We start from the raw sequence: 288358 nt of genomic DNA on the forward strand, positions 1-288358 counted from the left end.
GCCGACAGAAACTTTCAACCGGTTCTCCCCATTAAGCGAGTCAGAGTCGGAGGCCGAAACTTCTCTGGTCTCTGCTCCTCCCGTTGTGGGGTCTGAGACGCCGAAGACTCCCACCATTAGCTCTGACAAATTGAAAACCCTCGTCATTGGCGACTCCATTACCCGCAGTATTAGACTTAAAACGAATCATCCAGCGATCATACACTTTACCAGGGGGCAGGGCTACCGACGTTAAGGCTAATTTAAAGATGGTGCTGGCTAAAGCTAAAACTGGCGAGTGTAGAGAGTATAGAGATATTGTTATCCACGTCGGCACCAACGATGTTAGGATGAAACAGTCAGAGGTCACCAAGCGCAACATAACTTCAGCATGTAAATCAGCTAGAAAGATGTGTCGGCATCGATTAATTGTCTCTGGCCCCCTCCCAGTTAGGGGGAGTGATGAGCTCTACAGCAGAGTCTCACAACTCAATCGCTGGATGAAAACTGTTTTCTGCCGCTCCCAAAAGATAGAATTTGTAGATAATTGGCCCTCTTTCTGGGACTCACCCACAAACAGGACCAAGCCTGGCCTGCTGAGGAGTGACGGACTCCATCCTAGCTGGAGGGGTGCTCTCATCTTATCTACGAACATAGACAGGGTTCTAACTCCTCTAGCTCCATAATGAAATAGGGTGCAGGCCAGGCAGCAGGCTGTTAGCCAGCCTGCTAGTTTAGTGGAGTCTGCCACTAACTAGCACAGTCAGTGTAGTCAGCTCAGCTTTCCCCATTGAGACCGTGTCTGTGCCTCGATCTAGGTTGGGCAAAATTAAAGATGGCGGTGTTCGCTTTAGCAATCTCACTAGTATAAAGACCTGCTCCATTCCTGCCATTATTGAAAGAGATTGTGATACCTCACATCTCAAAATTGGGTTACTTAATGTTAGATCCCTCACTTCCAAGGCAGTTATAGTCAATGAACTAATCACTGATCATAATCTTGATGTGATTGGCCTGACTGAAACATGGCTTAAGCCTGATGAATTTACTGTGTTAAATGAGGCCTCACCCCCTGGTTACACTAGTGACCATACCCCCCGTGCATCCGGCAAAGGCGGAGGTGTTGCTAACATTTATGATAACAAATTTCAATTTACAAAAAAACAAAACAATGACGTTTTCGTCTTTTGAGCTTCTAGTCATTAAATCTATGCAGCCTACTCAATCACTTTTTATAGCTACTGTTTACAGGCCTCCTGGGCCATATGCAGTGTTCCTCACTGAGTTCCCTGAATTCCTATCGGATCTTGTAGTCATAGCAGATAATATTCTAATTTTTGGTGACTTTAACATTCACATGGAAAAGTCCACAGACCCACTCCAAAAGGCTTTCGGAGCCATCATCGACTCAGTGGGTTTTGTCCAACATGTCTCTGGACCTACTCACTGCCACAGTCATACTCTGGACCTAGTTTTGTCCCATGGAATAAATGTTGTGGATCTTAATGTTTTCTCTCATAATCCTGGATTATCGGACCACCATTTTATTGCGTTTGCAATTGCAACAAATAATCTGCTCAGACCCCAACCAAGGAGCATTAAAAGTCGTGCTATAAATTCTCAGACAACCCAAAGATTCCTTGATGCCCTTCCAGACTCCCTCTGCCTACCCAAGGACGTCAGAGGACAAAAATCAGTTAACCACCTAACCGAGGAACTCAATTTAACCTTGCACAATACCCTAGATGCAGTTGCACCCCTAAAAACTAAAAACATCTGTCATAAGAAACTAGCTCCCTGGTATACAGAAAATACACGAGCTCTGAAGCAAGCTTCCAGAAAAATTGGAACGGAAATGGCGCCACACCAAACTGGAAGTCTTCCGACTAGCTTGGAAAGACAGTACCGTGCAGTATCGAAGAGCCCTCACTGCTGCTCGATCATCCTATTTTTCCAACTTAATTGAGGAAAATAAGAACAAACCGAAATGTCTTTTTGATACTGTCGCAAAGCTAACTAAAAAGCAGCATTCGCAAATGGAGGATGGCTTTCACTTCAGCAGTAATAAATGTATGAACTTCTTTGAGGAAAAGATCATGATCATTAGAAAGCAAATTACGGGCTCTTCTTTAAATCTGCGTATTCCTCCAAAGCTCCATTGTCCTGAGTCTGCACAACTCTGCCAGGACCTAGGATCATGGGAGATACTAAGGTGTTTTAGCACTATATCTCTTGACACAATGATGAAAATAATCATGGCCTCTAAACCCTCAAGCTGCATACTGGACCCTATTCCAACTAAACTACTGAAAGAGCTGCTTCATGTGCTTGGCCCTCCTATGTTGAACATAATAAATGGCTCTCTATCCACCGGATGTGTACCAAGCTCACTAAAATTGGTAGTAATAAAGCCTCTCTTGAAAAAGCCGAATCTTGACCCAGAAATTATAAAAACTATCGGCCTATATCAAATCTTCCATTCCTCTCAAAAATGTTTGAAAAAGCTATTGCGCAGCAACTCACTGCCTTCCTGAAGACAAACAATGTATACGAAACGCTTCAGTCTGGTTTTAGACCCCATCATAGCACTGAGAATGCACTTGGGAAGGTGGTAAAAGACCTTTTAATGACGTCAGACCGAGGCTCTGCATCTGTCCTCGTGCTCCTAGATCTTAGTGCTGCTTTTGATACCATCGATCACCACATTCTTTTGGAGAGATTGGAAACCCAAATTGGTCTACATGGACAAGTTCTGGCCTGGTTTAGATCTTATCTGTCGGAAAGATATCAGTTTGTCTCTGTGAATGGTTTGTCCTCTGACAAGTCAACTGTAAATTTCGGTGTTCCTCAATGTTCCGTTTTAGGACCACTATTGTTTTCACTATATATTTTACCTCTTGGGGATGTCATTCGAAAACATAATGTTAAATTTCACTGCTATGCGGACGACACACAGCTGTACATTTCAATGAAACATGGTGAAGCCCCAAAATTGCCCTCGCTAGAAGCCTGTGTTTCAGACATAAAGAAGTGGATGGCTGCAAACGTTCTACTTTTAAACTCGGACAAAACAGAGATGCTTGTTCTAGGTCCCAAGAAACAAACAGATCTTCAGTTGAATCTGACAATTAATCTGGATGGTTGTACAGTCGTCTCAAATAAAACTGTGAAGGACCTCTGCGTTACTCTGGACCCTGATCTCTCTTTTGAAGAAAATATCAAGACTGTTTCAAGGACAGCTTTTTTCCATCTACGTAACATTGCAAAAATCAGAAACTTTCTGTCCAAAAATGATGCAGAAAAATTAATCCATGCTTTTGTTACTTCTAGGCTGGACTACTGCAATGCTCTACTTTCCGGCTACCCGGATAAAGCACTAAACAAACTTCAGTTAGTGCTAAATACGGCTGCTAGAATCCTGACTAGAACCCAAAAATTTGATCATATTACTCCAGTGCTAGCCTCCCTACACTGGCTTCCTGTTAAGGCAAGGGCTGATTTCAAGGTTTTACTGCTAACCTACAAAGCATTACATGGGCTTGCTCCTACCTATCTTTCCGATTTGGTCCTGCCGTACATACCTACACGTACGCTACGGTCACAAGACGCAGGCCTCCTAATTGTCCCTAGAATTTCTAAGCAAACGGCTGGAGGTAGGGCTTTCTCCTATAGAGCTCCATTTTTATGGAATGGTCTGCCTACCAATGTGAGAGACGCAGACTCAGTCTCAACCTCTAAGTCTTTACTGAAGACTTATCTCTTCAGTAGGTCCTATGATTAAGTATAGTCTGGCCCAGGAGTGTGAAGGTGAACGGAAAGGCTGGAGCAACGAACCGCCCTTGCTGTCTCTGCCTTGCCGGTTCCCCTCTTTCCACTGCGATTCTCTGCCTCTAACCCTTTTACAGGGGCTGAGTCACTGGCTTACTGGTGTTCTTCCATGCCGTCCATGGGAGGGGTGCGTCACTTGAGTGGGTTGAGTCACTGACGTGGTCTTCCTGTCTGGGTTGGCGCCCCCCCTTGGGTTGTGCCATGGCGGAGATCGTTGTGGGCTATACTCGGCCTTGTCTTAGGACGGTAAGTTGGTGGTTGGAGACATCCCTCTAGTGGTGTGGGGGCTGTGCTTTGGCAAAGTGGGTGGGGTTATATCCTGCCTGTTTGGCCCTGTCCGGGGTATCATCGGATGGGGCCACAGTGTCTTCTGATCCCTCCTGTCTCAGCCTCCAGTATTTATGCTGCAGTAGTTTGTGTCGGGGGGCTAGGGTCAGTCTGTTACATCTGGAGTATTTCTCTTGTCCTATCCGGTGTCCTGTGTGAATTTAAATATGCTCTCTCTAATTCTCTCTTTCTCTCTTTCTGTCTTTCTCTCGGAGGACCTGAGCCCTAGGACCATGCCTCAGGACTACCTGGTATGATGACTCCTTGCTGTCCCCAGTCCACCTGGCCGTGCTGCTGCTCCAGTTTCAACTGTTCTGCCTGCGGCTATGGAACCCTGACCTGTTCACCGGACGTGCTTGTTGCACCCTCGACAACTACTATGATTATTATTATTTGACCATGCTGGTCATTTATGAACATTTTAACATTTTAACATCTTGACCATGTTCTGTTATAATATCCACCCTGCACAGCCAGAAGAGGACTGGCCACCCCTCATAGCCTGGTTCCTCTCTAGGTTTCTTCCTAGGTTTTTGGCCTTTCTAGGGAGTTTTTCCTAGGGAGTTTTTCCTAGCCACCGTGCTTCTTTCACATGCTTTGCTTGCTGTTTGGGGTTTTAGGCTGGGTTTCTGTACAGCACTTTGAGATATCAGCTGATGTACGAAGGGCTATATAAAAATAAATTTGATTTGATTGATTTGATTTGATTTGGCAGGCAAAAATCTGAGAAGGTTTCATTCAGGAAGTGGCCTGTCTGACAAGGTGTTGTTGTTCTTGCTTCTGTTTATTGAAGAGTCAGGATCTTAGCTGTAACGTGACATTTCCCACGGCTCTAATAGGCTCTCAGAGCCCGGGAAAAACCTGAACGATGACGAGGCAGCCTCAGGCTGAAACACATTATCGCCTTTTCCAAGTGGCCCATCAGAGGACAATGGAATTAGGCGCGTGCCCGATTCGACCCAGTGATATATTTTCCTTCGGCTGTTTATCTAATTGCAGATTCCCGGTCGGAATATTATCGCTTTTTTACGAGAAAAATGGCATAAAAATTGATTTTAAACAGCGGTTGACATGCTTCGAAGTACGGTAATGAAATATGGGGTGCGGCGACCGTTATTTACCATTGGGATAGTGTCTGGGACGCACGAACAAAACATCGCTGTTGGAACATAACTATGGATTATTTTGGACCAAACCTACATTTGTTATTGAAGTAGAAGTCCTGGGAGTGCATTCTGACGAAGAACAGGAAAGGTAAGACCATTTTTCTTATAGTAAATCTGATATTGGTGAGTGCTAAACCTGCTGGGTGTCTAAATAGCTAGCCCTGTGATGCCGGGCTATGTACTTAGAATATTGCAAAATGTGCTTTCACCGAAAAGCTATTTTAAAATCGGACATATCGAGTGCATAGAGGACTAATGTATCTATAATTCTTAAAATAATTGTTATGCTTTTTGTGAACGTTTATCGTGAGTAATTTAGTAAATTCGCCGGAAGTTTGCGGGGGGTATGCTGGTTCTGAACGTCACATGCTAATGTAAAAAGCTGTTTTTTGATATAAATATGAACTTGATTGAACAAAACATGCATGTATTGTATAACATAATGTCCTAGGTGTGTCATCTGATGAAGATCATCAAAGGTTAGTGCTGCATTTAGCTGTCTTCTGGGTTTTTGTGACATTATATGCTAGCTTGAAAAATGGGTGTCTGATTATTTCTGGCTTGGTACTCTGCTGACATAATCTAATGTTTTGCTTTCGTTGTAAAGCCTTTTTGAAATCGGACAGTGTGGTTAGATTAACGAGAGTCTTGTCTTTAAATAGCTGTAAAATAGTCATATGTTTGAGAAATTGAAGTAATAGGATTTTTAAGGTATTTGAAAATCGCGCCACAGGCTTCAACTGGCTGTTACGTAGGTGGGACTAATTCGTCCCGCCTAGCCCATAGAGGTTAACGAGAGAATCACTGACATGATGTCAGCTGGTCCTTTTGTGGCAGGGCTGAAATGCAGTGGAAATATTTTTCGGGGATTCAGTTCATTTGCATGGCAAAGAGGGACTTTGCAATTAATTGCAATTCTTCTGATCACTCTTCATAACATTATGGGTATATGCAAATTGCCATCATACAAACTGAGGCAGCAGACTTTGTGAAAATTAATATTTGTGTCATTCTCAAAACTTTTGGCCATGACTGTAGAACCTAAAAGGGTTATTCGGTTGTCCCCATAGAAGAACCCTTTGAAGAACCCTTTTTGGTTCCAGGTAGAACCTTTTTGGGTTACATGTAGATCCTTTTCCACAGAGAACTCTACATGGAACCCAAAATGGTACTTTTATGGGGACACCCGAAGAACCCTTTAGGAACTATTTTTTTCTAAGTGTACTGTATACTGTAACCATAGCTATTGAACTTCACTATAAACCATTTAGCTCACCATTTAGGTCTATCTTAGATAAGAAAAGTATATGAAAGTGAGTACATTTTAATATACAGGCTCATTTAGAGTGAGCCTTCTATAGAGTTTGAGGGGGAAGTTTGTCAGGGCTCGTTGCTGTAAACCAACTGGACCCCACTGCTCTAGCTAAGTATCAGCTGCTCAGCTACCTAATCTTACACCACCCTCTCCTTGAACAGCAAAGTAGCATCATAAATTACTGTACTACCTTCCTCTGGCTTTATTTCCTTTCCTTGTGTTCGTTGAATTGTGGTCCCATGAATTTATTAAGCCTGTAAAAGGCCACATTCAGTTAGTCTACAAATTGCAGACAGTCTCCTTCTCGCCATACATTTAGTGGTTCTCTGCCCCTGACTGTCTCTTATCAGGTCACATCACAATGACCTCCCCTGTTGAAATAAAGCAGTTAATTTACAGTATGTTCGGTAAAAACACAAGGACCTTCGCTCTCCAAACCCATGATTTACTCCTTATTGTTTCTGAGTTCCGACATGCCGAGTAGAGGTGCTAGAAACGCCTTGATCTCTGAAACTCTACGCTCTTACAGAAATGGATACTTTTCAGCTAACTGGCTAAGCACATTCTTCTCTGTCAGTTCACAAATATAAAACACAGTAACAACACAGGACAACTGCACAAGTCTTTGCCAGGGCGATACCACAAAAACACAACACTACACAGCACAGCACAGACCAGCTGGTACAGAGAGGGGATATGAAGCAGAATAAGTGTGCATCGATCGCCATCCATCATAGAGTGGCTCAATTTAGTATGCAAACAAAGACAAGGTTGAAACCAGTGGACTGCTTTAGAACAGCTGGCAAGCCAAATGACTCATTCACTAAAGAAAACAACCTAACTAACAAATGGCAAAACTAGCGTCTCTACACTGCGTGGGCCTAATGTTCGCTTAATTATTCCATAACGCTGAACTCCTTAAAATTGTTGTGCTGGAATATGTTACAGCAGCACCTGACAAGTTGTACCTTTGTTGATTTTCTTTACATGAATTCCCGTTTCAGATGTGAAAAGACCTTAGATCCGAAACATTTGAATTCATCACACAAAGGACTTAAACCGAATCATAACATATTTAGGCTTCTGATAGCACACTAAATGAGGAAGGTTCTGATAGACGTTTCCTCAGTGCAAAACTTCCTGATTTGCAATTTTGCACTCTGAGCAAGATTATGAGTATTTTTATGGTTATTCGCAAATCTACCAGCATAATCAAGCAGCCGGGATTACTTCTAAATTTGTAAAGATTTGCAAGTACTGTACGCTGTATTTGGTTTGAGTTTGAAGGCATTTTGTCCAAATGGCTTAGCTGAAGAGCTTCTTTAAAGATTAACAATGTTCTATTGAATAAGATTGAGGCACAAAACTACCAACAAATCCTGAGTAAATGTTTTCTGAATGAGTATGTTCCCAAGTTTACATTTATTAAACTTGTGTGAAATGTAAATGAGTAGAGATGAATGTAGGCATACCAAATGTAGATCAAAGACAACATTTGGATGTATACATATGCATTAGCTACTGTATGTTTTCTCAGAGATATCTCCAATGGTATTTTAGAGATATTTTCTGTCTTTGTTGTCCAACTTATTTTACAGAACAAAGCCATTTCTCATAGCAACCAGTTTTCCTTCCTTTCCACTGAGTTTGGTTAAACAAAACTACTCCATACTCCTTGTTACGAAACCATTTAGCCTCAATTACTAACACTCCTAAAACTAAAGGTGTGTGTATATTGTCCACTATAACACTCCATCTTGCCCACTCTTATACAGAGAGCCCTAATTCACATTCTACTCACATCTCTCTTTTTTAGGACCCTTTTCAACATCTCTGTTCTATGGGATGGAGAGTTACCATAGGAAATGTACATCTGAAAGTGAAAAAACAACAACCTTGATGCCGAAACAAAGATAGGCAGCCCAGCAGGTATGTATTGTTACAGGACTCACTTATTTTAATTCCACCAGTAACTCTGACTGTTTGAGTAGGAAACTCCTCCATTAACATTTGTATGAGTGTGCATTGCAATTATACACTGTGATACATTCACAGTGTGGCTTAAGGCATGCAAATAGCTATCAATAAAGAGATTTGATACTGCTGTTTGTACAAATGTGCCTTGTTGTTCTCTGAATCACCTTAGCATTTGTTGTAGTGATTAATTTATTACTAAATCAACTGCAGGAAAACGATTATAAACTCAATGTAAATATCAATATCAATGCAACAATACAATACCCAACAGGCTGAGACACAATATCTTAGAAATGTCCTGGATATTGTCGACACAGGAGGCTGGTATAGGTTTGGATTTAATCTTGTTGAGAAATAGAAAATGAAATGTGTATTGAGCTGTATATAAATATGTTATACATTCTACACATGAGTAGAGAGGTTTTCCCAAGCCAGCTACAATATGTCGCTGGAAAAATCGAACCCTTTGGGCTTCCCAGCCTTAGATTAGAAATAGTGGGTGCATCCAAAATGGCACCCTCTACCCTAAGTAGTGCACTACTTTTGACCAGGGCCAATAGGGATGCATCCAGTGACTTGTACTCACACCCACAAACATATAGGCTACACAGATTCCTCATACTAACCAATATTGCACATACATCCAATGAGGTGCTGCTAGTCACACACAAGATAATATGAAACTAGAAAAGGGAATGTTCTCTACCTCCAAAGCTGATTTTATATCTCCCCAACATTCTTTCCCAGGTCAAAGAAAGGAAATCCTACATGGGGAAACAAGATTTACATGGGGTTCAGCCAAGAGAGTGGAATTTTCTAAATTCCCGAGGCGTATTTATCCAAACATGGAAGTACTAGTACCAAATAGATAGACGGATCTGCATCATGAAAGAAGAGACACAAACATTAATCGTCAAGTGATTTCCCACAACATGGTAATAAAAGGAAAGTTCTGTCTTTGAATTTACAAAGCTGGTCAGTATAAAGGCTTTTTGGTATTGTGGAGCCACGTCACTCAACACAGTGATGCGTTTCCATTGATAGAATTCAGTATTTAGTAAGTACAGCAAATGGCTGGAAGCTCAGGTTCTCCCTGTCCGTCAGTCAGAATCCCATGTATTGTACAAAAGCCTTTTACCTGCCAGGACATCCGATACGGCAATTAAATAGCCCAGTGATTCCTGTATGTAAGTGTAGTCTGTCAGCGGTGCACTGGGGTGTGATGATTAGGGCTAGTGTGTGCGTGTGTGTGTGTGTTTGAAATCCATCCCTCCTAGGCAGCGCCCTCAATACAAAAGGTATATTATTCCGTGTCGTCTTTGTCTCAGTGAGCTCTCAACATAACGGTTTATTGGCCTGTATTATAATTAGTTAGTCTATAAATACGTTATGAGTCTGTGTAACTCCTTTGTCTGTGATGAATTCAAATGTTTTGGATGCAAGCCCTTTAAGCCTTTTACCCTTTTAACATATGAACTGTGAAATCATGTGAAGGAAATCTGGAGGAAAAAATGGTTCAATAGGGGAAGCAACAGGCTTGACCTAAAGTACAATACTACAAATTGCCTTCATCCCAACAATACAGTGTGATCTCTTTTATGTCTGTGGGTGTAAGGCATATACAGTTTGTAGGCTACTGTCTGTCTATGTGTCCATGGGGTTTGGCTCTAAGGCATATTCGCACAGCTATATTCCATACATCGTCTTTCAGTATATCATCTCCAAAAGAATGTGCTGGAGGTCTTTCTCAGGTGATGGATGAACTATGTGGCAGCAAAGCAGTGTCTTTACCATTATTACCATATAAACGCTACATGATAACATCTCTCCACCAGTGGAATTGTTGGAATTGTAGTTTTTATGTTAATGTCATATGACGGGTGGAGTTGTTGCTTTACAAAGAGATGGAATATATATTATGTGTGTGTGTGTGTGTGTGTGTGTGTGTGTGTGTGTGTGTGTGTGTGTGTGTGTGTGTGTGTGTGTGTGTGTGTGTGTGTGTGTATGTGTGTGTGTGTGTGTCAAGTTTTGGTGCACGTGGCCAAAAAACGCATTAAAAGCTATTATGGAAACATTATGGAGGACTCAGCTAGGACATTGTTTTTTTGAGCTGGCTGCAGACAATGCATTATGTCACTGAACTATTCTCCATGTCCTACAAATTAACGGTAAAATTAAACAAAAGAAATGTAAGTACTTACTTTGTTTGTCCTTACAGTTTTAGAGGTGTTCATGTTTCCTGGTTTAGTTGGAGAGTGAGGGGATTTGATTAAGCTATCCGATTAAGCCGCTCAGTTATTTGTGTACAATGCAGCATGGTGCATTGTTCAGAAACATACAACACATTCTTTCCATAAAACACGCTGAACGAAATATACACTCCACATGAGAAGTGTTAGTGTCAGGTTCATTGTAAAAAGTGGACCAAAACGCAGCGTGTATATGAATACTCATCTTCTTTTATTAGAAGGAAACCAAAACAAAACAACGACGAAAAACAGTCCTGTAAGGTACTATAGACTATACAATGAATAACTACCCACAAAACCCATGGAAAAACACCCCTACTAAATAGGACCTTCAATTAGCTAAACATAGAAATATAAGAACTCGAACGAACATAGAAATATATTAACATAGAACATAACGCAAAAAAAAACGAAACACACAAAACAAACACACCCCTGCCACATCCTGACCAACTACAATAACAAAATGACCCCTTTGCTGGTCAGGACGTGACAGTTAGTCTCATGTTTCATGAGCTGAAATAAAAGATCCCAGAAATGTTCAATGCACCCAAAAAGCTCATTTCTCTAAAATGTTTGACAAAAATGTGTTTACATCCCTGTTAGTGAGCATTTTAGAGAATTTGGCAGTATGTCCAACTGGCCTCACAACCGCAGACCACATGTACCCACACCAGCCAAGGATGTCAATGTTGTGAATGGACTGACCCATGGTGGAGGTGGGGTTATGGTATGGGCAGGCAAAAGCTAAGGACAACAAACACAATTGCATTTTATCGATGGAAATTTAAATGCACAGAGATACCGTAACAAGATCTTGAGGCCCATTGTCATGCCATTCATCTGCCGCCATCACATGTTTCAGCATGATCAGTGGTGTAAAGAACTTAAGTATAAATACTTTGAAGTACTACCTATGTCCTATTTTGGGGTATCTGTACAACTTTAATGTACTTTTTACTCCATACATTTTCCCTGACACCCAAAAGTACTCGTTACATTTTGAATGGCTAGCAGGACAGGAAAATGGTCCAATTCATGCACTTATCAAGAGAACATCCCTGGTCATCCCTATTGCCTCTGATCTGGCGGACTCACTGAACACAAATGCTTCTTTTAGAAATGATGTCTGAGTGTTGGAGTGTGGCCCTGGTTATCCGTAAATAAAAATTAAAAAAATATATAAAATGGTGCCCTCTATAGGGAATTTGAAGTGATTTATACTTTTACGTTCAATACTTAAATATAGTTTAGCAATCACATTTACTTTGATACTTAATTATATTTAAATCCAAATACTTTTAGATTTTTACTGAAGTAGTATTTTACTGGGTGACTTTCAATTATACTTGAGTAATTTTCTATTACGTTATCTTTACTTTTACTCAAGTATGACAATTGGATACTTTTTCCACTACTGAGCATGATAATGCATGGCCCCATGTCACAAAGATCTCTACACAATTACTGGAAGCTGAACATATCCAGTTCTTCCATGGCAATGTATACAAAAACCATCATCCATGCATCCTCACAGCCACCGCATACCTTTCATTAAAATATAAACTCATACAGTAGTTCAGACTAAATGTTGGGCTAAATGATGTCACCATACCTATAACTGAGACGCAGCCTAGGAATTTTTGGTCTTGAAGGCATTGCTTAGTGGACACTTTAAAAGCTGCTGACTTAACGCCAACGGAGGCTGGGGCTGTAGAGGTGTGTCTTAGCCTGCTCTCACACTCTCTCTGAGCACTCCACAAAGAATGCATTCAACTGTTCCTCCTCGAGTCGGACTCGGCAGCAGTTGGATGGCTTGAGCAGCAGAGCACTGCACAGGACAGAGCAGACGCACAGGCGCGCGATTAATTGACGGATCTAGAGGACAGGACAGGGCTCTGTCCTCCAGTAGCATCCTTTCGTTTCGAACATGGATTTGGAGTCCAGAAGACACACTGGAATGCTTTTACAGCTAGCAGTCCTTTTCTGCTGTTCATATGGGGCAATTGGAAAAGGTGAGCACCGTGTGTTTTCTCCACACACGCACACACCGTTGCGGACCTGCTGCTTGAGTGAATGGAGAGGGATGGCTTGGAATTTGCAAGTATTGATATTTTAAAGACAACAAGTTTTTTCTCAGCTTTGTGTAGCCTACTTTGCTTGTATGTAGTCTGGGTGATTTAATATAGTGGCTTATGTTTTACTTTAATTATGTCTACCTTGACGAGGGATATTCGCCTAGACTACTTTTTTTGACAGATTGCTACTGTCAGCAGTGACATTATTGCTATTTATTCGTTTGGACACCCACAATCCTCTGTAGATAATGTGTTAAACCTCTTTTGCTGAGTGCTTAAATATGTTTTCCAGAATCCTTTATTGCCCACCCTGTCATTGATTAAACTGAGCTTTCCCCTTAGCCATGTGTGTAGGATACCGGCCGTTGATGATGATGCTTTCACTTGACAGAAATGCGCAGCAAGCACATCCAGTGTGTCAAAGCGAAACATGGATTGAGCTATCAGAGTTTGCAGTGCAGGGCAGAGCAGTGTACTACAATGTAGCAGCTGTTGTTATTATTATATCCCTGTGGTTAAGTGGAATGGTCTTGGTATCAGTGCTTAGTCCCGCAAATTGTACTTGCTACAACAAATACGCCAGTGTAAACAATGGGTATGCTACAATTAGACAGTTCAAGATATACCATTCAATAAAGACTAATTTCACAAACATGGCAAATGCACATAATAGCCTATAGGTTGAGTTAACCAACATCCAGATGGGAAAATGTATGTATTATTTTCGACCACTTTATAGGCTGGATTTTCCACATACTGCGTAAAATGCACTGAAGAAGCTCTTTTGAACGGGGTTCCACGGAATGGTGTGTGTGTGAATAAGAACAAACTGGTCTAGTAAGCTGGTGCGGAAACTAACCCTCTCTGGACATCAGTGCAGCGCACAGTACAATGTGATTCCTGCTGATTCCCATCAAAGGTGGATGACTTCACTGAAACCAGTGTTTTGGTTTTAAGGGCATGATCCACGAAATGTGTGTGTGTGTGTGTGTGTGTGTGTGTGTGTGTGTGTGTGTGTTGATATATACACGAGATTAAGTGAGGGAGACATGTTCATTGCATCAATCAAAATGCATTACAGGATGTAGGCAACTACAGATGTCAAGAAAACAGAATTTCAGAGACAATGGAAGATACGAAAACATTTGTGTGTGTGTGTGTGTGTGTGTGTGTGTGTGTGTGTGTGTGTGTGTGTGTGTGTGTGAGAGAGCCTGTGTGTGTGTGTGTGTTTGTGTCTGTGTGTGTGTGTTTCCGTGCACACATGTGTGTGTATGAGAGAGAGAGAGAGAGGTTTGGTGGTTGGAACTGTAATGAGATGCATCTGTATTGTAATTGGAGCAGATGGTTGTAAGCTTTGCAAGCCCCTGGCCCTCCACTTCACTGCCTGCACTGCTCTGCTACTCAGTGCCCTCTATGTCCCAAAATGGCACCCTATTCCCTATATAGTGCGCTACTTCTGGTCAAAAGTAGTGCAGTATGTAGGAAATAGGGTGCCGTTGGGGACACAGAGTCTGCTGCTGTTTCACAGACACTGCCTGATTCTCCATATCCAGCCAAGCACATTACACAGACACACACACACATATAATATATATTCCATATCTTTGTAAAGCAACAACTCCACCCATCATATCACATCTAACATAAAAACTACAATTCCAACAATTCCACTGGTGGGAGAGATGTTATCATGTAGGGGTCAAACATAAATTACATAACTGCGTTTTTTTATGCTTACATGTCAGTATGTATTATATACAAATCGGCACATTTACAAAACGTCAATATTAGTGACATTCTAATTTAACGGAAATACACTTTATAGTGATATGCAACTTTGTTCTGCCTGACAAGTGCATATGTTGATGCTAATTACTCAACTATCTGTCCTCATTTCACCTCATGCTTGGCTTACAGTTGTCGGAAGTTTACCTACACTTAGATTGGAGTCATTAAAACTTGTTTTTCAACCACTCCACAAATTTCTTGTTAACAAACTATAGTTTTGGCAAGTCGGTTAGGACATCTACTTTGTGCTTGACACAAGTAATTTTTCCAACAATTGTTTACAGACAAATTATTTCACTTATAATTCACTGTATCACAAATCCAGTGGGTCAGAACTTTACATACGCTAAGTTGACTGTGCCTTTAAACAGCTTGTAAAATTCCAGAAAATGATGTCATGGCTTTAGAAGCTTCTGATAGGCTAATTGACATCATTTGAGTCAATTGGAGGTGTACCTGTGGATGTATTTCAAGGCCTACCTTCCAACTCAGTGCCTCTTTGCTTGACATCATGGGAAAATCAAAAGAAATCAGCCAAGACCTCAGAAAGAAAATTGTAGACCTCCACAAATTTGGTTCATCCTTGGGAGCAATTTCCAAATGCCTGAAGGTACCACGTTCATCTGTACAAGCAATAGTACGCAAGTATAAACACCATGGGACCGCGCAGCTGTCATACAGCTCAGGAAGGAGACGTTCTGTCTCCTAGAGATGAATGTACTTTGGTGCGAAAACTGCAAATCAATCCCAGAACAACAGCAAAGGACCTTGTGAAGATGCTGGTGGAAACAGGCACAAAAGTATCTATATCCACAGTAAAACAAGTCCTATATCGACATAACCTGAATGGCCGCTCAGCAAGGAAGAAGCCACTGCTCCAAAACTGCCATAAAAAAGCCAGACTACGGTTAGCAAATGCACATGGGGACAAAGACCATACTTTTTGGAGAAATGTCCTCTGGTCTGATGAAACAAAAATACAGTGACCGCCACAGTGACCGTCGTTATGTTTGGAAGAAAAAGGGGGAGGCCTGCAAGCCGAAGAACACCATCCCAACCTTGAAGCATGGCGGTGGCAGCATCATGTTGTGGGGGTGCTTTGCTGCAGGAGGGACTGGTGCACTTCACAAAATAGATGGCGTCATGAGGAAGGAAAATGATGTGGCTATATTGAAGCAACATCTCAAGACATCAGTCAGGAAGTTAAAGCTTGGTCGCAAATGGGTCTTCCAAATGAACAATGACCCCAAGCATACTTCCAAAGTTTTGGCAAAATGGCTTAAGGACAACAAAATCAAGGTATTGGAGTGGCCATCACAAAGCCATGACCTCAATCCCGTAGAAAATTTGTGGGCAGAACTGAAAAAGCGTGTGCGAGCAAGGAGGCCTACAAACCTGACTCAGTTACACCAGCTCTGTCAGGAGGAATGGGCCAAAATTCACCCAACTTATTGTGGGAAGCTTGTGGAAGGCTACCCGAAACGTTTGACCCAAGTTAAACAATTTAAAGGCAATGCTACCAAATACTAATTGAGTGTATGTAAACTTCTGAACCACTGAGAATATGATGAAAGAAATAAAAGCTGAAATATATCATTCTCTGTACTATTATTCTGACATTTCACATTCTTAAAATAAAGTGGTGATCCTAACTGACCTAAGACAGGGAATTTTTACTCGTATTAAATGTCAGGAATTGTGAAACTGAGTTGAAATGTATTTGGCAAAGGTGTACAGTGAGGGAAAAAGTATTTGATCCCCTGCTGATTTTGTACGTTTGCCCATTGACAAAGAAATGATCAGTCTATAATTTTAATTGTAGGTTTATTTGAACAGTGAGAGACAGAATAACAACAAAAATGTCCAGAAAAACACATGTCAAAAATGTTATACATTGATTTGCATTTTAATGAGGGAAATAAGTATTTGACCTCTCAATCAGAAAGATTTCTGGCTCCCAGGTGTCTTTTATACAGGTAACGAGCTGAGATTAGGAGCACATTTTTAAAGGGAGTGCTCCTAATCTCAGCTTGTTACCTGTATAAAAGACACCTGTCCACAGAAGCAATCAATCAATCAGATTCCAAACTCTCCACCATGGCCTAGACCAAAGAGCTCTCCGAGGATGTTAGGAACAAGATTGTAGACCTACACAAGGCTGGAATGGGCTACAAGACCATCGCCAAGCAGCTTGGTGAGAAGGTGACAACAGTTGGTGCGATTATTTGCAAATGGAGGAAACACAAAATAACTGTCAATCTCCCTCGGCCTGGGGCTCCATGCAAGATCTCATCTCGTGGAGTTGCAATGATCATGAGAACAGTGAGGAATCAGCCCAGAACTACACGGGAGGATCTTGTCAATGATCTCAAGACATCTGGAACCATAATCGCCAAGAAAACAATTGGTAACACACTACTCCGTGAAGGACTGAAATCCTGCAACGCCTGCAAGGTCCCCCTGCTCAAGGAAGCACATATACATGCCCATCTGAAGTTTCCCAATGAACATCTGAATGGTTGAGAGGGCAACTGGGTGAGAGGGTTGTGGTCAGATGAGACCAAAATGGAGCTCTTTGGCATCAACTCAACTCGTCGTGTTTGGAGGAGGAGGAATGCTGCCTATGACCCCAAGAACACCATCCCCACCGTCAAACATGAAGGTGGAAACATTATGCTTTGGGGGTGTTCTTCTGCTAAGGGGACAGGACAACTTCACCGCATCAAAGGGACGATGGACGGGGCCATGTACCATCAAATCTTGGGTGAGAACCTCCTTCCCTCAGCCAGGGCATTGAAAATGGGTCGTGGATGGGTATTCCAGCATGAAAATGACCCAAAACACATGGCCAAGGCAACAAAGGAGTGGCTCAAGATGAAGCACATTAAGGTCCTGGAGTGGCCTAGCCAGTCTCCAGGCCTTAATCCCATAGAAAATCTGTGGAGGGAGCTGAATGTTTGAGTTGTCAAACGTGAGCCCCGAAACCTTAATGACTTGGAGAAGATCTGCAAAGAGGAGTGGGACAAAATCCCTCCTGAGATGTGTGTAAACCTGGTGGCCAACTACAAGAAATGTCTGACCTCTTCGATTGCCAACAAGGGTTTTGCCACCAAGTACTAAGTCATGTTTTGCAGAGGGGTCAAATACTTATTTCCCTTATTAAAATGCAAATCAATTTATAAGATTTTTGACATGCGTTTTTCTGGATTTTTTTGTTGTTATTCTGTCTCTCACTGTTCAAATAAACCTATAATTAAAATTATAGACTGATCATTTCTTTGTCAGTGGGCAAACGTACAAAATCAGCAGGGGATCAAATACTTTTTTCCCTCACTGTATGTAAACTTCCGACTTCAACTGTATCTTGTCAGCTGTATTCTAAAGGTATCACCTGGCTGCTTCAGTCCATGGCCATCTGCAGATGGAGAAGACATTTGTGTCACAAGGGCACCTTGTAGTGCACTGCTTTTGACCAGGGCCCATTGGGCTCCGGTCAAAAGTAGTGCACTATGTAGGGAATAGAGTGCCATTTGGGACGTAGCCCAGGACTTTGATGCATATTGACAGGATGTATCATCAAACAACTTGCTGACTCATCATACACTGCCTGCATATGGCTGAGTAGTCCGTTCAGTAGTCTGTAGTTTTCATGAGAGGGCCGGCCCTCCACTGTGAATTTAAGACCCTGTGTGGCTCAGTTGGTAAGAGTGGGTTGCTAGCAATGCAAATGTTTTGGGTTAAATTCTCGTAGCGATCACATACACATATTGCATGAGTAGCTGTTCGTTTCATCAGAGGGTCTGTATAGTGTACTGCCTGTTGTGTAAGGATGCATATCCCTAATATATTCTGAGGTTATTTCATGAGAGCGTCTGCCCTCGCCCTCCACTGTCAGATTAAGGTCTACCATATGCGGTTTGTGAGGTTGTCCATATTATACCGTATGTTGTAGAAAATGCGTATCTCAAAATATTCGGAGGCTATTTCATGAGAGCATCTGCACTCGACCTTCACTATCAGGTGAAGGTCTCCCTGGCTGGTTATGCTGTTTATAGGGAAGATGGGGGGTACTGCACAGTGTACTGTGTATTGTATAAGGACTAGAGTATCCCTGAATTATTCCGAGGCTACCCTCGTATCTGTGGAGGGTCTATGAGAGCATCAGGCTTAATCAGAGCTCTGCAGTGTTTTGATAGAAACCCCAAGACGAGAGAGAACACTACAGAAGCAGGGCTGTAGCCGCTGTAGCCAGGGGGTAGAACCTCAGTAGTTCTCAGCTGGAGACCCACTGTTTATAGTTCACTCGTTCGAGTGACCCATTTTCACTGGTCATTTTTTTCATGCATGTACCCAGCGTCCTTTACAATTAAGAGCCTAAAACACAGCTATGTGAATCACTTCTATTCCATATGGGATGAATAATTAATGAAGTTGATGCACAACTCAAGTTTTTTTGATATGACCCAATATATAATACAGTAAACATGAGACAAGTTTATATCATCAAAATAATGAGTTGAGAAGTAGGCTACTCTGCATAAACCATGTAAAGAGCCTCTTGTAGAAGCATTTCTCTATTAGCAGTGGTGGTACAGTACAGTAGTTTACCATCTGTGTGTGTATGTGTGAGAGACAGAGAGACAGAGATAAAGAAAGAGAGAGATGGGGAGAGAGAGACGGAGAGAAAGAAAGAGACAGGGTGGGAGGGACAGAGAAGGAGGTAGGGAGAGAGAGAGAGGACAATATCTCCTAATCTCTTTAACAGCTCACAGTAAACAGACAGAAAGTGATTGAGAGTTGATAATCCTGCATCTCTCAACTCTCGTTAACACAAAACTCATATGAGCACCATAATTTGTTCATGGACAGATGTAAAGGAGAGTTGAAGGAGAATGTGCTAGTCACTCTGCTGTGCTAAAAGGACAGCACCATTATCCAGCCAGCTATGGAGTTGTCATGTTTGCTGGCAGTGGAACAGTTTGTCACATAGGTTGTGGGAAAGTAGTAGTGATGGGGGAAAAAATTTATACAGAGTCCCCCCCCCCCCCCTCGGATCTGGAGTCAGTGGAGCACTCCTTCTAATCACGGCCTAATGGCAGATTACACCAACTCACTTGCCAGACTCATGTCGCTCCAGGGTCTTTATTAAGCTTCATATTTGTGATGTCGGTAGGCTTTTTAGTCAGACTATACAGGCAACATAATGAATTACAGTGGACCATCGAGGGCAGGAGCAAACCATCGACAGAGATGCCCACTTTGGCTGTGAGTCAGCTGAATGTGTCCCCAAGGTGTTTAGGAACAAGCAGAGAGTTTGGCTTGTGATTGAGGCTGCAGGGAAACTTTTTATTCCTCTAATTTAGACTGTTAGCATCCCAAATGCTACCCTATTCCCTATATTGCATTACTTTTTACCAGGGTCCATAGGGCTCTAGTCAAAAGTAGTGCACTATGTAGGGAATAGGGTGCCATTTGCGACACAGCCTTAGACTTCAGGCAATGACACCCTCCTCATCCACTCTACCTCGACTATTTCCCACAGACAGGGGTTATTAATCAGGTAAATAAATATGCCTGGACTGGAAATTATGTATATTTGGCCAGTAAACCGACCAACCGGGTGCTTCATTGCTTCAAATGCAGCACACAGTTCCCTGCCTCATCGGAATTGTTTAACTTTTCAATGAGCTGGTTGTTTGTATTGTGAAGAACATAAAGCAGTGAATAAAAACAATTTGGTGCAAATGTCTGTGTGACGTACGTATTTCCCTGCAAAGCCCATTGTCCATTATGATTCATGAGAGAGGTGGCGTCTTATAGAGACTGAATGACGGAAGGGGAAAGTGGATAGCGAGGAGAGAATAAATCGGGCTCATTTTTCTTCTTTACTGTAATTTATGAAAATGTGTGTTGGAGAAGTCGAGGCATGAATTGGGTCTTATGAAGTCAAGGTTGCACAATGGTAGCGGCGGGTAGCGCTGGTCTTTTTTACTGTGTGAACTTGAGGCTGGCTCTAGCAGTCATGAATCCAGATTATTAACGGAGAGAGCAGTGTTTAAGCAAGGAAATTGACATAAAACGGCAGTCCATCTTTGATTCTGACCCATGCAATTCTGTATTAGCTCAAGGCAAAATTCTTCAAAAAACTGGAACCCTCAAAATGGACACATTCATCACACAGCCCTCATCATCGTAGATGAGTTGGTACTGGACCAAATATCTGTCATGGTGGCACTGTTCATAGTGTGTCCGACTGTGCTCTCAGCTTATGTTAGCTTCAGTTCTACTTTGCTGTCATAACTAGAATATTCAACCTTGCTTCTACAGATTAGGCTGGATTTGTTTCACATTCATACAGTCATCATTCAACACCTGATTTGCTTGGTCTTATTTTCCATTTTCACTTATGTATGTTACAGCTGTGACATTTGACAGGGTATGCTTTCTAAATGGCACCCTATTCCCTATTTAGTGCACTATTTTTTAACTGGGCCCACAGGAATAGGGTGCTATTTGGGATTGGGACTCTGAGACAGGGAAAAGGCACGGGTGTGCTACCTACCATTCAGCCATTTGCTATCATTCACCTACCGTTCACCCAGCAGCTATCAGTACTACACTCCTGTATATGCAGTTGAGCTAGGTGATGTCATTTGTGAAAGCGTCCCACTGTAACTATAATGAACCTGTGACCAGAAAAATCTTTCAATCATCTTGTGTTCAACAACAACAGGGTTGTTGTTCCATAGCTGATATTGTTCTTGTTGCCTGCTGTTGTTTGCAATGATTAAAGCATTGACCTTAAATGTCATGTCCAAGTCGCCTGGCAGAAAGACATGGAATCATCAAAGTAATGATCAGATTGACAGATAAGTTCCCAATACAGTATCTGTTCTGTCATTTCTATTCATTATTGTAGATAATTCCCACTGCCAATGGTGCTGTTCCACTGTTATCACATCTCACACCTCACTCCACACATTCCCTGACATTGGCAGAGAGACTGAGGGATCAGAAATTGTGTTCCCAAACTCCCAGTGACCTCTGTGACCTGGCCACTGATAGGTTGCTAGGGGTCACTGTGACCTGGCCACTGATAGGTTGCTAGGGTCAGATGGTTGTTGGGAACCGGACAACTGACAGTACTCTTACCTGCTCAGGTCAAACAGCCTCCTCAGTTTCTCTCCAAGTGGACATGTGTGATGGAGTGCGTGGACAGAAGTGAGTTGGTGTAACTATTGTAACTTGTGTGTCTATTGTTTACTGTTGTAAGTATTATTAGTTGGTCATAGTAGTTGTGCTTTGTGTTATACAGTCCTTGCTTATGCTATAGTTTTATACAGTCCTTCATTTGTCAATACCATTATTGCTCTCATTGTGCTATCATATTGTGTACAGCCTATTCATTGCATTCATGTCTGTTTATACATAACCACATCCATTCTCATATGTCCTCTGGAAATAAAGTTTCTTAATGTGTGTAACTCTCTGCGAAGTTGCCTTATTCCTCTGACCGGGAAACGTGTCAGTAAGTCACAGACCAGCCCAACTGGAGAGCCGTTCTCTTTCAATTATTTACTTTAGTCATTCGTATTAAAGGCTACAGTCAGGAGCCTTATGTAGAGAACAGAGTTTGACGTCTGAGGAGGTGTAGTGGAAAGACAATTTTGCAACTCTAGGAGGACAATGGAAGATGATAGAAATGCTTCTTTATTGTTAAAAGAATTGTTTTTAACATAAAATAAGCATTTTATGAAGTTCCACTTTTGGAAGAGTTGTTGAATTTCATAATATAATATATGTCATTTAGCAGGTGCTTTGATCCAAAGCAAAGCGACTTAAAGGCGCTGCATAGTCAATCCAACATCTGCATTGACCATGCAGCATTTACGGTTATACGGCCTCTGCAGAAGTCAGGGCATTCATACTTCTTGCTCTTCGCTGAGCAGTGCAGTTCTGTTGAGCAGAGCTGTTGAGCAGAGCTGTTGAGCAGAGCTGTTGTGAAGGAATTTGTCAAGGAAGTGTGTTTGTGTTTATACAGGACCTCCCATGTCAATGCGGAGCTATACGGAGCCCTCCGCATTGTTACAAAATTTGTGAGGCGCACGGCGATGCGGTACAGAGCTCAATTTGTCTTCTGCGCACACAACCCTTATGGCGCCTCTGACTACATTTTCAGATCAAGCTGTCATGCGTGCAAACATTTTACGCACAGGTGGTCTCAGGAATCAAACCTACTATCCTGGCGTTGCAAATGCAATGCCATTTGAAGTTGATAAAAATGTGTTTTTGTTAAAACCAACACGTTTCGGGTCCAAAGTAGCGGCACTGTTCCTTTCCCATTGAGCAGTTGTAGTGGAAAGGGCAGAGAAGAAGGAGAATCGGCAGAGTGTGAATTACAGGGAGGCCAGGGGGGGCTAAACCCCCCTGAATGAGAGATGAGCTCCCCTAAATGCAACAAAAATCGAAGTTAGGTTGGGGGATCTCTAAATAATGTTATTATTTACCCTGTTTGTTTAAAATGCAATTCGTACTGCTACAGTGGTACATTTGAAAATAAAAGCTTATTCCAAATGAAATGAAAACTACCCACCTCTGTGTCATGTGTCTGCACTTGTCATCCCCGGACAGTCCCATATTTCAGCTCCTTTTCAGGTGTCTGGACTTTTCTTTCTACAAAAAAGGTCCTTTTGTCAGCAAGACGCATCAATTAATTCAGGCTACAAGAGTGCAGACCCAATGATAACTGCCAAATGTCATTACACTTTTTGGTGTTTTGTAACAGATTTCTCTTTCCATTCATCAAATGGTGTGAGTGCAAAGTGCACTGTCTGGATGATGGATTTATTTTGGAGTGTACGAACATGCTAATTCAATTTTTTTTAAGTGATTTGTTTGACAATAAGATGAAAACGTCATGACTGACAGTGTTCATACCAAATTAAAAGGTAATGCATTTTTTTACCGGTTAATTGCATGTCTTTACTATAAGGCCCATCATTTTTTGGTTGTTGGTTCCATTAAATAAATATAGTTAATTTGCACTCTGAGAATCGGTCAGCGCATCTTGCCTTGCCTGGTGGTCACCCTCCAGCTCCCAGCCCTTCACTGACACATTCTGAGCTTGTACCCCTATTTCACTCCCCAGTGGTTCCCTTGGGAATGCCAGGCAGAAAGGCTGACCCAGTGCCAAATCTGGGTCAAAACTTTAAAAAAGGAACCCTCTTCTTCCAGCTCTGTTCTCTTCTCTTCTCTTCTCTTCTCTTCTCTTCTCTTCTCTTCTCTTCTCTTCTCTTCTCTTCTCTTCTCTTCTCTTCTCTTCAGTGCTCTACAAGCTAGTGATCTATAAAGTGATCTATAAAGGGAATGGGGTGCTATTTGGGACACATCTAACTGTTTAATGGAGTACAGGCTGCCACTGACTATCAGAGTCATATTTCACTTAATTTATGTTATGACAAAATCCTAATTAGTATGGTTAAAATAAGAGATTTATTTACAACATGTGTGTGAATTTATATGCTGCTGCTGAGTTCTGCACTAACTAATTCTAGTGTACAGAGTAAACCATTATGTGTACGATGGGTCTTCTGGAAGTGTAGCAGTCTCTGTGTCTGTTTCAGGCTTGGGCAATATGTTGCTTATACCGTATACCAGGGTATTTAGAAAAATAGTATGATTTTACGGTATGATTTTCAATACCGTTTTATATTATAGTTAGTTCTAAGCAGTGGCTTAGTGCAAGGCGGGGGTGCCTCCAACCATTAAAACATATATATATATATATATATATATATATATATATATATATATATATATATATATATATAGGCTGCCACTGACTAAAACATATATATATAGAACACCTACTCATTCAAGGGTTTTTCTTTATTTTTACTATTTTCTACATTGTAGAATAATAGTGAAGACATCAAAACTATGAAATAACACATATGGAATAATGTAGTAACCAAGAAAGTGTTAAACAAATCAAAATATATTTTATATTTGAGATTCTTCAAAGTAGCCACCCTTTGCCTTGATGACAGCTTTGCACACTCTTGGCATTCTCTCAACCAGCTTCATGAGGTAGTAACCTGGAATGCATTTCAATTTACAGATGTGCCTTGTTAAAAGTACATTTGTGGAATTTCTTTCCTTCTTAATGTGTTTGACTCAATCCGTTGTGTTGTGACAAGGTAGGGATGTTATACATAAGATAGACCGATTTGGCTTTACTTTATTTAAGACATGAAGGTCAGTAAATTTGGAAATTTTCTAAAAGTTTGAACATTTCTTCAAGTGCAGTCGCAAAAACCATCAAGCGCTATGATGAAACTGGCTCTCATGAGGACCACCACAGGAAAGGAGGATAAGAGGGTAAGAGGATAAGTTCATTAGAGTTAACTGCCCCTCAGATTGCAACCCAAATAAAATTATTCAGAGAGTAACAGACATATCTCAACATCAACTGGTCAGAAGAGATCGTGTGAATCAGGCCTTCATGGTCCAATTGCTGCAAAGAAACAACTACTAAAGGACACCAATAATAAGAAGAGACTTGCTTGGGCCTAGAAACACAAGCAATTGACAATAGACTGGTGGAAATCTGCCCACTGGTTTGATGAGTCCAAATTTTAGATTTTTGGTTCCAACCTCCATGTCTTTGTGAGACGCAGAGTAGGTGAACGGATGATCTCCACATGTGTTTTTCCCACGTTAAGCATGGAGGAAGAGATGTGATGGTGTGTGGGTGCTTTGCTGGTGACACTGACAGTGATTTATTTAGAATTCAAGGCACACTTAACCAGCATGGCTACCACAGCATTCTGCAGTGATACGCCATCCCATCTGGTTTGCGCTTAGTGGGCCTATCATTTGTTTTTCTGAGAGTGATGGAGTGCTGCATCAGATGGCCTGGCCTCCACAATCACCCGACCTCAACCCAATTGAGTGAAGGAAAAGCAGTCAATAAATGCTCAGGATATGTGGGAACTCCTTCAAAGACTGTTGGAAAAGCATTCCTCATGAAGCTGGTTGAGAGAATGCCAAGAGTGTGCAAAGCTGTCATCAAGGCAAAGGGTGGCTACTTTGAAGAATCTTGTTTAACACTTTTTTGGTTACTACATGATTCCGAATGTGTTATTTAATAGTTTTTTCTTTACTATTATTCTACAATGTAGAACATAGTAAAAATATATATGAGAATTGAGGACTACCATCTGAGACAATGTCAAATAGGGAGTCCATGGATTCGGAAGACGTGCTGCACCATGAGCTGGGCCGTCTTCTTGGCTGAGGGTGACTTGGGGAGAGGGATGAAATGGGCGGATTTAGAGAGCCTATCCACAACCGTCAGGATAGTGGTGTAGCCATTAGACGGAGGAAGCCCAGTTTTTCAAAATCCAGGGAAATATAGGACCAGGGGCGATGAGGAACAGGGGTTGGCTGAAGGAGGCCAGACGGAGCTTGCTGCGGAGTATTATTCTGGGCACACACGTGCATGCGGATATGTAATGCATTGACTGTTTTGTGTGATGGTATATGGTCGTCATTTATCCCTCGAGGCTTCACTGCTGAAAGACCCCATCAGTGCCAGACCCGGGTTCAAATACTATTTGAAATCTTTCAAATACTACTGAGCATTTGCTTTAGCCTGCCTGGAGTGTCAAGTGGTCGGGGTTTGCAGTTTTCAATCTTTTCTATTGATTTTGTGGTCCCGTGTGGCTCAGTTGGTAGAGCATGGTGTTTGCAACGCCAGGGTTGTGGGTTCGGTTGCCACGGGAGACCAGTACGGGAAAAAAAATGTATGAAATGTATGCATTCACAACTGTAAGTCGCTCTGGATAAGAGCATCTGCTAAATGACTAAAATGTAAATGTAAATTCCATTGTAGCAGGAAGTGAGCTCAAAAATTGCACAGTTAAAGTATTTGAAGTATTTTAAATAGTATTTGAATCCATGCAGGTCTGCTCATTGTGTTTTGTTTAGTTGCTATCCCAGTGCTCCAGCCCTGTAGAAGGATTGTGGTGTCACAGTCGCGGGGGAGAAATTATATTTTTTAAAGCAGTAGTGCTAATAGTTTAGTGAGTCAAAATGCAAGCCGAGATCTACCACTCAGATCTTTTTTTAACATGACTTAAAAAAACGTAAGCCTATGCAACATTTACCAATTAGAAACAGTTCTGTAGCAATGAGGTTTGTGCAGTAGGCTATAGGCCCAATACATTATCACTACACTACAGTTGAAGTCTGAAGTTTACATACACCTTAGCCAAATACATTTCAACTCAGTTTTTCACAATTCCTGACATTTAATCCTAGTAAAAATTCCCTGTCTTAGGTCAGTTAAGATCACCACTTTATTTTAAGAATGTGAAATGTCAGGATAATAGTAGAGAGAGTGATTTATTTCAGCTTTTATTTCTTTCATCACATTCCCAGTGCGTCGGAAGTTTACCTACTCAATTAGTATTTGGCAGCATTGCCTTTAAATTGTTTAACTTGGGTCAAACGTTTTGGGTAGCCTTCCACAAGCTTCACACAATAAGTTGGGTGAATTGTGGCCCATTCCTCCTGACAGAGCTGGTGTAACTGAGTCAGGTCTTTAAGGCCTCCATGCTCGCACACGCTTTTCAGTTCGGCCCACACATTTTCTATAGGATTGAGGTCAGGGCTTTGTGATGGCCACTCCAATACCTTGACTTTGTTGTCCTTAAGCCATTTTGCCACAACTTTGAAAGTATGCTTGGGGTCATTGTTCATTTGGAAGACCCATTTGCAACCAATCTTTAACTTCCTGACTGATGTCTTGAGATGTTGCTTCAATATATCCACATCTTTTTCCTGCCTCATGATGCCATCTATTTTGTGAAGTGCACCAGTCCCTCCTGCAGCAAAGCACCCCCACAACATGATTCTGCCACCCCCGTGCTTCACGGTTGGGATGGTGTTCTTTGGCTTGCAAGCCTCCCCCTTTTTCCTCCAAACATAACGATGGTCATTATGGCCAAACAGTTATATTTTTGTTTCATCAGACCAGAAGACATTTCTCCAAAAATGACGATCTTCGTCCCCACGTGCAGTTGCAAACCGTAGTCTGGCTGTTTTATGGTGGTTTTGGAGCAGTGTCTTCTTTCAGGTTATGTCGATATAGGACTTGTTTTTACTGTGGATTTAGACACTTTTGTACCTGTTTCCTCCAGCATCTTCACAAGGTCCTTTGCTGTTGTTCTGGGATTGATTTGCAGTTTTCGCACCAAAGTACGTTTATCTCTAGGAGACAGAACGCGTCTCCATCCTGAGCGGTATGATGGCTGCGTGGTCCCATGGTGTTCTTACTTGCGTACTACTGTTTGTACAGATGAACGTGGTACCTTCAGACGTTTGGAAATTGCTCCCAAGGATGAACCAGACTTGTGGACATCTACAATTTTTTTTCTGAGGTCTTGGCTGATTTCATTTGATTTCCCCGTGATGTCAAGCAAAGAGGCACTAAGTTTAAAGGTAGGACTTGAAATACATCCACAGGTACACCTCCAATTGACTCGAATGATGTCAATTAGCCTATCAGAAGCATCTAAAGCCATGACATCATTTTCTGGAATTTTCCAAGCTGTTTAAAGGCACAGTCAACTTAGTGTATGTAAACTTCCGACTTCAACTGTATGGTTGAATTGCACTGCCAGTGTTGTTCTTCTCAGGCCATTTTGAAATTATATATATATAAAAATGGTATATGATCACACTGGTAATAGATCATTTGTTGTATTACTTGTGAGGCACATCTAAGTGAGCATAATATTATGCCCAGGACGTGAGCAGAGCAACAGGCCCAACCCCCACCGTTACACCCGCCCAATCCCCAACCTGTGACCTAAGAGGTATGTATCAGATGCTCAATATGCTCTGTTCACACCTACTGTGACGGTCTGGGCCCAAACCACACAAAAACAACACTCAATATTAAAAAAGACACAAGCCACTAATAATAACAACGCAGGCTTATCGGAACACTGCTTTACTCAGTCATTGAAGTGTGAGTGGAAGTATGGAGAAGGTGCATTTTATGGCGTATAAAAGTGTTGAAAAGTGTTGACAGTGCTGAATAACAACAAAAACATGAACGTACTCATAAAAACAGCATCTCTTTGCTGTATTCGCTGAGTCTCTCGCTTGTCATGATTTAAAAAGTTTTGAAATCTCACAATATCAACTTTGCTGTGCATTCAAGGTTTCTTTCTACAGTCAACGGCTTGAGGAAACTGTGCACACACGGTGATCTGAGCTATCGGATTGACTAGCACTCGGCCTATAGGTGCACTTGATTTGCTCTCTGGGGCCTGCCGGGTAGGCAGAGTTCTACCTTCAGAGCATGAAATGCACTTTCCTTCCCGGCACAAGGGCCGCTGAACAGCACAAAACAAATAGAAATAAATAGGAATGCAAGGCTTTATCGTTGTTTTTTTCACAGAAATGTTTAGTGATCGACTAGGAATGCCTTGCATCGACCGGTTGGTGACCACTGGTATAGTGTGTCCTGAGGAATAGACCTATACCTATCGCCGGGACCAGGGCTAGGTGGCTATAAAGCTGTCACTCTTTTATGTTCACTCTGGAGAAAGTACACTGTCCACCCACACACCAGACCACAGCGCTGAGGATGGACATTGGAGGCTTATGTAAAATATAAGCCTCAGCGCTGTAGTGGGAGAATGATTACATATCACAAGACAGGTGTATCTTCATGTCTTCTTCATGTCCAAGCCAGGTCCGTCACAGAGGAGTAGAGGTGAAGGGAGGGCAGGACCCAGCTGGAATGGCACCCTATTTTCTTAATAGTGCACTACTTTTGACCCGGACCTAGGGCACTAAAAGGAAAAGGGTGTCATCTGGGCCAAATCCTTAGTCCTTACACAAAGGTGTAGTTGAATTTATTCTTGTTGTCTCGGCTGCAAGGCATATGAATTAACAGGTTATGTATTAACGGGGGGAGGGCTTAGCTTCCCCAGTGATTTTACCCACACACCGCTACTGACTATTAGTATAAGTGAAGTTACCTGAAGGATTTTTGCTGTAATCTTCATGAGCATGATAGCAAGGCAAAGTATTGCAGTCAGTGAATGTTCCTTAGTATGGCTGTTCTCTAATAATAAACGTGTTTGAACCCAATCACGTGAGTGACAGCCTTGCAGCTGCTGTCTGCTTGTCTCAACTCTGTGTCTGCGTGGTATTGTAAAGAGAGTTAAGACTGGCAGACTGACAGATTCAGGATAAAGAGTTTTTTAATCATCCTCCCTTTGATCGTAGCCTTCTCTGATTACATTTATCTTGGCTGTGGTCAACCTTAGTGCTACAGTATGCTGTTATTGTAAAGTACAAATTATTGTTTTCATATAATTTCAAAGATGAAGATTGTTTGTTTGGTGAGCTGAGCATGATTTATCCATGGATGTGGATAGCTATTGTCAGCTATTGTTAACTATTGTCTTGCTGCATTGTTTAACTGGATAATTTTGGTGGAAGCTGAAGTTAGGAGGTGTCACAAGGATGCCAGGTGTGTTTTCTGAAGGCTACAGCGATGAGGATCAAACACCTCTCTCTTTGTGTTTGTTAGCGCGTCAGTATACACACACACACACACATACAGTTTGTTAGCGCAGTAGCAGAGCTTCAGCTTGCCATTTGATGGCTTCCAGAGAGGAAAGGGAGAGAGGGGGGAGAGAGAGAGAGAGGGAGACAGAGAGACTGCTGGGAGAGGTATCTGACTGAGCAGCAGTAAATGAGAAGTTAGAGGAGAGCTAGCGAACATTCCTGTCTATTAGTGCCAGTAACAACAACATCAGAGAGAGAGAGAGAGCTCTGTTTGCTTGCTCACAGTTAGACACTCTGATTATGCTTCTGTAGTCTAGTGCAGCTATCCTCCTGTGTGCGTGTGCGTGTGCTTGTGCGCGTAACTGCTGCAAAGCAAATGACCTCTGAAACAAAGCAGGGTTCCACTACAGATTGGAGAATTGGGGCTTGATAATGCCCCATTACAGGCTGCAACTATCATAACCTCTCAATGATTGGATAGTTTTGCTCTGGAGAGCCAGATCTTGCTTTTGTGTAATAGCAGTCAATGACAGTTCACAGATCACACTACAAGGCAGTTTGCAGGCCCATTAGTACATTATTTAATGCTCACTCACCACTATTTCTGCAGAGCCATCCTGTGCTCATGTAACAGTATTACTTCTGTCCCTCTCCTCGCCCCAACCTGGGCTTGAAACAGGGACCCTCTGCACACATTGACAACAGTCACCCTATAAGCATCATTACTTATCACTCCACAAAAGCCACAGTCTTTGCAAAGCAAGGGAAACAACTACAGTACTTCAAGGTCTCAGAGTGAGTAATGTCACCGATTTAAACGCTACTAGCGCACACCGCTAACTAGCTAGCTAGCGTTTCACACTGGTCACACTCACATGCTGCAAAGAAAGGTACTGGTCACTCAGTTTTTTTTTCTTCAAAAGACTGGCACACAAATCGTCTTCAAAAGCCATAGACGGGACTAAAGTTGATTATCCATGTTTTTGATTGACTTGACTTTTGTGAACTTTTTCCCTTTGGAGAGCATAGGTCATTCACAAACTTCCTCCATCGGTTCCATATTCAGGCGTATTTTGTTAGAAATTAACTTTCGGCATTTTGTAGATGCACCAGTAGATGTGCAGAGTATCTTTTGGGGCCAATATGAAATATGAAAAACAAGGTCTAGTAAGTACATTTTATTATTTGGGACATTTCTTTCCCCGTGGAGGTTGGTTATGCATGTATTTCACTCTACAGAAGCTTCTAGCTGCTCTGCTTCCTGTGGCAGTCAGTGCACATGTTATAGGATGTGTCCGGAATGGCACTCTCTTCCCTATATAGTGCACTACTTTTGACTAGAGCCTATAGGGAATAGGGTGCCATTTGAGATGCAAATACAGCTAACCACATTGTGCTAGCTGGCCACAAGCATAATCTGGCTCTCCCTCTCTCTGTCTGGCCAATTAATTCCCTGCCAGATGAACAAGCTAATTTACTGAAGCACCCCTGAGAAGTCACTACATTCAGTTAACAAAGGGGTCTTCAAACATTTTTTGCCCAGGGACCCCCATCCAGGTAAATCAGCGACCCTGTATTTTTTTTTTTTTTAAGTACAAGACATCTTATCACCAGGTGAATGATAATGGCAAGGAGAATTAATCAACATTTGGTAGATAGTTTTTCATAATTTTTACCTCCCTATTTAATAACTGGAAGAGGAAGTGTTAACTCTAACATAGCCTATTAGCTAGAAATGTAACTCCTAACACATTTTTGTTAATAACTTTAGCTGGATAAACAAAGGTTAGCTGTCACACCCTGATCTGTTTCACCTGTCCTTGTTATTGTCTCCACCCCCTCCAGGTATCGCTTGTTTTCCCCAGTGTATTTATCCCTGTATTTCCTGTCTATCTGTGACAGTTCGTCTTGTATGTCCAAGTCAACCAGCGTTCTTTTCCGTTCTCCTGCTTTTGCTATTTCTCCTTTTTCTAGTCCTCCTGGTTTTGACCCTTGCCTGTTTCTGGACTCTGTATCCGCCTGCCTGACCATTCTGCCTGCCTTGACCTCGAGCCTGCCTGCCACTCTGTACCTCCTGGAATCTGATCTGGTTTTGACCTTTTGCCTGTCCACGACCATTCTCTTGCCTACCCCTTTGGATTAATAAACATCTAAGACTCCAACCATCTGCCTCCTGTGTCTGCATCTGGGTCTCGCCTTGAGTTATGATAGTTAGCCATGTGTTGGGAAATGTATGTCCAAGTCAAGAAAGCTTAACAGCAGCCAGCGGCACTTGCAGCGATTGGCACTCACGGGTGCTTTTTCAAAGCCTATGTCAAGTACTCCAGTGAGTGTATTTAGCTCCAATTAGGGTAATTTGCTCAATATTAGGAGTTGAGAAATAAAATCATTAGAAGATATTCTCCTCCTTTCTACTGTTGGTGTGTATACTGAACAAAAATATAAACTTACAGTTCATATAAGAAAATCAATCAATTGAAATACATTTATTAGGCCCTAATCTATGGATTTCACAAGACTGGGAATACAGATGTGCATATGTTGGTCACAGATACCTTTAAAAAAAAGGTAGAGGTGTGGATCAGAAAACCACTAAGTATCTGGTGTGACCACCATTTGCCTCATGCAACGCGACACATGTCCTTCGCATAGAGTTGATGAAGCTGTTAATTGTGGCCTGTGGAATGTTGTCCCACTCCTCTTCAATGGCTATGTGAAGTTGCTGGATATTCACGGGACCTGGAACACACTGTCGTACACGTCGATCCAGAGTATCCCAAACATTCTCAATGGGTGACACGTCTGGCGAGTATGCAGGCCATGGAAGAACTTCCATGGCTTTCAGCTTCCAGGAATTTGTCTACAGAGCCTTGCGAGATGGGGCCATAAAGGCGACGGATGAATGGCACAACAACGGGCCTCAGGATCTCGTCATGGTATCTCTGTGCAGTCAAATTGACATCGATAAAAGGCAATTGTTTGTTGTCCGTAGCTTATGCCTGCCCATACCATAACCTCACCGCCACCATAAGGCACTCTGTTTGACAACTTTGACATAAGCGAACTGCTTGCACACACAACGCCATACACGTGGTCTGCTGTTTTGAGGCCTGTTGAACATATTCTCTAAAACGACGTTGGAGGCGGCTTAAGGTAGAGGAATGAACAGAAAATTATCTGGCAACAGCTCTGGTGGACATTCTTGCAGTCAGCATACCAATTTCACCCTCCCTCAAAACTTGAAACATCTGTGGCATTGTGTTGTGTGACAGAACTGTACATTTTAGAGTGGCCTATTATTGTTCCCAGCACAAGGTGCACCTGTGTAATGATCATGCTGTTAATTGACTTCTTCGTATGCCACACCTCTCAGGTGGATGGATTATCTTGGCAAAGGATAAATGCTCACTAACAGGGATGTTAAAAAAAGTTGAAAAAAATAAGCTTTTTGTGTATTTGGAAAATGTATGGGATTTTTTATTTCAGCTCATGAAGCATGGGACAAGCACTTTACATGTTGCGTTTATATTTTTGGTCAGTGTAATTCAAATTCATTTTCTGTTGTTGCTAGCGATATTTATAAAAACATTTGTGGAAAAATGTACTTTAAGAGAAATAAAAATAATAATCGCGGACCCCCTGCAGTAGGGGTCAGCGGACTCCAGGTTGAATATCCCTGAGATAGCACATTAGGTTGGGTGTGTAGTTACCGTTCTGCTCTTCAATCTGTCTGGAGACTGAGACTATAGGCCCCATGGGTCAAAATAGAGTGGAACCAAGTTGTACAGAATAGAACGGAAAAACAGAGTACTGCGGTTTAGTTTGATTTGTTAGTGTTCCATGACATAGTTCCATTCCACAAACAAGCATTTTATTGGCCCTAATTAGGGTATATGTCTGCTGAATGCATCATGGTCTGAATTGTTTTACATATCCAAAATACATACAGTGAATATGACTGAACTCTTGGAGTCGTGGGGTTCAGTCCCGTGCCTTGCCCAGGGTATGGTTTCTTATCCATACTGTATTTATATTTGTTGCTTGTGAAGGTGATGCATCATCTTCATCAGTAGTCACTCTCCACTTCCATCATCTGGACTGTGGGCAGATTGTTATTTCAGCAAAATGTGAAATGGGACACAGTAGATGGACAGTAGCCTGTCTCACTCTGTCGGCTGGAGCTCCTGTCAAGGATCAGTCATTTATCAATACTGATTAAACACTTCTGGTGGGTTCTGAGGCCACTGACACTCCCTGAGAAGTACTCCTTTGAACGAGGTAATAACTGCATCCCAACTGGCACTCTGTTCCCTATACGACTTTTGACCAGCGCCCATAGCGCACTATATAGGGAATAGGCTGCCATATTGGGACGCACCCAATATCTAAGCTATAGTAGTATTATGTAGCGAAGCGTTATAGAGAATCCAGCTAATTATTACATATATTGTGTTTCTAAGACGAAACAAAACATTACCTTGGTATTGAAGTGTTGTTTTGGGATAGAGCTATCTGAAGGAATGAGGTGCAGTAGCTACAGTAAAGGCCTATTTTTGCGAAGGTGGCTCTAGCACAAGGAAAGGTGAGTTTTCCATCAAGGTTCAGTGGATGCGAACAACCAGATATTCAGCATTTACCTCCAATTTCTGCCTCCGCACAACGGACGTCTGTGAACGACTGATCACAGAGTCAGTCAGAGACGTGGGTACCGGCACTGAAATGCCAAACTCAGAACGCCGATAAATGGCTCTTGTGTTTTCAAACGCTCTGCTCTTTCTGTCAAGTAGTTTTCAACGAGAACTCTCATTAGTGATTATCAACTTAGCTTTTGCTCCTCTGCTCTGTTTTTGGAGTGCACTTTCCCATTTCCCACTCTAAAACACTATAATTGAAAAGCTTTTCACACTGAACACTCAACAAACAACCCTAATCCTGTCATTGAGAGACAGAGGATGTAGTTTGGTCATGAGGAGAGTATGTGTGCACTACTGATAAGAGGTTCGGCAAGCTGGTTTTTATAGCATTATCTAGTTGAAATGTCATCATCTAAAATGCTATTTGGAGAACAGCAAAAACAAGCAAAACTTACCTCAGCCATTATCACATTGGTTGCTGTAGCTTCACACCTCAATCAATCTACAAAAACGTAGACTATTAGCTGTACAATTAGCCGCTACACATTAACTCACATTAACTCAGCATCAGGTTTGAAAACTATCATTTAATAAGTACGTACATTAAGGTAAACAAATATGTTTGCTGTACAAAACTTTTTTTGTTGCCGTTTTATAGCTAATTTCCTGCGATTCTACATATTTGTGACCGACCGGCTCGAATCTGACTTATGTAACAACATTTGAAATGGTGTTTTTTACATTGGATAAAAGTAGAGACCCAGAGCTAGAAAATTGTATATCATACACTACAGTTGATAAACTTGTAACCCAACTTTTCAGAAAATGGCCCTTGAATATTTTGGTAGACCTACTGGAGAGCTCTTCTTTGTCTACACATTGTTCACACCCTCTTAAGCCTTAGCCCCACCCATCTCTTTAAGGATTCACATGTGAGGCCATGTGCTAAACAGAGTGAGTACAGTAGTGTACTAAACAACCAGTTTTCAAGACTAAAGATTGATGTATACTACGTCTATCGACATGTCTGTATAGAGTTGTTGCAGTGACATCATTGTCGTTATGAAGAAGTATAAACACATAAACAACAGATTACATAATATCAGCAGCCTGACGGTCCAAAATAGCATAACTGGTGTATTTGAACACCAATAAACTGTTTAAAAATGAATTTAGTATATGTCAATCTAGAAAACCACGCAACTAAAAGCAACTTTCTAAACAATGTTTTGGTTTGTTTCTAGCTTGTTAGCTAGCTAGCTAACGTTAAGTCCAAACACACCAAGACAGTTGTGACGAGGGCACGACAAAACCTATTCCCCCTCAGGAGACTGAAAAGATTTGGCATGGGTCCTCAGATCCTCAAAGGTTCTACAGCTGTATCGTCGAGAGCATCCTGGCGGGTTGCATCACTGCCTGGTATGGCAACTGCTCGGCCTCCGACCGCAAGGCACTACAGAGGGTAGTGCGTACGGCCCAGTACATCACTGGGGCCAAGCTTCCTGCCATCCAGGACCTTGTTATTTTACTGGTGCTCTTTAATTATTTGTTACTTTTATATCTTATTTTTTTAGGTATTTTTCTGAAAACTGCATTGTTGGTTAATAAGGGCTTGTAAGTAATCATTTCACTGTAAGGTTTTTACCTTACAGTACCTTTATTTTACCTTACAATACCTTTTGTATTCAGCGCATGTGACAAATACAATTTGATTTGATTTGACTCAGTTCCATTGATTCCATTCCACAATCAGCCCTTCCTCCTCTGGTGTATTTGCATGTGTATGTGCGTTTGCATGTGCCAGCCAGTTCACCCATGATTCAAGTCAGTATTCGATGTCCATCCATGTCTGAGGATGACGTGAGATGACATGGATACCGGCCACTAGGGGAAACAGTGAGCGCTGTTACTTTCAAGTAGGTTTCGGTTTTGCTACGCCACGCCGTTGTGGACGGGGATGGTGGATGTGCGTAAGCCTCTGCCTCTGATTCCAAAGTTTGCACGTGAATAATTAATATGTTGGATTCACGTCTCCTTCTCAACCAAATATCTGAGTTAAAGAAAAGGACTAAATCAAATCATACTTTAAATGCACTTTAAATAAAGTTTGATTAGATTTTGTCCTATTCTTTAACTTAGACATGAATCCAACATATATATCCTTAATTTGTAGGAAAAAATGGAATTTAAACCAGACTAAGTCAGTGGCACAAAAGACACATCTCCTTCAAATGTTGATATGTTGTAGCTTCGACAATCAAACACAATTCAATATCACTTTTGCAATATAGCAAATAATCTTTTAACTTGTCGACAAGTTAACAAATTATATGTTGGATTCAGGTCTCCAATTAAACCAAAAATAAAAATGAAATAATCGGGTTTATTTGTTTATTTGGATCCCCATTAGCTTTAGCAGAAGCAGTGGCTGCTCTTCCTGGGGTACACCAAAAACACAAAACATGACAAGTAACAAAACATTGATAGACGGATAGACAAGGACAGTCACACAAATATAAAATACAAATAATACAACTAAAAAATTATGTGTGTGTTTGTGTCTCTGTGTGTTTGTGTCCCTTCACAGTCCCCGCCGTTCCATGAGATGTAGTTTAATTCGTTTTTAAAGGTAAAGAGAAGCAGTTAATCGCCCGTCAATCCTCAACCAGGAAAGACTGGCATTCATGTTGTTGATGTTGTTCTGTATGTGCTGTAAAGGTCAGGGCGTGCTGCTTTGTTTTGATGCAGCTGCTTCTTTGCTAGGTCTTCCTTTGCTGCACTTGACCATATTACCGGACAGTAATCAAGATGGGACAAGACCAGAGACAGAGCCTGAACAACTAGTGCAGTTGTCAAAAACGCAGAACATCTTTTTATAACAGACATACCTCTCCCCATCTTCACAACAACTTTGTCAATATGACTTGACCATGATAATTGACCATCCAATGTTATACCTAGGAGTTTAACTCAAAGGTCACACCCTTTATGCACAACTCCAGGTTAAGCCAGTGGCTCAGATTAAACTATCCAAGCATTAGATACATATCCTTTAAATGCTGATATCTGGTTGTCAACCAAACACTATTTAATATTACTTATCTAATACAGTAAATAGCCTAAAGTTAAGGCTATCTTTCAAGCAAATGTAAAAGTTTTTATTCAACCTTAACATGAGAAACACATCCATGGCCACATGTTGAAGTTACTTTAAGTATACTGTATATGTCTTCTTATTCAGTATGTAAAAATGTAATAAATATGTAATAAATAAATGTATGCACTCTACTGTAAGTCGCTCTGGATAAGAGCGTCTGCTAAATTACTAAAATGTAAAATGTAAATGTTATGTAATCATAGAAAGTGTGCATGTTCGAGATAGCATGCAAAGTTCTCAGGTCTGTGGAGATCTTCACAATTGCTATAATAATCTGTACAGAATCTCGAACAACGTTGATCACTTGCACTATGTACTTTTAATGTAATCTCAACTGCAATACAGTTTTTTTTGTGCTATTAGATGAAGCACAATGATAACACATTTAGTTGTTGTATAAATCCAACATATCTGGCATTGTATTCCCATTTGAACTTGTGCTTTTAAATGGTTGAAAGTGCAGTGATAGCACATTTATATGAAAACTAAGGGCTCGATTCAATCCGTATCACCAAAGTTCAGCCTTATAGCGCGATTGAAATTTAAAAGCAACGTTCCCACATTCGTGGAGACCGCATTCATTGCAAACACTACATATGTCAGCTCAATCGGAAATTACCTTTACATTTCAAGCGCGCTATAGCGCAGAATTTTGGCAAATCGAGCCCTAAATCCAAATCAGACATTGTTTTCCCATTGGAATTTGCTTGTGCTTTTAGATCGTTGAAAGCATAGTGATAACACATTGAGAATTCAACAAACATCTGGCTGTCTTTTTGAGTGGGTGAATAAAGGTTGAAATCTCATTGACCAACATCTCAAACAAATAATACCCACATTTCCACATTGAAATGACGTGGTGTGACCAGTGAGACGGTATTCACGCACACATTTGTGAAGGTGTCGGAACATAACAATGTGATCTGCACGCTAGCGATTTGAGTTATTATTAGCATATTTGCATCCTGTGACATCACTTCAATGGTGTCATTGGTGCATAGTATTGCTGCTGACAGAGAGCAGTAACAGCGTGTTAAGTGGTGGTTGACATGGTGATCAAATTGTGATGTTTTAGACTACATCTCTGAATAATTTGGAAATACTGTACTAATAATAATGTTACTAATAGTTCAGAGATCACCTGTGATTGTAAAGCCTAACCCTGTCCTTTGTGTTTTCCTGTTTGCTTGACAGACAGCTGTGATGGCCCACTGGTGTCCAGCCTGCCCCAGTCCTCCTTCAGAACCTCATCACAGTTATCCAACAGCCATGGACCCGGCTTTGCCAAAGTCAACAGGAGAGATGGTGAGTACTGGACTTTTGACACATTTGCCTGATATGGACACTGTATTGATTGTAGGATTCCTTAGTATCTCCACTGTTATTTCGAGCCTGTATTCCGGCCGTACACAGTGGGCTGCTGTGTTGTGGTGCTCAGATGCTCATTGTGGAGAGGGAGAGAGAGGGTTGGATTCCCCACAGGACTGTGCATAGAGAACATCAAAGGCAGGTTTCGTTTCAGCAGCAGCAGTAGCGCAGGAACCAGATCCCTTTTTTTTCTTCGTTTTTTACTGAATTCCCTTGCTGGTGACTTCAGTTTGAGAAAGGAAGGAGAGAGAGAGACAGAGAGCTGCTGTTACCTCATCCCCAGCGGGTCGCCTACAGTAGGTAGATATTGGAATACTACATTACAAGCCCCAGTGCAAGGTCGCCCTTCTTTACCTTCGCAATGCATCTGAATTCATCCAGAAACAAATTCAAAAGGGGATTGGTTGGTTTGTTGGTTGGTTTGGATGCTGAATGCTGATAGAACGGTATCCTTGCATTGCTTAGAGGGGGAAATGCTATCACGGTGGTTCTTTGTATGAATGATTTAAAACTGGTAGGGTTAATCTATTTTGTGTTTTATCCAACCTTGAAAGCAGAAACTCACATGGGAATAGGAGGGATTTTTAGCAGCCATATTACAGGATCTGTGCACATGATTTTCTTCGACTGTGAGACCAAAGCAATCTCAGCTTGTTGGATGCTTCTTCCAAGCTGTCTTTGATGGCTGTAGCAGTAAGCACACTGTTGGTTTTTCACTATTCCCATCTGAGTTGATCTGAGTGAAGTGGATCAATAGGTGTCTAAAACTGTCTATGGTATTATCAGTTTGGTATACTGTATTTCTCTGTGTTTAACCATGATGAAGTTGTATCAGTCACGTTAACCGTTTTCTTTTTATATCAGATAATATATGCCCCAGAGCAAAGCTGGATGAAATTACTATATGTTGCTACACAATAAAACAGGTGGTTCTGTGCCAAATAAGGTTCTATAAGAGCTATGCTCATACAGTTTTAAATGGAACCTTTATGGTTCTTTAAAGAATTATAGATTTACATCTCTTGAACGCAATCAACTTGCCAGATTTAAAAATAACCTTACTGGGAAATCACACTTTGCAATAATCTGAGCACTGCGCCCAGAAAAATATGCTTTGCTATACAGACAAACGGCCATGTTGGAGAGATCTAAAATCGAAAATACTATGTAAATAATCCATTACCTTTGATTCTCTTCATCAGATGTCACTTCCAGGAATCCCAGGTCCATAACGAATGTAGTTTTGTTCAAAAAAGCTCATCATTTATATCCAAAAAGCTCCGTGTTGTTAGCACATGATCTAAGCCAGCCGGACTTCTCGTCATGAACGAGGGGAAAAAATATATTTACGTTCGTTCAAACATGTCAAACGTTGTATAGCATAAATCATTAGTGCCTTTTTTAACCAGAACATGAATAATATTCAAGGTGGACGAATGCATTCTCTTTTATAACGTATTGGAACGAGGGTACCCAACATGAACTCGCGCGCCAGAGTCTAATCGGCCATCACCGTTCCATGGCTCTTGTTCGGTCAGATCTCACAGTAAAAGACTCAAAACACTTTGTAAAGGCTGGTGACATCTAGTGGAAGCAATAGGAAGTGCCAAAACATTAATCAACCCCTGTGTTTTTTAATGGCATAGGCTTAAAGGTCATTCAACACATCAGGTATCCACTTCCTGTCAGAAAATGTCTCTGGGTTTTGCCTGCCAAATGAGTTCTGTTATACTCACAGACACCATTCAAACAGTTTTAGAAACTTTAGGGTGTTTTCTATCCATATATAATAAGTATATGCATATTCTAGTTACTGGGTAGGATTAGTAACCAGATTAAATTTTTATCCAGCCGTGAAAATACTGCCCCCTAGCCCCAACAAATTCTTATTTACAATGACGGCCTACCAAAAGGTCTACTGCGGTGACAGGGGCTGGGATTAACAAAAGAGACAACACAACACTACATAAAGAGAGACCTAAGATAACAACATAGCAAGGCAGCAACACATGACAACACAGCATGTTAGCAACACAACATGACAACAGCATGGTAGCAACACAACATGATAGCAGCACAAAACATGGTACAAACATTATTAGGCACAGACAACAGCACAAAGGGCAAGAAGGTAGAGACAACAATACATCACGCAAAGCAGCCACAACTGTCAGTAAGAGTGTCCATGATTGAGTCTTTGAATGAAGAGATTGATATAAAACTGTCCAGTTTGAGTGTTTGTTGCAGCTCGTTCCAGTTGCTAGCTGCAGCAAACTGAAAAGACGAGCAACCCAGGGATGTGTGTGCTTTGGGGATCTTTAACAGAATGTTAGTGGCAGAACGGATGTTGTATGTGGACGATGAGGGCTGCAGTAGATATCTCAGATGGGGGAGTGAGGCCTAAGAGGGTTTTATAAATAAGCATTAACCAGTGGGTCTTGCGACAGGTATACAGAGATGACCAGTTTACAGAGGAGTATAGAGTGCAGCGATGTGTCCTATAAGGAGCATTGGTGGCAAATCTGATGGCCGAATGGTAAAGGACATCTAGCCTCTCGAGAGCACCCTTACCTGCGATCTATAAATGATGTCTCTGTAATCTAGCATGGGTAGGATGGTCATCTGAATCAGGGTTAGTTTGGCAGCTAGGGTGAAAGAAGAGCGATTACGATAGAGAAAACCAAGTCTAGATTTAACTTTAGCCTGCAGCTTTGATATGTGCTGAGAGAAGGACAGTGTACCGTCTAGCCATACATAAGTCCTTTATGAGGTGACTACCTCAAGCTCTAAACTCTAAGAGGTAGTAATCACACCTGTGGGGAGAGGGGCATTCTTCTTACCAAACCACATGACCTTTGTTTTGGAGGTGTTCAGAATAAGGTTAAGGGTAGAGAAAGCTTGTTGGACACTAAGAAAGCTTTGTTGTAGACATTTAACACAAAATCCGAGGATTGACTATTTGGTTTATTAATACATTTAAGTTCATAATTTTGCACTCTCCTCAAACAATAGCATGGTATTCTTTCACTGTAATAGCTACTGTAAATTGGACAGTGCAGTTAGATTAACAAGAATTTAAGCTTTCTGCCCATATCAGATGTGTCTATGTCCTGGGAAATGTTCATTTTACTTACAACCTCAGGCTAATCACATTAGCTTAATCATCCCATGGGGGGGGGGATGCTGGACAGCGATCCTGTAGAGGTTTTAAGAACTATTAAAAAAAGGCTCTTCTGTGGTTACAACCCGTTTTGGTGCTGTTTAGAACCCTTAATGGTTCTTTATAGAACCTTAATGGATAATGGTTCTATAAAGAACCTTTCACAGTCTCAAAGGTTCTAGAAATAACTCGCTGGGTGTATTATGTTTCAGGTAAGTTCCAAGTGCAGATTGTGTAGAAGTAACAATGTTCATTGTAACAACTGGGGCAGGCAAACGACAGGTCAAGGCAGGCAGGGGTCGATAATCCAGAGTAGTGGGCCAAGGTACAGGACGGCAGACAGGCCCAGGGGTCAGGTCAGGCAGAGGTCGGCAATCCAGAGTAGGGTCAAAGGTACAGGACGGCAGTCAGAGTGGTCAGGCAGGCGGGTTCGGAGTCAGGACAGGCGAGGGTCCAAACCAGGAGGGTGAGAAAAGAGAGACTGGAAAAAGCAGGCGCTGGGACACAAACTGCTGGTAGGCTTGAACAAACAAGACGAACTGGCACAGACAGACAGAAAACAGGTATAAATAACCAGAGTATCAGTGGGGAAGATGGGCGACACCTGGAGGGGGGTGGAGACAAGCACAAGGACAGGTGAAACAGATCAGGGCGTGACAGGGTGAGCATTTCTCCCTTTCATGTAACCACATGGCAGTGGTTACATGGTTGTTTACTTGGTTGCCCCTCAACAACCACTCTTCTATTTGACCTTTGACCACTTTTTAGAGTCACACTCTGTTCTTTATGTGACTGGAGGAGGATCTAACATGGCATCACAAAGGATTGAAACAGTGATGTTAGTTACAAAATGCACTAGATGACAATAACCCAGTTGTTCTAAGAAGAAATCAATGAATCAATGAATGGATTCATCTAATTTACATCTCTGCCTGGAAAATGTAACACTCAGCATCCTCTAGCGTTTCTCAGAGGATATTCACATTACTGATTCAATTTGCTGACTAAATGAACAGTGGTAACTGTCAAAAGCTTCATAATTTTGCCCTCTGTTCAGTTCTACTGGTATACCATCTTCTCACCAGGCTTGTTTATTATTAAGAATGGTCTTTTGTGATCTGACAACTAAGTTGATTGAAATAGTGAATGAAATACTTCCATTCACCAGTTATAATCAGAGAATAGCAACATGAGAACAGTGGTGATAGGATTGCATACAGTATATAGTTTGTAAGGTCATTGTGTAAGAACATATCAAAATGGCCTATTGTCTGATCCATGCAAATTATATTGTTTGTCCTCAGACTGTCCTCAGAGTCGATTGGTTGGTTACCCTCTCTAGTCAATAATATAATATAAAAATACATTTCATTTAGCAGACGCTTGTATTCAAAGCGACTTCCTGTCATGCGTGCCTACATTTTACATAAGGGTGGTCCAGGAATCGAACACATGAGGTAGAGCCTCATGCTCTACCATCTGAGCTTCAAATTAGAATTAGAATGCTATTCAGGCCCTCCATTTTGCACTTTCACTTACACACACCAACCCACCAACTATTCTACACATGCTGTGATCAGATATGTGCCATGTCCATGCAATCCAAGGTTGTGTAGAAACATGAAAAACCCATTGAGATCCAGTCAGGATCAGATCTGGTTAAACACCCTCCCTAGGGGAACAAGAACACATTATGGCAGGCCAGGTTTTGATCTCCCTCTGACTTTTATTTTCTCTCTGTCACGCTCTCGTTCTCTCCTCCAATAAAACATAATTAGTTTACTTAGTTCAACCCAGTTTCTCTCTCGTTTTCCTCCCCCTCTCCCTATCTCTCTCCCTCTTTCCTTTTCTCTCTATCTATCCCTCCCGCCCTCTCCCCTTTCTCTCATTACCTTTCCATTCCCTCCCTCCTCTTCTCTCTTTCATACCTATTCTGCTCTCTCTCCCTTTCCCCCTTCTGTCTTTCTAATAACTTCTCTCTCTCCTTTTCCCTTTCTCATTCCCTCCCTCTCATCATCACTGCCCTGTCCCCTTGAATACAGAAACTGTGTTTAATTCTAATTATGAGTTACTCTGTCTCCAGTTTAAAGGGAAACTTCATCACTAGACACTATTTGGGGTGTTATTCCAGTCTCCCTACATAGTTATGACTGACGAGTGGTGTTTCAGACATAATTATGTACCATAGAGGTATTTTTTTATTTTTGTGGTGGGAGACTGCAAAATGAATGGATTCATGTTTTGTAGCAATTATTGTGGCCTTTGTGTTTCACCGATTGCACGATCACGCTAGAAGTGAGCAGATATGGTTGTCCTTGTTAAATAGAACCATTGGACAATAGAGCCATGGTTGTCCTTGTTCAATAGAATCATTGCTATCTGCCACGACATTGCAACGTATCTAGGTTGACTCATTTTCCCAGGCCTTGTAAAGACTACAGTCTGACGGGAGTGCAACTTCCTTTTCCAATTGTGTTCCCACCCTCGAAGGCAGGCATATCAAAACGGTGTCGGTATTAGTTTCACAGGTTCACGGGAGCTATGCTATCGTGCACTGTCTCTCCGAGATTGCTAAATAATTACAATGGCTGCTAATGATTCCTCTTTCCAAGAAGAGCTGGACGACGAAACCGTATGTCCCATACAGCCCTATTCATTTCAGCCCGGAATACACTGAAGAGGACTTGAGACAGTGAGAACAAGACTAGCGAGACCAGCAAGCAGCGATGGTGAGCCATGGTCAGACTCCGAATAGTGCTGCCTATGCGGATGCTGTGCAGCCATGCCGACAGATGAGAAATGTCTGTGCTGCAACAAATTCAATCACGAACAGTTCTTACTGGAGAGGGTCAGTGCAGACCCCATGGATCGTGTGTGTGTGTGACAGAACATCAAAGTTTTGACGCACATATGGATAGAGGGGTGCTGGAGACATTATTCAGAACCTCCAAGAACAACTGTCAGAGGCAGCCTAGACCAGCTGGACCAGGAAGGCAAATGACAAATGAGTAAGTTATTTTGCTGGCGGTAGCTAGCTAGCATTATAAGCTCTCTTTTTACACAAGGCAGTGTTGTTCAATACAGTATCATTTTGTGATCGATTCGGACTTAACGGGGCTTGCTAGTACCACTAAAGGCCAAGCTAGTTAGCTTTGTTTGCTATACCCAAAATGTACTGTAGCCTAAAGTTATGTACTGTAGCCTGAATTTATAGCTAGCCTCAGTGCATCTCATTACGAGCAAAACTGAAGAACTGTTTTGATGATGGTAACGAAGACTAAAGGAATAACTTTGGGTTTATGACTCATTCCACTGGGCACAAACTGGTTGAATCAAAGTTGTTTCCACGTAATCTATTAAATTACGTGGAATAGATGTTGAATTGAAGTCTGTGCCCAGTGGGATATTAGTCTTTGAGTATCAATACCTGTGTGGTGTTGGGGCCATTCAAGCAATTTGTCTCAAGAGGAGATGTGAAAGGTTCCATACCAAACAACTGCCTTTGTATCAAAGTGAATGCACCTCACTGCACCCACCAAACACACCATATGCAAGTATTCCTTTTGTAGAACTGTAGTATTTATTATAGGCATTAGCAGTATATTTTTTATCAATGTCAAACATTGCCATAACTGTTCCTACATACTGCTGTGTAAGCTTACCTCTGTGAGTAAGATAGCTAGTTACTTCCAAATCCATTTCATGGATACCACGATGAATTGATCCAGAAGTTGAAGTCAACACTTTATTGGTTTCTGATGCAGCTGGAATCATTTAGTCACTTGTCACGAGACGAGAAGCAAGTACAAGGAGTGAATATTTAATAAATACCCAACATGAAACAAAACAAAAACAGCGTCTGGACAGGGGGAACAAAAACAACATTAATGCTGACACAGAGATGAAACTGAGGAATAGACAGATATAGGGGAGGCAATCAATAAGTGATGGAGTCGAGGTGAGTCCAATGAAGCGCTGATGCGCGTAAAGATGGTGACAGGTGACAAGTATCTGTCTATTCCTCAGTTTCATCTCTGTGTCAGCATTAATGTAGTTTTTGTTCCCCCTGTCCAGACGCTCTCCTTGTTTTGTTTCATGTCGGTTATTTATTAAATATTCACTCCCTGTACTTGCTTCTCATCTCCCAGCATCTGTCCTTACAGTAGCATAGTATAAAATGCCCAGTATGATGGGCTGCCTGGTGCGCTTGAGCGCCAGAGAGGGGGAGCGGGAGCAGGCGTGACAGAATCCCCCCCCTTCCCCCCCTTAGGTGCACCACCCGGCATCCCACCTGGGCGACCCTGACGGGGCGTGGGAGTTCGACGAGCCGGTCGAGGTGTGGGAGCCTGACGAGCTGGCTGATGCAAGAAAACCTCTCAAGCCAGCTAAAGCATGGAAGCCTAGCGAGCCAGCTGAGACACCCCCGGTTCCTTCGGCAGTGGCACCCGGACCCATCGTCACCAACAAAAAACAAAAAAACTCCCTGATGCTTCAAAATGGGGTATCAGCATTCTGTAAGGACAGACACTGGAAGGCGAGAAGCAAGTACAGGGAGTGAACATTTAATAAATAACAAAACAAGAACAGCAGACAGGGGGAACAAAATTACAATGCTGACATGGGGAGGAAACTGAGGAATAGACAGATATAGGGGAGGCAATCAATAAGTGATGGAGTCCAGATGAGTCCAATGATACGCTGATACGCGTAACAATGGTGACAGGTGTACGGATTGATGGGCCGACCGGCGCTATTGAGTGCCAGAGAGGGGGAGTGGGAGCAGGCATGACACCTACAACATCAGTCTAACTGAATGTGGATATTATGTTGGCTGAATGTTTTAGGCAGGGTCCTGAATGTTCTTCAGCTGGTCTGGCAGAACTTCATGAGCTCCATGACCTTGGACTCATAGACTATACACTTTGGCTCTTGCCAGCATTGTGCAGTCAAAGGTGATTTAGACTAGTTCCTGGTGCTGCAGATGTTGATGGGATTGGACTCTGTAAATAGAACACATAGGCCAGTCACTTGCAGTAGTTCGCTAGCTAACAGTTAGATAGGGTCCGGCAGGCTGTAGCTAACGAAACCTAACGTAGCTATCGTTAGCTTGCAAAGTAACCAATGAAATGTTACCTCAGCAGCCTGCGCTTGCTTGAAGTTTTTACATCCAGGTACTGAACGCCATACTATGAATAAACTTTACAGTTGTTAAATAGTTATTCGCAAGCTGATGTTCTATGAACGAGTGGCTGGTCCAGTAAGTAACATTAGCTACCTGTTGACTCTCATTCTCAACTGGAACTATCTCGACTGTGGTGGTACAACATCCTGAAATCACTATGAATTCTGGATATTGTGGTTTGCTTTCAAGCAGGAAATGTAGATGGTCCATTTCTACTGGAAATGTAGATGTTATATTAATGGAGATATACAGTGTGGAAGAAATTCGGACAACTTCAGTTCATGCCCTCGCCAAATATCCCCTCGCCAGGTAATCACTTTCTAAAAAGATCAAATTAGATTTTAAAGTGAAATTAAAATTCATTCATTGAAATTAACTCTATGAAGTACTATTGGCTAATCACATATTGATCTATTTCCCACTCCTGTTTCTTGGTCTGATTGGTCTCTCCATGTATTTGGTCTGGTGAACATTTACCTTAACTGACAGCTCAGCCAGATGCCAGCTTGGAAAGTCCTATCAGCGTTGCATTGGCCTAATTATGTTGCAATTAAACCTCCCTAATTCCGCCCTGTGTTTCCCTCTGACGATCTGCCATGCTATTCATATGGCCATTATTGGAGGGTTTATGTCACCCAAGACCCCGCACCCTAAACGGCTCTCTATTTCTCATTAATTTGCTAGCAGGTGGAAAAACAGTACATTATTGATGAGAGAGTCGCCCGTTCATTAGACACGCATCTGTTCTTCGCTAAAAAGCTGGTACAACTTGCCAAAGTCATGTCGGCCATGATTTCCCTATCTCTTCTCTTAAAGAGAGAGAGCGCAGCACAGACCAGGCCTGAAATAGGTTCTTAACAGAGCTATGTGCATACCAAATGGTATCCTACTCCTTATACAGTGCACTACTCCATATACAGTTCACCATAGGGCTCTGGTCAAAAGTAGTGCGCTATGTAGGGAATAGGGTGCTGCCCGTGTTGCTGAGTATCAGAAGTGTCCGGTGCGAGACAGGCAGGTTGAGGTTACCATGGTCAGAGATGTACAGAAGGTGTTGTATGCTTAGGCAGTGAAGAAAGTAGAGGATGGGTCAAGGGTGAGGGATCCTAAGAGGTTCCCGGTGAGTAGTATAAGTATTTTGCCAGTACAAAGTGATAGGCCTACGAATGAAATGTGCTTCAGTAAGATTGGCTTTTTAGCATTCAATGCCATGGTTACCAACTGTACTGCAGAAATGGAACATAATTCACAGAAAAGGTGGTGTGATGCCAGCTGCAGAGAAGTACTTTGGTTTATGAGATTATACTGCAGACGAGTTACAGGTCTGTGTGTTGAATGGTAGTGTCCTGTCCTCCCAGGCCGTTGACCTGGTGTAGGATCAGGGAGATTCCAAGCTCTGGAAAGTGTGCAGGAGGGCATGGGATAGAGGATTATGTCGTTTTGGGGGATACACTTGTGGCTGGTGCGAGAGAGGCAGGTTGATGTGTCTACAGTCAGAGTAGTGCAGAAGGTGTCGTATGCTGAGACCGTGAAGAAAGTAGAGGAGGATGGGTCAAGGGTGAGGGATTTTGAGAGGATCCCTGTGAATAGTAGATCTGTGCCAGCAAAGAAGGATAGGCCAATGAGTGATATATGCTTAAGGTTGGCTTCTTAGCGTTCATGGCAATGGTTATCAAATGTACCACAGAAATGGAATGTAAATCTCAGAAAATATATGTTGTGGTGGCAGCTGTAGAGTACTTGGGGGTACGAGATTTCACTTCAGAAGAGTTACAGCGTGTGTTGTGTGGTAGTGTCTCGTCCGCTCAGGACATTGGCCTGGGACAGGATCAGATAGGGTTAAAGTAGTGGAATAAGGTGATGGGTTTTAATGAGTATAGGGTTAGTTGGTAGTGTAATAAAAATATTTATCTTTTTTATAGATTTCAACAAAAAAATCCCAGTTCCCCTTTCTCATTTTCTATCACAAAGTGTAATGGTCTATACTATAGTTCAGTTGGGGGCGGTAATACAACATATTGGATGCCAACCGCCATTGAAGAGGAGAAAGAGATGTAAAGTGGATGGGTCATTATTGTCTAGACATGTACACATACTCATGAGATACAATAGATGATTGTAATCACGCTCAAACACACCTGGCTAACTTGATGGGTCATGTAATTTTGTTTAGACTTGTTTAGACATAGCTAGCTAGCTAAACAGTGAACCTAATGATGCTTTCAAAACAACTGGGAACTTGGAAAAATACGAGGTCAAATCATGACGCCACTGATCTTCAGGTCGGAAAGTTGGTTCCCGAGTTGGATGACAGTTTATTTTTCCCAGTTAGAGCAATTTTTCCCAGAGTTCCCAGCTAACAGTCAGTTTTAACTTGCAATGAAAAATAGTTTCGGCCAAAATGTTATACGTATAATATCTGAAAATGTTGCTAGCTAGACTATTAGCCGTATACATGGATGAATGCTTCTCCCTATCTGCCATGAATGCCATGGTTGCCCTTAGTTTGAAGATGTAATCCGGAGACAGGTGTTTTATACAACAGCCTTTTGTGTGTCCTCTTTTCGACTGCCTCTGCATTTTTGCAATCAAACGCCTGCATTTACTCCCTCTCCTTAGCTACCCCATACTCTGCTTCCACCGGGCATTACACTGATTTCGAAACTCAGTCGACTTCTTCTGTGACAACAACACTGTTGATCGCCGTTTCTTCACCATCACTGTCATCAGAAGGGTCATCAGAAGCAACACTTTTGCAGTTCTTCATGATATATATTTTTTAAATGCGGTAGAAAGGATTATCTACACATGCTGATCAGCTCATTTTATAGCATGAAGCAAGCTAATTGGCAGACCAATCTGAACTCATCTCTCGGTATGTCCAACCCATCCATTATCTCAGCCGATCATGGCTAGTGGGAAGGTTCCTGACTTTTTCTGTGGCTAAACCAATTAGGCTCGTAATTTAACAATTTTATTTGTATTTACAGATGGCACACAAACATACAAAATAGTGTAGATAATCCTGGTAGCCTCAGATAATAATATCGACATAAACGCTGATTCGGTGAGTGAGTTTATAAGGAAGTGCATAGGAAATGTTGTACCCACCGTGACTATTAAAACCTACCCTAGCCAGAAACTGTGGATAGATGGCGGCATTCACACAAAACTGAAAGTGCGAACCACTGCATTTGACAATGGAAAGGTGATAGGGATTATGGTCGAATACAAAAGGTGTAGTTATTCCCTCCACAAGGCAATCAAACAAGTGAAATGTCAGTAAAGAGACAAAGTGGAGTCGCAATTCAACGGCTCAGACACGAGATGTATGTGGCACTTCGCTGATGTTCACCACTGGGGCCCCACAAGGGTGCGTGCTCAGCCCCCTTCTGTACGCCCTGTTCACCCATGACTGTGTGGCCGTGCACGGACTGTGTGGAAAGTTCCTCGGTGTACACATCACGGACAAACTGAAATGGTCCACCCACACAGTGTGGTGAAGAAGGCGCAACAGCGCCTCTTCAACCACAGGAGGCTGAAGAAATTTGGCTTGTCACCTAAAACCCTCACAAACTTTTACAGATGCACAATTGAGAGCATCCTGTCAGGCTGCATCACCGCCTGGTACGGCAACTGCACCGCCCACAACCGTAAGGCTCTCCAGAGGGTGGTGCGGTCTGCACAACGCATCACCGGGTGCAAACTACCTGCAATCCAGGACACCTACAGCACCCGATGTCACAGGAAGGCCAAAAAGATCATCAAGGACAACAACCACCCGAGCCACTGCCTGTTCAGCTCGTAATCATCCAGAAGGCGAGGTCAGTACAGGTGCATCAAAGCTGGGACCGAGAGACTGAAAAACAGCTTCTATCTCAAGGCCATGTATATATATGTATATATTTTTATTCCATTCCTTTACTTAGATTTGTGTGTATTAGGTACTTGTTGTGGAGCTGTTAGATTACATGTTAGATATTGCAGCACTGTCGGAACTAGAAGCACAAGCATTTCGTTACACTCGCAATAACATATGCTAACCATGTGTATGTGACCAATAAAATTTGATTTGATTTGAAAGTTCACATGTTCCAGAAGGCTTTTTTTTCTCTCCTGTGAAGTAGTTACGTGCAACATACTGTATACCGCACGGCAAGCGGTACCGGAGCGCCAAGTCTAGGTCCAAGAGGCTTCTAAACAGCTTCTACCCCCAAGCCATAAGACTCCTGAACATCTAATCAAATGGCTGCCCAGACTATTTGCATTCCCCCCCCCACTTTACACCGTGCTACTCTCTGTTGTTGTCATCTATGCATAGTCACTTCAATAACTCTACCTACGTGTACGTACTACCACAAACTGACCGGTGCCCCCTCACATTGACTCTGTACCGGTACCCCCTGTATATAGTCTCGCTATTTTTGTTTTACTGCTGCTCTTTAATTACTTGTTGCTTTTGTCTCTTATTCTTGTCAGTGTTTTTTTAAACTGCATTGTTGGTTGGGGGCTCGTAAGAAAGCATTTCATTGTAATGTCTACACCTGTTGTATTAGGTGCATGTGACTAATAACATTTGATTCGATTTTTGATTTGAGATTGGCATTAGAGAAATGTTACACTGTTTGGCTACAGCAAGTGCTGATTTCATACAAGGGTAAAATATTACACTTGTCACTGATTATTTTTTCAGACCTTTGCTCACGAAAAACTGTTATGGTTCATTTAAGTGTTGATTTTAGAGAAAATATGATTTCCTACTGATATTGTTACTAATAACAGGAATATCATGTGTTGATGTAAATGGGCAGCAGCTCAGCGGTGGTTTAATGCCCACGTCCATGACACTTCATTAACCCTAATAACCATGCACAGCAGTGGTGGCCAGTGCCGTTTAAGATAAGGGAGGACAATAACAATTTTGATGAGCATGGCCTTATTTCTATTACAGCATATTGGATGACTGCCATTCATATTCCATTCACCCAGCTCAATGTAACATCGATAGGTTTAGGCTACTACATGATACTCAAATTTCCCTTATACCCATCATAAGATTGCTACAACCTAGCCTATGAATGAAAGTTTATAACTTAGGTACAAATTTGAGTAATCAAGGTGACTGACATTGACATAACCTTGCCTGCATCTAGCTGATCTATGATGTAATCATTAGTCCAACAGTTGCAAACAAGAGTTCTATTGGACAAATTCAGGTGTGTTCATCCCCGTTTCATTCTGTTTGCTTCCATTTAAGAAGCGTTTTTCAACAGAATCAGCGGAATGAATACACCCTTGTTCACATGCAAACACAGTTCACTTTCATAACTGCCATATACATACAGCATGATCCCTTTAATCGCTGGATAATTCCATATCGCATCTATGCGCTCTCCTCCTCTCACCTTTTCCCTTTGCTTGTAGATTTCAGTGCAGAACACATCAGCTGTCTGTGACCAGTCGAAAAAACCTTTCCAAGCCAAACCTTCATATCATAACCGCTAACCCTTACACACAGCCTACATAGTTGTCACCATATTAGCTAACGTCAAGTCAACATAGCTACTAGAACTAATGCGTTAGTAAACCCGCTATAATCATGCAATACACTGTACATTTAGCAAGCAGTTTAGCAGTTACACCGGTAGGCCCTGATGGCAATAAATTAATAAAATCAAAAGCTTACCTTGACCTGGAAGAGTTCCAGTGTTGGATAGCCATAGCCAGCTAGGTAACATAGCATCACTCTCTGTTTTGAGCCGGGTGTTTCAGTAGGCTAAACTAGCTAGCTGCATTCGCTAGCTAAGTACACTACCGTTCAAAAGTTTGGGGTCACTTAGAAATGTTCTTGTTTTTGAAAGAAAATCACATAATTTTGATCAGAAATACAGTGTAGACATTGTTTGTGTGGTAAATTACGATTGTACCTGGAAGTGGCTGATTTTTTTTATGGAATATCTACATAGGCGTACTGAGGCCCATTATCAGCAACCATCACTCCTGTGTTCCAATGGCACACTGTGTTAGCTAATCCACGTTCATCATTTTAAAAGGCTAATTGATCATTAGCAAACCATTTTGCAATTACGTTAACGCAGCTGAAAACTGTTGTTCTGATTGAAGAAGCAATAAAACTGTCCTTCTTTAGACTAGTTGAGTATCTGGAGCATCAGCATTTGTGGGTTCGATTACAGGCTCAAAATGGTCAGAAACAAATCACTTTCTTCTGAAACTCATCAGTCTATTCTTGTTCTGAGAAATGAAGGCTATTCCATGCGAGAAATTGCCAAGAAACTGAAGATCTCGTACAACGCTGTGTACTACTCCCTTCAGAGAACACTGCAAACTGGCTCTAACCAGAATAGAAAGAGGAGTGGGAGGCCCCGGTGCACATCTGAGCAAGAGGACAAGTACATTAGTGTCTAGTTTGAGAAACAGACGCCTCACAAGTCCTCAACTGGCAGCTTCATTAAATAGTACCCGCAAAACACCAGTCTCAACATCAGCAGTGAAGAGGCGACTCTGGGATGCTGGCCTTCTAGGCAGAGTTCCTCTGTCCAGTGTCTGTTCTTTTGCCCATGTTAATCTTTGCTTGTTATTGGCCAGTCTGAGATATGGCTTTTTCTTTGGAACTCTGCCTAGAAGGCCCGCACCCCGGAGTAGCCTCTTCACTGTTGATGTTGAGACTGGTGTTTTGCGGGTACTATTTAATGAAGCTGCCAATTGAGGACTTGTGAGGCGTCTGTTTCTCAAACTAGACACTAGACACATAGTTACACTTGACATCAAGTTCCTATACATGTGTAGTAATGTTGATTATGACAATAGCAACATTGTTGTTACATAGGACTTTGGAAATTGCTTTATAATTGCATAATAATGGAGTAATTACATAAGTGGAATAAGGAACCGTCACTATCAGCTCATTGCTTTGCAAATAAAATGCAATTACCAAAGTATTATGTAACAACATGCTAATAAACTTTTTCTCAAAGTAATTCCAGTTTTATTTCACAAGCACAACCACAGTTTAATGTTAAGTGTTACTGAGAATACTAACAGTTACAAAATATGGCTATTAAGTGTCAACAAGAAACTAAATATCCCAAAACTGCCTTCTTGAATCAACTACAGCCAATGTAGGTGGAAAATCATGTTAGTTTTGTATTCTGAGTAAACAATCCCTTTGAAGACGGTATAGTGTGTATTTGAAACAAGAGCACTTACTCTCAGATGGACAAGATGTTCAAAGTTGTTTCTAAGCATCCAACTTGCTGTTTGTAATGTTTGCAAATGGCTTTGAATTACTCTGCAGTATGTTCAGGTATTATAAAATGTATTGCAGCTTTTGACCTTTTCAATGGCATGTTGAAAGAGTTATACAGTAGTTGAGCATCAAAACGGATTGATATACTCAACTAAAATATCAATGCAACATGTAAAGTGTTGGTCCCATTTTTCATGAGGTGAAATAAAAGATCTCAGAAATGTTCCATATGCACAAAAATATAATGTATCAAAAATGATGTGCACACATTTGTTAACATCCTTATTGACATCCCTATTAGTGAGCATTTCTCATTTGCCAAGATAATCCATTCACCTGACATGTGTGGCAAATCAAGAAGCTGATTAAACAGCATGATTATTACACAGTTGCTGCTTATGCTGGGGACAATGAAAGGCCACTTAAAATGTGCAGTTTTGTTACACAACACAATGCCACAGATGTCTCAGGTTTTGAGGGAGCATGCAATTGGCATGCTGACTTCAGTAATGTCCAACAGAGCTGTTGCCAGATAATTTTATGTTAATTCCTCTACCATAAGCCGCCTGCAACGTTGTTTTAGAGTGTTTGGCAGTACATCCAAATGTCCATACAGCCACAGACCACGTGTAACCAGGACCTCCATATACGGCTTTTTCACCTGCGGGATCGTCTGAAGAGGGGGAGGGGGTGTGCTGAGGATTATTTCTGTCTGTAATAAAGCACTTTTGTGGGAAAAAAACATATTCTGATTGGCTGGGCCTGGCTCCCCAGTGGGTGGGACTATGCCCTCCCAGACCCACCCATGGCTGCGCCCTGCCCAGTCATGTGAAATCCATAGGTTAGGCGCTAATGAATTTATTGACTGATTTCCTTCTATGAACTGTAACTCAGTAAAATCTTTGAAATTGTTGCATGTTGAGTTTATATTTTTGTTCAGTATACTTATCTTTACAAAATATCATTGGCTAATTAGTTTGACTTAATTTTGTACACCTGGGGCAATGGACATTAAAACCTCTTAAGGATCCATCCCATTTTTCAATTTTCACCTAAAATGACATACCCAAATCTAACTGTCTGTAGCTCAGGACCTGAAGCAAGGATATGCATATTCTTGATACCATTTGAAAGGAAACACTTTGAAGTTTGTGGAAATGTGAAATGAATGTTGGAGAATATAACACATTAGATCTGGTAAAAGATAATACAAAGAAAAACCATGCGTTTTTTTTTTTTTTTGCACCATCTATGAAATGCAAGAATTTAAGCTTTCTGTACATATCAGACATGTCTATGTCCTAGGAAATGTTCATGTTACTTACAACCTCCTGCTAGTCACATTAGCCTACGTTAGCTTAAAAACCGTCCCTTGGGGGGGGGTGGGGAGAAGAGAGACACTAATTGAAGGAAGCCAATCCAATAGTTTCAGAGAAGTAGTCACTTCCTGAGATATGTATTTAAATACTTTTTTTAGTTGTTACTTTCTGAGATCTGTATTCCAATAGTTTTAAAAAGTAGTAATTTTTGGGGATCTGTATTTAAATATTTGTTGTCACCTCCAAAATAACTATTTGTTCCCCTGCAAATTTGTTTTACTTTTCACAAAGTACAATTAAAACTATAGTTATCCCAGTTCTGTGTCACGGTCGTCGTAGTAAGTGGACCAAGGTGCAGCGGGTTGAGTGCTCATTTTCACTTTTATTTTTGAACACTTAAATAAACAAAACAATAAACGACGTAACTAACAGTCTTGCAGGCTAACCACAGCAGTGCAAAGAACAACCTCCCACAAATCCCATAACAAACATACTCCTAATTATAGGACCTTCAATCGGAGGCAACGATAAACAGCTGCCTCCAATTGAAGGCCCCAATCCCAATACCTAAACATAGATCTAAACACCCTAGAACAGACATAGAAATATACAAACATCTAACATAGACCAAAACCCCGGAATACATAAATCAAACACCCCTCTACATAAACAACACACCCCGAACCACATAAAACAAATACCCCCTGCCATGTCCTGACCAAACTATAATAACAAATAACCCCTTTACTGGCCAGGACGTGACATTCTGCTTCCCAGCAGCAATGAATAGACATACGAGCCCTCCTGTTAAAAAATGGCCAATTTTTAAGACAGAATAAAACACATTCATGTGTTAATTGCTTGTGAGAATGAAAGATAAAAGCTCATAAACATGCTTCATACAACCCATTTTCAGTATTTGGATGCATCCCAAATTGCGCTCTGTCCCCTATAGAGTGCTCTACTGTTGGTACCCTATACACTACTTTTGTGTCACGGTTGTCGTCGGTGAATGAGGACCAAAACGCAGCAGGTATGTGTATACTCATCGTGTGTATTTATTTACAGACTAAATGAACATCAAAACAACAAAACGAAACGAACTCACGAGAATAAACGAACAACCAACAGTCTGGCAAAGCATAGGCTCAACACAGAACAATCACCCACAAAATACAAGACAAACACACCCAACTAATATAGGACTTCCAATCAAAGGCAACACCAAACAGCTGCCTTCAATTGGAAGTCCAACCCCAATTAACTCAACATAGAACCAGACACACTAGACTAAACATAGAAATACCTAAACATAAACCAAAACCCGGAAATACTAAATCAAACACCCTTTTAACAAACACACCACCCCGAACCACAAAACGAATACCCTCTGCCACGTCCTGACCAAACTACAATACTAATTAACCCTTATACTGGCCAGGACGTGACATTTTGACCTGGGCCAGGGCCTATTTGGGATGAATACTCTGTCTTTGTCTTCTGTCTTTGTAGGTGGATTCCTTCCTGGTATTGTGTACTCTTCTATTCTTTGTTCCCCCTGCATGTTGTCTATTCCATCGGCAGTATTGAGCAAAGGTCAATGTGTTTGCTCTCTGCCTCTCATCGCTGTGTCAATGGCAGCATCTGTCTGCTACTAAAGTTAAGTGCTTATTCAACCTGGCCTTTCGCTGCCTCTTGTCCTAAATGCCAACACATATGGGCACCGTGTTGTCTTGCCCCTGAACTGACCAGACAGTATGAGTGGAACCAATAGGCGGTTAAATAAACAATAAAGTAGGATAATGAATATAAATAACTACCAACTCATTCACTTCGCATTCAGATAAGGAATGAAACATAGCTTAGTGTACAACATCTAAACATTTACATGTGTATGTAGTATGTCCTAGATTATCTTTATCTTTCTTATTTAGTTTGGTGCAGGTGTGAGGTGCTGAAGGATGTAATTCAATAGAACCTTACATGTAGTGTACATAGTATGGGTATTGTGCTAGTGCACACTTTGGGAGAAGTGTGGAGAATCTGGTCCCTAAGTCTCTGTGGGATTCCTACCAGTTCCTGGAGAGTTTTTGCGTCAGCTTAGTTAGATGACATCATCTTTGCAAATGTTAAGTGGCCTTTAACCTCTGTGTTTTTGTGTTGGTTACTTAAAAGGCTCTGTGTGTCTCTCTGTATAGAGTAAGGCCCACTGCAGCTTATTGGGACATTTCTATTCCCAGCTGCGGTGTGACTAGTTTCGGTCCTCTAGCTGTCTTGTGTTGTGTCTTTGGGCCGGCCCTGCTGGAAGCCTGGGTACCTCCTCTAGACTCCTCTCTGCTCCCACTTCGTCCATCTGGTGTCCGGGGCCCTGAGGTGGTGCTTTTGCCCGACTCAGCACTTTCTACTTCCCCTCTGTCACAGACATTAGCACACCTCTCATCCTGTGGTCCCTTCTTTCGCACGATGGTGTCTCCATTCTACAGTGCTATTTCATCACTTCTTCTCCTCCTCCTCCTCCTCCTCCTCCTCATGTCTCTCTTTGGCTACCCCCTCTCTCCCTCCTCCTGGCTCCTGCAGAAGCCAAAGACCTGTTCCTGTTCCACAGCCTGTTGTGTGGTTTCATGGAACAGGACACTTTGCTGATTCGATTGCTCTATTTTTTTCTATCTACATTTACATTTGGTCATTCAGCAGATGCTCTTATCCAGAACGTGCATTCAACTAAGGTAGGTAAGGTAAGACAACCATATATCACAGTCATTACAAGTAGGGGATTGTCATTACATCTAGGGGATTGACTCTAAACCTTACTGCAGTCATATCCAGAGCTCCAGTTTGAGTGGTTACTTTATTTTGAATCTGATGAGTGATTTGAAATGTCACAGAAGACTTTTCTGCACATTTAAACCAGTCTGCTGCATTATTGGAGCTGCTCTGCTCTGCTTTGTCAAATGAATATAATTGTATCATGTGTTTGCTACTGGCAAATGGAGAGTGACTGCTTGCTTATATACGAGCCTTGAATACCAATGATACCTGAGAAGAATGTATCCCATGTGTTTGTATGTATTGAAAGAAACATGAGGTTGTGTGTGCACATCACCTGATGTGGGATCATTCTTCCTCGTTTTGCTACCAGCTCTGTAATGGATGTTGATGTGTTTAGGTTCAATTTCGTTGTGCAAGGCTGCTATATTCCCAGAGATGATATACAGTGCACTGTACCGAATCTGTTAATTGATTATGTACAGTGAGTACACAAAACATTCATTGACATAGACAGACCAGGTGAATCCAGGTGAAAGCTATGATCCCTTATTGATGTCACTTGTTAAATCCACTTCAATCAGTGTAGATGAAGGGGAGGACCCTTTCCTGCAGTCAAGTTACCAAATTGCTCTCTAGTGGCCTCGTGGATGGAATTTTAATTGGAAAATCCGGTGTTTCTATGTCAAAGGGTTTTGTTATATTTCAGTCTTCTGTGATGTGTATATAAAGTGTAATATTGGGAAGCGAACTCAAAATGGAATACATTTCAACTCTATATCTGACATGGTACAGGTGTCTTCTTTTTTTTAAGCACATAACCATGTTTGTTAGGTATATACTTTTGTTTTAAAGAACATTTGTTAAAGTATCACCAAGAAACACCCTATGACTGTCACGTCCTGACCAGTAAAAGGGGTTATTTGTCATTGGAGTTTGGTCAGGGCGTGGCAGGGGGTGTTTGTTTTGTGTGGCTCGGTGTTTTTGGTTTATGTTCTATATTTTCTATTTCTATGTGTTTATCTAGTTTTCTATTTCTATGTTGGGTTTTTTGGCAATGACCTCCAATTAGAGGCAGCTGGTTGTCGTTGTCTCTAATTGGAGGCCATATTTAGTTGGGTTTGTTTTTGTCTTGTGTTTTGTGGGTGCTTGTCTCTAGTATAGTCTGTGCACCTTACTGGACTGTTTTTGTCGTTTGTTTATTTTGATTAAGTGTTTTCTTTAATAAAATAAGAAGATGAGCACTTTACCTGCTGCGTTTTGGTCCCCCTTCAATGACGCCTATGACAGAACCACCCACCAAAGAAGGACCAAGCAGCGGAGGAAGAAGCAGCAGGAGAGCTATTTGGAGTCATGGACATAGGAGGAGATCCTCGATGGCAAGGGCCCATGGAGCCAGGCTGGGGAGTACCAGCGCCCGAAAGAGAAGCTGGAGGAAGCGAAGAGGGAACGACGGAGGTATGAGGCATTATATCCTCCATTTCAGGAGGTGAGGAGGCAGCACTCCCCCAAAGAATTGGGGGGGCATACGGGGAGTTTAGTTAAGTCAGGGGGGAGCCCTGACCTAACTTCCCGGGCGTACAGGAGAGAGCCATGGAGCAAAAAGGAGCCAGTCAAGGAATCAAGCGAGGAGCTTGACGCGAGATTCCAGAGAGAGGTACTGGCGAAAAGGGCACGAAGGAGCACCTGTGCTTACTATGGGGAGCGACGGATCAAGCAAGCACCATGTTATGCGGAGATACGCACGGTTTCACCAGTGCGCAGCTACAGCCCGGTGCGCTTGGTGAAAGCTCCTCACAGGTGTCATGCTAGAGCCAGCATCGAGCCAGGACCGGTGATGCAAGTTGCAAGCATCAGACCACCAGTGAGGGTCCAGGGCCCAGTGTACCCTGTTCCTGTTTCTTGTACTCTTCCTCCAGTGCGCCTGTCCAGCCCAGTACGTCCTGTTCCTGCTCCTCGCAATAGCCCTGTGGTGCGTTACTAGTCTGGCGCCTCCAAAGCCAGCCCCACGCATCAGGCCTCCAGTGCGCCTGCCCGGCTCAGTACGTCCTGTTCCTGCTCCCCGCACTAGCCCTGTGGTGCGTGTTACTAGTCTTGCGCCTCCAAAGCCAGCCCCATGCATCAAGCCTCCAGTGCACCAGCCCAGTCCTGTACGTCCTGTTCCTGCTCCCCGCACTAGCCTTCAGGTGCGTGTTACTAGTCTGGCGCCTCCTAAGCCAGCCCCACGCATCAGGCCATCAGTGCGCATTCCCAGTCCAGAGCTTCCGGTGACAGTTCCCCGTCCAGAGCTTCCGGCGACAGTTCCCCGTCCAGAGCTTCCGGCGACAGTTCCCGTCCAGAGCTTCCGGCGACAGTTCCCCATCCAGAGCTTCCGGCAACAGTTCCCCGTCCAGAGCTTCCGGCGACAGTTCCCCGTCCAGAGCTTCCGGTGACAGTTCCCCGTCCAGTGCTTCCGGCGACGTCCTACAGTCCGGAACCTGCGGAGATGGCCTACAGTCCGGAGCCTGCGGAGACGGCCTACAGTCCGGAGCCTGCGGAGACGGCCTACAGTCCGGAGCCTGCGGAGACGGCCTACAGTCCGGAGCCTGCGGAGACGGCCTAGAGTCCGGAGACGGCCTACAGTCCAGAGACGGCCTACAGTCCAGAGACGGCCTACAGTCCAGAGACGGCCTACAGTCCGGAGCCTGCAGAGACGGCCTACAGTCCGGAGCCTGCAGAGACGGCCTACAGTCCAGAGCCTGCAGAGACGCCCATCAGCCCTGAGCCTCCAGCGACGCCCCTCAGCCCTGAGCCTCCAGCGACGCCCCTCAGCCCTGAGTCTCCAGCGACGCCCCTCAGCCCTGAGTCTCCAGCAACGCCCCTCAGCCCTGAGTCTCCAGCGATGCCCAGAGCCACCTCCGTAGTGGGAGGATTGGGAAGGGGGGTGTAGCACAGGGCCCGTCGTTGACGGTAGCCACCCTCCCTTCCCTCCCTTTAAGTTTGGGGTTGTTTTTGTGGGGTTTTGTTTTTGAGGTGCATTCGGGGTCTGCACCTTTGGGGGGGGGGGGGGTACTGTCACGTCTTGACCAGTAAAAGGGGTTATTTGTCATTGTAGTTTGGTCAGGGCGTGGCAGGGGGTGTTTGTTTTGTGTGGTTTGGTGTTGTTGGTTTATGTTCTATATTTTCTATTTCTATGTGTTTATCTAGTTTTCTATTTCTATGTTGAATTTTTTGGCAATGACCTCCAATTAGAGGGAGCTGGTTGTCTCTAATTGGAGGCCATATTTAGTTGGGTTTGTTTTCTCTTGTGATTTGTGGGTGGTTGTTTCTAGTATAGTCTGGCACCTTACTGGACTGTTTTTGTCATTTGTTTATTTTGATTAAGTGTTTTCTTTAATAAAATAAGAAGATGAGCACTTTACCTGCTGCGTTTTGGTCCCCCTTCAACGACGCCTATGACAATGACTCTAATATAGCCCACTGCAGTAAAAGGTTATTAAAGAAGGCTTTTTAAGCATTGAGACAATTGAGACATGGATTGTGTATGTGTGCCATTCAGAGGGTGAATGGGAATGACAAAAGGTTTAAGTACCGTTGAACGGGGTATGGTAGTAGGTGCCAGGCTCACAGGTGCATTTTAATATTAGGAAGATGTTCCTAATGTTTGGTTTATTCAGTGTATGTCATATGTGCGACAATACTGTAGGATACTAGACTGCTACCAAACGAGAGTACGCACAAGCTTATCGTATGCTGTTTGTGTTGACAGGTTTGTTTATCTAAAGCCCATTTGTTTCTTTTTAAAAATGAAATTCCATCCCCTGAACTATAAGGTCACCCATATGTTAAAAACACACTTTCCCAAACGCTCCCCTCAAAAGTGTATTTTTCCTCTCATAGAGTTTACAATATAATGATGGGTACCGTCAGCGGGGTACCTGGCCTATTCACAGGGGGTCCTTGGGAAGACTCATAAGAATATAGGCCTAATGATCAGTTGCACATGAGGGGGTACTTCATGCAGAGCAAAATGTGGTTGGGGTAAAATAACCAAAAAGGGTTGAGAACCATTGAGTCATGCAATACGTTATACAGGGTCACTCATAAACAAATACACATTATCACACTATCTTCCTTAAGGTTTATGCCTGTTCTTATAGGGTTTGTGATAACACTTTATTTTGAGATGCCCCCGATGCTCAACAAACTATCAATAGACTATCATTAACAATAAGTTACAAGATGTTGGATATTGTGTGTCTGTGCGTGTTCCTTCTGTCATAAGGCCGGTTTCCCAGACAAAGATTAAGCCTAGTCTTGGACTGAAAACCATTCTCAATGGAGAATCACCATTGGAAATGCTTTTAATGTCCAAGATTAGACTTAAACTTTGTCTGGGAAACTGCCCCTTTGTGTCTGTGTGTGTCTGTTCCTCTTCTCATAGAGTTAGTTTATAATGTAAAGAGTTACAATATGTGGGATCCCTGTGTGTTTCTCCTTCAGGTGCCGGAGGCTGGGCTCCTGTAGAGTCTAATAAGTACCAGTGGTTGGAGGTGGACCTGGGGGAGCGGACAGAGATCACAGCCGTGGCCACGCAGGGTCGCTATGGCAGTTCAGACTGGGTCTCCTCCTTCCTCCTCATGTTCAGCGACACGGGACGCAACTGGAAACAGTACCGCCAGGAGGACAGCATCGGGGTAAGTCTCAGTGGGCAACCTTGACTAGTGTACATTGTAGGTAATCATACCTGGAAGACAGTGTCAGGGTCAGTGGGCAACCTTGACTGGTTGTAGTCATTTAAACCTGCAAGGCAGCATTGGAGTCACAGAGCAAAGACCATATGGCTGCATCTGAAATTGCACCCTGTGGCACCCTTGTGCTACGTTTGACCAGGGCTAGCCTCTGCTCCTAGGCTTCGCTCACGTTGTGGTGAGGTGAAAGCCTGTAGCAGAGGCTAGACCAGGGCCCATGGACTATGGTCAAAAGTAGTGCACTATATAGGAATAGGGTGCCATTTCAGACGCTACCAAGTACACAATGTAGCCAAACTCTCAAATAGCCTCATAAGCGTCCTTTCACTATCAATGAATAATAGATGAATCACTGGAAGGCAGGAAAAGCCCAGCTTAGCTCTATACTGTTGGCTGAGAGAATTATTGGATATAGCTGCATTTTAGTGTGTTGCCATCCTTGTTACTTGCTTTCGGTACTAAATAGCAATCTGTTAATTTTAGCTGACACGAGGAAGAGATAATTAGAAAGATTGTCAATAAAACAATTCTGATTTCACAACATATGTGCATACAGACCTCTTCTATACTCACAGTATGACTATGCATATTTTTAAGTACTTGGCATCAAATTTCTGCACATAATCTCATCAATCCTAAGAACCTCTTAGAGGGTGTTTAAACTCCAGTTGACAGCAGGAGTCTACTATCAGTACCAGTCACAAGTCCTGGTACGTGTTTTTTGTTTCCTCAGACTGGGCTTAATAAGTTTGAGTTTAAGGGATGAGTGCTCTTCTCTCTCTCTTTCTCTTCTATGAGCGAAGGCTTGTCAGACTGGGGGCAGGCGTTGGAGGGATTTGTACCTTCACTCTGGCATATTTCAAAGGGACACCTCCCTCCCGGAGCAAATGAAAGGCAGCTTCCTGAGCTTAATCATACGCACGCACGTATGGGAACACACACACACACAAATGAGATGCAGCTTACTGAGCTTCCTTAGCAGAAAACAGGGGAATTTGTTGGGCTTAACACTTTGCTTCACCAGACACACGGCTCATCCTCTCTCTTCAAAGACAATGAGGATGCTTCTCAGCCCTCCAAATTATGCAGATTTTCGAACACAAAACCAAGATGGAACTCTTTGGCCTGAATGCCAAGTGTCACGTCTGGAGGAAACCTGGCACCATCCATACGGTGAAGCACGGTGGTGGCAGCATCATATTGTAGAGATGTTTTTCTGCGTCAGAGACTGGGAGACCAGTTAGGATCGAGGGAAAGATGAACGGAGCAAAGTATCGAGAGATGAAAACCTTCTCCAGAGTGCTCAGGACCTCAGACTGCGGCAAAGGTTAACCTTCTAACAGGACAACCACACAAAGCACACAGCCAAGACACCACAGGAGTGGCTTTGGGACAGGTCTCCAAATGTCCTGGAGTGGCCCAGCCAGAGCCCGGACTTGAACCCGATCGAACATCTCTGGAAAGTCCTGAAAATAGCTGTGCAGTGACGCTCCCCATACAACCTGACAGAGCATGAGAAGATCTGCAAAGAAGAATGGGAGAAACTTGTCACACCAAATACAGGTGTGACAAGCTTGTAGCGTCATACCCAACAACACTTGAGGCTGTAATCGCTGCCAAAAGGTGCTTCAAGAAAGTACTGAATAAAGGGTCTGAATACTTATGTAAATGTGATATTTCAATTTTCTAAAAACCTGTTTTTGCTTTGTCATTATGGGGTGTTCTGTGAAGATTGATGAGGAAAAAAAAGATTTAATACATTTTAGAATAAGGCTGTTAACGTAACAAAATGTGGAAAAAGTCAAGGGGTCTGAATACTTTCCGAATGCACTTTATGGTCTCCCCTAGCCAACATGAAAGGGAGCTACTGGCCTGGCTCTTGTCTATCTCACAATAATAGTTAGGACGTTAACAGTGTTAATTGGGTATTTCACCCTTATTTTAGCGTGTGAACCACCAATTAACTGGAGTGTCAACTTCAAAGGTAGGATGGAATTCTTCAAAGGTAGGATGGAAAACTCCTAGGGGATGAACCCATTATTTATCCATATTAATGAGAGACAGGGGCTGTGTCCCAAATGGTACCATGTTCCGTATTTAGTGCACTACTTTTGACCAGGGCCCATACACAGCACTAGTCAAAAGTAAATAGGTAATAGCATTCCATTTGGGACATAGCCAGGGAACAGGAGGAGAGGACAAATAATAGAACACAATACTGCTATGTAATATGTGCATGTCTTATTAGAAACATAAGTTAGGATCAGAGAGGTTAACGACGCTCATTACTCAAATAGTAGACCTAAGTATTTGCCAGCAAACACGAGACCGAAAGAGCATCAGTATTACATTTCTTATTAATCTCATCAGTAACAAACCCCTTTCAGAAGCCACTTTATCAATGTGGCCATATGCTCTTCTCAATAGGTGGAGGCAAAGCTATTGGGAGCATTCATCAGTGTGGGAGTATCTATTTTTATTTCATGAAAAAAAAGTGGGTTTGCCAAAGTAGTGGAGGCGGGTGGAAGGAGCTGTAGGAGGACAGGATTATTGTAATGGCTGAAATGGAATGGTATCAAACACGTCAAACATATGGAAACCACATGTTTGACTCAGTTCCATGAATTCCATTCCAGCCGTTACAAGTTGCCCGTCCTCCTATATCTCTTCCTACCAGCCTCCTCTGATCCAAAGAAGAAAAACAATTATATCATACAGTGGTAAATCAGGTAGTGCATATGGTAACTGTTTATTTGGATAGTCCCAAATAGACTGTTTGTAGATGTTCAACTAACTGTCAACAACATTTCAATGAACTATCCATTAACCCTAACCCTCTCTGTATGTTTGTGCCCTCTGTGTGTTTCTCCAGGCGTTCACTGGGAACAGCAATGCAGACAGTGTGGTGCAGTTCAAACTGCAGCAGCCAGTCTTTGCCAGGTTCCTACGGTTACTTCCTCTAGACTGGAACCCTAACGGGAGGATAGGCCTGAGGCTGGAGGCCTACGGATGCCCTTACAGTAAGTACAGCCAGGGGGGTTGGACAGGACATCATTTCCTTATTGCAATGAGATTACTCTAATCTGGTTGTATTGATGTCATTGCAACCAGTTTTGCCCCCTGGATATTTTTTCCATTATTAAACTAGGAAAGAAACTACTGTAGGTGTACATGTACTAACTGCTTTTTTCTTAAGATGAGCCAACAAACAATATGCGAAAGCTGAAGCTATTTTATTTTCACTGTTGTCATTTCTGTCTCACACAGACATATACTGTATATTCTTTCTCATACTCTGGATGCTAGGTCTCTGTTTCTCCCTCAGTCCAACAACCTATCCCAGGATTGTTTTTTAATCAGTCCAACATGTAGAGCGATGATTTATGAGTTGTATTACATTAATATATGAATTGTTTTTTTGTTCTTTTTGTAGGTGGCACTAGTGGGAGGAAATGTATTGTGAGACAAATGGGAGAGGACAGAGTGGATGTGTTTTGATATGTTATATTGTGTTTTGAATGATTATACGTGAGAACAGACGGTTTCACTCTCAAAACAATTAGTGTCCAGGGTTTGTTTATACTTATTTATAGCGAATTTATCTGACTTTTGGGTATGGAATTACAATCTGGAAGTTTTTGTTTTAAACACTCAGTGAGTGCTACCAGTGCTATAATTGTTCAACAGCCCAATTCAAATAAATAGTTGTATTTGGTCATTTTTCTGTAATGACCATGTAATCGGTAATCATGTAAATTAAATGCCAGGGAAGTAGCTGGGTATAACAGTGTTACCCAAATTACAATATATTATACAGTGAGTTTACCAAGCATTAGGAACACCTTCCTATTGAGTTGCGACCCCCACTTTTGCCCTCAGAACATCCCCAATTTGTCGGGGCATACAAGGTGTCGATAGCGTTCCACAGGGATGCTGGCCTATGTTGACTCCAATGCTTCCCACAGTTGTCAAGTTGGTTGGATGTCCTTTTGGTGGTGGACAATTCTTGATACACACGGGAAACTGTTGAGCGGGAAAAACCCAGCAGCGTTGCAGTTGTTGACACAAACCAGTGCGCTTGGCACCTACTACCATACCCTGTTCAAATGCACTTAAATGTTTTGTTTTGCCCATTCACCCTCTAAACAGCACACATACACAATCCATGTCTCAATTATCTCAAGGCTTAAAAATCCTTCTTTAAACTGCCTCATCCCCTTCATCAACACCGACTGAAGTGGATTTAACAAGTGACATCAGTAAGGGATTATAGATTTAATCTGGATTCATCTGGTCAGTCAATGACATGGAAAGATCAAGTGTTCTTAATGTTTACAGTAGTATACTCAGTGTATATTAAAGTATGTATGGCAGTGATTTGAAGGCCCCAGCCAGAGGCCATTCTGAGCCCCCCACTTCAAAATAATAGGGATTTATTCATAGTAAAGACATGTCATTGAACTGTAAAGCGCCATGAACATAACCAGTCATGATGTTCTCATCTGATTGTCAAGCAAATCACTTCAGAAAGTAGGTTACCTTCGCACGTTCATCCAAAATAATTCCAGCATCCGAACAGGACACCCGCCAACTTTCATTCAATTCGCAAGTGGCTGAAAATATCTCACCGTAGAAAGCATCCGAGCAAGCGAAACAGCACCCCTCTGTCTTATTATATGTAGGCCATGTATCTGATGCTGGCTGGACAAAAAAAGTATGACATGCCAGACAGCATCATTTTTGGCCAGACAGCATCCGATACATGGGCTACGCCACGGTTCCCCAAACTCGGTCCCCGGGACCCCAAGTGCTTGAAGAATTTTAAAAACAATAATATACAAATATTGTACAATCCAGGTATGGAAAACTCTTAGAGATTTACCATGAAAGACTCACATCTATAATCACTGCCAAAGGTGATTATAACTTGTATTGACTCATGGGGTACTTATCATACTTATCTAATCAAAATATATTATAGTTTTATTTTTCATTTATTTTTTACAAATGTTATAATTTTTTTCCACTTTGACATTACAGCATATTTTGTGTAGATCGTTGACAAAAAAATGACAACTAAGTCAATTTTAATCCCACGTTGTAACACAACAAAATGTGGAAAAAGTCAAGGGGTGTGAATACTTTCTGAAGTCACTTTGTCCTTTGCCTGTGCCTTGACAACGATGTCAGTATTATCAGCAGCACCTGTCTTTTTACTGAAGAAATGCGTATTGTATCCCCCTAAAGTCTAAGGGCCCAGGGCTGGGTTTCTAGTAAGCTAACATAAGGAATTGTTTTAATATACCAAGGATCATTTAGCTATTGAATTTAGAATGGACCCTGTAGGTATACAAACTCCCTCTAATTCAATTCAATTTAATGGGCTTTATTGGCATGGGAAACATATGTTTACATTGCCAAAGCAAGTGAAATTGTCACGTCCTGACCAGTAAAGGGGTTATTTGTTATTGTAAGTTTAGTCAGGACGTGGCAGGGGGTGTTTGTTTTATGTGTTTTTTTTTTTTTTTGGTTAATGTTCGATGTTAGTCTATTTCTATGTCTATGTTTAGTTATTGGGTTGACCTTCAATTGGAGGCAGCTGTTCCTCGTTGCCTCCAATTGAAGGTCCTATTTAGTAGGGGTGTTTTTTCATGGGTTTTTGTGGGTAGTTGTTCAGTGTGTAGCTGTGTACCTTACAGGACTGTTTCTCCTCGTTGTTTTTGATTAAGTGTAAATAAAGAAGATGAGTATTCACATTCCCGCTGCGCCTTGATCCCATCTTTACGACGAACGTGACAGAAATAGATAATAAACACAAGTGAAAAAAAGAACAGTAAATGTTACACTCACAAAAGTTCCAAAAGAATAAAGACATTTCAAATGTCATATTATGTCTATATACAGTTTTGTAAGAATGTTCAAATAGTTCAAGTACAAAAGGGAAAATAAATATACATAAATATAGGTTGTATTTACAATGGTGTTTGTTCTTCACTGGTTGCCCTTTTCTTGTGGCAACAGGTCACAAATCTTGCTGCTGTGATTGCACAGTGTGGTATTTCACCCAATAGATATGGCAGTTTATCAAAATTGGATTTGTTTTCGAATTCTTTTGTAGGTCTGTGTAATCTGAGGGAAATATGTGACTGACCGTCTTGATTCGGTCTTATGTAGTAACATTTGAAGTGGTGTTTTTAATAAAAGCAGAGACACAGAGCTACAAAATGGTATGTCATACACTGCATTTGAGGAACAGTGGGAAAGTAATTCGACTTTGAAAGTTGATAAACTTGTAACCTCACTTTTTGAGAAATTTGCCTTATAATGTTTTGGTACATATTGAAGAGCTCTTCTTTGTCTACACCCATTCAGCATCATTCACACCCTCTTAAGCTTTAGCCCCACCCAAACTTTAACCATTTTACTCGCCCTAGCAGAGCTGGTTAGGCTGTTTTCATATTATCCAAAGCGTTGGTGACTGTAACTGTGCTGCTGGCAACAATTTAATTACACTTTTTTTGCCGACATTTACCGGCCATTTACCGGCATTCATAAATGTATCAGTTAATCTGCGCTCTGGCACGCACATGAGAGTGCTCTGAAATCGGAGTAGGTGAATTTACGAATGCACCCGGAATGGTTACTTGCATAGTGGAGTCTTTTGTTAAGACATGTAGCTAGCTAGCTAGCTAAACAATGAACCATAATCCCAACTCATGACGTTACTACCCTGCATGAATCTGCAAGTAGCTAACCAACCAGTTTTAATGTTAGCTAGTCAAGCAAATGGCTCTGAGATACAAATAATAAGATCATACACGTAACGTTAGCTAGTGAGCCAGCCAGCTAACGTTAGCTAGCTAGCTAACAGTCCACTTTAATGCAATCCGGAGATTAGTGTTTTCTCCATATCCTTAACTATCACACTTGAATTCCACTTATTTCAAACTCTGTCCTCCAGAAAGTGGAGCAACACAGTTTTACTACGCAATTCATTAAAAAAAGCTGCGTTTTCACAGGATTACCAACACATACTGACCAGCTCAAATAGACAGAAGTGTGCTATATGGCCAACCAATCCAAACTCATCTCTCGGCATGTCCAGCCCACTCATTACCTCAGCCAATCATGGCTAGTGGGAAGGTTTCTGACTTTTTCTGTGGCTAAACCAACTAGGCTCGTAATTTAACAATTTTATTTTTATTTACAGATGGCAAACAAGTTTATTATTAAGGCACATGAAAGTTCACATGTTCGAGAAGGCATTTCTGCCCCCAAAAAAACATTTGGATTTAAAAAAATCTCCAGGTTAATTTCTCTGTAGGTGAGGGCTTTTGGAAATCGCTTCCTTTTAGGTGCTTGTAGAATTATAAAGTCCATTTTCTGGATTTTTATAATTAGCGGGCATCGGCCTAATTCTACTCTGCATGCATTATTTGGTGTTTTACGTTGTACACAAAGGTTATTTTTGCAGTCTCAATTTGGTGTTTGTCTCATTTTGTGAAATCTTGGTTGGTGAGCGGACCCCAGACCTCACAACCATAAAGGGCAATGGGTTCTATAACTGATTCAAGTATTTTTTGCCAGAATCCTAATTGGTATGTCAAAATCTATGTTCCTTTTAATGGTATAGAAGGCCCTTCTGGCCTTGTCTCTCAGATCATTCACAGATTTGTGGAAGTTACCTGTGGCGCTGATGTTTAGGCCGAGGTATGTATAGTTTTTTTGTGTGTTCTAGGGCAACGGTGTCTAGATGGAATTTGTATTCGTGGTCCTGGCAACTGGACCTTTTTTGGAACACCATTATTTTTGTCTTAACCTCTGGACGGGCTCGGACGGACATCCAGCGAAAAATCCTATCACCATTTGCATAACAAAATGTAATATATATATTTTTCTAATATAGGACTATTTTATATCGTTTTATAGATACACCTCTCCTGAATCGAACCACGTTGTCCGATTTCAAAAAGGCTTTACAGCAAAAGCAAAACATTAGATTATGTTAGAGGAGTATATCGTAAAAGTAGCCACATAGCCATTTTCCGACCAACCACATGCATCACAAATAACCAAAAAACAGCTAAATGCAGCACTAACCTTTGACAATCTTCATCAGATGACACTCCTAGGACATCATGTTACACAATACATGCATTCTTTTGTTCGATAAAGTTCATATTTATATATAAAAACAGCATTTTACATCGGCGCGTGACGTTGACTAACTATTTTCCCTCAAATGCGTCCGGTGAAACAGCGCTACAATTTACTAAATTACTATTCGAAAACATTTTTAAAATGTAATATTGTCATTCTAAGATTTATAGATTAACATCTCTTGAAAGCACCTGCAATGCCAGATTTAAAAATAACTTTACTGGGTAATCACACTTTGTGATAAAAGGGGATGCGATACTCAGAAAAATAGGCTACCGTTACAGGTCAGCGCCATCTTGGAACAATCGCATATCAAATCTAGTCTTGTATACTATTGTCAATAATCCCTTACCTTTGATTATCTTCATCAGAAGGCACTTCCAGAACAAGATATCAGAGCTGAGGATGATGTTAAAGAGTTGAATTTGTGGTATGTTTATTTTATAATTTCATTTAGGATACCATCAACCCCACAGGCCTTTTTGTGTTGAAGGGTTTATATTTTGTCCTGCAGTTCATTCAATGAAATTGGAGAATCCAGTGGGTTCTGGTAGTTTTTAATAGTTGAGTCTAAGACTTGTATTTGATCATGATATGTTTTTGCTGTTTGTGCTTTGTTATAGAGCCAAAAAGACTGGAGAATTGGTTTATCCATACATCTGGATAAATAACTTTTCGTTTTGTTTGTTTAGAGTTTTCAAATTTTCCCAGAAGTGGTTAGATTCTATGGATTCTTCAATTACATTGACCTGATTTCTGACGTGCTGTTCCTTCTTTTTCCATGGTGTATTTCTGTATTGTTTTAGTAGTTCACAATAGTGAAGGTGTAGGCTCAGGTTTTCTGGGTCTCTATGTCAAATCATATCAAATTGTATTGGTCACATGCAGATATTATTGCGAGTGTAGCGAAATGCTTGTGCTTCTAGTTCCGACAGTGCAGCAATATCTAACATGTATTCTAACAATTCCACAACAACTACCTAGTACACGCAAATCTAAGTAAAATAATGGAATAAGAATATATATATGGATAAGCAATGACAGAGCGGCATTGTCAGGCGTGTGCGTACATGTGCTGAAGTCGGGTGCAGGTGAGCAGAGAATTGTGAACAGGCGCACACTTTATTTCGGCAGGAGAGAATATACAGACGGACGCAGCTGCGTCCAAAAACCTCCAACCAACAAGGCAAAGTGTAAAATGCGCAAAAACAGTCACAACCATCAAATGTATACAAACAGGCTTCGTGAAATAACACGAGAGAAAAGGCACGCAAGCCTAGTGCGTACAAAAACATGATTCATACAAACAATCTCACACAAAGACATGAGGGGGAACAGAAGAATAAATGCATGTAGATTGATTGGGGAATGAAAACCAGGTGTGCAGGGAACAAGACAAAACAAATGGATACATGAAAAATGGAGCAGCGATGGCTAGAAAGCCGGTGACGTCGACCGCCAAACGCCGCCTGAACAAGGAGAGGAGCCGACTTCGGCAGAAGTCGTGACAGGCATAGGCAAGATGCAATAGATGGTATATAAAATACATGGTATATAAAATACAGTAAATACACTTCCGTTCAAATGTTTTGGGTCACTTACAAATATCCTTGTTTTTGAAAGAAAAACACATTTTTTGTCCAATAATGACATCAAATTGATCAGAAATACAGTGTAGACATTGTTAATGTTGTAAATGACTATTATAGCTGGAAATGGCAGATCTTTTATGGAATGTCTACATAGGCGTACAGAGGCCCATTATCATCAACCATCACTCCTGTGTTCCAATGGCACGTTGTGTTAGCTAATCTAAGTTTATCATTTTAAAAGGCTAATTGATCATTAGAAAACCCTTTTTGTAATTATGTTAGCACAGCTGAAAACTGTTGTCCTGATTAAAGAAGCAATAAAACTGGCCTTTAGACTAGTCGTGTATCTGGAGCATCAGCATTTGTGGGTTCGATTACAGGCTCAAAATGTCTAGAAACAAAGAACTTTCTTCTGAAACTCGTCAGTCTATTCTTGTTCTGAGAAATGAAGGCTATTCCATGTGAGAAATTTCCAAGAAACTGAAGATCTCGTACAACGCTGTGTACTATTCCCTTCACAGAACAGCGCCAACTGGCTCAAACCAGAATAGAAAGAGGAGTGGAATGCCCCGGTGCACAACTGAGCAAGAGGACAAGTACATTAGAGTATCTAGTTTGGGAAACAGATGCCTCGCAAGTCCTCAACTGACAGCTTCATTAAATAGTACCCGCAAAACACTAGTCTCAATGTCAACAGAGAAGAGGCGACTCCGGGATAATGGCCTTCTAGACGGAGTTCCTCTGTCCAGTTTTTGTGTTCTTTTTCCCATCTTAAACTTTTCTTTTTATTGGCCAGTCTGAGATATGGCTTTTTCTTTGCATCTCTGCCTAGAAAGTTGTCCTTGATGATCTTTTTGGTCTTCCTGTGACATTGGTGCTGTAGGTGTCCTGGAGGCCAGGTAGTTTACCCCCGATGATGCATTGTGCAGACCGCACCACCCTCTGGAGAGCCTTGCGGTTGTGGGCAGTGCAGTTGCCGTACCAGGCGGTGATACAGCCCGACAGGATGCTCTCAATTGTGAATCTGTAAATGTTTTTTAGGGTTTTAGGTGACATGCCAAATGTATTCAGCCTCCTGAGGTTCACCACACTGTCTGTGTGGGTGGACCATTTAAGTTTTTCCGTGATGTGTACACCGAGAAACTTAAAACTTTCCACCTTCTCCATTGCTGTCCTGTCGATGTGGATAGGGGGGTGATCCCTCTGCTGTTTCCTGAAGTCCACGATCATCTCCTTTGTGTTGTTGATATTGAGTGAGAGGTTGTTTTCCTGACACCACACTCCGAGTGCCCTCACCTCCTCTCTGTAGGCTGTCTCGTCGTTGTTTGTAATCAAGCCTACAACTATTCTGTCATCTGCAAACTTGATGATTGAGTTGGAGGCGTGCATGTCACCCTTGTGAGGCCCCAGTGTTGAAGATAAGTGAAGTGGAGATGTTGTTTCCTACCTTCACCACCTTGGGGCGGCCCGTCAGGAAGTCCAGGACCCAATTGCACAGGGTGGGGTCAAGACCCAGGGCCTCAAGCTTAATGATGAGTTTGTAGGGTACTATGGTGTTGAATGCTGAGCTAAAGTCAAGGAACAGCATTTTTACATAGATACTCCCCTTGTCCAGATGGGATAGGGCAGTGTGCAGTGTGATGACGATTGCATCGTCTTTGGGGGGGTAAGCAAATTGAAGTGGGTCTAGGGTGAAATGTAAGGTGCAGGTGATATGACCCTTGGCTAGTCTCTCAAAGCACTTCATGATGACAGAAGTGAGTGCTACAGGGCGATAGTCATTTAGTTCAGTTACCTTTTCCTTCTTGGGTACAGGAACAATGGTGGCCATCTTGAAGCATGTGGGAACAGCAGACTGGTATAGGTAGAGATTGAATATGTCCGTAAACATACCAGCTAGCTGGTCTGCGCATGCTTTGAGACACGGCCCGGGATGCCGTCTGGGCCGGCAGCCTTGTGAGGGTTAACACATTTAAATGTCTGCCACGGAGAAGGAGAGCCTACAGACCTTGGTAGCCAGCCGCATCTGTGGCACTGTATTATCCTCAAAGTGGGCAAAGAAGGTGTTTAGTTTGTCTGAAACCAAGACATCGGTGTCTGTGATGTGGCTGGTTTTCCTTTTGTAGTCTGTGACTGTCTGTAGAACATGCCAGATACGTCTCATGTCTGAGCCATTGAATTGCGACTCTATACTGACATTTCACTTGTTTGATTGCCTTGCAGAGGGAATAACTACACTGTTTGTATTCAGCCATATTCTCAGTCACCTTTTCCAAGTTTAAATGCGATGGTTTGCTCTTTCAGTTTTGCGTGAATGCCGCCATCTATCCACGGTTTCTGGTTAGGGTATGTTTTAATAGTCACAGTAGGTACAACATTTCCAATACACTTCCTTATAAACTCACTCACCGAATCAGTGTATACTTCGATATTATTCTCTGAGGCTACCTGTCCCAATCCGTTTGATCAAAACAATCTTGAAGCATGGATTCTGATTGGTCAGACCAGTGTTGAATAGTCCTTAGCATCCAGTTTGAGTTTCTGCCTATAGGAAGGGAGGAGCAACGTTGAGTCGTGGTTAGATTTTCCAAAAGGAGGGCGGGAGAGGGCCTTGTATGCATCACGGAAGTTAGAGTAGCAGTGATCTGGTGTTTTACCAGCGCGAGTGCTAAAGTCAATATGCTGACAGAATTTAGGTAGCCTTGTTTTCCTATTTGCTTTGTTAACCTCTTGGGGCTAGGTGGGACGCTAGCGTGCCACCCGTGGTGCACTCCATCAACAGCAGGTGCATTTCAAGAGCGGCAAATTTGAATCCAAATAAATGTCAAAATTCAAATTTTTCAAAAATACAACTATTTTACACCATTTGAAAGATAAACATCTCCTTAATCTAACCACGTTTTACGATTTCAAAAAGGTTTTACGGCGAAAGCATAAATTTAGTGTTTGTCTCTAGAGTATGTTAGGACAGTACATTTACAAGAGTTGTGTGTAATGTTTTGTCAACTCAAAGACAGGGTCACCAAAACCATAAAACCAGCTAAAATGATGCACTAACCTTTTACAATCTCCATCAGATGACACTCCTAGGACATTATGTTAGACAATGCATGCATTTTTAGTTCTATCAAGTTCATATTTATATCCAAAAACAGCGTTTTACTATGGCATTGATGTTGAGGAAATCGTTTCCCTCCAATAACCGGCAGTCAAGTCAGCGTAACAAATTAAATAATTAAAATTAGAAAACATTGGTAAAATATTATATTGTCATTTAAAGAATTATAGATTTACATCTCTTGAACGCAATCAACTTGCCAGATTTAAAAATAACCTTACTGGGAAATCACACTTTGCAATAATCTGAGCACTGCGCCCAGAAAAATACGCGTTGCGATACAGACTAGACGTCATGTTGGGGAGATCTAAAATCGAAAATACTATGTAAATAATCCATTACCTTTGATTCTCTTCATCAGATGTCACTTCCAGGTATCACAGGTCCATAACGAATGTAGTTTTGTTCAAAAAAGCTCATCATTTATGTCCAAAAATCTCCGTCTCGTTAGCACATGATGTAAGCCAGCCGGACTTCTCGTCATGAACGAGGGGAAAAAATATATTTCCGTTCGTTCAAACATGTCAAACGTTGTATAGCATAAATCATTAGGGCCTTTTTTAACCAGAACATGAATAATATTCAAGGTGGACGAATGCATACTCTTTTATAACGTAATGGAACGAGGGTACCCAACATGAACTCGCGCGCCAGGTGTCTAATGGGACATCATCGTTCCATGGCTCTTGTTCGGTCAGATCTCCCTCCAGAAGACTCAAAACACTTTGTAAAGGCTGGTGACATCTAGTGGAAGCAATAGGAAGTGCCAAAATATTCCTAAACCCCTGTGTTTTTCAATGGGATAGGTTTAAAGTCAATACAACACATCAGGTATCCACTTCCTGTCAGAAAATGTCTCAGGGTTTTGCCTGCCAAATGAGTTCTGTTATACTCATAGACACCATTCAAACAGTTTTGGAAACTTTAGAGTGTTTTCTATCCATATATAATAAGTATATGCATATTCTAGTTACTGGGTAGGATTAGTAACCAGATTAAATCGGGTACATTTTTTTTATCCAGACGTGCAAATGCTGCCCCCTAGACCCAACAGGTTAAAATCCCCAACTACAATAAATGCAGCCTCAGGATATATGGTTTCCAGTTTGCATAAGTCCAGTGAAGTTCCTTGAGGGCCGTCATGGTCACGGCTGTGACAATAACCGAGGAGAATTCCCTTGGGAGATAACATGGTCGCCATTTGATTGTGAGGAATTCTATGTCAGGTGAACAAAAGGACTTGAGCTCCTGTATGTTGTTACAATTACACCATGAGACGTTAATCATGAAACATACACCCAATCCATCTTCCGTAGAGATGATTATTCCTGTCGGCGTGCCGCACAAAGAATCCAGGTGGCTGTACCAACTCCGACAGAATATCCCGAGAGCCATGTTTCCGTGAAACAGAGTACGTTACAATCCATGATGTCTCTCTGGAAAGCAACCTTTGTCCTATTTTCGTCTACCTTGTTATGTAGAGACTGGACCGTAGCGAGTAATATACTAGGAAGAGGTGGGTGGTGTTCGGCGCATCCGAAGTCTGACCAGAAGACTGCTGCATCTACTTCTTCTCTGGCGGCGTTGTTTTGGGTCAGCCTCTGGAATCAGTTCAAATGCCCTAGGTGGTTCGGACAAAGGATCCTCTTCGGGAAAGTCGAATTCCTGGTTGTAGTGCTGGTAAGTTGACGTCACTGATATCCAATAGTTCTTCCCGGCTGAATGTAATAAAACTTAAGATTTTCTCGGCTAACAATGTAAGAAATAATACATAAAAAAAAACGAAATACTGCAAAGTTTTCTAAAGGCTAGAAGCGAGGCATCGCTCTCTGTTGGTGCCATCTTTTTGGTTGGATAGGTTTCTCAATTTCTTTGTTAGGTTTTTGCATTCTTCATCAAACCATTTGTCATTGTTGTTGATTTTCTTAGGTTGTCTGCTTGAAATGTTGGGATTTGATAGGGAATCTGAGAGGTCAGATATGTATGCTGTTTAGGTTTTCTACTGCCAAGTTTACAACTTCACTATTACAGTTAAAACTTTTGTCCAGGAAATGATCTAGAAATTGTCTGTTGTTGTCTATTTGTTTTTTGGTAGATTTCCACACTATTTTCCTACCATATATAGCATTTCTTAATATTATTCAGGTCCTTTGGCTTTGATACCTCATGATTGAGGATAGCTCTGTTCAAGTAGAGTGTGATTTGCTGTGATCTGATAGGGGTGTCAGTGGACTGAGTGTGAACGCTTTAAGAGACACTGAGTTGAGGTCAGGGTTAAAGAGATGAGCTATATGTGTACCTACCATAGGAGTCCCCTCGAAGCCTACCATTGACTATGCACATACCCAGCGTCCGACAGAGCTGCAGGAGTTGTGAACCGTTTTTGTTGGTTGTGTTGTTGTAGTTGTGTCTAGGGGGGCATGTTGGGGGGAATCAAAATCAAATCAAATTGTATTTGTTACATGCGCCGAATACAACAGCTTACCTGCAAGCCCTTAACCAACAATACAGTTTTAAGAAAATACAAAAAAAAAGTAAGAGAATAGAATAACAAATGATTAAAGAGCAGCAGTAAATAACAATAGCGGGGCTATATACAGGTAGTACCGGTATAGAGTCAATGTGCGAGGGCACCGGTGTTGAGGTAATTGAGGTAATATGTACTTGTAGGTAGAGTTTTTAAAGTGACTATGCATAGCTAATATTAGAGAGTAGCAGCAGTGTTCCAGAAGGTGGGGGAGAGGGGAATACAAATAGTCTGGGTAACCATTTCATTAGCTGTTCAGGAGTCTTATGGCTTGGGGGTAGAAGCTATTTAGGAGCCTCTTGGACCAAGACTTTGTCTTGATCACGTTGAGGGAGAAGTTGTTGTCCTTGCACCACTCGGTCAGGTCTCTGACCTCCTCCCTATAGACTGTCTCATCATTGTCGGTGATCAGGCCTACCACTGTTGTGTCATCAGCAAACTAAATGATGGTGTTGGAGTCGTGCCTGGCCGTGCAGTCATGAGTGAACAGGGAGTGCAGGAGGGGATTGAGCACGCACCACAGCGGGGCCCCTGTGTTGAGGTTCAGCGTGGTGGTTGTGTTGTTACCTACCCTTACCACCTGCAGGCGGCCCATCAGGATGTTCAGGATCCATTTGCAGAGGGAGGTGTTAACCTCTATGGGCTAGGTGGGACGCTAGCGTGCCACCCGTGGTGCACTCCATCAACAGCAGGTGCATTTCAAGAGCGGCAAATTTGAATCCAAATAAATGTCAAAATTCAAATTTTTCAAACATACAACTATTTTACACCCTTTGAAAGATAAACATCTCCTTAATCTAACCACGTTTTACGATTTCAAAAAGGTTTTACGGCGAAAGCATAAATTTAGAGTATGTTAGGACAGTACATTTACAAGAGTTGTGTGTAATGTTTTGTCAACTCAAAGACAGGGTCACCAAAACCATAAAACCAGCTAAAATGATGCACTAACCTTTTACAATCTCCATCAGATGACACTCCTAGGACATTATGTTAGACAATGCATGCATTTTTAGTTCTATCAAGTTCATATTTATATCCAAAAACAGCGTTTTACTATGGCATTGATGTTGAGGAAATCGTTTCCCTCCAATAACCGGCAGTCAAGTCAGCGTCACAAATTAAATAATTAAAATTAGAAAACATTGGTAAAATATTATATTGTCATTTAAAGAATTATAGATTTACATCTCTTGAACGCAATCAACTTGCCAGATTTAAAAATAACCTTACTGGGAAATCACACTTTGCAATAATCTGAGCACTGCGCCCAGAAAAATACGCGTTGCGATACAGACTAGACGTCATGTTGGGGAGATCTAAAATCGAAAATACTATGTAAATAATCCATTACCTTTGATTCTCTTCATCAGATGTCACTTCCAGGTATCACAGGTCCATAACGAATGTAGTTTTGTTCAAAAAAGCTCATCATTTATGTCCAAAAATCTCCGTCTTGTTAGCACATGATCTAAGCCAGCCGGACTTCTCGTCATGAACAAGGGGAAAAAATATATTTACGTTCGTTCAAACATGACAAACGTTGTATAGCATAAATCATTAGGGCCTTTTTTAACCAGAACATGAATAATATTCAAGGTGGACGAATGCATACTCTTTTATAACGTATTGGAACGAGGGTACCCAACATGAACTCGCGTGCCAGGTGTCTAATGGGACATCATCGTTCCATGGCTCTTGTTCGGTCAGATCTCCCTCCAGAAGACTCAAAACACTTTGTAAAGGCTGGTGACATCTAGTGGAAGCAATAGGAAGTGCCAAAATATTCCTCAGCCCCTGTGTTTTTCAATGGGATAGGTTTAAAGGTAATACAACACATCAGGTATCCACTTCCTGTCAGAAAATGTCTCAGGGTTTTGCCTGCCAAATGAGTTCTGTTATACTCACAGACACCATTCAAACAGTTTTAGAAACTTTAGAGTGTTTTCTATCCATATATAATAAGTATATGCATATTCTAGTTACTGGGTAGGATTAGTAACCAGATTAAATCGGGTACATTTTTTTTATCCAGACGTGCAAATGCTGCCCCCTAGCCCTAACAGGTTAAGTCCCAAAGTCCTTAGCTTAGTGATGAGATTTGAGGGCACTATGGTGTTGAATGCTGACCTGTAGTCAATGAATAGCATTCTCACATAGATGTTCCTTGTGTCCAGGTGTGAAATGCCAGTGTGGAGTGCATCATCTGTGGATCTGTTGGTGCGGTATGCAAATTGGAGTGGGTCTAGAGTTTCTGGGGTAATGGTGTTGATGTGAGTCTTAACCAGCCTTTCAAAGCATTTCATGGCTACAGACGTGACCTTAGTGTTCTTGGGAACAGGGACTAAGGTGGTCTGCTTGAAACATGTTGGTATTACAGACTCAGACAGGGAGAGGTTGAAAACGTCAGTGAAGACACTTGCCAGTTGGTCCGCGAATGCTCGGCGTACACATCCTGGTAATCCATCTGGTCCTGCAGCCTTGTGAATGTTGACCTGTTTAAAGGTCTTACTCACATCGGCTGTGGAGAGCGTGATCACACAGTCGTCCGGAACAACTGATGCTCTCATGTATGTTTCAGTGTTACTTGCCTCGAAGCCAGCATAGAAGTAATTTAGCTCGTCTGGTAAGCTTGTGTCACTGGGCAGCTCTCGGCTGTGCTTCCCTTTGTAGTCTGTAATAGTTTGCAGGCCCTGACACATCCGATGAGCTTCGGAGCTGGTGTAGTACGTTTCAATCTTAGTCCTGTATTGATGCTTTGCCTGTTTGATGGGTCGTCGGAGGGCATAGCGGTATTTCTTATAAGCTTCCTGGTTAGAGTCCCGCTCCTTGAAAGCTGTATCTCTACCCTTTAGCTCAGTGCTAATGTTGCCTGTAATCTATGGCTTCTGGTTGGGGTATGTACGTACAGTGACTGTGGGGACGGCGTCCTCGATGCACTTATTGATAAAACAAGTGACTGATGTGGTGTACTCCTCAATGCCATCGGAAGAATCCCGGGAACATGTTCCAGTCTGTGCTAGCAAAACAGTCCTGTAGTTTAGCATTTGCTTCATCTGACCACTTTTTTTATAGACCGAGTCACTGGTACTTCCTGCTTTAATTTTTGCTTGTAAGCAGGAATCAGAAGGATAGAATTATGGTCAGATTTGCCAAATGGAGGGAGAGCTTTGTCGCATCTCTGTGTGTGGAGGAATGGTGGTCAAGAATTGTTTTCCCTCTGGATGCACATTTAACATGCTGTTTCCCTGCATTAAAGTCCCCGGCCACTAGGAGCGATGCCTCTGGATGAGTGTTTTCCTATTTGCTTATGGCGGTATACATCTCATTGAGTGCGGTTTTAGTGCCAGCATCAGTCTGTGGTAGTATGTAGAACAGCTACGAAAAATACAGATGAAAACTCTCTAGGTAGATAGTGTGGTCTACAACTTATCATGAGATACTCTACCTCAGGCGAACAAAACCTCGAGACTTCCTTAGATATCGTGCACCAGCTGTTGTTTACATAAATGCATAGGCCCCTGCCCCGTGTCTTACCAGAGGCTGCTGTTCTGTCCTGCCGATAGAGTGTATAACCCGCCAGCTGTATGTTCTTAATGTCGTCGATCAGCCACAACACGGTGAAACATAAGATATTACAGTTTTTTATGTCCCATTGGTAGGATAAACGTGCTTTCAGTTCGTCCCATTTATTTCCAGCGATTGAATGTTAGCTAGCAGGACGGAAGGCAAGGGCAGATTAGCCACTCGTCGCCTGATCCTCACAAGGCACACCGATCTCTTTCAGTGAAATCTAGGTTTCCTTCTCCAGCGAATAACGGGGATCTGGGCCTGGTCGGGTGTCTGTATTAGATCCCTCCTGTCCGACTCATTGAAGAACTCTTCGTCCAGTTTGAGGTGAGCAATCGCAGTTCTAATGTCCAGAAGCTCTTTTCAGGTCAAACAAACAAAATAGCATGGTTGGTTAAGAGCCGATAAGACGGCAGCCTTCCCCTCAGGAATGCTATCACCTACAGGCAGATGTTTGTCCCCCTGTGTTCTGAGGGTGTCAGTTCTTGTCCAGTTATATTGCTGATCCTCAACACTGGGAACCCATAAGGGTGTGTGCTCAGCCCCCTCCTGTACTCCCAGTTCACTCACGACTGCGTAGCCATGCACGCCTCCAACTCAATCATCAAGTTTGCAGACAACACAACAGTAGTAGGCTTGATTACCAATAACAATGAGACAGCCTACAGGGAGGAGGTGAGGGCTCTCAGAGTGTGGTGTCAGGAAAATAACCTCTCACTCAACATCAATAAAACAAAGGAGATGATTGTGGACTTCAGGAAACAGCAGAGGGAGCACCCCCCTATCCACATCGACGGGACAGCAGTGGAGAAGGTTGGAAGTTTTAAGTTCCTCAGCGGACATATCACTGACGAACTTAAATGGTCCACCCACACAGACAGTGTGGTGAATAAGGCGCAACAGCGTCTCTTCAACCTCAGGAGGCTGAAGAAATTTGGCGTGTATTATCAAGGACAAAAACCACCCGAGCCACTGCCTGTTCAGCTCGCAATCATCCAGAAGGCGTGGTCAGTACAGGTGCATCAAAGCTGGGACCAAGAGACTGAAAAACAGCTTCAATCTCAAGGCCATCAGACTGTTAAACAGCCATCACTAGCACAGAGAGGCTGCTGCCTATATACAGACTTGAAATCATTGGCCACTTTAATAAATTGAACACTAGTCACTTTATTAACGACACTTTAACAATGTTTACATATCTTGCATTACTCATCTCATATGTACAGTGGGGGAAAAAATTATTTGATCCCCTGCTGATTTTGTACGTTTGCCCACTGACAAAGAAAGGATCAGTCTATAATTTTAATGGTAGGTTTATTTGAACAGTGAGAGACAGAATAACAACAACAAAAATCCAGAAAAACGCATGTCAAAAATGTTATAAATTGATTTGCATTTTAATGAGGGAAATAAGTATTTGACCCCTCTGCAACACATGACTTAGTACTTGGTGGCAAAACCCTTGTTGGCAATCACTGAGGTCAGATGTTTCTTGTAGTTGGCCACCAGGTTTGCACACATGTCAGGAGGGATTTTGTCCCACTCCTCTTTGCAGATCTTCTGAACCACTGAGAATATGATGAAAGAAATACAAGCTGGCATATATCATTCTCTGTACTATTATTCTGACATTTCACATTCTTAAAATAAAGTGGTGATCCTAACTGACCTAAGACAGGGAATTGTTACTCGGATTAAATGTCAGGAATTGTGAAACTGAGTTGAAATGTATTTGGCAAAAGTGTACAGTATAAAAGACACCTGGGAGCCAGAAATCTTTCTGATTGAGAGGAGGTCAAATACTTATTTCCCTCATTAAAATGCAAATCTTTTTATAACATTTTCGACATGCATTTTTCTGGATTTTTTTGTTGTTATTCTGTCTCTCACTGTTCAAATAAACCTACTATTAAAATTATAGACTGATCATTTCTTTGTAAGTGGGCAAACGTACAAAATCAGCAGGGGATCGAATACTTTTTCCCCCCACTGTATATACTGTATTCTATACTATCTATTGTATCTTAGCCTATGCCACTCTGACATTGCTCATCTATATATTTATACATTCTTTTTCCATTCCTTTACTTAGATGTGTGTGTATTAGGTTTTTGTTGTGGAATTGTTAAATATGACTTGTTAGATATTGCTGCACTGTCAGAACTAGAAGCACAAACATTTTGCTACACTCGCAATAACATCTGCTAACCATCTGTATGTGACCAATAACATTTGATTTGATTTGATATAGGTAGCATACATGAGGGCATTTTTCTCTGTTGAGATCATTTTCTTATTAATTTCTAGCCTGATGTAAAATGTTCCTGTTATAATTAATTTAATTGAGTGGGTTATGTCTGCTCTGTACCAAATTAGCATACCCCCTGAGTCTCCCCTGTTTCACACCTGGTAGTTTGGTGGATGGGACTACCAGCTCTCTGTAACCTAGAGGGCAACCAGTGGGTCTGTCTCCTTTATACCATGTTTCTTGTAGTCTGGTACAGTAATGGTGCAATGTGCAATGTATTTCAATGTCTGTATTTCAAATTTCTTTGATGAAGTCTGGGTTCCTGCTCTTTAGGCCAAAGGCAGATGACCTCAGACCTTGTATATTCCAGGACGAGATTGAAACACAAAGCTTTTACTTAGTGTCTGGTATTGTTTTTGTGTGGTTTAGGCCTGGACCATCACAGTAGGTGTGAGCAGATTGTGTTGAGCATCTTAGGTCACCGGATGGGGCTTGGGCGGGAGTAATAGTATGGGTTGGGCCTGTTGCTCTGCTTACGGCCTGGGCATGAGTTCTGCTGTCATATTGAGGTCCTTGCCGCAGGGTCATGGGGTGGGCAGAAGGGGCATTGGTCTGATATGGGGGACTTATATAGGGTGTTGCTAGGGTTTGCTTGGGGTGGTCGTAGCTGGTTTTGGATGTGGCTGGTGATGCTGTGGTCTGGGTGTAGGTCCTCTTGGCGTGGGTTCTCTCGGTGCAGGTCCTTCAAGAGGGGGTCTTGCAGGTCTGGGAGGGTGTCTCGCTGGTCTGGGCGGGGTGTCCGTTGCTCTGTTGCTCCTGTGTGACGTGCTGGGGCTAGGGTTGAGGGTGTCTTCCTTCAGGGTCCTGGCAAAAGTTGGGATTGCTGCTTTGTAGAGGTGGACTTGGTCCTAAAGGCTGTTCAAGTCAAGGGTGGAGTGTTGGGCCAGGTAACATTAGGTTTTGAGGCAGTCTTGCAAAATGCTTGCGTTCACTCGCTGTATGGTGGCAGGGTGAAAGTCTTTTCGTGGTAGCAGGGTGGAGATAACCACTTGTGCATTGGGGAAAGTGGAAGAAACTTTTTCAATCACTCCCTTGAGTGCTTTTGCCTCAATTTCCTGCTGGTCCCTCAAGTCATTTTTGCCCGTGTGAAGTATGATGTGGCTGGGGGACCCTATTCTGTCCTCTGACAACAGCTCCAAGCCATGTCTAGTGTTTGGGCACCAGAGTTTAGCCACTTTGTGTTTGGGAAAAAGTGTATCCTCTTGAATGTATTTGCCTTTTGAATCAATGAAGAGCACAATCTCTGGCTTTTGTGTGTCCTCAGTGGATTTATTTTTGTTCATATATTTTTTTTATTGAACCTTTATTTAGCTAGACAAGTCAGTTACGAACAAACTCTAACCCAGATGACGCTGTGCCAATTGTGCGCCGCCCTATGGGACTCCCAATCCGCACATCACATCCGGTTGTGATACAGCCTGGAATCGATCCAGGGTCTGTAGTGACATCTCTAGCACTGAGAGGCAGTGCCTTAGACTGCTGCACCATTCGGGAGCCCAATCAGGATGTGGGGGCGTTGTCAGGTGGGCTATCGGGGGAGCTGACAGGAGGGCTGTTAGGAGGGGGTTGGGTCTGTTGGGTTGGTGGGCCCTGTGTTGTCTGTCCCATTGTGGTGTTGAGGTTATGGTCCAGGTCTGAGGTGGGCTGTTCTGCTGGCTTGTCTGGGGTAGTGTCCTGCTCTCTGTCACACCTCAGCTTTCTGACCTCGTCCTTCAGTGCCATGGGTGCCTCTTCAAGTTCTCTCACCTCAGTCCGTAGAGCAGGCATCTCTCTCAGACAGCCGTCCATCTCCACCTTCTGCCCTCCGGGTCTTGTTGGGGGGTGTTGTTGTGCTGGTCTGTTTTGTGGGCTTGTTCTGTTTTGGATTGTGTGGACTAGCTCTCTACAGCTCTGTGAATGTATCCCTCTCAATGATGGAGGAGCAGTGCAGTTGCGGGACCTGGGTGTGTTCAGTGCTGGGGGGATGACTATCCTCGTCTGCAAGACAGTTTTAAGAGGTGTGATCAGACTCACTCAGGATGGGGGAGTCGTCACAGAGAGAGAGCTTTTCCTGCTGTGCTCTCTCTTTGATCCCATACAAGTTCTGCTGGAACTGCATGAGGATGCCCTGCACCATTACTGTACCAGACTTGTACACATTGACAGAGATTGTTTCAATTTCCTCAATACCCTCTTTCTTGACATATGGGTAGTGTGCTCTTATAGCACTGTGCAATGCAAGGGGATGGTCTGTGTGGAAAATTAAGTTGCTTACGTTCCCTTCTTTGTAGCAGTCAGCAAATAGTGTCTGGATTGTCCTTGAGGAGCTTTTTTTGCAGGGATATTTTTAATTTCCATGGGGTACTGTATTGTAATGACCTCTGGACAAGGATAAGCCATTGGCGTTTCAAATGCCTCTACATTTGGGCAGGGGAGGGGCTAAGAAACTTTCCTGCCATTGTGGGGCTCAAGAGCTTACACAACGGACTTCACACTTCAGTGCTAATTGAAGGTGCCGCTAGGTCTGTTCTGTTCTAGCAGCTTGGTAGCTTAGTATACTTATTTACTTAGCTTTATATAACAACATTACCTACAGACTATTGTCTTTTACTTTTTGGCTTCAGAAGTAGCTTCAGACTGAATATTACTCACTCAGTTTTGTGTTGGATGGTATTTCCAGGTACCACTGTGTTTCTTCTGCAGGTTTGGTTTGTTAGAAGTTTTTTCTTGATAGTCCTTGGTAGTAATAGTCCATTTAGCACATTTGAAAAAAATCAAGGTTTTACTAATGGAATTTTAATATAAAGGTTTTAATGTTGAGGTTGTATCCTGTATAAGTCCTTCTAAAAAATGCAAGTTTATCTATATTTATCCAACTCTAATTCTATCTTCTTTGCAGAAGAACTCAGGAGCTCTCTCTCTCCCTCAATGCAATTTGCTTTATTAGCATGATGTAACAATGTACATTTTGCCAAATCTTACATAGGATATTTACAATATTAAATAACAATAATCAATATTGTCAACGGGACAACAGTAACAACAAATACCAAAGTTCAAAATAACCATTGAACAATAACAATATGTGCAGGTTGGGTGGTCTGTCAGACACTGTCCCTCATCTTATGGCGGGCAGCAATGTAGTGCGCTGCCAACCCACAGCTCTCTGCGTCCTCCCCCAACAGGACGGGTAGCCTATCCTCATCAGAGAGGTCTTTGAAACCTTGAATAAGGGTTTCACATTTGGGGAAATGACACATTCTAATTGTTTTATATTTCTGACATTTTGTCAGGAACTGCAGCTCCGTCTCAGGTTCTACTGTGGTGCAGTGGTTACACAGCCTTTCCTCTACAGGGAGCCAGGTTTTCCTGTGTCTACCCTTCTCAATGGCAAGGCTGTGCTCACTGAGCCTGTACTTTGTCAAGGTTTTTCTAAGGTTTTGATCAGTAACCATGGTCAAATATTTAGCCACGGTGTACTGTCGATTTAGGGCCAGATAGCACTGCATTTAGCTTTGTGCTTGTGTTTCCCAAAAGCAATGTAGTTTTGTTTTGACTATGTTGTAATTTGGTGTATTCTGATTTATTGGATGTTTTGGTCCTGAGGCTTCAGTGTGTTAGTTGAACAGGTTTGTGAACTCAGCCCCAGGACCAGCTGGAAGAGGGGACTCTTTTCTTTGCTCAGCTCTTGGCATTGCTAATGATATGAGATGGGGTCACTGTATTTTAGATGTTTCCAAAACTTAATTGCTCTTTTATGAGTTTTTATTATTAGTGGATATTGGCCTATTTCTGCCCTGCATGCATTGTTTGTAGTTTTCCTCTGGACATGTAGGACCATCTTACTGAACTCTACATGCAGGGTTTCAATGGTGTGTTTGTCCCATTTGGTGAAATATTGTTTTGCAAGTGGACCCTATGCCTCTCTGCCATGAAATCCAATTGGTTCAATGACACATTCAGTTCATTTTAGCCAAATTTGAATAGGCATTTCAATTTTAATGTGTTTTTTTAAATGGCGTAGAATGCCCTGCGTGCTTTCTCTCTCAGTTCATTTATTGCATCATTAAGGTGTCCAGTTGAGCTTATTTTTAAACCTACAGTAAATAATTGTAGTGTGTGCAGTACTCTATATGCTTTGTACCAATTGAGAACTTTGGTCTAATTGCCTTAGATCTGGATCTTCTCTAGAAAATAATTATTTGAGCCGTTTTGGGATTTACTGCCAGGCTCTGCTGTCGGCCATGTGCTGTGAGTGACAACAGTCATAGGTCATCTGCAAAGAGTACGCATTTAACCTCTGAATTGTGGAGACTAACACAAGGGGCTGAGGATTTTTCTAGAATAGTGGCCAATTCGTTTATGTACATTTTTAAGAGTGTAGGGCTCAGATTGCAACCCTGGTGAAGGCCCCGCCTCTGGTTAAAGAAGAATTCTGTTCTTTCTTGCCAATTTTGATGCTGCGCGTATTGCCAGTATACATTGATATAATTATGTTATATGTTTTACCCCCTACATCACTTTCAATAACTTTGTAGAACAGTTTGTATGCCAAATAGAATCAAATGCTTTTTGGAAGTCGATAAAGAAAGCGTGTGACATTATATGCTAGCTTGAAAAATGGGTGTCTGATTATTTCTGGCTGGGTACTCTGCTGACATAATCTAATGTTTTGCTTTCGTTGTAAAGCCTTTTTGAAATCGGACAGTGTGGTTAGATTAACGAGAGTCTTGTCTTTAAAATGGTGTAAAATAGTCATATGTTTGAGAAATTGAAGTAATAGCATTTCTAAGGTATTTCAATAACGCGCGACAGGATTCCACTGGCTGTTACGTAGGTGGGACGATTTCGTCCCACCGACCCTAGAGAGTTTAAAAAGGGACGTTTCTTTTATTGCTGAGTTTATGATCGGTCATGCGATGTTTTAGTATAAATCCAATTTGGCTTTTACTCAAGAAATTGTGCCTATTAAGAAAGTTTAGAACTCTTACATTTATAATACTACAGAAAACCTTGCCCAGGTTACTGTTCACACAGTGGCTCTGTATTTGTTAGGGTCAAATTTGTCTCCATTCTTAAAGATTGGGTTTATGAGTCCTTGATTCCAGATGTCAGGGAAATAACCACACTCAGGATCAAATTAAACAGTTTTAATATAGCCAATTGACATTGTGCGCTAGTGAATTTGAGCATCTCATGTAGGATGCCATCAGGTCCGCATGCTTTTTTAAATTTGAGGGCCTGAAGTTTCTTATAGAGCTCCTGGTCAGTAATTGGGGAGTCCAACGGATTTTGATTGCCCTTTATAGCTTTTTCTAATCCATTCAATTTCTCATGAATTTAGCATTTTTCTGCTTTTGTGTCACTTTGAACTGTGTTGTAGAGTGTTTTAAATGGGTTGTCCATATGTCACCATTTTGTATCGCTAATTCCTCTTGTTTAGATTTTTTGATTTTTTTCTAGTTTTGCCAGACGTTGTTTGTTTATGGACTCCTCAGTTGTTTGTTGTTGTACTGTGCTTTTTTGGTTCTGAGTGTACATTTCTAGAGTTTTAATGTCTCACAGTAATGAAGGCGTACTTCACCATTATTTGGGTCTCTGTGCTGTTGGTTTGATAGTGTGCTAAATTCTTTCCTTATAATTTTACAATCTGCTTCAAACCAGTTGTAATCTGTGGTCTTTTTTGTTATCAATATCAGTTGTGCTTCTTTTGCCGTTTGCCTGAATATATAGTTGATGTTTTTTACTACTAGATTGATGCCTTCTTTACTGTGAGTGGATGTGGTATCCAGAAAGTTATCTAAGAGTGTTTGGATATTTTGGTTACTGGTTGCTTTCTGGTATTCTTCTGTGCTGGTTTGGGCCCATCTGTATGAATTTCTGATGTTCACAGCTTACTGGGCTGTGAATGTGTGGTTGTTTCCATGTCTGTTCTTTTGAGGAACAACATAATTTGGCTGTGATCAGACAGAGGTGTTAGTGGCTTGACGGTGAATTAGCTGAGAGAGAAAGGGTCAATGTCTGTAATCATATAGTCTACTGTGCTGTGGCCAAGAGGTGAGCAATAGGTGAATCTCCCCAAAAAGTCCCCCTGCAACCTACCATTGACAAAGTACAGACCCAGGCTTTGACAGAGCTGCAACAGATCCCTTCCGTTTTTGTTGATGGTGCTGTCACTGTTGTTTCTATCGGGGAGATTAAGACAGTTAGAAAGAGTATGGCCTGTAATAAAGCTGTCCTCTCGTGTGGTCGTTAGATCAAGTAGTGTTCCTGAGCGCGCATTTGTGTCCCTATAGATGAGCACATTTGTCTGGGCCTGGAAATAGCACTTCTCTTCCTCAAGGATGGGGAAGACCTCCTCTGAGTAATATGGGGATTCTGAGTGGGGATATATATTGTGCAAAGGAACACATTTTTTTCTGTCAGTACAAATTATTTTTTCAGTTTGAACCAAATGTGATATTTACCAATTTTGAGGGGATCAATTAGATTTTGTAGTTCGGATTTGTACCAAATGATCAATCCTCCAGAGTCTCTGCCTCTATTGACAGAGCTGTGTTTCTGTGACGGCTCAATTACCTCTCTGTATCCTGTGGGACAGTGAGTGACAATGTCTGCTTTACACCATGACTCCTGCAGAACGATGACGTCAACATCTTGAAGAATTTTCTGGAACTCCAATGCTAAACTCTTCAGTCCAAAGGTTGATGAGTTTAGGCCCTGAATGTTCCACATGCTAACTGATAGCGATTTCATGTTGCAAAAAGAAAGAATAGCACAGTCAGAAATACTGTTGATAGAGCATGGTGTTTGAGCATGGTGTTTGCAACGCCAGGGTTGTGGGTTCGATTCCCACGGGGGACCAGTACGGAGCAAAAATTTATGAAATGTATGCATTCACTACTGTAAGTCGCTCTGGATAAGTGTCTGCTAAATGACAAAAATTTAAAATGTAAATGTAAGTTGTTAAGAGTGTGATCAACAGGATAACAGCAAACAGTTGTTCTGTTATATATACATATATATTAATTGAACAAGTAAACTTTTAGTACAACAGGTGTATGTGTGTGTGTGTGTGTGTGTGTGTGTGTGTGTGTGTGTGTGTGTGTGTGTGTGTGTGTACGTTTAGTGCAGATGTACTGTTTAATCTCACTCAATCCTACAGGGTTCTCTTGTCCTCTGAGGACCTCCGCATAGCTGCATCAAAACTATGACATATTTGAGATTCTTCAAAGTAGCCACCTTTTGCCTTGATGATAGCTTTGCACACTCTTGGCATTCTCTCAACCAGCTTCATGCGGTAATGACCTGGAATGCATTGTTAAAAGTTAATTTCTTCTTAATGCGTTTGAGCCAATCAATTGTGTTTTGACATGGTAGAAGTGGTTACAGAAGAAAGCCCTATCTGGTAAAAGACAAAGTCCATGTTATGACAAGAACAGCTCAAATAAGCAAAGAGAAACGACAGTCCATCATTACTTTAAGACATGAAGGTCAGTCAATCCAGAACATTTTAAGAACTTTGAAAGTTTCTTCAAGTGCAGTTGCGCTATGATGAAACTTGCTCTCATGAGGAAAGCCACAAGAAAGGCAGACCCAGAGTTACCTCTGCTACAGAGGATAAGATCCTTAGAGTTACCAGCCTCAGAAATTGCAGCCCAAATCAATGCTTCACAGAGTTCAAGTAGCAGACACATCTCAACATCAACTGTTCAGAGGAGACTGCATGAATCAGGCCTTCGTGGCTGAATTGCTGCAAAGGAACCACAACTAAAGGACACCAATAATAAGAAGAGCCTTGCATGGACCAAGAAACACAACCAATGGACATTAGACTGGTGAAAATCTGTCCTTCGTCTGATGAGTCCAAATTTGAGATTTTTGGTTCCAACCGCTGTGTCTTTGTGAGACACAGAGTAGGTGAACGGATGATCTCCACATGTGTGGTTCCCACCATGAAGCATGGAGGAGGAGGTGTGATGGTGTGGGGGTGCTTTGCTGTGTAAGAGCTATTTGACCAAGGAGAGTGATGGATGCTGTATCAGTTGACCTGGCCTCCACAATCACCCGATCTCAACCCAATTTAGATGGTTTGGAATGAGTTGGACCGCGGAGTGAAGGAAATGTAGCCAACAAGTGCTCAGCAAGACTTAAAGACTGTTGAAAGAGTATTCCTCATGAAGCTGGTTGAGAGAATGCCATATATATATATATATATATATATATATATATATATATATATATATATATATATATACACTACCATTCAAAAGTTTGGGGTCACTAGGAAATGTCCTTGTTTTTGAAAGAAAAGCACAGTGAAGAGGCGACTCTGGGATGCTAGCCTTCTAGGCAGAGTTGCAAAGAAAAAGCAATATCTCAGACTGGCCAATAAAAATAAAAGATTAAGATGGGCAAAATAACACGACACTGGACAGAGGAACTCTGCCTAGAAGGCCAGCATCCCGGAGTCGCCTCTTCACTGCTGACATTGAGACTGGTGTTTTGCGGGTACTATTTAATGAAGCTGCCAGTTGAGGACTTGTGAGGCATCTGTTTCTCAAACTAGACACTCTAATGTACTTGTCCTCTTGCTCAGATGTTGACCGAGGCATTCCACTCCTCTTTCTATTCTGGTTAGAGCCAGTTTGCAGAGTTCTGTGAAGGGAGTAGTACACAGCTTTGTATGAGATCTTCAGTTTCTTGGAAATTTCTCACATGGAATAGCCTTCATTTCTCAGAACAAGAATAGACTGACGGGTTTCAGGCGAAAGTTATTTGTTTCTGGCCATTTTGAGCCTGTAATCGAACCCACAAATGCTGATGCTCCAGATACTCAACTAGTCTAAAGAAAGCAATTTTATTGCTTCTTTAATCAGGACACAGTTTTCAGCTGTGCTAACATAATTGCAAAAGGGTTTTCTAATGATCAATTAGCCTTTTAAAATGATACACTTGGATTAGCTAACACAACGTGCCATTGGAACACAGGAGTGATGGTTGCTGATAATGGGCCTCTGTACGCCTATGTAAATATTCCATAGGAAATCTGCCGTTTCTAGCTACAATTGGCATTTACAACATTCACAATGTATACACTGTATTTCTGATCAATTTGATTCTATTTGAATGGACAAAAAAATGTGCTTTTCTTTAAAAAACAAGGACATTTCTTAGTGATCTCAAACTTTTGAACGGTAGTGTACATTTGATTAAACATTGAATTTGTCCTTAATCGTATTAGCCCATAGAAACACACTGAATAACAGATTCAAACATGAAAAAAATTGTTAAAGATGAAATCGAAAGGAAGTATGTTTTGATAATACAACATGTGAAAAGTAATTTATCGAGGAGTTACCCGTATACCTCTTGACGTGGAAATGCCCTACTCATCATACATTCGGTACCGAGTTACCTTCCGCTGAGTCCCGTGACACTTATGGGGGTTGTAGATCAAAATAGAGAACACCGTTGTGTTCACAAAAGCCTCGCCTTTCCACGGAGGGTCATATTAGTGTGTAGCCCAAACCGCTCTTATGCTACAGATGTTTTTGTGAGAAGACCAATTTTCTGTATGTGTTCTTTGCTGACAAACACCACTGTAGCTCAGCCATCTTCTGTCGCAGATATGGAAGACCCACATTGGCGTATGCGTTGGATTTAGACGCAGCCTATACAAAAACAGATATCTCTAGCTTAAACAGACGGATTTCGATTGAGATTTTATTTTATGTTATTATGCCTCGAGCGAAGCATGGGGGGCCTCAAGCGGATAAATAATTTTTATACAACAATATGTATAATAATAAATATGCCCAGTTCATGAGGCCCATTGATGATGTGAGGCCTCTTTTGCCTAATGGTATATCCGTCACTGTACATTCCAACAATATAAATAAGATCAAATATAAGATAAATGATCAAATGTGTCAGTACCCTCATATTAAAGTGTTCTTAATCACAGGTCTTCAATCATTGAAGTGGTTTGATGTGTGAGGGACAAAGGCTACCCCGCTTCATTAGAAGCAGTTAAGTATGGAGAAATTAGCTTCTTATCTGAATCTCACTCAACCAGCACACGCTGGAGTCTATAATGTATAGCTAATAGCTAATGAAAATACTGAACACTCTGAATGACCACCACTTTGAGACTGAATCACCTCCTCATGCCTCTACTATTCTCTTAAGTGGTTTAAATTCTGTTATTCCAGCTGGTTTACAACTAGAACTGAAAAGAATGTATGCATTTGTCTTTGTCTGCTGAATATGAGGGTTGTGACATGCATTTCTACTCTCCTAGTGCAGAATCTTACTGTAATGTAATCTCTTGTTTGCAGAGTCTGATTGTTCTACTACATCCTACTGTAGAATCTTTACTTATGAATATGTTTTTTTGCAGAGTCTGATGTGGCAAGTTTTGACGGCAGCGGCTGCTTGCTCTACAGGTTCAGCCCCAACACAACACCAATTCTAACAGCCAAAGACAGTATCTCTCTGAAGTTCAAAACCCTGCAGAACTCTGGGACACTGATACACACAGAGGGACAACACGATCGCAGCCTCACGCTGGAGTTACACAAAGGAAAACTTTTACTCCACCTCAGAAAAGGTACAGTACTAATTACAGTAACATCCCATAATATCCTACAGCGTTTACTCTACTTTTCTGTGATGTATGGTTTTCACAGTTAGGCATGTGTTTAGTGCCGACTCAGCGATTCAGGAGATTAGCGTACTGTAGTAAAAATGATACATTGACTACTTACTACGTACAGCACAGCAGAGCCGGAAAGAAAGTTTGAATTGAGGCTGAACTTCAAGTGGGTACTGTGTTGTCTGGGAGCCAGCTTGTTGAAAGCATCGACATATGCTACACCTCTTAGCAGGACCATCTGTCTATTACGTACTACACCTCCCAGCTAGCCCTCCTCCTGGCCCTCCTCCCAGCCTTGCTCAGCTTAGCGCTCCACTAGGATAGAAGGAGGGCAGGAGAGACACCTCTCTCTCTGTCTCCACAGGGAGGTTAGTGCTTAGTGCAGATCTACTTTACTATAATTTTACGGAGCATACAAGACACACACACACACACATGCACACGTAGAGCACATGGAGCACACAGAGCACACGCATGCAAGCACGCACACTCTAGTGCAGATGTACTGTCAGCACACTAAGCATGTCTTATACTCTGTTGGCCTACACAGGATTATTGAGACAGTTAAGATAATTTAGGGGCATAACAATATACCTACTGAACTATTTAGGTCAGGATACCTTGTTGCTGGATATTGTAGTTTGCTGTATACTGTAGTTGGTTAGGATATCTAATCCCAAAACCCAATAAAGGGTCTTTACAATGATGCTCTGTTATTCATTAGTAGTGGTAGACCTAAAATTAAACTGGACAATCTGTTTCTGGAATAACATGATTTTCAAAATAGAAGGATGGGGAAAAGAGAAAGCAAGTGACAGTGGATCTGTGCCAAAAACAGAATAAAAGGTAAAAACCAATCATCGTATATCAAACTAGTTGAGAGGATCAAATTGTCTGCTGGACTAAATCAATCAAAATGGCCATAGGCTACAGTACCTATCATCGTGATATATTTTTTTCAAATTCCATTTTACAGTGCATGATGACTGAGGCCTTACTGAGGACGGTTGTGAGACCAAAATCTATTTGAGTGACAAAGATGTTTGAGCATTTCATTTTTGGTGGAAGTAGATACTTATACACTTGGATAGGCAGGCACCCTTGTCTGAGCATAGTGTGTACATTTCAAAAGTCTTTTTGTAGGAGTTTATACCAATTTGTGATTTAACATTTATTTGACCAGGTTTTCCCATTGAGGACAAAATATCTCCTCCATATATCTCTTCCAACAATAGCTTATAGGCACTCCCTCTAGGCAGTTCTAGGTTAGGTTCACTCTCTAGAGCAGGCCTGGGCAAAGGCCGGCCCAGGGGCCGTATGCGGCGACCTGATTCAATATGGCCCGCGGAATCATGCTCAGATTACAAAAAGAATTTGCGATAGTAAAGTTTGGAAAAATGTATTTGTTATTCAAATTAAAAGCTCAATGAATACTCGCCTTTGTGTAATGTTTTAACTCCCATCGCTTGTGGGACATTTATTTTGAAGGCCCAAATAAATTACAACTGCACGAGGACAGACAGTGACTGACAGGCTGACGCACGCGTCAAAGTTACAAATAGTAGCTAGCTAGAATTTGTGCAAAAGTTTCAAAGAAAAGGAAAGTAGACAATGAATGTAGGGTGTTCCAGAAAGAGTGGACATCGAAATATTTATTTTTTGAGGTGTCAGGGAAAGCTGTGTGCTTAGTGTGCAAAGAGAGTATCGCTGTCTTGAAAGACTACAACTTGTCAAGACACTTCCAGACGAAGCATGCAGAGAAATATAGGAATATGTCTTCTGAGCAGAGGGCAAGTGCATCGAAAGAGTTGCTTTCTCAGTTGCAAAAGCAGCAAGGACTTTTCACAAAACTGCATTCAGCAAACAACGGAATTGCGAGAGCTAGCTATGTACCACAAAATTGCTAAACATAGCAAGCCATTCGCTGAGGGCGGATTTATTAAAGAATGTTTAATTGACTCTGGAGCAATACTTTGCCCTGACAAGAAAGAGCTGTTTGAAAATGTTCCCCTGTCAAGACTAACATTGACACGGCGTGTTGAGGACGTCGCAGAGAACATGGAACAACAGTTGAAAGACAAGATAATGGATTTCACCTATTTCTCCTGGGCCCTGGATGAGAGCAGTGATGCACGTGACACGGCGCAGTTGTTGATATTATTACGAGGCATAACCCCAGACTTTGAAATTACAGATGAGCTTGCTTCAGTGCAGTCAATGAAGAGCACAACCACAGGGAAAGATTTGTTGGAGGAGGTTAATAAGTGTATGGCAAAGCTGGAACCGAGTTTTGAAAAGTTATCCAGTGTGACCACTGATAGGTGCCTAACCTTGACAGGAAATAACATTGGCTTTTTGAAAAGGATACAAGATCAAGTAGCTGAGCTGAACCCAGATCAGGAAATAATTTTCCTGCAATGCATTATTCATCAGAAGGTGCTCTGTAAATGTGTTCTGAAAATAAGCCATGTCGTGGATACAGTCACTAAAGTGATACGCTTCATAAGAGCAAAATCTTTAAACCACAGGCAGTTTGTCTCACTGTTTGAAGAGACAGAGTCGGGTGATGCAGATCTCCCCTACCACACAAACATGAGATGGCTGAGTTTGAGGAAGGTGCTTAAAAAGGGTGTGGGACCTGAAGTCGGAAATTGCTGAGTTTTTGCAAATGAAAGGAAAATATGTGGATTTCCCTCAACTGCAAGATAAAGAATGGTTGGCTGATTTAGCATTCTCCGTGGACATCATGGCCCTCATGAATGAACAGAATTCCAAACTACAAGTGAAGGGCCTTTTTGCACATCAGATGTACAGCCTTGTCAAAGCCTTCGAGGGAAAATGACCTGCAACTTGAGCGTATCGATCTTCAGTCTCATACAGTGATTGGAGAACTATTCAAAACAATGTCACTGACGAGGTTCTATGCATCTCTCGATGAACAAAACTTTCCAAAGATTAGGAGTCATGCTCAGAAGATGTTTGTACTACGTATGTGAACAGACATGTTGAGTGATGAAATATAAGAAGTCAAGGCACAGATCATCTCTTACTGACTCTCACCTCTCAGCAATCCTGCGCATAGCGAAGTCAGAAACTATACCTGACTTCACTGCTCTAGTCAATGCCCATCAGAGACTTCACTCCTCACACTGATTGAGAAGTTTAAATGTAATATTGAGCTCTCTCTCTTGTGTTTTTGTGCATACCCGTTAACAAGAGTTCTGTCCCTGGTGCTGAATGCACAGTGTACTTTTCCCTCTGTGTAGTTCATTGCATGTTTAATAATGAAAATACCTACCAAAAGGAGAACACTGATGTGGTTTATTTCTGTGCTTGTTAAAATAGTAAAATAAGTAGCCTATCTGGACGTGATTTCCAGTAGATATATCTGTCAACACAGTCATACACATGATGTATAATCCTGTAATATGATTCTGGCCCGCGATGGCAAAAATATATTCTAATGTGGCCCTCCATGGAAAATAATTGCCCAGGCCTGCTCTAGAGCCTAGAGTCTACGTACTGCCTTTTTCTGTTCTATCTTAGAGCGCTGCCACCTGCTCACCCCCTACACCTCTCCAACAAACTGAATTCAAACTGAATTCCCTCAACAGCAGTTTCATTTCCCCTGCAATAGCTGTTTTCCGCTCCACAATGTGATTGAATCGAGCTGATTGTCAATGTGCTGACAGTAAACCGCAGTTCAGCTCTGTCATTTGAAAGGAAAGCTCAGAGGGAGAAAATTAAAACCATCCGTCGTTATGACGGACGAGAGATTACATGTTATTCTGCTTATCCTGATATGGACCGGCGCTGACAAAAGAAATGCGTCCCCAACTCAATCAAAGTGCTGTCTGAACGCTCTCCCTCTCCGTATTTGACATCACTTCACTGTTTTCCTCTTTCCCTCTTGTTATTTATCAGGTTTTTTTCACATTTCTATCCCAATCCTCACCCCTCTCTCCCTCCCCCTCTCTTTCCAATTTGCTTCTCATGCAGTAATTTGCAATTTGCAGTTGTATCCTCTCTGTCTGTCTCTTCCACTCTTTCTCTCCATGCCACCCCATCCCTGACATGAATGTAATGTTGTGTCTATTTCATCAGTGTGCTTCTTCAAATCAAATCAAATTTATTTTTATATAGCCCTTCGTACATCAGCTGATATTCTCAAAGTGCTGTACAGAAACCCAGCCTAAAACCCCAAACAGCAAGCAAAGCATGTGAAAGAAGCACGGTGGCTAGGAAAAACTCCCTAGGAAAAACTCCCTAGAAAGGCCAAAAACCTAGGAAGAAACCTAGAGAGGAACCAGGCTATGAGGGGTGGCCAGTCCTCTTCTGGCTGTGCAGGGTGGATATTATAACAGAACATGGTCAAGATGTTAAAATGTTAAAATGTTCATAAATGACCAGCATGGTCAAATAATAATAATCATAGTAGTTGTCGAGGGTGCAACAAGCACGTCCGGTGAACAGGTCAGGGTTCCATAGCCGCAGGCAGAACAGTTGAAACTGGAGCAGCAGCACGGCCAGGTGGACTGGGGACAGCAAGTAGTCATCATACCAGGTAGTCCTGAGGCATGGTCCTAGGGCTCAGGTCCTCCGAGAGAAAGACAGAAAGAGAGAAAGAGAGAATTAGAGAGAGCATATTTAAATACACACAGGACACCGGATAAGACAAGAGAAATACTCCAGATGTAACAGACTGACCCTAGCCCCCGACACATAAACTACTGCAGCATAAATACTGGAGGCTGAGACAGGAGGGATCAGAAGACACTGTGGCCCCATCCGATGATACCCCGGACAGGGCCAAACAGGCAGGATATAACCCCACCCACTTTGCCAAAGCACAGCCCCCACACCACTAGAGGGATGTCTCCAACCACCAACTTACCGTCCTAAGACAAGGCCGAGTATAGCCCACAACGATCTCCGCCATGGCACAACCCAAGGGGGGCGCCAACCCAGACAGGAAGACCACGTCAGTGACTCAACCCACTCAAGTGACGCACCCCTCCCATGGACGGCATGGAAGAACACCAGTAGGCCAGTGACTCAGCCCCTGTAAAAGGGTTAGAGGCAGAGAATCCCAGTGGAAAGAGGGGAACCAGCAAGGCAGAGACAGCAAGGGCGGTTCGTTGCTCCAGCCTTTCCGTTCACCTTCACACTCCTGGGCCAGACTATACTTAATCATAGGACCTACTGAAGAGATAAGTCTTCAGTAAAGACTTAAAGGTTGAGACTTAGTCTGCGTCTCTCACATTGGTAGGCAGACCATTCCATAAAAATGGAGCTCTATAGGAGAAAGCCCTACCTCCAGCCGTTTGCTTAGAAATTCTAGGGACAATTAGGAGGCCTGCGTCTTGTGACCGTAGCGTACGTGTAGGTATGTACGGCAGGACCAAATCGGAAAGATAGGTAGGAGCAAGCCCATGTAATGCTTTGTAGGTTAGCAGTAAAACCTTGAAATCAGCCCTTGCCCAGGAAGCCAGTGTAGGGAGGCTAGCACTGGAGTAATATGATCAAATTTTTTGGTTCTAGTCAGGATTCTAGCAGCCGTATTTAGCACTAACTGAAGTTTATTTAGTGCTTTATCCGGGTAGCCGGAAAGTAGAGCATTGCAGTAGTCCAGCCTAGAAGTAACAAAAGCATGGATTAATTTTTCTGCGTCATTTTTGGACAGAAAATTTCTGATTTTTGCAATGTTACGTAGATGGAAAAGAGCTGTCCTTGAAACAGTCTTGATATGTTCTTCAAAAGAGAGATCAGGGTCCAGAGTAACGCCAAGGTCCTTCACAGTTTTATTTGAGACGACTGTACAACCATCCAGATTAATTGTCAGATTCAACAGAAGATCTCTTTGTTTCTTGGGACCTAGAACAAGCATCTCTGTTTTGTCCGAGTTTAAAAGTAGAAAGTTTGCAGCCCTCCACTTCTTTATGTCTGAAACACAGGCTTCTAGCGAGGGCAATTTTGGGGCTTCACCATGTTTCATTGAAATGTACAGCTGTGTGTCGTCCGCATAGCAGTGAAATTTAACATTATGTTTTCGAATGACATCCCCAAGAGGTAAAATATATAGTGAAAACAATAGTGGTCCTAAAACGGAACCTTGAGGAACACCGAAATTTACAATTGATTTGTCAGAGGACAAACCATTCACAGAGACAAACTGATATCTTTCCGACAGATAAGATCTAAACCAGGCCAGAACTTGTCCATGTAGACCAATTTGGGTTTCCAATCTCTCCAAAAGAATATGGTGATCGATGGTATCAAAAGCGGCACTAAGATCTAGGAGCACGAGGACAGATGCAGAGCCTCGGTCTGACGTCATTAAAAGGTCATTTACCACCTTCACAAGTGCAGTCTCAGTGCTATGATGGGGTCTAAAACCAGACTGAAGCGTTTCGTATACATTGTTTGTCTTCAGGAAGGCAGTGAGTTGCTGTGCAACAGCTTTTTCAAAAAATTTTTAGAGGAATGGAAGATTCGATATATGCCGATAGTTGTTTTTATAATTTCTGGATCAAGATTCGGCTTTTTCAAGAGAGGCTTTATTACTGCCACTTTTAGTGAGCTTGGTACACATCCGGTGGATAGAGAGCCGTTTATTATGTTCAACATAGGAGGGCCAAGCACAGGAAGCAGCTCTTTCAGTAGTTTAGTTGGAATAGGGTCCAGTATGCAGCTTGAGGGTTTGGAGGCCATGATTATTTTCATCATTGCGTCAAGAGATATAGTACTAAAACACTTTAGTATCTCCCTTGATCCTAGGTCTTGTGTAGACTCAGGACAATGGAGCTTTGGAGGAATACACAGATTTAAAGAGGAGTCTGTAATTTGCTTTCTAATGATCATGATCTTTTCCTCAAAGAAGTTCATAAATGTATTACTGCTGAAGTGAAAGCCATCCTCCATTTGCGAAGGCTGCTTTTTAGTTAGCTTTGCGACAGTATCAAAAAGAAATTTCGGATTGTTCTTATTTTCCTCAATTAAGTTGGAAAAATAGGATGATCGAGCAGCAGTGAGGGCTCTTCGATACTGCACGGTACTGTCTTTCCAAGCTAGTCGGAAGACTTCCAGTTTGGTGTGGCGCCATTTCCGTTCCAATTTTCTGGAAGCTTGCTTCAGAGCTCGTGTATTTTCTGTATACCAGGGAGCTAGTTTCTTATGACAGATGTTTTTAGTTTTTAGGGGTGCAACTGCATCTAGGGTATTGCGCAAGGTTAAATTCCTCGGTTAGGTGGTTAACTGATTTTTGTCCTCTGACGTCCTTGGGTAGGCAGAGGCAGTCTGGAAGGGCATCAAGGAATCTTTGGGTTGTCTGAGAATTTATAGCACGACTTTTAATGCTCCTTGGTTGGGGTCTGAGCAGATTATTTGTTGCAATTGCAAACGTAATAAAATGGTGGTCCGATAGTCCAGGATTATGAGGAAAAACATTTAGATCCACAACATTTATTCCATGGGACAAAACAAGGTCCAGAGTATGACTGTGGCAGTGAGTAGGTCCAGAGACATGTTGGACAAAACCCAGTCGATGATGGCTCCGAAAGCCTTTTGGAGTGGGTCTGTGGACTTTTCCATGTGAATGTTAAAGTCACCAAAAATTAGAATATTATCTGCTATGACTACAAGATCCGATAGGAATTCAGGGAACTCGGTGAGGAACACTGCATATGGCCCAGGAGGCCTGTAAACAGTAGCTATAAAAAGTGAGTGAGTAGGCTGCATAGATTTCATGACTAGAAGCTCAAAAGACGAAAACGTCATTGTTTTTTTTTTGTAAATTGAAATTTGCTATCGTAAATGTTAGCAACACCTCCGCCTTTGCCGGATGCACGGGGGGTATGGTCACTAGTGTAACCAGGGGGTGAGGCCTCATTTAACACAGTAAATTCATCAAGCTTAAGCCATGTTTCAGTCAGGCCAATCACATCAAGATTATTATCAGTGATTAGTTCATTGACTATAACTGCCTTGGAAGTGAGGGATCTAACATTAAGTAACACAATTTTGAGATGTGAGGTATCACAATCTCTTTCAATAATGGCAGGAATGGAGGAGGTCTTTATACTAGTGAGATTGCTAAAGCGAACACCGCCATTTTTAATTTTGCCCAACCTAGATCGAGGCACAGACACGGTCTCAATGGGGAAAGCTGAGCTGACTACGCTGACTGTGCTAGTGGCAGACTCCACTAAGCTGGCAGGCTGGCTAACAGCCTGCTGCCTGGCCTGCACCCTATTTCATTGTGGAGCTAGAGGAGTTAGAGCCCTGTCTATGTTCGTAGATAAGATGAGAGCACCCCTCCAGCTAGGATGGAGTCCGTCACTCCTCAGCAGGCCAGGCTTGGTCCTGTTTGTGGGTGAGTCCCAGAAAGAGGGCCAATTATCTACAAATTCTATCTTTTGGGAGGGGCAGAAAACAGTTTTCAACCAGCGATTGAGTTGTGAGACTCTGCTGTAGAGCTCATCACTCCCCCTAACTGGGAGGGGGCCAGAGACAATTAATCGATGCCGACACATCTTTCTAGCTGATTTACACGCTGAAGCTGTGTTGCGCTTGGTGACCTCTGACTGTTTCATCCTAACATCGTTGGTGACGACGTGGATAACAATATCTCTATACTCTCTACACTCGCCAGTTTTAGCTTTAGCCAGCACCGTCTTTAGATTAGCCTTAACGTCGGTAGCCCTGCCCCCTGGTAAACAGTGTATGATCGCTGGATGATTAGTTTTAAGTCTAATACTGCGGGTAATGGAGTCGCCAATGACTAGGGTTTTCAATTTGTCAGAGCTAATGGTGGGAGCCGTCGGCGTCTCAGACCCCACAACGGGAGGAGTAGAGACCAGAGAAGTCTCGGCCTCCGACTCCGACTCACTTAATGGGGAGAACCGGTTGAAAGTTTCTGTCGGCTGAATAAGCGACACCGGTTGAGCATTCCTACAGCGTTCCCTCCAGAAGCCATGAGAAAGATGTCCGGCTGCGGGGACCGTGCGAGGGGTTTTATACTAACGTTACTATCTGTACTTACTGGTGGCACAGACGCTGTTTCATCCTTTCCTACACTGAAATTACCCTTGCCTAACGATCGCGTCTGAAGCTGGGCTTGCAGCACAGCTATCCTTGCCGTAAGGCGATCGTTCTCCTGTATATTATAAGTACAACGACTGCAATTAGAAGGCATCATGTTAATGTTACTTAGCTTCGGCTGTTTGAAGTCCTGACGAACCATGTCCAGATAAAACCTCCGGGGTGAAAAAGTTGAATGAAAAAAGTTGAGTGAGGGAAAAAGTAAAAATATACGGTAATGAAAAAGTAAAAAACCGTCAAGTAGCAAAGTAAGATCGGCAACAAAACGCACAGCAGCGTAAACAAGTCTGCAAGTTGTGACCGGAAACAGGAAACAGGAAACAGTTACCCGCGATCCTCCCAAATCTCTTTGATACTAGTGGTTGGGGTAAGGAATTAACGTGGGATTGGAGGGGAGGTGGGCGAGGCGGGGATTGGTCCTCTGTTTGATATCAATGCTGGATCAAATTGGCATGATCTCTTGAAATACAGCATGATTTCATTTGACACAGGTGCTCTCTTCTTTTCTCTGTCTGTATCTGTGTCTGTCTATCTGCCTGCCCCCCCCCAACCATCTCTCTCTGGGCCTTGCAGTTCGTAGACTGTGTAATTTAGGTCAGTACCTCTGACTGTGTATTAGCCCTGAAGCTATGGTTCAAACAGCCATTTCACTCGAGTTAAATCCTGAAAAGAAACAGTCCCAATACAGGAAAGCATTGCGATTGAGTCCTCTATACAGGATGGTAAAAGTGCCTTGAAAGCATCAGACATCCAATATGCCATTAGTAACTGGAGCATACTGTACCTCTCGTACCCACAACGTTGATGTATGTCACAATATTACAATAACAATGTAGAGGAGACGGAGATGGTTATCTGGGGGATTGTCCTCCCCTCTCTCTACTGTTATAACTGGTGTCATTCCCCTGTCAAGAAGCTTTCTCTGCACAGTTTCTGTTATCGTGATGGCTAGCTTGAAGTGAAACGCTAGTCTCCTCGTGGTGTCCCCAAAATGGCACTCTATTCCCTATAGTGCACACTGCCCAATGGGCTCTGGTCAAAAGTAGTGCACTATATACGGGATAGGGTGCCATTTGGGATGCAGACCCTGCTCTTTCTCTTTGAGGTAATCAGCGAGTGCCGTTTGTCAGAGTAGTTTTCACCACAAAGGGCCTTGTCATGGCTGTGTGAGGTAGTGTGAGGAGGGATGGCAGGCCATTCTTCCTCCATCCACTCCTCAGTGGATTGGGAAAGGAGAGATTTACAGTGCTGTAGGGGCACACTGCACTTTAAAGCTGTTACTAAACTGGCTCTGGCAGAAACCCGCATAGAGAACTTGTAGAAAACATGTACTACTACTATAGCACCAACTTCATCTGCTCTGTGAGTTACGTTCAAATGCACACTCAAACAAACACATACGTACGTGTTCATACTGTACAGCTTCATTGTGAAATTCCATAAACCCCTACATACCTATTGTCGAGGAAAACAACAAAACCACTCTAGCACTCAAATACATCACTCAAATGCATCATGCCCATACAGACATCATAACACTCAAATACAGTACCCATGTACGAGCGCACACATACACACAGTGTCAACAAAGCTCTGGTCCAAGGCTTTTCTTGAGTCAACACTGTGCAACCAATATGAACCAAGGCTGCAGTGCTCACATTGAAAAACATAGGCAGTTCCACTACCAAGGAACAGACAGACAGTCACAAGCTGTTTGCAGAAACTTCGGAGCTCGTGCGTGAAAATGAATGAAATGAATGGGCTTGCCAAGATTTATGTCCAGTATCCAAAACCATTCCATTTCCTTTGTAGTTTACATTCATCAAAATGTCGGTTTATATTGTGCCCTACTGGCTCATATTTCATCCCAAATCTTAACTGTCAACTGTAATATTTATTGGATGCAAATATACGAGGGTCATTGTGACCTGCTCCAGTGCATTCTGGATGTGGGGTGGTAATTGTATCCAACAGAGTTAAGAATATGTCAGCCGTAAATATTGTAAGGGTACATACTGTAAATGCGTAGAGGTATATTAAGGGTTGTTTTGTAAACTAAAATCTAAAGTGTTTTGCTCTGGCCAATTAAAGGAGTCTTAAAGGAGTCTGGTACATTATTGGTCTAGCCTATACTCCAAAATTAAACACATTTGAGTATGGACTGTCTTATTATGCATACTGGATGGATTGGTTACCTTATGTTAGCTAAAAAATGTCTATCCACCAGTCTGGGACAGAACGTACAGCTCTAGGTCACGTGTCAAACTCATTCCACTGAGGGCCGAGTGTCGGCAGGTTTTTGCTCCACACTTGTCCTTGATTGATTAATTAAGGTCACTAATTAGTAAGGAACTCCCCTCGCCTAGTTGTCTAGGTCTTAATTGAAAGGAAAAAGCAAAAACCCGCAGACACTCAGCCCTCCGTGGAATGAGTTTGAGAATTCAGGTATCCCAAATTAAGCACTGGGTAGCAGGAGGAACAGGGTTGGAGAGCCCATGGCATATAGAGTTTGAGTGGAATATCACCTGTCGCTTAGCGAGATTATGCTCCTCAAACAGTGTTTGATGCATGGGGTGAAATAAGTGTTATATTTATTTCTCAGCTGCTCATATCAAGCACATGCTCCGCTATAAAACCGAAGTAGCCTACCCGGCATCATTGAAAAACGGATCGGGAAAGTGTGCGGCATCCATTCCCTATTCGAGTGCATACAGATTTTTTCCCCTGCCTCTGTTCCTGCCCATTTGATAATGAGACTTTCTACATTTCAACTATTTTAAACAAATTTGACATATTACTAAATACAATATTAAATTGAGAATTATCTGAAGGATGAAAATATGTTCACTTGATGAGAGAACAGCTGTGCAGCCTGAGGCAAGGAACATAGTGCAAGCTTTTTTGTTGTTGTTGATTTTCTCAAATTATCAATAGCCTATAGTCGGATGATGCAGCCCATATATGTTTTGAATTCTAAGACATTCTAAGGTTTGTATCAACTAAAGCTGCTAAATATCTCTAAATCTAGTATATAGGACCTGTTTCAAATTTTCACTTTTATGCTCAACATAGCCACTATATATGCAAACTCGCTCCGGAATGGGGAAAAATATCCTTTTTATTTTATTCAGCTAAGTTAAATTCTATTCTTCTTACTATAAATTCATATAATAGGAAATAATGGCATGAGACTTATAAGCATATCTCTCTGTGTCTTGTATGTTTTCAAGTCAACCAGCGTTTTTCCCATTCTCCTGCTTTTTGCATTCTCCTTTTTCTAGTCCTCACGGTTTTGACCCTTGCCTGTTTCTGGACTTTGTACCCGCCTGCCTGACCATTCTGCCTGCCTTGACCACGAGCCTGTCTGCCACTCTGTACCTCCTGGACTCTGATCTGGTTTTGACCTTTTTGTCTGTCCCCGACCATTCTCTTGCCTACCCCTTTGGATTAATAAACATTGTAAGACTCCAACCATCTGCCTCCTGTGTCTGCATTTGGGTCTCGCCTTGTACCTTGATGATATATTTGCTTTTGTAAATCTAGATATTATTTAAAATCTATTTTCCTTAATTATTTTCCCCTAATCCTAGCTCAGTATCTGCTGTATCGCCCATATAATGTTTTGTAAATATATTTTCCTTTATTATTTTCCCCTAACCCTACCACCCCTCCCTAATTGGAGTAAATGAATGGATAAACAATTCTTAGGCTTCTACATCCAGCTTATACATACCCTATACATTTTACAGACAGGATACTTTACATTAGTTATCTTTTGTTTGTTTTTAGTCCCAGCCTTCAGATACCCTCAACCCCTCCCATCTATCTCTGAAGACCATCCAGTTTTCTATCTGCCATATATTTTTCCACTGTGTTGTGACGTTTCACAAAAGTTCTGAACCTTTCTATTCTCATAGTTTCTACTGATTGTAAATTAAAGACACAACATTTTGCTAAGAGTATTATTATATTATTGATCAATTGACTATGACTTTCAAATCACCCAGCAGTGCCATTTGCAAAGTTAGCGCCAAGTAAATGTTGCAGTTTTTCAGACATTCCTGAACCTGCGACCAAAAACAAGTTACATATGGAAAGTACCAAAACAAGTGATCTAATGATTCTGCAGAGCTGCGATGGTTGTACCCTTCATATATTATATTGGTTGCAAGAATTTTGTATAATTTAAATTGAAGAATTCTAAGTTTTGAATCCGGCGTGGTTTTGTGGTACATCGAAAATCTATTCCCAAACTATTTTGAAACCTGTATGGTGCAGCTGTCAATTTTTTGGTCCTTAAATAAAACTGGTATACTTTTTATTTTTCACAATTTTCTATAGCCAATTTTGGTATTCAATGCAGGGCCGACAGACAAGTTCCTTACCTTTCTCCCCTTTCCACTTGCCTCCTCCATTTTTGCGGTAATGCTGCCATCAGTTGGTTATAATTTTGAGACCGGCAGTCTATAAACCTAAGTCAGAGCAATTATATGGCAACAAGCCTTGCCCTCATCATTCTTAAGGACTTTAACCTTTCTGTCAATGATACATGTAGACCAGAGGAGGCTGGTGGGAGGAGCCCATCCTCCTATAGCTCCTTCCACCAGCCTCTGATGTAGACCTGCAGGATTATGTTCCTGCTGTAGCAAACTGTCTCAAATTAAGATCCTACATCTGAATTTGAGCCAGTTTGCTACAGCAGGAAAAGAATCATGCAGCAACAGGAAATTTGAATTATTATGTGGATTACAATTAATGGACATTTGTGTAGGTGTTGATACATTTTTCGTTAGGGAAAATCAAGTCTGACATTTCTAAGTGGAAATTACAAACTTTAGAAGCCTTTTTGAAACACAAATACACTACAAGTTTGCATTTCCTGCTTTGCAGGAACATTCTCAGCAACAAAAGATCAAATTAAGATCCTACATCTGTAGATATGATTATTTATTGCCCTAATTGGTAATCTGATTTAAAGTTGCAGCAAACAACGGTAACATAATTGCATAAATACAATTAAATTATGCTCTTTTCAGAGAGTATTCCAGTTTATTCTCCAGAAAATATAATGACATTATATGAACCAGATCTTTCAGACACAAAGCATTCGCAACCCCATCAGTGGAGAGCTATGGCTTTTATGGTTGCCTCTTTATATAAGACCTCTGCATTTCCTTGGTCAACAGCAGACATATACAGGTAACTGATAAAATATTGTAAACACTTGAGTAAATGAGGGATACAAAGTATATTTAATGCAGGTGCTTCCACACAGGTGTGGATCCTGAGTTAATTAAGCAATTAACATCCCATTATGCTTAGGGTTATTCTTTTGGCCATTATTTTGGCTACCATGGCTATGCCCCCATAGGATGACAATGCCTCCACCCACAGGATACGAGTGGTACCCGAATGATTTGATGAGCAGAAAAATTATGTTAACCAATAAAACAATTTAACCCTTATGGGACATTCTGGAGCAGTGCCTGAGACAGCGTTTTCCCATCAACAAAATTTATTCTGGAATTTATCTTTGAAAAATGGTTTCTCATCCCCCCAATAGAGTTCCCGACACTTGTAGAATCTATGCCAAGGTGCTTTTCAGGCTTGTGGGTGCCCAACACCATATTAAGACACTTTATGTTGATGTTTCCTTTATTTTAGCTCTTACCTGAATATAAAAAGGATGTTTTCAGATGGGCATCTCGACAAATGACTTTGTGTAGAATATATAATATGTATAGAGATGCTGTACCTTGCTGTGTGCTCGTTGTCATCTATTTTTCTATTTCTATTCCCAAAATGTCTTCTTTAACATCACTGTACCCGAGCAGAACTTCACCAGCATGGTTTATTTAAATGTTGTGTCTCAAATGGGTCTTGGTCAAAAGTAGTGCACTATATAGGTATAGGGTACCATTTGGGATGTATCCTGGGTTTTGGAAGTCCTGTTTATAACAACACTGCTCTTAATTACAAAGTTATCCGTCCTTAGATCTTGGCACTGTGAGATAGCGACAACCTCGTCCAATCTTACCCTCTGAAACATTGATCACGAGGAGAGTTGTTAAAGTTTGACACCAGAGCAAAATAATGTATTTTTAAGACTCTAACTCTGCCAGGAGACTCCTCCCTCACATCTGCTCATGCGGATTAGTTATGGGCCTTAGAGCACCCTACTCCCTATGTACAGTAGTGCACTACTTTTGACCAGAGCTCTATTGGCCCTGGTCTAAAGTAATGCATTAAATAGTGAATAGGGCTATTTGGGAGGCACCCTAGGTATAGGCTAAACTGTCTTGGTGACGAAATAAGTTCGCAGCTCAGTTAATCAATACCAATAAACTGATATTTATTTGTTTGTCAGGCTTGCCCTCAAAACATCTTAATCGTGCCCCATCCCCATCTCTTCTCAACTAATCTGACATCATACAAATGACATCTACATAATTAATGTATTAAAGTGACACACATTCGTAATTTCCAGAGGTCCGTGCAGCATGCAATCTCTGTTAATGATGTTGTTGCCTCTGTTTGATTCTCAAATGGCACCCTATTCCCTATGTAGTGCACTTGTTTTGACCAGGGCCCATAGGGCTATGGTCAAAATTAGTGCACTATGTAGGGACTAGGGTGCCATTTGGGATGCAAACAAATCTCCTGTCTGAGGTTCAATTAACTATCTATTGTAGTTTAAAACATTGAAACACTGAGCCCTCAAGACATTTGCACTATTCAACTGTTTTTCACTGAGTCACTTCGGTTGATTGCTTGGAAGTCATGTTGCTTGATAGGTTGAGTAGTTGACTGGCGCCTCTCTTACTGCTATTAGTATCTCTTGAATATTTCAGTATGTGGTGACCTAAACACTGAAAACCAGTTGTTGCTTGTGGCACTTTACCTGGGAGGACGAGCTCATATTAATAGCTGGAATGGAATGGTATCACACACATCAAAAACATGGGTTCCATGTGTACGATACCATTCTGTTTGTTCCATTCCAGTCATAATTATGAACCATCCTCCCCTCACCAGCCTCCACTGCTGGAAACATTGCTTGTCCTAGAAAGGAAAACACTTTCACTTCTACAAGACTCTCTGTTGTATTCTAGGTAAAAGTGCCTCTCCTGGTCCTGAGAGCCACATGGTCGTGTCACTGGGTAGTCTTCTAGATGACCTGCACTGGCACCATGTAGCCATCGAGCGTGTTAGCGGCCGTGTCAACTTCACTGTGGATAAAAGCACTCAGCAGATCCAGGTCCCTGCAGAGCTCAGTCCTTTTGAGATAAACGAGGTGTGTTGTATGTGACCTGTTCCCCAAGTCATTCCACAGTTACATAGACACACACACACACACACACACACACACACATTCCTGCATTCTCTCATGCTCTCCGAAATAGCATGCTCCATTTGTCTCTAACAGATGTGTTCACAGATACTGTACAACGTACACACACAGGAGACACATACACACAGGATATACACACACACACACACACACAAACAATAAAACATATATGTTTTAGTAATAGAGTTATAGCTTTCTATAACGGATGTCTAATAGCCACTGAATTCCCTACAAGAGTGATTCATCCAAGGCCGTACAAAATAATATTCTAATCAATAACAGTAGCCCCTTCCTGCGGTCAAATTACCAAATTGCCCTCAAGTGGCCTCATGGGAGGAATGTTAACATTTTTCATAATTTCATTAATACATTTTTATTTTATCTTTACGCCCAAAATCCACTATTTCTATGTCAAACAGTTTGGTTATATTTGTCTTCTGTGATGTGTATATAAAGTGTAATATTTGGATTCAAACTCAAAGTTGGATACATTTCAACTCTATCTGACATGGTACAGGTATCTTCTTTCTTTAAGCCCATAACCATGTGTGTGAGGTGTATATTTTTGTTTCAAAGTAGATTCGTTTAAGACTACCAAGAAACACTCTGCGTGCCCCTGATTTAGCCCATTTCAGTAAAAGGTTAACCCGACCTCCATACAATATTTCTAGACTGTTTTTAATAAATGGGTGTTGGAAATAATTTACTATTGAAATTGAAACACAATTCACTTCTGGTCATAGTCTATGTAAGACCTACTGAGACAGTTATGTGTACAGTGTCATTGTTGACCCTACCTGAATACACAAAATGTGATAATTACTTCACTTTACTTTAATGTGATAATTACTTAGTTTACTTTAATGTGATAGTGACTTACTTTACTTGGCCTTTTATTACTTCCTAACTATAGGTCATTGATGAACCACTTCCAATCCTATTCTATCACCACTAGTTCAACATGTTACTATATCATAGTCGCTTGTCATGATAATGTAGGTAAGAACATTTTAGAATGTTAACATTGGCTGGATGTTCTTTCACAAGATAAGCTTTGGTGGCGTCCAGTGCCATGGAACACAGATGGTTCTGTCCAGGAGGAACTTCCATGGGTGTCTTGAGAACCTTCTCTGGAATGAGGTGAACGTGAATGATCTGGCCAAGCAGCACCAGAAGGTCTCCATCACGGTATGTTACCTCAGCCTTGGTCGTATAGTGCAGTGTTTCCCAACTCCAGTCCTCCAGGACCCCCAACAGCACACATTTTTGTTATAGCCCCGGACAAGCACACCTGATTCAATTTGTCAACTAATCATCAAGCTCTCATTGAGTTGTATCAGGTGAGTTTGTCTGGGGCTACAACAAAAATGTGTGCTGTTGGAGGTTCTGGTATAGTGCAAATAGGAAAATGTTTTCAGGTGTGCACTAGTTCAGGTAGTCCCTTTCTGTTGAAAATCAGTTTTCATCTGTTTGGTGTTTAAAGAATACCACCCTGGGGAACCTTGGATGGTTTGTACTGTGCGTATCTTCTGACCTGGTTTCAAGTAGTATTTGTTTTCTTTCAAATACAGTAGTTGACCTTGATTGAGCTTGACTGGCTGTGACATCGGAACAGGTGGAATAGTCCAAAACTGTAAATGTATTTAAAAAAGAGCAGATATTTGAGCCCATGTCAGTTTCTGTGTAGTGATGTGTATATTGAGCAGTATTTTTTTGGAGTTGCATTGGAAAATAACAATATCCTCAACTTTTTATGAGGTTCGGATGGTGCTTCCACCCTGCTTTAACCTGATAAACAATTGTGTATATACTGGACCACTGTTGTAGTCAATACTAGGGCTGGCACCCCCCCAAAAAACTAACAGCTGACTGAAGACGGGACGCTCAGGCATTTTTGCGGTTAAGTCTATTTCTGCCATAACATGGACTCTTAACAACGTGAAGAAACTTTGTTACTCCTTTCTGAAACAAGCAAACAAGTCTTTGGTTTCCCCCACAATGCAGTAGGGCACAGAAATATAATTATTGAAACTGGCTTGGAACCTGTAACCCTGACAATTTGACTGGTAAACTCATGGGTATACTCGCAATGGCTGCCTGGTATTGTGATGCAATCATTTCCATGGTCATGTAGAATGTTTTTTCAAATGATGTTAACTAATGCATTGAATTAGGAGTTAGAATACTTACATTTTATTTAACCTTTATTTTATCTCATACTGAGACCAATGTTTCTTTTACAGATGAGCCCTGAATTACATAAATGACTGAAATTAAACACATCAAAAACAAACACATTCATCAATAATAAGGTCCTTAATCAGCGTTCTGAATTGCCCTAGAGTCACCGGAACATACATTTTTTAAGAACAGTTTGAAGATTGTCCCACAAATAAGGTGCAAAAAAACAAAAAGCTTTTTTACCTAACTCAGTAGAGGCCAAAGTCATTTCCAGAGTTAGCCATCCATTAGACTGGTGTGGTAACGTGTATGTCTGAAGTTTAGTAATGATATTATGGGACTATTTGCAAAAGGGCATTATTAAAAATTATAGTGTTTCAACCTACGTGACATCAAAGAGGGCCTTTCTGATATAGAATGCAATGATGAGTACTAAAATTGTTGTTGGTAATAAAGCGCAGTGCGCTATGATAAACTGCATCTAACGGCTTTAATGATGGGGCAGCTGCGTTCATATAGATGATGTCGCCATAGTCTAGGACCATCAACTGAATAATCTGCTTTCTACTATTTAACAAGATTTCTATAGAAGCCCATTTTTATTCTCAGCTTCTTAACTAACTCATCAATTTGCTTTTTAAAGACAGCTTTTCATCTGTCCAGACGCTCAGATATTTGTAAGCAGGGACACGATCAATATGTACACCATCCAAACTACATATGCTTAAATCATCAGACTTATTTTTATGCGCTCTAGAGAATAAGATATACTTTGTTTTATCGGCATTCAGTACTAATTTAAGGTCAATAAAGTTTTTCTGTAATACAGTGAAGGCAGACTGTAGTTCAGATAGAGCCTGGTCTACCGTGGGGGCAATAGCATACAAAACAGTATCATCGGCATACAATGCAGGTTACAATCTTTTACAGACAAGTCGATATTGTTAATGTAAACATTTAAAAACTACAGGACCCAGAATCGATCCCTGCGGGACACCTTTCATAATATCCAGGCAACCTGATTTAACCTTCTGTCAAGTCATTTTTAAACCAGTTATGTGCAGGCTGATCTAGGCCAATTGAGGGAAGCCTCTGAATTAGCAGTGAGTGATCAACAGTATCGAAAGCCTTTGACAGGTCAATGAATAGGGCAAAATGTTGCCTTTTATCCATACAGTTAACCACATCATTTGTAACTAGGGATGCAGCAAAGATAGTGCTATGACCTAGTCTAAAACCTGACTGATGTTCATTTAGAATAGATTTCAAAGAGTAGAAAGTTCTTAGCTGAGAATTAATCAAGAATTCTAATAATTTAGCTAGGCAATAATGTTTAGAAATAGGCCAATAATTATTTAGTACCGGATATAATCGTCAGGTAAAAAATATGGGTTAATGATTCACCATTCAGTGTGGCAGAGAGCTGCAGCAAAAATGGATCAAGCATATCAGCCCCAGGCATCTAACACATCACAGATACTGTAGTAAATTGTTTAAATTAAAACAAAGATTTACTAGAAGTTGATGGGTTAACCGTTGAGTCAGCTTTAGGCTGATTGACTGACCAGGGTCAATTAAACCACCGTTCAGCAGACTCAAAGATGGAGCTGAAAAAGTAGAGAATGCCAAGAGTGTGCAAAGGGTGGCTACTTTGAAGAATGTCAAATATAAAATATATTTTGATTTGTTTAACACTTTTTTGGTTACTACATGATTCCATATGTAATTTAATAGTTCTGATGTCTTCACTATTATTCTACAATTCTAAAAAATAGTAAAAATACTCTGGAATGAGTAGGTGTGTCCAAACTTTTTCTTAAACAAGATAGTACATCTGTTTCTCAATTGTCTAAAAGATTGCCAGCACATGCAGCCAGGAGCGGAGTAAAAATTAAATAAAGTAAATTTTAAAAAAGTGAATGCTATTCAAACCGTTATTACGTGTGACTGTGTTTATTTGCTGGCCAAATAACGTAATCTAAAATTCTATGACCGTCACAGCCCTACTCAATACAAAAATTGATTATTTTCATATTGATCGGTCCATTAATTAACAAATCCATGATGAGAAGGATATAAGGGAGCAGAGAGTCTTCTTTTGTGGAGCTAAATCCCTCTAGATGGTATTTAGCTTTCTCCTGAACACATTTACCATCTTGTAAATGATTACCTTAACCACTCCAACATGAAGTAGGGAGAAATGAGAAATAATCCATGTGGAAAAGATTTTAGGTTTTGCACTGAAATGAATAAACACCCACAATCTCAGTAGCCAGAGATGAGACATTACCACTTGTTTAAATGTAATAAGGATGTTAATGAGGGTAATGATTTCATAAAAAAAAAAAAAGAAAGACAGCCATCCAAAGGATTATACTTTAAGGACATAACATTTTCTTTGTCATTTTTCTGGGCCTGAAGTTTCTGTTCACTACAGTAGCACACTGTTGCACTTTACACTACATGTGTTGCTGTATATCACTTTGACTGCTACTGTTTCCCTCTTGCAGTTATTGAACAGCAAAGCCAAACTGCTAAAAGATTCCTCCCTGATATCCCTTTGGGCTAGACAGTACTGTAATACATCACTTTTGCTGCCTCAGCAAGAGACCATGAAACCTTCATTTCTACCAGTATCCAACAACAATGGCCAACATACTAGATGTCCAAACCGTACTCTCAGACACACAGACAGCCTGCAGTCATTACTTCAGAAATCTGCATTTAACTTACCTGTTTAAATCATAACTGAACACTTTGCTCACCGTTGTTTTAACTGAAGCAAAACAATGGTTGAGCGCAGCGCTCAGTATGGTTTAGCCAGTTTAGCTTTTAACACCAGTCCTGTTTGTTTGCTCTGCTAATGTCCTGAGACCATGTCACTATAAGTTTGAGGACTCTCATTATGATAATATGTATTATGAATGTCCTCCTTCAGGAAATGTAGCGGATTAGCTAGATCTCTTCTATTGCTATTCCCGATATACTCAGGTCAGATGTCCCTTAGCTTTATTTCACCTTCTCGCTGAGGTCTAATTCATATTTATGTTTTTCATATTTCGATATTATTATCGATTTTTTTTTTTACATTTCTTCAGGGCAATGTGACCTTTACTTGTGCTGAGCCGGTCTCCGTCCCAGTGACGTTCGCTGGCGCCCAGAGTTTCCTCCAGTTTCCGGGTGCAGCTCTACAGCAGAGAGACGCCGGTGGTGGCGGGGTTGCCTTGGTGGCGGTTGGTGTGGCGATCAGCCTGCAGTTCCGGACCTGGAACAGAGCGGGCCTTCTGTTAACCTTTGACCTCCAGCAGCAGGTGGGGAGCCTGTGGCTCTACCTGAGCGAGACCAGAGTCAGGCTGCAGATACACAAGACTGGCAGGATCCTACTGGACGCTGTCACAGGTCAGATCAATAGTAACATCTGGTTGTTGTTTTATTTTTGTTTTCCATGTGCTGTTTCTATTTCAGAGAATAACACAGTCTTATTACCCTAGATAGCTAATGACTGGAAAAGTAAAACAACCTTGTTGCGCCCTAAGACTTTGTTATGCGGAATATCGAGTTATCTGAGAGCAGCTTACTGTTGTGAAACGCTGACTCTGACACATTGTTGTTGTGTCTGTTCTGTCTATAGGGTTTGGTCTGAACGACGGCCAGTGGCATTCAGTAGACCTGACTGCAAGAAGAGGTCGTCTGACCATCACTGTGGATAAAGAGGAAAGCTCCACGGCTCATGCCAGCCCATCTTTCCCTGTGGTATCAGGCAACAACCTCTTCTTTGGAGGTAAGAGAGAGCATCACACTTACATCAGACCCCAAGTTTTTCCTGACGGTCACATGACCTGGAAAAACTCTGGGCCCTAAGTGTAAATACTGCTTGGATTTCCAGGGACTAATCCTAATTGTAGTTAGATAGGCAAGTGTAAATTTGACTACTGTTGGTGCATAAATGTATCAAGATTTGAATTGGACCAGTAGCGTTTGATCTCAGGGCTTAGTGCAAAGAAGCATATAACTTCTTAACCAGACTGCAGGATCTGTCCTCCTCCAATTTAGCTTCCCTTAGAGCAGTGTTTCTCTGTTTGGCTTCTGGGCTGCTCTCTCTGTCCCCCTCTCCTCTCTCCTCTCCTCCTCCTAATCCTCCTCTTCCATCTCTTTAGGTCTTCTCAGTTCTCTCTGTTCTGCTTCTGAGCTGGTCTCTCTGTCCTCCTCTCTTCTCGCCTCTCCTCCTCTTTCTCCTCCTCATCCTCCTTCTCATCTTTAGCGCCCTTCATTTCTCCATCAGTTCTGCTTCTGAGCTGGTCTTTCTTTCCCTCTCCTCGCCTCCTCTCAGCAAAGGCTCTTCAGCAGGCTTGTCATGCCATTTAATTACCTTTAGCCAGCAGTGTAACCAGAGAGCCAGGCAGGCAGGCAGCACCAGCTCGGTGTCCACGGTCTAAACACACTCGAAACCAGGCAGAATAACACTTATGCTTAGAAAATCTCCTGTGTTCAACACTTGGCCTTGAGCTTGAGTTGCACTATATGGTATTTTTTCTAGACAATCATGAATATGCTCTGCTTCGCTACAGTATGAACAATGTACATTCATATAAGATACCACATATCTACGCAATTCTTTATCATGGGGTCTTAATTGCCACCTGTCTTCTGTAAGTCCTACTAGGGAATGGCTATTGATTGATGGCTATCATTTGGTTTAACACAGGTTGCCCGGATAGCAAGAATAACCAGGAGTGCAGAAACCCTTTCAACGTGTTCCAAGGCTGTATGAGACACATCCATGTGGATAATAATGCTGTGGACCTGATCAAGGTGCAACAGATGCTGATAGGAAACTACAGCGACCTGCAGATTGACATGTGTGGAATCATCGACAGGTCAGTACAATAAACCACTCCCTGATTGGATTGTTACTAGGGTTTCAAAACTTTCCCAAAAGGTCCAGGTTTTCCTGAAATTCTGGTTGAAGGATTCACGGATTTCCTGTTTATTCGCTCCTTATTGCAGAAATCTTCTGGAAAACCTAGGCATTTTGGGAAAAGTATCGGCATTTTGCAACCTTAAAAATATTTGTACCTATGCTTTATCTTCCTGGGTTCACACACATACACCCAAACTTAGCCTGATACAACTCGTACAAGGTACACTGACAAACTGAGTGTGTGGACTATTGGATGAAAGCTCCTGATTCAACTTCGTGAGTGTGTATGTTTTGGAAATACTGTATTTGCTAGATGTAGTTCTGTGTTGATTTTAAGAAACTTTTTTCTTCAATAAAGTGATTAGGTTACAGGTTTGGTTTTGCTAGACAGGGAACTCTGTGTGCAGTGTTTGCTTGTCACTCGAACGCTTACTTATTAAATCCTAAGATCTTCTCCTCTGCTTCTTTTGATTGTTTTCTCACCTAACTTTATATGAAGTGGAACCTTTTTTGAGATGAGATGTGCTATTTTGACATTACAATTTATTTACAGTACAACAGTGGAAAGTGAAAGGGAAAGATTACACCACCATGTTGTGTCACACAGATGAGGAATCAGCAGAAGTTACAAGATGGGTCCCATATAAAATATGGAAATATTGACTTATTGTTCAGTGGAGGCCATAGTTTGGAAATAAGCACTGTTACGTTCCCTGCAGAATACGATTTGTTACAATTATGTCATTGCTTCAGCTGCCCTGTCAACTTTATGCTGTAGTTTAGTTTAGAGCGATTGGTTTGTTTCTTATTCCCGTCTCTTCTCTTGTCTTTCCTTGGCTTTACATTGCTATCCGTTTGGTCAGTATCTCCCATCGCCTTCCTCTTATATTGTCATTGCCGTTACGGCCATTATCATCAAAGTCATCATCATCAAAGTCATCATCATTTTTATCCCCCATTATCATTCTTATCATCACCACCATCATACTAGTCATCACCATCACTGCAATCACCCCTCCACTATCACCATCTATCAGTATTGTTATTGTGTGCATCCCAAATGGCACTCTTTTCCCTATATAGTGCACTACTTTTGACCATAGGCCCTGGCCTGGCCACTATATAGGGAATAGGGTGGATGCCATTTGGGATGCAGGCATTGTTATCTTCATCTTAGCCGTAGTTCTTCCCGTTATCCACCATCTATTCCAGATCGCATTTGATATGAAAGAGACGGCGAGTCAAAGCCACCAAAGAGCAGAGCTAATGGATCACTGTCGGCTTCCTCCACACACAAATAGGAAAACAATTAATGGGACAATTATCTACTCTCCTTGTGGCCATACATACACTCACACACAAACACACCGCACACAGTTTTAGCTAAGTCTGTCTGTACTGCTTGTACATAGTCATCAGAGAGAGAGAGAGAGAAATATCTACTGCTTCACTGATTTTAATTGAATATCTGCACGTTTGTAAATGTATCCTATTATTTCATTGTCCCCCACAATGAAATCAGGGAGGGGACTGTGGACCTGTCTCCACGAAAACTTGGGTGAATGATGTATCTTGCCATAGAGATCTGGCATTTACAAAATTACTTTGATTGGCCCCAGGTGTGTGTGTGTGTGTGTGTGTGTGGGGGGGGCACTTTTTAAGGAATTTACGGTGCATACAGAAAGTATTCACACCCCTTGAATTTTTCCACATTTTGTTGTGTTACAGCCTGAATTTAAAATGGAGTAAATTAAGATTATTTCAGTTGCCTAGACACAATACTCGCTTATAAAACGATATTCAGTATATTATAGGGATGTGGTAGCCTAGCCTACTGGTGATGTTAAACAGTTAAACAGTTGAGATCTGATATTCTGCGCAACGCAACTTGAGATGTAGGCCAATGTCATAGGCCAGGGATGGGCAACTTTGATAGGGGTAGGGGCCACAAAAAAATCAGAACTCATCATGAGGGCAGCAGTTGCTCACGTACTGCATACCCAACCAAATATTCCAAGATTTTCATAAAACAGCCTCACATATGTGATCTCTCATTTCTGCACCACAAAATTTTGCGCAAGGCAAAAGAGTAGGCTAAGTGTGCTTCAATTGCTCATTCAGGGCAGAAGACTGCAGGCGTGTAGAGCTACCTGAGTGCACCGGAGCATCGCTCTGCCACTTTTCACAATGGTGCTTGTTTACTAAAGTTAGATCAAAGCTGAATCAATGTCTTGGAAGATCACATAACCAAATATACAGTGTTTTCGGAAAGTATTCAGACCCATTGACTTTTTCCACATTTTGTTATGTTACAACCTTATTCTAAAATGGATTCAACTGTTTTTTCCCCTCATCAATCTACACACAATACTCCATAATGACAAAGCAAAAACAGGTTTTTAGAAATGTCAGAAAATGATTAAAAAATATCGCATTTACATAGGTAATCAGACCCTTTACTCAGTACTTTGTTGAAGCACCTTTGTCAGTGATTACAGCCTCGAGTCTTCTTGGGTACAGCTTGGCACACCCGTATTTGGGGAGTTTCTCCCATTCGTCTCTGCAGATCCTCTCAAGCTCTCTCAGGTTGGATGGGGAGCATCACTGCACAGCTATTTTCAGGTCTCTCCAGAGATGTTTGATTGGGTTCAAGACCGGGCTCTGTCTGGGCCACTCAAGGACATTCAGAGACTTGTCCCGAATCCACTCCTGCGTTGTCTTGGCTGGTGCCAGGTTTCCTCCAGACCTCACGCTTGGCATTCAGGCCAAAGAGCTCAATCTTGGTTTCATCCGACCAGATAATCTTATTTCTCATGTCTGAGAATCCTTTAGATTCCTTTTGGTAAACTCCAAGAGGCTTCCGTCTGGACACTCTACCATAAAGGCCTGATTGATGGAGTGCTGCAGAGATGGTTGTCCTTCTGGAAGGTTCTCCCATCTCCACAGGCGAACTTTGGAGCTCTGTCAGAGTGACCGTCGGGTTCTTGGTCATGTCCCTGACTAAGGCCCTTCTCCCCCGATTGCTCAGTGTGGCCGGGCGGCCAGCTCTAGGAAGAGTCTTGGTCTTTCCCAACTTCTTCCATTTAAGAATGATGGAGGCCATTGTGTTCTTGGAGACCTTCAATGCTGCAGAAATCTTTTGGTATCCTTCCCCAGATCTTTGCCTCAACACAATCCTGTCTCGGAGCTCTACAGACAATTCCTTCGACCTCATGGCTTGGTTTTTCCTCTGCCATGCACTGTAAACTGTGGGACCTTATAAAGACAGGTGTGTGCCTTTCCAAATCATATCCAATCAGTTGAAATTACAACAGGTGGACTCCAATCAGGTTGTAGAAACATCTCAAGGATGATCAATGAAAACAGGATGAACCTGAGCTCAATTTCGAGTCTCATAGCAAAGGGTCTGAATACTTATGTCAATGTAATATATCAGTGTTTTTTTATACATTTGTAAAATTTTCTAAAAACCAATTTTTGCTTTGTCATTATGATGTATTGTGTGGAAATTGATGTGGAAAAACATTTAACGCTGTAACGTAACGAGTTTGAATACTTTCTGAATTCACTGTACCTCTCAGTGAAGTACACTCAAAGTATGTGGACAGCCCTTCAAATGATTGGATTCGGCTATTTCAGCCACACCCGTTGCTAACAGGTGTATAGAATCGAGCACACAGCCTTTCAATCTCCACAGACAGTCAATGGCAGTAGAATGGCCAGTACTGAAGAGCTCAGTGACTTTCAATGTGGCACCGTCATAAGATGCCACCTTTCCAACAAGTCAGTTTGTTACATTTCTGCCCTGCAAGAGTTGCCCCTGTCAACTGTAAGTGCTGTTATTGTGAAGTGGAAATGTCTAGGAGCAAAAACAGCTCAGCTGCGAAGTGGTAGGGCACACAAGCTCACAGAACGCTTCCACCGAGTGGTGTAAAGCTCACCACCATTGGAATCTGGAGCAGTGGAAAAGCCTTCTCTGGAGTGATGAATCACGCTTCACCATCTGGCAATCCGACAGACAAATCTGGGTTTGCGGATATCAGGAGAGCGCTACCTGCCCCAATGCATAGTGCCAACTGTACAGTTTGGTGGAGGAAGAATACTGGTCTGGGGCTGTTTTTCATGGTTCGGGCTAGGCCCCTTAATCTTAACGCTACAGCATACAATGACATTTTAGATGATTCTGTGCTTCCAACTTTGTGGCAACAGTTTGAGAAAGGCCCTTTCCTGTTTCAGCATGACAATGCCCCCGTTTACAAAGCAAGGTCCATACAGAAATGGTTTGTCGAGATTGGTGTACTTGACTGGCCTGCACAGAGCCCTAACCTCAACCCCATCGATCACCTTTGGGATGAATTGGAAGACCGACTGTAAGCTAGGCCTAATCGCCCAACATCAGTGCCCGGCCTCACTAATGCTCTTGTGGCTGAATGCAAGCAAGTCCCCGCAGCAACGTTCTTACATTTAGTGGAAAGCCTTCCCAGAAGAGTGGAGGCTGTTATAGCAGCAAATGGGGGACCAACTCCATATTAATGCCCATGATTTTGGAATGAGATGTTTGACGACAGGTGTTCACATACAATGGCAACCATGCACAACATACTTGTATGACTGTGTATTTTTATATACCACTCAGTGAAATACCTGTACGATATTTATAGTAAGGTGTACTTGGAGAAAATCGGAACTCACTAAAAGGAAAATGGATGGCCCTCCTTTCAGTAATATATATTTTATCCGACCGTCCCTAAACACTTGAAAAAAAACAAGTGACCATCCCCTATACCCAAAATAATAATTAAAACATAAAGTGGATAGCAGAGAACATGCCTACCATTAACCCTCACTTATAGGACAGACCAGAGCAAACGTGTAAACATTACATGGCAAAGTGGCAATTCGTATAGTGCTTAGAGCTGCTGGCCAGAAGTTTGTGGGTTGGCAGACCACCATGGACAAGGGTAGGGGTAAAAATATCTTCTTTAAAAAAACATTGCATGAATCTATCATTGCATTTGTGGGTCCGAGAAAAAGTAGCCTTTTATAAACGCATTATATATCTCCTTGACTATAAAAGGTTGTAGCTCAACCTCTGAATGTCATAGAGATGGCCCAAATATATCCCCATATGCATCAGAGTCACGTCTTTCTCGGGTACTTTGTTTATAGCAAAAAGCATTGCGGACTAAAGCGGTGTTATAGATTGCTTTGTATAATCTGCTCCTTTTTTATTATCTTAAATGTTATACTTACAAGGGTTAGGCCTATGCTTTTTGCCATTTTATTTAACAAAAGGTATGGCGTACCCTCACATACCCCTTTCAAATTGAGCCCTGGTTTTAACTTAACACACCAAGCTCTTCACTGACACAGAGGTATTTAAAGAGTCCATGGTGGGTGGAGGAATTGGCTGACAAATCTATGGATAGCAGCCTATAATTTTGTAGGTCAAACGGGTAGGCCTACCTCTTGTTTCTTAAATAGGAAGAAATCGGCTCCAACACAAAGTCCTCTTGTTGTTAGTAAAGCCTAATTAAAATGAACACTCTTCAAATTAATTACACCTTCTCTAATTAGCGTCCACGTTCTGTAAATTTCAAACCGTCCCTTATGTGTTAGTAAACAGGCAGTCAGAGAGGGTTTGGGATTTTCTTTTTTCACTGGACAGAATCACATAGCAAAAACGTTTACAGCCAGCAGAAATAAAGTTGGCATCTTCTAACTCCATTTAACAGACATGACTGTGGTGTAATGTTAGGGGGGGTGAAATTATTTACTGATATCCACAGCTTTCTTCTCATTTCAGTGGAACTTATTACATCTGCAGGCGTGTGTGTGTGTTGGCACGTGCGAATGTGCGCATGTTTGTGTGTCAGCTGTAGAGAAACCGACAGAGTCTAACAGATAGGTAGAAAAAAAATTACAAAATGCAAAGGTACTGTGCATATCAATCAAATTATGTTCAACCATATCTAATGAGTGCCACACATTTCAGTACTACATATTAAACATTAGTAAAATTGTTAGATTCAAACACGAAGGACCTCTTTCCCAGACACAGACTACAACTTATTGTGTTGCCTTAAAAGCATTTTCAATGGACCTTCTCAGCTGAGCATGTGTCACGTCCTGACCAGTAAAAGGGGTTATTGTAGTTTGATCAGGGCGTGGCAGGGGGTGTTTGTTTTGTGTGTTTCGGGGTTTTTGATTTATGTTCTATATTTTCTATTTCTATGTTTATTCTAGTTTTCTATTTCTATGTTGTGTTTTTCAATGACCTCCCATTAGAGGCAGCTGGTTGTCGATGTCTCTAATTGGAGGCCATATTTAAGTGTGTTCATTTTTCACTTGTGTTGGTGGGTGGTTGTTTCCAATATAGTCTGTGCACCTTATTGGACTGTTTTTGTCGTTTGTTTTGTTTAAGTGTTTTTCCTTTAATAAATAAGAAGATGAGCACTTTACCCGCTGCATTTTGGTCCACTCCTTACGACGTCCGTTACAGCATGCCTATCAGTCCAGGAGAAAGCTTAGACCTGGATTTAATCAGATCGAGCATTAACCGGTGTTGGCCGACATTCGCATAGCAGATGTTTGGCGGTGTTGGATGTGCAACTGCTGTTTAAACTAACATATCGGTGAGCGGTTGCTCTTGTGTGTCACAAACCACTCTCTTTACTTATTATCCCTACTGAGTTAAAAGTTCAAAACGACACTATCGATGTTCAAAATAGCCCAATGACTCTCAAATGTCGAAACATAATTCATGTTAATTTAGATCGGGGGATTTATGCATATTAGTCTAATTCGAGTGTTTTAACGTCTAACATGGCTGCATGGGATTTGTCAGATTATACTCGGGTGTGGTTTCGCTGCATCCAATGGCAGTGTCTGTGGTTAGGCAACACAAGGAGCAGATTGTGGATTTTGCAGCACTGACACAGTTACACCTCTGATACTGCCAAAACAACGCTATGCAGATGTCAATCTGATTGAATCCAGCACTTAATCTGGGTTCAGAAACCTGGCCTGAAAACCTGAAAATGGTGTGCTAAAATAAAAATATAATGTTTGACAAGCCTGCTGACTAGGTAATATTCTAGAAGTGAATTTCAGGGAGGTGGATGGGGCAAATTCTGCATAGTCCACACTTTTTTATTTAAATCTTGATACATGTGTTCTTGGATCGTTCTACCCCAGTGGTGTCAAAAATATGTCCTGCGAAGGGGTTCCAATTTGGCCCGCAGGTGGTTTGAGTAAAAAAATAGTTGGCGGGGACAAACTCAATATGCTTTAAAATTACTAAAACCAAATTGAAAATGTATAGAAATGATAATGGACCAGTGGAGGCTCCTCAGAGGAGGAAGGGGAGGACCATCCTCCTCAGTGAATTTCATAAAAATAAAATAGTGAAACAATAAAAAAGTTAGCCTTTTTACGTACAACTATACTAAATATATTCACGTCACCAAATAATTGATTGATAATCCCCATCAAAATCCATAATTTTAAGCTATATATTGGATGTGTCTCCATCCACCGCATCCGCCGATGTCGCACTTCCACATCTGCGGTGAAAGATGACAGAGCTAGAGCGGTGTTTGTCAGAACATGAGACATTCCGAAAATCGATCTTCTAATCTTAAAATGTCTGTACTGTCCAAGCGGTTTGACCTACAAATTTATGAGCACTCTATGGAAATGCGAGACTCTCACGAACTCGATGGTGGTCTCCATTTTGCTCTACGACCCCCCCACAAGTGTCAGAGGACTCGCCTGAAGTCTGTACTGTTGATGTGCCAACTTCTGTTTCATAGCGCACAAACCATTTGGGCTACAAGCTAATGTGACCACACTGTGAAAAGGGGAGATTCTCACAAAAAAACGATGTTCTCAGTTTTGCTCTATGACCCCCACAGATGGGACTGATCTGAAGGTAACAAGTACCGGTTTCAAAAAAATTATCAAAGTATGAAAGTAGCTTTGTGCCTACCCAAAAAAGGGGTTAAATATGTTGAAAGAAAAAACTTATGCAGTACCAGTCAAAAGTTTGGACACACCTACTCATTCAAGGGTTTTTATTTAGATTATTTTCTACATTGTAGAATAATAGTGAAGACATCAAAACTATGAACTAACACATATGGAATCATGTAGTAACCAAAAAAGTGTTAAACAAATCAAAATATATTTTATATTTGAGATTCTTCAAAGTTGCCACCCTTTGCCTTGATGACAGCTTTGCACACTCTTGGCATCTCTCAACCAGCTTCATGAGGAATGCTTTTCCAACAGTCTTAAAGGAGTTCCCACATATGCTGAGCACTTGTTGGCTGCTTTTCCTTCACTCTGCAGTCCAACTCATCCCAAACCATCTCAATTGGGTTGAGTTTGGGTGATTGTGGAGGACATCACTCTCCTTGGTCAAATAGCCATTACACAGCCTGGCAGTGTGTGTTTGGGGTCGTTTAACTGTTTAAAAACAAATGATAGTCCCACTAATCGCAAACCAGATGGGATGGCGTATCACTGCAGAACACTGTGGTAGCCATGCTGGTTAAGTGTGCCTTGAATTCTAAATAAATAACTTACAGTGTCACCAATAAAGCACCCCCACACCATCACACCTCCTCAATGCTTCACAGTGGGAACCACACATGTGGAGATCATCCGTTCACCTACTCTGCGTCTCCCAAAGACACAGCGGTTGCAACCAAAAATCTCAAATTTGGACTCATCAGACCAAAGGACAGACTTCCACCGGTCTAATGTCCAATGCTTGTGTTTCTTGGACCAAGCAAGTCTCTTCTTCTTATTGGTGTCCTTTAGTGGTGATTTCTATGCAGCAATTTGACCATGAAGGCCTGATTCACGTAGTCTCCTCTGAACAGTTGATGTTGAGATGTGTCTGTTACTCTCTGAAGTATTTATTTGGGCTGCAATCTGAGGGGCAGTTAACCCTAATGAATTTATCCTCTGCAGCAGAGGTAACTCTGGGTCTTCCTTTCCTGTGGCGGTCCTCATGAGAGCCGGTTTCGCCATAGCTCGATGGTTTTTGCGACTGCACTTGAAGAAACTTTCAAAGTTCTTGAAATTTTCCGGATTGACTGTCATTTCGCTTTGCTTATTTGAGCTGTTCTTGCCATAATATGGACTTGGTCTTTTACTAAATAGGGCGGTCTTCTGTATATCACCCCTAGCTTGTCACAGCACAACTGATTGGCTCATATGCATTAAGAAGAAAAGAAATTCCACAAATTAAATTTTAGCAAGGCACCCCTGCTAATTCAAATGCATTCCAGGTGACTACTTTATGAAGCTGGTTCAGAGAATGCCAAGAGTCTGCAAAGCTGTCATCAAGGCAAAAGGTGGCTACTTTGAACAATCTCATATATTAATGTATTTTTATTTGTTGAAAACTTTTTGGGTTACTACATGATTCCATGTTTGTCATTTCAGTTTTGATGTCTTCACTATTATTGTACAATGTAGAGAAATAGTAAAAATAAAGAAAACCCTTAAATTGGTAGGTGTGTCCAAACTTTTCACTGGTACTGTAGATATATATATATATATATATCCTAACCTTTCTTATATCTCCTAGATATAGGAGAAACACTTCAAAACCTTGTTGCTTATGATTATCTTTTTGGACTGTCTTTTTTTGCCATTTATGAATGTTTTATTTGTTTCTCTGGGCTATAGTAGTAAAGGCCGAAATTCAGAATTTTATCTAATATTTTTTTAATTATAAGCATGTGATACCTATATGGGTCCAAAAATCTAAATCAAATAGCTAAATAATCCATAATATGACCATCATAACACAATCCAATATGTCAGCTTAGAACTGCCACCTAGTTTCCATCCTCCTCTGGGTACATTGAATTCAATACAAAACCTAGGAGGCTCATGGTTCTCACCCACTACCATAGACTTACACAGTAATTATGAGAACTTCCGGAGGACGTCCTCCAACCTATCAGAGCTCTTGCATTATGAACTGACATGTTGTCGTCCCAATCAAAGGATCAGAGAATGAATCTAGTACGGAAAGCATAAGCTACTGCATTGCATAAAATGTGGTGAGTAATTGACTCAAAGAGAAAGACAATAATTGAACAGTTTTTAACAAAAAAGATTTTCAAAAATGAAGGAGAAGCAAGACAGAGAGAGAGCTATCTATATATATATATTTTTTTACTTACTTAGCTAGCAAATGCAGCTAGCTAGTTTAGCCTACTCAAACACTTGGCTTAAACAGAGAGGGATGATATGTTACCTAGCTGGCTATGGCTATCCAACAGTGGAACAACTGAAGGTACGTTTTTGGTATTATTAATTTATTGCCACACATTACTGCATGATTGTAGCATGTTTACTAACGCGTTACATCTAGTACCTATGTTTGCTTGAGGTCAGCTAATATGGTGACAAGGATGTAGGCTGTGTGCAGCAGTTATTATATGAAGGTTTGGCTTGGAAAGGTTTTTCCACCTCGTCACAGACAGCTGATGTGTTGTGCATTGAAGTCCACAAGCGAAGTGAAAGGTGAGAGGAAGAGAGCGTGTAGATGTGAGAAGGAATTATACAATGATCAAATGGATCATGCTGTTTATATGTGGCTGCTCTGAAAGTGAACTGTGTTTGCGTGTGATCAGGGGTGTATTCATTCTGCCGATTCTGTTGAAAACGTTTCTTAAACGGAACGAAACAGGGATAAACATACTTGAATTTGTCCAATAGAAACTCTCGTTTGCAGCTTTTGGATGAATGATTACACCCTAGATCAGCTAGATGCAGGCAAGAGTGTGCATTGTGGTATTGAATGTGTCACTGTCTGTCACCTTGATTACTCAAATGTTCCTATCGACTTGTGCCCATACGTTGTTAACTTTCATTTGTAGGCTATGTTGAAGCAACCTCATGATGGGTATAGGGAAAATGTGAGTATCATGTAGTAGCCTAAACCTATAGATGTTACATTGACCTGGGTAATTGGAATTTGAATGACAGCCATCCAATGTGCTGTAATGGAAATAAGGCCATGCTCATCTTAAACAGCCCCAACCGCCACTGTAATGGACCTATATTTATACAGTTTCTTGACTGTCCAGTTAGCCAATAATCCCTGGACAGTCAGGGAGCATAGAAAATTCCAAAAAAGAGGAATAGAGGACAATTTTTAGCAAATTGTGACTGCAAGGAAATATAAGCAATTGTCAGTTCAGCCCTCCGGGACCTTATTGAAGACCGAATGCTGCCCCCTGGGCAAAATGAGTATGACACTCCTGCTCTACCCCCTACAGCTGTTACGTAACTTCAGTCCCTCCACATTGTAAATATGAATGCCTGTGTGATGCTGTTGCTCTGCTGCTTGTCAGGAAGGATGTAGAAATTAATCCGAGAAAAGCCTCACCCTAGGGGAGTAGTGTTAGTGTGTGTGTGTGTGTTTGTGTGTGTGTGTGAGGGAGGGGGAGTTAATTTGTGAGGCTTGTGCATGAGTGTGTGTGTGATTGCGCCTGCCTTTGTCCGTGCATGTGGAAGTTAGAGGGGGAGCGCTGTTTTTAGCTGACTCCATGTCCCTATGGTCTGTGTGACACCTTGGCATCAGGCCGGAGGCGTGTTGAAAGTGCTCCTTCGATAAATTAACAGGCATAAACAGTGCATAGAGTATATACTGAAATAATGACGCCAATGTTGACATGTCAGGCAGGCATGCTGCACACACCGTTACTTTAAGACACAGAGCGTGCGTGTGTGAGTGTGTGTGTGCGTGTGTGAGTGAGTGTGCATGACAAAGGGAATAAGGCAGTAGCACAAAGCTGGTAGCTAAGCCTGATGAGTGGATAGGGGAATTGAATAATTTATAATGCACAGTGATTTTAGTCTGCACTCTCTCTAGGTTTGCAAGCTACCTACATCTATAAAAAGACCAAGTTTCTCAGGAACAGAGAACAGGCACGATCAGGTCCATAGCCACCTCACCTTATACAGTAAGAATCGGAGATGTGTTGATGTCACTAATATACACTGCAAACATGTATTTATCTTAAGATCTAAATCACCATAATGATTAGCATTCTGGTACATTTTCAAGATTTCCACCCCATAATTGTCACACTTAATTGTATTTATTATGTAGTGAAAATGACTTCCACTCTATTGTATAGTTATTCCACTCTTACCGATTACGAGCTAATTGCCTATAAATCCCCATAGCATTCGCTCGTATTGCCATTCATGTATATTAATTCACCCCCTGCACTGCTGCTTTTGTTTTGTTTTCCCATTGGCTCTGCAGCAGAGGCTACTGCATTGTATAGCCAGGTTATCTATGGCTGCTGTGAGTTTTGGATGACATTTGCTGTAACCAGACATGCCCTTCCACAGTGGTGGAAAAAATTCCCAATTTTCCTACTTGAGTAAAAGTAAAGATAACTAAATAGAAAATTACTAAAGTAAAAGTGAAAGTCACCCAGTGAAATATTTATTGAGTAAAAGTCTGAAAAGTATTTGGTTTTAAATATACTTAAGTATCAAAAGTAAATGTAATTGCTCAAATATAATATCAAAAGTAAAAGTATAAATCACTTCACATTCCTTATATTAAGCAAACCAGACGGGATAATTAAAAAATATATATAATTTAAGCATAGCCAGGGGCACACTCATACACTCAGATATAATTTACAAGCGAAGCATTTGTGTTTAGTCAATCCGTCAGATCAGAGGCATTAGGGATAACTAGGGATGTTCTCTTCAGAAGTGTGTGAATTTGACAATTTTCCTGTCCTGCTAAGCATTCGAAATGTAACGAGTACTTTTGGGTGTCAGGGAAAATGTATGGAGTAAAAAGTACATAATTTTCTTTAGGAATGTAGTGAAGTAAAAGTTGTCATAAATGTAAAATACAGATACCCCCCAAAAACAACTTAAGTATTTTTACTTAGGTACTTTACACCACTGCCCTTACAACAAAAAGACATGAAAGACTCACATGAAAAAAAACACGTGGTTTTCGGACACATGAGTTGTTTCAACAAATCACAGCACAAATTGATGGGTACACTTCCTGCTTTACTTCCTGTTTTGGTCCTATGGGAACACTCGCAATGGCCGCAAGTCCACCCATTACGCCATCATTGACTTGAATAGGGACGCCTGTTCTATTCATTCTATTTCTATGGCAGCACATACAGTCAGGAGTGAAAGAAAGGAAAAAATATTTGTCAAAAAATAGATATTTTTTATTACGAAGATTCAATCAAAGCACTTTCTGCCTTGTGGTGCACGCTGTTGAGTTTTGGATGCATTATATACAAATATTAGTTTACTTTTCAGCTACCATCCATAAATCTCATTAAAAAAGGTTTTTGGTGTAACAGTAACGTTATACTATCCTATTACAGTGTATTCGGAAAGTATTCAGACCCCTTGACTTCTTCCACATTTTGTTACATTACAGCCTTATTCTAAAATGGATTAAATCGTTTTTTTCCCCTCATCAATCTGCACACAATACCCCATAATGACAAAGCAAAAACAGGTTTGCCAAACGTCACATGTGGAGGAAACCTGGCACCATCCCGACAGTGAAGCATGGTGGTGGCAGCATCATGCTGTGGGGATGTTTTTCAGCGGCAGGGACTGGGAGACTAGTCAGGATCTATAGAAAGATGAATGGAGCAAAGTACAGAGAGATCCTTGATGAAAACCTGCTCCAGAGCGCTCAGGACCTCAGACTGGGGTGAAGGTTCACCTTCCAACAGGACAATGACACTAAGCACACAGCCAAGACAATGCAGGATTGGCTTTGGGACAAGTCTCTGAATGTCTTTGAGTGGCCCAGCCAAAGCCCAGACTTGAACCCGATCGAACATCTCTGGAGAGACCTGAAAATAGCTGTGCAACGACGCTCCCCATCCAACCTGAGAGCGCTTCAGAGGATCTGCAGAGAAGAATGGGAGAAACTCCCCAAATACAGGTGTGCCAAGATTGTAGTGTCATACCCAAAAACACTTGAGGCTGTAATCGCTGACGAAAACCTGTTTTTTCTCCTGTCATTATGGGGTATTTATTATGTGTGGATTGATACATGGGAAAAAATGGTTTAATCCATTTTAGAATAAGGCTGTAATGGTACAAAATGTGGATAAAAGTCAACGGGTCTGAATATTTTCCGAAAGCACTGTATATTTGGTTATGTGATGTAGAATGCTAATTCATCATTATGTTATCTTCCAAGACGTTGATTCAGCTAACTTTAGTAAACAAGCACCATTGTGAGAAGTGGCAGAGCGAAGCTCCAGTGCACTCAGGCAGCACTACACACCTGTAGTCTGCTGCCCTTAATGAGCAATTGAAACACACCTAGCCTACTCTTTTGCCTCATGCAAAATTTGGTGATGCAGAAATGAGAGACCACATACATCTGTGGATTTTTATTAAAATCTTGGAATTTTTGGGTGGTTATGCAGACCCGCGAGCAACTGCTGCCCCTCATGAGTTCTGACTTATTTTTTATTTTTTGGTCCCCACCCCTATCAAAATTGCCCATCCCTGGCCTATGACATTGGCTTACGTCTCGTCTTGCGCTGCGCAGAATATCAGATCTCAACAACGATTGGAGAAGTGTTTAACATCACCAGCAGGCTAGGCTATCACAGTCATTAGCACAAAATACAGGTCGAAATGTCTGACTTTAATACTGGGCAAATTAAATCAACCTTTTTTTCTTATTTAGTGGTGTTTGAATGTGTTGATAACGTGCTGGACATGATTGTTTGATTGGGACAAAGGGCCAATTGAGGGACTGTCCCGCATAATCCTTGACATGTGGTCACTCTACCTGTCTCCTTCAGGGCCCTTGTCAGGCTCAGCTGCCTCTTGAAGACAAACTACTGTTCAGACACCAGTGAATGATGACTAAGAAAACAACACTGTAGCCTACACTGTTGTTTCTACCGGCCTGCTGTGCCTGTCTCTCAGCCGGTGACTTTTCCGCCCTGTGACACGGCTATATTTGTGACCTCTCTGTGATTGGGGTCACGATGCAAGAGACTTAGCCTGCCGAGGGCTGGGCTGGAGTTGGCATCAGGGCCAGGGAGAGAGGGAGTTATAAGTAGCAGAGGGTGCCTAGCTGTGCCAACCTCCTGTCACCCTGTCTTTGAGCTACTGTGGCATACGGTCCTGGAGCAGGTTCTCTCTCTCTCTCCCTCTCCCCAGAAGGGGATACAAATATACACTTTCTCGGTCCCATCACACTGTTCAGGGGAATGAGGTTATTTACTTTGTAGCTTGTTGAAGTCCTTTGTAGGACATTCTAGCAAACCTTTCTCTTTAGGGTTCTTTACCGGGGGGGTTCAGTTACATGGCTGTGAACTGTAATGACTTGGAGTCACGTTGAGTACAGTTGGATGGACACACCGCGTGATGATATACAGTGCAATGATATACACCAGCCAAGTGTCTCTTTGTATAGGATAAACCAGCCAGACCCCATTCTTTCAGCATCAGACCCCGCTCTTGTCTTGTAGTTAAACAGCTGGCCTCCGCCCGGTACCCTGCCCTGATCCTTAGACACTGTCACTAGCCGGTCACCACCCGGTAGTCTGCCCTGCACCTTAGAGATTGTTCCCTTATATTCATAGAGTCGTTGAACACTGGTCATTTTAATAATGTTTACATACTGTTCTACCCTCTTCATATGTATAGTATATACTGTATTCTAGCCATGGCTCATCCTACTACTACTATATACAGTATATATATTCCGGACTCGTTCTATTATGGCTCACTGATGTTTCTTAATTTCTTTTTTTTTCTTCTTCTTTTAACTTTTTGGATTATACTATATGTGTTTTGTTATTTTTAGATAATACTGCACCGCTGGAGCATAAGCATCTGCAAATTGGTGTATGTGTAAGTCTGTGTAAACTTTGATTTGAGTTTGATTTGTTTGTGAACCGGGCATTGTCAGCCCGGTGTTGTGACACCATTCCTTCATATGATTCTGACTTGACACAGCTATCATTCAGTCAGTGATGGTTGGTTGCTCCCTCAGGAAGAGAGACAGGTGTGCGTGTGTCTGTGTGTCTGACTGTCTCCAAGTCTCAGAGCTCTGAGCAGTTGACCACCTGAACCCACAACGTCATAAAGGGACTGTTATTAACAAGAAAATGGTACCTGCCTGCAGGCATTTACTTGTGTGCCTGAGAAGAAAGCTTGCCATGTGAACAGCAGGCTGCGGTGAGAGATATAGTGTGTGTGTGTGTGTGTGTGTTTGAGAGAAAGAAAGATAATGTGTGCATGAGGCAGCAGGCAGCAGTGAGAGCGTGAGGCAGCCTGTGAAATCCTGTGATTCAGCTCAGTGGCTGTTCTGGAATCAATTCCAGTCAGGCCAGGCAGACGAATGTGTTTCAGGCTGGGCTGCTGGGTTGAGGATGATGGGGACGGCTGGCAGGATGTCCTCCCTCCTTCACATGCCATTTTAAATCTATATCTGAGAGAGAACAGTGTTAGAAGGCAACCGTTTCATTCTCAGCCTGAAATATGTTCTCACATTCCGTTGTTGTCGGGAAGGGCTCAAAATCCGTACCCATGCTGCATTTAGAGCCTACAGCTACAAAATGCACACACATACGCTACCGTTCAAAAGTTTGGGGTCACTTAGAAATGTCCTTGTTTTCCATGAAAACATACATGAAATGATTCGCAAAATGAATAGGAAATATAGTCAAGACGTTGACAAGGTTATACATAATGATTTTTAATTGAAATAATAATTGTGTCCTTCAAGCTTTGCTTTCGTCAAAGAATCCTCCATTTGCAGCAATTACAGCCTTGCAGACCTTTAGCATTCTAGTTGTGAATTTGTTGAGGTAATGTGAAGAGATTTCACCCCCTGCTTCTTGAAGCACCTCCCACAAGTTGGATTGGCTTGATGGGCACTTCTTTCGTACCATACGGTCAAGCTGCTCCCACAACAGCTCAATAGGGTTGAGATCCGGTGACTGTGATGGCCACTCCATTATAGACAGAATACCAGCTGACTGCTTCTTCCCTAAATAGTTGTTGCACAGTTTGGAGCTGTGCTTTGGGTCATTGTCCTGTTGTAGGAGGAAATTGGCTCCAATTAAGCGCCATCCACAGGGTATGGCATGGCGTTGCAAAATTGAGTGATAGCCTTCCTTTTTCAAGATCCCTTTAACCCTGTACAAGTCTCCCACTTTACCACCACCAAAGCACCCCCAGACCATCACATTGCCTCCACCATGCTTGACAGATGGCGTCAAGCACCCCTCCAGCATCTTTTCAGTTTTTCTGCGTCTCACGAATGTTCTTCTTCGTGATCCGAACACCTCAAACTTAGATTAGTCTGTCCATAACACTTTTTTCCAATCTTCGTCTGTCCAGTGTCTGTGTTCTTTTGCACATCTTAATCTTTTATTTTTATTGGCCAGACTGCCTAGAAGGCTAGCATCCTGGAGTCGCCTCTTCACTGTTGACATTGAGACTGGTGTTTTGCGGGTACTATTTAATGAAGTTGCCAGTTGAGGATTTGTGAGGTGTCTGTTTCTCAAACTAGATGCTCTAAAGTACTTGTCTTCTTGCTCAGTTGTGTACCGGGGCACAACTGGTTAGCGCAAACTGGTTAGAGCCAGTTTGCGCTGTTCTATGAAGGGAGTAGTACACAGCGTTCTACGAGATCTTCAGTTTCTTGGCAATTTCTTGCATGGAATAGCCTTCATTTCTCAGAACAAGAATAGACCAATGAGTTTCAGAAGAAAGTTCTTTGTTTCTGGCCATTTTGAGCCTGTAATCGAACCCATAAATGCTGATGCTCCAGATACTCTACTAGTCTAAAGAAGGCCAGTTTTATTGCTTCTTTAATTAACATAGGCTACGAAAAGGTATGCATCATGAAACACGTACATCTCCACACACATGGCTTCTTATTGTTTTCAGATGATTAGAATGTAATTATAATGGTGCCCATTATTAATTTTCAGAACTGACCATTTCAAAGGAGAACATTCTCTTCATGTCATGAATGGACATTCTAATAATGTCCACCTGTGCTGAACAGTTCTTGAGGATACTTTAAAAAGGTTTAGAATAGCTCAAGTAAAAGGACATTGAACCAAAAGCTGATGCACTTATCTTAAGGACAGTATTATAAAGGACATAAAGACATATTTATTCCTAGACATTCATAGGACATTCACAGCACGTCAAACAATGGTTGTATTTAGTCAGATATACCTTTCTGAGAAAATAGTTTGCGGTGACCGTACAGCATTTACTGTGATACGGCCTCTGCAGAAGTCAGGGCATTCATACTTCTTGCACTTTGCGGAGCAGAGCAGAGCTGTTATGAAGGAAGATGCCAAGGAAGTGAGTTTGTGTTTATACAGGACCTCCAGCCCCCACCTACCATCAACCAATCATGTCAATACGGAGCTATACGGAGCCCTCCGCAATGTTACAAAATTTGGGAGGCACATGGTGATGCAGTACGGAGCTCGATTTGGCCTCTGCAAGCCTCCAGAGGCTCTGCAATTGCATCCACACCCTCCATAGCAAGCATAAATTGGCTTTTACTCTTGAAAGTGTACTTGGATCCTTGAAAAATATACATGCAGATTTTTGACCTTTTGGAAATCTCTGGTGAATAAATATCTCTCTTCTCTTTTCAGATGCTCTCCAAGCCATTGTGAACACAGGGGGAGATGCACTCAGTCTTGGAGTACCTTCCATTGCAATTGCTCTAACACAGGCTACAGTGGAGCAACATGTCACAGCTGTAAGAGGCATTTTCTGTATCTTCTCTGTTGGTTTTTGTATCTGAAGAATATATACAGTACATGCCTGCATGTGGCTGTATGACTAAACGGAACTAAAGCAGAAATACTGTCAAGAGGATAATGTGTTTGTTCCGTATACATGCACAGTGAAACAGTCCGTTGAATTCAAGGTCAAATGCCTTATCTGTGATGCAGCAATAGCCTGCAGCAACGCCAGAACCTCTTGTCAAAGCCACACCATAGATAAGGAATAGGACAGAGCCTTTAATGATGCTTCTCTCTCTCGCTGCAACCCGGGTCATCATAAATTGTGTGGAAGAAGATTAAAACTTGAAATTAAGCCATTTGTCAGTCAAACATAATCACCTCACCATTTAACACATTCACACTAGAGTTGCGCTGAAAGTGAGGTGGTGGTGGAGACAAAGAAAGGACTAGCAGCGATTGACTCTGTATGCATAATTAGATTTGAGCTGAGACCCAGATCAATCACAGGAAGTGTTTCAGGTGAGGAGGAAATAAGACATTTACGAGATTGGAGGTGTCATGTGTCACTAAACTGTTAAAGGATGTTACTTATTCTGTTCTGTCTAGGGGGGAGGGTTTGTATTGTTTCAAATGTGTACACACACATCTAATGACTTGTAGGGTACAAAGAAATGTCTGACGGAGACCTGAGTCAAAAGGTTGCACAACAAAACAACAGGAGCATTCATCAGTGTGCGGCACAGGAGTTTGGTGGTGGCACTCATTGGGGAGGATGTGCTCGTGATTATGGCTGGAGTGGAATAGGTGGAAAGGTATCAAATACATCAAGCACATGGTTTCCATGTGTTTGATACCATTCCATTCGCTCCGCTCCGGACATTATTATGAGCCTCCCTCCGCTCAGCAGCCTCCTGTGCTGTACGGGTATCTATGCTTTATTTCATGAGGGTCTGTACTATGCCAGGTCAATGTGTTCTAGTTACACTACAGAAGGGTTTCATAGTGCTGATCATGGCGACCCACCACAGGGTGCACATTTTGTTGCTGTCCAGAACTAACAAATCTTATTCAACGAATCACCTTGATTCGTTGATTCAACGAATTATCAAGCCCTTGATTAGCTGCAAGTGTGTGTGCTGGGCAAGAACAAAGGACCAACTAAGGAACCCAGCTGGTTAGTGTAACAGTGAAAGAGGGGGAATAGCAAATTCTTTAGTGAAGAAGAACACTCAACTGGATGCATCCTCCGGTTAACATTGTTATTATTATAGCCTTGTATTCATTATTTATCAGTCAGCCATGCCCACTAGCCATTATCCAGGAGCTATTCAGAATTGTATGGACTGGGATACACAGTGGGTGTGTCTGAAATGGCATCCTTTTCCCTAGATAGTGAACTTCTTTTGAGCAGGACCCATAGGACTCTGTTCAAAAGTAGTGCACTATACAGGAAATAGGGTGCCATTATGGACGCAGTCAGAGAAACAGCAACATCTGCAGCGATGGGGCCTGCGTTCCTTAGGGACACCAGCTAGCACCCTTTATTCTGGCATGCAATGGTTTTCTGTGCGTTTCCTTTCAGATAATGACGGTGAGCACATCAATAATGTAACAACATCTGCAATAACAGAACAGACAGCTGGCACACAAAGCTACTGTTGAGGGTAAAGCAGAGTGGAAAGAGAGATGGCCCAAGATAAAGAGCGTCTTTTGCGGTTCTGTGTCTCTGGCAGCATTGCTGTTTGGCAAACACCAACATGCCTCAGTACAGTAGTGTATTGGAATATAAAAGTTTGTCTTTGTGTATGTGTGTTGTGTTGGCACGCCCAACATGCCTAGGTGTCTTAGATTAGAATATGAAGAAAAAGATATATAATAATGATAATAATTTGTGCATGTTATGTATTCTGTGAGATAGTTATTCATTCACAAATGTGAATGCATTATGGACTATCTTCGGACAGTCCTTTCCACCCAAAAGCCTGAAGTATGTTCCTCAGCTGAAAACTGTGTTGAGGTTTTGATATACAGTAAGGTCCCTATTTTCCTTTTCATGCCAAATCATGTCCAAATCATCTTGAAGTATAAAGAAATGACTGTGTAACTCAATTAAGTTACTTGAAAGTGATTTGGACAGCATTCTCATATACAGTTGAAGTCAGAATTTCACATACACTTAGGTTGGAGTCATTAAAACTTGTTTTTCAACCACTCCACAAATTTCCAAACTATAGTTTTGGCAAGTCGGTTAGGACATCTACTTTGTGCATGACACAAGTAATTTTTCTAACAATTATTTACAGACTATTATTTCACTTATTATTCACTGTTTCACAATTCCAGTGGGTCAGAAGTTTACATACACTAAGTTGACCGTGCCTTTAAACAGCTTGGAAAATTCCAGAAAATGATGTCATGGCTTTAGAAGATTCTGATAGGCTAATTGACATAATTTGAGTCAATTGGAGGTGTACCTGTGGATGTATTTCAAGGCCTACCTTCAAACTCAGTGCCTCTTTGCTTGACATCATGGGAAAATCCAAATAAATCAGCCAAGACCTCAGAAAAAAAATTGTGGACCACCACAAGTCTGGTTCATCCTTGGGAGCAATTTCCAAACACCTGAAGGTACCACTTTCATCTGTACAAACAATAGTACGCAAGTATAAACACCATGGCACCACACAGTCGTCATACCGCTCAGGAAGGAGACGTGTTCTGTCTCATAGAGATGAACGTACTTTGGTGCGAAAAGTGAATATCAATCCCAGAACAACAGCAAAGGACCTTGTGAAGATGCTGGAGGAAACAGGTACAAAAGTATCTACATCCACAGTAAAACGAGTCCTATATCGACATAACCTGAAAGGCCGCTCAGCAAGGAAGAAGCCATTGCTTCAAAACCGCCATAAAAAAGCCAGACTACGGTTTGCAACTGCACATGGGGACAAAGATTGTACTTTTTGGAGAAAAGTCCTCTGGTCTGATGAAACAAAAATAGAACTGTTTGGCTATAATGACCCTCGTTATGTTTGGAGGAAAAAGGGGGAGGCCTGCAAGCCGAAGAACACCATCCCAACCGTGAAGCATGGGGGTGGCAGGATCATGTTGTGGGGGTGCTTTGCTGCAGTATGGACTGGTGCACTTCACAAAATATATGGCATCATGAGGCAGGAAAATTATGTGGATATATTGAAGCAACATCTCAAGACATCAGTCAGGAAGTTAAAGATTGGTCGCAAATGGGACTTCCAAATGGACAATGACCCCAAGCATACATCCAAAGTTGTGGCAAAATGGCTTAAGGACAACAAAGTCAAGGTATTGGAGTGGCCATCACAAAGCCCTGGCCTCAATCCTGTAGAAGATTTGTGGGCAGAACTGAAAAGGCGTGTGTGAGCAAGGAGGAATGGGCCAAAACTCACCCAACTTATTGTGGGAAGCTTGTGCAAGGTTACCCAAAATGTTTGTCCCAAGTTAAACAATTTAAAGGCCATGCTACTAAATACTAATTGAGTGTATGTAAACTTCTGACCCACTGGGAATGTGATGAAATAAATAAAAGCTGAAATAAATCATTCTCTCTACTATTATTCTGACATTTCACATTTTTGAAATAAAGTGGAGATCCTAACTGAACTAAGACAGGGAATTTTTACTCGGATTAAATGTCAGGAATTGTGAAAACTGAGTTGAAATGTATTTGGCTAAGGTGTATGTAAACTTCTGACTTCAACTGTAGGTATTCCTATTGTCTAGGTGGGTGAGGGCAGTGTGGAGTGCAATTGAGACTGCGTTGTCTATGGATCTGTTGGGGTGGTATGCAAATTGGAGTGGGTCTAAAGTGTCTGGGATGATAGAGTTGATGTGTGCCATAACCAGCCTTTCAAAGCATTTAATGATTACAGATGTGAGAGCTACAGGGCAGTAGTCATTGTGGCATGAAGCCTTAGAGTTCTTGGGAACAGGAATAATGGTATTCATCTTAAAACGTGGGGATTAAAGACTGGGACAAGGAGAGGGTGAAAATAACCGTGAATGTGCCTTCCAGCTGATCTGCACATGCTCTGAGAATGTGCCCTGGAATACCATCCAGCCCTGCTGCCGTACAAGTAGAACCAGTCCTCTGGGTCGGTAGGTGCCCTCATGCACGTTACGGGGTTGTATTGTCGAAGTGTACGTAAAATATATTGAGTTCGTCTGGAAGAGGGGCATCATTGGGCTGATTGTGGCTGGGTCTTCCTTTGTATTCCGTAATGGACTGTAGCCCCTGCCACACATGGCGGGCGTTAGAGCCTGTGTAGTATGATTCCACCTTATTCCTATATTGTCCTTTTGCTCGTTGGAAATTCTCTGAGGTTGTAGTGGGACTTATTGTTGCTGTCCTCAGTTGTAACCTCAGGTTTGTCTGCGATAACCCTGTGCGCGGTAACCCTGTCCTTTAGTTTAGCGCCAATATCTGTGTTAATCCAGGGATTTTGATTGGGGAAGCAGCGAACTTTCACTGTGGGGACAACGTCGCTGATGCATTTCCTTATGAAGCCGGTGACAGATGTGGTTAGCCCGTTGACGTTATCGGTAGAGTCTCGGAACATATTCCAATCAGCCATGCAAAGCATTCATGTAGCATAATCTCAGATTCTGATGACCATTTCTCAAAGGAGCGAGTCACAGGCATTTCCTGTTTGAGCGTCTCCTTGTATACAGTAAGCAGGAGTACCAAGTCATGATCTGATTTGCCGAATAGCGGACAAGGGAGGGCCTTGTATGCTTGCTGTGTGTGTGTGTGTGTGTGTGTGTGTGTGTGTGTGTGTGTGTGTGTGTGTGTGTGTGTGTGTGTGTGTGTGTGTGTGTGTGTGTGTGTGTGTGTGTGTGTGTGTGTTCGCATTTTTTAAAATAATTTCAGCGAGTACTCATTTCAGTTAGGATTTAGCAGTAAGTAACCTGAGTCTTTGTTTTCTCCTCAGCCGTCTATGAGCAGTCATGTGAAGTATACAAACACAAGGGTAACACAACAGGGCTGTATTACATAGACGTGGATGGAAGCGGCCTGATCAAGCCACAGCTGATTTATTGCAACATGACAGGTAAGCCACACGCACACTCACAGACACACACACACACACACACCACACACTCTCAAAAGGCGTGGGGGCCCACGGGCTATATCAACTCAGCAAAAAAATTAACGTCTGTGTAAATGAACTGTGTTTATTTTCAGCGAACTTAACATGTGTAAGTATTTCTATGAACATAACAAGATTCAACAACTGAGACATAAACTGAACAACTTCCACAGACATGTGACTAACAGAAATGGCATAAAGTGTCCCTGAACAAAGGGGGGGTCAAAATCAAGTAACAGTCAGTATCTGGTGTGGCCACCAGCTGCATTAAGTAGTGCGGTGCATCTCCTCCTCATGGACTGCACCAGATTTGCCAGTTCTTGCTGTGAGATGTTACCCCACTCTTCCACCAAGGTCCTGCAAGTTCCAGGACATTTCTGGGGGGAATGGCCCTAGCCCTCACCCTCTGATCCAACAGGTCCCAGACGTGCTCAATGGGATTGAGATCCAGGCTCTTCGCTGTCCATGGCAGCACTGACATTCCCGTCTTGCAGGAAATCATGCACAGAATGAGCAGTATGGCTGGTGGCATTGTCATGCTGGTAGGTCATGTCAGGATGAGCCTGCAGGAAGGGTACCACATGAGGGAGGAGGATGTCTTCTCTGTAATGCACAGCGTTGAGATTGCCTGCAATGACAACAAGCTCAGTCCGATGATGCTGTGACACACCGATCCAGACCATGACGGACCCTCCACCTCCAAATCGATCCCGCTCCAGAGTACAGTCCTCGGTGTAACTGTCATTCCTTTGACGTTAAACGCGAATCTAACCATCAACCCAGTGAGACAAAACCGCGACTCGTCAGTGAAGAGCACTTTTTTTCAGTACTGTCTGGTCCAGCGATGGTGGGTTTGTGCCCGTAGGCGACGTTCTTGCCGGTGATGTCCGGTGAGGACCTGCCTTACAACAGGCCTACAAGTCCTCAGTCCAGCCTCTCTCAGCCTATTGCGGACAGTCTCAGCACTGATGGAGGGATTGTGCGTTCCTGGTGTAACTCGGGCAGTTGTTGCCATCCTGTACCTGTCTCGCAGGTGTGATGTTCGGATGTACCGATCCTGTGCAGGTGTCGTTACACGTGGTCTGCCACTGCGAGGACGATCAGCTGTCCGTCCTGTCTCCCTGTAGCGCTGTCTTAGGCGTCTCACAGTGCGGACATTGCAATTTATTGCCCTGGCAACATCTGCAGTCCTCATGCCTCCTTGCAGCATGCCCAAGGCACGTTCACGCAGATGAGCAGGGACCCTGGGCATCTTTCTTTTGGTGTTTTTCAGAGTTAGGACACTAAAGAGGCCTTTCTACTAAGTTTTCATAACTGTGACCTTAATTGCCTACCGTCTGTAAGCTGTTAGTGTCTTAACGACCGTTCCACAGGTGCATGTTCTTTAATTGTTTATGGTTCACTGAACAAGTATGGGAAATAGTGTTTGAACCCTTTAGAATGATCTGTGAAGTTATTTGGATTTTTACAAATTGTCTTTGAAAGACAGGGTCCTGAAAAAGGGACGTTTCTTTCTTTGCAGAGTTTATATATATATATATATATATATAATTACTATTTTGGTTTCGGAGATTTGGGGTCCCCCTTGAGGCCCCGCTGCTCCAGATAGCATATAAACATGTTGTAGTGATGTGACTATCATTAATTAATGTGATGACTGCTATTTATCAAATAATTACCTACTATGTTGAATTGATACTCGATTAAATGAATCATGTAACAATTAACTCATTAGGAATTTGGGGCACCACGGGAAAAGTTCTTTAACGAGTTACTATGTCCCGACTTAAACTCAAAAAATATAAAAATATCTCTTACGTCAATTACAGTACATTTTTAATTATTACCTCATCAGTCTCATTCTGAACATCGCACAGTTCTTGGATATCTGCATGAACCCTAACCTAAGTGATGAATCAGAAATACACAAATTGGCTTAATAATTTTTTTACTAACTAACTAAATCATCACACAGAATATGTAAACACACAGCATAGGTTTATTGATTACATACATAATACAATGAAAACATTTCCCTAGTGGACTAACAAAAACATGACTGTTTGGTTACACAATGGAAAGGGAGGGGTATGTAAGGGGGAGGGGGAGACAAATGGGAATATGAATGCTTTGCACATGAACGACCGCTCATTCGGAAAATAAATGCAATGTATATATTTACTCATAGATGTCTTTGTCGTCTCTCTGTTGAACTCGATGGTTCTGTGGGAAGTGGTTTGATGTAAGTCTCTGATTGTCCACCAGAGGTCACAATTTCCTCCTTATTTGTAGGCTTCTTTTGGTGTTGAGTGTTCGTTAGATAGATACTTCAGATGTACCACACGGTGGTGAGAGGGATCTGTCTTCCCTCTCGTCTTTGGTCAAATGTCCGAGACTACTTTACATGCACAGCTGCAGACTGTGAATGTTTGGTCTAGACTTTTTAACAATTTCAACTTCTCTGGTCTCAATGGTTGATTATTCATGGTACAGCTAGGACCACTTTACACGCCGGCAGCAATCCGGCATGTTTTGGTCTAATGTTAATTTCGTTAGCGAGTCTTTTAAGCACTCTGGTCTTAGGGGCGTTCCATCACGCGGACACAATGTCTGTGCTCAAGTGGGCATGGTTACTGACTGGGCCCAGGTTTATATGAAAAGCCATTATCTCATTTAGAAGGCTAAAATCACATTGCTATCTTCACAAAAATATTGTCATACTTAATCATATATTTTATACAATATTTAGATGCAAACCTGACAACTAGAATGTGTACACCCTCAGAGATAGTTATTTAGTTATACCATCCTTAATGATATAAGAAAATAATAAACACTTTGACAGGATTGTTCTTTATCCCCACTGACCCTTTCCCACAATCTTTATGTTAGAAATATTGTTTCATTATTAACTTTTGGATGTTGGAGTTTTGGTGGCTGTCTCTATGTAACAAAGGATTTTCACACAAACTTCAGAGCTAATTAAACCACTGGATGACGAGCTACAGTAGGGTTTCCTTGCATACATTATGACCACTGCATGACTAGTTATGGTTTCCCTGCATACATTACCTTTCTCCATACATTAGTACATTGCATACATAACCACTGGCAGCACTGTGACTGTTCTTTTAGTTTTTACCATTGCCTAATTTATACAGATGTTGGATCTTAATTTGAGCCAGTTTGCTAGCAGGAAAATAATCCTGCAGCAACAGGAAATTTGAATTATTCTGTGGATTATAATTAATGACATTTTTGTAAGGGTTGATGCATACAAATCAAGTCTGAAATTTCTAAGTGTAAATTACAAAATTCTGAAACCTTTTTAACCTCTCTAGGCTAGGCGGGACGAATTCGTCCCACCTACGTAACAGCCACTGCTATCCTGTGGCGCGATTTTCAAAACCTTAAATATCCTATTACTTCAATTTCTCAAACATATGACTATTTACAGCCATTTAAAGACAAGACTCTCGTTAATCTAACCACACTGTCCGATTTCAAAAAGACTTTACAACGAAAGCAAAACATTAGATTATGTCAGCAGAGTACCAAGCCAGAAATAATCAGACACCCATTTTTCAAGCCAGCATATAATGTCACCAAAACCCAGAAGACAGCTAAATGCAGCACTCACCTTTGATGATCTTCATCAGATGACAACCCTAGGACATTATGTTATACAATACATGCATGTTTTGTTCAATCAAGTTCATATTTATATCAAAAACCAGCTTTTTACATTAGCATGTGACGTTCAGAACTAGCATACCCCCGCAAACTTCCGGGAATTCGCTAACATTTTACTAAATTACTCACGATAAACATTCACAAAAAGCATAACAATTATTTTAAGAATTATAGATACAGACCTCCTCTATGCACTCGATATGTCCGATTTTAAAATAGCTTTTGGTGAAAGCACATGTTGCAATATTCTAAGTACATAGCCCAGGCATCACGGGCTCGCTATTTAGACACCCGGCAAGTTTAGCACTCACCATAATCATATTTACTATTATAAAAGTTTCATTACCTTTTGTTGTCTTCGTCAGAATACACACCCAGGACTGCTACTTCAATAACAAATGTTGGTTTGGTCCAAAATAATCCATCGTTATATCCGAATAGCGGCGTTTTGTTCGTGCGTTCCAGACACTATCCGAAATAGTAAAGAAGTGTCACGCGCATGGCGCAATTCGTGACAATAAAATTCTAAGTATTCCATTACCGTACTTCGAAGCATGTCAACCGCTGTTTAAAATCAATTTTTACGACATTTTTCTCGTAGAAAAGCGATAATATTCCGACAGGGAATCTCCTTTTCGGCAAACAGAGGAAAAAATCCCAAAGGCGGGGGCGGTCGGGGTCACGCGCATAAGCTAGTGTCCCTTGATCGGCCACTTGAGAAAGGCGATAATGTGTTTCAGTTTGGGGCTGGAATGACGACATTCTGTTTTTTCCCGGGCTCTGAGCGCCTATGGACGACGTGGGAAGTGTCACGTTAGAGCAGAGATCCTTAGTAAATGATAGAGATGGAAAAGAAGTTCAACAAATGGTCAGACAGGCCACTTCCTGTAAAGGAATCTCTCAGGTTTTGACCTGCCATTTGAGTTCTGTTATACTCACAGACACCATTCAAACAGTTTTAGAAAATGTAGGGTGTTTTCTATCCATATGTAATAAGTATATGCATATTCTAGTTACTGGGTAGGAGTGGTAACCAGATTAAATCGGGTATGTTTTTTATCCAGCCGTGTCAATGCTGCCCCCTAGCCCTAACAGGTTAAACCTCAAATACACTATATATAGAAAAGTATGTGGACACCCCTTCAAATTAGTAGATTTGGCTATTTCAGCCACACCCATTGCTGACAGGTGTATAAATTCGAGCACACAGCCACGCAATCTCCATAGACAAACATTGGCAGTAGAATAACCTTACTGAAGAGAAGAACTTGACTTGCCTGCACAGAGCCCTGACCTCAACCCCATCGAACACCTTTGGGATGAATTGGAACGCCGACTGCTAGACTGGCCTAATCGGCCAAAAGCAGTGCCCAACTACAGTAATGCTAGTGGCTGAATGGAAGCAAGTCCCCGCAGCAGTGTTTCAACATCTAGTAGAACGCCTTCCCAGAAGAGTGGAGGCTGTTATAGCAGCAAAGTGGGGTACATCTAAATGGCCACCTACACTGGCGTATGGTACTGGCTTATTGCCCGCCAGTGGCGCTTTAGTTATCTCTCTCACTGACGGAAACAGATCGACACATTTAGGGTGCAGTTGATGGCTCTCAGTAAGTAACTGAGCTGTGAGCTGTAGCTTCAGAGGGTGCGTGCCTGCATTCCCTACAGGACACCTACACCAGGTGTTGCAGGAAGGCCAAAAAGATCATCAGGGACCCCAGTCACCCAACTCACGCTCTGTTCTCCTCGTTTCAATCACTGAGACGCAGGCAGTACAGGAGCATCATGGCAAAAACTTGAAGACTGGCCAATAGTTTCTACCCTCAGACCATCAGGTTGCTGAATAGCCACGCTACTCCCCCGGTTGAAAACTGAATAGCCACGCTCCTCCTAGGGACATCCTTCACCCCCATTTATTTATTCATCACTGCTACAGTTGTTATGATGTACGTATATAGGGCTATTTCTATTGTTGTTTTTTATTATTATTTTCATTATTTTATTTCACTTAGTCCTGCATGTTGTACCCTGCAATCACACCTGCAACCACTTACATGTGACCATTAAACACTCTGAAACTGAATCTGAATCTCTGGGTGGGATCCCAGATCATCTGACAGGATTCCAATCCTTCAGGGCTGGCACCAGCAGCTATCGGAATCATCTCATCTTCCCACCCACCCCATCCCATCCCTATTTTTCAGAGTGTCTTTGTTATCATTAACATTTGCATAATGATGTAAAATGATCGTAGGGGTTCCCTCCATTTCTCTGTCTCTCTCTCTATTCTCCTCCAGATAAAACATGGATGGTGATCCAACACAATAACACGGAGCTAACCAAATTAAAGGCCTCCTCTGGGATGAATCAGCATTTAGCCTATTTTAACTATTCGGCCGATGCGGAACAGCTCGGGGCCATAATTACCCAGGCAGAGCACTGCGAGCAGGAAGTCGTCTACCACTGTAGAAAGTCACGCCTCTTAAACACACCAGGTAAGCCCTTTTATTAACAGTATTGATCCCAGCCAGCCATAAAGGTCAGGATGATTAAAAAGCTGCTCACTCGGTCGGCTGTGAGTCAGTGCATGCGTCCCATATGGCTCCCTATTCCTTATTTCCCTATCAGGGCCCATAGGTCTCTGGCCAAAAGTACTGCACTATATAGGAAATAGGGTGCCATTAGGGAGACACTCTGTGAGAGTGCTGCACGCCACACGCAGAGCTTAAACAGACGTCACAATTTGATTATTATGCTCTTTGTTGCAAACTAATTTAGGTTTGGAGGGGAGATGTATTTTCTTTGAGTAATGTATATATGCTTAACACCATTGTGTTGTGATAGAATATTCACAATTTCTGGAAACGTTACATGTTTATGCACTGACTGAGTTAGCTTTTAGGTGATTTTTTTGGAGTATCGTTGATGTTTGCCATGTGGTATTCATTTGTAGGTTTGTCAACCTTGTCATTACTATTTTAGACCTGCAAATGAACATGAAACAAGGCAACGCACAGCTTCACAGAGTAATTGCTGTTCATTAGCTATCTCGTTACTGTAGAGGCTGACTGAGAGAAGAGGAAAACAATGTCAAAGCTAAATAAATAATGCTGGAAAATGTCAAATGAAGAATAATGAGGGGAGCGTGTTGGAAGCACTTTGGAGTCGATCTTGCTTTTTTGTGGAGGTCCGAAACTGGTGACTTAAACCTCTTACATCTAGACGTTCCGCTAGCGGAACACCTGCTCCAATATCCAATGATAGGCGTGGCGCGAATTACAAATTCCTCAAAAATACAAAAAATTATATTTTTCAAACATATGACTATTTCACAGCATTTTAAAGACAAGACTCTCCTTTATCTAACCACACTGTCCGATTTCAAAAAGGCTTTACAGAGAAAGCAAAACATTAGATTATGTCAGCAGAGTGCCCAGCCAGAAATAATCACACAGCCATTTTTCAAGCTAGCATATAATGTCACAAAAACCCAGAAGACAGCTAAATGCAGCACTAACCTTTGATGATCTTCATCAGATGACACACCTAGGACATTATGTTATACAATACATGCATGTTTTGTTCAATCAAGTTCATATTTATATCAAAAAACAGCTTTTTACATTAGCATGTGACGTTCAGAACTAGCATAACTTCCGGGGAATTTACTAACAATTTACTAAATTACTCACGATAAACGTTCACAAAAAGCATAACAATTATTTTAAGAATTATAGATACAGAACTCCTCTATGCACTCGATATGTCCGATTTTAAAATAGCTTTTTGGTGAAAGCACATTTTGCAATATTCTAAGTACATAGCCCAGCCATCACGGGCTAGCTATTTAGACACCCGGCAAGTTTAGCCTTCACCAAAATCAGATTTACTATTATAAAAGTTTGATTACCTTTTGTTGTCTTCGTCAGAATGCACTCCCAGGACTGCTACTTCAATAACAAATGTTGGTTTGGTCCCAAATAATCCATCGTTATATCCGAATAGCGGCGTTTTGTTCGTCCGTTCCAGAAACTATCCGAAATGGTAATTCAGGGTCGTGCGCATGGCGCAATTCGTGACAAAAAAAATTCTAAATATTCCATTACCGTACTTCGAAGCATGTCAACCGCTGTTTAAAATCAATTTTTATGCAATTTATCTCGTAAAAAAAGCGATAATATTCCGACCGGGAATCTCCTTTTCGGCAAACAGAGGAAAAATCACAAAGACTGGAGAGGCCAGGGCACGCGCCTAAGCCCACAGTCCCTTGATCGGCCACTTGAGAAAGGCGATAATGTGTTTCAGCCTGGGGCTGGGATGACGACATTCAGGTTTTTCCCGGGCTCTGAGCGCCCATGGAAGACGTAGGAAGTGTCACGTTAGAGCAGAGATCCTTTGTAAAAGATAGAGATGGCAAAGAAGTTCAAGAAATGGTCAGACAGGCCACTTCCTGTAAAGGAATCTCTCAGGTTTTGACCTGCCATTTGAGTTCTGTTATACTCACAGACACCATTCAAACAGTTTTAGAAACGTTGGAGTGTTTTCTATCCAACGCCAATAATTATATGCATATTCTAGTTACTGGGCAGGAGTAGTAACCAGATTAAATCGGGTACGTTTTTTATCCAGCCGTGAAAATACTGCCCCCTAGCCATAACAGGTTAACCATTCTCTATAAAACACTCTTGCTCTCCTCTTGTTCCAGTCTTTTTGTGGAAAGTGTATCTTTTATATATCATCAGTGTTGTCATTGCAAATAGCGCTTATTAGTCTCTAGGTAAAACACATCTTGTCCGATCTGTTTAGGAGACATTTGCAATACCTTGAGCTTAATGTTTTTACATTAGAGCCCAAAAAGTTTTGGAGTCTGTAGGGTTTTTGAATAAGTGTGTGTGTGTGTGTGTGTGTCTCAGATGGATCTCCGTTCACTTGGTGGGTGGGACGTACAGACGAGCCCCAGACGTACTGGGGCGGGGCAGTACCAGGGAGCCAGCAGTGTGGCTGCGGTCTTCAGGGTAACTGCATCGACTCAGACCACTACTGCAATTGTGACGCTGACCGCAAAGAATGGTACAATACCATCACCAATACGACTCTCATTCTCTATATTTTTCCCTTGTTCCTTCGCTGTCTCTTTTGTCCTCATTCTTTCCCTCTCTTCTTCTCTCTCGCTCACTTTGCTTATTTCATCCTCCTCTTCTGAATGGCAATCACCACTACTCTTCAGCTCCTTTACCCCATCCTTTCCTATGTCTTTTCCTCCCTTACCCTCTTTCCTATATACTGTTTGGTTCCCTTCCCAAACAGGCTGTAGTATAACATGCAGTTATACTCTACTGACTGAGATTCGCCTTTCAATATTTAATCTTATTCAGAAAGGGCCTTGTTCTCTCACCGGCATTTATATTTTTAGATATAATTTGTATAGCCCCCACCACAGTGTTATAAGCCTGCAAGAACTTAAACATCATCTGAAAGTAAAAATAAACATAATTTGGATGATGGTTGTTGGTATTTGCACAATTTCCTTTTCTATTGCCTATTCTAAAGTTATGGACTGCAGACATGGGTTCAAATCAGTGGAGGCTGGTGAGGGGAGGACGGCTCATAATAATGGCTGGAACGAAGCAAATGGAATGGCATCAAACACATGGTGATACCATTTCACTCTTTCCACTCCAGCCATTACCACAAGCCCGTCCTCCCCAATTAAGGTGCCACCAACCTCTTGTGGTTCAAATAATATTTGTTTTCTTTCAAATACTTTGAGTGCTTGATTGAGCCTGCCTGGTGGTGCCAGATGTGCACGGTTTGCACTTTTGGGACTATTTCATTGGTTCCAATAAACCAGGTCAATCAGTTGCAGCTAAAGTATGCCAAACAAAAATATAAACGCAACATGTAAAGTATTCCAGAAATGTTCCATACACACAAAAAGCTTCTTTCTCTCAAATACTGTGCATATTTGCGAGGTGTGGCATATCAAGAAGCTGATTAAATAGCATGATCATTACACAGGTGCACCTTGTGCTGGGGACAATAACGGGCCACTCTAAAATGTGCAGTTTTATCACACAACACAATGCCACATGTGTCTGAAGTTTTGAGTGAGCATGCAATTGGCATGCTGACTACAGGAATGTTCACCAGAGCTGTTGCCCAAGAATTGAATGTTCATTTCTCTACCATAAGCCGCCTCTAATGTCGTGAGAATTTGTCAGTGTAACCACGCCAGCCCAGGACCTCCCTATCCGGCTTCTTCACCGGCGGGATGGTCTGAGACAAGCCACCTGGACAGCTGATTACACTGTGGGTTTGCACAACCGAAAGATTTCTGCACAAACTGTCAGAAACCGCCTCAGGGAAGCTCATCTGCGTGCTCGTTATCCTCACCAGGGTCTTGACCTGACTGCAGTTCGGCGTCGTAACCGATTTCAGTAGACAAATGCTCAACTTCGATGGCCAGTGGCACACTAGAAAAGTGTGCTCTTCATGGATGAATTGCGGTTTCAACTGTACCATGCGAATGGCAGGCAACATGTATGGCGTCATCTGGGCGAGCGGTTTGCTGATGTCAACGTTGTAAACAGTGCCCCATGGTGGCGGTGGGGTTATGGTATGGGCATGCATAAGCTACAGACAACGAACACAATTGCATTTTATCGATGGCAATTTGAATGCACAGAGGTACAGTGACAAGATCCTGTGGACCATTGTGCCATTCATCTGCCGCCATCACCTCATGTTTCAGAATGATAATGAACAGCCCCATGTCGCAAGGTTCTGTAAACAATTCCTCGAAGCTGAATATTTCCCAGTTATTCCATGGCCTGCATGCTCACCTGACACCACCCATTGAGCATGTTTGGGATGCTCTGAATCGACATATACGACAGCGTGTTCCAGTTCCAGCCAATATCCAGAAACTTCGCACAGCCATTGAAGAGGAGGCACAGGCAACAGTCAACAGCCTGATCAACTCTATGCAAAGAAGATGTGTCACACTGCATGAGGCAAATCGTGGTCACACCAGATATTGACTGGTATTCTGATCCATGTCCCTACTTATTGTTAAGGTATCTGTGACCAACAGACGCATATCTGTATTCCCAGTCATGTGAAATCCATAGATTACGGCCTAATTTATTTATTTCAATTGACTGATTTCTTTATATGAACTGTAAAATCTTTGAAATTGTTGCATTTTGTGTTTATATTTTTGTTCAGTGTATTTAAAAGATATGAGATACAAGTACTATTTGAACACAGGTCTGATGGACTAAACAGTTTTTTTTTTACGTTGTACGTTGTTACTCTGTTGTTGTAACACATCCTTCCTCTCTTATTTCACAAGTTTACATTTATTGTGCTGGAGGGTGAACTAAGCGATTTTCCCTTAGATAGGCCAGCTGCAAAGTCAAAATTGCCTATACTGTAAAAATTAAGGAAAACAAACATTTGGTTAGTATTAGGCATTTGGGTTAGCAGTGTGGTTAAGGTTACGGTTAGGTTTAAAATCAGATTTTATGACTTTGTGGTTGTGCCAGCTAGTGACCATTCTGCCTGCAGAACAAGATTCATGATGAAAAGCGCTAACCTGCTCTGAGTTCCAACAGGGCTGCTGACTCTGGCCTGCTCATCCATAAGGAGAATCTACCAGTCAGATGGGTGGTGGTGGGGGATATACAGAGACCTGAATCAGAGGCAGCCTATAGAGTCAGCCCACTTAGATGTCATGGCGACAGTAAGTACCAAGCGATAAAATAATAAAGATAGAGTGTGTGACTATCTATACTCCCAATGATTTATTGGCTCGCACTAACATTTTGGCACACAGTGCCTTCCTGTGTGTGGGTTAGATACTAAGTATAATGTCAATCAGTCATTTTACTGTATCAGTCTATTATTTACTCCATTACTGACCCTCCACAGATACATTGACTGGGCCATACGATATGTCAGTCTATCTGTCCATTATATCCTATATGGAAATGGAGTATGTGCAGTACACACAGGCTGTGATTCAAACAAATGCAGATAAAACGACCTGCGCACAGCAATAGACTGCCAGCTGCTTTACTCTGAGTTCTCAGCTCAGTCATTCGTTCCACACCTGTTTGATGGTAATGCAACATTCTCTTCCTCTTGCACTCTGGTTATGCATGTAACCTAATTATGTGAAGGGAAATACCACATTAGCAGAATTGTAACAAAAACAATAATGTTCTCTCTTTTATGTTGTTATGCTGATGGCAGTAGGTAGTTGTTGTTGTTAATTACACAATAATGAAATAACCCCGTCTCTTTGTTATTCCTAATTGCAGCCTTGGTTACCTACAAATATTACTCTTAGTAAATTAGACATAAATGGGGAAAACGATGGTGGAATGTTTTTAAGACTAATTAGTAAAAACGGTTGTCTTGTTTGTGTGCCTGACATTCTCAATGGATCATTATAATGGACTGAGTTGGGGACAGTATACTCTTATTTAATTCTCAGTCTATTTAGACCCTTTTTACAATTAGCAGCCTTTTGCTCAAGGATTGGTACATACAAGATGTACAACAGCATAGAAGACAAAAAAAACATAAAAGTATTAACAGTATAAATTGTAATTATTATGTACTATTTGACTCATTCTTTTTAGAGAACTTCTGGAACGCAGCGTTCTTCAACAAAGAGACGTCGTACCTGCACTTCCCCACGTTCCACGGAGAGCTCAGTGCAGACATCTCCTTCCTGTTCAAAACCACCGCCTCTTCAGGGGTCTTCCTGGAAAACCTGGGCATTAAAGACTTCATACGGGTTGAACTCAGCTGTAAGTAAAGTGGATGATACCACTGTGGAGAGAATGCTTGACTCTATGGTTCATGATCAAGTGTTTCGGTGCAGGGTTCAAAAGGCATATAGACTGGGAAAGGAAAAGCTGCACTCACTAAAATTCACTGAACTTTTGTGGAGAGACCTGACCATGGCGTTCATCTTGAATGTAATAGGTCCTGAATTTGGCTTACAATTACTTGAGTGCAATACACATCTTCCAAAGGTGTTAGGCACAAGTTAGCTTGAATGCAATAAGGCCTTTAACATCTTTGAATGGTGTTAGCTTGATTTAGTTTGAATGCAATGCACATCCTCTTCGATCATGATATTAGAAAATGATTAAGCTTGAATGCAATACACATCTCCGAAAATTCTTACAATATTATTTGGCTTGAATGCAGCACATCATCTTTCTCCATGGCATTGAACATGATTTGGCTAATTAGGTCAGCTCATTGTCAGAGATATTGCAGTTGCAGAGATTGTAAAGCTCTAATACTCTGAACGGTGCTTTCTAAAGATGGTCTATTTGTAAAGCAGCGGTAAAGCGTGAAACTCCTTTTCTGAGACAACATATGATAGAGAGTCTGTGGCGCTACACAGACATCATGAGCATACTCTCCTTGGGGAAATTATGGGACTGCCATTGTTAAAGCGAAGCACAGACTTTGGCGCTGATATACTTAATTTATGTTGACTCCTGTTTAGATAGAACTGCATTACTATGAGTCCAGAGTAAGAAGTTTTGTCTCTAAATTATGGTCTGGCGCTGTGACTGTTATTGTTTCATATGCCTTCTCCTGGTCCCATGACAACAAATCCACACTCTGGTAGAATCCCCATGAGCCTTTGCGATTGGAGGATGCCGACTTAGGAGGGAAGAAGCCTTTTCTATTCTGTATTGTCAGGACTGATTTTTTTGGACATCTGTAGCGGAATGTTAACATTGTCGTCGCGGTGCTAGATGTTATTGTCTATAGAGACAATTGCCAGGGGTGATGGATGGGAGGCCTGCATAGAGAGACCTTCCAGGGTGTAGGGGTATGTTCCTGCTGTAATGACCCATTCTACAGATGTAGGATCTTAATTTGAGCCAGTTTTCTACAGCAGAATAATTATCCAGCAGAAAATGTGAATTATTATGTGGATTATAATGAATGTGGATTATTGATACATTTTCGTAAGTGAAAATCAAGCCTGAAATTTCCATATGGGAATTAAACTTCAGAAGCCTTTTTAAACCTCAAATACACTACAAGTTTTAAATTTCCTGCATTGCATGATTGTTTTCCTGCGACAGGGTGATCAAACTATGATCCTACATCTGTACACGTCACTGACTTCACAGAGCTTGATTAAAGCTTCTGAATCCCACTATACTGAATTACTGGGGACACGGCATGACATGTACCTATTGTACAGAGAGACGTGTCTATTGTTGTGAGGTCACAGCCATACCATGTTATCGATTGAGCATCCATGTAGACTAGTAAAGGTTGCACAGCTGACTTAATCAAAGTATATCCTATGGAAATAGAACAATTTATATATATACATTCCCTCCCTAATTTATTGAACTGTGAATGTGGATGCTATTTTTAACCTTATCGTTGCCGTCACATTCCCTCAGACAAGGTGTGTGCTTGTGGGTGCGTTGGCATTGGTGTGTGTGTGTGTGTGTGTGTGTGTGTGCTTAAGCGGCAGAAAGGTAAGCTAGCTGTGCAGTGAATACTAAAGAGATCAGAATAGATGATTAGCTTTTTCACAGAGTTTTTGTCGCCGCCATGCTGACCAGGGAAGTGTTTGATGACAAACTCTGGCCCTGGCCTCAGCTTCCTATGCACAGTGGTGTGTGCGTGTGTGCGTGCATGCTTGCATACCCTTGAGTGTGTGTGTGTGTGTGTGTGTGTGTGTGTGTGTGTGTGTGTGTGTGTGTGTGTGTGTGTGCTGTGTGTGTGTGCATGGGCGTTTGTGTACTGCCCTGAGCTTTTCCAAAATCCTATTCATTAACATGATCCATTCAGATAAGATCCCATCATCTTACAGATGGGCAGGCAGGAGGAGCATCAATTACCCAAAGAACATCCAACCATCTTGAGACAACTGTGGGAATTATTGGAGTCAACATGGGTCATCATCCCTGTGGAATGCTTTCGACACCTTGTAGTCCATGCTCCGATGAATTGAGGCTGTTCTGAGGACATGTTCCTAATGTTTTGTACACTCAGTGTATACATGTGATGATAGATCTCAGGGAGAGTAGAACTGGAACACAATGTTATCAGGCCACTTTGTACTGGTATTGGCATGACAACACCTCATATTTCTTTATTCTGTTGATACTCAAGGTCAAAGCAACCACCACATTCAATCAACAACGCTTCACAGAAAAGTGAAATAAAAGAAAGTCATATGATCTTGTCTGAGCAGTGAAAGTTATTATGTTGTCAGGTTTCGCTCGCAGGGGCCAGATGAGGATTGTTATAGACATCGGAAATAAAATGTCCAGAAAAATATTGAGATGTCCAGGGGGTTTAATTTTGGTGTCATTTGATAGTTATTTGGCTGTAAAAAGCTCTGCTGCTACTCTGTTAGTGGGATATTTAACCACCCATCCAAATGCTACTCATCTGGTGTGTCTGACCATCTCTCCTTCTCTCCCCCATCCTCCTCTCTCTCCCTCCCTCCCACAGCTCCGATGGAGGTCGTCTTCTCGTTTGACGTGGGCAATGGCCCCTTTGAGGTGCGTGTGGAGACGGGCGGCATGGCGCTAAATGACAACAGGTGGCACCGCGTTCGAGCGGAGCGGAACGTGAAAGAGGCTTCACTGTGTGTGGACGCTTTCCCGGGCGCCACACAGAAGGCCCCCGCCGACGGTCACATCCATCTGCAACTCAACAGCCAATTATTTGTAGGTAGGAAAACCCAGCTGCTTCAGACTGCTACTTCTCCCTCATTAGAGGAATGGAAAAACACCAGACCTGGGTTCAAATGCTATTCAAAATGTTTCAAATACTTTGAGTGTTTGCTCTTGCCTAATCTCTCGTGGACAGACTATGTAAACATAAATGGTACTGTAGATCTGTCATGATACAATGGAATGCGTGAGATAACGAACAGCATTAGTTCCAGTGCTTTGGACAAATCACGATTTCGCAGATGTTAGTATCTTTGAATTCCAAAAGGGGAAGGGACATTTGGCCCATAGACTTACCCGTAACTTGAAAAAATAGAGAGGTTGGAGCCCGGTTCAGATCCTCGTTCTCTCTGTTCTCTTAACATGTATGGATCCAGAACTTAACCAAGATTATCTTTAGCCTGCCCTGGGAGTGCCAGATAGGTGGGGTTTACAGTTTTGAGGCTATTCTATTGGTCCATTAAACCAGGCAAGCTAAATCAAGCACATACAGTGCATTTGGAAAGTATTTAGACTCCCTCACTTTTTCCACATTTTGTTACAGCTTTATTCAAAAATGAAATATTTTTTTCCCCCTCATCAATCTACACACAATACCCCATAATGACAAAGCAAAAACTGTTCATTTTTTATTTTTGCAAATTTATAAAAATAATTCAGACCTTTTACTCAGTATTTTTTTAAGCACCTTTGAAGCACCATGTCTCAATTGTCTCAAGGTTTAAAAATCCTTCTCTAACGCGTCTCCTCTCCTCCCCTTCATCTACACTGATTGAAGTGTATTTAACAAGAGACATCAATAAGGGATCATAGCTTTCACCTGGATTCACCTGGTCAGTCTATGTAATGGAGAGAGCAGGTGTTCATACTGTTTTGTACACTCAGTGTAAATGCCTCAGACAGAGCTACTAGCCTTTCCACATCCACCAGCCTTACCCACACTTAGAATCAAAGGGAGGGGGGCGTCTGTAATTTGTAAGCCGATGGATTAACGTCTACTTTAGCAGTCTCCCAAATGGCACCCTATTCCCTAGAGTGTACCCATTGGCCTTGGTCAAAATAAGTGCACTACATAGAGAATAGGGTGTCATTTGGGACACAAACTTTGAGTTGGGGCACCATGTGATTCTGTTTGCTCTGCCAGTGGTGAACAGAGACTCTGAATCCATAGCTTCCAAATATAAGTAACGGCAATTCCAGATTAAATTGGTGTGTGAAATATTGTGCAATTTCTCTCCTTTTTTGAGTTTTTAGTACTGTACAGCATAGTGCATATGTGAAGTAAGTACTTAGGAGAAGAAGGCCCGAGCTTCTAATAGTAAGATGCAGTGATTTTTTAAAATGTATTTTACCTTTATTTAACTAGGCAAGTCAGTTAAGAACAAATTCTTATTTACAATGATGGCCTAGGAACAGTGGGTTAACTGCTTTGTTCCAGGGCAGAACAACAGATTTTTACCTTGTCAGCTTGGGGATTAGAACTAGAAACCTTTCAGTTACTGGCCCAATGCTCTAACCACTAGGCTACCTGCCACCTATTGAGCAGCCTCCATCACATTATTGGCAAAATGCCATTCCTCTGTGGTTTCCTATTCGATGTGCAGGTGCTGAGCTGACTGTTTCCTGAACAATAATCACATTCAATAAATAACCATGAATCACGCTGCTGATGGGCTTTGGATCATGCGGTTCTACAATAGGAGTGTGTGTGGTTGCGTGTGTATGTGTGTGTGCGCAAGCCCTCCAATTATTTTCGCATATTTTATTTTTACACTAAACGTTATCAGATCTTCAACCAAAACCTAATATTAGATAAAGGGAACCTGAGTGAACAAATAACACAAATGTGGTACTTGTCAAAGACTTCAGCCACCCAAGTCATAGACTGTTCTCGGCAAAAGGACACTTGACTAACCTTAACTAGAAACAATAATGTGTAGACTATCACATCAGAAGCTCTATTTTCCCAAAATGCTCCTGAATAACTTCTACCCCATTGAAGACTGTTGAACAGTTTATCAAATGGCTAGCTGGACTATTTTCGTTGACCCACTTTTTATTTTATTTGCACAGGCTCTGCACACTCACTGGACTCTACCCACACACATACTACACTGACTCTCCAACACACACACACACACACACACACACACACAATCAGTCAAAAGTTTGGACACACCTACTCATTCAAGGGATTTTCTTTATTTTTACTCTTTTCTACATGGTAGAATAATAGTGAAGACATCAAAACTATAAAATAATACACATGGAATCATGTAGTAACCAAAGAAGTGTTAAACAAATCAAAATATGTGAGATTCTTCAAAGTAGCCACCCTTTGCCTTGATGACAGCTTTACGCTATCACGTTTCAGGTATGACCCAGATGCAGACTGTCGAAGAAACAATATTTATTTCTAATACAGGGGCAGGCAAACAACGGGTCAAAGGCAGGCAAGGGTCAGTAATCCAAAGAGGGTGCAAAGGGTCCAGAACGGCAGGCAGTCTCACGGTCAGGGCAGGCAGGGGTCTGTAATCCAGTTAGGTGGGGCAAGGTATAGAATGGCAGTCAGGGTCAGGGCAGGCAGAATGGTCAAAACCGGGAAGGACTAGAAAACAGGCGCAAGAAACAGGCAGGAGCAGGGGAACAAACGCTGGTAGGTTTCACAAACAAAACAAACTGGCAACAGACAAACAGAGAACACAGGTTTAAATACACAGGGGATAATGGGGAAGATGGGTGACACTTGGAGGGGGGTGGAGACCAGCACAAAGACAGGTGGAACAGATCAGGGTGTGACATGCATACTCTTGGCATTCTCAGAAGGGCGCGATATCAGTCGACCAGATGCTATTTTGCACTAACGTGCGAAGGTAACCATTTTTTGAAGTGATTTGTTTTACAATCATATGAAAACATCATGACAGCTAATGAGTTCTGACTAAACTTGGAATATTGTTAATTAGCAGGTATCCTATTGAAATATTGAGTGTTATAGTCTAGGATCTTCACCAGAAGTTAATTACATTTACATTTAAGTGATTTAGCAGACGCTCTTATCCAGAGCGACTTACAAATTGGTGCATTCACCTTATGATATCCAGTGGAACAACCACTTTACAATAGTGCATCTAAATCTTTTGGGGGGGGGGGTTAGAAGGATTACTTTATCCTATCCCAGGTATTCCTTAAAGAGGTGGGGTTTCAGGTGTCTCCGGAAGGTGGTGATTGACTCCGCTGTCCTGGCGTCGTGAGGGAGCTTGTTCCACCATAGGGGTGCCAGAGCAGCGAACAGTTTTGACTGGGCTGAGCGGGAACTGTGCTTCCTCAGAGGTAGGGGGGCCAGCAGGCCAGAGGTGGATGAGCGCAGTGCCCTCGTTTGGGTGTAGGGACTGATCAGAACCTGAAGGTACGGAGGTGCCGTTCCCCTCACTGCTCCGTAGGCAAGCACCATGGTCTTGTTGCGGATGCGAGCTTCAACTGGAAGCCAGTGGAGAGAGCAGAGGAGCGGGGTGACGTGAGAGAACTTGGGAAGGTTGAACACCAGACAGGCTGCGGCGTTCTGGATGAGTTGTAGGGGTTTAATGGCACAGGCAGGGAGCCCAGCCAACAGCGAGTTGCAGTAATCCAGATGGGAGATGACAAGTGCCTGGATTAGGACCTGCGCCGCTTCCTGTGTGAGGCAGGGTCGTACTCTGCGAATGTTGTAGAGCATGAACCTACAGGATCGGGTCACCGCCTTGATGTTAGTGGAGAACGACAGGGTGTTGTCCAGGGTCACGCCAAGGTTCTTAGCACTCTGGGAGGAGGACACAATGGAGTTGTCAACCGTGATGCGAGATCATGGAACAGGCAGTCCTTCCCCGGGAGGAAAAGCAGCTCCGTCTTGCCGAGGTTCAGCTTGAGGTGGTGATCCGTCATCCACACTGATATGTCTGCCAGACATGCAGAGATGCGATTCGCCACCTGGTTATCAGAAGGGGGAAAGGAGAAGATTAATTGAGTGTCGTCTGCATAGCAATGATAGGAGAGACCATGTGAGGATATGACAGAGCCAAGTGACTTGGTGTATAGCGAGAATAGGAGAGGGCCTAGAACAGAGCCCTGGGTGACACCAGTGGTGAGAGCACGTGGTGCAGAGACAGATTCTCGCCACGCCACCTGGTAGAAGCGACCTGTCAGGTAGGATGCAATCCAAGCGTGGGCCGCGCCGGAGATGCCCAACTCGGAGAGGGTGGAGAGGAGGATCTGGTGGTTCACTGTATCAAAGGCAGCAGATAGGTCTAGAAGGATGAGAGCAGAGGAGAGAGAGTTAGCTTTAGCAGTGCGGAGAGCCTCTGTGACACAGAGAAGAGCAGTCTCAGTTGAATGACCAGTCTTGAAACCTGACTGATTTGGATCAAGAAGGTCATTCTGAGAGAGATAGCAAGAGATCTGGCCAAGGACGGCACGTTGAAGAGTTTTGGAGAGAAAAGAAAGAAGGGATACTGGTCTGTAGTTGTTGACATCGGAGGGATCGAGTGTAGGTTTTTTCAGAAGGGGTGCAACTCTCGCTCTGTAGGAGGAATGTATATGGTGGAGGCAATTAAGCTTGGAATGTATTGAGTAAAGGAAGGGCAATTACATGTGGCAGGCACTGATAAGGGTGGAGAGATGTGGTTTAGTGAGGAAGGGGGCCAAGGTCAGGTCAGGTCACATTAAGGGAGAAGGAACAGTTTATTGCCTGCATCTTTTAACTTCCTGCCTAGCAATAAATATGTTTACAGAGGAGATTCCACCCAAATTGGGTTATATAAACTCAGAAAAAAAAGAAACGTCCCTTTTTCAGGACCCTGTCTTTCAAAGATAATTCGTAAAAATCTAAATAACTTCAGATCTTCATTGTAAAGGGTTTAACCTGTTGGGGATAGGGGGCAGTATTGACACGGCTGGATAAAAAACGTACCCGATTTAATCTGGTTACCACTCCTACCCAGTAACTAGAATATGCATATACTTATTACATATGGATAGAAAACACCCTAAAGTTTCTAAAACTGTTTGAATGGTGTCTGTGAGTTTAACAGAACTCATTTGGCAGGCAAAAATGTGAGAAGGTTTCATTCAGGAAGTGGCCTGTCTGAGAAGGTGTCGTTCTTCTTGTCTCTGTTTATTGAAGAGTGAGGATCTTAGCTGTCCCGTGACACTTCCTACGGCTGCCATAGGGTCTCAGAAGGCGGTAAAAAGCTGAATCGTGGCTTTGCAGGCTCTGGCTGAAAAAAAGTAGCGCGTTTGGGTAGTGGCTGGTTACAGTACTGTGAGACTCATGCTCGTGCCCGCGTCGACCGAAAGCTTTGTTTACTTTCCTCAGTTTAGCTAAATGGACATTCCCGGTCGGAATATTATCGCTTTTTTACGAGGAAAATGGCATAAAAATGGATTTTAAACAGCGGTTGACATGCTTCGAAGTACGGTAATGGAATATTTAGATTTTTTTTGTCACGAATTGCGCCATGTGCGCGACCCTGATTTACCATTTCAGATAGTGTCTGGGACGCACGAACAAAACATCGCAATTCGGATATAACGATGGATTATTTTGGACCAAACCAACATTTGTTATTGAAGTAGCAGTCCTGGGAGTGCATTCTGACGAAGACAACAAAAGGTAATCAAACTTTTATAATAGTAAATATGATTATGGTGAGTGCTAAACTTGCCGGGTGTCTAAATAGCTAGCCCGTGATGCCTGGGCTATGTACTTAGAAAATTGCAAAATGTGCTTTCACCAAAAAGCTATTTTAAAATCGGACATATCGAGTGCATAGAGGAGGTCTGTATCTATAATTCTTAAAATAATTGTTATGCTTTTTGTGAACGTTTATCGTGAGTAATTTAGTAAAATGTTAGCGAATTCCCCGGAAGTTTGCAGGGGGTATGCTAGTTCTGAACGTCACATGCTAATGTAAAAAGCTGGTTTTTGATATAAATATGAACTTGATTGAACAAAGCATGCATGTATTGTATAACATAATGTCCTAGGGTTGTCATCTGATGAAGATCATCAAAGGTTAGTGCTGCATTTAGCTGTCTTCTGGGTTTTTGTGACATTATATGCTAGCTTGAAAAATGGGTGTCTGATTATTTCTGGCTTGGTACTCTTCTGACATAATCGAATGTTTTGCTTTCGTTGTAAAGCCTTTTTGAAATCGGACAGTGTGGTTAGATTAACGAGAGTCTTGTCTTTAAATAGCTGTAAAATAGTCATATGTTTGAGAAATTGAAGTAATAGGATTTTTAAGGTTTTGAAAATCGCGCCACAGGCTTCAACTGGCTGTTACGTAGGTGGGACGAATTCGTCCCGCCTAGCCCATAGAGGTTAAACACTGTTCCCCTTCTTGTTCAATGACCCATAAACAATTAATGAACATGCGCCTGTGGAACGGTCGTTAAGACACTAACAGCTTACAGAGGGTAGACAATTAAGGTCACAGTTATGAAAACTTAGGACACTAAAGATGCCTTTCTACTGACTCTGAAAAACACCAAATGAAAGATGCCCAGGGTCCCTGCTCATCTGCGTGAATGTGCCTTAGGCATGCTGCAAGGAAGCATGAGGACTGCAGATGTGGCCAGGGCAATAAATTGCAATGTCCGTACTGTGAGATGCCTAAGACAGCACTACAGGGAGACAGGACGGACAGCTGATCGTCCTCGTAGTGGCAGACCACGTTTAACAACACCTGCACAGGACCGGTACATCCGAACATCACACCTGCGGGACAGGTCAGGGTGGCAACAACAACTGCCCGAGTTACACCAGGAACACACAATCCCTGCATCAGAGCTCAGGCTGTGCGCAATAGGCTGAGAGAGGCTGGACTGAGGGCTTGTAGGCCTGTTGTAAGGCAGGTCCTCATCAGACATCACCGGCAACAATGTCGCCTATGGGCACAAACCCACCGTCGCTAGACCAGACAGGACTGGCAAAAAGTGCTCACCACTGATGTGTCTCGGTTTTGTCTCAACAGGGGTGATGGTCGGGTTCGCGTTTATCGTCAAAGGAATGAGCATTACACCGAGGCCTATAGGTGGAGAGGTGGAGAGTCCGTCATGGTATGGGGCGGTATGTCACAGCATCATCAGACTGAGCTTGTTGTCATTGCAGGCAATCTCAATGCTGTGCGTTACAGGGAAGACATCCTACCCCCTCATGTGGTATTTCCTGCAGGCTCATCCTGACATGACACTCCAGCATGACGATGCCACCAGCCATACTGCTCGTTCTGTGTGTGATTTCATGCAAGACAGGAATGTCAGTGTTCTGCCATGGACAACGAAGAGCCCGGATCTCAATCCCATTGAGCATGTCTGGGACCTGTTGGATCGGAGGGTGAGAGCTACGGCCATTCCCTTCAGAAATGTCTGGGAACTTGCAGGTGCCTTGGTGGAAGAGTGGGGTAACATCTCACAGCAAGAACTGGCAAATCTGGTGCAGTCCATGAGGAGGAGATGCACTGTAGTACTTAATGCAGCTGGTGGCCACACCAGATACTGACTGTTACTTTTGATTTTGACTCCCCCCCCCTTGTTCAGGGACACATTATTCCATTTCTGTTAGTCACATGTCTGTGGAAGTTGTTCAGTTTATGTCTCAGTTGTTGAAACTTGTTATGTTCATACAAATACTTACACATGTTAAGTTCGCTGAAAATAAACACAGTTGACAGTGCGAGGATGTTTCTTTTTTTGCTGAGTTTGTATACTACCACTGGTGGAATATGTCTTTGTCTATTCAGCTGTTCGATCCTTTGGGTGAATAAACTTGGTTGGAGCTTTAATAGTTGTTGAAAATGTCTTACTCTGATATTTAGAGTGGTTGTGTTCACTGGTTGTGTTCATACCACATTAAGAGACTGGAATCTTACTGGTGCTGCCAGTTATGAACTGACCTGTATTTTGTTTAAAATAAGGATTTTTTCGTCATGGAAATGTTTGGATATACAGTGCCGTTAGAAAGTATTCATACCCTTTCACTTATTCCACATTACAGCCTGAATTCAAAATGGATTGAATAGATGTTTCTTTACTCACCCATCTACACACAATACCCACATAATGACGGTGAAAACATGTTATTAGAAATTTGGAAGATTTATTGAAACTGAAATAGAGTAATATCGCATTTAAACAAGTAGTCACACCCCTTTGCCATGATATTTTCTAAATTGAATTGACATGATTGGACATGATTTGGAAAGGCACACACCAGTCTATATAAGGTCCTACAGTTGACAGTGCATGTCAGAGCAGAAACCAAGCCATGACATCGAAGGAATTGTCCGTAGAGCTCCAAGACAAGATTGTGTTAAGGTACAGATCTAGGGAAGGGTACCAAAACATTTCTGCAGCATTGAAGGTCCCCAAGAACACAGTGGCCTCCATCATTCTTAAATGGAAGAAGTTTGGAACCATCTAGACTCTTCCAGGCTGCATGGTCAAACTGGTCAAACTGAACATTCGGGGAGAAGGGCCTTGGTCAGGGAGGTGACTCTGATAGAGCTCCAGAGTTCCTCTGTGGAGATGGGAGAACCTTCCAGAAGGACAACCATCTCTGCAGCACTCCACCAATCAGCAGGGCTTTATGGTAGAGTGACCAGACGGAAGCCACTCCTCAGTAAAAGGCACATGATAGCCTACTTGGAGGTTACAAAAAGGTACCTAAAGGACTCTGACTATGAGAAAAAGATACTGGTCTGATGAAAAAAAGATTTAACTCTTTAGCCTGAATGCCAAGCGTCACGTCTGGAGGAAACCTGGCACCATCCTTACAGTGAAGCATGGTGGTGGCAGCATCATGCTGTGGGGATGTTTTTCAGCGGCAGGACTGGGAGACTAGGCAGGATTGAGGCGAAGATGAATGGAGCAAAGTACAGAGAGATCCTTAATGAAAACATGCTCCAAAGCACTCAGGACCTCAGACTGGGGGCGAAGGTTCACCTTCCAACAGGACAATGACCCAAAGCACACAGCCAAGACAATGCAAGAGTGGTTGCGGGACACGTTTCTGAATGTCCTTGAGTGGCCCAGCCAGAGCCTGGACTTTAACCTGATCGAACATCTCCAGAGCGACCTGAAGACAGCTGTGCAGCAACGCTCCCTATCCAACCTGACAGAGCTTGAGAGGATCTGCAGAGAAGAATGGGAGAAACTCCAAATACAGATGTGCCAAGCTTGTAGCGTCATACGCAAGAAGACACTAGGCTGTAATCGCTGCCAAAGGTGCTTCAACAAAGTACTGAGTAACGGGTCTGATTTACTTATATCAATGTGATATTTCCTTTTTTTATTCTAAAAACCTGTTTTGCTTTATTATTATAGGGTGTAGTTTTGTAGATTGATGAGGAAGGAATAAGGCTATAACATAACAAAATGTATAAAAAGTCAAGGTGTCTGAAATCTTTCCGAAGGCACTGTATATTGGGGGAAGGGTATAAAAACATTTCTAGGGTGTTGAAAGTTTCCAAGAGCACATTGTTCTCCATTATTGGGAAATTGATCTAATATGGAACTATCCAGACTCTGCCTAGTGCATGGCCGTCCTACCCAAACTGAGTAACCGGGCAATAAGGACATTGGTCTGGCAGGTGACAGAACTACAGAGTTCCTTGGCTGAGATGGGAGAACCTGTCAGATGGAAAAAAGTCTCTAAAGCACTTCACCAATCTGGGCTTTATGGGAGAGTGGCCAGACGGAAGCCATCCCTGAGAAAAAGGCATATAACAGCATGCCTGGAGTTCACAAAAAGTCACGTGAAAGCATAAGGCAAAATATTATGTGTTCTGATGAGAAACAAATTAAACTATTTGGCCTGAATACAAAGCGTGATGTCTGGAGAAGTCCAGGCTCAGCTCATAATCCATCTAACACCATCCCTACCGTGAACCATGGTGGTGGGAGCATCATGCTATGGGGATGCTTTTCAGTGGTAGGGACTGGGTGACTGGTAAGGATAGAGGGAACAATGAATGGAGCCAAATACAGACAAATCCTTGAAGAGAATCTGCTTCAAAGTGCAAACGACCTTAGACTGGGGCAAAGATTTATGTTCCAACAGGACAATGGCCAAGCCTATAGCCAAAGCAATGTTGGAATGGCTTCATAACAAGAATGTGAAAGTCCCTGAGTGGCCCAGATTTGAATCCCATTGGAAATATATGGAAAGACTTGAAGATTGCTGTTCAGAGCTTGAGAAAATCTGCAGGGAAAAATGGGAGAAAATACTCAAATCCAGATGTGCAAATATGCTACAGACCAAGAAGACAACTCACAGCTGTAATTGCCACCAAAGGTGCTTCTACAAAGTATTGACTTGGGAATACTTTTTTAAATTAGATGTTTTTGTGTTTCATTTTCAATATATACTGCTCAAAAAAATAAAGGGAACACTTAAACAACACATCCTAGATCTGAATGAAAGAAATAATCTTATTAAATACTTTTTTCTTTACATAGTTGAATGTGCTGACAACAAAATCACGCAAAAATAATCAATGGAAATCCAATTTATCAACCCATGGAGGTCTGGATTTGGAGTCACACTCAAAATTAAAGTGGAAAAACACACTACAGGCTGATCCAACTTTGATGTAATGTCCTTAAAACAAGTCAAAATGAGGCTCAGTAGTGTGTGTGGCCTCCACGTGCCTCTATGACCTCCCTACAACGCCTGGGCATGCTCCTGATGAGGTGGCGGATGGTCTCCTGAGGGATCTCCTCCCAGACCTGGACTAAAGCATCCGCCAACTCCTGGACAGTCTGTGGTGCAACGTGGCGTTGGTGGATGGAGCGAGACATGATGTCCCAGATGTGCTCAATCAGGTCTGGGGAACGGGCGGGCCAGTCCATAGCATCAATGCCTTCCTCTTGCAGGAACTGCTGACACACTCCAGCCACATGAGGTCTAGCATTGTCTAGCATTAGGAGGAACCCAGGGCCAAACACACCAGCATATGGTCTCACAAGGGGTCTGAGGATCTCATCTCGGTACCTAATGGCAGTCAGGCTACCTCTGGCGAGCACATGGAGGGCTGTGCGGCCCCCCAAAGAAATGCCACCCCACACCATGACTGACCCACCGCCAAACCGGTCATGCTGGAGGATGTTGCAGGCAGCAGAACGTTCTCCACGGCGTCTCCAGACTCTGTCACGTCTGTCACGTGCTCAGTGTGAACCTGCTTTCATCTGTGAAGAGCACAGGGCGCCAGTGGCGAATTTGCCAATCTTGGTGTTCTCTGGCAAATGCCAAACGTCCTGCACGGTGTTGGGCTGTAAGCACAACCCCCACCTGTGGACGTCGGGCCCTCATACCACCCTCATGGAGTCTGTTTCTGACCGTTTGAGCAGACACATGCACATTTGTGGCCTGCTGGAGGTCATTTTGCAGGGCTCTGGCAGTGCTTCTCCTGCCCCTCCTTGCACAAAAGCGGAGGTAGCGGTCCTGCTGCTGGGTTGTTGCCTTCCTACGGCCTCCTCCACGTCTCCTGATGTACTGGCCTGTCTCCTGGTAGCGCCTCCATGCTCTGGACACTACGCTGACAGACACAGCAAACCTTCTTGCCACAGCTCGCATTGATGTGCCATCCTAGATGAGCTGCACGACCTGAGCCACTTGTGTGGGTTGTAGACTCCGTCTCATGCTACCACTAGAGTGAAAGCACCGCCAGCATTCAAAAGTGACCAAACCATCAGCCAGGAAGCATAGGAACTGAGAAGTGGTCTGTGGTCCCCACCTGCAGAACCACTCCTTTATTGGGGGTGTCTTGCTAATTGCCTATAATTTCCACCTGTTGTCTATTCCATTTGCACAACAGCATGTGAAATGTATTGTCAATCAGTGTTGCTTCCTAAGTGGACAGTTTGATTTCACAGAAGTGTGATTGACTTGGAGTTACATTGTGTTTTTTAAGTGTTCCCTTTATTTTTTTGAGCAGTGTATATAAAAATAAAAATCTAAATACATATTTTCTCTTTGTCATTATGGGGTATTGTGTGTAGATGGGTGAGAATTATTTTTTGTATCAATTTTGAATTCAGGTTGTAACAACAAAATGTGGAATAAGTCAAGGGGTATCAATATTTTCTGAAGTCACTGTATATGAAAGTATAACATATGTGATTTGAATATTTTGTAAAGTACATATGATACTTCAACCCAAAACATGTGAATTGAATATGTCTTAATTACATATGAAAGTAAGCCTATATCATATGTGAATTGAATATTTTGTCAAGTACATAACAGTAAGTCTATAAAAATGTGGTTTAATATTTTGTAAAGAACAATTCAAATCTGCGGTATCATCAAACATACAAGTGACTGCCAAAATAAAGGAAACACAAAGTGTATAAAACTGTATTGGAGGGATGCGACACCATTCTTCCACAAGAAATTCCATCACTTGGTGTTTTTTTGATGGTGGTGGAAAACGCTGTCACAGGAACAGCTCCAGAATCTCCCATAAGTATTCAATTGGGTTGACATCGAGTTACTGAAACGGCAATGGCATATGGTTTACATCGTTTTAACGTTTATAAAAACATTTAGTGACCATTCGTGCCCTGTGGATGTGGGCATGGCCATGGTAGCCAAAATAATGTGCAACTGGTTCTGCGCAGAATTTTTATACATGACCCTAAGCATGATGTGATATTAATTGCTTAGGAATTGCTCAGGCACCACACCAGTGTGGAAGCACCTGCATTCAATATATTTAGCATCTCTCATTTACTGAAGTGTTCCCTTTATTTTGGCAATTACATGTATATGGTGTGTTCATAGCTACAGTGCCTTCAGAAATTATTCATTACATTTACATTTACATTTTAGTCATTTAGCAGACGCTCTTATCCAGAGCGACTTACAGTAGTGAATGCATACATTTCTTTTTTTTTTTTGTGCTGGCCCCCCGTGGGAATCGAACCCACAACCCTGGCGTTGCACACACCATGCTCTACCAACTGAGCTACAGGGAAGGCTTCATACCCCATGACTTATTCCACATTGTGTTGTGTTACAATCTGAATTTCAAAAAAGTTCAACCATCTACACACAATACCCCATAATGACAAAGCAACAGATATACATAAAAAAAAATGTCTCATCAAACACAAAATTGGTACATACGTGTCGTTCACTAAAAAAGGTGCACAACTAGAAATAAGCTAAACTATTTACAAATGGCATTCGTGTTTTGTGCATGTCATGATAGTCTTTGAAGCATTACATCCAAGATGGCGTAGCACTCAGGCGTCTTTTGTTTTCATCTTGTCGTGTCCCATGTATATATCTTTTTATATATTTTTTCTTTACATATATTTTTCTTAACCCCAACTTCAACATACTCTCCTGCAACCCGCCTCACCCAATGTGGTATGGATCTGCTATTTTCTTTACTTTAGAACCGGAACACCCAACAGCAGCTAGCCAGCTAACTAGCTAGTAGTCAGCTAGCCACTGCTAGCGGTCATCAGCTAACATTTAGCCAGGACAACTCCTGCCAGTCTGTACAGCGTGTTTCAACCCAGAGCTAATCGGACTCCTTTTTCTCCATATCACCGGATTCCTACCGCAAGCTCTGAACCTCTTCACCTGGATCATCGCAGCTAGCTAGCTGCTATCCGATTGGCTTCTCCTGGCTAACGTCTCTGTCCCGAAGCAAGCACCAATTAGCCTGGAGCTGGCCTATGCTAGGCCCATCTCCCGGCTAGCTAAAGAGGTCCATCAGCCACTCCTTGGGCTACAATACCGATTTTGCCAATTGGACTGGACCCCTTTTATTGCCGATACAGAGCCCCGCCGATCCATCACAACTGGCCTACTAACGTAATCCGCTCGAGGTTTTTTTTCCACAGGCTCCTTCGTTGCGACGTCCCCTGAATGCCCATCTGCTAGCCTGCTAGCCGCGGCCCGCTAGCTGTCAAGAGCATACCGGATTGTTAGCTGAAGTGGTCCATCAGTTAATTTCTTTGGCTACTATACCTATTTTGCCAATTGGCCTGGACACTTTTACTACACGGACCCCTGCTGATCCATCACGGCTGGTCTCCTGACGTAACTGCATGAGGGGGCTACAACAACAGACTTCTTCCTTCGCGACGTCCCTCTAAGGCCCTTCTGCTAGCCCCAGCCCGCTAGCTGTCTGAATCGCCGTGTCTCCAGCCCGTCCAGCATCTCAGTGGACCCTATGATCACACGGCTACGCATGCCTCTCCCTAATGTCAACATGCCTTGTCCATTGCTGTTTTGGTTAGTGATTTTCTTATTTCACTGTACAGCTTCCAGCCCTGCTCAATATGCCTCAGCTAACCCTCTTGTCCCACCTCCCACACGTGCGGTGACCTCACCTGGTTTAATTGATGTCCCTAGAGACAATACCTCTCATCATCACTCAATGCCTAGGTTTACCTCAACTGTATTCACATCCTACCATACCATTGTCTGTACATTGAATCTATTCTTCCGTGCCAAGAAAGCTGCTCCTTTTACTCTCTGTTCCGAACGTACAAGACGACCAGTTCTTATAGCCCTTAGCCGTACCCTTATCCTACTCCTGGTGATGTAGAGGTTAATCCAGGCCCTGCAGTGACTTGCTCCACTCCCATTCCCCAGGCCCTCTCATTTGTTGACTTCTGTAACCGTAAAAGCCTTGGTTTCATGCATGTTAACATCAGAAGCCTCCTCCCTAAGTTTGTTTTATTCACTGCTTTAGCACACTCTGCCAACTCGGATGTCCTGGCTGTGTCTGAATCCTGGCTTAGGAAGGCCACCAAAACCCCTGAAATTTCCATCCCTAACTATAACATTTTCTGACAAGATAGAACTGCCAAAGGGGGCGGAGTTGCAATCTACTGCAGAGATAGCTTGCAGAGTTCTGTCTTAGTATCCAGGTCTGTGCCCAAATAATTTGAGCTTCTACTTTTAAAAATGTACCGTAACTGAAACAAGTCTCTCACCGTTGCCACTTGCTATAGACGACCTTCTGCCCCCAACTGTGCCCTGAACATCATATGTGAATTGATTGCCCCCCATCTATCTTCAGAGCTCGTGCTGTTAGGTGACCTAAACTGGGACATGCTTAACACCCCGGCCATCCTACAATCAAAGCTTGATGCCCTCAATCTCACACAAATTATCAATGAACCTACCAGGTACAACCGCAAATCCGTAAACACAGGCACCGTCATAGATATCATCCTAACCAACCTGCCCTCCAAATACACCTCTGCTGTCTTCAAACAGGATCTCAGCGATCACTGCCTCATTGCTTGCGTCCGTAATGGGTCTGCGGTCAAACGACCACCCCTCATCACTGTCAAACGCTCCCTAAAACACTTCAGCGTGCAGGCCTTTCTAATCGACCTGGCCCGGGTATCCTGGAAGGATTTTGCTTTCCTCACAAACTTAAATAAGCATGCCCCATTCAAAAAATGTTGAACCAGGAACAGATATAGCCTGTGGTTCACTCCAGACCTGACTGCCCTTGACCAGCACAAAAACATCCTGTGGCGTACGGCATTAGCATCAAATAGCCCCCACGATATGCAACTTTTCAGGGAAGTCAGGAACCAATATACACAGGCGGATAGGAAAGCAAAGGCTAGCTTTTTCAAAAAGAAATTTGCATCCTGCAGCACAAACTCCAAAACATTCTGTGACACTGTAAAGTCCATGGAGAATAAGAGCACCTCCTCCCAGCTGCCCACTGCACTGAGGCTAGGAAACACTGTCACCACCAATAAATCTACAATAATTGAGAATTTCAATAAGCATTTTCTACGGCTGGCCATGATTTCCACCTGGCCACCCCTACCCTGGTCAACAGCCCTGCATCCCCCACAGAAATTTGCCCAAGCCTCCCCCATTTCTCCTTCACCCAAATCCAGATAGCTGATGTTCTGAAAGAGCTGCAAAATCTGGACCCCTACAAATCAGCAGGGCTAGACAATCTCTTTCTAAAATTATCAGCCGAAATTGTACAACCCATATTACCAGCCTGTTCAACCTCTTTCGTATCGTCTGAGATCCCCAGATTAGAAAACTGCCGCGGTCATCCCCCTCTTCAAAGGGGGAGACACTGTAGACCCAAACAGCTACATACCTATATCTATCCTACCCTGCCTTTCTAAGGTCTTCAAAAGCCTTTTCCGCTATGCAATCTGGTTTCCGAGCTGGTCATGGGTGCACCTAAGCCACACTCAAGGTCCTAAACGATATCATAAACGCCATCGACAAGAGACAATACTGTGCAGCTGTATTCATCGACCTGGCCAAGGCTTTCGACTCTGTCAATCACCACATTCTTATCGGCACACTCAACAGCCTTGGTTTCTCAAATGACTGCCTCGCCTGGTTCAACAACTACTTCTCAGACAGAGTTCAGTGTGTCAAATCGGAGGGCCTGTTGTCCGGACCTCTGGCAGCCTCTATGGGGGTGCCACAGGGTTCAATTCTCGGGCCGACTCTTTTCTCTGTATACGTCAATGATGTCAATCTTGCTGCTGGTGATTCTCTGATCCACCTCTACGCAGATGACACCATTCTGTATACTTCTGGCCCTTCTTTGGATACTGTGTTAACCTGTTATGGCTAGGGGGGCAGTATTTTCACGTCTGGATAAAAAACGTACCCGATTTAATCTGATTATTACTCCTGCCCAGAAACTAGAATATGCATATAATTATTAGCTTTGGATAGAAAACACTCCAAAGTTTCTAAAACTGTTTGAATGGTGTCTGTGAGTATAACAGAACTCATTTGGCAGGCCAAAACCTGAGAAGATTCTGTACAGGAAGTACCCTGTCTGACCATTTCTTGGCCTTCTTTATCATCTCTATCCATTACAAAGGATCTCTGCTGTTACGTGACACTTCCCACGGCTCCAATGGGCTCTCAGAGCCCGGGAAAAGCTGAATGACGTAATTCAAAGCCCTGGCTGAAACACATTATCGCGTTTGTGAAGTGGCCGATCAGGGGACAGTGGGCTTAGGCGCGTGCACTGGCTGCCCCCGTCTTTCTGTTTTTCCCTCTATTTACCGAAACTCAGACTCCCGGTCGGAATATTATCGCTTTTTTACGTGAAAAATGGCATAAAAATTGATTTTAAACAGCGGTTGACATGCTTCGAAGTACGGTAATGAAATATTTAGAAATCTTTTGTCACGAAATGCGCCATGCGCACGACCCTTATTTACCATTCGGATAGTGTCTGGAACGCACGAACAAAACGCCGCTATTTGGATATAACGATGGATTATTTTGGACCAAACCAACATTTGTTATTGAAGTAGCAGTCCTGGGAGTGCATTCTGACGAAGACAACAAAGGTAATGAAACTTTTGTAATAGTAAATCTGACTTTGGTCAGGGCTAAACTTGGTCGGTGTCTAAATAGCTAGCCGTGATGGCTGGGCTATCTACTGAGAATATTGTAAAATGTGCTTTCACCGAAAAGCTATTTTAAAATCGGACATATCGAGTGCATAGAGGAGTTCTGTATCTATAATTCTTTAAATAATTGTTATGGTTTTTGTGAACGTTTATCGTGAGTAATTTAGTAAATTCACCGGAGGTTTGCGGGGGTATGCTAGTTCTGAACGTCACATGCTAATGTAAAAAAGCTGGTTTTTGATATAAATATGAACTTGATTGAACAAAACATGCATGCATTGTATAACATAATGTCATAGGGTTGTCATCTGATGAAGATCATCAAAGGTTAGTGCTGCATTTAGCTGTGGTTTTGTTTTTTGTGACATTATATGCTAGCTTGAAAAATGGGTAGTCTGATTATTTCTGGCTGGGTACTCTGCTGACATAATCTAATGTTTTGCTTTCGTTGTAAAGCCTTTTTGAAATCGGACAGTGTGGTTAGATTAACGAGAGTCTTGTCTTTAAAATGCTGTAAAATAGTCATATGTTTGCAAAATGGAAGTGTTCGGATTTTAGAGGAATTTGTATTTCGCGCCACGCCCATCATTGGATATTGGAGCAGGTGTTCCGCTAGCAGAACGTCTAGATGTAAGAGGTTAACTAACCTCCAGACGAGCTTCAATGCCATACAACTCTCCTTCCGTGGCCTCCAACTGCTCTTAAATGCAAAACTAAGTAAAACTAAATGCATATTCTTCAACTGATCGCACCTGCCCGCCCGTCCAGCGGACGGTTCTGACTTAGTGGACAACTACAAACTACTTTGTGGACAACTACAAATACCTAGGTGTCTGGTTAGACTGTAAACTCTCCTTCCAGACTCACATTAAGCATCTCCAATCCAAAATTAAATCTAGAGTCAGCTTCCTATTTCGCAACAAAGCATCCTTCACTCATGCTGCCAAACATACCCTCGTAAAACTGACTATCCTGCCGATCCTTGACTTCGCTGATGTCATTTGCAAAATAGCCTCCAACAATCTTGGATGCAGTCTATCACAGTGCCATCCATTTGTCACCAAAGCCCCATATACTACCCACCACTGCAACCTGTATGCTCTCGCTGGCTGGCCCTCACTTCATATTCGTCGCCAAACCCACTGGCTTCAGGTCATCTATAAGTCTTTGCTAGGTAAAGCTCCGCCTTATCTCCGATTCTGTTAGGACGAATGGTGCCACAAGCACTATGAAAAGCATGGGACTATAGTACCTGTCAAAAGTTTGGACATACCTACTCATTCAAGGGTTTTTCCTTTTACTATTTTCTACATTGTAGAATAATAATTAAGACGTCAACACTATCTGTTATGCGCAGTGGACATTCGATGTTTCCATTAAGTCATACATCATCAGATAACATGGCAATATGCTACATTTGCTCCTACCAACCTAAGGATTAATTTGATACCCCCCATGTAGCTATAGCTCAAACACAGACCAAATCGAAGTTTACCTTCTAAGATGTTTGGTGAAAACGTTGTGTAAAATAAACATTTTGACTCTGGTAATCAATAACGGTAGGTCACAGCCAGACAGATAAGATTATCCTCATGATCTGCGGAGTCCCAGCTTTCGATGTGTATCAATGTTTATGCTTCACAACGCTAAACGGAACGTAGGTAGCAGCCATCTTGAAGTGAGGTCATCGGCTCGGGCTGACCTTATAAATACATATGCCCATATATGGTAGTAAGTCACACCAAAGATTTGAAGGCACCGATCAATAGCCAACATACACAGTGTTTCGGAAACGCCCTGCTTTTACAGATAGGGGCTACCATTCTCATACTATACTGAATTTAAAAAAAAATCTTTAACTAACAGAGTCCCCAAATATGGGGAATTTACATTTAAGAGGTTTTTAACTTCCTAGGAACCCCAGGAGGTTTTCTTCCCCATAGGGCATCTTGATATGGTCCCCCACTGGTAACCATTCTCTAGGATTACTGGCTAAAGACATTCCTCACATCAATATTCATTCAAATGCCCAGTCTCTGTCTCTTCCCCTGAAGCCACTGTTTGTTCTTCCTCCAAAGTGGGTGTTTGCAGATATGACAAGAAAAAAGAAAACATATTTGCTTGGTGATAAAGTATTCCACTGCAGCCTGGTTTCCCTTGTGTTTCCTTTCTTTAATCATTAGAATATGGTCTCGGGCGAAAACAGACTGAAGACCAGCACAATGACACTGATAGGCTCAATATGAGGTTGCATAAAGGTTTATCAGAGCCTGTCAGAAGGCAATAGGACATTATGAAATCATACATTTGCTTAGAGATAACAGTCTGTGTATTGAAAAAGTATTTGCTCCATTTCTGATTTTCTAAATATAACCCTCTCACCAGGCACGAATATGACTCACAATATGAACTTATGTAGAGTATCTCAACAGCATGGGATATTAGGTGAGAAGGACATCTCCAATAAGAATTCCTATTGTAAACTATCTAGGGTTATGACAATAGGGTATTAACTTCAGATGAAATGATTATAGGTTTCTGTTATTGAATCAAGAAACTATCCCATGCGTTCAATTAAATTGAAACAATCAATGACTCCACCAAGGCAACATACATAAGGTTCAATATGTGTATTAATACATTTTCAAACACAAATACATTTTCAGACACAACATCAAAGGAAATAAAAATAATAAACCCCAATAAGTCGTGCACAACCCGTGTCCAAATTATTTCAAGTTTGCTTAAGGTAGGCTTTCTCCTCTTCCTTGGACTTTCTTCCTTTCTTGGCAGAGGGAAGATATCCACATAAGAGCTGATTCAGGGGGTAACTGACTTTAGAATAATCTTTCACAAATCTTCTGTAATATCCACAGAATCCTAGGAAAGAACGCAGAGCAGTCACAGTTTCAGGCCTTGGCCACGTGGTGACAGCTTCAATCTTTGAGGGGTCTGTAGCCACTCCATTCTGGGATATGATATGTCCAACATAGTTGACAGATGTGCGGCAAAACTGACACTTGGCAAGGGACAGTTTTAGACCTTCACTTTTCAAGAGGTCTAACACCTTGAGTAACCTCTGCTCGTGTTCCTCCAGCGTCCTTCCAAATACGATTAAGTCATCGAGGTAAACAAGAACTTAGAGTAGGTTCATGTCTCCAACTGTCTTTTCCATGACACATTGAAATGTTGCAGGTGCTCGGACACACCCTGTGCCATCCTCTCAAATTGGTAAAATCCAACTGGACAGATAAATGCAGTCTTCTCTTTATCTGTATTGCCCATCGGAATCTGATAGTATCCATTTCTGAGATCTAACACACTGAACCATTTGCTCCCACTCAAACATGTCAGAGCTTCCTCCACACGTGGGACTGTGTACTGATTTGGAACAATGCGCTTGTTGAGGGTCCTATAATCAACACACATACGTATGGTGCCATTTTTTTCCCTCACCACCACAATAGGAGACGCATAGGGGCTTCTCGACTCAGATATGATCCCAGAACTTTTCAAGTTATTAAGATGCTTCCTCACATCTTCAACATCAGCTGGGGCCAAGCGGCGAGATCTCTCCCTAAACGGTTTGTCTTCAGTAACTCTGATGGTGTGGTGAGTACTCTTTGAACAACCCACATCAAACTCATGTGTTGGGAACACTTCTTTCTGTTCCATCATCTTTTCACATAACCTCTTCTTCCATCCTTCATGCACTGAAGAATCTCCAAAGTTGAATGAAGAAGACGTCAGTCTCTCAGATGAATCCTGCTTACCTTTCAATGGGACACCAGGAGCAACATCTACAGGAAACAGAGGAGCAATAGGCGTACCTCGTTTCAGGGTGATCTCCTTTGTCGAGACATTCCTGACAGTAAGAGTGATTCTTCTAGATGACACAACTGCAACCGTCTGTATTTCAGGCCTCACTAGAAGTTTGTCGGGGAACCGGGGTTCTTCAGGCCTCTCTACCAGAATGGCTTGAGTAGAAGGTATCCCTGGAAACTTTTGAATTCCAGTAACTCTCATCTGCCCACCAGGTGGCAGGGTGACAGGTTTTGTTTGTGTGAACCAGACCGTTCCTCTCTTCTCGTCATCATCAGTTGAGCTTTCTAACATCCTCTCATATGCCTCTTTGATAGCAGGATGAACTTGTAGTGTGCTAAGGAAACCTTCACCTTCCTTTTCTTTGCAAGCAGTCATAAGTCTCTTCACTACAGATGTATTGGTGCCGACCAGAATAGAAACGTCACCTTTCATGGCCGGATCTGGACATACCAACACATGTGCTTCCATGGTCTCTGCTACACCCACAACCAATCCTGAGAACTCAAGCTTGAGTGACAAATAGCCATCATATGGATGCTGATCAGAGCTAAGACCCCATATCTCTAAGTTTCCTATAGGAATCAATGGCAAACGTGTCAAGTACTTGTCATAAAAGGATCTGTAAAGTAGAGTAATCTGAGAACCACTATCTAGTAAAGCTTTAGTATAGATACCTTCAATCTGTACAGGAACGACAGAACTCGGACCAACTAAACCTGTAGGTAGCATGTCTTTCATGTCTTCAAACTTTTGGCACTTGGTGGAACGTATCTTCACCGGGACGTCAGGCCGCTCCTTTACTGGGTTCCTCTGTAGTTTCCCATAGACCGCTTTTGTTTGATTAGGCGTGTGTTGACTTTCCTCAAGTTCTCTTCACCTTCACAGTCTCTTGAAATGGCCATCTTCTCCACATCTATAACAGAACACTCCGGGGTTGCTGTCGGCTTGTGTCTGTTCTTGTGATGGATTTATTCTCTTCTTTTTGCTTTTAAATGCCACATCTGACCTTTGTATGTCAGATTCAGCTGCTGTGACTAGAGGTCGACCGATTAATCGGAATGGCCGATTAATTAGGGCCAATTTCAAGTTTTCATAACAATCGGAAATCGGTATTTTTGGATGCCGATTTGGCCGATTTTAAAAAATTCTTTTTAAAAAAATTTGGGGGGAGGATCTTTATTTAACTAGGCAAGTCAGTTACGAACACATTCTCATTTTCAATGACGGCCTAGGAACGGTGGGTTAACCTGTTAGGGCTAGGGGGCAGTATTGACACGGCTGGATAAAAAACGTACCCGATTTAATCTGGTTACTACTCCTGCCCAGTAACTAGAATATGCATATAATTATTGGCTTTGGATAGAAAACACTCCAAAGTTTCTAAAACTGTTTGAATGGTGTCTGTGAGTATAACAGAACTCAAATGGCAGGTCAAAACCTGAGAAATTCCTTTACAGGAAGTGGCCTGTCTGACCATTTATTGTCTTTCTTTGACATCTCATTCAATTACAAAGGATCTCTGCTCTAACGTGACACTTCCCACGGCTCCAATAGGCTCTCAAAGCCCGGGAAAAACCTGAATGTCGTCATCCCAGCCCCAGGCTGAAACACATTATCGCCTTTCTCAAGTGGCCGATCAAGGGACAATGGGCATTAGGCGCGTGCACTGGTGGCCCCCGTCTTTGTGTTTTTTCCTCTGTTTGTCGAAAAGGAGATTTCCGGTCGGAATATTATCGCTTTTTTACGAGATAAATTGCATAAAAATTGATTTTAAACAGCGGTTGACATGCTTCGAAGTATGGTACTGGAATATTTAGACATTTTTTGTCACGAATTGCCCCATGCGCACGACCCTGATTTACCATTTCGGATAGTGTCTGGGACGCACGAACAAAACGCCGCTATTCGGATATAACGATGGATTATTTTGGACCAAACCAACATTTGTTATTGAAGTAGCAGTCCTGGGAGTGCATTCTGACGAAGACAACAAAAGGTAATCAAACTTTTATAATAGTAAACCTGATATTGGTGAGTGCTAAACTTGCCGGGTGTCTAAATAGCTAGCCCGTGATGGCTGGGCTATGTACTTAGAATATTGCAAAATGTGCTTTCACCAAAAAGCTATTTTAAAATCGGACATATCGAGTGCATAGAGGAGTTCTGTATCTATAATTCTTAAAATAATTGTTATGCTTTTTGTGAACGTTTATCGTTAGTAATTTAGTAAAATGTTAGCGAATTCCCCGGAAGTTTGCGGGGGGTATGCTAGTTCTGAACATCACATGCTAATGTAAAAAGCTGTTTTTTTATATAAATATGAACTTGATTGAACAAAACATGCATGTATTGTATAACATAATGTCCTAGGTGTGTCATCTGATGAAGATCATCAAAGGTTAGTGCTGCATTTAGCTGTCTTCTGGGTTTTTGTGACATTATATGCTAGCTTGAAAAATGGGTGTCTGATTATTTCTGGCTTGGTACTCTGCTGACATAATCTAATGTTTTGCTTTCGTTGTAACAGCGAAAAGCTAGCATATAATGTCACAAAAAACAAAACCACAGCTAAATGCAGCACTAACCTTTGATGATCTTCATCAGATGACACGCCTAGGACATTATGTTATACAATACATGCATGTTTTGTTCAATCAAGTTCATATTTATATCAAAAACCAGCTTTTTACATTAGCATGTGACGTTCAGAACTAGCATTCCCACCGAACACTTCCGGTGAATTTACTAAATTACTCACGATAAACGTTCACAAAAAACATAACAATTATTTTAAGAATTATAGATACAGAACTCCTTTGTGCAATCGAGGTGTCCGATTTTAAAATAGCTTTTCGGTGAAAGCACATTTTGCAATATTCTGAGTAGATAGCCCAGCCATCACGGCTAGCTATTTAGACACCCACCGAGTTTAGCCCTGACCATCTCCGATTTACTATTAGAAAAGTTTGATTACCTTTGGTGTTCTTCGTCAGAATGCACTCACAGGACTGCTACTTCAATAACAAATGTTGGTTTGGTTCAAAATAATCCATAGTTATATCCAAATAGCGGCATTTTGTTCGTGCGTTCAAGACACTATCCGAAGTGTAAATAAGGGTCACGCGCACGACGCATTTCGTGACAAAAAAATCTAAATATTCCATTACCGTACTTCGAAGCATGTCAACCGCTGTTTAAAATCAATTTTTATGCCATTTTTCTCGTAAAAAAGCCATAATATTCCGACCAGGAAAGCGTGTTTACGTACAAAAGAGAGAGAAAATAAAAGCATGGGATCCCCTCGTGCACGAGCCTGAGTCTCATAGTACTGTGACTGGCCACTATCCAAACGCGCTAATGTTTTTCAGGCAGGGGGTGCCTCGATATCATTCAGCTTTTTGCCGCCTTCTGAGAGCCCATGGGAGCCGTAGGAAGTGTCACGTAACAGCAAAGATCCCCTGTATTGGATAGAGATAATCAAGAAGGCCAAGAAATGGTCAGACAGGGTACTTCCTGTACAGAATCTTCTCAGGTTTTGGCCTGCCAAATGAGTTCTGTTATATTCACAGACACCATTCAAACAGTTTTAGAAACTTTGGAGTGTTTTCTATCCAAAGCTAATAATTATATGCATATTATAGTTTCTGGGCAGGAGTAATAATCAGATTAAATTGGGTACGTTTTTTATCCGGATGTGAAAATACTGCCCCCTAGCCATAACAGGTTAATGTATTCGATCGCTGTAGCATGGGGGTTTCCTGTCTTGAAGAAACTCACAATGTCGGCAACAGGCCCTTTAAGACTTCATATTATTCTCAGTTTTTTACCATTGTCGGTGCACTGCCATTCCTCTAGAAAATGGGTGGTTTGTTCAGCCCATGGGTCATACTCTTCCTCTACACTAGGAGTGGGTTTCACACCTGAGAACATACGCAGCTTACGGTAACTCTGAGTCTCAGATGGCACATTGTTGCATTTCTCTACCACTGAACTTATGGCAATAACCAGTTCAGTGTTGAGGTCAGCACCAGAGGGACTTACTAGGCCTTTAACATCAGCTTCAGTCTTTCCTTCATGTCTTAGAAAGGATAATAGCTCCGCCTGAAAATCTTCACCCTCTCTCATAACAGGAGATATGACTTGTGAAACTTCATGTACAGGCCAGGGACCCAACTCTCCAGGTATCCCAACAACACTTGGCACAGCTACTTCGTTAAGGTTGTTTGATATCTCTACCAAAACATACTGCTTTTTATCAGCTGAATAAGAACAACGACCATGCAGTCTAATTTTACCAAAAGCCTTAACATAAGTCAGCGTTGCCAGCAGAACCTCATCAGAAACATCCTCTGTCACATTGCTAAGGACAAATGCACGATTAATAGCTAGTTGTTTCTCTCTACACCAGGTAACAATCTCTTCAGCATCCATGGTGTAAGTCTATGCCTATACAGCAATGTTAGAAAGAAATTCCAAATTTCAATTAAAATGTTCAAATGGTGAGTCAGTGTAGAATCTTAGTATAGATGTCAGCAGTGAAAACAATGGACAAGAAAAAAACTACACCAGAGTCATTTCTGAAAATATCCATCAACAATAACAAAAATCCCGGGCGAGCCCCCAAAAATGTAACCCTCTCACCAGGCTCGAATATGACTCTCACAATATGAACTTATGTAGAGTATCTCAACAGCATGGGATGTTAGGTGAGAAGGACATCTCCAATAAGAATTCCTACTGTAAACCATCTAGGGTTATGACAATAGGGTATTAACTTCAGATGAAATGGTTATAGGTTTCTGTTATTGAATCAGGATAAACTATCCCATGCATTAAATTAAATTGAAACAATCAATGACTCCACCAAGGCAACATACATAAGGTTCAATATGTGTATTAATACATTTTCAAACACAAATACATTTTCAGACACAACATCAAAGGAAATAAAAATAATAAACCCCAATGAGTCTTTCACAACCCATGTCCAAATTATTTCAAGTTTGCTTAAATAAACCGTTAAAAATGATGACACCCAAAAAAATTCCAGAAGCACCTCACGTTGTGGTTACTCACTACTTAGTAGATATTCCCTCAGCGAAGTATGGCAGTTCCATGCAGGTTTCCTCACAAAGTCCAAGGCAAGCACTACCCATGCAGACAGTACTCCTTAGCCGTAACCGATATCCCATGAGAACATGAACTCGTTTAACTTCCCAAGCAATTATCTCCAGGTGTCACACTAGGCTAACCTCAAGGCTGGCAAATACCTCCACGATGAGATGGTAGCATTAGTCTTAAGTATAACAACTCTTTTATAAAATAAAATTGGTATTTCCCTTCATGTCTTAGTAGGTATGGGTTTTGTTCTAGTTTTGTCGCCTTCTTTTATAATTTCTCTTCACCAACCGTCCTAATGTAAAACGTCAACCCTTTTATCAACGTCTCTTTCCCTCCCTATTTTCCCCAGGCCTCCCGTTAACCAAGTCAACTCCCATTGGCCACAAGCGACCTTATTGGGCAAAACTTTAACTTCAAGTAAACCAAACTATTAATTTATACATTAAATAAGTATTTCTTCAAAAAGCATAATGCATTAACAACATTACAGTTTCGGAGCAATTCAATCATCTTTTAAATATAATACCAATTAATTATAACAAATAAACTCAATACTTGGTTTTATTAACAAGAATAAACTCAATACCTAGTTTCAAACATGGGTATTACATAAACGTTTGCGTATTTTTGACCAGGGCCGGCGCTAGAACAAATCCCTTGGACGGACATTTGATTTCCATAGGGGGCACTTCTTTTTTTACCTTTATTTGACTAGGCAAGTCAGTTAAGAACAAATTCCTATTTACATGACGGCCTACTGGGGAACTGCCTTGTTCAGGGGCAGAAGGAGAGATTTTTACCTTGTCAGCTCAAGGCTTCGATCCAGTAACCACTAGGCTACCTGCTGCCCCTTAAGGTACCTCCTATAGGCTATATAAAAATACAAATAATATTATTAACCTGTTGGGGCTAGGGGGCAGTATTGAGAATTTTTAATAAATTGTATTCGTGGAGTGCCTATGTTACAACTATGAAACAGAAAGCATCGGTGTTGCAACCTGGTAGGCTATAAGCTTATTTTTATAATGACAAAATATAAATAAATACCCCAACCACTAAGATGCACAGTCAACAAGATGGATGGTCAAATGACGAAAACATCAGTAGCCTGAATATCATTACAAGCGCCAAGTGTGCTTGATAATAGTGACAATTATCACAATATAAATAATAGCATTATGAATGTGTTGATATGATAGTCAAAAAGTAAATTATAAATTGACGCATGTCCAGCTCACATAGCCTGAACAACGAAAGCTGTTGAGTGCGTAGCTGATTTTATTTATTGCTTGAGATGTAGGGACTGCTTATCAATGATGACATTTGGTGCTGATAATAGTTCATAGAATTCTCAACGGCTTGTTCTATTCCCAAACAGTGCCTTCCTCGCTCCTGTCTCACGATTTCATTTGGTGGTGGCCTGGGCACCAGCTCAGTGCGCACAGTTCTGTCTTTTTGCAGTTATGCCTCGGAGGTGTCGGTTCCGGTTGAGGCTCAGAAACAGAAGAATACTCATCAGAGATGTCATCGTGATTTATTTCTTCCCCACCATCAGAGTCGTTTTCATTGAGATTTTGTAGCAACGCTAACAAGTGCATCCATTTGTCTTGGTCTTCTTACATTGTAAATTACGCACGCTCTCACTGTGTATTCCAATTAAGCCAGAGTAGACTGATTAGAATAGATGAATACAATAGAATGGCCCGCCCTGTGCTTCATTCACAATTGGTGATGACATAATTATGAATCGTTCGCTTTCCCTCGCTCATCAACTCATCCATTCTCCCCATCATACTTTAGCCTATTTCATTTATTTTATCTCTTATTATAGGCCAATGTCTGAAATTAGACACTTTCGGTTCACTTTCGAGGCAATTATCGGAGTGATTTTCAACTGGGCACTATCGGGACAAGGAGGGGAGCAGGCCCTACTTTCGTGAGACAGAAGTGCAATGGGAAAAACCATGTAAAAAAAATGACATGCCCTCCTAAAACTGTCGATAACACCAGTTCTGTTTGTGATATTAAGATTCTAACAATGACAGAATTTACATAACCAGTCAAAAGTTTGGACACCTACTCCAGGGTTTTTCTTTACTTTTACTATTTTCTACATTGTAGAATAATAGTGAAGTCATCAAAACTATGAAATAACACATATGGAATCATGTAGTAACCAAAAAAGTGTTACAAATCAAAATATATTTTATATTTGAGATTCTCCAAAGTAGCCATGATGACAGCTTTGCACACACTTGGCATTCTCTCAACCAGCTTCATGAGGTAGTCATCTGGAATGCATTTCAATTAACAGGTGTGCCTTGTTAAAAGTTGATTTGTGGAATTTCTTTCCTTCTTAATGCGTTTCAGCCAAGTTGTGTTGTGACAAGGTAGGGGTAGTATACAGAAATAGCCCTATTTGGTAAAGTCCATATTATGACAAGAACAGCTCAAATAAGCAAAGAGAAACAACAGTCCATCATTACTTTAACCTGTTATGGCTAGGGGGCAGTATTTTCATGGCTGGATAAAAAACGTGCCCGATTTAATCTGGTTTCCACTCCTACCCAGTAACTAGAATATGCATATACTTATTACATATGGATAGAAAACACCCTAAAGTTTCTAAAACTGTTTGAATGGTGTCTGTGAGTATAACAGAACTCATTTGGCAGGCAAAAACCTGACAAGGTTTCAGGCAGGAAGTGGCCTGTCTGACAAGGTGTCGTTCTTCTTGTCTCTGTTTATTGAAGAGTGAGGATCTTAGCTGTCCCGTGACACTTCCTACGGCTGCCATAGGGTCTCAGAAGGCGGTAAAAAGCTGAATCGTGGCTTTGCAGGCTCTGGCTGAAACAAAGTAGCGTGTTTGGGTAGTGGCTGGTTACAGTACTGTGAGACTCAGGCGCGTGCCCGCGTCGACCGAATGCTTTGTTTTCTTTCCTCTGTTTAGCTAAAAGGAGATTCCCGGTCGGAATATTATCGCTTTTTACGAGAAAAATGGCATAAAAATGGATTTTAAACAGCGGTTGACATGCTTCGAAGTACGGTAATGGAATATTTCGATTTTTTTTTGTCACGAATTGCGCCACGCGCGCGACCCTGATTTACCATTTCAGATAGTGTCTGGGACGCACGAACAAAACGCCGCTATTCGGATATAACGATGGATTATTTTGGACCAAACCAACATTTGTTATTGAAGTAGCAGTCCTGGGAGTGCATTCTGACGAAGACAACAAAAGGTAATGAAACTTTTATAATAGTAAAGCTGATATTGGTGAGTGCTAAACTTGCCGGGTGTCTAAATAGCTAGCCCGTGATGCCTGGGCTATGTACTTAGAATATTGCAAAATGTGCTTTCACCAAAAGCTATTTTAAAATCGGACATATCGAGTGCATAGAGGAGGTCTGTATCTATAATTCTTAAAATAATTGTTATGCTTTTTGTGAACGTTTATCGTGAGTAATTTAGTAAAATGTTAGCGAATTCCCGGAAGTTTGCGGGGGGTATGCTAGTTCTGAACGTCACATGCTAATGTAAAAGCTGGTTTTTGATATAAATATGAACTTGATTGAACAAAACATGCATGTATTGTATAACATAATGTCCTAGGGTTGTCATCTGATGAAGATCATCAAAGGTTAGTGTTGCATTTAGCTGTCTTCTAGGTTTTTGTGACATTATATGCTAGCTTGAAAAATGGGTGTCTGATTATTTCTGGCTTGGTACTCTGCTGACATAATCTAATGTTTTGCTTTCGTTGTAAAGCCTTTTTGAAATCGGACAGTGTGGTTAGATAAAGGAGAGTCTTATCTTTAAAATGCTGTGAAATAGTCATATGTTTGAAAAATGGAAGTTTTTGTATTTTAGAGGAGTTTGTATTTCGCGCCACGCCCATCATTGGATAATGGAGCAGGTGTTCCGCTAGCGGAACGTCTAGATGTAAGAGGTTTTAAGACATGAAGGTCAGTCAGTCTGGGAAATTTCAGAACTTTGAAAGTTTCTTCAAGTGCATTCGCAAAAATCATCAAGTGCTATGATGAAACTGGCTCTCATGAGCACCGCCACAGGAAAGGAAGACCCAGAGTTACCTCTGCTGCAGAGGATAAGTTCATTAGAATAACTGCACCTCAGAAATTGCTGCCCAAATAAATGTTTCACAGAGTTCAAGTAACAGACACATCTCAACATCAATTGTTTAGAGGAGACTGCATGAATCAGGCCTTCATGTTTGAATTGCTGAAAAGAAACCATTACTAAAGGACACCAATAAGAAAGAAAATACTTGCTTTTGCCTGATTAGTCCAAATTTGAGATTTTTGGTTCCAACCACCATGTCTGTGCGACGCAGAGTAGGTGAACGGATGATCTCCGCATGTGTGGTTCCCACCATGAAGCATTGAGGAGGAGGTGTGGGGGTGATTTGCTGGTGACACTGTCAGTGATTTATTTAGAATTCAAGGCACACTTAACCAGCATGGCTACCACAACATTCTGCAATGATACGCCATCCATCTGGTTTGCGCTTAGTGGGACTATCGTTTGTGATTCAAAAGGACAATTACCCCACACACCTCCAGGCTGTGTAAGGGCTATTTGACCAAGAAGGAGAGTTATGGAGTGCTGCATCAGATGACCTGGCCTACACAATCACCCGACCTCAATGAGTTGGACCGCAGAGTAAAAAGCAGTCAACAAGTGCGCAGCATATGTGGGAACTCCTTCAAGACTGTTGGACAAGCATTCCAGGTGAAGCTGGTTGAGAGAATGCCAAGAGTGTGCAAAGCTGTCATCAAGGAAAAGTGTGGCTACTTTGAATAATCTCATTTGTTAAAAAATTTTTTGGGTTACTACAGGATTCCATATGTGTTATTTAATAGTTTTTATGTCTTCACTATTATTCTACGATGTAGAAAATAGTAAAAATAAAGAAAAACCCTTGAATAAGTAGGTGTCCAAATTTTTTACTGGTAATGCATATTATATATTTGTTTAGGAAAAGTCAAAGATTATCTTTAAAAATTGCATAGTAATACATTTTTTTTAAATTCATGAGCAGTCCAAATGACTGCTTTAGTGGTTCTATTGTGGGTTTTATAGTAATGACATACAGCCTAATTTAACTGTGAAAATGTATTAGACTACCTTTTAAACACACTGACTTTCACCTGAGGTGAAAGTGTTTTTATTCTCTGACAGCTTTTCTCTCCACACTTACACTCTCTCTCTTTCTTTCTCTCTCTCTCCGCCAGTTTCTGTCTCTCTTTCTCTCTTGCTCTCTCTCTCTTTCTTTCTTTCTCTCTCACTCACCCCCCCTCGCTCTCTCTCTTTCTCTCACTCGTACTCTCTCTCTCAAATCAAATCTCTCTCTCTCTTTCTCTCTCTGTGACAGCATTTCTCTCCTTTTCCTGCTCCAGTGGCCCAAACGCACCGGCTTCTCCTCTCCTCAGGGATTTGTCTCGGCTCGCTGTTCGACTTTCCCGGAATCATGAGCTCATTCTGATGCACAATTACCCAAACATGATTAAATCCCACCGGACAGATACCCAAAGTCTGCTCTGCGATGACCAAATTACAGTTTATTCCAACTCAACTAGCTTAAGAGTATTCAATAACATTTGATTTGACAACTACCATAGAAACTTTAACATTGTAGTGTAAATTTGCTTAAGAAAATCCACGTTTTCAGTTTCAGCATCAGTTAATGTTCCGTCTACAATGACCAAGTGACATTTTATTCAACAGTTTATAGAAGGAAATATTTTGTACATTCCATTTGACCAAGAACGTGACAATACAATACCTAAGAAATGGATTGTAGTGCTGATTTGCTTCAAAAAAGGTTTCAATTATATTTGACCAAAGGATTGACACAGCCAACCTAAAAAAAAAATTAACATTGTAGTGCTGCTTAAAAAAATATTATAATCAGGTTTTCAGTTTGAATCAGAATGCCAATTGTACTCGCAGACAGAGAGCCAGAGTGCCTTGCCTTGCAGGGGGAAAGGCTCATTGATTATTTGTTGTGAAAAGCCTTGCATGAACTCCAAGAACAATTTGAGCTGCCAGCTCTGAAGGATGGGGGGATGCCAGAAAGAAGAGAGAGAAGAGAAGGAGAGGGAGGTTAGCAGCCAGTGCAGTGGCAGCAGACAGACAGCTGATCAAATTCAACTCCCTGAATGCGTTTTCCACTCTCAACTTTGTTTTCATCGCCATGTCGTCGTTTAAATGACCTCTGTTCTTTAAAAAAGTGTTGACAAATTTATGCTCCCGGGAGCGACGGGCGGGTGACATGTCAAATAACTCTGGTACTGTAGCCCTGCGTGCCCCATCACACAGAAGAAGATAAAAGAACAGATAAAAAAACAGGAACAATGCATTTTGTGTTGTTTCTTGGCAGGTGGCACTGCTTCCAGAATGAAAGGTTTCCTGGGGTGTATCCGCTCGCTGCAACTAAACGGGAGGACTCTGGACCTGGAGGAGAGGGCTAAGATTACGCCTGGGGTGAGTCCGGGCTGCCCGGGACACTGCAGCAGCTACGGGCATCTGTGCCAGAACCAGGCGAGGTGTGTGGAGAGGTACAATGGCTTCTCCTGCGACTGTGGCCTCTCCGCCTACGCAGGCCCCTTCTGCCAGAGAGGTAAATAGACTATGAGCATCACCTCGACCTCAGCCTCTGAGCTCTGAGGTTCTTCTGATCAACTCACTTGCCTCTGGGCGATCAGCCATGTGAGAGGATGTACGTCGGTCCCAATTCACTCCACAATCCTCCTCTTTGGCCCCAACCCTTTCGATTTTTGCAGATAAGGTGGAAGCAATGTGGAGGAAGCTTCACCACTTTACTGCGTTTACAGTACCTGTCTCTGACCCTTTAGATCTAGCTACATACATTTAACAAGGGTTAGGGGGAGGATAGGAATGATTTGGGACCAGCTGGTGGAGCTCATATTTGTGCACTCAACAAAAACAGAGGACATACTGTATTACAGTACCAGACTAATGTTGGAACTGTTGTTAGATTCTAAAGCTATATGCTTTTTGTTGATGGTTCTGCTGCTGTCTGAGAGTTTATTTCATTCCCTTATCATAAGGCTAATAGATACGGTTACCTCTTCGTCACTTACATTTTAGTCATTTAGCAGACACTCTTATCCAGAGCAACTTAGTAGTGAATGCATACATTTCATATATATATATTTATTTATTTTTCTCCATACTGGTCCCCCGTGGGAATCGAACCCACAACCCTGGCGTTGCAAACACCATGCTCTACCAACTGAGCCACACAGGACCACTTGGAGTGGAAATACTTTCCAGAACAGCCATTTAGAACGTGGTGCATACAATACTAAATGAGAACCATCAAAAGGTCAAGAATTTATATTATTTTAGAGGACCCTCATATTGAGCTCGAGGTCAAACATTACTTTACAAGTTCTTACCAGCTGTGTGCATTAGCTACATCAAGAGCTTGATATAGGAGTGTTTCTGTACATCCTTTGATGTCTCTGAGTCATCGCCATCAGCAGGTCACCTGTGTGATGCAGGCAGGCCGATTTGTACATTTTCAATAATTCATAAGAATGACTTGGACCACTTCCTGGTTAGAACATCAGCGGGCAGTCGCCATGGTGCTGATTGACACAATGTCACAGTGGTAGACTGTTGAGCATTAAATAGAGTATTGTTCTGTAAGTAACATGCTGATTGTATGGTTTTATTTACAGTATGTCTGTTAAAAATAAATTGCAAATATGAACAAAGGCATAGATTGTTAAATAAATACAAGTTTTTAAGTTGTTAATAGAGTTTACTCATGGACAAAATGTTACCAGATGTATAATAAAGTGAAAAACTGTTCTATCACTATGTGGAACTATTGGCCTATTCAATTCAACCCCAAAAAATAACCACCAACTCCTCTATTCTGCTTTCCCAACCTCCAGAGGTCTCTGCTTACTTCAAACCTGGGACATCAGTCCAGTACACATTCAAGGAACCATATGAGCTGACTAGAAACACCAGCACTCAGTCCCAGTCCTCCTCCATCTACTCTGACCTGACGCTACGAGGAGAGAATGTCTCGTTTAGCTTTAGAACCACACAGAGCCCTGCATTACTGCTCTACATCTGCTCCTACTACAGAGAGTACCTGGCTGTGCTGCTCAACAGGAATGGTAAGAAGCAGAGAGATAAAAAATAATGTATTTCTGCCGTTTTTAAACCTTTCAATGATTCAAAGTAACACACCTTTATTTAGCATTTACTATACAGAGTGAATACAAATCTCTGTATCAGCTTGTAGGATCTATAAAAATCTGAAAAATAATGGACATATCAAGTAACGTCAAGGTGTACATTATTGTCATTTAGGAACGAAATATTACTACATCTAGAAAGGTTATTAACAGCAACTGTAAGAGAGAGAGAGATCATCGTTAGAAAGCAGGTCCTAATCTGGCTGCTCCTTTCCTTCCACTAGCACCTTTAACAGAATTCATTTGGATTAATTTGAGTCTCCAAGTCCCCGTAGACACCAGGCCTGTCAGACACTATTGCCTGTCAATTCATGCTCAGTAAATTGTTAAGGCATTGTCTGTCTTTCTAGGAGAGCACAAGCAAGACCTCTCAGGAGCAATGAGAGGATAGTACAAAAATATATATTTTTTAAAGGGGAAATCAGCAGTTGCTATATTCACGTTTGGACTTGTAAATCAATGATATGTAACCATTTATTCTTCTAAGAATATAAAGGCCTCATTAGCTTAGTTCAACTGTCGCACCCCATCAGATTTGCCACCAATGCTCCTTATAGGACACATCACTGCGCTCTATTCTCCTCTGTAAACTGGTAATGTCTGTGTACCCGTCGCAATACCCACTGGTTGATGCTTATTTATAAAACCCTCTTAGGCCTCACTCCCCCCTATCTGAGATACCTACTGCAGCCCTCATCCTCCACATACAGCACCCATTCGCATTCTGTTAAAGGTCCCCAAAGCACACACATCACTGGGTCGCTCCTCTTTTCAGTTCGCTGCAGCTAGCGACTGGACCAAGCTGCAAAAAATACTCAAACTGGACAGTTTTATCTCCATCTCTTCATTCAAAGACTCAATCATGGACACTCTTACTGACAGTTGTGGCTGCTTCGCGTGATGTATTGTTGTCTCTACCTTGCCTTTTGTGCTGTTGTCTGTGCCCAATAATATTTGTACCATGTTTTGCTGCTGCCATGTTGTGTTGCTAACATGTTGTTGTCATGGTGTGTTGCGACCATGCTGTGATGTCATGTGTTGCTGTCATTCTATGTTGTCGTCTTAGGTCTCTCTTTATGTAGTGTTGTGGTGTCTCTCTTGTCGTGATGTGTGTTTTGTCCTATATTTTAATTGTAATTACATTTTTAATCCCAGCCCCTGTCCCCGCTGGGGTCCTTTTGGTAAGCCGTCATTATAAATAAGAATTTGTTCTTAACTTACCTAGTTAAATTAAGGTTAAATAACATTTTACAAATCTGAACGGTCCCTCTCCAGTTATATAATAGAGTTGTTTCTTAATCCTATGGTACAAATCATATCATGGCTCAAATACTTCCAACCTTACAGTGCCTCAGTAATTGTGAACTATCTGATACGATTGCCCTCTGCTTAAATCTAAAAATGGGTCCTCCACACTTATTTAATAGAATTGTTTCATTTGTCCTATTGCGCAAATCGTTTGTCTATTCTAGCTCTTACAAATACTTTTTTTCTACTGGATGTGTGTAAAAAAATATATATATTCAAATAACAAATACATTGTCTGCTTAAAGTGTATAATTCCACCTTTGTGCAGCAGCATCAATGAGGGTGTGTTTTCTTAAGAGGTGCAGTACATTTCCAATCTCCCCATTCATTTGAATGTTTGTTTTTTTTCTGAGATGACTGACGACACCAACACAACCATGCATTACTCAGAGCCCCTCGGATACTTAATTCCTTCCAAATTACAAAAATAAATTTGATTTAATATCTCTGTTATTGATAGGGAATTAGAGATTAATCCTCTTAGTAGCTGAATGCTTTCTAGGCTTATGTTATGAAATCAGTCACTGTAGCCTTGAACATTGAGGAATTTTCCTTGAAATGCTACAGTATAAACAACAATTTGCTGGGTACATCGTGAATCCTCCCCACATGGTAGCGATATTGTTCAGTGGGCTGTCTGCATTTTAATAACAGTGATATTGTTACATGTCTGTCACTGTCTGCATTTAACCTTTTACTGCAGTGAGCTAAATCAGGGTCACATAGATTGTTTCTTAGAAGTCTTAAACAAATCTCCTTTGAAACAAAAGTATACACCTCACACACATGGTAATAGACTTCAAAAAAGAAGACATCTGTACCATGTCAGATATAGAGTTGAAATGTATTACATTTTGAGTTTGCATCCCAATATTACACTTTATATACATCACAGAAGACTGTAATTGTAACGGTCGTCTATGGAAGAAGGAGTAGACCAAAGCGCAGCATGGTACATGTTCATGATGTTTATTATAACTTGAAAACTGAAACAAAATAACAAAGTGGAACAAAACGCAACAGCTCTGTCAGATGAACACACCAAACAGAAAACAACTACCCACACCAACCCTGTGGGAAAAGGCTACCTAAGTATGGTTCCCAATCAGAGACAACGATAGACAGCTGTCCCTGATTGAGAACGATATCCACCTTAGGCTTGGCCCACTTAGGTGGCGCCTCTGGAGTGGGGACCCTCGCCGCCGACCCCGGACTGGGGACCCTCGCAGCGGGCCCCGGACAGGCGGGCGACTCTGGCCGTTCCGGACAGGCGGGCGACTCTGGCCGTTCCGGACAGGCGGGCGACTCTGGCCGCTCCGGACAGGCGGGCGACTCTGGCAGCTCGGGACAGGGGTCAGGCACAGGACTCACCAGGCTGGGGAGACATGTAGGAGGCCTGGCTCTGGGAGCAGGAACAGGACTCACCAGGCTGGGGAGACATGCAGGAGGCCTGGCTCTGGGAGCAGGCACAGGATTCCCCAGGCTGGGGAGACCTACTGGAGGCCTGGTCCGTGGAGGAGGCACAGGATAGACCGGGCTGTGGGGGAGCACTGGAGATCTGGTGCGTAGGCTTGACACCACTCTTCCAGGCTGAATGCCCACTTTCGCCCGGCATGGGTGGAGCGCAGGCATAGGATGAACTGAGTCCTCCCAGCGACCCGGAGACACAGTACGCAGAGCCGGCGCAGGATACCCTGGGCCGAAACGGCGCACTGGAGACCAGACATGCTGAGCTGGCACAATCCGCCCTGGCTGGATGCCCACTCTCGCATGGCACTTGCGGGGAGCTGGCTTATAGCGCACCGGGCTATGAGTGCATACTGGAGACACCGTGCGCTTCACCGCATAACACGGTGCCTGACCAGTACCACGCTGCTTCCGGTAAGCACGGGGAGTTGGCTCAGGACTATCGCCTGACTCAGCCAATCTCCCCGTGTGCCCCCCACAACATTTTTTGGGGGCTGCCTCTCAGCCTCCTCCTGCCGTCTCAGCCGATCCTCCCAGAAACGCCGTTCTGCCTTCGCTGCCTCTATCTCCTCCGGCGGGCGGCGGTACTCTCCCGGCCTTGTCCACGGTCCTGCCCCATCCAGGATCTCCTCCCAGGTCCATGACTCCTTTTTACCACGCTGCTTGGTCCGTTGGTGGTGGGTAGTTCTGTAACGGTCGTCTGTGGAAGAAGGAGTAGACCAAAGCGCAGCGTGGCAAGTGTTCATGATGTTTATTATAACTTGAACACTGAAACAAAAAAACAAAGTGGAACAAAACGCAACAGCTCTGTCAGGTGAACACACCAAACAGAAAACAACTACCCACACCAACTTGGTGGGAAAAGGCTCCCTAAGTATGGTTCCCAATCAGAGACAACGATAGACAGCTGTCCCTGATTGAGAACCATACCCGGCCAAAACAAAGAAATACCAAAACATAGAAAAAAGGACATAGAATGCCCACCCTACCAAAATAGAGAACTAAACCCTCTCTATGGCCAGGGCGTGTCAGTAATATACAAAAACCGCTTGACATAGAAACACCAGATTTTCAGCAGGTTTTGGAGATAATGTTTATTAATTATGACATTTTCAAAAATATTAATAACATCCCACCCATGAGGGCCACTAGGTAATTTGACAGCAGGAGAGGGCTACATAGTTTTGATTGTTACGGTATACAAGTTATATCTCTATATAATTCAGAAGGTTAGCTGGATGTTATAATGAAGTGATATTAAACGTGTCTCTACACTGAGTGTACAAAACATTAGGAACACCTACCTAATATTGAGCTGCACTCCCTTTTGCCCTCAGAACAGCTTTAATTTGTTGGGGCATGGACTCTACAAGGTGTCGAAAGTGTTCCACCGGGATGCTGGCGCAAGTTGACTCCAATGCTTCCCACAGTTGTGCCAAGTTGGCTGGATGTCTTTTGAGTGGTGGACCATTCTTGATACACACAGGAAACTCTTGAGAGTTAAAAACCCAGCAGCGTAGCAGTTCTTGACACACTCAAACCGGTGTGCCTGGCACCTAGTACCATACGTATGCTCAAAATTGTTCAAGCTGTACATTTGGTGGGGAATCATTAATGGACAGCAATATTCAAATGTTGTCTCTGATTTTCAAGGAAATGTTAAGACTAAACCACTCAGGAACATTTAAATTGTTGCTAAGAAGGCAGTAAAATGAGAAGATGTTTAGGGGTGTGTAGACTTTCACTAGCGACTGTATCACTCGAAGGTTACCTACCTGGATGTTTTATAGACGTGACGTTAAAGTTATAAACTCAGCAAAAAAAGAAACGTCCCTTTTTCAGGACCCTGTCTTTCAAAGATAATTTGTAAAAATCGAAATAACTTCATTGTAAAGGGTTTAAACACTGTTTCCCATGCTTGTTCAATGACCCATAAACAATTAATGAACATGCACCTGTGGAACGGTCGTTAAGACAGTAACAGCTTCACGACGGTAGGCAGTTAACGTCACAGTTATGAAAACTTAGGACACTAAAGAGGCCTTTCTACTGACTCTGTAAACACCAAAAGAAAGATGCCCAGGGTCCCTAATCATTTCTGCATGAACATGCCTTAGGCATACTGCAAGGAGGCATGAGGACTGCAGATGTGGCCAGGGCAATAAATTGCAATGTCCGTACTGTGAGACGCCTAAGACAGCGCTACAGGGAGACAAGACGGACAGCTGATCGTCCTCGCAATGGCAGATCACGTTTAACAACACCTGCACAGGATCTGTACATCCGAACATCACACCTGCGGGACAGGTACAGGATGGCAACAACAACTGCCCGAGTTACACCAGGAACACACAATCCCTCCATCAGTGCTCAGACTGTCCGCAATAGGCTGAGAGAGGCTGGACTGAGGGCTTGTAGGCCTGTTGTAAGGTAGGTCCTCACCAGACATCACCGGCAACAACGTCACCTATGGGCACAAACCCACCGTCGCTGGACTAGACAGGACTGGAAAAAAGTGCTCTTCACTGACGAGTCGTGGTTTTGTCTCACCAGGAGTGATGGTCGGATTCGCATTTATCATCGAAGGAATGAGCGTTACACCGAGGCCTGTACTCTGGAGCGGGATCAATTTGGAGGTGGAGGGTCCGTCATGGTCTGGGGTGGTGTGTCACAGCATCATCGGACTGAGCTTGTTGTCATTGCAGGCAATCTCAACGCTGTTAAGTTATAGGGAAGACATCCTCCTCCCTCATCTGGTACCCTTCCTGCAGGCTCATCCTGACATGACCCTCCAGCATGACAATGCCACCAGCCATACTGCTCGTTCTCTGCGTGATTTCCTGCAAGACGGGAATGTCAGTGTTCTGCCATGGCCAGTGAAGAGCCCGGATCTCAATCCCATTGAGCACGTCTGAGACCTGTTGGATCGGAGGGTGAGGGCTAGGCCCATTCCCCCCAGAAATGTCCAGGAACTTGCAAGTCCCTTGGTGGAAGAGTGGGGTAACATCTCACAGCAAGAACTGGCACATCTGGTGCAGTCCATGAGGAGGGGATGACCCCCCCCCTTTGTTCAGGGACACATTATTCCACTTCTGTTAGTCACATGTCTGTGGAACTTGTTTAGTTTATGTCTCAGTTGTGGAATCTTATGTTCATACAAATATTTACACATGTTAAGTTTGCTGAAAATAAATGCAGTTGACAGCGAGAGGACGTTTATTTTTTTGCTGAGTTTATCTTTATATATCTCTTGAAAGGTACCTGGATGTTATGAATAAGTGATATTAACCTCTTGGGGCTAGGTGGGACGCTAGCGTGCCACCCGTGGTGCACTCCATCAACAGCAGGTGCATTTCAAGAGCGGCAAATTTGAATCCAAATAAATGTCAAAATTCAAATTTTTCAAAAATACAACTATGTTACACCATTTGAAAGATAAACATCTCCTTAATCTAACCACGTTTTACGATTTCAAAAAGGTTTTACGGCGAAAGCATAAATTTAGAGTATGTTAGGACAGTACATTTACAAGAGTTGTGTGTAATGTTTTGTCAAGTCAAAGACAGGGTCACCAAAACCATAAAACCAGCTAAAATGATACACTAACCTTTTACAATCTCCATCAGATGACACTCCTAGGACATTATGTTAGACAATGCATGCATTTTTAGTTCTATCAAGTTGATATTTATATCCAAAAACAGTGTTTTACTATGGCATTGATGTTGAGGAAATCGTTTCCCTCCAATAACCGGCAGTCAAGTCAGCGTCACAAATTAAATAATTAAAATTAGAAAACATTGGTAAAATATTATATTGTCATTTAAAGAATTATAGATTTACATCTTTTGAACGCAATCAACTTGCCAGATTTAAAAATAACCTTACTGGGAAATCACACTTTGCAATAATCTGAGCACTGTGCCCAGAAAAATACGCGTTGCGATACAGACTAGACGTCATGTTGGGGAGATCTAAAATCGAAAATACTATGTAAATAATCCATTACCTTTGATTCTCTTCATCAGATGTCACTTCCAGGTATCACAGGTCCATAACGAATGTAGTTTTGTTCAAAAAAGCTCATCATTTATGTCCAAAAATCTCCGTCTCGTTAGCACATGATGTAAGCCAGCCGGACTTCTCGTCATGAACGAGGGGAAAAATATATTTCCGTTCGTTCAAACATGTCAAACGTTGTATAGCATAAATCATTAGGGCCTTTTTAACCAGAACATGAATAATATTCAAGGTGGACGAATGCATAGTCTTTTATAACGTATTGGAACGAGGGTACCCAACATGAAGTAGCGCGCCAGGTGTCTAATGGGACATCACCGTTCCATGGCTCTTGTTCGGTCAGATCTCCCTCCAGAAGACTCAAAACACTTTGTAAAGGCTGGTGACATCTAGTGGAAGCAATAGGAAGTGCCAAAATATTCCTAAACCCCTGTGTTTTTCAATGGGATAGGTTTAAAGTCAATACAACACATCAGGTATCCACTTCCTGTCAGAAAATGTCTCAGGGTTTTGCCTGCCAAATGAGTTCTGTTATACTCACAGACACCATTCAAACAGTTTTGGAAACTTTAGAGTGTTTTCTATCCATATATAATACGTATATGCATATTCTAGTTACTGGGTAGGATTAGTAACCAGATTAAATCGGGTACATTTTTTTTATCCAGACGTGCAAATGCTGCCCCCTAGACCCAACAGGTTAAAGTTATGTCTTCATATATCTCTCGAAGGTTACCTGGACGTTAAATATAAGATACTGTATATTAAAGTTATGTCTCTATATCTCCTGAAGGTTACCTGGATGTTAAATATAAGCTGCAGAACAGTAGAGATGCTGAGGTATTCAGGACCAGCATTAGGAACTTGGCCAATGGACAACTTCACAGAGTCTCCATCAGGAGGATATCAGAGACTGTCAGTGTTCAGGTAATTTATTTTGTTACTATTAATGTAACTTATACTCATTCAAAACAAAGACATACTCAGCAGTTACAGTGCATTCGGAAAGTATTCAGACCCCTTGACTTTTTCAACATTTTGTTGTTATTATTCTAAAATCTATCTACATATAATACCCCATAATGACAAAACAAGAAGAGGTTTTTAGAAAAAAATATCACATTTACATAAGACCCTTTACTCAGTACTTTGTTGAAGCACCTTTAGCAGTGATTACAGCCTTGAGTCTTCTTGAGTATGATGCTACAATTATTTTGATTTTACCTTTATTTAACTAGGCAAGTCAGTTAAGAACAAATTCTTATTTTCAATGACTGCCTAGGAACACTGCCTTGTTCAGGGGCAGAACGGCAGATGTGTACCTTGTCAGCTTGGGGATTTGAACTTACAACCCTTCTATTACTAGTCCAACTCTCGAACCACTAGGCTACGCTGCCACCCCAAGATTGGTACACCTGTATTTGTGGAATTTATCCTATTCTTCTCTGCAGATCCTCTCATGCTCTGTTGGGTTGGATGGGGAGCATTGCTGCACAGCTATTTTCAGGTCTCCCCAGAGATGTTCAATTGGGTTCCAGTCCAGGCTCTGGCTGGGCCACTCAAGGACATTCAGAGACTTGTCCCAAAGCCACTCCTCCCCTGATTGATCAGTTTGGCCGGTCGGCCAGCTCTAGGAAGAGTCTTGGTGGTTCCAAACTTCTTCCATTTGAGAATTATGGAGGCCACTTTGTTCTTGGAGACCTTCAATGCTGCAGAAATGTTTTGGTACCATTCCCCAGATCTGTGCCTCGACACAATCCTGTCTCAGAGCTCAACGGACAATTATTTCGACCTCATGGCTTGGTTTTTGATCTGACCTTATATAGACAAGTGTGTACCTTTCCAAATCATGTCCAATCAATTGAATTTACCACAAGTGGACTCCAATCAAGTTGTAGAAACATCTCAACAATGATCAATGGAAACAGGATGCACCTGAGCTCAATTTCGAGTCTCGTAGCAAAGGGTCTAAAATACTTACACTACCGTTCAAAAGTTTGGGGTCACTTACAAATGCCCTCGTTTTTGAAAGAAAATAAAACATTTTGTCCATTAAAATAGCATCAAAATGATCAGAATACAGTGTGGACATTGTTAATGTTGTAAATGACTATTGTTGCTGGAAACGGCTGACTTTTTATGAAATATCTCCATAGGCGTACAGATACCCATTATCAGCAACCGTCACTCCTGTGTTCCAATGGCACGTTGAGTTAGCTAATCCAAGTTTATCATTTTAAAAGACTAATTGATCATTTGAAAACCCTTTTGCAATTAAGTTAGCACAGCTTAAAACTGTCAACAGTGAAGTTGCGGCTCCGGGATGCTGGCCTTCTCGGCAGAGTTCCTCTGTCCAGTGTCTGTGTTATTTTGCCCATTTTATTATTTTATTTTTATTGGCCAGTCTGAGATATGGCTTTTTCTTTGCAACTCTGCCTAGAAGGCTAGCATCCCTGTCACGGCTTCCATCGTGGATATGAAAGGACGACCAAGGCGCAGCGGAAGTGTGGACACTCATGTTTCTTTAATTTACAAAAAAACAAGCAAAGTATCCACCGAAAAACAATAAACCAAAACAATAAACAGTACTTACAAAGGTAACAGTGTGGCAGGCTCAAACCAACGCAGTGCACACAAACAATTCCCCACAACCCCCAGTGACAAACAACTCCTACATATATGACTCCCAATCAGGAACAACGATTCCCAGCTGTTCCTGATCAGGAGTCACAAGACACACACAAGACTGCCACGTCCTGACCCCCAAACTACTACACCAGCTCCATCTGCTGGTCAGGACGTGACAGTACCCCCCCCTCAAGGTGCAGACCCCGGAATGCACCTAACACCAACAAACAAAATCCCCAACAAAACCCATCAACACTAACCCTAAACAATAAGGGAGGGAAGGGAGGGTGGCTGCCATCAACGACGGCACTGTGCTACACCCTCCCTCCCCAACCCACCTATCCTGGAGGCGGCTCAGGTTCTGGCCGTTCCAGGCAGTCGGGGCAGTCCGGCCAGTCTGGCGGCTCGGGGCAGTCCGGCGGCTCGGGACAGTCCGGTGGCTGGGGACAGTCTGGGCAGTCCGGCGGCTCGGGACAGTCGGGACAGTCTGGCGGCTCGGGACAGTCGGGACAGTCTGGCGGCTCGGGGCAGTCGGGACAGTCTGGCGGCTCGGGACAGTCGGGACAGTCTGGCGGCTCGGGGCAGTCTGGGCAGTCTGGCGGCTCGGGCCAGTCTGGCAGCTCGGGCCAGTCTGGGCAGTCTGGCAGCTCGGGCCAGTCTGGGCAGTCTGGCAGCTCGGGCCAGTCTGGGCAGTCTGGCAGCTCGGGCCAGTCTGGGCAGTCCGGCAGCTCGGGCCAGTCTGGGCAGTCCGGCAGCTCGGGCCAGTCTGGGCAGTCCGGCAGCTCGGGCCAGTCTGGGCAGTCCGGCAGCTCGGGCCAGTCTGGGCAGTCCGGCAGCTCGGGCCAGTCTGGGCAGTCCGGCAGCTCGGGCCATTCTGGGCAGTCCGGCAGCTCGGGCCAGTCTGGGCAGTCCGGCAGCTCGGGCCAGTCTGGGCAGTCCGGCAGCTCGGGCCAGTCTGGCCACTCCGGCAGCTCGGGGCAGTCTGGCCACTCCGGCAGCTCGGGGCAGTCTGGCCACTCCGGCAGTTCGGGGCAGTCTGGCCACTCCGGCAGTTCGGGGCAGTCTGGCCACTCCGGCAGTTCGGGGCAGTCTGGCCACTCCGGCAGTTCGGGGCAGTCTGGCCACTCCGGCAGTTCGGGGCAGTCTGGCCACTCCGGCAGTTCGGGGCAGTCTGGCCACTCCGGCAGTTCGGGGCAGTCTGGCCACTCCGGCAGTTCGGGGCAGTCTGGCCACTCCGGCAGTTCGGGGCAGTCTGGCCACTCCGGCAGTTCGGGGCAGTCTGGCCACTCCGGCAGTTCGGCGCAGTCTGGCCACTCCGGCAGTTCAGCGCAGTCTGGCCACTCCGGCAGTTCAGCGCAGTCTGGCCACTCCGGCGACTGTTGACTGGTGGGCAGCTCCGACGACTGTTGACTGGCGGGCAGCTCTGACGCCGTCAAACAGCCCTTGTGCCCCCCCCTAAAAAATTATTGGGGGTGCCTCTCGGTCTCCCTTACCCGTCGTGTCTCCCAGTCCTCGCCAGCCTTCTTCCGCTGCTTGGTCCTGTGTTGGTGGGGAATTCTGTCACGGCTTCCATCGTGGATATGAAAGGACGACCAAGGCGCAGCGGAAGTGTGGACACTCATGTTTCTTTAATTTACAAAAAAACAAGCAAAGTATCCACCGAAAAACAATAAACCAAAACAATAAACAGTACTTACAACGGTAACAGTGTGGCAGGCTCAAACCAACGCAGTGCACACAAACAATTCCCCACAACCCCCAGTGACAAACAACTCCTACATATATGACTCCCAATCAGGAACAACGATTCCCAGCTGTTCCTGATCAGGAGTCACAAGACACACACAAGACTGCCACGTCCTGACCCCCAAACTACTACACCAGCTCCATCTGCTGGTCAGGACGTGACAATCCCGGAGTTGCCTCTTCACTGTTGACGTTGAGACTGGTGTTTTGCGGGTACTATTTAATGAAGCTGCCAGTTGAGGACTTCTGAGGCGTCTGTTTCTCAAACTAGACACTCTAATGTGCTTGTCCTCTTTCTCAGTTGTGCACCGGGGCATCCCACTCCTCTTTCTATTCTGGTTCGAGCCAGTTTGCGCTGTGTGTGAAGGGAGTAGTACACAGCGTTGTACGAGATCTTCAGTTTCTTGGCAATTTCTTGCATGGAATAGCCTTCATTTCTCAGAACAAGAATAGGCTGACGAGTTTCAGAAGAAAGTTCTTTGTTTCTGGCCATTTTGAGCCTGTAATCGAACCCAGAAATGCTGATGCTCCAGATACTCAACTAGTCTAAAGAAGGCCTTATTGCTTATTGTTTTATTGCTTCTTTAATCAGGACAACAGTTTTTAGCTGTGCTAACTTATTTGCAAAAGGATTTTCTAATGATCAAATAGCCTTTTAAAATTATAAACTTGGATTAGCTGACACAACATGCCATTGGAACACAGGAGTGATGGTTGCTGTTAATGGGCGTCTGTACGCCTGTGTAGATATTCCATAAAAAATCTGCCGTTTCCTGCTACGATAGTCATTTACAACATTAACAATGTTTACACTGTATTTCTGATCAATTTGATGTTATTTTAATGGACATAAAATGTGTTTTTCTTTCAAAAACAAGGACATTTCTAAGTGACCCCAAACTTTTGAGCAGTAGTGTCTGTGAATAAGGTTTTCAGTTTTTTAGTTGTAATACATTTGCAAAAATGTCTAATAACCTGTTTTCACTTCGTCATTATGGGAGATTGTGTGTATATTGGTGAGGGATAAAATATATTTGATTCATTTTAGAATAACGCTGTAACATAACAAAATGTGGATCACAGGTTACTGAATACTTTCCGAATGCACTGTACCTTAGCGCAGTGGTTCTCTCGTGGGGTGCTAGTACTCCTTGGGGTACCTGACCTGTCCACAAGGGGTACTTGGGAAGATTCATAAGAACATAGTCCTGATGATTGGTTGCACATGAGGAGGTAATGCAAGCAGAGCAAAATGTAATTGAGTGTAATATAACCTAAAACGATTCAGAGCCACTTTCTTTTTGAAGAGGCAAGTATAGAGGCAAGTATAGACAAGTAGGTCTATATGCACTATATCTAACCTGCTGAGCTGTAAATGTAAGTGTATACATGTTAGCAGTGTGGGATCTGTGTCATGGTAAGTAAAAGTAATTAAGAAATGAAAGAACATCACTCCCAACAGATTTAGATATACAGTGAGATGTGATACAACTTGAGTATAGTGGATGAAGAGTGATGCAGGTTTTGCATACAGTAGTTCTGCTTCTTAAGACTGAAACTATCATGAAGTCAAAGTCCTTTGTCAACATCACAGTAAGCGACAACCCTAGGCTGTGCTGCAGAGCTGTACTTATTCAGAATGCACAGACACATTCCAACTCTCAGCCATTAAGCGGGCACACTCATTCACAATTTAAAGACATTTCAGGCAACATGAATGACTCTGAAGAAGAAAGGGAGGAGAAAAGGAATAGGATAGAGAAAAGTATAGATAAATCAATAGAAGTTTAAACATACAGTAGTCTTCCTAAGGGGTTGAAATCCGTGAGGAGACTGGCAGAATATGTTTTTAAATTTCATGAGTTGTAACACCAAAGTTGGTCGTCATTCTTCTCAGCCATTCTTCGAAAGACACATTTGGACAGCAAATTGATTTTTTTCCCATATATAGTAAACATGATTAATTAGATCATTCCAAATTTCTGTTCAGCATTGCCCTGATGCGATCAGAACCTGTCACTCTAGTTAACATGATATTAACCCCACTGCAGCACCCTTAGCTATTTTTAATTACAGTATAATGTTGTTAACTAAGTACTCTGTAACGGCAAGACCATACAAACACGCATATTTAGGCACCCCATTTATTCACCTCGTAATGAAAGAGTGCAAGTCCAATATGTGGGAATATTGTAATGCACTAGACTTCCATACTATTCTCATAGTGGACAACACTCGTAAGTGTTTACTTCCATGCTTCTGACCACCCAACAACATGTTCGAGTCTGACTAGTCAACAAAAAAAATCTATTTTGTTAAGCTACTGTTTGGCATTCTCAGCTAAACTGCATCAATTAGTGTAAGCTTTGAGTAGTAATCACATTTTCAATAATGTAAGTTCAACTCGAAAATCTGTCCAAGCTCTAGCACTGCTTTCCTTTTTTAATTGAATGGCAGAGACTGAACAGCCAAGCGATGATGTGTTTAAAGTACTTTGAAGAGCAGGGTTTAATTAAAACACTCTAAATGGAAGAGTACATTCTCCATCATCTGAAACATGAAAGTGTAAATTGTATTTTTTTTATCCCCAATTTGACTATTCAACAAAGTGTTTACAGGTTCTATTTTGCTTCTTTTTTTTTAGATTGACCAGCACAGAAGGGAAGACTTCAATCTCACATCTGATACAGAATTCAATGCTATCAAGTCAGTTGTCCTTGGGAAAGTGCAAGGTGAGAAATATACAGATGTGGGATCTTAATTTGATCACTCTTTTGTTGCTGAGAATTTTCCTGCACAGCAGGAAATGCAAACTTGTAGTGTATTCGAAGTTTAAAAAGGCTTCAAAAGTTTGTAATTTCCACTTTAAAATGTCAGACTTCATGAAAAATGTATCAACCCTTACAGAAAACGTCCATTAATTATAATCCACATAATAATTCACATTTCCTGTTGCTGCATGATTATTTTTATGCTGTAGAAAACTGGCTCAAATTAAGATCCTACATCTGTACGACAGGATTATTAAGATGATGAAGGAGAAAGCCATTGAATAAAGAATGCTGAAAGGTGTTTGGCCGTGTCTCTCGAACACAGAACTAAAGAGCTGGTTACAATCCCACTCGCCAGAAGCTTTTATATCAAATAAAAATATGGATGGAATCATTATGTATTATTATGTGCATTTTAGTGCTATATAGGAGGATGATAAACTGCTGGGGCAAATGCAGATGTATTACAGTATTGTTTGTTCAGTCAGGCAATCAAAATTCGACATGACATGTCATGATTGGTGCATGTCTGTTTACTTAAAGTCTGAATAATATCGGCTTTATGCATTGTTATTGTCTATCCCCTGCTTCAGAAATAGGGCACTTTATGCAGGTCTAATGCCAATGTATTTGCTTCAAAATAGGACACCTGTTTTTAATAGTAATGAGGAATGATTGAAAGGAACAGATGCAAAACATACAGTCTAGTGCATTCTGAAAAATTTGAACAAACAAAACAAGTAAAATAATGCTCTCATTCTAGGCCAACCTACAGTATATGTCAGATGCAAACCATTTCAATTAATCTGTGACAATGTCAAGAATGTCACAATAACAAAGTCATACAGTAGCTACTGTGACATTGTTATTGACTTCTTTATGACCTTTCAAGAAGCTCCATTAGTCTAAAATCTGAATAATCCAGTATAGCTCTGGGCTATAATGACATGTGGGGCTAAGGGGTCTGCTCTCTGGTCATGTGGGACACACACACACCACACACGCGCACACACACACACAGCTCAGGGTTTAACACCATAGTGTCCACAAAGCTCATCACTAAGCTAAGGACCCTGAAACTTAACACCTCCCTCCACAACTGGATCCTGGACTTCCTGACAGGCTGCTGCCAGGTGGTAAGGGTAGGCTATAACATATCTGCCACGCTGATCCTCAACACGGGAGCCCCTCAGGGATGCGTGCTTAATCCCCTCCTGTACTCCCTGTTCACCCACGACTGCGTGGCCAAGCACGACTCCAACAGCATCATTAAGTTTGCCGACGACACAACGGTGGTAGGCCTGATCACAGACAACAATGAGACAGCCTATAGGGAGAAGGTCAGAGACCTGACAGTGTGGTTCCAGGACAACAACCTCTCCCTCAACGTGGTCAAGACAAAGGAGATGATTATAGACTACAGGAAAAGGAGGGCCGAGTACTCCCCCATTCACATCGACGCGGCTGTAGTGGAGCAGCTTCAAGTTCCTTGGTGTCCAAATCAACAACAAGCTATCGTGGCCCAAGGACACCAAGACAGTCGTGAAGAGGGCACGACAATGCCTTTTCCCACTCAGGAGACTGAAATATTTGGCATGGGTCCTCAGATCCTCAAAACGTTATACAGCTGCACCATCGAGAGCATCCTGACTGGTTGCATCACCGCCTGGTATGGCAACTGCACGGCCTCCGACCACAAGGCGCTACTGAGGGTAGTGCGTACGGCCAAGCTTCCTGCCATCCAGGACCTCTATACCAGGCGGTGACAGAGGAAGGCTCAAAAATCGTCAAAGACTCCAGTCACCCAAATCACAGTCTGTTCTCTCTGCTACCTCGCGGCAAGCGGTACCGGAGCGCCAAGTCTAGCTCCAAAATGCTCCTTACAGATTCTACTGTACACCCAAGCCATACTGTTGAACAATTAATCAAATGGCTACCCGGACCATTTGCATTAACGCCTGCATTAGCTGCTGCTACTTGCTGTTTATTATCTATGAATAGTCTCTTTACCCCTACCTACAGTACCAGTCAAAAGTTTGGACTCACCTACTCATTAAAGGGTTTTTCTTTATTTTACTATTTTCTACATTGTAGCATAATAGTGAAGACATCAAAACTATGAAATAACACATATGGAATCATGTAGTAACCAAAAAAGTGTTAAACAAATAAAAATATATTTTATATTCTTCAAAGTAGCCACCCTTTGCCTTGATGACAGCTTTGCACACTATTGGAATTCTCTCAACCAGCTTCACCTGTAATGCTTTTCCAACAGTCTTGAAGGAGTTCCCACATATACTGAGCACTTGTAGGCTGCTTATCCTTCGCTCTGAACTCCAACTCATCCCAAACCATCTCAATTGGGTTAAGGTCAGATGATTGTGGAGGCCAGGTCATCGGATGCAGCGCTCCATCACTCTCCCTCTTGATCAAATAGCCCTTACACAGCCTGGAGGTGTGATTTGGGACATTGTCCTGTTGGAAAACAAATGATAGTCCCACTAATCGCAAACCAGATGGGATGGCGTATCGCTGCAGAATGCTGTGGTAGCCATGCTGGTTAACCTCTCTAGGGTATGTGGGACGAAATCGTCCCACCTACTCAACAGCCAGTGGAATCCTGTGGCGCGATATTCAAATACCTTAGAAATGCTATTACTTCAATTTCTCAAACATATGACTATTTTACACCATTTTAAAGACAAGACTCTCGTTAATCTAACCACACTGTCCGATTTCAAAAAGGCTTTACTACGAAAACAAAACATTAGATTATGTCAGCAGAGTACCCAGCCAGAAATAATCAGACACCCATTTTTCAAGCTAGCATATAATGTCACATAAACCCAAACAACAGCTAAATGCAGCACTAACCTTTGATGATCTTCATCAGATGACACTCCTAGGACATTATGTTATACAATACATGCATGTTTTGTTCAATCAAGTTCATATTTATATCAAAAACCAGCTTTTTACATTAGCATGTGACGTTCAGAACTAGCATACCCACCACAAACTTCCGGTAAATTTACTAAATTACTCACGATAAACGTTCACAAAAAACATAACAATTATTTAAAGAATTATAGATACAGAACTCCTTTATGCAATCGCTATGTCTGATTTTAAAATACCTTTTCGGCAAAAGCACATTTTGCAATATTCTGAGTAGACCACCCACCAAGTTTGGCACTCACCAAACTCAGATTTACTGTAAGAAAAATTGGATTACCTTTGCTGTTCTTCGTCAGAATGCACTCCCAGGACTTCTACTTCAATAACAAATGTTGGTTTCGTTCAAAATAATCCATAGTTATGTTCAAATATCCTCTGTTTTGTTCGTGCGTTCAAGACACTATCCGAAGGGTAACGAAGTGTGACGCGCCGGCGCGTATCATGACCAAAAAATTTGAAATATTCCATTACCGTACTTCGAAGCATGTCAAACGCTGTTTAAAATCAATTTTTATGCAATTGTTCTCGTAAAAAAGCGATAATATTCCAACCGGGAAACCCTGTTTTCGTTCAAAGACTAAAAATCTAAAATGGACTCTTCTCGTGCATGCGTGCGCCAGTCTCATTGTTCTCTGATCGACCACTTACCAAATGCGCTACTGTTTTTCAGCCATGGCCTGCAAAGTCATCATTCAACGTTCTGCCGCCTTCTAAGAGCCTATGGGAGCCCTAGGAAGTGTCACGTTACAGCAGAGATCCTCAGTTTTCAATAAAGAGAGTGTAGAAGGCCAAGAAATGTTCAGAGAGGGCACTTCCTGTAAGGAATCTTCTCAATTTTTTGCCTGCCATATGAGTTCTGTTATACTCACAGACACCATTCAAACAGTTTTAGAAACTTTAGGGTGTTTTCTATATCAATCAAACAACTATATGCATATTCTAGTTTCTGGGCAGTAGTAATAACCAGATTAAATCGGGTACGTTTTTTATCCGGCCGTGCAAATACTGCCCCCTACCCTAGAGAGGTTAAGTGTGCCTACTAAATTAATCACTAACAGTGTCACCAGCAAAGCACCCCCACACCATCATATCTCCTCCTCCATGCTTCACGGTGGGAACCACACATGCGGACATCATCCATTCACTCACTCTGCGTCTTACAAAGACACAGCGGTTGGAACCAAAAATGTAACATTTTAAACACCGGTTTAATGTCCACTGCTCGTTTTTCTTGGCCCAAGAAAGTCTCTTCGTATTATTAGTGTCCTTTAGAAGTGGTTTCTTTCCAGAAATTTGACCATGAAGGCCTGATTCAAGCAGTTCCCTCTGAACAGTTGATGTTGAGATGTCTATTACTTGAACTCTGTGAAGCATTTATTTGGGTTGCAATTCCTGAGGCTTGTAACTCTAAGGACCGTCCGTATCCTCTGCAGCAGAGGTAACTCTGGGTCTTCCTTTCCTGTGGCGGTCCTCATGAGAGCCATTTTCATCATATCGCTTGATGGTTTTTGCGACTGCACTTGAAGAAACTTTAAAAGTTTCCAGATTGACTGATCTTCATGTCTAATGATGGACTGTTGTTTCTCTTTGCTTATTTGAGCTGTTCTTGCCATAATATGGACTCGGTCTTTTACCAAATAGGGCTATCTTCTGTATACCACCCTTACCTTGTCACAACACAGATGTTTGGCTCAAACGCATTTTAAGAAGGAAATAAATTCCACTATTTAACTTTAACAAGGCACACCTGTTAATTGAAATGCATTCCCATTGACTACCCCATGAAGCTGGTTGAGAGAATGCCAAGTGTGCAAAGCTGTCATCAAGGCAAAGGGTGGCTACTTTTAAGAATCTCAAAACTAAAATATTTGTTAACACTTTTTTGGTTACTACATGATTCCATATGTGTTATTTCATAGTTTTGATGCCTTCACTATTATTTTACAATGTAGAAAATAGTAATAATAAAGAAAACTCCTTGAATGAGTATGTGTGTCCAAACTTTTGACTGTTACTATACATGTAAATATTACCTCAGTTACCTTGACTTACCTGTACCCCCGCACATTAACTCTGTACTGGTACCCCCTGAAGAATTTCACTGTAAGGTCTACAACTGTTGTATTCAGCGCATGTGGCAAATACAATTTTATTTCACACACACACACACACACACACACACACACACACACACACACACACACACACACACACACACACACACACACACACACACACACACACACACACACACACACACACAGAGCTCTGTGGGAGTGTAGTGTATCTCAGATGACCTGAACCATGTTAACACGTGACCAGGTCCTCGCTCTTCTCTAACCCCTCCACCCTGCTGCAGTCTGTGTGTCATATCAGGATCAGAGAGCTGGCATGAAAGTGGTTTCAGTGTCCTTCCCAGCAACACCTGTCATCAATCACTCTAACAAATTGACCTGTAATGAATGCAGAGGGGAGGGTGAGAGGAGTAGGAGAGGGGGAAAGAGAGAGGAGTAGGAGAGGGGGAAAGGGAGAGAGAGAGAGGAGTAGGAGAGAGACAGGGAGAGTCATAGAGAGACTAAGAGAAAGAGGGGAGGGGAAAGGGAGAGAGATAGGTAGAGAGGGAGAGATAAAGAGAGAGTCACTCAGAGAGTAAGAGAGCGAGAGAGGGGATAAAGGCAGAGAGAGTGAGTAGGAGAGAGCCAGAGAAAGAAGGAGAGAGAGAAAGATGAGAGTATATCGATGAGGTCTGACTGAGGAGAAATAGCTATCTGGCTGTTGTAAGAAAGAAGGATACCTTCAGGATACAGTAGCAGTGTGATACAGTGTGATGCTGTACAATGCCATCAGCTCACTGCCTTCCATCCCATTCATTTTAAGAGCACTTATAACCATGAAAATTCCCATCATTAAATTCATAGTCATTGGTCATTTGGAAAAGACAGTGACCCAGTTTCCCTGGTAAACATGGGGTTTCACTGGATCCAAGCCAGTGAAATGGGGGCAGTGTTTCTGGGGTCTCTCATTATCTTCTTCATGTCTAGATTCAGATTCAGAGTGTTTAATAGTCTTATGTACAGGGTTGCAGGTGTGATTGCAGTGTCCAGTGAAAATCTTAGGCTCTGAGCTCGAACATGCAGGACTAAGTGAAATAAAATAATACATCATAACAACTGTGGCAGTGATTAATAAATAAATGTCAATTGGGGTGGAGGCAGATTAAAGACTGTTGAGGGGTTGTGGGGCGGGGCGGTGACCATAAAGAGAGCAGCATGACCATTGAGGGTGTGTGGGGACCAACTGAAAGAAAAACATCTATACATATTAACAACTGCAACAGTGATGAATATCGTTGGGGTGGGGGCAGAGAAAAAGTCTGTTGGGGGGGTGGGGGAGGATGTCCCTAGGAGGAGCAGCATGGAAGGTAAGTGACCATTGGGAGGGTGTGGGGGGAAAATGTCCATAGGGGGAGTAGCAGCTATTGATAGCTGTCAATGAATTAGACTATCTGCCAAATCAATCAATAATACACTGAGAGAGCAGTGAATCCTACTACTTTTACCCTAGACTGATCACTATATCGGATCTCACTGACTGTTTCTGCATTTCTGTGCGTGTGCGTGCTTGCGTATGCGTTTGTGTGTTAAGAGTCTGGTGAGCTGGATCCAGAGATTGCCAGGCTGAACTCCCTGGGTTTCAGTGGCTGTCTGTCGGTTGTCCAGTTTAACTCCATCACTCCACTGAAGGCAGCGCTACTCTACCCAAACACCAGCCCAGTCATAGTGACAGGACCCCTAGCTGAGTCCACCTGTGGTTCCTCATCTCCAGCCAATCCCTACCCAGCCGAAACCACACACCCCCTATCAGGTAAGAGGGGAGGATTCAAGTTCTCCCTAGCTATTCTGGTGGGTGGAGTCTTTGGTGAAGGGCGGGACTTTCGCTCTCTTTCTGTTTGAGTGCTTTTTGTTTTGCTTTAACTCCACTTGAGAATCTACTTTTTTTTTCTGAACCTCTTTTCAAACTTTATCAAGGGCCCATTTAATACGTACACCATCTTCCTTGATCATTAACTGAGAATGAAACTGATTCCACTGTGGCAGATTAGTTAATTAATTTGTACGAGAGAGATTTCTCATTTGGTCATCCTCATGCAGTTTATGACTGAGGGCGTAGTATTAAATGAACCCTGCATGGACTGATGATGACTTCTGTTACTGATTCCCTCTCTCTCTTTTGTCTTTCTTATCCTTTCTTTTCTCCTCTATCTCTACTTCTTTTTCTGCTGTCTCTCGCTCTCTATTTCTCTGTCTCTCTTTCTGTGTATCTCTCTGCTGTAGATCATTCAGGTACACTAGGTACTGGTGAGCCTATAGTTAATGCAATCAAGAGTGACTCTGCATTGATTGGAGGTAACAGGAACATATTTCTCATGTCATAATAAACCATAGTTGTATTTAGTGAAACAACATAATGGCAAGTATTAAATTATTCTGGTCAAAATAGAGAAAGTTGGGACTCCCGGGTGGCGCAGTGGTCTAAGGCATTGCATCGCAGTGCTAGCTGTGCCACCAGAGATTCTGGGTTTGAGTCCAGGCTCTGTCGCAGCCGGCCGTGACCGGGAGGCCCATGGGGCGGTGCACAATTGGCCCAGCGTCGTCCGGGTTAGGGAGGGTTTGGCCGGCAGGGACATTCTTGTCTCATCGTGCACTAGCAACTCCTGTGGCGGGCTGGGCGCAGTGCATGCTGACCAGGTATGGTGTTTCCTCCGACACATTGGTGCGGCTGGCTTCTGGGTTGGATGTGCATTGTGTCAAGAAGCAGTGCGGCTTGGTTGGGTTGTGTTTCGGGGGATGGCTCTCGATGTCACGACTTCCGCCGAAGTCGGCCCCTCTCCTTGTTCGGGCGGCATTCGGCGGTCGACGTCACCGGTTTACTAGTCGCCACCGATCCATGTTTCCTTGTTCGTTTTGTTTTGTCTTAATTATACACACCTGTTTTCAATTCCCCTATTATGTTCCCTATTTAACCCTCTGGCTTCCATTTCTGTTTTGTCCGTGATTGTTCTTTGTCAGTGGTTGTTGGAGGTGTTTCTCCTCACCCTGTTATTTTGCTGTTGGAGATTTTGACTTTGGTTTTTGAGTAAACAAGACTGTTTGGAACTCAACCTGTGTCCTGCGCCTGACTCCGCTACGTCTCCAAACCAAAAGCGTTACACTCGACCTTTGCCTCTCCCGAGTCCATACGAGCGTTGCAGCGATGAGACAAGACTGTAACTATTACAAATTGGTTAAAAAATAAAAATTTAAAATAGAGAACGTTGATGATACAGGGCTCATTTTTGGGATACTGAAGCATTTTTTCTTCTTTTGACTATATATTTCAAAAGTGAAATCAAACAATGACTGAGGTTAAAGTGCAGACTGTCAGATTTAATTTGAGGGTATTTTCATCCAAATTTGGTGAACCGTTTAGAAATTACATAATGAGTGAGAAAGTTACAGATGGACAAATATCATACCCCTCAAAAAATGCTAACCTACACTGTTATTGTAATGGTGCGAGGTTCGCATGTCTTGGGGGTATGATATTTGTGCGACTGTAACTTTCTAACTCATCCTTATTCACAATTCATTCAGGATGATCTGTAATCATGATAGCATCCACATTAATGTAGAAGTGTTTATAAACACATTCTATTGTTATTTACAATAAAAGTTACTCCAAAATGACACAATACATTATTTATCATTCATTTCTATTGGGCACAAAATAATCTGAAACACAACCAAAACAAAGAGCAAATGCATCCAACAAATGTGTAGAGTGACAAGCTTGATGTAATCATTGGGTGCTATGAATATTGGAACAAATACTTAATTTTTTACTACTTGAATACACATTTAAGTGAATTTGTCTCAATACTTTTTCTCCCCTAAAATGGGAGCACTATGCACAAAAAGTGCTGTAATTTCTATACCCGAAATGGATGAAAATAACCTCAAATTAAAGCTGACAGTCTGCACTTTCACCACAAATCATGTTTTGAGTTCAAATCCAAACTTTTGGAGTATAGAGCCAAAATAAGAAAAAATGCTTCACTGTTCCAATAATTACAGAGGGCACTGTATTTGTTTTTCTCAGAGACAACACTGTATAATTACAATTTTAATTAAATAAATGAAATATTTCAGCAATTGATATGGCATATTTGCAGCATCACATCACAAAAGTTTTAAGCGACTATCGCCACAGATTCAAAGTCAAGGTTGATTAATTCCCATCCGTTACAATTGCTGGAATGTAGAAAGTAGTTCAAAGTCATCCTTATACAGGCTGATTCAGTGCCAAATGCACAAAGGACAGCAAAACTAATTAAACGTTTAAATAAATTATTTGCTGATTAAGGAACTTTTTACAGCTATCTTCAAATACTTTGTCATTTTAAAACCACTGTAATATACCATTAAATTGGGTCTGGCCGTATTCTGGCTTCCTAATAAGATATATTATTTTCTCTTGATAATGAAATGCACCATGCATAGCATAGCAGTGTACAAGGACTGTAGCTAAGGTTTATGAAATGAATGCCTGCGACATTTGCGAGAATTGAACTGGATTTCTTTGTGCCGTGCCTTGCACAGAGATGAACTACGGCTTTCAGAAGCTTGTGTAATGCCTTTTAGAGTTTAGATTAGCAACAGAAATCAGACAGGCTGGGTAATAGCAATGAAATACCCACAGGATAAATTGGCATATTATTTCTGTTAAGGCTCCCATGCCATAGACAGATTTCACGGAACAAAACTTGGAGATGAGAAAGGCATTAATCTGGTCTCAAAGCCACTGTGCTTTCTCTGTCTTTGCTTCTGAAACCCATGCAGATGTCACAGTTACACAATGTGAAATGATCATAATTAGTTGCTAGTTAGAATTCTTTAGTGTTCTCCAAAAAACCCTCTTCTCTTGTCGAAGTGCATTTTTTCTGTAACAACATAAGGAATAGTGAATGTGAATTCATTTTGATTTGAAATATGTGCCCTTGTCTTGTTTCATAACTCAATGTGTTGTACTCCTCTGCAGGTGTGATTGCTGTGGTAATATTTGTGATTCTGTCTGCGTTGGCAATAATGGTAAGGTTCCTGTATCGACGGAAAGAGACGTTCCACAGCCAAGAACCAAAAAGCATCAAACCTGAGGCAGACAGTCCTGAGTACCCTTTCCACAGCGAGCCCACCTCACAGAACGTACTAAGTGAAAACCAAAAGGAGTATTTCATATAGGTCCATCTGTCCACCCCCGGACCTTCTCAATGTTGGACTTATCCAGTGAATCTGATTATTAAGGAAGTACAGAAATGCCTTCCGAGCCCTAGAGACATTAATTACATTCATAGTGCATTACACACACATGCAGTAAAAGACCCCCAGCAACTGTCAAAACAAGATGGCTGACCAAAATGTGGAGAAGATAAAAAAATATTCTATCAATTCGTCCATGTATTGTTTTTTCTTGTTTTACTGGGTGTTGTTTTTTATATACTACACTGAACAAAAATATAAACACAACGTGTAAAGTGTTGGTCGCATGTTTCATGAGCTGAAATAAGAGCCCATAAATGTTCCATACGCACAAAAAGCTTGTTTCTCTGAAATGTTGTGCACAAATTTGTTTACTTCCCTGTTAATGAGCATTTCTCCTTTGCCAAGATAAACCATCCAACTGACAGGTGTGGCATATCAAGAAGCTGAATAAACCGCATGATTATTACACAGGTGCACTTTGGGACAATAAAAGGCCACTCTAAGATATGCAGTTTTGTCACAGAACACAATGACACAGATGTCTCAAGTTTTGAGGGAGTGTGCAATTGGCATTGAATGTTAATTTCTCAACAATAAGTTGCCTCCAACATCACTTTTGAAGAATGTACAGTACGTCCAACTAGCCTCACAACCGCAGACCATGTGTATGGCATCGTGTGTGCAAGCAGTTTGCTGATGTCAACGTTGTGAACAGAGTGCTCCATGGTGATGGTGGGATTATGGTATAGGCTGGCATAAACTACGGACAACGAACACAATTGTATTTTATCAAATGGCAATTTGAATGCAACAAAATACCATGAAGAGATCCTGAGGCCCATTGTGAGGCCCATTTTTTTTAAAGGTATCTGACCGAAAGATGCATATCTGTATTCCCGGTCATATGAAATCCATAGATTAGGGCCGAATGAATTTATTTAAATTGACTGATATCCTCATATGAACTGTAACTCAGTAAAATCAATGAAATTGTTGCATGTTGTGTTTATATTTTTGTTCAGTATAGGTACTGGTGATATGACACAGAAGTGTTAATGATATAGACATTGAAAGGTGTTGATACTGTCATTCATGGGACTGTAAATATTCTTAAAAATGTCAATGTTGAATTAATTAATGTCTTTATAACAATCGCTGTCTAATATTCTTCTCCGGTGATACAATACCTAAAAGATGATAATAACATACACTAGAGGGATTTATATGTACCTGCAGTATGGTTATGAAGATGAAAATAAATGTTTGGACTATTGAGTTGAAAATATTTTGCTATTATATTGATGAATGTTGGCTTCATGTAGTGTTAACATGTCTGAGCCATGCAGAATCCCTCTAAAGTACACTCCACATATAGTACTGTGTATTTACATATTTACAATATGGCACACCAAGTTTCTCTGGTACTACAGTAAAAGCATCAGATCAAACCAATCTACCAAAATACATATAACCCTTTAGAAATGGGTATGACTCAAGCAGGGGGGGGGGAAATCCCCCCATCCCCCCTACAATTTGCACCCTGCATAGCAATGAACATTGAACAAATGAAAATAACGAAAATTCCACTGACAAAACTTGTATGTTAATACAGTATTATGTTCCATACAGTATGTATGATTTTTCATTTGGGGGGGGGACTTTTCTGTACTTCAGACAGTTCCTGTGCAAGCATTACCTGTAATTTTATGTGCTTTCTCTGCATTATCCTGGACAAAAATAAAGCATTACCATTTAAACACCGCTTCCTTACCTCCCGCAAGTAGACCCCTTTAACAGATCGAGTTCTCAGAAAATCTTTGACCAGAACTCAAAACACAAGGCTCGCTCAAAAATGTTCTGTCTGATTGTTACCTTCCTTTTAATGACAATGCAGGAGAAGTATTTAATATTTTTTTAAATGCTAATCTTTATGAAAATACATGGTTTGGTTTACCTGACAGACAGACAGGTCGGGTGGCATAGTGATTCACAGGTAACAAGGGGATAATCAGAGGAAAATAATCTGTGAGACGCTGACAGAGAAGAAGAGAAGACATCTGATGAAAGCCGAACTGTCGAGATATAATTGAAAATATAAAACACTAGTGTGTCTTCATTTGGCTCAGGCTCGAACAATGGCACAGAGTAAAGCAGGGAGGTAAAGAGGAGAGGATTGTCAAAAGAGGCAGTTAATCACACAAACACTTTTTTTTCTGTTCTGCTCTCCGTGTTAGCTGGACTCGGTAGCACTTCAGTTTACAGTGCTGAAATAACGGTAACGTCTGGACAACAAGGGAATAATACTGCAATGAACAGGTAAGAACACATTAATAATCTGTTAGTAGTTTGTATGTAGCTGCTAAATACTGATGTAAAGTGATATGAATTTTCCTTGTTGTTATGAAACAATTATTAATTACTGAAGAATTATCAATAATAGAGGCTAATAAGCAGAAGTTATGTAGTAAGTATTTAAGGCCATGACAAGGTGAAAAATCTGTTTATGTGCCCTTGAGCAAGGCACTGAACCCTAATTTGCTCCAGGGGTGTTGTACTTCTATGGCTGACCCTGAAAAACACCACATTTCACTGCACCTATCCAATGTATGTGACAATAAAAACATCTTTACCTGTATTTTTTTGTAATTCAGAACTGTTTTATTCAGACTATCTAAGAATATTACTGTTACTAGTAGCTAGCTCTGGTCCACACTAGCTCTGGTCCAGGGCATAGCTAGTAACTCTGGTCCACGCTAGCTCTGGTCTAGGGCATAGCTTGTAGCTAGCTAGCTCTGGTTCACAATAACTAGCTCTGACCCAGGGTGTAGCCAGTAGCTAGCTAGATAGCTCTGATCTGCACTAACTAGCTCTGTTCCAGAGTGTTGCTAGTAGCTTAAGAGTGCTCATCTGCACTAGCTCTGATCCAGGGTGTATCTAATAGCTAGCTAGCTAGCTTTGGTCCAGCTCTCATCTGAAATGTAGCTAGTAGTTAGCTAGCTCTGGTCCGCACTAATTAGCTCTGGTCTAGCTCTGGTCTGCACTAATTAGCTCTGGTCCAGGGCATAGCTAGTAGCTACCTAGCTCTGGCCCGAACTAGCGCTGATCCTCACTAGCTCTGGTTCAGAGCGTAGCTAGCTACTTAGCTAGTAGATAGCTAGCTAATTAGTAACTAGCTAGTAGCTAGCAAAAATATTACTGTTGATTACTTTTGAATAATAGTACTTAAGATAATGAAATACTTTTCATGTTTTCTAACAAATGTATTATATGAGTCTGCTTCGATGCTTGCTGAGGAGAAGTGTGTGCAGCATGGAAAGGCTTGCCATTTAATGTAATTGCTTTGCACTGTATTTATTCGCTGTAGGTATTTAATCTCATCCAGTAATAAAAGACCAGAACCACTAGCAGTGTGTCCTGTGTCCAGTCAATCTACATGCACCACAACACAACGCAGATCTGAAGCCAGAGCGCAGTAAGCAGTGCATTCCAACATACTGTAGGCCCAGACCAGTTATATTAACAATAAATTAAGTTCCATTTATGAACATAGTAGCTTACCGTAATTTCCGGACTATAAGCCGCAACTTTTTTCCCACGCTTTGAACCTCGCGGCTTAAACAATGACGCGACTAATATATGGATTTTTCCCGCTTTCAATTTTTTTTGAAAGGAGATGACTTCAGTGGTTTCAGTGCACAGGAGGAGGAAGATAGTGACCAATCTTGGTAGGCTACTGTTTAATGCAATTTTTTATTTTTTGTTACAAGCCGTGTTTTGTAAAAGCCTATTTATTTTTGTTACAAGCCGTGTTTCGTTATTAAAGCCTATTTATTTTTGTCACAAGCCGTGTTTCGTTAAAGCCTGTGTAAAGTTAATTTGTTTCAATGTACCGGTAGGCACCTGCGGCTTATAGACATGTGCGGCTTATTTATGTTCAAAATAATATATATTTTTTTTAAATTCAGTGGGTGCGGCTTATATTCAGGTGCGCTCAATAGTCCGGAAATTACGGTAATTACTTGTGACTGTGTCAATCTGTCTGGGCAGAAATTGCATGAAATGAAGTCTGATATACCTAAAAGTAAAGTTAGAAAGAAAGACAGTGAGGTACACAGAAACTATGGTGAAACTATTAAGAAAACTGTAGGCTATTACACTATTATTTATCATTAGGCTACTGATTGTCAGAGGCTTGAAAAATGAGCAAATGGATTTGAAAGCGGGTGGTATAGCCCACCCTCCAAAATGCCATGTGGTTAAACGAGAACACTGACATTTTGCCAAGGCAGAGATGAATGGCCCACACCGAGACGCTCATGGACAGCAATGGATGCATAAATTCTGGCCTAATGACAATCGCCAAATGTCATTACACTTTGTGGTGTTTTGTGTAACAGATGTCTCTTTCCATTCACCACTGTTTGGAGGCTGGAAATATGTTGTGAGTGGATGAACCTGCACGGGTAGCCTAGTAAAGGAGCCCTTTTAAGTGATTGACAATCAGATGAAAACATAATGACTGGTTGTGTTTATGCCACAATAAAAGGTCATACATTTTAGAAGTTGAATGACAAATCTTTACGACTACACTCTTGGGAAAAAAGGTGCTAAGTAAAACTGTAGAGGGTTCTTTGGTTTGTCCCCATAGGGAACCCTTATTGGTGCTGGGTAGAACCCTTTGCAGAGAAACCTCTATGTAGGGTTCTTCAAAGAACCCCCTGCATATGGTCCTAACTAGATCCCTCTATGAAGGGTTCTGCCTAAAAAACTCTATGAAGGGATCTACTAAGAACCCTTTTATCTTTGGAGGGTTCTTCCTAGAACCCTCTATGAATGGTTCCACCACCCTTATTAGCCTTTTCTTTGAGAGTCTAGTTATAAATAATCTTAGGGATAGGTGTCCCGTCAAAGAGACAGTTGTAAATCATGCAGTGCCTTGTGTCACGGGCACAGATTTTAGAGAAACAACAAATGTCGGTACATATAAGTGTCTTATATCGGCTGAAAGCTTAAATTCTTGTTAATATAACTGCACTGTCCAATTTACACTAGCTATTACTGCAAAAACATGCCATGCAATTGTTTGAGAGCTCCAAACAACAAAACACTTTTTTCACCGCGATAGGTTTGATAAAGGTGAAATGTGAAATTACATTCTGAAATCTTGCTCTGATTTATCATCCAAAAGCTCCCAGAGATAACATGAAGGGTCGTTTTGTTAGATAAAATCCTTTTTTATATCCTAAAAATGTCCATGTAGCATGTACGATCGATTTTGTATTTCCACTCGTTCAATTTGTAAAGAAAGGAATCTGTGAAATTCTAACCCTAAATATTATTTCAACCAGTCAAATCATGTTCATATGTATTCCTCAGATGTCCTAGAACGTAACCAGACTTCACTATGTCATTAGGGATGTAGTATATCCTATATGCTATAGGACACCAAATTTGGTCAGAGAGCGATGCCTCATGGCACGCCGATGACGCAGGCGGTCTTCACTTGAACGACTCTAACTTTGTCAAATAAGCACCAATCGGGGTCAAACAAAGCTAGCTAGATAGCCAATGAGCCTGTATCTGTCGTAAAATGTAGCTACTAACTTTGTTGGAAAGCATGTCTTTTCCTTTAGGACAAAAATTATAAGAATACTCAGAGTTGGTTGTTTTGCAGATGTTGAACTTGTAATATGGCTACTAATACTGGAAAAGCTAAATCAAAGTCCAATATACAGATTTGACGATATTCTTGCAGAAAAATGTAATATGAATGTCTCCTTCACAATTTGCCCAAATGTACCTGGGTGACTTCACACTAAATGTCATGTAGTTTGCTCATACTTCAAGTTATCCGTCTGAAACTTTGTACATACACTGCTGCCATGTTGTGGACATCATCGGAATTAAAAGCAATGATGGCTAGAACTGGGACCTTTCTGTTGCATTTCAAAGATGGTGGTAGAAAAAAACGGTTGTTGTTTCTTTGTATTTTCTTCTACCAGATATATTGTGTTATATTCTCCTACATTCAATTCCCATTTCCACAACCTTCAAAATGTTTCCTTTCAAATGGTACCAAGAATATGCATATCCTTGCTTCAGTGCCTGAGCTACAGGCAGTTAGATTTGGGTATGTAATTTTAGGCAAAAATTGATGGGGCTATCCCTAAGAAGATTTATACTCTAACACAGTGCTGTTAGGAATGTCCTGGTTTTTAGGCCACATCAGGCCTGCAAGTCACATTATGCTGGCTGGCAAAGTGATGTGTAATTCCTATTGGAACCAGCCATAGTTAGCATATCCAACAAGTGTAATTGTTAATCCCCCACAACCTGCATTCAGAATGACTGCCAGGGTAGGGAAAACTGAATACCTCAATCATCTAAACTGGAACAACCATCTAAGTCACGGGTGCCATAAAACCAACAGATTGGATTAGTTTAAAAAACGGTATGTTATTTATCTTTGTGTAGCATGAAATGTATTAACCAATCAATTTAAACGCAAATAAAACAGTAAAACAAACATTTCAGAAAATCGCACTGCAATGGAGCATGCTGGGATATATTATATACAGTATGGTTCTATGTAGAATCCTTCTTGCCTTTCAAAGAAACCTAATTGCCTCCCAAAGAATCACCAAAGAACCCTTTCTCCCAAAAACTTTTTTTTTTAAGATGTTAAATGTTTTAGGTAGAACCCTTAAAAAGTATCCTTGTCTTCCAAAAAGGGTTCTTCTGATCAAAATGGTTATTGGTAGAACCCTATCCCTTTTGGAACCCTTTTTTTAAAGAGTGTAGACCCACAGAGATCCTATTGAATTAATAGGGCTTTTATTTCTAATTCCTTGACTAAATGCGTGCTCACAGTGCCAATATATCCTCCAAACACTAACTTCGAGGGCGTTATACATTTTATACAACGGGTTACCCACATATTCAAATATTGATTGACATATTTTCATTAAAAATGTTATTTTGATGAATTTATTCATACTATTTCATCCTTCCGTAAGATATAGTCCCGACACAAATCTGGCGTTGCTCTGTATCTATGGATTCAACCCAGTTGTTCGTTCTAAATGTTCCTTTGCCATACTTGCTGCTAATGTTCTTATCCCTTGCTTGCTAGCTAGCTAATTACGGCTAAACTTACAGTCACGTCAAACGGTGCATCCAGAATAACAATGAAGTAGCTGCATTTGCATTTCTTTAAGCTGTTTTCTAGTAAAATTTATTTGGACACATCCATAACAATGTGGTAATGAGGTGCGATTTCACCTGGCATTAAAATACGCTCTCGTCAGGACACTGTTGTTCGAGAGCTAGCCAACAACACAGCTAACACAATCACTAAAGCTGGAAAGACTGTAAACTAGCTGCACTTCGTTTTTGCTTTAACTGTTTTCTATTGACAGTTCTTTGTATATATCCATAAAAATTATGCTGATTCATGATTTCGACTGGCTTAGAAAAGCTGCCTACCTGTCTGTCTCATCCTGTTCATTAATATGGGACAGCTGGAGATCAAAATTGAATATTGAAACAATGGTGTAAATGTCGGAGAGACAGACGGAAAGGTTTATACAAGTCTCCGCTGTTAAAAACTAAAGGTTAGTCTAAAAGAAATGTGAGATAATGTCTAGATGCATTTTATAATGGGCTGATGATAGATTGCGTAGTCAGCTGGAGAGAGTAAAGAGGCATTTTAATGTCATAGATTTAGCCGGTGGTAACTTGTGGAATAGACACCAGCTGGAATGTAGTTTTAATCAATCAGCATTCAGGAGTAAACCCACCCGTTGTATAAAAAAAAAGTAACAGTAAGGGCCACATAAACTATGGTGAAGCTATTACGAAAGTAATAGTAATTTACATGGGAACAGATGTTTGCTTTAGAATACAATGTCAAGAATCAGTAGATACACTAAAACCATGGTGCAAATCACGGGAGAGCCAGGGGTGGCTGAGCCCTTAATGAGACATTAGCGCACCTAAATGCAACTTTGAGGGGGTCTCTAAATAATGCTAGTTTAACATCTATTTGTTTAAAATGAAGTGCTAAATACAGTTGAAGTCGGAAGTTTACATACACTTAGGTTGGAGTCATTAAAACTCGTTTTTCAACCACTCCACAAATGTCTTGTTAACAAACTATAGTTTTGGCAAGTCAGTAAGGACATCTGCATGACACAAGTAATTTTTCCAACAATTGTTTACAGACAGATTATTTCACTTGTAATTCACTTTATCACAATTCCGGTGGGTCAGAAGTTTACATACACTAACTTGACTGTGCCTTCTAACAGCTTGGAAATTCCAGAAAATTATGTAATGGCTTTAGAAGCTTCTGATAGGCTAATTAACATAATTTGAGTCAATTTGAGGTGTACCTGTGGTTGTATTTCAAGGCCTACCTTTAAACTCTATGCCTCTTTTCTTGACATCATGGGAAAATCAAAAGAAATCAGCCAAGACCTCAGAAAAAAATTGTGGGCCTCCACAAGTCTGGTTCATCCTTGAGAGCAATTTCCAAACGCCTGAAGGTACCACGTTCATCTGTACAAACAATAGTAACCAAGAATAAACACCATGGGACCACGCAGCCGTCATACCGCTCAGGAAGGAGACGCGTTCTGTCTCCTAGAGATGAAGGTACTTTGGTGCGAAAAGTGCAAATCAATCCCAGAACAACAGCAAAGGACCTTGTGAAGATGCTGGAGGAAGCAGGTTCAAAAGTATCTATATCCACAGTAAAACAAGTCCTATATCAACATAACCTGAAAGGCCACTCAACAAGGAGGAAGCCACGGCTCCAAAACCACCATAAAAAAGCCAGACTACGGTTTGCAACTGCACATTGGGACAAAGATCGTACTTTTTGGAGAAAAATGTGGGGAAAGGGCACGAAGGAGCACCTGTGCTTATTATGGGGAGCGACGGGTCAAGCAAGCACCATGTTATGTGGAGATACGCACGGTATCGCCAGTGCGCAGCTACAGCCCGGTGCGCTTGATGAAAGCTCCTCACAGGTGTCATGTTAGAGCCAGCATCGAGCCAGGACCGGTGATGCAAGTTGCAAGTATCAGACCGCCGGTGAGGGTTCATGGCCCAGTGTATCCTGTTCCTGCTCCTCGTACTCTTCCTCTAGTGCGCCTGCCAAGTCCAGTACGTCCTGTTCCTGCTCCTCGCACTAGCCTTGAGGTGTGTGTTACTAGGCTGGCGCCTCCATAACCAGCCCCACGCATCAGGCCTATAGTGCGCCTGCCCAGTCCAGTACGTCCTGTTCCTGCTCCTCGCACTAGCCTTGAGGTGCGTGTTACTAGCCTGGCGCCTCCAAAGCCAGCCCCACGCATCAGGCCTTTAGTGCACCTGCCCAGTCCAGTACGTCCTGTTCCTGCTCCTCGCACTAGCCCTGAGGTGCATGTCAATAGTCTGGCGCCTCCAAAGCCAGCCCCACGCATCAAGCCTTCAGTGCGCCTGCCCAGTCCAGTACGTCCTGTTCCTGCTCCTCGCACTAGCCCTGAGGTGCGTGTCAATAGTCTGGTGCCTCCAAAGCCAGCCCCACGCATCATTCCTTCAGTGCGCAGTCCCCGTCCAGAGCTTCCGGCGACAAGTCCCCGTCCTGAGCTTCTGGCGACAGTTCCCCATCCAGAGCTTCTGGCGACAGTTCCCCGTCCAGAGCTTCCGGCGACAGTTCCCCGTCCAGAGCCTGCAGCGACGCACCTCAGCCCGAGGTCTCCAGCGACGCACCTCAGCCCGAGGTCTCCAGCGATGCACCTCAGCCCAGAGCCTTCAGCAGTGGTCTACAGCCCTAAGGCCGGAGCCAGAGCCACCTCCGTGTTTGGATGATTGGGGAGGGGGGTGTAGCACGGGAGCCGTCGTTGACGGTGGCCACCCTCCCTTCCCTCCCTTTAAGTTTGGGGTTATTTTTCTGGGATTTTTGTGTTTAGGTGCATTCGGGGTCTGCACCTTTGGGGGGGGGGGGTACTGTCACGTCCTGACCAGTAAAAGGGGTTATTTGTTATTGTAGTTTGGTCAGGGCGTGGCAAGGGGTGTTTGGTTTGTGTGTTTTCGGGGCTTTTGGTTTATGTTCTAGATTATCTATTTCTATGTGTTTATCTAGCTTGTCTATTTCTATGTTAGTTTTGTCAATGACCTCCAATTAGAGACAGCTGGTTGTTGTTATCTCTGATTGGAGGCCATATTTAGTTGTGTGTGTTTTCACTTGTGTTTGTGGGTGGTTGTTTCCTGTATAGTCTGTGCACCTTACGGGACTGTTTTTGTCGTTTGTTTTGTTTAAGTGTTTTTCTTTAATAAATTTAAGAAGATGATCAATATACCCGCTGCATTTTGGTCCACTCCTTACAATGAACGTTACATATACTCGCACCATTTGATGAATGGAAACAGACATCTGTTACAAAACACCAAAAAGTATGCCTACTGACATTCAGTGATTGCCATTGATTAGGCCTGCATTATGTCTTGCTGACAAATGTACCTTTTTTGTAGCCTGAAAAGTCCGGACACCTGAAATGGGCCTGAAACTGTCCCAGAAAAAACACATGGTCACCCCAACACACATGGTTAACTTACTAGACTAGGTTACAATGTGTATTACCAGGAACTTCAAATAGGCCTACCAGTAGCAAATGTGTAGTGGAACAAAAAATTGGTGGGTAAACTCTGATTGTCGGTCGATGTGTGAAAAAATCACGCTCCCTATACTTTCAGTGCTTTTTTATGAAAAAGGTGGGTAAACAGCTTTACTTCTGTTTACCCTCCACTAGGCCTACACCCAAGTGGTGCAGCAGTCTAAGGCACTGCATCACAGTGCAAGAGGCGTCACTACAGACCCTGGTTCGATCCCAGGCTCTATCACAACTGGTCGTGATCAGGAGTCCCATACATCGGCGCACAATTGGCCCAGAGTCATCCACGTTAGGGTTTGGCCGGTGTAGGCCATCATTGTAAATACGAATTTGTTCTTAACTGACTTGTCTAGTTAAATAAAGGTTAGAAAAAGAAAAAATAACAAAAAAATTATGCTGCCGATAGACTACCCTCTCAGCCAAGGCAATTTTAAACACATGAGCACATGCAGAATAGGTAGCCTACATTCAATATAATGCATGAGTTGAATCACCCTAGATCACGAGTTGTCCATAATTCATGAGTTAATGCTTGGAGTCTTGTGACATAACACTCGTGTGACATACAACACTTTCTTTCCTTACATTAATTACATTTATTACAGTGTTATTTGCCATTTTTAAGTATTTAACAATTGGATTAGAACATTGAATTTAAACCCTCTACGAATGATGGATCTTGGAGATGATGGAAAATGCACTATATGTATAACTATGCCTATGTAACATTTTATTATGTTTTGCTGTGAAAACAGTTCTCATGGGAACACAAATCCAAAGTAATGCCTATGCCACTGCAAAATCGAATGCTTCTAACCGAAAGAGTCAACTATAGGCCTACTGTCATTAATGTGTATTTGTTGGATGGATTGGATGCGCATTGGTGTCTAGCTGTAGGCTAGTTGTCTAGTGATGTTGTCAACCATCATCAGCTGATCCAGGAAAGAAAACAAATATTGATTGAAAATAATAAAGCTAAATAAATGGTCTACTACTTCTAGACACGGAGAACACCAGTACCAGCGCACACCTGAAAAACAAAGCAATGAGCACTCTAAACAGCTGACTGACAAAAGCAAACAATGATAATGCAACATATAAATCTAATGCATTGGAATAAAGGCAATTTTTATTATGGATCCTTAGCAAACAAATGGCTAAAATAAGGAAGCACAAAGGAAAATCTATAAGTAAAGGAGCTCAACTGAGGCTGAAATTCAGCACGACTGAGTGGACAGCAAGGCAGCATAGAAATAAATGGTTTAAACCATGACAGAGAGGTGGGGGGTTTCATTGGAAGCTTTTTCATATTTACCACTGTAAAACACACAGTTGAAGTCGGAAGTTCACATACACCTTAGCCAAATACATTTAAACTCAGGCATACTTTTTGGTGTTTTGTAACAGATGTCTATTTCCATTCATCAAATGGTGCGAGTATATGTAACGTTCATTGTAAGATGTGGACCAAAATGCAGCGGGTATATTGACCATCTTCTTAAATTTATTAAAGAAAAACACTTAAACAAAACAAACGACAAAAACAGTCCCGTAAGGTGCACAGACTATACAGGAAACAACATCCCACAAACACAAGTGAAAACACACACAACTAAATATGGCCTCCAATCAGAGATAACAACAACCTGCTGCCTCTAATTGGAGGTCATTGACAAAACTAACATAGAAATAGACAAGCTAGATAAACACATAGAAATACATAATCTAGAACATAAACCAAAAACCCCGAAACACACAAACCAAACACCCCCTGCCACGCCCTGACAAAACTACAATAACAAATAACCCCTTTTACTGGTCAGGACATGACAGTATACATGCAGTTGGAATGCTGGAATTATTTTGGAGTGGACAAACATGCACAAGTAGCCTACTTTTTTAGTGATTTGTTTGACAATCAAATGCAAATATCACAACTGGTTGTGTTCATGCCACATTAAAAGGGAATTCATTTTTAAATTTTAAATGCAATCTTTATTATTAAGCCCATAAAAATGTTGTGCAAGCGTGTGTGCACTCAATACAGACCCCCCCCAAACACCATGGTGTAATTCACACTCTCACTAAAACTATGGTTAAACTATAAAGAAATGACCAGTAAGTTACATAATAATTACTTAAGTACAGTGTTGAAATAACTGGGTGCCGACCGGAAAGTAATAGAAAACAACAGCAGAACAAGATGGAAACAAGACAGCAACGAAAAGGTAACTACCTAGCTACAAGCAAAGACCCAAAAGGTACGTTTTGAGGTTGACCCACATACAGTATAAGTATGATGTAGTTTCGTAAACATTTCTTTCCACGAACGTTCTAAGTACATTCTTAATAAGTACAGAGAAAAGGTGAAATGGCCTTAAATGCTTACTACATAACTTCTGTTTATTAGCCTCTATTATTGATAGTTCTTCAGTAATTAATAATTGTTTCTACATAGCAACCAGGAAAATTCATATCACTTCATACAAGTACTTAGTGGCTACATACTAACTATTAACGGTTTATTACCGCGTTCCTACCTGGTTGTTGTGGTCTTATTTCCCTGTTGTTTCCTATTACTTTCCGGACTTTACCTTGTTATTTCAGCACTGTAAACTAAAGTGCTACTCTGAACTCCTGGAGCACATAGTTTTTTAATTGGAAGACTTGTGAAAACTTCAATGTTATTTTTCTCCACAGTGCTTCTTTCGGTCAAGTGAGATTTTCCGGAGTTTTTAATATTGTATGAATGGTCATTAACATCTAAAAGAGATGGTTGAAGAGAGGTGTCCATTAGGCGGCTGTTCTACTGCACTCACAGTCACACTCATGCTGCTGCCAGAAGACTTCTCTCTATCGCCGAATGGTCAAGTCCAAATATAAAAGATCTCCACTGCGTTATGTATTAGGGCAGAGTGTTACACAATACCACTTTGCGTCCCAAATGGCACCCTATTCTCTTTGGAGTGCATTACTTTTGACCAGGGCCTATAGGGCTATGGTCAAAAGTAATACACTATATAGGAAATATGGTGCCATTTGGGAAACAAATGTCCACAGGGAGTGGATTCTAAAATACCTATGAACAGGACAGATGGACAGCTAATATTGAGTCTCTGCCTAATATCGCTTTATTCCGTATAAAGACCATCACACTCCCATTGGTATGTTAGGGCAGGATGTTACCCAATTTCAATGACTATAGGACCACAGAGAGTGCAATCTAAGGGCTCTATTCAATCTTTAAAGCTGAAGGGTTAAAGATTCTGTGATAGAAATGTAAAGGTAATTTCTGATTGAGCCGACATATGCGGCGTTATACCATGAATGCAGTCTCTGCTAACGTGGGAACATTACCTTCACATTTCAATCAAGCTGTAAAGCTGAACTTCCGCGATGTGGATTGAAAAGAGCCCTAAAATACCTATGTACAGAAACAGCATATTGAGTCTCTGGCTAATCAGTAAAACCTTCTTTTTTTTTTTTTACATCCTTGTGGTATTTTAGCAGAAAAGCAAAGGGACAGTGTGCCACTTTGAACTTTTTACTGCAATATGCCTGTGAATAGATTAAAGCGGAGGAGTGAAGGCCTCTGTTTTGATTCATTGGACTAGCTGTGTATACCGTTCAAGAAACAAATACACAGTATCTGAAGTTTGAGGGGTATTAAAGGTTTTCTCTTTTTTCTTTACTTAGTTTAAAACTTGTTTTACACTGATTGGGATTGAACTGAACACTGCTCAAAGTAACTATAATGTAATTATGCTTATTGGTGATTAACAGTTTAATGTCAGTGAGATGTCATTCTATTCAGGTTAATTTTTTTAAATAGTTTTTATTGAATATTAAAACATACAATCTACCTGCAGTGAAGCTGCTCAACATTTACATTACATTCAGTCATCTACCAGACTCCCATCCAGAGCGACCCACAGGAGAAACTAGGGTCAAGTCCCCCCTCCCAAGAGCACATCGACAGATCTCAAGAGCACATCGACAGTCTCCAGGTCCACATCTCAACCCTCAGTTTCCTTCAGCCCATCCCACGTATTTCTGCTGGCCACCCTCTTCACAATTTCAACGCGTCATTTATCTTTCAACTCTGCTGTGACTTTTAACATACAATTTGAATATATCTAATCGAATAGAATCCACAGATTGCGAGTTGAAGAGAAATACGTTTACTAAGAGTATTAATTTGTAAGTCGCTCTGGATAAGAGCGTCTGCTAAATGACTAAAATGTAAAAAAAAAATGTAAATGTATTAGTATATTAGTAATTGACTGACCAGGTTTCTCCAGATCTCCCAACAATGCTATTTCTTGGGTCAATTGTATTCAGCTTGTTTTGATACAAAAAAATACAGTATATCCTGTTCAATAAAATGTAATATAGATGTTTTTTTTTTTACATTTTTAAAGCGGAACTTGAAGTGTTTTCAATGCACTATAGACAAAATCAAGTATTGATACACCATAATACAGGTCCAAAAGTATTGGGACAGTGAAGCATTTTTTGTTGTTTTGGCTTTGTACTCCAGCATTTCAGATTTGAAACGATACAATGTCTGAGGTTAAAGTGCAGACTGTCAGTTTTAATTTGAGGTTATGTCCATCCATATCGAATGAACCGTTTAGAAATGACATCACCTTTTGTACATACAGTGCATTTGGAAAGTATTGAGAACCCTTGACTTTTTCAACATTTTGTTACGTTACAGCCATATCCTAAAATGGATTAAAAAAAAAAATTCCCTCATCAATCTACACACAATACCCCATAATGGCAAAGTAAAAACCGGTTTCTAGAATTTTTTGCAAATAAAAAAATAATAATGAAATGTCACATTTACATAAGTATTCAGACCCTTTACTCAGTACTTTGTTGACACACCTTTGTCAGCGACTACAGCCTCGAGTCTTTTTGGGTATGACACTACAAGCTTGGCACACCTGTATTTGGGGAGTTTATCCATTCTTCTCTGCAGATCCTGTCAAGCTCTGTCAGGTTGGATGGGGAGCGTTGCTGCACAGCTATTTTCAGGTCTCTCCAGAGATGTTCGATCAGGTTAAGTCCGGGCTCTGGCTGGCCCACTCAAGGACATTCAGAGACTTGTCTAGAAGCCACTCCTGTGTTGTCTTGGCTGTATGCTTTAGGGTCGATGTCCTGTTGGAAGTTGAACATTCACCCCAGTCTGAGGTCCCGAGCAGGTTTTCATCAAGGATCTCTCTGCACTTTGTTCCATTCATCTTTCTCTCGATCCTGACTAGTCATCCAGTCCCTGCCGCTGAAAAACATCCCCACAGCATGATGCTGCCATCACCAAGCTTCACCATAGGGATGGTGCCAAGTTTCCTCCAGATGTGACACTTGGGGATCAGGTCAAAGAGTTCAATCTTGGTTTCATCAGACCAGATAATCTTGTTTCTTATGGTGTGAGAGTCCTTTAGGTGCCTTTTGGCAAATTCCAAGCAGGCTGTTATGTGCCTTTCACTGAGGAGTGGCTTCCGTCTGGCTACTCTACCATAAAAGCCTGATTGGTGGAGTGCTGCAAAAATGGTTGTCCTTCTGAAAGGTTCTCCCATCTCCACAGCGGACCTCTGGAGTTCTGTCAGAGTGACCAACTGCCTGACCAAGGCCCTTCTCCCCCAATTGCTCAGTTTGGCCTTGCGGCCAGCTTTAGGAAGAGTCTTCGTGGTTCCAAACTCCTTCCATTAACCTCTATGGGCTAGGTGGGACGCTAGCGTGCCACCCGTGGTGCACTCCATCAACAGCAGGTGCATTTCAAGAGCGGCAAATTTGAATCCAAATAAATGTCAAAATTCAAATTTTTCAAAAATACAACTATTTTACACCATTTGAAAGATAAACATCTCCTTAATCTAACCACGTTTTACGATTTCAAAAAGGTTTTACGGCGAAAGCATAAATTTAGAGTATGTTAGGACAGTACATTTACAAGAGTTGTGTGTAATGTTTTGTCAAGTCAAAGACAGGGTCACCAAAACCATAAAACCAGCTAAAATGATGCACTAACCTTTTACAATCTCCATCAGATGACACTCCTAGGACATTATGTTAGACAATGCATGCATTTTTAGTTCTATCAAGTTCATATTTATATCCAAAAACAGCGTTTTACTATGGCATTGATGTTGAGGAAATCGTTTCCCTCCAATAACCGGCAGTCAAGTCAGCGTCACAAATTAAATAATTAAAATTAGAAAACATTGGTAAAATATTATATTGTCATTTAAAGAATTATAGATTTACATCTCTTGAACGCAATCAACTTGCCAGATTTAAAAATAACCTTACTGGGAAATCACACTTTGCAATAATCTGAGCACTGCGCCCAGAAAAATACGCGTTGCGATACAGACTAGACGTCATGTTGGGGAGATCTAAAATCGAAAATACTATGTAAATAATCCATTACCTTTGATTCTCTTCATCAGATGTCACTTCCAGGTATCACAGGTCCATAACGAATGTAGTTTTGTTCAAAAAAGCTCATCATTTATGTCCAAAAATCTCCGTCTTGTTAGCACATGATCTAAGCCAGCCGGACTTCTCGTCATGAACGAGGGGAAAAAATATATTTCCGTTCGTTCAAACATGTCAAACGTTGTATAGCATAAATCATTAGGGCCTTTTTAACCAGAACATGAATAATATTCAAGGTGGACGAATGCATACTCCTTTATAACGTATTGGAACGAGGGTACCCAACATGAACTCGCGCGCCAGGTGTCTAATGGGACATCATCGTTCCATGGCTCTTGTTCGGTCAGATCTCCCTCCAGAAGACTCAAAACACTTTGTAAAGGCTGGTGACATCTAGTGGAAGCAATAGGAAGTGCCAAAATATTCCTCAGCCCCTGTGTTTTTCAATGGGATAGGTTTAAAGTCAATACAACACATCAGGTTTCCACTTCCTGTCAGAAAATGTCTCAGGGTTTTGCCTGCCAAATGAGTTCTGTTATACTCACAGACACCATTCAAACAGTTTTAGAAACTTTAGAGTGTTTTCTATCCATATATAATAAGTATATGCATATTCTAGTTACTGGGTAGGATTAGTAACCAGATTAAATCGGGTACATTTTTTTTATCCAGACGTGCAAATGCTGCCCCCTAGCCCTAACAGGTTAAAAAATGAAGGAGGCAATTAACTGGGCTGCCATGGAGATGGTCAATAACTTAAAATTCCTTGGCGTACACATCTCAGAGAATCTAAAATGGTCAAAAAATATGGACACCATGGTGAAAAATGCACGACAGCGACTTTTCAAATTCACAATGTCCCCGGAGGGCCCTCACAGTGTTCTCCAGAAACATCAATGAGAACATACTGTGAGACTAGATCACAGCCTGGTACGGCAACTCCACCGCCGCCGCCCGGAAGGCACTTCAGAGGGTGATACACATTGCCAAATGCACCATTGGATGCCCACTGCCTGCCCTCCAGGACACCTACAACACCAGGTGTAGCAGGAAGGCCAAGAAGATCATTATCCACCTGAAGCATTCTCTGTTCTCCCCGCTTCCATCACTCAGGCGCGAGCAGTACAGGAGCATCATGGCAAAAACTGAAAGACTGACCAATAGTTTCTACCCCCAGACCATCATGCTGCTATATAGCCACCACTAGTCAGCTACCTGCTCCCCACTCCCCCCTGCAACTCCCCCTATGGACATTCCCCCCCACCCCGTCATCGGTCACCTACCTTACCTGCTGCTCCTCTTATGGACATTTTCTCCCCACCCCCTCAACGGACTGTTACTCTGCCCCCATCCCCATGACATTCATCACTGTTGCAGTTGTTAATATGTACAGTATATTATTATTTAGATTTGTATTATTAGTGTTTTTTATGACCATTTTCATTGTTTTATTTCACTTAATCCTGTATGTTGGAGCTCGGAGTGTAAGATTTTCATTGTACCCTGCAATCACACCTGCAACCCTGTACATGAGACTATTAAACACTCTGAACCTGATTAATGCTGGGTTATTGACCTGCCATGGCGGACAATAACCCAGAACAGATGGCTAAATGCTTGACTGTCACCAAGTCCACATGCTGAGAGCCAGACTCAAGAAACAAACTGACGGACACTCAGAGAGGTCTGTTCAGAGGATAACAGAGTTATGTTAAGATTGGCGCTGGCATATGTTCCTCATGTACTGTACACCTAAGATCTATACCAGCACAGAAATTTCAGCTTTTTTATTGATAAGGAAGCAACTGTGTCCCAAAGGAAGCAGCTAATTGATAAAAACGTTGAAGAAATGTACTGTCAAATGCACGATATGTAGGTGGTTAATGAGAGTTGGAGAGTGTCTTCTCTTTGCATAGGGTAGCTGTAAGGAGAACGATAAAGACCCATTTTAATCTTTTGATGTATGAAGAAACCATGCCATTGACCTTTCAGTACCAGTTACAGGTAACTGCCAAAAAAAGGAAACACCAACATAAAGTGTCTTAAGGGCATTGGACCACTATGAGCTGCCAGAACAGCTTCAATGCACCTTGGCATAGATTCTACAAGTGTCTGGGACTCTACTGGAGGCACGCGAAACCATTCTTCCACAATAAATTCCATAATTTCGTGTTTTGTTAATGGTGGTGGAAAACGCTGTCCTAGGCGCCGCTCCAGAATCTCCCATAAGTGTTCAGTTGTGTTGAGATTTGGTGACACACCCAATCAAGCGCGTGCGCACACACACACCCACACTTTAAACCTATGCTTCTTTGAAACCCCTCTTTCAATGTCACTGAGATCTCTTCTTCAAGCCATGGTAGTCAAAATAATAGGCAATTGGACATTTTTATACATGATCCTAAGCATGATGGTATTTTAATTGTTTAATTAAACCCCTAGAGTTCCCCGCAGAAATATAATTAGCATAATAAAAACATGTTTTGCATGGGCTGAGTCTCAATCCACCACATCCGCCGGTGTCGGCCTTTCACATCTGTGGTGGAAAGTCGCAGAGCTACAGCGGTGTTTTTCAGATCAGGATACATCTGTAGTGTCAGAATGGTTTGGCCTCCAAACTAAAATGGATAGAGGAGACTCTAGCAAACATCATGGTGTTCTGTTCTCTGTTTTGCTCTGAGACCCCCACAAGGGTAAGGGGATTCGTAAGAAGTCGGTACAACGGATCTGCCAACTTCTGTCTGTAGTGTCCAAACAGTCTGCGATACACACTAATGTGAGCCCATTGCTCTAGGACGCCCACAAGCCTCACAAGACTCGCCTGAAGGCAGCCCAGTACAAGTTTAAAAAATGAATGGAAGTACTGTATATATGGAACTACTTTAGTTCCAAAGAAAGGGGTTAAATATGGGTTAAACAATATAAATAGTTTCCTGAACTTTCTTATATCTCTCAGATATAATACAGATACTTCAAAACATAGTTCCATTTAATTTATTTTTTGACTATCTGTTTTGCCATGTATGAATGTGTTATTCAATGCATTTCTATTTCTATAGCAGTAAGGCCAAATAAAATGTTTCATCAATGAATTGTTCTATATATTTTTTTATACTTACAGGGGTCCTAAAATTATAAATCAAATAGTTAAATGATCCTTGCTATGACCTTTTTAAAACAATTCCATATGTAAGCTTAGTAGAAACTCAGCCTCAGCTCCGAAACCCTTTCAAATATTGTGGTGGCAGCATCATGTTATCTGTATGCTTGTCTCCAGCAGGGACTGGGGAGTTTATCAGGATCAAAATAAATATGAAAGTATGAAAACTAAGTCCAGGTAAAAAGTTCAAGGAAAACCAGCCTCAGTCTTCTGAAAACCCTGGGACAGAGTTTTATTTTTCAGCGGGACAATTACATAAATTGTAATGCCTAAGACACACCAGAATGGCTTTCCAAGAGGTGTTGAGAGTTACTTAGTGCTTGAAAAATCAGAGAAAAGTTTGAATATTGCTGTCCATCAGTGAGTCCCAACCAAATTTACTGAGCCTGAGCAAGTTTTACAAAAACAATGGATAAATGTTGCCATAAGAGTTGTGAAAAATTAGTAGAATCTTATTTTACCTTTATTTAACTAGGCAACTCAGTTAAGAACAAATTCTTATTTTCAATGACAGCCTAGGAACAGTGGGTTAACTGCCTTGTTCAGCAGCAGAACAACTGATTTTTACCTTGTCAGATCAGGGATTCAATCCTGCAACCTTTCAGTTACAAGTCCAATGCTCTAACCACTAGGCTACCTGCCTAGCACACCTTGCAGGTGTGAATCAAAATGATTCACACCTGCAATGGCTGCAAAGGTGCTTCCACCAAATATTAACTCTGGGGTGTGAAGAAATATGCAATAAAGACATCCTCATATATTTTTTTATTTTATTAATTTGGAAAATGTTATTTAATTTTTCTTTAACTTTAGAAATGGGGAGTAGGTTGTGTAGATCAGTAGGAAAATAAATATATGTATTCCCTTTTGAGATTTAATTTTAAGAGAGCAAAAGGCAGCAAAATGTGAAGACTGTGCCAGGTGTTTGTAGACTTTCACTACTGATGGTATATCGGCTTTGGCAGCAGAGATAGACAGTAAATGGCACCCTATTCCCTATGTAGTGCACAACTTTTGACCAGGGTCCATAGGACAGTGCAGAGTGCCATTTGGGAACCAGCCTCTATCTGTATGCATAAACACGATACTGCTTAAGATGCAACTCACTGCAGGTTGCTTAGGCGTCCTAATATTTGGAGCATAATCAAGTTTCTCAGCAATTAAGCACAGACTATATTATGACCTTGAGCCAAGGGCGAGATAATACTGCTAGATTCCACATTCCAAGATGTCAATTTTCGGTTAGAGTACACAGTAACCAATCATTGATTAGAGTTGTATACATGCCTCTGATTTCTACCTGGTCACACATTCAAATCCCTTCATCAGGGTTGTATCCCAAATTTCACCCCATTCCCTATTTAGTGCACTCCTTTTGACCAGAGCTCTATCAAAAGTAGTGCACTAAATAGGGAAAAGGGTGCCATAATTACTTTGCCATGAGTGATGATGTAGATATAGATACACTGGGTGAGAATGTTTACGATTCATGTAGTATTTAGTGTGTAAAAACACCTCGTAGCAAGAAAATAGATTATTAATTTTGATCAATATCTTAAGAGGTTTGTTCAGAGTTCTGTTTGGAGAAGGGACATTGTATAATGGCAAGTGCGGTGGATGTTTTGTTTTCTTTGCAGACTGTTTTGATGAGCACAGCTTGCAGGTGTGAGTTCCAGCTCTTTATCAGGTGTTGTGACTATCTCTAGTGGTGTAGCAGTGCCTGTGAAGTGGGTATTCTAATTTTGCAACAAAAACATCTGAACACTATGCCCGGTAAAGGAATGGCGCCCTACGAGAAAAATTCTATGAGAAAGAGTGACATACACTCTGAATGACATAAAATTATAAATCCCATATTGGTCTTTCATAGTCAGGCCAACCCAAGCTGTACTGTGCAAATAGGCTAATAGTAGGGCTACTATTGAAACAGATAAATTAGGTTGTCAACTAAGTCAGAAAATCACAAGGTTTCAGATTTCTGACATTTATTTTTAGATTTTCGCTCTCAAAGTCATACTTTTTTAATAGAATAATAACCCAATTGGATGTTCTAAGTCCACAACAATGCTTAAATGACATCAGGAGACCACTTTTGATGTCTGAGAAAAATATATATTTTTAGTGTAGTTACCTTTTAATTCAAGTGTTCAGGCATCTAGCACTGTTGTTTGGTTAGTGGTGTTTCTGTAGCACATGAGATGGCGTTTGCAAAACAAATGGCCACTGTATTGATGCCGATATTCATGATATCATTCTGCCAGGTAGGCATATGTTACTTTGTAGCTAGTTAGCATTTTAATGAGAAGGTTTTTAGGAAAACCTTTCCATCTACCATAAGATGGTTAGGCCTATCATTAGCATCTATGCCTACACATAGTGGCTCAAAGAAAATGTTATGTTTTTAAAATCCTAAAACACCAAATAAGGCCTACCTGTATATAAATTAGGCCATCATCACACTCAATCGTAAATGATATTCTTCACATTTTACGGCTGAAATATGCAACAATTGATCCCGATCAGTTTCATGGGAATATGCATTTCGATGTTAATGATGTAGTTAGTCAAATCACGTTAGCCTAGTGGCCCGCGCTACTGAGTTCTGATCGCAAGAGAAAACATTTATAATATGTAGCCTGCTGTAATTTCGTGGTGTTTTTGGTTGAGCAGTAAGAGAGCCTAAAGTTATACTATGCTATTACAATTGGTTTGTTATGTAGAATACTAATGATTCATTAAGTGATCCTGCGAGACATATTGATTCAAATTGTATTTAAACTTTATTAAATGAGCATTCTGAGAAGTGGCAGAGTGTCGCTCCACTGCGCATCGGCTGCACACCCCTGAATAAAGGATAAATAAATAACTAAATGTGACCTGACTGGACATACAGTATGCATAGGTGGGTGAATGAGCTGTCTGAAATATGTCAAGTGTGGCTGACCTGGGAGGCAGTCAGCACCTGTTTGTCAATCTGGTGGACAGCAGACAGACATAGCAGAGAGAAGCCGCTTGTCGTGTGGTAGCAGAGAGAACAGTCTATGACTTGGGTGATTGGAGTCTCTGACAATTTTTGGGGCCTTCCTCTGACACCGCCTAGTATATTGGTCCTGGATGGCAGGAAGCTTGGCCCCAGTGATGTACTGGGCTGTACGCACTACCCTCTGCGCCTTACGGCTGGATGCCGAGCAGCGGTCTAAGGCACTGATCAGTGCTAGACGCGTCACTACAGATCCGGGTTCGATCCCGGGCTGTGTCGCAGCCGGCCGCCACCGGGAGACCCATGAGGCGGTGCACAATTGGCCCAGCGTCGTCAGGGATAGGGGAGGGTTTGGCTGGCTGGGATGTCCTTGTTCCATCACACTCTAGCGACTCCTTGTGGCGGCCGGGGCGCATGAACGCTGGCTTCAGTCGCCAGCTGCACTGTGTTTCTTCCGACACATTGGTGCGGCTGGCTTCCGGGTTAAGCGAGCAGTGTGTCAAGAAGCAGTGCGGCTTGGCGGGGTCGTGTTTTTGGAGGACGCATGGCTCTCGACCTTCGCCTCTCCCAAATCAGCACAGGAGTTGCAGCGATGGGACAAGACTGTAACTACAACCTGGATTAAATAGTATTTGAGAGAATGCCAACAGTGTGCAAAGCTATCATCAAGGCAAAGGGTGACTACTTTGAAGAATCTCTAATGTAAATGAGATATTTCTGTATTTCACGTTCAATAAATTTTCCAAACAATTCTAAAAACATGTTTTCACTTTGTCATTATGAGGTATTGTGTGTAGATGGGTGAGAGAAAACAATCTATTTTAAATGCAGGCTGTAATTTTACAAAATGTGGAATAAATCAAGGGGTTTGAATACTTTCTGAAGGCACTGTATCTCGGCTGTCTGAACAGTGACAAGATCCCCTAAAAGCCAGAGGGAATTGAATTTGTGGAATTGTTGGGGATGATAATGAATTCGTGTAATTTACCTATCATTGAAATTGATAGGAATTGAATTATCTCTGAATTCAAAGACTGATCTGGAATTTGTGTGTATTTAAATGGAATTTACAGGGAAGGGGAATATAATGACATTTGCGAAATTAACCCCAACCCTACTATATATGGCACAGTACACAGCTCCAACTGCAATGTTGGCTACTCTTGACTAGACCACAGTTGGTAACCCGTGTTGCATTTTATCCTGTTTGACATGCTGCAGGGAAATAACCTTACATACCATGCAATTGTCACTGAAAATACCTAATTAAGGCATGAATGTGCCTCTCAATACCCTAGCGTCCCCATTTTTCTGATAACCTGTCACTAGACAATGTAGCCATGGCCAACATGTTGTTAGCAATTTTGATTTACTATGTATCAAAGTGTTTTGTCTGTAGACTCTGGCATCTGAACTGCAGAGCTGTTTTCACACGCCTACCTCATTCAAGACAACAACAAAGCAAGTCATGTAATACTCAGCATGAAATTAAATGATAGACAATGGCTGAAGGAGGCCAGGGAATAATTGTTTTTATTATTTGAGATGGACAAGGAGATAAATATCTACAACATATGAACAAAAGTGACTGCTAAGAGTACTACAAGACGGGATCAATTCAAAGTCAGATGAGGAAGTCTATAAGGAACAACAGAGTAGAGGTCAGGAAAGTGTTGCATTATGTGAAATAATAGATTGGAAAAGTCCCATTTGTCATTATCATAAATAAAAACCATAGGGTGATTCTGTGCACCTCAGGAAATGTATATATAATACTCAGTGTTAATTACTTAATTGTTAATTAATGTTATCCCTATTTCTTTCATAATGGTACTTATATGTCACCTCTGGAATACTCAAGGGACCATTATAGGATAATTATGGTGGTTCAAATCGTGAATTCTGATTGGTTTAAACCGCATTCCAGCCGGTGTCTATTTCACAAGTTACCACCGGCTAAATCTATGACGTTGAAATGCCTATTTATTCTGTTCCGTCTGACTGTGCAATCCACTGTCTCATCAGCCCTGCCAGGAAATGCATAAACTTGATCTCCACTATAAAAAGTGTCTAGACGTGTCACGTCCTGACCCTAGTAAGATGTCATTTTCTATAGTAGTGTAGGGCAGGGCATGACAGGGCGTGTTTTTGGTTAATCTGTTTTGTATTTCCTTTATTTAGGTTCTAGTTTGTCTATTTCTATGTCGGGATTGTTTGGGGTTGATGTCTAATTGGAGGCAGCTGATCCTCATTGCCTCTGATTAGAGATCATATTTTACCTACGGGTTTTTCTCATTGTGGTTTGTGGGTTATTATCTTTTGTGAGTGTTTTTGTTCCTCCTGCGTCACGGTTTGTTGTTTTGTATTTTCAAGTTATTTATGTATTGCATTAAGTTTGACGTTTAAATAAATATGTGGAACTACGAAAATGCTGCATCTTGGTCCGCTCCTTCGAACAGCCGTGACAGAATAACCCACCGTAAAAGGACCAAGCAACGTGGAATGGAGCAGCAGGAGAAATGGACTTGGGAAGAAATCCTGGATGTCATAGCTGGTTGTTATAGCAACATACACAACTTTTTTCAGTTGACTAGTGTCGTGTCTTTGGCTATGCCGGATTAAGTGATATGACATGCTAACCTATAAAATTCTTTCTCTAATTAATATTACCTGATTAAGCTAATCATGTAAATGTAATTAACTAGAAAGTCGGGGCACCACGGAAGAACGTTTATAGAGCCGTTATCTTCCAAATAAACTCTTAAAATACTTAGTAATATTTTACATCGATAGCAGTCAATATTAACCCTTATCTTATTTTCAGTCTCATAATGAAAGTTGTAAATTCTTGGCTATCTTCATGAACCCTGGCTAACAAGTTGAATCAGCAATACAAAATGTGGTTTAATTATTTATTTACTAAATACCTAACTAATCACACAGAATTACAAATACACCGAATACAAATGATGTCATACAGAAAACGTCCCGGTGGACGGAACCTGGTTACACAAAGGAAAGGGGGTTGGGCTTGAATGAAAGAGCGGGAAGATTTAGGAACAGAGAAACAGCAGCTAGGCTATCGTAAATACATTATCTTATGTATTCTAAATTACCGCCCATTTGGAAAAGGAAAATGCAATAAATATTTACTATGAGCTGTGCTTCGGTAGATTGGTCGTAGATGCTGGCCGGGTTGGCCAACAGATCTTCCTGTAAACTCTTAAGAATGTCTCTGGTGGTAAATTGGATACGTGGTGGTATCTTCGTCCGTCTGTTAGACTGGATCCGTCGTCCATCCTTTCCTAGCCCACGTCTACAGCGGCTAGGAAGTATCACTTCTGTAGTGAATAAGCTCAAAGTTCATACCATTCGCAACCAAAGCTCACGCCGAGGTTGGCTTAGTTCTGTCCTTGACATGTGTGTCCTTCTAACGTAGAGGCTGCGGACCTCACGTGCTGGAACAACGTGGTTATCTTTTCGTCAAAGGCTTATATAGTGGAGAGGGGGGAAGGATGTGTTTCATCGTTTATAACCCCTCCTCTTCACAGGGGTGGGCCACTGATCAAGCAGGGCACTTTCCTTATGAAAACCCAAATCTCTCATTTGGAAGCTAAAATTACATTTCATCTTCTAACAAACAATTTCAATATCAAACATTTCAATTGCATAACAATTCCATGTGACTCTGATAACTAGAGGGCGTATACTTTCTCAGGTACAGTTTATGTCGTCCTGTCATCAATCATAATGTCTCAGATGACAACTGAAATGAAATCCATACTCATTACGTTATCAAGCATATTTCCAACTGGTTTTATTACCAAAATATGGTTCCTTTCCCCATTTGTTTGATGTTCCCAGACTCTCTATATTTAACAGGACAGCAGTCCTTCAGTAGGGTCAGTAAGAGAGGGGAAGGGAGAAAGGTATTTATGGGGGGGGGGTCATAAACCTTACCCACAGGCCAACGTCATGACACTGGCTAAATCGATACTTTGTTGCGAAAACTAAAATGGATGAGTGGAACATTTATTTTGATATTTTCGGCGGCATGACTATGGATGAATGGGAAAAAGAGGTAATAACAATAATACCCAGGTATGCAGATTTGGAGGATACTGCATTGAATGACCTAGAGAAAAGCCGCAATGAATAGAAACTGGGCTGTGCGTTGCTTCGAGAGCTAGCTAGCAGAGAAGAAAAAAGTTGTTGACTTCAAAACTGTCACTAAGGAAGAGTTTAACATCCTTCTCCGACAGTTTTATGGGAAGGGGGAAAGTACAGCATAAGTAGCTAACTGGCACTCCGTAGTGGGCTCAACCGGTTTCTAAATTATCCACCCATCGGTCGCAGCTGGTGCCTTATGAAGGACTCTGAATTTACCACCACAAATCATGTATTTCTTGGCAACATCAAACAGCTAAGAAGGCAAGGCAAAGATATCACCTCTATCACCGGTAAGGACATTGACTAGCTCCAAAACTCCCAGGCTCTGAATCCCAGGAACACAATGGGGTCTGGTCCAGAAAGTGTGGTTTGACCTCCAGTTACATCGAAGAGGAAAAGACAACTGTCTGTTCCCCTCTTTAGAAAACTCATTCATCGTAAAAACAAACGAGAACGGTCTAAGGTATGTTGTTCATAGCCTGTTTGTGTTTTTTCTAAGTTGCACTCGTAATTAGGCTACTGGAAAACAATATAAGAATGCATTCTCACTCAGATACGCCACTCTCGCATATAAAGAGAGGCCACAAAGAATCATCTGGACCCAAGGAAGACTTTGTCTCAGGCCTAACAACACCTGTTCCAATATATCCAACAGACACCGGATTCTCGGGCAATAGGCCACTTAATTAGGCCACTTCTCCCTCTGCAAAACCTCTTCATAAAGAACGAGAGAGAGAGAGAGGCAAACGCCAAAAGAAGCACAACTGAAATGGATAAAAAGCAAACCAAAAAAGACTAGAGATGACAACTGGTTTGATACAGACTGTAAAATTATCAGGAAAAGACTTAGAACACTAACCAACCAAAAGTACAGCAACCCAAATAATGGTTAAATACACCTTCATTACTGTGGGCTTAAAAAAACTCTATAAACATACACTCAGAACCAAAAAAGCACCGTACAACAGCAAGCAACTGACACTAATTGAGGAGTCCATAAACACAAACAACCTCTGGAAAAATTGGGGGAAAAAACTAAAAATTGAAACAATTGAAATAAGCAATACAAAAATGATGACACATGGACAACCCATTTTAAAACATTCTACAACACCAGTCAAATTGATGCAAATGCAGAACAATGCCAAATTCATCAGAAGTTGAATGGATTAGAAAAAGCAATAAAGGACAATCAAAATCCATTGGACTCCCCAATTACTGACCAGGAGCTCTATAAGAAACTTCAGGCCCTCATATTTAAAAAAGTATACGGACCTGATGGCATCCTAAATGAAATGCTCAAATTCACAAGTACAACATTTCAATTGGCTATATTAAAACTGTTTAATTTGATCCTGAGTGTAGGTTGTTTCCCTGACATCTGGAATCAAGGACTCATAACCCCAATGTTTAAGAACTGAGACAAATTTAACAGAAACAATTACAGAGGCATAAGAATTAGACCAAACTTCTCTGTTGTTACAAAATATATAGAGCACTGCACACACAAATTATTAAGGTAAAAAAAAATAACTCAACTGGACACCCAAATGAGTCAGTGAATGAACTAAGAGAGAAAGCACGTAGGGCATTCTACGCCATTAAAAAACACATACAAATTGAAATAAAATTAGGCTAAAACCAATTGAATGTGTCATTGAACCAATTGCACTTTATGGCAGCGAGGTGTGGGGTCCACTTGCAAGATTTCACTCAACTGGACGAACACCCCATCTAAACCCTGCATACAGAGTTCTGTAAGATTCTCCTACATGTCCAGAGGAAAACTACAAACAATGCATGCAGGGCAGAATTAGGCCAATATCCACTGGTAATAAAACCTCAAAAAGAGCAATTAAGTTTTAGAATCGTCTAAAATAAAGTGGTCCCCTCTCATTTCATTACCAAGCCCTGCAACGCCAAGAGCTGAGCAAAGAAAAGCGTCCCCTCATCCAGCTGGTCCTGGAGCTGAATTCACATACCTGTTCTACTAACACACAAACAAGGTTGCATGAGATGTATCTTATTGTGACTCCGTGCAGCCAATGGTAATGTCCGCTTTAGGTATAATGCTAGGAGCTGTCCGTGGATTTGACAGCTCTAATGTAGTTCCACCTCCGACATTGCCAAAACAAACGCTATACAGATGTCAGCTAAAGCAGTTCTATGGCTGATGTAAGACATTACTCAACATTAAATTGTTATACATTATTTATAGGCAACAGAATGTGAAGGGAATGAATTCTGCCAGACAGTGCAAGAAATAATGGAATAAATAATAACTTGCAAAAGTTAGTTAACGATATTCCACTAGAGTATGTCTGTGCTCGTTAATAATGTCTTGCATGCAGTAGCTTGGAGTAGCTTTTTCCAACTTTTACAGCACGTGCAAGGGCAGTCTTTTCTGGGCTGAGTGTGTGAATGTAGTTTAGTTTCTTTTTAAAGAACTTGACAATGTAGGTCACAGGTTAAGTTATCATAAAAAATACAGACATTTTCTGAGGAAGGAAGGTCTGACTTTAAAATGTTTTAGCAGCACAAAGCATATCAGCTACACCAATTAGCAAGGGTGTTTTGACAATTCACATTGATTCAAATACCTTTTTATTCAAATCAATACACTTTCTGTGTCAATTAATGTAGAATATAGTCCTCTCACAGCAGTGGTTTCATTTCCGCATTCTCGTTCTCCGGTCACGTCTTAGACCTTACTTCACTACTGATTTCAGCACAGAAAGAGAATATTTCATGCAGTATATTGCTCTGTAATCGTTCACATTTTGCTTTTAAACTGAATGAGATGGTGACTTCTGTCTTCAAAGGGAGCTAGTCAACCATCTCAAGTCTAGAGTCCCTGTGGCACAGAGAACTCTGCTTCACAGCATGACACTTACTTTATCATGGCATGACAGACTGCGGCATATTAAATGATTATCAAAAATGTAATTCTTCGTATGGAGAATTCTCTGATAGAGACTAAAAGTTTGCAGAAATAAAACAATAACACAGGTGCAAACTAATGTTTATTCAATTTACCGTTGAGAAAACAATCTGTCCGACTATGATGTTTCGGCTCCATTTAATAACCAGGGAAACAAAATACATATTGTGACTAGCTATGCCATTTCCAGGCACGATTGAAACTTTCTGCCCCGAAGAAGAACAAAAAAACAATAACATCAAAATAGATTATATAAGTTAGCAATCTTAAATCACTGCTGAAACCACCAGAACACAATGTTGACAATATGAGCATTGCCAGTAACTCAGGATAAAGTACAGGATATTGAGAAAAAGCTATTGACATGGGTATTTTTCCTACTCCACACTAAGTAAAACATTAACCCTTGTGTAGTCTTAACATTCTGTTTACTCCCCTTCTCCTAAGCGTCAAAAATGACCCGCCTTCACTAAGCCCCTAAAATAAAGCGCCTTAATTTAATTTTGTATGAAGAAACAATCTGTCATTCATCACAAACTTGATGATAGTGATATGTTCCTATATACTGTACAATGAGTAATTCAACTACAAAATACTAGTCTTCGCCCATTTTTTTTTTACCATTTCCCCCACCCACAAGAAGTATAAACAACAACAATGAATAAGAATAAAATAAGATAATAGATACAAAACAAAAACGTGAAGAACATAAATCAATCAACTCTAATTAGCACATGTAGGACGGTAGGCAAGTGTGTTTGCATGGACTTTGCAGATGTGTTTCTCACATGTGCAACACATAGTATTTGTTTTACAGTCCTTCTTTGGGGGCAGAATTGGCATCTCTTCCTCTTGCCTGCCCCAGCTGCAGCCTCAGGTGGATCAGGACTAGATTCAGCCCCCTGAACAGCGTTCACAAGCGCTGCAGAGGCTGCTGTGCGGGGGAGGAGCTCCCTTCTTTGAATGTGTGGGGGTTACTAGTGCCTTTCCCAGCTGCTCCATGAACACCCTCCTCTTGTTCCGCTTATCGGGCATCCAGGTAGGGTTGATCTAGTTCCATATCACGAAGGCATTGTATAATGATGTTATGGAACATGTTAACATCAATGATGTTATGGAAGATGACCAGGGGCCAGCGGGCAGTCATCCTCCTGCAGCTGTAAGTTCCAATCAGGTTGTCCACGCCTCCTTTGTTGTGGTTGGAGTCCAGGATGATGGCTGGCTGGCTTCCTGTCCTCACGATCACTGATCTCAGCCGTTTTGTGCAGTGTGCTCAAGAGGATCACTTTCTTGTTCCTCTTTGGGAGGTAAGAAACTAGAGTGTTGGTGGGGGTGAATGCAAACTTTGATGAGAAGGCCTCTCTCCCCCTTGTTGCGAGGAGTGCAGGGGGGAGCTCAGGCTTGTTCTTTCTAACTGTGCCAACCATGTTGATCTTCCTCTTCAGGAGCTGCTGGCTGAGTTCACAAGAGGTGAAGAAATTGTCTCACGTGACATTGTGCCCCCTCAGTCCATCTGTCACATCAAGCACAACCCACATCCCCTGTTTCTTCTCCGGGCCTCCACTGGTCGGCTTCCCTGTGTAGACTTACATCTTCCAAGCGTAGCTGAATTGTGTGTCATAGGCCACCCATATCTTGATGCCATACTTTGCTGGCTTGCTGGGCATATACTGCCGGAAAGGACAGTGACCTTTTGACAAAAGAGATTACTATCAGTAATTAGTACCCCTTGACTTATTCCACATTTTATTGTGTTACAGCCTGAATTTAAAAATATATATATCTCACACAATACCACATAATGACAAAATATATTGAAAATGAAATACAGAAATATATATAACTTACATAAGTATTCACACCACTGAGTCAATACATGTTAGAATCACCTTTGGCATCGATTACAGCTGTGAGTCTTTCTGGGTAAGTCTCTAAGAGCTTTGCACACCTGGATTGTACAATATTTGCACATTACTATTATTATTATTCTTCCAGCTCTGTCAAGTTGGTTGTTGATCATAGCTCGACAGCCATTTTCAAGTCATGCCATGGATTTTCAAGCAGATTTAAGTCAAAACTGTAACTAAACCAACCAGGAATATTCAATGTCATCTTGGTATTCACTCCAGTGTACAAGTAGCCTTGTGTTTAAGGCTATTGTCCTGCGGAAAGGTGTATTTGTCTCCCATTTCCTTGTTGGAAAGCAGACTGAACCAGGTTTCCCTCTATGACTTTGCCTGTGCTTAGCTCTATTCTGTTTATTTGTATCCCCCAAAACTCCCTAGTCATTGCCGATGACAAGCCTACCTATAACATGATGTAGCCAGCATGCTTCAAAATGTGAAGAGTGGTACTCAGGGATGTGTTGTGTTGGATTTGCCCCAAATATAACGCTTTGTATTCAGGACATAAAGTTATTTTCTTAACCACATTTTTTGCAGTTTTACTTTAATGCCTTATTGCATGTTTTAGAATATATTTTATTCTGCACTGGCTTACTTCTTTTCACTCTGTCATTTTGGTTAGTATTGTGGAGTAATTACAATGTTGTTGATCCATCCTCAGTTTTCTCCCATCACAGCCATTAAAATCTGTAACTGTTTTAAAGTCACTGTTGGCCTCGTGGTGAAATCCCTGAGTGGTTTCCTTACTCGCCAACAACTGAATTAGGAAGGACGCCTGTATCTTTGTAGTGACTGGGTGTATTGATACACCATCCAAAGTGTAATTAATAACTTCACCACACTCAAATGGATATGCAATGTTTGGTTTAAATGTGTGTACCCATCTTCCAATAGTTGCGCTTCTTTGCGAAGCATTGGAAAATCTCCCTTGTCTGTGGATGAATCTTTGTTTGAAATTCACTTCTCGACTGAGGGACCTTACAGGTAATTGTGTGTACGGGGTACAGAGATGAGGTAGTCATTAAAAAATCATGTTAAACACTTTATTGCACAAAGCGTGAGTCCATGCAAATAATTATGTGACTTGATAAACACATTTGTACTCCTGATCCTTGACTTCGGCAATGTCATTTACAAAATAGCTTCCAATACCCTACTCAGCAAACTGGATGCAGTCTACCACAGTGCCATCCGTTTTGTCACCAAAGCCCCTTATACCACCCACCACTGCGACCTGTATGCTCTAGTCTGCTGGCCCTCGCCAGACCCACTGGCTCCAGGTCATCTATAAGGCTTTGCTAGGTAAAGCTCCGCCCTATCTCAGCTCACTGGTCACAATAACAACACCCACCCGTAGCACGCGCTCCAGCAGGTATATCTCACTGGTCATCCCCAAAGCCAACACCTACTTTGGCCGCCTTTCCTTCCAGTGTTCTGCTGCCAATGACTGGAACGAATTGCAAAAATCGCTGAAGCTGGAGACTTATATTTCCCTCTAACTTTAAACATCAGCTATCTGAGCAGCTAACAGATCGCTGTAGCTGTACATAGCCCATCTGTAAATAGCCCACCCAATCTACCTACCTCATCCCCATATTGTTTTATTTACTTTTCTGCTCTTTTGCACACCAGTATTTCTACTTGCACATCATCATCTGCTCATCTATCACTCCAGTGTTAATTTGCTAAATTGTTATTACTCCGCTACTATGGCCTATTTATTGCCTTACCTTTTCACGCCATTTGCACACACTGTATATAGACTTTCTTTTTTTCTATTGTGTTATTGACTGTAAGCTTGTTTATTCCATGTGTAACTCTGTGTTGTTGTTTGTGTCGCACTGCTTTGCTTTATCTTGGCCAGGTCGCAGTTGTAAATGACAACTTGTTCTCAACTAGCCTACCTGGTTAAATAAAGGTGAAATAATATTTTTTTATTAGACATTTCAGCTTTTCATTTTTAATTCATTTGTACAAAATTCTTAAAACATAATTCCACTTTGACATTATGGGGTATTGTGTGTTGGCCAGTTACACAAAACGTGGAAACATTCAAGGGGTGTGTGTCACGTCCTGACCAGTAAAGGGGTTATTTGTTATTAGAGTTTGGTCAGGACGTGGCAGGGGGTATTTGTTTTATATGGTTTTGAGTGTGTGTTTATGTAGAGGGGCGTTTTATTTATGTTTCCGGGGTTTTTGGTTTAGTTCTATGTTGTACAGTTCTATGTCTGTTTCTAGGGTGTTTATTTCTATGTTTAGTATTTGGGATTGGGGCCTTCAATTGGAGGCAGCTGGTTATCGTTGCCTCTGATTGAAGGTCCTATAATTAGGAGTTTGTTTGTTTTGGGGATTGTGGGAGATTGTTCTTTCTATTGCTGTGTGAGCATACAAGGCTGTTTGTCGTCCGTTCATTGTTTTCTTGTTTTTTTTTTGTGTTAAATAAAATGACCATTCACATACCCGCTGCGCCTTGGTCCATCCATTATGACAACCGTGACAGTGTGAATACTTTCTGAAGGCACTGTAAGTGTGTAGTGCAGTTTTATTTGTTGTTTTTTATTTCACCTTTATTTAACCAGGTAGGCTAGTTGAGCACAAGTTCTCATTTGCAACTGCGACCTGGCCAAGATAAAGCGTAGCAATTCGACACATACAACAACACAGAGTTACACATGGAATAAACAAAACATACAGTCAATAATACAGTAGAACAAAAGAAAACAAAAAGTCTATATACAGTGAGTGCAAATGAGGTAAGTTAAGACAATAAATAGGCCATGGTGGCGAAGTAATTACAATATAGCAATTAAACACTGGAATGGTAGATGTGCAGAAGATGAATGTGCAAGTAGAGATACTGGGGTGCAAAGGAGCAAGATAAATAAATAAATACAGTATGGGGATGAGGTAGGTAGATAGATGGGCTGTTTACAGATGGGCTATGTACAGCAAGCAAGGGTCTTTAGTTTTGTGTACTGTAAGTCCCTGTATAGGCAGCCTATTCCCATCCCTGCACTGTTCCTGCAACCTGCTGTGCATATGCAAGTGTGTAGGGCAGCAAGGTAGGCTGTTTAGTCTTGTGTAAGTCCTTGTAATGGCAGCCTGAGCCTGTAGCATTAGCAGGCAAGGCCCATCAATCAAAATGATGTGTGAGTAAGCCAGGCGACCCCTGAGACTGATCCTAGTAAGACTTAGCTGATCTCTTCCCTGCCTTGTCCATGCCTCTAATGGACTAGGAGGATGCTAAGTGTAAGTATTGTACTTTACCACATAAGCGGCACAATTTTAAACTGGTCGCCTATCTGGAGGTTTGTACCCTCTCAATTCCCCTCAGCGGTCCCCACTTCTACTAATATAGCCATGAGGTAGTTTGCTGAAGCCCCCCAGTGACTGGGGAACTCTGGGGAAGCAGTCTATTTACTGTGGCGCGTCTGTGTTTCTCCTCTCTCTATAATTCTCTACCATTCTCTCTTTCTATAGCTCTCTCTATCATTCTCTCTCTAACATTCTCTTTCTCTATCGTTCTCTCTTTCTTTCTATTCCCCTCACGTGATATACTGCAGCTTTGTGATAACTCTCTCCAAGCTGGCATTAATAGTCAAACAGAATACATTTACATAATGTTGGATATTATATTAAACATATTTTTGCTGTTCAAACCCTGTGGATCCCATGGGTGTGTCTCAAATGACACACTATTGCTTACACCAGTGGCGATTTTAGCATGCCAGCAAAGACACTACACAACACAACACTAAACAATACATTAATTGCACTATAGTGGTGACAAATAGAGCCCACAAACTGTTAGGGCCTACATAAAGCTGTCCCAAAATCAGAGCTTTCTTTTCAGCACCATGGAGTGAATCCTTACCACTACTTACACCTGGCTATCAGGGGAGCCTTGTCTGGCAACGAAACAGTTCATTCAGCCTCATTTACTGCCTTTTAATAAAACAGCTGATATGGCTGACTCACTTAAACAAATGTGGTTTCAACTGACAATTGAGAGGTACAAACTATGGCATAAGGGGACGACGAGCGGATAAGAGGCAATCCATATTTCCGATTAAGACATTAATGAGCAAGCAAAGACGGACGTAATCAATATAACTATTTGTTCAGCACTTTTGAAATGTACAGCAACAGAATTCAGAATATGGGCCGTTCTTACAGTATTTTCCCTGTACACCAAGTCAGAACTGTATGATAAATAAAGGGGGCATAAAAGCAGACAATGAAAGCTCTTATAATATTCAATGATTACATTTCTCTAAAACAGGCTATAGACTACAGTAAATGTGCACCACCAAGTCAGAATAGTAGGCTAAGTTATGAGGGGGAAAGGTACACAATTATTAGGGTGAGGCACATCTACAACTAACAGCTTACTACAGAACATACAATTAATATTACTTTCTTAGTTACAGTATACATATCTCGCTGGCATATTACATCATTTTTGCAGCAGCATACAATACATTTTCGGACTCACCTTGTTGTGCTGTGCTAACTTGAACAGGAAATTGGCTTGGCGGTCCTTCTTGTTGGCAAATTTTGTCATCAAACTTTGTCATCAAAGTCTGGCATTCTCAGGATTTATGGAGCTTTTAAGTCAACTGGGAACTCAGAATCATGACGTCAGTTGTCTTCAGGTCGGAGCTCTAGAAAGAGGCCGACATGGAATTCCGAGTTGGATAAAAGTTGAAAAAGTATTTTTCTTTTTTCAGAGTTCCCAGTTGTTTTGAACACAGCAGAAGTCATGCTGGATTGACAGCATGTCCAACGTATTCAACCTTTTCTGGTCCATGGCATGTAAATGTTTATAATTTTAAGCTTGGAAAAGAGACCCTTAAACTCAGACTTGGACCGCACACCCACTCCACTGAACAGCAGGCTAGTGATTGCTTGCAGCCCTTGCAGTTAGCCACTGATTCGTTGCAAACCACTCATTGTTGAATTTGCAATTTCTAACTTGTTGTGTAATGTTTATGTCCAATGACCAATGAGCACCGATACGTTTTATCGATAATTTGTCTTCATATGACAAGGATGGAAATGGATTTGCCAATAGATTGTTGACGTGATTCATGATGATGACTGCTTGTCTAGCTTGCTAGCTAAGATTTTGAAAGTATGATGTTGACCTGATCAGTCCAATCAAAGCTACGGTAGAGATAACTTGATTTGATGTCATTTTATGTGGCCAATCATTTTGAGCCTTCTTGGATGGGCACTTCTAATGTAATTCTATGGCAGCACCCAATGGGCTTGAATTTTTCGAGCCCTCCACGTAGATTTTGTGATGACTTAGTGTCCACATGAGTGACAGAACGCTGAGCCAATCCTGGCACAACTAGAGAACATTACCAACCCCTACACTCCGTATTTTCCAATGGCTGCCCCACCACCACAGAAAGCACTGAGCTAGGCTGCAACACCTGCATTTTGGAGCTGCCTTACTCAAGAACGCAAAAAAGAGACCAAGTTTGTATGCAGCTTTATTAACTCAATGATGATTTTTCATTGTTTGCAAACTGATATATGACACGTATTAATGCCAAAATGCTAAACAAGGGTGATTCAAAACAGGTGCGGCTCTGCATACATTGCTCCTGCATTTTAAAGGCAGTCAGTGACCTTTCTAAAATTGGTAATTTGCTGCTCTGCATAGTGCACCAGGCAATACTCTGCCCTGCCTCAAGTACCTCTTTATAATGAGCAGGTAGCCTAGCGGTTAGGCCAGTAACAAAAAGGCTGCTGGTTTGAATCCCGAGCCGTACTGTTCTGTCCTTGAGCAATGCAGTTAACCCCCAATGAAAACTGCTTCCTGTGCGCTGATGATGTGGATGTTGATCAAGATAGTCCCCTGCACCTCTTTGATTCAGAGGTTGGGTTAAATGCGTAAGACACATTTTGGTTGAATTAATTCAGTTGTGCAACTGACTAGATATCCCCTTTCCACTTTTATTAATGTATGTGACAGGCAGCAATATAGGGCTGTCATGCTGCTGCTTCACAACTGTATCTGTGCTGTACACCTTTCCAAATTAATAGGAGCAATATACCACTCTTTTACATTGTTATATCCTTTCAGAAGCAACTGTTCTGACATAACCCCTTACCTAGATATTACATTTAAATTTAAAATGCTAAATAATCAGAGGACTATGTTGAATGTGTGCTATTCATTGGTATTGTTCCCCTGTTTTAAATAACATCACTGTATGTAATGTTAATCTTCACGTCATACTTTTAAAGATACAGTGATGACTTTCAAAACACCTGAATATTTACTTTCAAAAGGCCAGTGATGACTTTTAAAAGACCATTGTTTTTCACCTCAGTGACCAAATGGTAATAGACCTATCCCCTTCCCCAATTTAAATTAACATGACATTGCCATGCAGTATAACAATAATTACTGATGTTACAGGTATTGATATTACTCTAATAGCATTATAACTTGAGTTTACTTGCTGATATATTTATTAAGGCTCAGGAGAAGACCCAGATGCAGACAGTTTCGAGTAACAAAAATTTATTACAGAAACAGGGGTCAGGCAAAGGACAGGTCAAGGACAGGCAGAGGTTAATAATCCCGGGGGTGTGACAAGGTACAGAACGGCAAGCAGGCTCAGGGTCAGGTCAGCCAGAATGGTCAAAACCGGGAAAGCTAGAAAACAGGAACTAGAGAAAGACAGGAGCACGGGAAAAATGCTGGTAGGCTTGACGAAACAAAACAAACTGGACACAGACAAACAGAGAACACAGGGGATAATGGGGAAGATGGGTGACACCTGGAGTGGGGTGGAGACAAGCACAAAGACAGGTGAAACAGATGAAGGTGTGACAATATTAATATATTCCTCAAGCTTAGATTTCACAGTAGCCAACTGTTGAATGGTAATTTAATTTAATATGCAGCACAGTCAAGGCAATTGTCAACCGAAATGCCCCAGAATAAATGGAGCCACATATGAATGAGGTTAGTTGATTACAGCAGCGTCTCCCCTCCTCTCAGGTAAGATGAAACGGGATGAGAGAGAGAGAGTGAGTGGGCTGATTCTTCAATGCCATGTTTCTCAATATACCAAAGGTGGGCAGACATAATTACTGCTGGTCCGCTATCTGATTAGCCATCTCATGAGGCACAATGGTACAGTGAAAACATCTCCATGCACCGACCAATTACAAATGACACCACAGACCTCCGTTGTCAGTTTGTATCCATCATAATCCCCCTGTGCAATGTGCCGGGACGATCAATGTGACGTTTATTAATGCAAAAGATGCTGAATAACACGACTCTGCCGGCCCTGCCGTCGCCTCTCTGTTGAGCTTTTAGCCCCTCCTCAGTGTCAGTCGGTTTGCCAGTTGGTGCAAGGAGAAGCTGGGATGCAGTGACAAAACGGGGAAAGGGTTTGTCAGGGATCAGTGGGCCGGGGTCAGTTGTTATGAGTCAAGACATTCAAACTGGGTCCGGTATCCCAGTAGCGATGGAATTTACGCTTAGGAATGTTTTAATGATGCATCTTTCCTACAAGGGTCGAAGATGTAATATGCGTTTCCCAAAACACCATGCAGAGGTCATCGCTAAGTGCGCCGTTGGAGCATGTGTCGATACTGACAGTAGCCTTGTCTTACTCTGACCTAGGAGAGCTGTGTTTTCTCTGTTTAGTTAGGTCGGGGTGTGATAGGTGGGTGGGCATTCTTTGTTTTTTGTGTCTATGTTTAGTTCTTGTTTTTCTATGTCTATGCTGAGTTTTGGGATGATCTCCAATTAGAGGCAGCTGGTTCATGTTGTCTCTAACTGGAGATGATGTTTAAGTTGGGGTTTGTCTATGGGGTTTTGTGGGTAGTGGTTTTCTGTTTTGTTCCTTGTAACCTGATGGAACTGTTGATGGTCGTTTTGTTGTTTTGATTTAGTGTTTTCATTAAAGTAAAATATGAGCACTTTACACGCCGCGCCTTGGTCCCCTTTGTACGACCCACGTTACAGAACTACCCACCATGACTGGATCAAGCGGCGTGCCCAGGCAGAGATGGACACCTGGTCACACATGGAATGGATGGAGAGGAGAAACTGGACTTGGGGGCAAGTCATTGACAGATATCGTAGCCTACCGGGGAAGAACGAGAGGTAGCCCCAAAACTTTTTTGGGGGGGGCACACGGGTAGTTTGGCTGGGCCAGGGGTGAGCCCTGAGCCGACTCCCCGTGCTTATTGTGCTGAGCATGTGCCTGCCTCTCGCACTCTCTCTCCGGTACGCCTCCATAATCCAGTATGTCCAGTGCCTGCTCCTCGCGCTCTCCCTCCAGTGTGCCTCCAGAATCCAGGAAGTCTTGTGCCTGTTTCCCACACTCTCCCTCCAGTTCGCCTCAATAGCCCAGTAAGGCCAGTGCCTGCTTTGAGCACTCGGTCCTCAGTGCATCTCAGCTCCCCGTAGGAAGCCTCCAGTGATGATCAATGGTCAGAAGCCTCCAGTGATAATCCATGGCACGAAGCCTCCAGTGATGATCCATGGCCCGGAGCCTGTAGTGATAATCCATGGCACGAAGCCTCCAGTGATGACCCATGGCCCAGAGCCTGTAGGGATGATCCATGGCACAAAGCCTCCAGTGATGATCCATGGCCCGGAGCCTGTAGGGATGATCCAAGGCACAAAGCCTCCAGTGATAATCCATGGCCAGGATCCTCCAGTGATGATCCATGGCACAAAGCCTCCAGTGATGATCCATGGCACGGAACCAGTAGTGATGATCCATGGCATGGAGCCTGCAGCGAAGGTCCCCAGTCCGGAACCTACAGAGACGCTCTCCAGTCCGGAGCCTCCAGCGACGCTCCTCAGCCCGGAGCCTCCAGCGACGCTCCCCAGTCTGGAGCCTCCAGCCTGGCTCCCCAGTCTGGAGCCTCCAGCGGCGGTCTGCAGCCCAGAGCCTTCAGCGGTAGTCTGCAGCCCAGAGCCTCCAGCGACGGTCTGCAGCCCAGAGCCTTCAGCGGCGGTCTGCAGCCCAGAGCCTTCAGCGGCGGCCTTTAGCCTAGAGTCTTCAGCGGCGGTTGGCGGTAACAAGCTTCCGGCGATGATCCACGGTCTGGTTCCTCCGGACATACAGAAGCGGGGGGATCAGTGGGCGGTGGGGGTGCTACGCCCGCCAAATATGGATGCCCACCCGGCCCCTCCCCAGTAGGTTCAGGTTTGCGGCCGGGAGTCCGCACCTTTGGGGGGGTGGGGAGTACTGTCACACTCTGACCTAGGAGAGCTGTGTTTTCTCTGTTTAGTTAGGTCGGGGTGTGATAGGTGGGTGGGCATTCTATGTTTTTTGTGTTTATGTTTAGTTCTTGTTTTTCTATGTCTATGTTGAGTTTTGGGATGATCTCCAATTAGAGGCAGCTGGTTCATTTTGTCTCTAATTGGAGATCATATTTAAGTTGGGGTTTGTCTATGGGGTTTTGTGGGTAGTTGTTTTCTGTTTTGTTCCTTGTAACCTGACGGAACTGTTGACGGTCGTTTTGTTGTTTTGATTTAGTGTTTTCATTAAAGTAAAATATGAGCACTTTACACGTCGCGCCTTGGTCCCCTTTGTACGACCCACGTTACAAGCCTACAAATAGCAAAATATAACTCAATTGATTGAACATGAAATGTATTTAAATATGATTGAAATAGACCTATAGCTGTTTATATTTTAATGCAGTTTTCATTTTAAACATATTTTCATACGTTGCTTATTTGTGTCAATTGAAAAGACTTTGGCAACTTTGTATTTATAGTCAACTTTATTCAGAAGTTATCGGCACAGAGAGACAGATCAACCATGTGATTCTTTGTTTAGCGGAGATCTTCTGTGTATAAAGTAATGTGTGAGGGCAAAAAAGCAACTAACAGCGCACTTGGCTGTTCTATGAATGGTCTGAGGCAGGCGATAGATTACGAGTGTTTTCAAGTGCAAGATTAATAACGATGGTTGTGGGAAACAGCTCGGAGATTTAACAAAACAAAAGTTCTAATGAACTTAGCCTTAAGATGCTTTGGGAAACGGGGAAAGGCCCTGAACAGTAACTCCAACAGAGTTTACTTAATGACTTGTACTACTTCCTACTGGTGCTGAGGGGCTTCACTATGGGAGGGAGTGACTCATCTTTGTGCTGCAGGATCTAAGATACAGTAGTAATAGAGCTGTAATATGGGCATGTTGTATTTGTTACTGTTTAGCTTATTTGTAGTCAGGCAGCTCACACATACTTTATTAAACTGTTCTAAGTAGCATGCCGATAAACTGTTTAAACACAGCCAAAGGTCTTGTTCATAAATAACTTACTGAAGTGAAATGTGGAGGATACATTATGCTGTAAGAAGAGAAATCTCCAGTTTTCTCACCTAGTATAGTCAAAACAGACTTCAGTTGACAAAAACAGGCACTTAGAAGAGAATGTTTCTCATTCTTGATTGCCATGGGAATAGACTTGAAACACATAAAGGGAAACCAGAAAGAGAGATGTTTTAGAGGAGCAGTATCAGCTAGAAATACTTACAGGATGAAATAGTCTTGGGCTCTTGTCCGGGCCTTGGCTTAAGCTTAAGTACTGTGTGTGCTCTTAGCTTTATGGGCTGGTTTCACAGACAAGGCTTAAATTAAGCCAGGACTAGGCCTTAATGTGTACTTGTTAAACTAGGACATTTAAGTAGCTTTCATGAACGTGGCTTAAATTTGAGTGAATGCAGAGATCAGAAGAGAACGATTTACTACTGGTGGTGGACCACCAAAAAAAGACTGATGAATTGAGTGACTTGCTGTTTGGATTAATAGAGCACCAGCAACCTCTGGATGGTATACCAGACAATGACCATTTGGACAGTTCAGATGAAGAACTGAGCACAAATGGTACATATACCAAAGTAAATTGGTTGCTTCCTTTGGTAAATATATTCCACTGTCTGTGTCAATCTTTATTCTTCTTTCATTCTAAGGACCACACAAGTTTATTTGTGCTTCTAAACGGTGTTCTTTTTTCCAGAGGAAAGGAATCTGCTATAGCGTTCCTGAAAGAAGATGCTGCCACCACCTTTCAGCAGAGAACAAAAAAGATGACCATGCATGAAAAGTTAGCCAGAGAATTTCATGAGCATAAAATGAAATATCTGAAGGAAGAACATGAAATGAAAATTAGAATTCTACAGGTTGAATTGGATATGAAGTTGTAAGAGAGGTATGAACCAAAAAAGATACAGTAATGAGACAATTGTGATTACCAGCCATGGAGAACAATATGATATGTAAAAAATAATGTTTTGTTATTTGGATATTCAAGTGTCACGGCGTGTGTGTGGGTGGCAGAGAAGTCAGGCGCAGGAGAAACAATCTTTGTGGAACTGGAGAAGTTTAATAAAGTAAAACAAACTCCATAACCAAAGTACAATAAAAAGTAACATGGGTACAAAAACCCGTTGCGCACCAATAATGACAACACGCAAAAACAACAAACAATCTCTGACAAGAACATGAGGGAAAACAGAGGGTTAAAAACACAACATGTAATGAATGGGATTGGAACCAGGTGGGTAGGAAGACAAGACAAAACCAATGGAAAATGAAAAATGGATCAATGATGGCTAGAAGACCGGTGACGTCGACCGCCGAGCACTGCCCGAACAAGGAGGGGCATCGACTTCGGCAGAAGTCGTGACAATGAGTGAGAGTATTTTAATCACCACAAACTACATTTTAAACCAGCCTTGGTTTAGTCACTCATTTAATTTTGCTGCACACTATTTTAATTTTGTATTGAACAAACTTTATCAAAGCGAAAATAACCCACAATGAATACATTCCATATTTAAATGCGTCTCATCTAGTGCTGCAATGTGAAGCAACAATGTGAAGCAACTCTGTGTGCAAATCCTCGTTGGTCATTGCCTGCCTCAGCCATGGGCACATCTGCTCGATCCTTATATTCTATTGGAGGATCAGGACAGCAATGCTGCTTCAGGTAGTTGTGCAGCACAGCTGTAGCAATGATCACCTTGCAGCATCCTCTTGGCTTGAAACGAAGTGTATTGGGTAAACACTGGAATCGATTTTTCCATACTCCAAACAACCCTCTCGTGCGGATATGAGCTCTGTTGTATCTTTGCTGCTCAGCTGTTGTGGGATTTATGTATGGAGTGAATAGAAACTTACTCTGACAATATCCACTGTCACCAAGTAGTAGTCCACTGTGTGTCCTCTCTGAAACTGAGCACCCAATAAAGAGTTGAGAAAAATCCTTGAATCGTGAGTTGCACCTTTCCAATGCACAACAATGTTTGAAAACTGAAAATTAGGAGTGCATACACCCTGAACATTGACGGAAAACAAGTTCTTGTATTTCCTGTACTACTCAGCATCAGGAGTTGATGGACACTTGATGGGAACATGACATCCATCTATACAGCCAATCACTCCTGGGAAGTGCCCATATTCATATAATTGGTTTTATGAATAAAACTGCTCCGTTGATTACCCAGTTTTGCTCTCCTGCGCCTGACTTCCCTGCCGCCAGTTACGCACTCCCTTACAGAATTCCGCACCACTATGGAGTCAGCAGGAGCAGGTGCCCCTGGTATAGGGGTGGAGGAGCGCGTCCAGGAGCACGCAGCGATGCTCCACCATCTTGGCACCGCCATGGACCGCGTTGTCCAAACAATGGACCACTGGGAGAGACAGAGAGTTCTTCCAGTGCCTCCACCAGCACAACCAGGGTCTCCACTACTCGTCCCCCCTTCTCCTGGTCCCAGTGGGATTCCTCTTGCCCTTCCCCGGGAATATGACGGGACAGCTGCACGCTGCCAGGGGTTCCTGTTGCAGCTCGACCGATACCTGGCAACCGTCTACCTGGCTCCTTCGGGCCGTGAGAGGGTGTCTGCCCTCGTCTCGTGCATCTCTGGTAAAGCCCTGGAGCGGGCCAACGCCGTATGGGGAGAGGGAGATGCGGCGTTGGACCATTTTGAGGAGTTCACCCACCGCTTCCGGGCAGTCTTCGACCACCCACCCGAGGGTAGAGCGGCGGGTGAGTGCCTCTTCCATCTGAGTCAGGGGACGAGGAGTGCCCAGAAGTTCGCCCTGGAGTTTCGGACCCTGGCCGCCGGCGCGGGATGGAACCACAGGGCCCTGATCGACCATTATCATTGCAGTCTGCACGAGGATGTCCGTCGGGAGTTGGCCTGCAGAGACACCACCCACACCTTCGACCAGCTGGTGGACCTGTCCATCCGGCTGGATAACCTGCTGGCTACCCGCGGACATCCAGATCGGGCTCTGTCGGTTCCATCCCCCCGCACCACCTCTCCGATACCCATGGAGCTGGGAGGTGCGGTGCGCAGGGAGACCGGAAGAGGTTCCAGCTCGTGCACCATCTGTGGCCGCAGAGGTCACACTGCCGGTCGTTGCCAGGTTGGTTCTTCTGGGGATCGAGGCAGCAGGCAGGGCACTCTGGCGTCACCCCAGGTAAGCCGGCACCATTCTCACGCAGAACCCTCTGTTGCACATATGTTTTTGTATGTTACTTTTTCTGAGTTTTCCCCGCATTCCCAGCATAAGGCGCTCGTTGATTCAGGCACAGCTGGGAATTTTATAGATAGATCGTTCGCCCACAGTTTAGGGATCCCCATTGTTCCCGTGGCTGTGCCCTTCCCCGTTCACGCCTTAGATAGTCAACCATTAGGGTCAGGGTTGATTAGGAAGGCCACTGCTCCTCTGGGTATGGTGACGCAGGGTCACAAGGAGAGAATTAGTCTCTTCCTCATTGACTCTCCTGCGTTTCCCGTGGTGGTAGGCCTACCCTGGTTAGCTTGTCATGACCCCACTGTTTCTTGGCAACAGAGAGCTCTCACGGGGTGGTTGCGAGAGTGCTCGGGGAGGTGTTTAGGGGTTTCCGTTGGTGCTACTACGGTGGAAAGTCCAGACCAGGTCCCCACTCTGCGCATTCCCCCAGAATATGCCGATTTGGCTCTCGCCATCTTCAAAAAGAAGGCAACTTAATTACCACCCCATCGACGGGGAGATTGTGCAATAAATCTCCTGGTAGACGCTGCACATCTCAGGAGTCAAATGTATCCCCTCTCACAGGCGGAGATGGCGGCTATGGAAACATATGTCTCCGAATCCCTGCGTCAGGGGTACATTCGGTCCTCCACTTCACCCGCCTCCTCGAGTTTCTTTTTTGTGAAGAAGAAGAAAGGAGGTGCAGCGGTTCTTAGGGTTTACCAACTACTACCGGAGGTTTATCCGGGGTTTTGGTCAGGTAGCGGCTCCCATTACCTCACTGCTGAAGGGGGGTCCAGTACATTTGCGGTGGTCGGCTGAGGCGGACAGGGATTTTTGGTCACCTGAGAGCTCTGTTTACCTTGGCTCCCATGCTGGCCCATCCGGATCCCTCTCTGGCGTTCATAGTGGAGGTGGATGCGTCCGAGGCTGGGATAGAAGCTGTGCTCTCTCAGCGCTCGGGTATGCCACCGAAGCTCCGCCCCTGTGCCTTCTGGAGTACTTCCGGGCAGCGAGGAGACTGAACCCTCGTCAGGCAAGATGGGCCAAGTTTTTCACCCGTTTAGTTTTCACCCTGTCCTACAGACCAGGCTCCCAGAACGTGAAGGCAGACGCACTGTCCCGGCTGTATGACACAGAGGAGCGGCCCATGGATCATACTCCCATACTTGGTAGCGCCGGTGTCACGACTTCCGCTGAAGTCGGTTCCTCTCCTTGTTCGGGCGGCGGTCGGTGTCGCCGGACTTCTAGCCATCATCGATCCACTTTTCATTTTCCATTTGTTTTGTCTTGTCTTCTCACACACCTGGTCTCAATTTCCCTCATTACATGTTGTGTATTTAACCCTCTGTTCCCCTCATGTCTTTGTGCGGAACTGTTTATTGTAAGTGCATGTGCACGTTTTCTCTGGTGCGCGATGGGTTTTGTACCCATTTGTTTATTGTTCTGGTTTCCGGTGGTTTTATGAATAAAACTGCTCCGTTGATTACCCAGTTTTGCTCTCCTGCGCCTGACTTCCCTGCCTCCAGTTACGCACTCCCTTATAGCAACAGCTGTTTGCAAATAATTCAATCTTAGACATCCTTATGAATCTAAGCATGGCACATTCAAAAGTTGCCTTTCCACCCAGACACACACTCTACCAAAAAATGTAAGCTTCAACTGCTGGCTACTCCTCCATTGCATAACCCAACAACAGAAGTGCTTCCCTAAAAGCTGCCTGGGTTTAAACAAGCATCTTCTCTTTTCAGAAAGTGAAAAGCTCAATTAATAGGGACAGAATAGCAAAGTCAATTTGTTTGTCTCCTTGAATATTATAGGCTGCAGCTCAGCTTCAGAATGTCATAGAGAGGAATCACTATATCCCAATATGCATCGGAGTCTTTCGTGGGCATTTTATAGCTTGTTTCTACCATAAGGATGTCACACCCTGATCAGTTTAACCTCTATGGGACCGGCGGGACGAATTCGTCCCACCTACGTAACAGCCAGTTGAATCCTGTGGCGCGATTTTCAAAACCTTTGAAATGCTATTACTTCAATTTCTCAAACATATGACTATTTTACAGCTATTTAAAGACAAGACTCTCGTTAATCTAACCACACTGTCCGATTTCAAAAAGGCTTTACAACGAAAGCAAAACATTAGATTATGTCAGCAGAGTACCAAGCCAGAAATAATCAGACACCCATTTTTCAAGCTAGCATATAATGTCACAAAAACCCAGAAGACAGCTAAATGCAGCACTAACCTTTGATGATCTTCATCAGATGACAACCCTAGGACATTATGTTATACAATACATGCATGTTTTGTTCAATCAAGTTCATATTTATATCAAAAAACAGCTTTTTACATTAGCATGTGACGTTCAGAACTAGCAAATTCCCCGCAAACTTCCGGGAATTCGCTAACAATTTACTAAATTACTCACGATAAACGTTCACAAAAAGCATAACAATTATTTTAAGAATTATAGATACAGAACTCCTCTATGCACTCGATATGTCCGATTTTAAAATAGCTTTTTGGTGAAAGCACATTTTGCAATATTCTAAGTGCATAGCCCAGGCATCACGGGCTAGCTATTTAGACACCCGGCAAGTTTAGCACTCACCAATATCACATTTACTATTATAAAACTTTGATTACCTTTTGTTGTCTTCGTCAGAATGCACTCCCAGGACTGCTACTTCAATAACAAATGTTGGTTTTGTCCAAAATAATCCATCGTTATATCCGAATAGCGGCGTTTTGTTCGTGCGTCCCAGACACTATCTGAAATGGTAAATAAGGGTCGAGCGCATGGCGCAATTCGTGACAAAAAAAATCTAAATATTCCATTACCGTACTTCGAAGCATGTCAACCGCTGTTTAAAATCCATTTTTATGCCATTTTTCTCGTAAAAAAGCGATAATATTCCGACCGGGAATGTCCATTTAGCTAAACAGAGGAAAGTAAACAAAGCTTTCGGTCGACACGGGCACGAGCCTGAGTCTCACAGTACTGTAACCAGCCACTATCCAAACGCGCTACTTTTTTTCAGCCAGAGCCTGCAAAGCCACGATTCAGCTTTTTACCGCCTTCTGAGACCCTATGGCAGCCGTAGGAAGTGTCACGGGACAGCTAAGATCCTCACTCTTCAATAAACAGAGACAAGAAGAACGACACCTTGTCAGACAGGCCACTTCCTGCATGAAACCTTCTCAGTTTTTTGCTTGCCAAATTAGTTCTGTTATACTCACAGACACCATTCAAACAGTTTTAGAAACTTTAGGGTGTTTTCTATCCATATGTAATAAGTATATGCATATTCTAGTTACTGGGTAGGAGTGGTAACCAGATTAAATCGGGTACGTTTTTTATCCGGCGGTGTAAATACTGCCCCCTAGCCCTAACAGGTTAACCTGTTCTTGTTATTGTCTCCACTCCCTCCAGGTGTTGCTTGTTTTCCTCAGTGTATTTATCCCTGTGATTCCTGTCTCTCTGTGCCAGTTCATCTTGTATGTCCAAGTCAACCAGCGGTTTTTCCCCGTGCTCTTGCCTTCTCTTTTCTCTTTTTGCTAGTCCTCCCGGTTTTGACCCTTGCCTGTTTCTGGACTCTGTACCCGCCTGCTTGACCATTCTGCCTGCCTTGACTACGAGCCTGTCTGCCATTCTGTACCTCCTGGACTCTGATCTGGTTTTGACCTTTTGCCTGTCCACGACCATTCTAACAACACTGTAGGTATCCTTTTTACCCTTTTCTTTATCAAAGGGTATGGGATACCCTCATTCAATTAGAGCCCAAACACTCCAGGCCCTTCCCAGACACAGAGGTATTTAAGGAGTGCATGCGACAGTATTGGAGGATTTGGTTATACCAACATCTATGGATTGCATAATTGTGTTTGTCAAACAGGTAGGCGTACCACATTTTTGAATAGGAAGAAATAGGCCCCAATTCTATATGTAATTGTATGATTAGGGCCATAAAAAATGTTTGTGCTCGCATGCACATATAGGAGGTCCCTTACCCGTGGAAAAAAATGCATTTTACTTTAACCCCTGCATCGGGGAGTTAAAATGTTGCAATCACTATACTGCCTATAGTAGGAAACAGAGTTTCTTACTAATAATATGACACCCTTTATCACACATGGTATGACCCCACAATTGTTATAATAAATCTAACACTTGTTCAACATATCATTTAAAACCTCTCTAGGCTAGGTGGGACGCTACCGTCCCACCAGACCAACATCCAGTGAAATTGTAGGGCGCCAAATGCAAACTACAGAATTGTAAATATTTAACATTCTTGAAAATACACATGCAATATGTCAAAATAAAGCTTAACTCTTTGTTAATCCAGCCGCGGTGTCAGATTTCAAAAAGGCTTTACGGCGAAAGCAAACCATGCGATTATCTGAGGACAGCACCCCACCATACAAATGCATAACAATCCTTTTCAACCAGGCAGGTGGCAACACAAAAGTCAGAAATAACGATATAATTCATGCCTTACCTTTGAAGATCTTCTTCTTTTGGCACTCCAATATGTCCCAGAAACATCACAAATTGTAATTTTGTTATATCCCCAAAATGTCCATTTATTTGGCACGTTTGATTCAGAAAAACACCGGTTCCAACTCGCGCAACATGACCACAAATTATTTAATAAGTTACCTGTAAACTTTGTCCAAACATTTCAAACAACTTTCCTAATCCATTCTTAGGTATCCTAAAACGTAAATAATCGATCAAATTTAAGCTGGAATATATTGTGTTCAATCGCGGATAAAATCAAAGTGGAGCGAGCTACAGGTCACGCCCCAAACAAAAGAGTCCACTTGGCTTTACACTCATTCTGAATAGCCGTACTTCATTTCTCAAAGGAAAAACATCAACCAATTTCTAAAGACTGTTGACATCTAGTGGAAGCCATAGGAACTGCAACCAGGTGCCTCATAAATCTAGTTTACCATAGAAATCTAATTGAAAACACAGTAAACTCAACAACAACAAAAACAAATCCTGGATGGTTTTTCCTCAGGGTTTCGCCTGCCAAATAAGTTCTGTTATACTCACAGACATAATTTTAACAGTTTTAAAAACTAGAGTGTTTTCAATCCAAATCTACCAATGATATCCATATCCTAGCTTCTGGGCCTGAGTAGCAGGCAGTTTACTTTGGGCACGCTTTTCATCCGGACGTCAAAATACCGCCCCCTATCCCAAAGATGTTAATATTCCTGTAGAACTGAAAAAATAGTCAGATAATTTGAGTTTTGGAAACAAGTGCTTTCATAAATGCATGGCGGGCCTCGTTTCACTGGAGCAGTGTAAAATAAGCTTTCTGTCAATGACCCAACCTTAACAAATTTTGTTTATTTGTACATCGACTTTGATTGTTGAACATCAGTTTCTGCATTTCTTCATTTCGTGGCCCGCCTAGAGTCACCTCTTTCCTCTGTTGTGGTGCTGCATTGCAGTCAGCGACATTTTCTATCAGCGACGTAGCTATCCATGGTCCTGAAATCAAATTATCAGAGAGAGAGATACTAGAATGTAGTCTATTTTAGTCAAAAAATTTAAGTAAACAGGCGATAGATAATTGAGTATTCTTAAAAATTTGTCAGTGATAAAATGAATGCGAGTTTACAATCAACTCTTACTTTTTCAAAGACAAGTTGACTCGCCTGGCCTTCCTGGCAGCAAAGGCATGCACTTCTTCTTTGAGATTAATTTTGTAATGCACAGGTTTCATAGCCTCCACCCGGCTCTAACCATCTCGTGGTGCTGAGGGATTTCCCTGTAAGTCCATCTTTTACGTTCTCTTTCAGCATGTCCTAGCGGTGTGTAGATCCAGATAAACATTTCTGAATCTCTTGGATGGTGTTAAAAACTCAGCCGTCTCCAAGCAACACGATGCTGCATCAGAGAAGACCAGGTTCAGCGAGTGCACTCTGCATGGCTGAAAAAAGGCCCTCGGATTGATATCCTACAGCAGCAGCACCACTGTTATCGGGGCCGTGTAGCGACAAATCTGGGTCTGAGTCCCAGATAGTAGGGTCCCTGCTGGCATTGCTTGGAGGTGTGGCTATGCCTGGGGTGCGACCAACTGTTCTTGTCCACACAGAGAGCTGTCATCATCGGTGGAAGTGGAAGGCTCGGACTCTTCCAGTTCGCCCTCTTCGCTGGTCCGGGTGCTCGTCCGTCTCGGTGAATGAACGGCCTGTCCTCGGAGACATGTTGTTCTCCACACTGGCTGATGAACATTGCTGCATGCAGCGAATGTCTTTGGATTAGAGAATGTGTCTCTTTTCTCATTATTTAAAAAATATATATTTTCTTCCTTCTAGTTTTTGTCTCTTAGACATGGTAGCAAATCTGGTTTAAAATCTCTATAGCTTATTTTTAGCAGAAATGATTTCCACTAGTAGCTAGCTAATGTTAACAGGCTAGGTTAGGCTACTGCCTTAATTACTACTCTTAACAGGCTAGGTTAGGCTACTGCCTTAACCTCTATGGGCTAGGTGGGACGCTAGCGTCCCCCCCGTGGTGCACTCCATCAACAGCAGGTGCATTTCAAGAGCGGCAAATTTGAAACCAAATAAATGTCAAAATTCAAATTTTTCAAACATACAACTATTTTACACCCTTTGAAAGATAAACATCTCCTTAATCTAACCACGTTTTACGATTTCAAAAAGGTTTTACGGCGAAAGCATAAATTTAGAGTATGTTAGGACAGTACATTTACAAGAGTTGTGTGTAATGTTTTGTCAATTCAAAGACAGGGTCACCAAAACCATAAAACCAGCTAAAATGATGCACTAACCTTTTACAATCTCCATCAGATGACACTCCTAGGACATTATGTTAGACAATGCATGCATTTTTAGTTCTATCAAGTTCATATTTATATCCAAAAACAGCGTTTTACTATGGCATTGATGTTGAGGAAATCGTTTCCCTCCAATAACCGGCAGTCAAGTCAGCATCACAAATTAAATAATTAAAATTAGAAAACATTGGTAAAATATTATATTGTCATTTAAAGAATTATAGATTTACATCTCTTGAACGCAATCAACTTGCCAGATTTAAAAATAACCTTACTGGGAAATCACACTTTGCAATAATCTGAGCACTGCGCCCAGAAAAATACGCGTTGCGATACAGACTAGCCACCATGTTGGGGAGATCTAAAATCGAAAATACTATGTAAATAATCCATTACCTTTGATTCTCTTCATCAGATGTCACTTCCAGGTATCACAGGTCCATAACGAATGTAGTTTTGTTCAAAAAAGCTCATCATTTATGTCCAAAAATCTCCGTCTTGTTAGCACATGATCTAAGCCCGCCGGACTTCACTTCATGAACGAGGGGAAAAAATATATTTACGTTCATTCAAACATGTCAAACGTTGTATAGCATAAATCATTAGGGCCTTTTTTAACCAGAACATGAATAATATTCAAGGTGGACGAATGCATACTATTTTATAACGTATTGGAACGAGGGTACCCAACATGAACTCGCGCGCCAGGTGTCTAATGGGCCATCATCGTTCCATGGCTCTTGTTCGGTCAGATCTCCCTCCAGAAGACTCAAAACACTTTGTAAAGGCTGGTGACATCTAGTGGAAGCAATAGGAAGTGCCAAAATATTCCTCAGCCCCTGTGTTTTTCAATGGCATAGGTTTAAAGGTAATACAACACATCAGGTATCCACTTCCTGTCAGAAAATGTCTCAGGGTTTTGCCTGCCAAATGAGTTCTGTTATACTCACAGACACCATTCAAACAGTTTTAGAAACTTTAGAGTGTTTTCTATCCATATATAATAAGTATATGCATATTCTAGTTACTGGGTAGGATTAGTAACCAGATTAAATCGGGTACATTTTTTTTATCCAGCCGTGCAAATACTGCCCCCTAGCCCTAACAGGTTAATCACCAATCCTCTCTGTCACACACAAACATAAAAAAGATATGCAATAGTTTCATTGGCAGATTTATTTTTATTCATGTTTCACAATTTGATCATCACATAAAAACACACACACATATCACCATAGCTACCAAGGTTAGTGGGAATGAATTTCGGGAGAAGCGGGCATGGGGTGGGGACGGGAACTGCAGCAACGGCTATGAGCTGGTGGCTGGAGTGCCGCCGGTGGTGTAGTAGCTGATCAGGGGCGCCGGAGTGCGGCAGCCAATTTCCAAAATGCAACCCCAAATTCAAGTGCCGGCATAGGCGACCACCTAATCTTGCCCAATGGGAGGCCCGGCCCTGGTCAAGACAGAGTAAAATGTATCCGATTCTGAGACAGATACTGAGACAAGAACGAGACTTTCGAAATGTGGTCTCGATACCGGATTTTACACTCTAGCAGTACTTTCAGACAAATATCATAAAAGACAAAGCACCGTGATCACAAAGCGCCATGATGAAAATGACCATATGCATATTTAACAGTAGAATAGCCCAGCCTGGTCTCATAAACTAGACATAACATAGTAAAAGTAAATATGGGACACTTAAATTAGTATGATACAGTATGTTACATTTGGTATGGTTACATAACATTTTTACATTTACATTTAGCAGATGCTCTTATCCAGAGCGACTTAGAGTAGTGAATGCATACATTTCATAGATTTTGTTCTCCATACTGGTCCCCGGTGGGAATCAAACCCACAACCCTGGCGTTGCAAACACCATGCTCTACCAACTGAGCCACACGGGACCTCAGAAGGTAACACCCTCCTTTAGTAACAACTACAGGAGGGTGATTGGTACTGTTCATTGAAACACAGTAAAAGTACATTTTTATATGACAAAACAAATACAAATATCCAATGAAAATATCAGAAAATATCAGTACCTAGGCGCCAAGCGTGCTTGTGAATAGTGGAAATCAGCACAAAAAACAATAATGGCATTATAATGAATGCGAGTGTCGATATGACAGTGGTCAAAAATAGTCTATTAATTATTGACAGTTATTCGACACATTATTTGTGGCCTCGCTCATGCTTACAGTATGGTGTGGGTCTTCACCCAACGGTTGGAACTCATTTAGCTGTTATCCCTTACCCTAACAGTCACCACAAATCTTCATAACTTTCAATTGATTGCAAAACTTCCCACAAAAAAAGTCAGATGCAACTGAAATGGGTGTCCTGGGTTCTGTTCAGTTCATCTGCCCACCTTGCAGTTTTTCCTCCCCGGGAGCTGTGTGCAATTTGGCCCGCGCAATGGCTCGCGTGGAATCTTCGCTGTAGCCTGGCTCTCACTTAGCCCATGTGCCAGACTCATGATAAAGTCTCTCCTATGGGGGGTGATAAGAGACTTTATAAAGCCTAGACAACCGTGGCTGCCCGTGTGGCTGCCTTACTAACGTCTGCGTTAATTAAGCCTAGGCAACCATACCGCCATGTGGCTGCCTTACGACTGCGTGACGCCTGCATGTAACGTTAACTAACATGTGGTAATACCCACGCCTTACTAACGTCTGCGTGATGCCTGCGTGTTAATGAAAGTCATAAGGTGCATAGTTGATATTTATATTAATTCAATGAAATGTACCGTTTTTCCGTGCAAGCCGACATTCAGAAGTAGCCTCCGGCTTGTTTATTTCCTGTTATCGCTAATGGCCTAGCAAATTTTTTGTTGTCCAATCTATAGGTAATCTCATGGCATGGTATGTTATCTCGCTATATACAGATCTAAATGTTGTTAGCCAATCACAGACTGTGGTACCAGTTCCCAGTATCCCTAATCAGACAACCAGAAAGAGTTTCAGTTGAATAGAGAAGTTCATATCCCAGAGGGTCCGTGCTATTCGGGATCCTTGGGATGTCCCTACCTCTATCAAGTATAAATATAAAATGGTTTAGTGTTAGTTTAGGGTTTAGGGATCAGGGTAAGGACGTCCCAAGGAATCCGGATAGAAGTTACCATTCATAAAGTGAGAGACTGGCACGGTATTTGAGAGCTCGGCGGTGACACAGATATTTTGTACAAGCGGCAGAAGCGATTTTCCAGTGTCTGCCCCAGATAGATTCCTTAGAGACAATGAAGAGAATTACCAAGTTGTACTTGATCCATTTGACGAGTAAGTAGGCTATATTTAAGTCGTGATATCGTTAGGAAATATTTAGGCCTACTGTGTTTGTTGATAACGTATTATCGAAAGCAGGTAGGCAATATTATTTACTGTGTCGAAAGGGGAGTAGGCTAATGTACAATAACGTAATTTAATGTGCTAGTATTATTTATTTAATTGATTAATTAAATTGTAAATTAAAATATACACACGTGGTGCTATAGGATATATACAATACCATTCAAAAGTTTGGGGTCACTTAGAAATGTCCTTGTTTTTGAAAGAAAAGGCCAGCATCCCGGAGGCCAGCATCCCGGAGTTGCCTCTTCACTGTTGACGTTGAGACTGGTGTTTTGTGGGTACTATTTAATGAAGCTGCCAGTTTCTCAGACTCTCTAATGTACTTGTTCTCTTGGTCAGTTGTGCAAGGGGTCTCCCACTCCTCTTTCTATTCTAGAGCCAGTTTGCGTTCTGTGAAGGGAGTAGTACACAGCGTTGTACGATATCTTCAATTTCTTAGCAATTTCTCGCATGGAATAGCCTTCATTTCTCAGAACAAGAATAGACTTGACGAGGAAAGATATTGGTTTCTAGCCATTTTGAGCCTGTAATCGAACCCACAAATGCTGATGCTCCAGATACTCAACTACTCTAAAGAAGGCCAGTTTTATTTCTTCTTTAATCAGAACAACAGTTATGCTATGCTAACATAATTGTGAAAGGGTTTTCTAATGATCAACTAGCCTTTTAAAATGATAAACTTGGATTAGCTAATACAACATGCCATTGGAACACAGGAGTGATGGTTGCTGATAATGGGCCTGTGTACGCATATGTAGACATTCCATAAGAAATCAGCTGTATCCAGCTACAATAGTCATTTACAATCTTAACAATGTCTACACTGTATTTCGGATCAATTTGATTTTATTTTAATGGACAAAAATTGTGCTTTTCTTTCAAAAACAAGGACATTTCTAAGTTACCCCAAACTTTTGAACGGTAGTGTACATATTTTACATTGTAATACACTACCCCTACAAGCCACTGTACTATAGGATATATAGATATTTTACATTGTGATACATTACCCCTACATGCCATTGTGTGCTGGAGGTATGGGTTTATTTTTCCACTGTCACTAGGCCTACACATTCACACTCGAATTGAATTGAATGGGGGATGCATAACTACTTTTCACTGAAGAAGGGAAATGAGGTACAACATGCAATTTCGATCGAAGACCAAAAATTATGCTGGCAAAATCACAACGGTATCCTAATATAGTGTGGATACAGTAGTAGCCTATTCTACAACAATGTAACTATGTGCTAGTATTATTCATCTAATTGATGAATTAAATTGTAAATGGGGATGGGAAGGCTACTTCATTCAGTGAATACTGAATGTATTGCTATCTCGGGGAGTATGTTAATGACAGCTTTCAGCTGTTGAACTATGGCAATGTCGAACTCATTTCTTAATCTCTTTCTTTTAGTCAAGATGTGATGAGCCAGAACAACCAATCAGCTTCACTGCAGCTGCTCAACCCACCACCCTCACTGTTCTCCCTCCACAAGTAACCACATCCTTTTCTCCTATTCAACTACATTGCCACCACACAAAAAATGACTGTACCTCTGTACCCATCTCAGTGCAATATGATCCATCCAAGGCTTCTAAGCAAGATCCTATAGTTGTGTGTGTGGATGGATGGATGGAGTTCCAAGTAAAGGCATGAGAAGATGGCAAAGGAGATAGTGATGAGAGTGAGAGCATACAGTATGAAAATATAGTCCCCTTGGGATCTAAAATGAGTATGGGGTGCCTCTTGTGTCCGTTTTTGTCCGTTTGATGATACTACAGTCACACCTGGTGGAGGTTCTTGGAACACTGTGATTTAAGTCTGAGCAGAGGTTGACGAAAACCTTCAAAGGTGGTGGTGCTATGTTGCGTGTTATCTTGAATACCAGGCAGATGTTTGAGTACAGAATGAAATGGTGTAAACTTAACTAAACTTGTTGAGTACACTCTTTGAGAAAGGGGTTCCAACACGGTTCTTTGGCTGTCACCAAAGGAGAACACTTTTTGGTTTCAGGTAGAAGACTTTTTGGTTCCATGTAGAACCATCTGTGGAATGGAGCCCAAAATGATCCTACCTAGACACAGAAGGGAACCAAAAAGGGTTATCCTATGGGGACAGCGGAAGAATCCTGTTAGTTTGTAGATAGCACCTTTTTATCTGAGTGTAGGCCTATATTGCAGTGGTGGTTCCATGGTTTTCTGTAAAAAGAAATCAAATTAATTGGTGGTGGTGAGTTAAGATAATCAGAAATACAATGAAACATCCCCACTTTTAGCACACATTTGAAAGCAGCCAAAGTAAACTTCTGTGTGCTGAGGCATGTGTGATCACTCAACATTGACAGGACCAACAAAAAAGACATGCTCACGTGTAGGGTTGAAAAGGGTCCTAAACTTTCTGGTAATTTTCCATTGGAAGTTACGCTCTGGAATTTGCCCTCTTGACGGGCTCGTCCCGTATGCGGGACGGACATCCAGCGAAAAAATCCTATCGCCATTAGCATAACGAAATTTTATATTTTTCTTTTTCAAATATAGGACTATGTCATATCGTTTTATAGATACACCTCTCCTGAATCGAACCACGTTGTCTGATTTCAAAAATGGCTTTACAGCAAAAGCAAATCATTAGATTATGTTAGAGGAGTATATCGTAAAAGTAGCCACATAGCCATTTTCCGACCAACCACATGCATCACAAATAACCAAAAAACAGCTAAATGCAGCACTAACCTTTTACAAACTTCATCAGATGACACTCCTAGGACATCATGTTACACAATACATGCATTCTTTTGTTCGATAAAGTTCATATTTATATATAAAAACAGCATTTTACATCGGCGCGTAACGTTGACTAACTATTTCCCCTCAAATGCATCTGGTGAAACAGTGCTACAATTTACTAAATTACTATTCGAAAACATTTTTCAAATGTAATATTGTCATTCTAAGATTTATAGATGAATATCTCTTGAAAGCACCTGTAATGCCAGATTTAAAAATAACTTTACTGGGTAATCACACTTTGCGATAAAAGGGGATGCGATACTCAGAAAATGGTCTAGTAATACAGGTCAGCGCCATCTTGGAACAATCGCATATCAAATCTAGTCTTGTATACTATTGTCAATAATCCCTTACCTTTGGTTGTCTTCATCAGAAAGCACTTCCAGGAATCCCAGGTCCACAACAAATGTATTTTCGTTTGAAAAAATTACTCCTTTATGTTCCAATAGCTTGTTCTTGTTAGCGCGTCTGAAGGATGCTCCAAAACTTCCGTCGTGCGCGGGACAGCTCTTTCGGAAAAATGCACTTTTTTTTCATTTAGGTTCGTTCAAACGTCAAACGTTGTATAACATAAATCTTTAGGGCCTTTTTCAACCAGAGCTCCAATAAGATTCAAGGGGGATGATTACATTGTCTTTCAAAACGTTTCGAAAGGGGAGGGTAGCCAGGGGCGCCGGCGTCATAATGGTGATGGCCCTCCTCATGTGACCAATTTCAACAGCGTCTCATTCATTCAGTTTTCACAGTAGGAGACTCAAATCACTTTGGAAAGACTGGGGACATCTAGTGGAAGCAATAGGAAGTGCTCAATGAACCATTGCTCACTGTGTGAATTACAGGCAAAGTGGTGAAGTTGAGTCCGCAATTCAGAATTCCACATCCTGTTACGATCGGTCTCGGGGTTTTGACTGCCATATGAGTTCTGTTATACTCACAGACACCATTCAAACAGTTTTAGAAACTTTAGGGTGTTTTCTATCCACAAGTATTAATTATATGCATATCCTAGCTTCTGAGTTTGAGTAGGAGGCCGTTTAAAATGGGCACAATTTTTTTTCAAAAATCGCTGGAGCGCCCCCTATCCTAGGCGACCGTCAAGAGGTTAAATTCATAAAAAAAAAGTGATCTTACAACTTAATTTTTTTGTGGGATACACAAGGCAATTCTAGGTCTTGTGACATATTTTCGTTAAACTATCCCCAATTCAATGGAATTGCAACCCTCTGCATGCACAGTGCATTCTTCCATGACATGTGCAGTGTACTCTTCCATCACATGTACAGCTGATTCTCAAGATCTTTCTACACTGTCTGGGCCAAGGACTACATGCTTTCTGGTAAGTTTTGATTATAATCCTGGGTGGGGTGAATATATTTTATATGACATACATGACTTTTTGTTAACTAGTAAATAGTAACCTACAGCAAAGTGTGTTTTAAATAATTTCTAACGTTAACCATTTCTGCTAGTTAGTATTTGCTACCATGTGGGTTTTAGCTTGCTTGAGCTTGATAACTGAGGAGTGTTAATTCCCCTGTTTCCATATGTTTCATTTTTTTTAAATCTATCTTTTTTTTACTTTTACCCCTTTTCTCCCCAATTTCGTGGAATCCAACTGGTAGTTACAGTCTTGTCTCATCGCTGCAACTCCCGTACGGACTTGAATATATTCACTGATCATCTACTCTTGGCAAATAAATGTGCGGTTCAGGTATGAATCTCTGAGACATTATTTTTCAGTCATATCAAACTCCATTATTTGAATGATGCTGTGTCTCTATGTATGTATTACAATTATACACTTCAACAGTGTTTACCACTCCAGCTCAATGATTAGACATTGTAACTATGCAATAGACTAGAAACATGATTTAAGTAAAGGCTGATTTGTAATTAATATATACAGAAAAAAACGATGCATATCTAACTTCCTTCATCTGCATTAACCTGAGGACACAGGATAGTATTTCAATGAGATACTTAATTTCAACCAGTGGAGAATGTGAAATGCTTTATTGAAAGAAGTTCACTATCCAGGTGTTATAAATACATAATACATGCATTATAATTATGATAATTGTAATATTATAAATACAAGTTCAATCTGTACTTCAATGCACATAAGGTGTGCATTATAAAACGAGAAAGAAAGACAAGGTGGGGAGAGAGGTGTAGAAGACAATAGGGAAAGAGGTAAGAACAGTGGCAGACAGCATATGATTAATGAATTACAGTGCTACCCCAATATTCTCTCAGTTCATCACAATTGCGGAGTCTCCTAAATAAAGCTTCTTAGGGATATGGTCTATTTTTCTCAATTTCTGCCTGACTGACATGCCCAAAGTAAACTGCCTGTTACTCAGGCCAGAAGCCAGGATATGCATATAAATGGTAGCATTGGATAGAAAACACTTTGATGTTTGTGTAACAGTGTAGGTTCCGTCCCTCTCTTCGCCCCAACCTGGGCTCGAACCAGGGACCCTTGCACACATCAACAACTGACACCCCACGAAGCATCGTTACCCATCGCGCCACAAAAGCCGCGGCCCTTGCAACGCAAGGGGAAACCCTACTTCAAGTCTCAGAGCGAGTGACGTCACCGATTGAAACGCTATTAGCTCGCACCACCGCTAACTAACTAGCCATTTCACATCGGTTACACTCACCCCCCCTTTGACCTCCTCCTTTTCCGCAGCAACCAATGATCCGGGTCAACAGCATCAATGTAACAGTGTAGGTTCCGTCCCTCTCTTCGCCCCAACCCGGGCTCAAACCAGGGACCCTTGCACACATCAACAACTGACACCCACCGAAGCATCGTTACCCATCGCGCCACAAAAGCCGCGGCCCTTGCAACGCAAGGGGAAACCCTACTTCAAGTCTCAGAACGAGTGACGTCACCGATTGAAACGCTATTAGCGCGCACCACCGCTAACTAACTAGCCATTTCACATCGGTTACATTTGTAGAAATGTTAACATAATGTATGAGACTATAACACAATTGATATGGCAGGCGAAAATCCAAAGAAGAAACAACCAGACTCTTATAATGGAAAGCTATGGGTTCTATGTAATTCCAGCTCCCATATTGCAATTCCTATGGTTTCCACTAGATGTCAACAGTCTTTGTTCAATATTTCAGGCTTGTTACTTCAAAAACAAGCAAGAATTTTGAGTTTTTGAAGAGTCCCAGTTGAAAATCAGTGTCATGGGTGTCGTAAGGAGTGGACCAAAACGCAGCGGGAATGTGTATACTCATCTTCTTTTTAATTGGCAGAAAGAAGGAAAAACCATAACAAAAACACACGTATACAAAAATAACAACGATAACAGTCTTGTCAGGCACACAGCTAAACAAGAAACAACTACCCACAAAATCCCACAGAAAAACACCCCTCTTAAATAGGACCTTCAATTAGAAGCAACTAGGAGCAGCTGCTTCCAATTGAAGGTCAACCCCATTAACTAAACATAGAACTAGACATACTAGATAAACATAGAAATATACTAATATAGAACATAGCCCAACAAACCCTGAAACACTCTAAACAAACACCCCTCTCAAAACAGAACATAGCCCAACAAACCCCGAAACACTCTAAACAAACACACCCCTCTTAAAACAGAACATAGCCCAACAAACCCCGAAACACTCTAAACAAACACACCCCTGCCACGTCCTGACCAAACACAATAACAAATAACCCCTTTACTGGTCAGGACGTGACAATCAGTCTGTCGGCGCGCGACGAAGAAGAGGCGTGCCTGCTAATTTTACTTTTCTATTGAACATACTTCTTTCCTTATGAAATATTATAGTTTATTTACATTTTAGGGTACCTGAGGATTAAATCGAAACGTAGTTTGACTTGTTTGAACAAAGTTTAGCGGTAGCTTTTTGGACTCTTTTGTCTGCATGTTGAACGAGTGGATTACTGAAATTGATGGCACCAATTAAACAGACTTTTTGGGATAAAAAGAAGGATTTTATCTAACAAAACAACCATTCATCTTGTAGCTGGGACCCTTGGGATTGCAAACAGAGGAAGATGTTAAAAAGTAATTGATTTATTTAATCGCTATTTGTGATTTTATGAAGCCTGTGCTGGTTGACAAATATGTTGATGTGGAGCGCCGTCCTCAAACAATCGCATGGTATGCTTTCGCTGTAAAGCCTATTGTAAATCAGATAATGCAGTTAGATTTTTAATATTTTAAGCTTTTAAACGATATAAGATACTTGTATGTTCATAAATGTTTAATATTATGATTATTTATTTGAATTGCGCTCCCTCCAATTTCACCGGATGTTGTCGACAGGTGTCACGCGAGCGGGACGCCTATCCCAGAGAGGTCTCCTAACCAGCCTTGGGCCTCCGGTTGGCCCGAAGGTTATCTTAAAAGCGGGTGAGGTGGTGATGACGGGACTAGCTTCCTCTCTCACATCAAAACATACCTGCAGATGAGAGACAGATGGATAGAGAGAGAGCATGATTAAGGCTTGTTTTTTTTTATTCTAACACGGTCAGTCATCATAATCATCATGAGGGGAAATGCAAAACTGACCTTGTATCATTAACTCGGGGACTACTACATCTCTGTATTTCAATGTAAAGCATCTCTTTAATAGTACTTCAAGGTGACCCGACCAAGTGACCTCTCACCTATGATCATGCTGTGCCCTCTGTGTCAGCCAGTTCAGATGCAGGAGGTCTTCACCAAAACAGCTGATATAACCTAGAGGATTTAGGGAGAAGGGGAAGAGGGATGAAGTGAAGAAGAGAGACTGTTATATATTGTGTGTGTGGTCTCACCTGGTGTCCACACTAAGTGGCTACAGAGTACTTTATGCTGAAAAACAGACACATGAGGACGAACAATAGAGATAATGTCAATAGAAGATACTGTATGTGACGCAGACAACTATCGGAGTGTACCTGAAACATTTAAATATAGAGAACTATGTGTCTTACCACTTGGTTATTGCAAGGCTAACCCCCAGGGAATTCATGACTTGGCAGCAACAGATAGTCCAGTGAAAATGGCTGTGTTTAAGTGGTGTAAAATCTGAAAATTAGCAGCAGACATCATCATTTTTTTTAAAGTAATGCATGTGAGACAGGTTCCATGTACAACAAGACAGGCAGACATAAAGAGAGAAAAAGAACACAGAACAGTTTAATTATCTCTGGTTATGGACACTTTTGCCAGCAATAAAGCTTCCACCACGGTCTGTTCCACGGAGAGTGAAATATCTGGAAATATCTACATTTTCGACCCCTTGATCAGCTCGCTCTCTGAAAGTAAAGAAAATAGCTTTTCTTTTGTAGACATGAAAACAATAACTGAGATATGACTGTTCAATCAAAAGCAGCAGATGTCATTTTCAGGATATGTCAGTACAGCACAGAAAGCTTAACACCAGACTGGTATTGTGGTTGTTCATTAGGTGATGGGAAATATGCAATGATACCTGCACCATCTACACGCTGCAAAGACTCCCTAACTCTTCGTGACAGACATATTGTGTTCTTTCACCCTTCTGTAAAAAAAATCAAACCATTACAATGTCATGAAATATGATTATACAGTTGAAGTCGGATGTTTACATACACTTAGGTTGGTGTCATTAAAACTAATTTTTCAAGCAATTTCTCCAACAATTGTTTACAGACAGATTATTTCACTTATAATTCACTGTATCACAATTCCAGTGGGTCAGAAGTTTACATACACTAAGTTGACTGTGCCTTTAACCTCTTACATCTAGACGTTCCGCTAGCGGAAAACCTGCTCCAACATCCAATGATGGGCGTGGCGCGAAATACAAACTCCTCAAAAATACAAAAACTTCAATTTTTCAAACATATGACTATTTCACAGCATTTTAAAGATAAGACTCTCCTTTATCTAACCACACTGTCCGATTTCAAAAAGGCTTTACAACGAAAGCAAAACATTAGATTATGTCAGCAGAGTACCAAGCCAGAAATAATCAGACACCCATTTTTCAAGCTAGCATATAATGTCACAAAAACCCAGAAGACAGCTAAATGCAGCACAAACCTTTTATGATCTTCATCAGATGACAACCCTAGGACATTATGTTATACAATACATGCATGTTTTGTTCAATCAAGTTCATATTTATATCAAAAACCAGCTTTTTACATTAGCATGTGACGTTCAGAACTAGCATACCCCCGCAAACTTCCGGCGAATTCACTAAGAATTTACTAAATTACTCACGATAAACGTTCACAAAAAGCATAACAATTATTTAAAGAATTATAGATACAGAACTCCTCTATGCACTCGATATGTCCGATTTTAAAATAGCTTTTTGGTGAAAGCACATTTTGCAATATTCTAAGTACATAGCCCAGGCATCACGGGCTAGCTATTTAGACACCCGGCAAGTTTAGCACTCACCAATATCAGGTTTACTATTATAAAAGTTTGATTACCTTTTGTTGTCTTCGTCAGAATGCACTCCCAGGACTGCTACTTCAATAACAAATGTTGGTTTGGTCCAAAATAATCCATCGTTATATCCGAATAGCGGCGTTTTGTTCGTGCGTCCCAGACACTATCTGAAATGGTAAATCAGGGTCGCGCGCGTGGCGCAATTCGTGACAAAATAAATCGAAATATTCCATTACCGTACTTCGAAGCATGTCAACCGCTGTTTAAAATCCATTTTTATGCCATTTTTCTCGTAAAAAAGCGATAATATTCCGACCGGGAATCTCCTTTTAGCTAAACAGAGGAAAGAAAACAAAGCATTCGGTCGACGCGGGCACGCGCCTGAGTCTCACAGTACTGTAACCAGCCACTACCCAAACACGCTACTTTGTTTCAGCCAGAGCCTGCAAAGCCACGATTCAGCTTTTTACCGCCTTCTGAGACCCTATGGCAGCCGTAGGAAGTGTCACGGGACAGCTAAGATCCTCACTCTTCAATAAACAGAGACAAGAAGAACGACACCTTGTCAGACAGGCCACTTCCTGCCTGAAACCTTGTCAGGTTTTTGCCTGCCAAATGAGTTCTGTTATACTCACAGACACCATTCAAACAGTTTTAGAAACTTTAGGGTATTTTCTATCCATATGTAATAAGTATATGCATATTCTAGTTACTGGGTAGGAGTGGTAACCAGATTAAATCGGGCACGTTTTTTATCCAGCCGTGAAAATACTGCCCCCTAGCCATAACAGGTTAAACAGCTTGGAAATTCCATAAACGGATGTTATGGCTTTAGAAGATTCTGATAGGCTAATTGAGATCATTTGAGTCAATTGGAGGTGTACCTGTGGATGTATTTCAAGGCCTACCTTCAAACTCAGTGCCTCTTTGCTTAACATCATGGGAAAAACAAAAGAAATCAGCCAAGACCTCAGAAAAAACAATGTGTAGACCTCCACAAGTCTGGTTCATCCTAGGGAGCAATTTTCAAATGACTGAAGGTACCACATTCATCTGTACAAACAATAGTAGGCAAGTATAAACACCATGGGACCACGCATCCGTCATACCACTCAGGAAGGGGACGTATTCTGTCTCCTGGAGATGAACGGACTTTGCTGCGAAAAGTGCAAATCAATCCCAGAACAACAGCAAAGGACCTTGTGAAGATGCTGGAGGAAACGGGTATAAAAGTATCTATGTCCACAGTAAAACGAGTCCTATATCGACATAACTTTATAGGCCGCTCAGCAAGGAAGAAGCCACTGCTCCAAAACCGCCATAAAAAAGCCAGACCATGGTTTGCAACTGCACATGGGGACAAAGATCGTACTTTTTGGAGAAATGTCCTCTGGTCTGATGAAAGAAAAATAGAACTGCTTGGCCATAATGACCATTGATATGTTTGAAGGAAAAAGGGGGAGGCTTGCAAGCCGAAGAACACCATCCCAACCGTGAATCACGGGGGTGGCAGCATCATGTTGTGGGGGTGCTTTGCTGCAGGAGGGACTGGTGCACTTCACAAAATAGTCGGCATCATGAGGATGGAAAATGATGTGAATATATTGAAGCAACATCTCAAGACATCAGTCAGGAAGTTAAAGCTTGGTCACAAATGGGTCTTTCAAATGGACAATGACCCCAAGCATACTTCCAAAGGTGTGGCAAAATGGCTTAAGGACAACAAAGTCAAGGTATTGGAGAGGCCATCACAAAGCCCTGACCTCAATCCTATAGAACATTTGTGGGCAGAACTGAAAAAGTGTGTGCGAGCAAGGAGGCCTACAAACCTGACTCAGTTACACCAGCTCTGTCAGGAGGAATTGGCCAAAATTCACCCAACTTATTGTGGGAAGCTTGTGGAAGGCTACCCGAAACGTTTGACCCAAGTTAATCAATTTAAAGGCAATGCTACCAAATACTAATTGAGTGTATGTAAACTTCTGACCCACTGGGAATGTGATGAAAGAAATAAAATCGGAAATAAATAATTCTCTCTACTATTATTCTGACATTTCACATTCTTAAAATAAAGTGGTGATCCTAACTGACCTAAGACAGGGAATTTTTACCAGGATTTAATGTCAGGAATTGTGAAAAACTGAGTTTAAAATGTATTTGGCTAAGGTGTATGTAAACTTCCGACTTCAACTGTATATCGACTATGAAACAAATATGACATGGCCTGCTATGAGTTGCCATAAAATAAAGTTAGTTTAATTCAACTGAAAATGGTGAGGACAGGCGTTCATAGCTAAATGCTTTTTGTTAGCTATAGAATAATAATTGCATGATTTATCATTCTACGGTATGTATGTAATATAGTAGAATGTTATGAACCGACACTGAATCGTAGGAGCTAACTACTAGCTATGTAAAAGTTGGACGGAAGAACGCCCAGTGCTGCTTATCTGAGATGCCATCATCACACAGTCCTTCTTCGTAGGAGTCCGCTATGATTTCCTTTGTGTCAGAAAAAAGTTACTTTCAGAACAATTATTTTTGATTGAAAATAAAAGTTTGTCTCTCAACAAAAAGACACAAATGTACAGTAAGAATTTGCCTGTGAATAACCACACCTTCATACAAATGTGCTACTATATGCAGAATTCTTGACGCACAACCGAAGATGCTGCCATATCCTGCCAGCACAAGCAGCACAAGCAAGCCACTCAGGCGCAGAATGATGACACGAGGAAGAGGAAAAGGAAAGAGATTGGAACAACAACAATTTGTTGCAAGTTGGGGGGGGGGGGGCTAATAGCTGAACAATAGTCTATTCAATAGTCTAATTGCCAAGTTAGGTGTGAAACCCCCCCGCTCCTATCACAGACCAGATTTTCCCAAACGTCCAACGGCTTGCTACTCAATGTAATAAAGAAATTACTTTTTAAATAAGTTACCTTACAAGTTATGTTGGCTGACAATTTGTTAGCTACGCTGTCCTTATGAACCACATAGCATATCATTACAGCAGTATGTACCGGTATGTTAGCTAGCTAACTAACGTTAGTAGTTATATATCAAACTTGCCAGTATATTAACTACAGGCTATCTAACTACCCAACATTTATTGACTTGATTATTACCGTCATTCTTAGCTTAGCTAAATGGTATAGTCATTGTGCGTTCTCAGTGGACATTTGGGTGCTTTCGTAAATTCCTCTGGCTATTTACACCAATTTCAGAGCACTCTAGTCTGAGTGTACTAAAGTGCAGAATAATGATTTTATGAGCGCTCAACACCTGTTGAATATGGCCAGTGTCAGTAAACATCAGCAAAAAAGTGTAATTAAATTGTTTCCAACAGCACAGTCACAAACGCTCTGGTTAACACGAAAACTGCCTAACCAGCTCTACTAGGGCAAGTAAAATGGTCAGAGTGGTCTCATTTGTGTCTGGAAGTACCTAGCAAGCTAGCCAACGTTAGTTTGGGTGCTTGACTGCCGTTGTAAGGCCAGAACACTCAAATCAACCCTACTCCTCGGCCCGAACATCCAGTGTGCACTCCGACAGCATCCAGTGTGCGCTCCGACAGTCTGAATTTACAAATTGACAATCTGACAACGCCCTGAATTTATGAGCGTCACGTTGTACAGCGCCATATTTTCTGTTCCATCCTAACGGAAACCCAGAGGGTTTTTCATTTTTCATGGAATAGAAACACCATAATATTAATCAAATTAATTAAGAAAGTACCAGTCAAAAGTTTGGACACACCTACTTATTCCAAGATCACAACTATGAAATAATATTGGTCTCCCACATTCTGTAGTACAGACATGGCCTGCTCTCCTTTATGTAAGGAATTAGGCACTTTCTCATGTTTACTACAGTATGTATTGTAGACTGCTCAGTAGCCCAATAAACAAATAAACACATTTCATTAATAAAATAATGATAAAAAAAAACGTCTTTCAAATTGCAGATGTTGACTTAGTTATGGGAATAAATATCACTGATTTACAGAAATATTGGAACAAAGTTGTCTAATGAAGGAAAACAATTTAGAATCCTCCAATCATGTAGCCTACTACCTACCGTCACATTGTACAGCGCCATATTTTCCCTTCCATCCTAACAAAAACCCTAAGGGTTTTGTTTTTTGTTTTTCTCTGAATAGAAACACCATAATATTAATCAAATTAATTAAGTCAAATTTCTTAAAATCAATCCCATATACTATGTTATTACAACAGAAGTTTTTAAATTCTCTGATTGTCACGTCCTGACCAGTAAAGTGGTTATTTGTTATTATAGTTTGGTCAGGACGTGGCAGGGGGTATTTGTTTAGAGTGTTTCGGGGTTTGTTGGGCTATGTGTTTATGTAGAGGGGTGTTTGTTTAGAGTGTTCCGGGGTTTTTGGTTATGTTCTATGTTAGTATATTTCTATGCTCTGGTCTAGTCTTTCTAGTTCTATGTTTAGGGTTATTGGTTTGACCTTCAATTGGAGGCAGCTGTTGTTCGTTGCCTCTGATTGAAGGTCCTATATAGAGGTGTGTTTTTTTGTAATGGGTTTTGTGGGAAGTTATTTTTGCACTGCTGTATTTAGCCTGCAATACTGTGCATTCGTTTGTTTTCTTGTTTTGTTATTTAAGTGTTCAATAAAAGTTAAAATGAGCACTCAACCCGCTGCGCCTTGGTCTACTCCATATGACGACCGTTACACTGGTAATGCCAATACGGAATACAATCAAATGATTCTCAAAGATGCCCTCTGGTGGTCAAACTAGCAATAACTTGCAGTAACATAAGAAATGGCTGACAATTTCTTTGGGGAACGGCCCTAGCCCTCACCCTCCGATTCAACAGGTCCCAGACGTGCTCAATGGGATTGAGATCTGGGCTCTTTGCTGGCCATGGCAGAACACTGACATTCCTGTCTTGCAGGAAATCAAGCACAGAACGAGCAGTATGGCTGGTGGCATTGTCATGCTGGAGGGTCATGTCGGGATGAGCCTGCAGGAAGGGTACCACATGAGGGAGGAGGATGTCTTGCCTGCAATGACAACAAGCTCAGTCTGATGACGCTGTGACACACCGCCCCAGACCATGACGGACCCTCCACCTCCAAATCAATCCTGCTCCAGAGTACAGGACTCGGTGTAATGCCCATTCCTTCAAAGATAAACGCGAATCCGACCATCCCCCCAGGTGAGACAAAACCGCGACTCGTCAGTGAAGAGCACTTTTTGCTAATCCTATCTGGTCCAGCGACGGTGGGTTTGTGCCCATAGGCGACATTATTGCCCTACAAAAGGCCTACAAGCCCTCAGCCCAGCCTCTCTCAGCTTATTGCGGACAGTCTGAGCACTGATGGAGGGACTGTGCATTCCTGGTGTAACTCGGGCAGTTGTTGTTGCCATCCTGTATCTGTCCCGCCGGTGTGATGTTTTGATGTACCGATCCTGTGCAGGTGTTGTTACACGTTGTCTGCCACTGCGAGGACAATCAGCTGTTCGTCCTGTCTCCCTGTAGCGCTGTCTTAGGCGTCTCACAGTACGGACATTGCAATTTATTGCCCTGGCCACATCTGCAGTCATCATGCCTCCTTGCAGCATGCCGAAGGCACGTTCACGCAGATGAGCAGGGACCCTGGGCATCT

At 42.0% G+C, this 288358-nt stretch overlaps 1 protein-coding gene across 4 annotated transcripts; it reads left to right on the forward strand.

Moving 5' to 3' along the window:
• Positions 1-12579: 12579 nt before the first annotated feature.
• On the forward strand, positions 12580-219286 carry LOC106561104 (contactin-associated protein-like 4). Of its 4 annotated transcripts, XM_045688516.1 has the most exons (24): positions 12580-12856; positions 39287-39397; positions 63637-63830; positions 66757-66904; positions 95541-95750; positions 112007-112188; positions 113293-113433; positions 117525-117825; positions 118058-118207; positions 119132-119303; positions 138046-138152; positions 143109-143228; positions 149255-149452; positions 151871-152027; positions 154574-154701; positions 155606-155776; positions 158475-158696; positions 191473-191712; positions 193019-193249; positions 200919-201052; positions 207144-207231; positions 213877-214095; positions 214566-214637; positions 217309-219286. In XM_045688516.1, exons 1-24 carry the CDS (start codon positions 12772-12774, stop codon positions 217506-217508), a joined length of 3981 nt encoding a protein of 1326 aa, XP_045544472.1. In that variant the 5' UTR covers positions 12580-12771; the 3' UTR covers positions 217509-219286. The 4 variants fall into 4 exon arrangements, with proteins under 4 accessions (XP_045544472.1, XP_045544482.1, XP_045544491.1 ...); XM_045688526.1 differs by lacking the exon at positions 214566-214637; XM_045688535.1 differs by lacking the exons at positions 12580-12856; positions 39287-39397 and adding an exon at positions 45095-45628.
• Positions 219287-288358: the final 69072 nt, after the last annotated feature.

Source organism: Salmo salar, chromosome ssa01 (assembly GCF_905237065.1).
Source record: "Salmo salar chromosome ssa01, Ssal_v3.1, whole genome shotgun sequence".
In the NCBI taxonomy this organism is placed as follows: domain Eukaryota; kingdom Metazoa; phylum Chordata; class Actinopteri; order Salmoniformes; family Salmonidae; genus Salmo; species Salmo salar.

Excerpts from the sequence above, each read along its gene's own strand:
- LOC106561104 (XM_045688516.1), top strand. The coding sequence starts at position 12,772 with ATGGATTTGGAGTCCAGAAGACACACTGGAATGCTTTTACAGCTAGCA. Across the intron at positions 155,777-158,474 it reads CATACGGGTTGAACTCAGCT|CTCCGATGGAGGTCGTCTTC; the intron begins GTAAGTAAAGTG and ends TCCCTCCCACAG. Across the intron at positions 207,232-213,876 it reads TGTCCTTGGGAAAGTGCAAG|AGTCTGGTGAGCTGGATCCA; the intron begins GTGAGAAATATA and ends TTGTGTGTTAAG.